The 288,358-nt window shown below is 38.5% G+C and overlaps 2 protein-coding genes across 4 annotated transcripts in view; one reads left to right on the top strand and one right to left on the bottom strand.

The window, feature by feature from the left end:
* Positions 1-34,243, top strand: part of ASXL3 (ASXL transcriptional regulator 3) — a gene marked incomplete at both ends in the record, with an annotated part of 124,716 nt that extends 90,473 nt beyond the window's left edge. Inside the window, 7 exons of the mRNA XM_081324831.1 lie at positions 3,145-3,262; positions 4,223-4,342; positions 11,817-11,980; positions 23,803-23,899; positions 24,726-24,831; positions 27,612-29,529; positions 30,629-34,243. Coding sequence (XP_081180957.1) covers positions 3,145-3,262; positions 4,223-4,342; positions 11,817-11,980; positions 23,803-23,899; positions 24,726-24,831; positions 27,612-29,529; positions 30,629-34,243 — 6,138 coding nt within the window. The remainder of the gene's footprint in view (positions 1-3,144; positions 3,263-4,222; positions 4,343-11,816; positions 11,981-23,802; positions 23,900-24,725; positions 24,832-27,611; positions 29,530-30,628) is intronic.
* Positions 34,244-69,362: 35,119 nt separating this feature from the next.
* Positions 69,363-214,881, bottom strand: NOL4 (nucleolar protein 4; the record flags this gene model as incomplete). Of its 3 annotated transcripts, XM_081323497.1 has the most annotated exons (11): positions 69,363-69,556; positions 76,517-76,697; positions 82,635-82,751; positions 95,590-95,781; positions 96,590-96,769; positions 102,125-102,408; positions 130,751-130,883; positions 136,276-136,388; positions 140,646-140,757; positions 150,106-150,255; positions 214,603-214,881. In XM_081323497.1, 11 exons carry the CDS (start codon positions 214,879-214,881, stop codon positions 69,363-69,365), a joined length of 1,935 nt encoding a protein of 644 aa, XP_081179623.1. The 3 variants fall into 3 exon arrangements, with proteins under 3 accessions (XP_081179623.1, XP_081179624.1, XP_081179625.1); XM_081323498.1 differs by lacking the exon at positions 95,590-95,781; XM_081323499.1 differs by lacking the exons at positions 82,635-82,751; positions 95,590-95,781.
* Positions 214,882-288,358: the final 73,477 nt, after the last annotated feature.

A 288,358-nucleotide genomic window follows, 5' to 3' on the forward strand; every position in this document is an offset into this window, starting at 1 on the left:
ATAGAATTCCCATACTATGACCTGTACATATTTAGCTTTTCTACTGATGCCAAACCTTTCAAGTTAGCCCAGATCAGAAAACAGACATCATAAAGATCTCTATTTTATTGTTGCAGAGGGTAATAACAGAATCCTGACAGTTTGGCAGGTTTTCTTTCTACCCCTGTTTCATACTAGACAGGATCAAAATAGATTACCTTGAGTTTTTTTCTCACTTCCTCTTCTTTCCCAAGGTGAAGGTGATGGTTATTGAACTCTTCTGTTCCTTCTTCAAATTTATCTTGATATTCATCTACAACAACTTCTTAATATCTCTTGTTTTGTCAAAGTGATTCCAGACTATCATGGGCTTTTTCTTTTTCTTCGTTTGTATTGTCTGCATTCCATTTTATTAACTTCACCACCTATTTTCTTTCTCCTCCACCAACTTCTTCATTTTGCTTCCCTCCATCATTCTTCTGAAACCTGTTGAGCCTTTAGTCTGCTGTTATTAATTAGAGCTTTTTTAGAAGTTACCTTATATGTGTGTCTTGGCTGTCATAGTCAGGGCTTTTTTTCTCATAGAACGCTCAGAACGGAGTTCCGGCACCTTTTTTGGATGGAACCTTGTAGGATAGGCAAGGTGGGTTGTATGACATGTGTGAGTTCCGGCACCTTTTCCTTTTACAAAAAAAGCACTGGTCATAGTGTCTCTGAGTAGTCACTATGTGAAATCGCATTATTAACTTGTCTTTCATTTTCCTGTGGTTGATGATCACTTGCTTAAATTCCATAATCCAAACAATATGCTATCTTTTCATATGAGGTCTGTAGAGAAAGAGGAAGGAACTAGGCACAGTATGGTAACATTATTGAGCAGTCAGCAGCAGACATAGCAGGTGAGGTTTGGCTGTAAGACCTTTTTGAATGCGGGGAGATAGGATAGCCTGGGGTTTGTATATGGCCATCTTACACCAGAAATGGAAGGAACCAATGCACCTGATCTGTGCCATGGTACTTCATGAGGTTTTTGTGAGGCATATTTGTCTAAATACCCATAGAAATAGTTTCTGCCGCATCTGTTGTTGAATAAATAGTACTTGTAGAAACTTAATTTATATACAACAATACAATTGCAATGTTTTAAACTTGGAGGGCAAAAACAAATGTTGACAGAAATAGTTATAGCTATTACTTGCAAATCAGAGAGTGATTTTCATTGTTTGTACATCTTTGTTTAGATTTTTATATACTGTGTTATGTCCTTTCAGGGCCATGAATATTGATATTTATTGAGAGCATAACCCCTAACTGAATTAGTAGCTTAATCAACTAAACATTTAATTGCAGATGAAATTTGCTCTACAGTTGATCAGTGGAACATATTGCTAGACTGGCTATATAGAGATGCCACCAAATTTAATTATAAAGAAATGTAAAACAAGGCATTTCAGTTTGGATACATGCATTTTCTATTTCAGTAACATTTATAGGCTAGTAAACTTCACAGAGCTGAGCTAAAATCAGTATTAATATGTCTTGCAACCAGATTTATCATAATATTGATGGGAATTGAATATTCATATTAAAACTATTTCACTATTACTGTAACCGAAATATCCTATATTTTAAGTTTCCAAACTGATGGAAGCAAGTATTAAAGCTATATTTTTTCCATTAATAGGTAGGGTTTTTTTGTCCAGTGAATTTTAAATATTGTCATGCAATTAAAGAGGAGCTGTTTGCTTTCAGTATATTAAAACTATGTGATTATATTTTGACTAACATGCATAAGTATGTAAATCTGGTTGATTTAAGGCAATAAATCAGTTTAAATTATTTTGTTGGTTGACAGCCATTTTTTAAAATTCTCCTGTATTATTTATGTCCCTCTGATAAATTCTACATTGAAATATCTGTTAAATACCCAGTTGTTGCTTTTTTATTGTTCTTTCTGGGGCAGAATTTGTGCTCTAAAATATTATTATCCAGAGAAATAGGAAGCAATTGTTTTTAATTATTTTGCCTTTGAAGTGTTGTGTGCAAAAGCATTGTCATCTAAATAGACTACAGCTGTATTGCAATTACAGAATTAAGCTCACAAGTCATTAGTCGTTTATGCTCGTAAGGAGACAAAGGATATTAATTCATGCTAAGCATGATCTCCTTTGGTAAAATTTAGTGGTCTTTTTAATGCACACACAAATCAAAGATAAGAGTGTAAAATGAGGATTACAAGCAGGTACCAGATAATCAGAAGTGAGCCGATTTGTTATAACTTGTTCAGTTTAAATATTTGTGCTTGTAAATTGTTTAACTGGCAGATTCTCCCATTCATGTTCCCTAATCTTCCAATTTGAGTTATTTTATTGTATAAAATATCCTGGCAGCTATTCAGGTTCTATTTGTATTTTGTATTGCATTATCCTCCCTGTTGCTGATACAGTTACAAAAAAAAAACATGCACACAAACAAATACACACACAACCCCCCTCCCATTTGTAGATATTTATTCTTTTATGATTTTCTCCCACATTTACCATGTTCGTGTTTTGAAGGTTAATGCCCAAAGTCAAGCAGACAGAAGCCAAGTGCTGCAAGGTTTTCCAAGATTAGGACCGATCCCTTTCGCAGAAATAAATGATTCCTGCCATGTGCAGTGATTTTGTGCAGCGCTACTCACGGCTGAGTGAGTGCATCAATACTGTAGCCCTTACATGCTGTACATACTGATGACACTGTGTTAACTTGATTGACTGAGCAGTGTACGGGAGAAGATGCACCTGCAAGAGATGTACAGACATGGAGTTTTAGTCTGGTTTTGAAATATTTATTTTTAGATTTGTTTTACTTGAAAATCTCAGTTTTAAATTCCATGGGTTCTCATGTTTCTGCTGCTAAGGTAGAGCAAACAGTTATGAATGCTTCTTTGTTTTCAACATTGTTCTGGATTTTAAAGGTGCATCTTCTTTATGCTTAAATTAAAATATAGGCAGATTGAATGAGAGAGAGAGAGAGAGATGAAATGAAAGAATGGCAAATTTGCAGCTAGTTGGATATTATTATCTTAAGGACCTTAGCTGAATGAAAGGGGAATGTTTTGTGTAATTCACTTGTGAGCAGCATTTTGTGTTATATTTTTCTGTTTTGTTTTGTCCTTTGTAGGCTTTGAGACAGCAGCAGAAAAGAAGAAATGGAGTCTCAATGATGGTAAACAAGACTGTTCCTCGTGTTGTTTTGACACCATTAAAGGTGTCTGATGAGCAGTCGGATTCACCTTCAGGTAAATAGCTACAGACTGACTGACTGCAACAACAGTTTCTAGTCAAAGAGCCCTCCCGATGAGGTGAGAGCTATCGTGCACAAAATTAGGATGTTGAAAAATTATGATGGTGTTCCCACAAGATGGATTCTGTTTCATTTTTTAAACCAATTTTATTAATTCCAAGAAGGAAGATTTTAATTTCAGTGCTAGGAGGGAGGGGAAGGGAGGATCAAGAGAGAAAGACTGTGTCTAAAAAAATTAAAATTACAACAGCTGCTTTAAAGGAATGCAAAGTAGTCTTTTTGGATGCTGATTCTTAATAGGAGAGCTATGTTTTGGCATTCTGTGCCATCAGGGAGCCAAATAAATAACCATCACAACTCCTCTGGGAGTGCGAATTACTCTCATACTCCTGTCTTGCAATAACAGTTGTCCTTTTAATAAGATTTTGTGTTCTGGCACCATCTTAATCACCACAGTGCAACCCTGACCTTTACTTTTGGCTGTTACATGCTTCACTGTGAATGAATCGTGCAGAGATCTGTGTCACTTTTTATTGTAGGTTGGGTTCCCCCCCCCAGACGTGGGAGAAAATTAACTTACCAAAGGGAGGGTTTCCCATCCTTCCTTTTATTTCTTTGTTCCCTTATAAAGGTAGCATTATTATTTTTAAAGATGTCTCTGCTATCGGAGAAGAAGCTTATTTATATTGGATTAGCAAACATCTTTATTGACTGTTACATTGAAGAAACTTGTTTTCATCACTTAATGGATTTATGAGCTTTTGCTTCGTTGCTTCCAGTGACAGGGAATCAACTTGTCAGCAGAAAACATAACCTTTAAATAGGGTAACAGATAAAGATATCACTATACGGGTTTTGTTCCTTTTTTCTTTTTGTAAAATAATCTAGCTTTGCTTTTAGTTTTGGTTTTTCCCAAATGGGGAAGCACTTCAGTATAACGTTTGCTTTTTTAAAGGGTCTGAATCTAAAAATGGTGAAGCAGACAATTCTGATAAAGAAATGAAACATGGGCCAAAGTCTCCAACTGGAAAACAAATGAGCCAGCATTTAAAGAGATTAAAAAAATCTGGTTTAGGTGAGTAGGTCTCTAAAATGTCCTTTCCCCCCCCCCCCACAATCTTTTTACTTTATAGAATACATAGAAAAGATGAAAACTCACTATATAGAATTTCGCATTTTCTCTCTTGATGTTTTGGATATTTTTTTTCAGTGCACAAGGGCTTCCCTTGCTGTGTTCTTTTGTCCCTTTGAACTCTGCAGGGGTGTTCTCTTTTGGGGCACCTTCTCCCAGCAGGCCATTCTGTCACAACCCTTTTCAATCGGACAGACTGGAGCTCCCCTAAATTGGCCATTTTGGAGCCAGCTGTTTCTTGCTTCACCATCTTTTCACGGAGGACTATTCTTACTTTCCCTCCCTTTATCTTTTTTTCATTATTTCTCAGCATATTATTTACATATTTCTCAGTCACATTTCTTTTCTTACTTTGGCTTTTCTTTCTCATTCCTTAATAGCATAAAATAGCTCAGATTATATAGTAAACCAATATTTATATTCACTCTGTTAGACTTTTTAAGTGTTGGGCTCCCCCCCCCTTTTTTTGCTAAATTATATGTAACTTATTTATCCTAGGCAGTAACAAAATGTCTCATTAAACAAATAAACAGGCAAGCCTTTTTGCTTTGTGTTGGATTATTTATAGTCAGACTCTGCATTTATTCCTTTCTTAGATTTTTGTTTGCAACCTAATTTAATATTTTAGAATATTTCAAAAATGCTAATTTTATAACTGCTCTTTATCCTTCTTAAACTTAGGGCCATTTCATAGTATTATCTAATGCTGTATACTACTCCAAATAAATTAGCAATATGCTCTGAAAGAAGTTATTTCTCCTTTAAAATTGCAGATTTCTATTGCTGGCATCAGTATCTTGCTTTTTGTATTTGTTTTTCTTCAGGTTCTCTTCATATCTTTTTATTCTTTGTGAATTATATTTTGATTATAAAAACAAATTTTGCTTGATGATTAAAGCTGTGGTAAAAATTGTTTAACTGTCATACATTAAATACAGAATCTACAATTCTTCCCATCCATCTGGACAAAATTAAATCTTTGTTTTGGCAACAAAGCTCTTTCTAGTCTCTGTCTCTTGTATTCTGTCTCTCATATTCTCTCTTATTCTCTCTCTCTCTCTCTCTCTCTCTCTCTCTCTCTCTCTCCCCTCCTCCCCATGCACACCCATGCACACCCCCACACAGACATGAAGTGTGCTGATTTACTCTTTAGTTCATGGCATTGTTTTAAATTAAGAGTTTTGAGAAGCTGCAAATGTGAAAATGGCCATTTCTGGCTCAGTGGATAAGCTTCATTGTATTATATCTTTTCCAATGTAATTAAGTAATCAAAACTAGCATTTATTCTTTAAAAGACCAGAGTGAATATTTTATAGAATTTTATTTACTTGTGTTTAGACATTTATTTTTTATTATAGCTTAGCAGAAAAGGGAACAAAAGACAAATATAGGGCTGCCTTTTTCAAAAATGGGATTTTTTTAAGGTGATATTTTTATGTGAAAGATTTTGCATACAATAAAATCCCTTTCTCCATTCTTTGATAGCTTCCTGTCTATAAAACATGATTCCGTTTCCTTCATTGACATGCTTAGACATTTTTAGAGTCTCTCTCTGATAGCAAGAGAATGAGTGGCTCTGAAGTCTTCATAAGTCTAACTTGGAAGCACAATTAATGAAGGGGAAATTGGAAAAAAATTCTTCATGCATTTAATATGCTTTAAATATTAGATAATAGGATTTAAATTAGCTGCCTATAAAGCCGAGGTTACTATGGCTTGTAATCTATGGTGTAACCCACAGAAATAGGAAGGCCATGCTCATCTTCCCTATATTTTCATCCTCCTTGAATTACAAGAGCCTGTCTGAAAAGTCCTGGATTCTTGAAAGAATGGCATGCATTAAGAAGAACTAGAGTAGTGTTTTTCATCCTTGGCAATTTTAAGATTTGTGGACTTAAAACTCCCAACCAGCAGCATATCTTAAAGTTACCAAGATTAAGAAACACTGCTATAGGACAAGGCTGGAATTATTCAGCAAGAAATTTGTGCACATTTCTGCTCTCTCAAACTGCCATTTTTGATTTGGAATCCAATCCCACACCCTGACCACATAGCCATTAAGACCTGATCTCAGCTGTTCAGGAGTACTTACTAGCTACACTTCCAGAAAGGCTTTCTGGGTGTATAGCTGCTGAGGACCATAACCGGGAAATTAGAGAAGCAATCACGTTTGCTTTCTTAAGATGGTTAAAATAAAGCAGATTTTGAAAACTTTCAAAACAGTACATACAAGCAGGCATTAAAATCTCAAATATTGTTCAGTAATGCAAACTGAGATTTTAAAAATCTGCGTTATCTCTATGCTGATACGGTCTGAAGCCTTGATGGTGACTATTGTGATGACTATTGACAAAAAATTAATTTTTGGCCCCTAGTTTGATGAAAGCATCACTCTCTTTTGAGGCACTTGTGAAAAATACAGTTTGGTGCATTCAGGTAAAATTCAGCTGCGGCAATCATTGGTAAAGGACGGAAGATAAATTTGTCACAGTTGTAATAAAATACATTCTAACCCCTTAATGTAACTACCTTTGGCTTACTAGTTACAGTTGGGCTCATAGCACCACCCAAACAGTATTATTATTTAATTGCAAGAGGTTCAGAAAGGGGCAACCAAAATGATGAAAATGTACGAACATCCTCCATATGAGATAAAGTCACATTTGCGACTAATGAGTTTAGAAGAAATTGAGTGAATGGGACATGACAGGTTGGGCATGGTATAAAAAAAGGGGAGTAGAACATGGGGCCATCTGATGAACTTGGATAGTTAAAAATTCAGTTAATACACTATAGAATTTGTTAAAACATGGATATAGTGACATCTGGCAATTTGGATGATTATGAAAAAGAATTTGACAAATGCATGAAGCATAAAACTATCAATAATTTCTGGATGGCTTTGTATTGCTCTCTGTCTAGGAGATTGCATATCTCTGAATCTCAGTTGCTGTGGATTGTTTGCAAGGAAATATTACTGTGCTTGTATTCTGCATATTGCCTTGCCACTGGCATTTAACTGGACATTGTGGGGACAGAATGCTAGATTAGGTAGCCACAGGTGCTTTTTATGAATGAAAATGTGGTTGCCTTCCATTTAAAAAAAAATCCATTGAACACAACCCTCTTTGCCTAATCTCACTGAAAATAAGTGGAACATAGTATTTTTTGTAACTGTTTAATTGTGATACTTGCGGTTTTGAAGATCTTGTAGCATTTCAGGGAATAATTGAACCATCAATCTTTGCTGAAAACCATTTTGGGTTTATATACTATTGGGGTGGCTTGCTTATAGTCAAATGATTAGAATTCAAAGAGGTTCATGCAGGCACAAAGATACTTCTTTGTCTGAGAGAAGGGATGTTAATTTTCAATTTCTGTATAGCTAGTTGAGCTTCAGGTTATATGAGAACATCTGACTTAAAGTTTTCAGGCAATGGAGAAGGCTCTCTAGGTTTTGAAGCATCATCAGTGCAGCGAATACAATGTGAGTTACCAAAAAGTATAGCTCTCTATATATAATCTTTTATCTCCAAGCCAGTAACTAATATTCTGCTCTACAATTAATGGGAAAACATTATTTGCTCACTTGCTGATTTATTTATTTCACAGTCAGAGATTCGCCTTTCAATAATAAAAACTATATAATATTTTATTTGTTTGTTTAGATAATATGCCGCCCAACTCATTGTTGAGCAACTCTGGGTGGCTTACAACATCACAAAACAGCAATATAAAACAATTGCAATGTTAAAACATTAAAAACATTGAACATTAAAAGTTATAAATCAAATATAAAAACATGAATCAATATAAAATAATAAAAAGGATGCAATAAAACTAAAAGCATGATTAACATGTGTTGCTCTGAATAGATAGGATCACTGCTTGGAACTAAGAACCATGTTTTCATTAAAAAGTTAAGAAAATGTACGTATTAATGCAGAAATTTTGTACCTTGTTCAAATAGGAGCATTTTTCCTTTCTCTAATTTGTTTTAACTGAGTACATTTTTCATATATATGGGTGGATTCTATGTGAAGGCAGGCTTTCAAAAGTAGAGGGATTCAGCTTCTTGGGAAACATAACTGTTTCAAAACTAACTTTTTTCTAACAGTCAACAATTCCTGAGAATGGTTACAATGTTTATGGGAACAGGAGAACAGGTTTCCACATAATCAGAGAGACCATTTGCTCATTTTTTGTGCCCAACTGTTATTTTCTCTTGAACTACAGACTGTGTTGTTACTGTAAAATAAATGTTACTCTTCATCCTTACTCCACATGTGTGTAGCACCTTGACATCTTGCAGGAAAGATAGATTACAAATGTAATAAATCAGTAAATCAATAAATCTCAAAAGTCAGGGCTAAATAGAATTTCTGTGAGCTAGATGTTGTCTTCATTTTTAGCTATTATTAAGTACTAGAATTATTATCTCATGAGACAGCCTGAAGGCATATGATTACCACTATCCTGCTTAAACTGAGCGTTTCTGCTCAGGTTCTTGTAATTTTATATAAGCTATCTTCAGTTTCATGAAGGACGGAAGAAGGAAAATTAGTGCATAATACATTATTTTGAAAGTTAAATTAAGCAAAATGAGAAAATATATTTGCTGACTTTTTATTGTTTATATCATTGAGAGACTACGGCTTTAATGGACACAAATTTTTGATTTTGTTTTAAGATTCTGTGCCCTCCAGCCCCCAACTTTTAATTTGTATCTTGGAGTTGCATATGCAGGACTTTTAAAAAAATAAATAAAAAAAATAACACCACCTTTTTTAAACAAGGAAAATGTATGAGAAATTAGATTCCCATTAGGAACAATTATTATGTCTGATTTTTAATTCTATTTATTTTTAAGTTCTGTTCTTAACATTTCAGTTTTTGAAAATTAAAAATAAATGAATTTCAACACTGAAATCCCTGTTACTTCCAGTGTAGACAACAATGATCCTAACATTTTACGTGGCAGCTTGTTCCACTGATTGATAGCTTACATAATTATGATGTTCCTTCTGATACCCAGTTTATACTTCCGTATATTTTTTAACTCATTGCTTCTGGATCTAATCTCTGAGGTAATAGGGAATAAGTTTACTCTTGTGTGACAATTTTTCAGACATTTAAAATCTGCTATAATGTTTCCCCTCAGTCACCTCTTCTGCAAAACATAAGCATATTCTTTTTAACTATTCCTCAGAGACCTTGCTTTCAAAACCCATCACCATTTTGGGAGCCTACCTCTGAACTCAGTTAAAGTTGTCACTATCCTTTTTGAATTATAGTGCCCAGTACTGCATACCAAATCGTATTCCAACTGGGATCTGATTAGAGTGAAACAATTAACTCCTGTGATCTAGACTCCATATTTCTGCTAATGAATCCCAAGATAGAATTTGTCTTTTAAAAGTTTCAGGACATGGCTAACCATGTTTAACTTGTGGTTGGCAAGGTCTACCAGATTCTTTTCACATGTATTACTGCAAAACCAGGTCTTTCCCATCCTATACTTGGGTCCTATATGTTTCCTCTAGCTTTTAAATTCTGCACTGTTTACTTCAGCCCACTACTCAAGCTTGTTTAGATATTTTAAAAACTTTCTTTCCTCTGAAATATTAGTCACCCAATCCAGTTTTGTGTCATCTGCGAATTTGATAATTATCACTTCAACTCCTTTCAAATCATTATTATAAATATTGAATAAGACAGAGTTCAGGACATAACCCTGTTGTGCTTCCCTCCAACCTGCTTGTCTTGAAGGTAATTAACGTCTAATCTTTTGGAATACAAAATAATGGTCTGGTTCTATTCCATGCCTCCTCCCCTGGAGATTATGAATTCAAGGGTAACATGACTAATTTTCCAAAGCTACCAGTCACCTTTACTACTTCAACTAATTATTTCATGCCAGTGATATTTAGATCTAGGATGACAAAGTCTGTTGTTCTTCCACTTTCTCACAAATAAAATTGTCATCAAGAGAGGACAAACAGTTGTTGGATCTCTGACTTTTAGCAGAGGTAGATTCCCAGCTGATGTCATTATAATTAAAATCTCTACTATTAGTCTTCAAAAGATTGGTAATCTTATATGAAAGCTTCATCCATATCTTCAGCCAGGTAAGGTGATCTGTAATAAATTCCCAATATCATCCTTTATTTCCTCCTTCTGTCTCATTTTATTCTTGTACAAATGCTTTTAGTAGGGCATTAATTAATGCTCTGATTACTGAATTTCTATGCAAGCATATTTTTCCTTTACATATATTGCCACTCCCTTCCCCATTTTTGTTGGATCTGTTCCTTATGAATAAATTGTGCTATGAGCCAGCTATAAGTAGAAGCCATTAGTTCTCAGTGTTTGTGTTTGTGTTAATCTCCCTATTTATTTCCCATTTTCTATGTATGAACGTAGAAACAACTGAGATTTTGAGTGGCACTGGCTACTGGACTGTCTGTGAAACTCTGAGTTTCATTGTGGCCTCCTGCTTTTCTTTTTGTGGTCTGTTTTCTTAGCTCTAAGGCAGGGGTAGGCAACCTCGGCTCTTTTATGACTCGTGGACTTCAACTCCCAGAATTCCTGAGTCAGCTATGCTATGCTGACTCAGGAATTATGGGAGTTGAAGTCCACGAGTCATAAAAGAGGTTGCCTACCCCTGCTCTAAGGCGTGGATGCATATTTGTTTCTGAACTCCTGCCACTGTTCCCCTGTTAGTTTAACACCATCTTGATGAGTTCAGCATGGTATCTGCTCTAGCAGTTCTTCATTAAGGTTACTTAGGCCATTGTCATAAAATCCAAAATCATTTCAGCAACACTGTCTGTGTAATGGATTATTGACCTCCAGTACCCTGTTTTGTTTTCTATTTCTCATTGGTTCTTTACCAACTCAAATTTGAAAATATGGATTTTTTAAAAGATTAATTCATAACTTTACAATGTGTTAGTGGTTTTAGTTCCTTCATGAAAGTGTGTAAAGAACAATTTATAATGTAGTGTGATTTTTGCTGGTTTGTATTTTAAAACAGCTTTTATTGCGAGTTTATAACACATTTTATTGGTTTCTAACACATTTTGCTTAGCAACTGATTTTAACAGCATAGTTTGATGAAGTAATGAAACTGGAATTTGACTCATTTTCTATAGTTAGGAAGTTCTATAAAATAAAGCAACATTATTTTGATAATATGAAAAGAGGAAACAAAAATACTATGCACATGTGAAAGCAAGTGTGTGGTGTGTAGAAGAATGCTTTCAAAAGTGTTGGGAAAGAAAGTGCTCCTCACCTTAGCTTGGACAGCTGCTACACTATGTGAAATGTAAATGTTTTGAATTTTACTTATTTAAATATACCTTTGCCTTCTTTTATTTGTGATAGAGTTAAATGTGTTCTTATTTGTTTAATCCAGGACATTTGAAATGGACCAAAGCCGAGGACATTGATATAGAAACACCAGGATCTATTCTTGTGAATACCAACTTGAGGGCTTTAATAAACAAACATACATTTCTTTCATTACCTCAGCATTTCCAACAATACCTCCTGCTTTTACTTCCAGAAGTAGATAGGCAGGTGAGTAAAAAAACTGTGTACTTCACATTTCTTTCATAGTATATAATTTTCAATTGTTGTTTTTATACCTTGATTAATATTGAGTGACGTGAGTGTTTCTATTCAACATAAGTAATGGAAATTGTTCTGATGATTATAGCTGAAAAATCAAGGAGTATGTTTTAGGTGAAAAGGTCCAGCAGAGGGTTTTTGCCATGACAGCAAAAGATGGATTATCTTCCAGATTGTTGTGTTTTGTGACCTAAACAAGGTAGATGAATCACTTTTCCTGTCATTTCATCCAATGGTATACCTGAAACAACTATTAATGCCCATTTCCCTAAAACCTTGAGCATCAATAAACATTAAACCATAGTGTTCATTTCCCCACTTAATTTAGCTGCTTGGTCTCTCATTTCATTGTAAGGAAATATTTGCAAACCAATTACATTAGCTTCATAAAGAGAAAGAGAAGTTGCTATTTGAGATATGCAAATTGTTATAAGTTCTTAGAGTTTTGTTTTACAGTTCTTTCAATCTTAGATCAAGTTATAATATCAATAGAGTCATTAATTAATAATGAACATGTATACTTTTGACACAAAGCCATTAGAGTCTTGGTGGTCTATGTGCTTCATTTTACTCTCTATCTGCTATCTCTGATACAATGAAGAGAAAATGAATATATTTATTAATATATTAAGAGCCTTGGTGGAGCAGTGGGCTAATGCCTCCTTAAGTAACACCAGCTGCCTGCAATTAGTGCAGGTTCGCATCCCACCAGGCTCAAGGTTGACTCAGCCTTCCATCCTTCCGAGGTAGGTAAAATGAGGACCCAGATTGTTGGGGGCAATTAAGCTGACTTTGTAATAATGCCACTTGGGGTGTGTGTGAAAGCCCTAATAAGCAGGCATATACATAGAATGAAGGCTACTGCTAAGCTAAGCTTGTAAGCCGCCCTGAGTCTTCGGAGAAGGGCGGGATAAAAATGGAATTTTTAAAAAAAATAGCTTTCAACTTATTTCTTTAAATTTACTCAACCTCTTGTAGATATTACTCTGTTAGAACACTGTATAATTGAAGGCTCATTTGTAAATTAATATTACTCTCCACAAGAATGGAGAATGTCTCTCAAGGAAAAAGGACCTGCTCCAGGGCTAAGAAGGAAATCTCCAAATGCCCTCCTGCCTCCACACAATCTTTACCATGTGGAAAGATTTGATAGGCAAAGTACGTCCCTAGAAGATAGCCGATGAGCAGACTTCTTTCTCTCTCCCTTATTCTTTACCCTGCTCTTTCCCATTATAGTGCATTGTAATAATAATAATAATAATAATAATAATAATAATAATAATAATAATAATAATAATAATAATAATAATAATAATAATAATATAAAGTTGGAAGGGACCTTGGAGTTCATCTAGTCCAACCCCCTGCTCAGGCAGGAAACCCTATACCATTTCAGGCAAATGGCTGTCCAGTCTCTTCTTAAAAACCTCCAGTGTTGGAGCATTCACAGCTTCTGGAGGCAGGTTGTTCCACTGGTTAATTGTTCTAACTGTCAGGAAGTTTCTCCTTAGTTCTAGGTTGCTTCTCTCCTTGACTAGTTTCCATCCGTTGCTTCTTGTCCTGCTTTCAGGTGCTTTGGAGAATAGCTTGACTCCCTCTTCTTTGTGGTAGCCCCTGAGATATTGGAACACTGCTATCATGTCACTAGATCAATCTATCCCACTTTCCTGTTCAGTCCTTAAGATTGCTTCTGTCAGTCTTATATCGACCTGATGTATTTTCCACTGAGACAGGAACAGCCCTCATAGGACTTTATCCTGGCTGTTTACCAGGTTCACCTTTACCCAGTGCTTAGTATATGTCACTTTTGTGCTATTTTGAACAATTAAAGAGGGGGGTGGGGGTGGGGTTAAAAAAAAGAAAATCTTTAAATCACCTCTGGGGAAGAAAATGACATCCTCTTAGAACTTTTCCTTTAAGATAACCAGACTTTAATAATAGCAGGCAGATATGACAATATTCTTGGCTTAGGAGAAAACATCAGTGGTTAACTAATACCAAACCAAATACATAGGATAAAATGCTCCCAGAAACTTCTAAGATGAGAGTGAGATAAAGAGAAAAATCCTCTGGTCATGCTCCTTTGTTATACAGCCCTCTTGATCAGGAAGGCAAAAGACATTGCCACTGCAGGGATTTTTTATCCCCAGCTCTCATGTTATCAAGTTTAGTAAATTATTTGCACAGTTAGATCCATTGCTTTCACCCCCTGAATATATCAGTAGATATATAAATTTGGCTTTGGATACTTAAATTAGTCAGTCAAGAAGAAACAAGACCCTTTAGAGTGACACAGTGACTCCCCAATGGCTCTGCAACAGTGTGATTCCACCCTTGAGGTACCTGTCAGGCACAGGTGACCAGATCAATACATGTAGAGTTCAAGCTAACTACTTTATTGTATTCTGCCTATAATACAAGAAATCTCCCTAGACTGCTTATCTTCCCTTGGAAACAGATAGATAAGGCTCCATGGAGTTGCATGGGGGTTCAGTCTTGGATTCCTTGGAAGCTACACAGTGATTCAAGGCTAATTTCCTGCTTGATTCCTTCTCCGTGCTTGTCTGATTATTTCCCAACAGCATCATTTCCGTTGCATGGCCCATTCATTGTGACTGCTCTGATTACCATTCAGTAAATTTTTCAGAATCATTGGAGTTGGGTGGCATATAAATTATATATAAATAATAGTTATTACTATGATTGGTGGCATAGTCAGCCCGATTTTAGACTGTTTTGGTATTTTTGCCCACCTATCAAGTTCTTCCCAAGGACTTGGGATGGACAGATGTTTTTGTTTAATGATGTTAAAAGCATTATCACAGGATGTAAAGAGTCCCAAGTAAAGCTGCTTCTTGCAGTTGACTGATGATGATTTTGTCAATGCTGATGGTATTCAAGTGGTGTTCCAGATGTTTTGGGATTGCACCCAAGATATCTATCACTGTTGGTACTATCTTTGCTTTCTTTTGTTTGCCACAGTTGATCTATTTATATTTACCGTTGTATTTTGTGGTTTTCTCTAGTTCTTTCTCTCCGCTTTTGCTGCTTCCAACTACTGCTGTGTCCACTATCCAGATTTTTTTGCCTTTCTTACCAACAATCGTTAAGTCTGGGGTGTAATGTGGCAGGTACTTTCCATTTGAATTCTAACGTCTCAGAGCATTTTAGCTTCTTCATTTTCTATGCTATATCCCTCTGCCATCAGTTCTTTTGATTTTATTTTAATCATAATCGTAATAGTAGAGTTGGAAGGGACCTTGGAGGTCATCTAGTCCAACCCCCTGCTCAGGCAGGAAACCATATATCATTTCAGACAAATGGCTGTCTAGTCTCTTCTTAAAAACTTCCAGTGTTGGAGCATTCACAGCTTCTGGAGGCAGGTTGTTCCACTGGTTGATTGTTCTAACTGTCCGGAAGTTTCTCCTTAGTTCTAGGTTGCTTCTCTCCTTGATTAGTTTCCATTCATTGCTTCTTGGCCTGCCTTCAGCTGCTTTGGAGAATAGCTTGACTCCCTCTTCTTTGTGGCAGCCCCTGAGATATGGGAACACTGCTCTCATGTCACCCCTAGTTCTTCTTTTCATTAAACTAGACATACCCAATTCCAGTAGCCGTTCCTTATATGTTTTAGCCTCCAGACCTCTAATCGTCTTTGTTGCTCTTCTCTGTACTCTTTCTCTGTACTCTTTACTCTTTTTTACATCGTGGTGACCAAAACTGGATGCAGTATTCCAAGTTTGGCCTTACCAAGGCATTGTAAAGTGGTATTAATACTTTTTTAATAGAAAATTTTATTAAATGTACATTTAAAAACAAAAGTGGACATGATTCAACTTCCCCAGCTACAACACTACTATTAGTATTACCTTATGTTACAGAAAGAAATAACAAAAAAAATACATTCTATGACAGGATAGAGTATAACAAACTGTACATATAACATCTGTAAATTTTTTAGTAAACTGTCTTTCAATTGTCAGCGTTATATTTACATATCTTTCAGTTGTGTCCTGATATAGGTGCTAATAAGAAATCCTTACATTATCAACTAATCAAACAATAGTTATCTCAGCGATCCTCCTTATCTCTAACCAATTGTACAAATTTTGCCAAATTTCATAATACTTCACGTGATCTTGATTCTATCCCTTTGTTAATGCAGCCTAGCACTGTGTTGGCTTTTTTGGCAGCTGCACCACACTGCTGGCTCATATTTAAGTGATTGTCCACTAGGACTCCGAGATCCTTTATATTTTCCTTCACAAAATTCTGGTATCTCACAGTAAGTTAGCCATTTGTATTTGCCCATTTCTTGTATATAAGATACTTCTTGTGCCGAGATCCATAACCTCAACTTATATATATTCCGTATTCTTAATATGGCACACCTAACGTAATGATTTTTAAAATCCACATTAGACTTGACTTTGTCATGCCACAATCATCCATGACACTGAAAACTTGGGTCATGTCCTTTAACTCCAAAACTTTTCATTTCTCAGCAATACCCATTCTTTCATCCAAATCAAACAGCAAGCTGCAAAATACAATTTCAAATCAGATAAACATTTCTTTTGCATCTTATAACACCTTATATTTAACTTGTGGCTCTTTCCCCTCCCATACAAATTTAGGTATATCTTTCTGCCACTGTTTAAATGGTGTATCAGTTGTCAGATATTGTCTAAAACAAAAACATCATTCTAGGGAAGACATTCACTTTTATCACAGAAATTCTTCCCAGCGATGACAGTTGTAATTTTTCCCATCTTAAGCTAACTTTTTAACTTCATTCCATGTCTTAACACAATTATTTTGAAATAACATACAATTCATATTTGTCATAGTGATACTCAGATATTTTATCTTCCTGTCAATCTTAAAGCCCATTTTATTCATCAATTCTGTTTGATCTTCCAGTTTCACAGTTCTTGTTAACATCTTCATATTTTGTTTATTAATCATGAAATCTGCTAATGCACTAAGAACTTTTAATTTGCCATTAATATTTTATTTCCCTTTAAAGTATCTTTCATAACCAACACCAAGTCATTTGAACATGTCTATTTTTGAAAAGGGTATATATCTTTCAAAAAAGTAGGCATAATTTCTTAAATTACCATTTTTCTTTCTCCATATATATCACCCAGCCCTAAATTGACCATCAGATCAAAGAAAACTTTGATAACTTGCTTTGAGTGATTTTAATATTTTTCTCAGAAGTTCTGTCCAGTTGTGGGGAGATCACTCCAGCAAACATTAATTTTCAGAAGCAACATATATTAGTTTCTTCATTTGTAAAACAATACTTTGTCCAAATTTGGGCCGTCTAAGTTTTAGTTCCATGCATATTAATTTCCACCCCAACAAATCTACCATTCTCATCAGTCAATAAAAGTTCTGCTTTTAATTGGGAATTTATATATAAAATAATTCCATATTTATTTTTAATTTAATTTCTCTACCTGTAGCACTTAATTCAAGATCTCCAGTTTCAGTTTTCTTTTGCAATCTCCACTGACACTTCTATTTGAGTCTCTGCAATTCTTCTTTGAATTTTATTTTTTTTAAAATTCCCTTGCCTTTTGGACAGAATTCAATCAAAAGCTCTGCTGTTTAAACAAAGATTACACCTTCCAATATGTGACATTGACATGGAATATTTTTCTCCTTTAATCATTCAGTCAAAAAACAGTATTCTTTTCTCTTACACAAAATTTAAATAGGTATTTCTTTAGGAACAATTTCTTTGTATTATCAATTTTCAGTTTTGCATTAAAATGCTGCTGCAAAACATGATTCCTTGTCTTCTTACTGACAAAGTGCACCAAAACACTCCTTGAAACATTTCTTATTCTTGCAAATTTTGTATTTATTCTACATTGTTTACCTGTATCCTCTTTATTATTTCACCTTTTCTTTCATCTTTACAAATCTTTCACCATTTTTTTCAGATGCTGTCGATTTAATATCAGGTGATGCTGCTTACTTATTGTTCAGTTGTTCAAATATTTCCTGAAGCAAATCTGGTGTAATTCCTCTTTCTGCAGGTTGCTGTAGTGAGTCTCTCTTCTCCTCTGGTGTGTTTTGGTGTTTTTCCATTACAGGTAGTCCTCCATTTACAATTGGTCACTTAATGATTGATTAAAGTTATGATGGATTCCTAAAACAGCTAGTTGTGACCCAGGTTCGAAGTTCTGATGCCTGCCTGCCTATAGTCGCATGTATGTATTTTAGACTATGTACAGCAACCTGCAATCTCATGACCACAATTTATGGCATTTTTGCCAGAAACCAGCATTTACTTTTGGTTTCTGGCAAAAATATGCCTCTTAACAAACAATGGGTTCACTGTACAAGAAAATTTTATCTAAATGAGACAGCAACAACCAGCAATCTTCCTAGTCTCCCCCTCTCTCTCAAATTGAGTGCCTATCAACAGAAAGGCAGAAAATGAATGAATGAGCAAGTCATTTTCCCAGTCCCACTTATTCTGTGATAGAGCATTTCAATTTCAACTCAACAACCTCTTTTAAACTAAACTCAGTGGATGTATAAACCAAGGCATTTATGGATTCCTAGCTGCTATCATATAAAATATAGTGCCTAAAGCACGCTGTCCTTGAAAAGTACCTAAGCTGAAGCTATCAAAATAAAAGAGACAACTATCTGTGCTGAGCTCCTGATGAAAGATTGACCTGTAAATCTAACAAATCAAAGCATAAATAACCCTTCTAGATCAAACTTCTGTAATGAAACAAATTGGAGAACATATGATCTTCCTTTTTGCCATTTTTCTCGATTTTTCTATATCTCTGGCCTTTAGAAGACCAACAAGGTTCAGATGTTCCTTATTGCCCCAAATTGTTTCTAAAGACAGATGTTTTGAAGCTGTGGAATAATAGGGGAAGAATTATTGGAGCTATCAGACCAAACTCCATATTTTTTTTAAAAAATTATAAAAGTATTTCTGGCCTGACTGCCACTCTAAAACCTATATCATCTCTCTAAATTTTGACCTACCAGTTTCTTTTTCACAAATTTGTTGAAATATCCAGAGATTAATTAAATCAATTAATGAGAGGGCTGCTGACTTTCCCATTAAAGACAAAGTCCATGGAACGTTCCACCCTGCAATGAAGAACTTACCTAAATCAATTATCTGCTAACATGGGAAATTAAAAAAAACCCCAACCTTGGTTGTCTCTTGTATTTCTTCTGATATACTCAATGATATCTGTTTCATCTCTTGTGCCCTTCCAAGATGGTTTATATCTTTCCATAAATGTGATCATATTCCCTGACCATTTGATATTAGATTTCTTATCCAAAATACTGTGCTCCCAGTTTTGATTTCTAGAAGCTTCTCACATGTTCTCCCAAGATCAATAGTCAATTTTGATCTAAAACAACCTAAAACAATAGTTCTTTCATCTTTTTTTATCCTGATGACACTTAAGGCAGGATGATAAAGTTGAGGAATGGGTGGCACATCATCTTCTATCTCTAACCCTTGATTTTGGAAGCTAGTAAGATGTGGTCTATTGGGATATTTCTATCAGCTAGCAAAGCAAAAAAGATCTCAGTTATAAAGTGTAAATTTAGAAACAAAATTGGTATATTTTTAGTTTGCCACAGTACCAGTAGATGTTATGGTTTCCAAAAAAGAGTGTATGACATGATTAATGCCATATTTTCCATTAGAAAAATGAGGTGTCAACTTTTTAAATACTTTTATGGTTGGGTAATGGAGAACATTTATTTATATTCCTTTTTAATAAAAGTCTCTCAGTTACTATAATAAAAAAATTATTTTAAGCTGTTGGCTGCAACCCAAAATAGACAGAAAAAAGCTTTATCTTCTTTTTTTCCTGCACTTCTCCCCATTCCTTCTTTCTCTGCTTGTTGCAAATAGTAACCTGTTCTTCCAGTAAGCTGATGGATCCTTTGCTTGTACTTTTCTGAATTGTGGCTGTTACATTTAAGAAATTGGTTTGCTGTCCAATTTTCTTTTGCTACTCTTGGGAAGATACATTCTTGATTACCTGCAGTTTTTCTTAGACACACTGTTTACATACTTTCTAGTCTCTAACACACTGGGATTTTTTTTTACACAATCTCTGTATACAGAGAGAGAATATAAAACTAGATTACCTTGCAACTGTGTCGCAAGGGCAGCATTATTCAGTTGCAATTTTGTGGTTTTAATTTAGGACAAACACAGATTTTATAAGCAGAATGCCCTTAATTCAAGACCTTAATGGAAAATATTTAACACAGCAAATATCAGTAAATCTGACCAGAAACAATATCAGTCTAAATAGATTAATGACCTGATTCAGTAAATTTCAGTAAATTTCTGCTATCAATTCACTAGCCATGAATAACAGTTTCGATAAGTGTTATAATAATCAAGCGTTTCATTTTATGCTATTTAGCTATATTGCTTATATACCAGAACAGCAAGTTGATATGCATGGTATATGAATTGGCTTAATATATGAAAAGTGCTTAGTAGGTAAGCCCTTTTTGTATTTTCAAAACTAGATTTAAATCTCTGCTATTGTATAGTCACCATGCCAATCTCAGTATATTCTGATGATTCTGTAGTTTAATATTTTGAAACATACTCATTTAGTTGTCTGTTGCAATGTGCATTTGGTAATATATGGCCCAATATTTCCTCACTTTCCTTTATTTATAGCCAGAGGAAGTTTAAATTACTGAGATAAGTTTATCATGACATGTATAACTATTATATGTATCCCACTAAGCATACTTTTCTACCCATACATTCCACAAACTGACAGTATATAAAATTCATTCATGTAGCTAAAGAATGTTTCATCTGGAACTCTAAGAGTAATCCGTATTGTCAACTCATCCGGTGTGCACCATGTTGGAAAATAACTTCAGTCATTTTCTTACACTTACTGTATTTTGAAGATGTTTTGGTATTGTGTACAGTAAGTAGTTTAAGCATTAATCCATCCCTGTAATATGATAGTTGATACTAAGGTGAGCATCAGGATCATTAAACCCCTATTCCTATGGCAAAATAGGAAAAATTAAGAACATTCGTTCCCCTTGCAGAATGGTAAAACGCCTTCTATTCTGAGTTTGAACCTAAAAAAACCTCCAGCCAGGATTTGTTTCTCTGGCATGTCAAGGTGCAAAGGGTGAACATACAGTATACATACAGATATGCCAGTTGCACACATGTATTTGTTTAAGGAAGCTTACCTAACTGCTAAATTTCCTTGTAGAAAATGTACCTTTTATGGAAGTTGCTCAGCTGAAATATTTGGGTATGTTGTGATTTCTTCTGGATTGTAATTTATGGAGCAGTTTTTAGTGACGTTTCTAAATTACTTACAGTGTGTGGATTTTTGGCTCTGAACTTGCCAATTGTGGACATTTTTCTACTAATTTGTTAGTACTTATTACATATGTGAATCTTCAGACTGCCATAATCTTTCTTTAATAGTGTGTTTATAATTTAATACTAGTAAAAGCTACAATATCAGACTCCAGATTTCTTCATGCCTCAAAAGGTACTTTGGATTAAAGTCAAAATTGTAATGGATATGAAATGGAGTCACATTTTACACATTGAAAAATAGACTCCTGTGAGATTTGATCAATCTGACAAATGATGGAATGGTAAACATTCAGCTTTATTTAATCTCTCTGTGTTATTACATTTCTAAAAAATGTTATAGCTAATCATTTTCTTTATGGCACCTTCCTCTTAAATGTCTACAAGAAAGTTTCTAAAATAATCTTTTCCTCACAAATTTCTAAAAGGCAATAATAATTTAATACTGTCCTTTAAAATGGGAAATCAATATTGGATGATAAAATGTTAATTTAGTAAAGTAAGCCTTTGATGTTATAAGGCTAAAGCTTTACTATTGTAGTATAATCAAATAATGTAACATCTACAGTATTACTGCTTATATTAACTATAGAATTACAACCTATAATAACTGAATCTTTTATTTGAGAAATATTTCTGCTTATCAATTATGTATAAAGGTTAAGCAGTAGCTTTATATATGCAATATTGGATTGAGCTGCAGGGAGTCAAACAGATAATAGATTTAACTGGTTGAATGCTTCTGAAGGTGTCAGCTATACAGGAAAATTTGATCATCTGTAAAATAGTATATTCTTTTAGGAAATCATGAAGATTTGAAGTTTTATAAAATGAATGTTTACATGGTATAATATGTATTCCAGTTACAAAAAGGTTATTATTTACTAAGGTTCTGAGTTTTTCTTGGCTTATGAAAATAACTGGTGGGTTCTATTAAATATGTTTTCCACTTTTAAATATTTTTTTAAAAAACTAATCTTTTTGGTGCAAGTTCTTCAGAAAGTGCATGCCTGGTGAATAGTAATTTCATTGTGTTTAATTCAACAAAATCAGAATTCCAAACCCCAAAGAAGAAGAAAATAACTTTTAAAAACATTTCTTATTCTGGCTCATTAAAGCATTGTTTCCATGAGGTAGCAGTTGTTAAGAATCGTAAAAATCAATAGTATTTTAAAAATCCTTTATTGGCATGATTCTCATAGTTAATTGTGCCTTCTTTGTAACATAGACTATTGAATTAAATGTCTACTTAGAAATTTTTAGTTTTCTCTTCCTTTCATTTTCTTTAATTCTTTAATTTATACAATACATGCACTAAAGATTTAAAAACATTCTCATGTAGTGATTGATACTGAGCAGAAGTCTTAGAAGAAGCTCATAACAATTAGTTTAACTGACAGATTTTTCCTCTCTTTTTCCTTTGAAAGTAATATATTTTATTTAACATATTTAAATTAGATCATGAGAATTGTGAAACTTTACTTGGTGAAAAATGGATCTTTTCATATTTCAAACGTTTCTAGTGTAAAATGGTACCCAACTTCCAATCCGTAATCTAAAAAGAGATTAAGATGAATGGAGGAAGCCAGAATCTAAAACTGTCACTTCTTATTTTGGTTTTTATTAACCATACCTACTTTCCTAATCACTCTGCGAGCTGTAACATAACATTGTGAGTGCACACTATAGATTTTGAGATCCAAAAAAATATAAAGGTGTAGCCCTCAGCTACCAAAAAAAAGGTTGCCCACACTCTTAATGTATCTATTTTATCTCCACTGCAAGTCATCCATTGCACTTCATTCATCTCATGTCATCATTAGAAACTTGACTGAAGGAAGGGTCACAGAATTCTATTAGTATATTGTTTTATTAGCTTTGAATTCTACGCATTGCAGTTCTGTGAAATAATGCATAAGTTTACTTATTTCTTCACTTTGTATGAAACTTGGACACACTGTTGGTCTAATAATTTCTTGCTAGTCACTGAAATAACTTCACTCTTTTTTTAGAGATGAGATATTGGACATGTTGTTTCCAACGTTGCTATTATGTTTCTTTGATTTGCACTTAGATCATAAACAAAGACTGCATCATTATTTGAAAATTAGCCCCATTGAACAGAATGGACTTAACAATTTCCACGTAAACAAAGGATTCCAATATCATAAACAACAGAACATTATTATAGGCACACTGATGTTGGATTAGGCCACTTGCATTTAATTTGATGACTATAATGAAAATGCTATTTAACATTAGCAAATTATTCCCTATGTTATTCCTACTTTCTATCCTTCCCCATTTCACATGATTGGAGCTCTCTTCTTATGTACTCTTAGTTGAAGCAATCTCTGACAGTGACTTCTGCTACCATCGGCTTATTTTCTAGATGGGAAGTGATGGAGTTTTGCGCCTCAGTAGTTCCGCTCTAAATAATGAATTCTTTGCATATGCAGCACAAGGGTGGAAACAGCGATTGGCAGAAGGTAATTTTCTACTTGTTACTAGATTTAACCAATAGTGTTTTTCCTCCATAAAGAGATCCCGTCTTGTGTCACAGCAAGGAAACATACATTTCAATACTTTAAATACTTTATTCTCTCTCAGCCCAATGTCTCTTACAGAGTTGTGGGGGAAAATTGGGAACAGGGTGCTGTAACACTGCCTTGAGCTCCTGGAGGAAAGGCGGGATAGAAAACTAAGCAAAGAAATTGATAATACGTAAAGTGGCAAGATTTCAAAACTATGTACACTAGATCATCTTCCAGTTGTATTAAGCACGTCTGTCTCTTATACCTCACCATAGATTATCATTGGGTACTTCCACTTAAAATATGAACAAGCATTTTCATCAGTGTCAGCTTTGGAAACCTAAATGCATGTGACTAAATCCCACCAATACACTCTAGAAATACTAAAAACAGCACTGCAAGCACCATTTTAGCATAGGTTTCTCGCAAATAAATTTTGGATTGAGTTTTGAAGTTTGGATTCAAATTTTTGATTGAACTCTTTGCAATAGGGGAAAACTTTAACCGGCCATGCCTCATGAAAAACTGCTGCCCAAAGACGGTGGTATCTCAAGCAGCAGCTAGCAGAGCACAGGAACTGCATGATGTTTAGGAAAGCAATGTTGATGTGCAAAAAATCTTTTGACATTTGTCCAAGTTTTGACACCTTAGAGCACAGTTGGCCAAGCAACTTTAGCACAGCATTTGTATAAGGGGCCGCCTGCAGAAATTCCTACACTACACAAAACTCAGTTGCACCCCTGGTTAATTCTTTGGACCTTCCATTTCTTGTATCTTTTAGGAGAATTTACACCTGAGATGCAGTTGCGCATCAGGCAAGAAATTGAAAAGGAAAAGAAAACAGAACCCTGGAAAGAGAAGTTCTTTGAAAGATTTTATGGAGAAAAGTGAGTATTAAAGAGGAAAAAAATGTCCTCCAATATGTAACAATGTGCATAGCTATTAAAATATACAATTGCCTTTCATGAAATCTAACTTTTAGTTTTTTACAAAATGCCTAATAAATTTGCCAATTATTTCAGTTCCTATTGCCATTGCTAAAGCTTCCTTGGATTTATTTTTTCAATTTCTCAACCTTCTATTTTAAACACTAAAAGTAATCTACAGTTTCATCAAAACCTTCCCCAACTATATTAAACACAGATGTATTAAATTCAAATATAGACAATATAATACAGACTGAATATGAATAGGTAAAACCCATCCTTTTTTAACCTTCAAATTTCAGAAGGAATCATAGGTAATAAAATTAGTTAAATGTAATCACAAAAATTATTTTAGTACTTGTTTTTCCTCCATAATATCCTTTACTAGGGCATTTACTTGAGTGAATAAAAACAATGTATGTTTGTGTATTACATTGTTTAGAAATGCATATTGTATTTTACAGAAATACAAAAAACAACAGTGGAAGAATATTTGTGTTTGAAAAAAGGTTCAGAGTAACATGCTTTCATAAACAAGTATTAAGCTATTATACAGACAGACATTCAATAGTAAATGTTTAATCATTTAAGCAGATGAAATTATTTTCTAATCAGAAAAAGAACAGTTACATTAGACATTTGTGTCATGTTCTCAAATTCACTGCAGGCAATCACATATATTATACTAACAAATTGTATTCATTTTAGTTCCTTTATATAGGTAGTCCTCAATTTACAACTGGTCACTTAACAAACTTTGGAAGTTACAATGAACCTGTCCAGAGCTATTTACAGCTCAGTTTCAAAGTTCTGACAGCCAGGGGCCCACGGTCATTTTGGGCACTTGGCAACTGGCCACATTTACAGCTGCTTGCAGCATCCTGTGATCAGATGACCACAATTTATAATCTTTTTTTACTAGAAATCTGTATTCACTTCTGGTTTCCAGTAAAATACATACATTGGGTACAGTGAGATCACGTAATTTATTAAATGACTGCTTGTTTGCTTAATGACCATGGTGTTTGTTTAATAACTGCAGTATTCACTAAGAACTGCTGCCCAAAAGGTTGTAAAATCAGATGCAGTCACATAAGGACCCACTGAACAGTTGCCATAACTTTTATTAACATAATTTTGGGCTCAGTTGCAGTCATATGTTTATAATTTTCTTTTTGAAGAAAATATTTAAAAGCTTTCAAAAGTAGTTCTATCTTAAAGGGTTTTTTGTTATGAACGTTATATATATGATTGACTAGATCACTGCAGTAATATAACAATATTTCTGCAAATCATAATCATATGTATTTTATGCTTTCATAGACAAAGAGATTTCATAATTCTGATATGAAAAATATTTTTTCCTATCCCTTTTTTAAAAAAAAAAACATACATCCAGGTTAGCGCAAACACTTTTGCAAGATAATTTCCCACTTCAGAGTTTGGAAACCCATGCAGACATTTTTCCCCCAGAAAGAATATCAGTTCTACTTTTCCAAAATAGCTATCTCCAATCTCTTTCTCAAATGTCTCAATGACCCGGATTTTATTCATTTTTGACACACTAGTACTTAAAATATGTGTAGAGATTACATTGTCTGTACTACCAAAACCTTTGCTAATTTTATGTAGTGTTTTCTCATTCTAAGAAAATTAAGTCTATTGTGGTTCTTCTTGTTTAATCCATCTTTTATCTCATGTGGTCTTCTCCTATTATCCCTAGTATGAATGGGAGTAGTTGGGGCTGATTGGAATTGTAGTTTGACTCATCTGAAGAGCATTAAATTAATATATAAATATTTTCAAGAAAATTATACACACCACGAGATCACCTTTTCCTCATAACAAATCCAAACATTACATATCAGACAGTGTAATTCCTTTAATGCAAGGGCGTCAAACTCCCAGCCCACAGGCCGGATGCATCATAGCGAAACCGTGCCCACCCCATTGCCGGCAATGGCAAAAAAGGCACGATACGTCACAACACGTCACGTGATGTTGCGAGTTTGACACTTGCTTTAATGGCACATCATTAAAGGGACCCTCAGACCTAAAAATATTATGTACCCCAAGTGCTATATTTATAGTGACAGAATAGTTAGATAAGACAAAAATATTTTCTATCAGTAGACTGAAATAATAGTAATAATAAATAAAAAAACCACCAGTGAAGGAAGTTAAAAATAACAAAATTTGAGCCCTTTTTCCTTTTTGTAGATTTATAATACCTTCATGGCATCATCCAGCCATCGTGAAGGTGATATAGAATCTGTCCTCATTACTGTCATTTTGGCACAATAATGGTTGGATGACTCTAGAATATGCTGTAAACTGCTAGTGGAGAAATGGCCAGAGATGACAGGCTTTTAACACATTCTCCAGTCCACACATAGATTTTATATGATATCACTGAAGGCTGGATACCAGGGCAAGCACAGTAATTTTCTGTATGTAACCATGTGATTCTCTTTGCCCTGGCTTTAGTTGAGTATATATCAATGTGGAATGAAACCCTAACCCTACCCTGTAAGTTAATGGCAAAAAAACATGTTTTTATATAAGCACATTTAAAAATTATTTTATTAGTCAAATACACTTTTTGTAGATCAGGAATTTGGTATATTTGATTCCTTTGGAGACTATATGTTTATAGCATAGAATGAAACTCTATAGTTGTTTTTTTCTGATGTATGTTTATTGAAATATGATTATGTAATTTAACTGTGATCTCTGACTAGGTTGGGGATGTCAGTGGAAGAATCTCGGAAGCTTACATCAGTACAAAATAATGAAGACAATAATAAATCCCTCTCTGGTTCTTCGGATTTGCCTGGTCCTTCAAAAGAGCCCTCTTTTGATGATCATGAAGAAAAGAGCAACCAGTCACCACTCTTGCCAGAGAGAGATTTCTGTCAGGCACTTTGCAACATGGAGCATGTTCCTGCCAAGGATCTAATGGCAGAAACAGAAGACATTTTGATTCCAGAAGAATCCATTATTCAAGAAGAGATTGCTGAGGAAGTTGAGACAAGTATTTGTGAATGTCAGGAAGAGAACCAAAAAGAACATGTGAATTCAGAACAACCAGTTAGTCCAGTTGGTACAAATGAAGAAACAGATCCTTTACCACTTACAGGGAATTCTGAATCATTTATTGTGATGAATGATGTATTAAGTCCATTATCTCATGTTGAAATTAAAGAAGAGGAAAGATTGGCGTATCCCCAGGAAGAAATGCCAGTCATAACAAAGCAGATAGAAAGCAGTTTGTCACCTTCACAATCTTCTGCTTCCTCAAATTCTGTTAGTAATGTGGAAGAAAAAGATTTGGAATCCATAAAAGAACCTAGTCCTCATGGAAAATATTCCCCTGTCCTTAATGGTTCCTTATTCACTGGTGGAGGTGTTGCAGTACATACGGAATTGCAGAGTAACCCTGATGAACTGTCATCTGAAAATGCTTGTATTTCTGAAACATCTTTTTCTGCTGAAAGCCCAGAAGAGCCATCTGCCAGTTTTGCATCTCCTGGAGGTGACACCCAGTCTACTTCAGAGGAACCTTCTACACCAGTGTCTCTTGAAACTGTGTGCTTATCAGACATGTCTTGCACTGAAAACACTGAAATTGATACTCAACAAAAAACTGTTAATGATAATCTGAATACATCTCTAATGTCTGAAATATCTCCACTGCCAGCCTCACCTGTAACATCAGAAGCATCTCTGTTGTCAAATTTGCCCCTACCTTCAGAGGCATCACCAGTTTCTAATTTACCTTTACCATCAGAAACTTCCCCCATGTCTGATTTGCCCTTGACATCTGAAACTTCTTCAGTGTCTTCTGTTCTTTTAGCTTCTGAAACATCTCATTCAAATAGTTTACTATTACCTTCAGAAGCATCTCCACTTTCCAATTCGCCAGTAAGTGAAAGATCTATTCAGCAAAGAAAATCGTTGTGTTTGTCTGAAGAATCCTTGTCACCTCTGAAAGAAGAAACCTGTGGCATTCCTAATATTCCACAGGAAGATAATATTCCATCACAACAAAATTCATTTCAAGGTGTACCCGATGCTATGAAAGCTGTCATATCTGAACCTTCAATAGCAGAAGGATCCCAGTCCAGAAATCTTAGTGATCAAACCTGTGGGTCTCAAACTGAAATAGAGAACCGTTTCATTTCTCCTCTTGCAGAAAGCTCTTCTCCAGAAGTGATAAAAATGAGAAATCATGGTAGCCAGCAACGATCTGAAAATAAAAGTGCAATCTCTCAACTGGAAGTATCTATCTTAACGGAAGTAGCAGAATGCAAAAATATTGAATCTCTTCCATCTAAGTCTCACGCTAAGTTATATACCTCAACATCGTCTTTAGAAATGGGCAGAAATAAGCCTCATAAACTTCAAGGGGCTGTACAGAATCGGTTTGAAAGCTCCTATTCTTCAAAATCAAGTGAAGTTACCAAGTCACCTGAAGTAAGAAATGAAAGCAGGGACCTGGAGATTCCAAAGAGGAAAACAGCTGAACATCACAGTTTTGGAATCTGTAAAGAGAAGAGAGCTAGAATTGAAGATGATCAGACCCATCGTAATTCATCAACAAATTCATCTGAAAGAGAGCCACCACCTCGAGAAGAGCCCAGAGTCCCACCCTTAAAGGTAAATTGAAATAAACCTTTACAAACTTACTTATTACCTGGACTGTATTTCAGTTAAATCAAGAAACACTGGAAGCTGTTTCCATAAGCAGTTGCCACAAATAATTACTAATTTTTGCCTGCAAAATCATTTCATTGTTCCTTGCAGGGTGCCAATAAATAGATTTCCTTATAACATCCTCAGTTGACATCATGTCACCGTTATAAAATACTATATTTTATAAAAGTGATTTTCCACTCTCAGGAACACAGCATTAGAAATTGTCAATAATATGTCTGTTTTGTCATTGAGCAACGCATTAATGAAAAAGGAAAATTGTTCATTGTAACATTTGTAAAATCATAAAATGTGTCTTTCATGCCTCTGGTTCTTAAGATGCATTATATTATGCAATGAAAATAATAGAATCACTAAGCATAAATGAGAGAAGTCATATGAGATATAAAAGAGAGCTTTCCTCAGGGTTTTGTGGAGTTTTGTCAGTTACTTAGATAGACATACAAATTTTGTAGAAGAGTATGAACAATCAACATTACATTCTTGCTTTATTTCCTTTATTTAGTCGCAGATATAAATAGTTCCTTGTAACAGAGCTCCACAAAAGTGGTGTTTATTCAGATGCTACCAACAGTTGGGTTAAGATAGATAGTTAAACTCTGATTTATTAAATTATAATCATGACTAGAAAGAAAAAAATACCTCTAAAAATAATTGGTAATGCTTTTCTGGCTTCCAATTTTGCAAAACCTATAGAAAACCTATAGAAATTTCAGTGAAATCTTTTTTTTCAAATACCTAGATTCTGAATACATCATTGAAAATCAGAAAATATGATTGTGAAAAGCAAACTGTATAGAAAGAGACATGCAGCATAAATAGATGTGCTGGAAAATATTAAAAGACCCTGAAACTGAACTCATTATTTCTTCCAGTTCATAAAGCAATATATTAATGGGGTGTGTGTGTGTGTGTAATAATATGTAGAGTATTAAACAGTTGCTTGTGCTAAATACAATTTTCTACCATCTTATGGTAAAGACGTTCACTGTAAATTATAATTTCCTAATATGGTTTTCATATATTCTCTTTTCCCATTCAGATACAACTCTCAAAAATTGGCCCACCTTTTATCATCAAGAGCCAGCCAATTTCCAAACCAGAACCTAAGGCTACTCCAAGTACCTCTGTGAGCAGCGGGAGAAACACGGGGGCCAGAACTCTTGCAGATATCAAAGCGAGAGCCCAGCAAGCCAGAGCTCAGAGGGAAGCAGCAGCCGCCGCTGCAGTTGCTGCAGCTGCAAGCATTGTTTCTGGAGGGCTAGGGAGCCCCTGTGAAGGTGGGAAGACCCGAACATTGGCCCACATCAAGGAGCAAACAAAGGCCAAGTTGTTTACAAAGCACCAAGCAAGAGCCCACTTGCTCCAGAACAACAAGGAAAGCAAGTCTCAGCAGGCCTTGAAAGAAGCGCCATCAGTTGTGGAGATCTCTATGGCTTCGGAGACAAAGATTGAAGGATCTACTGGTGTAATTATAGTTAATCCTAACTGTCGGTCTCCTAGCAACAAATCTGCTCACCTTCGTGAAGCTACTGCTTTGTTGCAGCACTCTCTTAATGCCACTACTTTGCCAGACACTAGCACTGATATCCCTGTTCAAAATTCTGATGAAAGCATATCTGTGCCTCATTTTTGTGAGAAAATGCTATCTTCTACCTCTTCAGAAAGTATTTCAGTCCTATATAACAAAAACTCAGTTCCTGGTTCTGTGTGTAGCACTGCTAAGTCAGGAACAATTAAGGAACTTTCTTTTGCAGGTGCAGTTGATAAGCCCTCTGTTTTAATGTCTGTTGAAAGTACGGAGGCAAAGACTAGCAATATAACTATGCTGAAATCCGCCCAAGGGACTGACATGCCATGCGTTGCTATTGTGCCAAAATGTCATGAAAACTCCGCTCCTCTAGCCACAGCCAACACTACTGTCTTGTCAGATTCCTTAGAGGAGAAAATGTTACCAATGCCAAGTAGCAATGCAACTAGTGCAATTTCAAGTCAATATACCACTGTGCCAACTTCATCTATTGCAAGTAATTTATCAGATCACCTGTCTGGCAGCTCTGTTTTGATTCCTCCAGGGGGATCTATAAGTAGATATCCTTCGGATAAAATATCCCTAACTGGGTGCAGTGACCCAAGTGCTTTATCAAACGACATCTCTGTTAGGGCAGCTTTACATGGAAATGAGGCACTTTCAGTAGGAGATTCCATTGGCAGGACTTCCATTTCTATATTTGCCAGCAGCATGATGACTGTAAATTCTTACGATAATTCCACCAAAATTAGTGCTGATGGCATAGAGAGAAATTCGGGGATGAGAAGCCGTTTAGATATGCCTGGTAAACCTTCAGTAGGATATATACAGGCACCTGCAAATAGATCCATTCCTTGTAAAGTCATTGTTGACCACACAATGACAACGATGAATTCAAACCTATCTCTGGGTCTTTCCACTGAAAGTGCAGAAAGTAGCATGGAAATGCAGAACAGGCCGATTAGGACTGAACCTACTTTACAAAACATAACATGTCCGCAAGTATCCGTCATAAGTAGGCCAGAGCTACTTAGTAATGAAAATTTGGAGCCCAGCTCTGGCTTTAACAACGGTCCAACCAAGCCAGATGGCAAGCATTTACAAGCAGCGTGTACTGCTCTTCGAGAAGTGCCTCTTGGGCCTCAAGATAAGCAGTTGGATATTGTTCCTTCTACCCAAGGTTTTTCAGAACATTTTCAAGATCCTTTAACTTTCAAGAGGGAAGCAGAAAGTATCTGTACCAACCCATATAATCCTAACAGCCGAATCTGTTGGAATGACAGTGAGGCAATGAATACTGAGCAGTCTTTGGTCAGTCATCTTAACCCAAGTAAGCATAAGGAATATTCAGAAAATAACTGTTTAAAAAATGTGAAAACAGAGCCTTCAGGTTTGGTACATCTGCATGAAATGCATACAAGAAATGTTGTGACAAGCATCGCCTTGCCTGTTAAGTCAGAAGGAAATGAATCTGACAAATGCTTTAGGATGGATACGGAAGATTTTGTAAGACCTGAAATGCCTGTGCAAACTGCAGAAATAGCCCCAAGTTCACAGCCAGCTCAGAACTCTAAGAGATCTGTAACCAATTCCATGGAGCACTCTTTGGCACTGACAACAGAGACACTGAAAAGAGTTACAACTGCTGGAACCTCAAGTTGCCGCTTGTCATCAGTAGAAGCCAATAATCCTCTAGTGACCCAGTTACTGCAAGGCAACTTGCCATTAGAAAAAGTATTGCCACAGCCCAGGTTAGGGGCCAAACTAGAAATCAGTCGGCTTCCTTTGCCTTTGCAAACTACCTCCAGGTGTAAATCAGCTACATCCGAACGAAATGCAATTGAAAACCCTTCCAGCTCCCCAAATGCAGATGGGAGAGATTTTACAACCACAAATATACTTCCGCTGCAAATCCGCAAACGTGAAAATCATCCCAAAAAGAGAGTAGCCAGGACGGCTGCGGAAATTAAATGTGAGCCTGGGAAACCTTCAGTGGATTCAGATATTAAAGTGGCTCCTTGTATAATCACTTCTAGCATGAATCAACTTGGACATGGTCAGCTATTTAAACAGGAGTGGCCAAGCAAGCACACCATTCAAAGCAGAATAGCTCACAGTCCAGAGATTAAGCAGCAGAAAAGGCCATTGCCTTCATGCAGTTTCCAGAAGAACTTATTTAGTGCAGAGAAAAATGGCAACTTCCACACTGAAGTGAGTTCCTCCCATCAGCCGCATTTCTACCAAATGCCAATGGCTGCCCGAGGCCCTGTTACTACAGCCACTTTGATGCAGGCAACTTTAAAACCCCCATCTGGCTGTGGTTCCTTTGCTTTCAGCAGGCACCTTGAGCAGAAGGCCCTGGGAGAGGCCAATATGTCTACAGCACCTCACCAGCTGAGACTGGCAACTGTTTTTTCCCCAAACGTTCAAATTAAGGAAAGTGATGACATCCCCAGTGCCTCGCAAACTCTGCAGAATAAATCATTAGTGCATCCCCCACCCCCACCGCCCCTTCCCCCTCCCAATGCAGAAGCTCCATCTGATCACAAACAACCAGGAGTTACTATGGAAACCACCAAAAGACTTAGTTGGCCTCAGCCGGCAAATGTCTGTAGCAATATAAAATCAGAACCCGTTTCTTTGGAGGAAGGCTTAAACAGCAGCTGTGAGCTAGGCATGAAACAAGCTTCCTACGATCAGAATGAAGTCAAAGAACAGTTGAAAGCTTTTGCATTGAAAAATGCCGACTTCCCTTCCTATTTACTTTCAGAATCACAGAAGCCTTTTGCCCCATTAACTGCTCCAAAAATACAGGCGCAGCAGCAGCAGCGTGGAAATTACCCTACAATACACTTTGGTAGCACAAGTTTCAAAAGGGCGTCCTCTGCCATTGAAAAATCTATTGGGATTTTAGGGAGTAGTTCAACTACAACCACAAGCCTACCTATTCAAAATGCCCAAATCCCAGTTCAGAAATTTGCCGACAGCAGCAGTGCAGATGAGTTGGAACTGAAATGTTCTTGCAGGCTGAAAGCCATGATAGTATGCAAGGGCTGTGGCGCCTTCTGCCATGATGACTGCATAGGTCCTTCCAAATTGTGTGTAGCTTGTTTAGTTGTTCGATAGAATCCAAAGCACATTGCTTGTTAACACAGGAAAGCAAAAGAAAAGAATAACTGGAATTCTGTAGGCCATATTGTAAATGGCTAAAAAAAGTTGCTAGGGATGCTTTGGAATGGAGTGATTTTGGCTTGCATGGCTCTCCCTGGTAATTCCCCTTTAAGAAGTGTCCAGCATTCTTATTGTCTTAAAACACAGCATTGTTCATGTCTTAGTGCATAATTTTATTTTTATCATTTATAAGTTGATCTTCCCAATGAAAAGAATGACAAATTGCTCAAGGTCCATGTTTCTGTACATGAAAGAGCACATGAATGTGGCACAGCCATAGCCCATGAAGAAAAGAAAAGGATCAAAAAGAACGAAAGTCAGGTTCCCTTAGCACACAGGTGTCAAACTCGATCACGTCATGTGATATATTGTGACATATTGTGATGTTTTTTGCTTTTATGGAGCCGGGATGGGCGTGGCCTACACATGACACATCCGGCCCACCGGCCGCCAGTTTGACACTCCTGTCTTAGCAGAACATCATTGCAATGGCCATTTGGCAGGTTTTGCACACCTGGAGCCAAGATTGCCTGCAGTGATTGACTTTGATCCATTGGCAGCTAATGTGGGTAATTTGATCCCTTTGTAAGAAGCTGTTATATTGAAGTAGATTATAATTTACCAGGCAACAGATAAAGTTTTAATAAACTAGAATCTTCGTGGCTTTAGAAGTTCAGGGGATGGGAAATAAGTACAGCTATTATAATAGAATTTATTAATTCACTTATCTTCCTCAAGTTTTTCTTATAATTTTGTCCTAAAATGAGATATTTAACATATATTCATATTATGTACCATTTTATATCTAAATAAGGATGTTTTAAAAAGTGATACCATTTTCAAAGTGATTCTTTGTTTCTGTAGATTCAAAAGAGCAAAGCAATTATATGATTTATAGTACTTTTAAATATGTTTACAACTTGGGATATTTTAAAATAACTTTTATTTTAAAACATTTTTGTCTGTTAACCCAGCTTACCCCACAAATATTGTATAGCCTTGTAGAGGAATGAAGAGATTTTAAAGGGATACTAAATCTTACTCTCAATATTGTATTTACTAGTAGTTTATGTTAGTTATATGCAAAATATGTAGCCACCGAATTATTTGGGGGAAAACTATAGCAATTGCTAAGTTCTTTTTACAGATAAGGAAAGTATTGTAAAGGGTTAAAAATATGGAACTTAACAAGAGGAGATGCATGGTTATCTTAAAAGTGAGGGAATGAACATAAAATGTAAAAGGGAAGCAACTTGCATGCTATCACATGAATTTAATCACCAGAACTTAATAAATGTTAGAGAAAGATATCCTCCTTACCCATACAGTAGATCCTTACTAATTTCATGCCTGGTAATCCATTCACAAAACAGATATTTTCCCCCACCCCTTGTTTAAGGCTTTTAATAGCAAGATGCTGCAAAAAATGCAAATAATTCTTATTTGAAACAAACAATTTGACATTTATTGTATATACTCAAGTGTTAACATAGTGAGGATTTTAAAAATAAGCATAACATTAAAATATACTTAGGGTATTATATGTATTTTATCCTCTCTTATTTTAAACAATATGTAAGACTTCCAGGCATTTCTAACTATTAGTAAAGCTCTACTGTTTGGACATTATCTTTTTGTGGGACCATATTAAAAATGAAATTCATTTTCTTCTTTTCCTTAATGAGCTGGAATAAGCAGGTTTACATTCCCTTACTCAGATATCTTGTGACTTGACTGGATTAGATTCCTGTTCTGTTTTCATAGCAGACGTAGTAACAGTAGTCTTGATCTTCTACGGTCTAAGCAAATTTACACCACTAAAAAATTGCCTTACTAAAGCATTCATTTTAGAAGATTTATGCATATTTCAGCACTTCAGGTACCCGTGGAGAGATTATTTTCAAAATATAGATTTAAAAGGCACGTTTTTGTAAACTTCCAAATAGATGGACGTATTGTTAAAGATAGATTTGTCTCCGTGTTAGCAAAATTCAAGAAGATCCTTTTGGTACAGTAATTAAATACAGCAGGTGAAATTCCAGATTCAGTAATTGTGAACAGTTTTTAGATTGTCTTCTATCAGTCCTAAGCAAATGGTAACTCCTACAGCATGCCATAGGACATTTGAGCACAATTCAGAGAAAGTTAAGCACTTATAGTCACAATCTTAGGCATTCTGACCTGCACTGAATTATCATAAACATGCATGGGATTTGTCTGCAAGCATCTTAGTCTGGAATGAAAATTTGGAGTGCCTGCGTGTCTCCAGATTATATCATTTGTTTGTCTGTGGTGTGGCTAACATAGCATTAAAACTTGCTGTTCAAACTATTGAAGTAAGGGGAGGACCGGAAACTAGACATAAAGGCCATTGATGAAAATATTTTAAAAGGTGGATGTTCCTGAATCTCAGCACTTACTTGATAAAGGCGCTCACGTTCTTCCTTGAACCATATTCCAAATAGTGTCTTCTCCCAGGCTCAGTTTACTGACCTCTGATAGTAGATATAATCTTAGATGGGAAAATGTGATGCCTCATGTATATGCAGTTATGTTTGACTGATAAACAGCAGGCAAAAGAAGCCTTAGTATTCCTTTGTGTACCTATTTTGCAATTTAATATACCCATCTATATACATGTATTCCTCAACTTATGACTACAACGGAGCCCAAAATTTCTGTTGCTAAGCAAAACAGTTGTTAATTGAATTTTGCCCCATTTTACAGCCTTTCTTCCCACGGTTGTTAAGTGAATCACTGCAGTTGTTAAGTTAGTAATTCAGTTGTCAAGTGAATCTGGCTTCCCCCTTAACTTTGCTTGTCAGAAGGTTGCAAAAGGTTATCCCATGACCCCGGGACAATGCAACCGTCATAAATATGAGTCAGTTGCCAAGCATCTGAATTTTGATCATGTGATCACAGGGATGCTGCAATAGTTGTGTGAAAAATGGTCATAAATCACTATTTTCAATGCCATTGTAGCTTCAAATTGTCACTAAACGAACTGTTGTAAGTCAAGGATTACCTGTATGGATATAGCCCAGCCCATATCCTTTTTTTAAGACTCAGATCTACCACTATTAAATGTAAGCCTAGATCAACTTTGGCAAATGATTGAAAAAGTAGCTCTTTTCACAATGGGCATATGCCACCATATATTAGAATGGCGTGCTTATCTATTATTAATATAGCATTGAAGAAAAGGCATTTGGCAAGGGATGTTAAATATTATTACATATCTCTCAACATTTTTCCACTGTAAATCTTAAGCCCCTATTTTTCAGTGTTCCATCTGAAATTAATTTGATTTGCTATTTAGAAATGCCTGATGGTGGCAGTAGTGGCTTATAGTATTTGTTATCTGGAAGAAAACAAGTATTATATTAATTTTGCATATTCTTGTTTCCTCTCATTTTTGCCCAAATATTAATACTATGTCAGTATTCTACAAGATTGTCTTGTGGACGTTTTTGACATGTGTTTCTATGGAATGGGCACAGGTGTTTTATCCATGTGTAATTATGTTAGGGAATTCTTACACCCGCTTTCTCTCTATTTCGGTTGTGTGTATGATTCATTGTGTGTGTGTGTGTGTGTAAGTGTGTGTATATATATTCTCATACTCATCTGCGAATTAAGTGGCTATAATAAAAAGATATGCATTCATCTTCACATGGTTTATATATAACATAACAGATTTAAAAATAGTATGGTCCTTTGAAATAGTGTAAGGCAGTAGGTAGGGTATCAGACAGAATACTGTAGAAAAGTGTGGAGTTTTCAGGAGAAAAGAGATCATTAGCAAAGGAACAACTGTACGCAATGTCTAATCTCCATAGGAAGCTGGCACTGTAATACAGTGTTAGGTTGTGTGAAAAGGCATTGTAGCTTTATAGGAAGAGGTTCATGGAAATAGCTTTTCATTCATATCTTGAAAAAATTACAGCATGCATTTTCTGTTTTAAATACTTTCAGGAGTATTTTCCCTTGGGGAAGATAGATATATCAGCTCAAAGAATAGAGTCGCATACACTAGAGCTATGTATGAAATGGTGAGTTTAAATTTTTCATACGCGTGTTAGGGCTGTGAGGCAGGTAACTGTGAAACACCTACCATCCAATTTTCTACTTGTATGTTTCAACTCTGATTACAGCTATTATTTCCATTATCTGTCGAAGAGCATTTTCTAATTTGAAAGGATGTGCATGATCCTAACCAATCAGGAATATAGAGAACACATTTGGGTCCCGATGCAAGGTAGCTAGTCATGTTTAGCTACTTGATGTTGCCATTTAAGCAAACAAAGCTGCCTACTGGCTTTTAATGCAGAGAAAGACGCCTACTGGCAGTTGGGTCAATGTGTTGTCTCTTGCAGTTAATATGTATAGTTAGCTCCCTGAAAATATTGCAGTAATAGATTTCTGCTTGGTGCTTTTTTGTGTGTGCCTTTGAGTCAGTGTTGACTCCTGGTGACTGCCTGAACAAGTCCATGCAATTTTCTTTGCAAGATTGTTTGTCCTTGCCTAGGCTGAGAGTGCATGAGTGGCCTAAAGTCACCCAGCTAGCTTTGTGCCCAAGGTGGGTTTAGAACATGGTGCATTTTAGGAAGATCTTAACAAAGGCGTTCACCTTTCCAGGACGTTAATGACAATTGTCATTTTTGTCATGGGGACCTAAGTATTTCTTCTAACAAAAATGTAAGGTGTTATCATAATATTCACATCATGAAATACTGGAAAAAGGATATTCAGGAACCCAAGCCAAGTTGTCATTCATTGCAAAGGATGTGCATATGAAACTTTAATAAAACATTTCTCACATTCCTTCTTTACACTTTATACAGAAAACGTTCAGTTGCATATGTTAATTTAAAGGGGGAAAACATAATATGGATATGGGATAAGTCTGCACACAACATATAAAAACCAGCTAGCACAAAAAAATCATTGTACATCCATATTCATGCAGCTATTTAAGAATTTTTCATCTTTGTTTTTAAGCATTTTTCTTTTTAGCAAGATACTCCATCACCTTTAACTTTTTTATTAACACTGTTAAAGATCTGTACATACTGTTGGAACATTTTCCATGTGGATTTTGTCTTTTGCAAAATGTTTTTTATGTGGAAATCCCTTACTTTATTGAAATAACAATGTAAAAAATTGAAGTTGGCACTCCCAATTTTGTATTCCACTTATCCTCTATGATCTAGTGCATGAAACTCATCTGGTTTGGGGAGGGAAAGGTTGAGCCATAAAGCAAAAATGTGTCCTATAGAATACCTTTCAAAGTGGTCTGTGTTATCAGGATGAATTACTGAATTCTCTTTTCAGGACCATAGAATTTCTTGCTCAGTTTCTTCTGAACTGGTGCAGATGGTGCTTTATAATGCAGTTTCTAAAGAGAAATGTTCATATGCTGCAGACCTTACAAACACGCACACAATTTCGGAGAAGTTGTTCTAGTCTCTGGTTTTGCATAATATTTTGAAGGCCAAGGACCAGCACTCAGGAGGAGATCAAAAACCCTATCTAGCAGGATCATCTTAGCTTCCATGTGGGAAGACGTATTAAGCACTGATTTCCTGTGGGTAACAGCAGGAATCCTGTGCAACATTAAGGAGAAGACCTGTTGGGAAATAAGCCTGGACCTGTGTGGCTAAATGTTTCTGAATTGAAGGGGAAGTCCTGCTGTCTTCAATCATCATGCTTTGTCATTGTAAAACCAACAAAATAGTATTTTTTTGCCTAATTTAAAGGAGCTCCTTTTTTATAGCACATATTTCGCTTTGTACTATATTTGATAGTTTCAAGATAATTTCGCCTGTAGAATACCTTTGTCTTTGTATTGTTTCATGAATGTTACAAGAAAAGTGCTTTACTTTGGTGCCATAATTCTCTTGTACTGCTGTAAAGTGGTCATTTTTGTTTTGTTTTGTTTTTGTTACTGTTTTCCAAACACCAGAGTCGATCAACATTTTTGGTACTGAGTTTTGTATGCTCTGATTATTATTATTTGTCAGTATTTTGAATGTTTACATCTCTTTGACACTAGCCATTCAATGCCTTTTTTAGGGAAGTATTTCTCGTGCCCAGATTGAAGCAATGTGAAATCAACCCATATCTAGCCTGCATGAGGAACACAGATTTATGTATTCTTGCCATAAATAGATATTTTTGTCCTTGGATAGAGAAACAAAAACTCCTCTCAATCCTCTACCAAAGAAATACACAAACACCCACACACGCACAAACATACACTTTGTGTTAAATTCTCAGAAAGGGGAACAGTTGATTTCAGCGGCATTACGATGGTTATTATTCTTTATTACCTGAATAAATGTGACCAAGTGATTTTTTTTTTCTTTTAAGATACAGTGTTTGATTTAGAATTCAGGGATCATGCTTCATCAGTGGTGCTGTGTGTCTTTTTTTTTAAAAAGAAAATATTGTTTGCTTACCAAAATAATTGATCACAAAATTATAATACAAATGGAAAGTTTTGTTCTGTCTACATGTTTGCCCTCCCCCCACCAGTCCCTTGAAAATAATTTGAGCTTCAGTATCAAAATATTCTAAACAAAATAAAAACAAGAATAAACATTAGTTGGTGTATTATTCCCCCCCCCTTCTTTTAAATGTGCTAAAAGAAAATAAGGCATTCGTTGAATATTTGAAAGATGGTTATTCAGGGTGGAGAAAGCATGAATATATTTTAGTTGATAATTGTCTACTCAGTTTATATGTGGCAAAGCTGTTTTTTCTATTCCTTTTTTGTAAAAAATGTATGCACTAAATTAGAGATAGAAAACCTTTTGGTGCCCAAGTACCACATTTTATTGTTTCATTGGATGGAGACCACAAAGTAGATGGGGCATCATGACACATGTGGATGAGTGGGTTTGGATGATATTTGGGTGGTATTTTATTAGTGATTAGTCTTTTTTTAACACTATTGAGTTTCTCTACTGCTGCTCCAAATCAACACAATTTACAAGGCAAGAAATCATATGTCAGCCAATAATGTTGGACGATTTTATGCTCCCAAGGATGCTATTACAATGACACTACAACAATCTGATTCCTCAAAGAAGTTTTTTTATTTCAGAAAGGTAAAAAAATCCCTTTACCCCTCTTTTTGTAGGCAAATATGGGAAGAAAATAGTTGAGAGTTTCACATGCAGAATGCTGAGAGAATCTACAACTTTGTAAATCTAAAGCTGTTTGAGCTCTCCACAACAAAAACCCTTAGATCAACTCTCAAGGTCACTGTGTTAAGGAATCTTTTTGTTTCTCTCGAGGTTGCAAGAATTACTATTTTCACCCTGCTACAGTAGTCTTTTACTAGTAGTACTTCAGAAATATTAGATCTTCCTGACAGAATACTTAGAAGTTAGGATTGTTCCTAAGTTACATGCAAGACATATACAGTGAAGGCAATTTGGTTAAATGAAGTTTGATTCTTCTCAGTTAATTTTGTTCCATACCAAAGTGAACTGTCAAATCACTAGTAATACCATAATAAGGATAAAAAGATGTACCGGGTGAACTTCTTTCTGTGTCATTATTAGGAAATGGCAAGGCCCAAGCATCTGGAAAAGGCCACAAGTTAGTGTAAATTAGCCAGGCCAGGCCAGGCCATGGAAGAAGGGGTGATTCTTAAGCCAGTTGCAGAGAATAATATTGGAAAAGAGAGTCATTGTTTGGAGTTTTATTGGAACGGTGCCTCTCCAAAACTAAGCTGATACTACCATAGTGGGAAATAGATAATAGCAACCTCTTGGTCTCCCCCAAACCAAGAATTCTTTAAAACCCCTTTTGTATTTTTCAATTATAAAACAGTACTATTTAAAGCATAAACACAGAGAAAGAGACATAACATCGAAGTGTACTGTTCAGTGATAGCTGCATAAGAATCAAAGTGACATTGTGATGTTAAGATACAAAACTTGCCTCTCCTGCAGTTCATTGTGATGTTGCATGTTGGTATGAAAGGAGCAGATTAAAAAAATAAATGTATTTTGCAAGTTTCTTTCATAAATTCCACTTGCTGGAATAATATAAATGTTAACATGAAAAAAGGATGCAGAACTAGAATCCTGCAGGTCTAAGCCCATTTGAGAACTGCTAAGATCTGTGTAGATATTTAAGCATATATTTAAAATGGTAACCTTGGACTTTTCTGGAGAGTAAAGCTTCACATGTGATGGAATGTCTGATGAAACAGTAAATATGGCAAGGCAGATGCTTTTGATCCCATATTGTCCTCATAAAATGAGAGAGGTCAGAACAGAGGGCCAATTTGTTTATAAAAGAAAGGGGATCTCTGCACTACAAGAACAGAGTCTTCTGTTATCCATGGATTTGGGACAACCTAGACCCATTATCCACGTTCTGAAAAAAATTGCCTGAGGTGACGACAGATGAATTTCATTCAGTTCACTCCTACAAATTTATGCTTCTGCATTGTATAGAATCCAGCAGAAATGTAAACAAATGCCGCTGGCTCCTTCAGAATTAATTTGGCTGTCATTTAAGGATTCAGCTTCAAAGTCTATCTTCACTAATGGGTTCACTGACAGAACACTTTAGTGACTTTCAAATCACTCTGTAATTTCAAATGTGAAATAAAGATGTCAGAATAATCTTCCAGGGATGCATTTTATGTCTCAAATGTGCCAATAATTAGTGCAAATAAAATTCATGCTCAGCTTAGAAGTGTAAAGCTTTACGAATAAAATTAAGAAATGACTTCAGTGAATCAGGATTTCCCCCCCAACATCCTCCCCCATGTCTGCTGCTTCAGAGCAGAAAATCCAGATCTTACACAAGCTTTTTTCATATATAATGACATCTGAGTTAGTCTGCCTAGTGGGATATAGAAAATTGGCTCATTTTAGCTTTTCTGTCACTACTGCTTTAATTTTTCATCTTTCTGCTTTAGAAAAGCATGTCAGTTAAAATAGCAAAGATATGAATCCTGGATTATAACTACAAACATCTTGAATATTACTCTTATCCTTACTGCAAAACACAATGGGGTTTGAATGAAGGAAGAAATAATTCAAGAATGACAGCTCTTTATAGCATCCCTAGAAAATGGAAAGTCTTTTTCCTCCTAATCTACTGTCCTTGCAAAATAATACCGTATGTCTGAAAGTGCATTCTTTAGGGAAAGTAGCAATGTATGCTATGATTATGTGCCAAGTTAGTGTTGACTCTTAGCAACCACAGATACATTTTCTCCATGACAATCTGTCCCTAACTTGGTTGTTCACCATCCTGCTGGTCCTCTTCTTTTTTCCTTCCTCCCATCATTAGAGCCTTCTCTAGAAAGCTGGTTCATCATATAATGTGTCTAAAACAGAATAAACAGACTCTGCTCGTTGTTCTTCTGATGAAAACACAAAATTATGATTCATTGGTTTGTTTTCTTAGTTGTCCTTGAAATTCTTAGAGGTTTTCTCCAATGCCAATGTTCAAAAGCATCAATACTTCTTCTATCTTGCTTCTGCAAAGTCCCAACTTTTCATTCCAATAGGGAACTGTTCTGATCTTTGTAAGTATAGACACGTCACAGCATTTGAATATTTTCCAAGGCCTTCATAGTTGCTCTACCAAATGCTAATCTGCATTTCTTGACTGCTTGTTCCTTTGCTGCTGATGGTTGATCCTAAAAGGCAGAAGCTATCTACTTTTTCAGTATCTTCATTTTTATTTCTAAGACTGGATATCGTACCAGTTGTCATTCGTGTGGTCTTCTTTATGTTTAATTTTAGTGCCATTTTTTCCTACTGTGATCCTCAATTTTTATTTCTAGTGTTTGCAAATCATTTGCTTTATGTTATAAATATGTTATAATAGGAAGCAATTGCTATATTCAAAAGTATCATCATTGTACTTAAAATTTTATTAATTCTATTTAATGTAACAGATTTTTCCATGTTTTATTCACCAAGGACTTCCTACATAACACTAATAATAGCATTCCTGCTGTTCCCATACATACTGATGCAATTACATTTATGCCACTGTGAATGTTAATCAATTGGAGTTGACAATTTTATTTTGACAGAAGTAATTACTATGAGTTGATAGTTTTGCTAGTTTTGCTGGGTTGTTTGTGACAAAAGCAGTTTGCAGACACAATGGATATTAATTCTAAGGATTCATTAATATATTTGAAATTATTATGGAAAGCAATATTTGACACAATACAATGGATAGCAGATCTGTTATTCTGTTTGTAGAAAATTATGGCCAAAAGAAAACTTTTCTCACTTAAAAGCAAATACAAGAAAATACCTTGAGTTCATATTCTATAATAAAGAAGCACCAGCACACAAGGATTAAAAGCTGCTCTGGACCTGCCCATGATGTCTGCTGCCTTTAAGAAATGAGGCCATTTATTTAACAATCAGCTATAGTGGGGACTGCAACAAATCTAGTATTTCCATTTGCAGAACTTTGCAATGTTTTTCCCACTGGTCAGAGCTCCTCACTGCCATTTCCTTGTTCCTGAACTTAGGTGCAACCAATGCTCCCCCATTACCACCACCATAGACGTTCACCTTGAAACATGGCCAGAGATTATTGGTTTCAGGATGCAAACTAGCAAACTTAAATGGTTGTTTGATGCTTTGCAAGCAGCAATTCCTCTGCCAAATAGAAAAGGGAAGAAAACTGTTTCATCTTGTTTTGCTTCACTTGGGCTACTGTTCACCCTGGAGGACTTGAGAGCATCCACAAAGAGCCAAGCCCATTCCCTTGTGTCACATTAACAAACAACCATAGTTAGCTCTGTTTTGAAAAGAGTTTGCCTGGGAAATTGCTTTCTTTGGCTTTTTTTTAAAAAAAAAGTAAATGTGCAGTCTCATAGCAATTGTAAACTGTTAAATATGTGCAACATGTTGCTCACTATGCAACAGTGTTTGCACTGGAAGTTTCTATATGAAGTATGGATAAAGGGATTTTAGTTACTACAGGTACTCGGAATAAAGCAATGATTTATTCTATATGTTTCTTTTGGTTAGTTGAAGCAAGCACTGCCTAGTAGCCTATGCTGAATTTCAGATTCAAACAGAGAAGGGTGCTCCAGAGTGCATGTGAACGCTCTAGTAGAACATCCATCATCTCTTATAGCAACTGCAAATATGCTTCAATAACCTAGTGAGAAACAATTAAGCAATGCTATTTAAAAAGAAAATACATCCATTAAGACAAATACTGAATTGACCAAATCATGAGAAAATTCCATAAATAATAAGTGGCTATAAAACATCTTAAAGTTTTTAGAAGAAAAACGGGATAGGATAAAGTATTTGAAATAAATATTCTAAACTTTACACTTTATTCTACACTGTGAATATTAATTCACAGCTCATTATGCTTACATCTGTTAGCTGCTTACATACATAACTATTGTGTTATTCCTTTTGGAATAAGCAATGTTATCCAAAGTAGAGAAAAAGAGTTAGGAATAATAAGTGAAAGAAAATAACAGAAAATAAATAACAAAGGAACCACACTAGAGTGAGTTTACACCAACACCTCTGCCTAACAGTGTGACCTTGCAAACCACCCTTACACAAGTTTATATGCTGCTTTCATGCATTACCTTTTGTTTTTTTTAAATTCTTATATATCTCAACCATTTTCTCTAACCACAGTTTCTAGTTTTCTTCTTTCTCACAAGCAAGTCACTCTTCTTTTTGATTTGGGCTTTGATTCATGTGCATTGCACAGATGACCAATTTCCAGAATGTCATAATACAACTAACATATCAGTGGGGCAGAATTAGGCCCAACCTGTGGCAGCATAGCAACTTATTGCTCAGCCAGGTTGGTATTCTGTTACTCTGTTCTTATGAGAGCTTGCAGGAAAAGTTCAGAGGGAACCAGGATCAGTTCCAAACACAAGTCAATCAAGACTTCATGCATAAACTCACTTTGAGGATCCTATACAAAGAATTGCTGCTAGTTGAGAGATCCATAAGCTCAAGTGGGGAAAGAGGAAAGTAAGATCATATATTTCGAACTTTAAATTATTTGCTGATGATTTGGGTGGAACGGTGGAGGTGGGATGACTTAGCCCTGATTGATTATTTCAGAGAAAGGCTAGCTGAGACAAACTGCTTTCAGAGGCAGTCCCTCTACCTCTCATACAAGTAAATGAGGAGGAAGAGTACAAGGTGGAAACAGTATTCTAAATGAAGAGGTAAGTGTACTGAATACACTGGAAAGCCTATCCAAAGTCAGAAAGGTATTGGGATACAGTAACAGATATTCATGCTTTGCAATTGGTACATCAGTTTTACCACCAGTACCCTAACAAGCCTCATTTTCAACAACTACCAGCCTTGCAAAAATTTGATGCTAAGATGAGCAGAAGAGGGTTCTTCTAGGGCAGTGTTGGCAAACCTTTTAGAGACCGAGTGCCCAAACACTGCCCCCCTGTCTGCCCCGCTCCCCCGTGCGGCCACCCACCGCCTCCACAGCCCGCCGCAGATCACCCAGGCAGCCCAGCAGCGCCATGGCAGCCACGCCCTCTGCCCGCGTCCCACAGCGTCAACTGCATGCGACAGGTACAAAGGTAAAGTCTTGTCCCCGCTGCTCGGCTGCCATGTCCTTGGCTGCACTGCTCCATGCGGGCTATGCTCAGGGGCAACTCTCCTCTGGAGGGGCTGCTGGTGAGTGGGCTGCAGGGGGAGGCGGGTCTGGGGCGATGGCGCACGTGCCCACAGAGAGGGCTCTGAGTGCCGCCTCTGGCACGTGTGCTGTAGGTTTGCCACCACTGTTCTAGGGGGTAGACGGCATGTTGGCATAGCTAGAGAACAAGTAGAGGCTTGGGAAATAACCCAGCTCCTTCCATATTTGGCATAAAGGACATGAACTGAGAGAAACTCATAGATTTCCAATGGAGAGATGGTGTAATGATCACCTCAACAGGCACAGCTGAATTAGAGAATGCCTCATATGATCTCTGAGAGTTACTGGCAGAAGAGAGGGGCAGCACAATTGCATTTCATTCTCACTGACCCAAGTCAGTTTCCAGTGTGAATTTGGGAGGAAGGGATGAGTCTGAAGGAGAGGATGATATCATAGTATAGAGCAGGCGTGTCAAACTCATGACGTCGCACAACGTATTGAAACTTTTCCCCCATTGCTGGCAATAGGGTGGGCACAGTTTTGGTGTAATGCATCCAGCCCATGGGACGGCAGTTTGACATGCCTGGTATAGAAGAAAGACCTTGGGAGATTGAGTGAAGAGACAGAGCCAAGGGAACTGTCAGATAAGAGACTGCATAGTCCACAGCTAATAGTGGGTGGGGCAAGACTCTCAGAAGAGACCCTGCCTAGTTTCTTTAAAGGAGATGGTGGGGCTCTTCTTTTTATGCTTGCAAGTTTCTGTTAATGTAGCCTTAAGTTGCAATAAAGTAGAATTAGGTCAAATGCTTCCTATCTGGTTCACTTCATAAGGTCAACAGATTCTCTGCTGACTTCTCCATTTACTTTGCATGTGGGAAGTAGGCAGAGAAGGCTGCAAATGGCTGACAATAAGACTGAGATGCTGCACTCATTGTAACTATCTGCTTTGTATCTGCTTTGTAACTATCTGCCTTGCAACCAGATCGCACTCATGTGACCATAGTTTATTGCCATGTCCATTCCTTTTAAATCTCAACTTGTAATTGCCATTCATGAGTCCCCTATTTGAAGAAGAATTAAATTCATTTCATACCTTAAAATCTGCCTTTTTCCCAGTCATTTTACCAAATAGCTGATAATAATATTCCCCTCCCCACCCAAGATTACTTTCCCCACCCATGAGTAACCATCTGATTAGAACATACTATTTAGAAATCATGATAAAAATACAATTGAGTGATCAAATGACTCCTGTAATAGTAATAGTGGTGGCATTTAGAATTATATAAACCTTTATAGATGTTACTGTTACAGCCTCTCTAAGCAGTTTACAGAGTCAGCCTATTGCCCCCAACAATCTGGGTCCTCATTTTACCAAGCCCAGAAGGATGAATGGTTGAGTCAACCTTGAGGCGGTCAGGATCGAACTCTGGCAGTGGGCAAGAGTTATCTTGCATACTGCACTTTAACCACTGCGCCACCATGGCTCCTAATGCTATACGATTGAGTGAAAACCTTAAGAATCCTTTAATTCTTTCAGCGAAATGGTTCTGCTATGGAAGACACTTTTATCTAGTTCCGATAATTTAAAATAATTTATACCAATAAGAATAACACTGCTGGATCAAGGCCTTCTTAGTTTAAGATTTTGTTTCTCTCAGTGGATACCTCTGGGTCACTGATAAGCACAAGAAGTGTTTTACTGAAACTGGCTTTTCAAATCATGCTGCCCTTTGCCTATAGCAGCACTGAGACTTCAAAACTAATAACCCTGGATAGATTTGACCTCCATACATTATCCAATTTCCTTTCAGGTTTATGGTGTTACCATGCTCTGTAGCAATGAACTCCACAGGCTAATTATATGTTAGAAGAGCATGATTTTTGTGTGTTCCAAGTCCTTTTCGTCATCTTCAGTGCATAATCCCTGATCCTAGTCTTTTGAGAGATGGATAAAAACCTCCCTTTCTACTTTCTGTCTACCAATTTTCTCTCTGGCATGGATGATTTTACAACCCACAGTAAAGTCCCACTTCAGTTGACTTTTTTCCAAGCAAAGGAGTCCCAAATCAGATTCAAGGTGCTGGTGATGACCTATAAAGCCCTAAATGGCTTGGGTCCGGGATATCTGAGGGAACACCTGCTGCCGGCATCAAGCTCCCTTCGTCCTGTGCGCTCCCACAGGGAGGGTCTTCTCAGGGTACCGCCGGTAAAAGATTGCCGGCGGACAATACCCAGGGGGAGGGCCTTCTCTGTGGGTGCGCCTGCCCTTTGGAATCAGCTGCCTGTAGAGCTTAGGACCGCCCCTGACCTTCGCTCATTCCGCCGGGACCTGAAGACCTGGCTCTTTGAGCTCTCTGGCCTGGTCTGAGCATATTAATTGGGATTTTAACTGTTTTTTAACTGGGGTTTTATAGCAAGGTTTATATAATTCTTTTAATCGATTTTAAGTTTTGTAATTGTTGTATCTGTTTTTTAAAAAAAACCTTGTGAACCGCCCTGAGTCCTACAGGAGAAGGGCGGTATATAAATTGAATAAATAAAATAAATAAATAAATAAATAAATAAATATTCCAACATATTTTTGAAGCCCTCTCATAATTTTGATTTCCCTCTTTTTCTATTTGTCATCTCCTTTTTTAAAAATTGCAATTAGAACTATTCCAGATGTATATGTACCATGGTGGCTTTTTATTTTCAGCCCCTTACCTAGTATGGGTTTATTTATTTTTTTCACAACTGGTGCAGACTGATTTGATATCTATACTGAGCTATCCAATATGATTTTCAGATATTTTCCAGGTTAGCTACAGAGAGCTTAACTTCCAAATTAGTGAAAGATGCCCCAGTGCCTCACTTTTATTTTCTTGTGCCTTCAAGTCATGCTTGGTTGCTACATGAATAAGGTCATGTAGTTTTCTTGGCAGTATTTTCAAAAGGGAATTGCCATTACTTCTTCCTAGGGTTGAGTGACAGCCGATGACCCAAAGTCACTCAAATGGGTTCATGCAAGACATTTTAGGCTTCCTTACTCCTAGCTTGGCTCCTTGATCACTAGGCCATACTAGTACTCCATGCATCACTTTATGCTTCCTAAAATTGAACTGTATTTGCTATTTTTAACATTCACCTACTTCGAAGAAATTCATCTGGAGCTCTTCACAATCACTGAACAGGTACATAGAAATAATATTTTAAAAAACAAGAGCATAATGATATTAAAATAACAATCATATAATTATACTTCTTATGATGGGTACCAGAATCAACTAAGAGCTAAAGCAGTTTGGAATAATATTGACTTAACTTGCTTGTGAAGCCATTCCTGTCTTTGTGGGTAAAGCCATCCACAGAGTGGAGACACCAGCAAGAAGGCAGGTTACCGAGTCCTATGGCCCATGGATCTTGTGAGAAAGTGGGTCCTCAACCATTTCTCTCTAGGTTTCCAGATCCAATGGAGAGATTCACTTAGGGCATGCCGTTGCCTAAGGTTTCTTAATCTTTTATCACATTGGGCTGTAAGGGCCATAACTTTATAGATCCTAGTCTAACCACTTTATTCTACACCATCCATAGCTGCAAGGTGGCCTCCAAAAGCAGCCCCATGCACAGTGCCTTTCAGTAGTCCAGTCATGTGCTGATTAAAGTATGCACTATTGTCACTGGTGATGAATTCCTAAAAGTATAAAAGAATAATTCAGGTAGAAGAGAAAAAGGGTGGAATTAAAGGAAAATAAATAAAGGTTATTCTTTTATAAATGGTACCAAATGTAACACCAATGAATTGTATCAAATGTAACACTAAGATGTAGGGGCCATCTATTTCCTGCTTAGACAGAGAATTCACACATGGTAATCAAAAAAGTTTTTTTGAAATGTTAAAAAGGATACTCACCTCAAGAAGGTGAGTAAAACAAGATAGTGTAGTGACGAATGTAAGGAAGTTGTTACAATAAGTCTTTTGGAAGTAAAGGTTCAAAGAAGATCTTTTAGAAATGTAAATGACTTCAAAGACTAACTTAAGTTTCTTGGGGCGGGCATGTATTGAGAAAAGAAAGTATAAATGCTTGCTTTGAAACTTGCTCGGCGCGCTCTTTGAACCCAATCCAACTTGGGAAGGGTCTAAGAGGCCGCGTTTGCAAACGCTTTCTTTCTTTATTATTTTCAATTTCTTTTCAATAAATCTTTGTTTTTGTTAACCAGACTTGTCTTTGAGTTGTGAGTATCAAATTTTGGGTTTTTAAATCTCACACTGGTATATCCTTGATAGAAATGCATCTGAGTTGTAGGTTTTGTCCTGTGCCTCTGTATGATGGCCTGTAATAATTGTCTTCTTCATTTTTGATAATATTGATATTTTCCCAAGGCAGGTCACATGAAAAAATGATTTAAAGAATATATTCTTGTTTTGGGTTTTTTTATGAACAAAGAAGACTTTTGTATCAATCTGACTTTAAAGAGAGAAAAAATCACATGGCCTAGTTGCAGTAAGTGATATAGGCAATGTAGTATTAAATACTAAAGAAAACTGAACATCTTTACTAGAAGAGGAAAAAAATATGTTACCCATAACCCAATTGTCTCTTTTCCTATCTTTTGCAATTATGCTTTCATTTTCTTTGGCTGTCTTGGAACAGACTTTTAAAATATCTATTTCCTTTTTTAAAAAAAATCTCCTTCCTAAAATTGCTGAGCCACTTTATAGTCCTATAATGGTTTTCTGGCTATGACTACTACTGATTTTCAGCTTTAATTCTGTTTTCTTTCCACCAGTTTACAAATAGTTTCCACACCTGTTTTACTTGTTGTTCTGAAAGCAGCAACTGCTGCTACATCCTCCTCCTCCTCCTCAATTCTTTTTAACCCAGATCCTTGGCCAAAGAATTGTGGTCTAATATTTCCATAAATAACTGAAGGACAGGGAAATAACTAGCCCAGAGACATTACATGATGAAACAAGAAGAGACAGGCTTCATACTTTACAATCTAAAAGCAAATAATAGGCAGCCTAGATAGCAATAGGTTTCTACATTGCTTCAGAAACCACACTTGTTACTAATCCAATTCAAGTTGCTGATTGTCATCTTTAAGACCTTAGATGGTTTCAAAGGAGATCCCTTCTCGCATATCCTTCTGTTTGATTGAACAGTTCCAACTCCTTCTAAGTACTATCTATCTGAGAATGCCATCTGATGGGACGGAAGAAATTAGCATTTTGACAAGCTGCCTTCTGCTTTGGAGCTCCCTCTCTATGAGCATCAGCTCCACCCTTTGTCTCTTGGCTTTCAGGATAACAGTTAAGATCCATATAGCCAAGAAGAAAAGCTTGTTGTGAATGTGAGAGGTGTATCTGCAGACACATGGCTTTGTTTTCCTTGGTCACTTAAAATATCATTGAGACTTTTTATTATTTTACGGGATGGCTTTCTTTTGAGGGATGTGTGTGTTCTTTTTATGATGTTCTTAATTGTTAGCAGCTCAGATCCTTTGGGAATGCTGTAAAGAAATACTGAACTTTGAACAGATGCCAGAATAATGATATAATTTTATTGCATCTTAATATGGAGATGTAGATATTAATGTTTCAGTTTAACTTTGATAGCTTTATAATTTTTCTAGTGCTAGTTGTGAAAATGTAAAATATCTTAAAATCTTCTGCTACAACATTAATAACCTGATTTCACTATGCCAGGAAAAAGAGAAGGAAAACAAATGAAATTCTCAGTTCCCAGTACAGTATGTGCTGCTCTAGGACATATCCTGTTCACAGGCATCTGCTAATTAGCCTGTGTGTTCATGCTTTAGAATTGGTCTTTTGTAAAGGTATGGTGCATTCGGTACAGAGGTTTATCAGCTATGTCTCAGTGAAGTGAGAAAGAGTTATTTCTCTAGTTAGGGAAAAACTTGCTCAAACAACTATTTAGCTCCAGACTTTAATCCAACACACGTAAATTTGTTACAAAGCAAAGCAAACCGACAAAAAAAATCCCTTGTAAGTGGACCATAATAATACTATGAAAGCTGAAAGGATGGAAAGATAAAATTTGCCAAAGTTTAAAAGGAGAGAGTGTAAGGGATGCTTGGAACTGGTATGTAACGATGCAAAATGGAAAGGGAAGGAAAAGAAAAATAATAGATCATACAGTAGATAGCTACAATGATTTTGTTTCAGAGTAGAAGACATAGTAGGCCCTCACTTCCTGATTTGACATGGATGTAAGAACAAATGAAGAAGCCAAGAACAAAAAGAAAATGTTCAGCCCACTATTTGGCAAAACCCATGTTGGCAGGGTTCAAACCCTACTCCACAGGAAATTACTGATATTTGACTGAATTAAGATGAGTTATTTTAACTTGGAAAAAGCCATACTATGGAAATGAAATACTGTTATATAAAATAGAATGACAGATGTCTTGATTATCCAATTTATAGATTTCATCATATCTTGGCTGACATTCTGGGCATATCTGCGACTCTCTGCATTCTGCATTTTCCTAGGATCAGCTCCCTTTAATGTACTAGAGAAAATATTCAAACAAAGAGATGTTGGTCCTATGCAGTAATTCCAGTTCATTAGTCTTAGTCATATTTTTCGGTCACCTTCTATCTTTTGGGTCTTGACCCGAAGTATCAAAATAATGTCATAAAATGTGAAGCATTAATATATTTATGCAGCACATCCAAGTTCCTCTAGATTATTTTAGTGATTGTGCAGGTTTACAGATGAGGAGTTAATCTTCTAAATCTTTCTTTTCCTCCCTTGCCTTTCGCTTCCCTCCTTTCCTCAGCTATTTGCAAAGCTTCCTCAGACAGCCATTTTGCTTTCTTGCATTTGTTTTTCTTTGGGATGGTTTTAGTTGCTACTTCTTGTAAAATGTTATAAACCTCCATCCATAGTTCTTCAGGCACTCTGTCTATCAGATCTAATTCCTTAAATCTATTTGTCACCTCTACTGTATATTCGTCAGGGATATGATTTAATTCATACCTGAGTGGCCTAGTGCCTTTCCCTACTTTAAGCCTAAATTTTGCAAAGAGAAACTCATGGTCTGAGCCACAATCAGCTCCTGGTCTTGTTTTTACTGACTGTATATAGAGCTTCTCCATCTTTGGCTGCAGAGCACATAGTCAATCTGATTTCTGTGTTGACCATCTGGTGATGTCCATGTGTAGAGCCGTCTCTTGGGTTGTTGGAAAAGAGTGTTTGCTATGACCATCGTATTCTCTTGACAAAATTCTATCACCCTGTGCCCTGCTTCATTTTGTACTCCAAGGCCAAACTTGCCTGTTATTCCGGTTATCTTTTGGCTTCCTACTTTAGCATTCCAATCCCCCATGATGATAAGGACATCATTTTTTGGTGTTAGTTCTGTAAGGTGCTGTAGGGCTTCATAGAACCAGTCAATTTCATCCTCTTCAGCATCGGTGGTTGGGGCATAGACTTGGACTACTGTGATATTGAATGGTTTGCCTTGGATTCGAACTGAGATCATTCTGTCTTTTTGGGGATTGTATCCCAGTATTGCTTTTCCTACTCTGATGGTCATCTAAATTAAATTCACCCATTCCTGTCCATTTTACTTCACTGATTCCTTAGATGTTGATGTTCAATCTTGTCATCTCTTGTTTGACCACGTCCAGCTTTCCTTGATTCATGGATCTTACATTCCAGGTTCCTATGGAGAAAAAATCTTTACAGCATCTCACTTTCCTTTCACCACCAGATACATCCACATCTGAGCGTCCTTTCAGCTTTGGCCCAGTCGCTTCATTCTTTCTGGCGCTACTAGTACTAGCCCTCTGCTCTTCCCCAGTAGCATATTGGATGCTTTCCAACCTGAGGGGCTCATCTTCCAGTGTCATATCTTTTTTTCCTTTTGGTACTGTCCATGGGGTTTTCATGGCAAAGATACTGGAGTGGGTTGCCATTTCCTTCTCCAGTGGATCACGTTTTGTCAGAACTCTCTGCTATGACCTGTCCGTCTTGGGTGGCCCTGCACAGCATAGCTCATAGCTTCATTGAATTACATAAGCCCCTTCGCCACGACAAGGCAGTAATCCATGAAGGGGATTTGCCAGTAGTGATTGATAATATTTATCTGACTATATGTAACTCAGAGCAATTCAAAAACACAGGAAAGACTTGTTGCCTAGTAGACATGCTTTTGTTAAATATTAAACAATCTCAAAATCAATACAGGTTGCTTCATTAGTGCAACAGCAATATTTCAAATATCATAGCTTTGGTTTTAGCTGAAGTATTATGAAGGATTTAACTCTTCAAATAAACAAAGTGACTGCTAGTTAGGCTGGCTTAGCATTAATCTAACTAAGAGGTAAACTACTTTGTTATATATGATCAAAGGCTTTTTTTATCATGCAAGGGATCAGTTTCCAGGAGTAGAAAAAAATGCATTCAATTCCTGCAGACAATTCTTATGAATCACAGCTTCATTGCACTGTGATTGTATGGAGCTGGTTATTAATGTAATGTCGGAACCATGATTTTAGGGGTAAATCTCCTTTGGATAGAACTTAGCCTCCATCTCTTCAGTGCCAATTCAGCATATGTGAATCCCAAAGCTTTACTCACTCTGCTTCACACAGAACAAAATCTTCCCCAAACATTTCCATGCCTCCTTTATTGCAACAAGACACATTATGAAAACATTAGTTGCTAAACAATTGACTCTTTTTTTCCTACTGCCATTTCAGTCTTTTGTTATTATGGTGAGCACTTGTGGCAAAGGATGGGAGGATGTGTTTGCACACCTGTTATAAGGGATATATCAGGTAATTGACCATAATGCAAATATCTAATTAGGGATATTTCCACTTCTGTTGCTTGAATTGACCTTTCTGGAGAGAGAGAACCAGGAGGAAACATAGCAGAGAAACCGCTGTTAGACTCCTATTAATCCCTGAGGCCATTGAATGTGAGGGCAGGGAACCTGTGTTACCTGTCACCTGCTTGGCAGAGGGCAAGGGCAGGTTTGTTCAAGCAGGTGCAGAACTCATTGTTTACTTAACGAGGTTGTCAGCATCTGCCTCCTAGTAATTAAAAAATACATTCAAGAAGAGGTTGCCAGGTGCTCTCCTGGCTGTCCTATCTGCTGTGTCAAGTGGGGCGAAATTTCATGTAGATACTTGCCAGCATCCAGACAAACCTGAGCTAAAGGGAGTTTATATACCTGCCCTTAAGCTATTTGTAGGCTTAACTGACAGCTTTGTGAGCTCAGTAGCTGTCATAGTAAAAGTTTCAGATGGTAAGATACACTGGCCTTCCCCTTCCCCCAACAAGTGTGAGATTAGAAAGATAATGGTAGACATTGCCATTTCAATATGATAGTGACATCTGTTCCTCTGGTATAGACCAGGCTAGCAAAACCCTTTAAATCCTGAAAAAGTAATGAGTCAGGGCTAATATTAATTATTCTTAGCCAATTGGCCACCCATATTTTTGTTCCATTAGATGGTTTTATTTCCAAAATTTTCAGAGTGGCTACTCTGTCCTAAAGCTACAACATTTGGCTAGGATTAAAAAAAAATAGCTCAGTTCCAATGTAATAACTTTATATTGCTTCATAATGACACATTCCTTTTGACATTTTGTTTAATACTATTAAGATTTTCAAACTTTTATAAAGTGAGTACTCTAACAGTATCACTTGGATAATCTTCCCATGGGGAGTGAGACACCTCTCTCTTTCTCTTAACTGGATGTTTTTCTATGTGAAATGGAACATTTCTTCATATCTTTCCTCCTTTTCCCTGCAAAGTTCCCTTTCCATCTTTTGCTCCAAATTCAATGGGATAGACTTTGTAAGTGGTGGGGAAAGTGGCCATGACACAATGTGTCTATGTCATTGTTGGACCAAATGTGCCTTTTGTGGCAACCTTTTTAATGAAATAAACATGCAGTTGTTGCTCATTTATCATATACAGATATAAACGTCTTTATTTCTCAGAAATGTGATGGTCAAATCTAACAATAGTTATGTATCCATTAGATGATTTTAAAAAAACACTATCACTCAATCTCCATCAGTCCAGTCAGTTGGAGTCAGGTGACATCCGAAATAAATAAAAAAGAAAGAAAGAAAGAAAGAAAGAAAGAAAGAAAGAAAGAAAGAAAGAAAGAAAGAAAGAGAAAGAAATTATTGCTTAAATTAGGGCAGACTACATTTGAACTGCACTGAAAAAAATCAAAATTGATTCAAAAAATAATAATGAAGATTATGTAAAATCATACAACACTGAGTGGATTTCCAGTGTCCTCTGTAAGGGTATAGCTGTAAGGGCCAGCTGAGCCTCCAAATTACTAGACTTTCATTGTCTCCTATTTTTGCTTCTCACAACCTGGGACTTTCCAATGAGTTAATCAATGATTTTTGCCATTTAGGGTATTAATTGCTGGAGAAAAAACTGCCATACAAGTTATAATATCAAGCGTTAAAGACCTTATCCTTAAGTGAAGGTTCAATTTAATTAACATTACTAAAAACCTATGCACAAGAATCTTCTCAACTAGAGGTCAGGGCCTGGTTGTAGTTGAGGGGGGTCAATAGCAGTCAAGGAGGGCTGGACTTAATTTGTTTATGGCTATGTAGTGATTCTATTCTGATTCCTCTTTTCACCCCTCCCCCTGGCTTGATTTATTCAAGTAAGTAAGGTCAATATAAATTTTTCTTCCAGTTAGCACATTATCTATTGCATGAATTCAAATCATCATTTGTAAATTCTTGTTACAAATATTAGAAAAATATTCTGAGAAAGAAATATGTCACTAAAAATCTTTTTTCAAAATATGCATTCAGGCTATGTACTGGTATAATTTGCAAGAAGCCCTTGAGATAGCCTTCATGCCATACCAGGCTCTTAGTATTTCCATAAATGTTTATACTATAACCGCCTAAAAGTTGATCTCTGCTCTGTGAGATAATTGTTCTTAAGGGGGGAAACCTATCAGTTAAAAGACCTGGAGCACAATACTGGGTTCCAGTTTTCCAATCCAATTTCTGAGACTGGAGAGGGAAAAGATTGTGTTGTAAATGCCATTTAAACACATCTAGAAAATATTTTCCACATTTTATAGAAAATATCTACACTTGTCAATTAATCAATGGCATGCTATTTCAAAATATATATCTAAAATAACTATTCATGAGGTGCATATTGCTTATGTTCTCAAATATATAGGTCTATAAATGTATTCAGCTATTGCTATTAGAATGACTATGTTTCTTCTTTTAGAACTGAGGTAGATGATGATGATGATGGAAGATAGTGACAGATGATTGATATATATAGATTATATGTGTGTATGTGTATGAGAGAGAGAGGGAGGGAGGGAGGGAGAGGAGAGAGAGAGAGAGAGAGAGAGAGAGAGAGAGAGAGAGAGAGAGAGAGAGAGAGAGAGAGAGAGAGAGAGAGAGAGAGAGAGAATGTCTCCCTCCCTTTGGCACATCAGATGGGAAGGTGTCAAGAACAAGGAGGATTCAATGGAGTGAAATCACAGATCCTCGAAACTGACTTGTGGAAATGAAAGTAAATAGTGTTTGCTTTTCTGGCATGGTGGAAGGGTTAAGAAGTAGAATACTCCACCAGTCTGGCACAATGATAAGTATAATTTGGACCACGTAGTAGCCCATCACCATAGGCAAAGCAGAAGAAGCTGTTGAAATCAGGAAAAGGAGATCTTAAGTTGGTTTCTTATTCAGCCATTTACATATGGGAGTCAGGCAGTTTGAGACTGTTTTTGCAATAGTCAAAGCACAATAATTACAAAATTCTTCATAATTAGACAAATTCCAAATTTGGGTAATACAAATTAACATGTTTCTTCTCAAGACCTTAGTTCAGGTGATGAAATCTGAACAAATACAGAACTACAAGTAGACATGTCAAAAACTACACACTAACAATCCTTCCAATTTGGATGACGGCAACTTTTTAAAAATCTTTTGAGGAATCCAGTAAATCTGTGGATAATTTTTTTTGCTCAGCCAACGGATTTTAAAAGATAAAAAACACATTTAATCTTTTTCACAACTTGAAGTTGTTGATTTTGTAAAATAGAATACTCCACTATTGCAGGGTTTTTTTATTTTATATGTATTATCCATTTTCTTAAATATTTTTTTAAAAAATGTTTTAAATATTAAATTGTTGGCTTGGTTTTTATAAAAACCTTCTCTAGTAAACTCAGAGCTACCGGAATCTTAAAAGCAGCTAAGGCATTACGCCTAAACAAGGAACATAATAAATGTTTTAATTAAATACTGGTATTTGGCTTTTTAAATACACTTTAATTCTTTTGTAATTATTCTGAAGTTTTAAGGTTATCATCCTTTATTAACAGATCAAGAGTAATTATTTCACTTTCAATCTATATTCTCCCCTTCTCAGGTTTTAAATAAGATTTTTCTGATGCACCAGTGTTCCATGAGAACCAAAATCAATTTTTTCCCCATAACATTCAAATGTGTCCCACCACATTAAGCACTGGAGTTTTTTATTTTAAGGTTACTAAATAATAGTTTTCAAGTTGAGCCCACAGTAGTACACATTCAATATCATTTTCATTCCAATACATTATTGGAGTGGTTGGTAAACAAAATATTGAAGCTAATAAATAAAATAGTGGTATACTGTATTTCAAAATCAAGAAATTGAAAGCCACCAATATCCTTTGAAAACCAAAGGCTTGAAAAGAAATCCACGTGTTTATATCTTTTGTAATATGTTAAATATTAACTTATCAATCTATTTAAAATACACAAATGGAATCAACAGAAGCAAGATTCTCAAAACCAGTAGTGGGATTAAAATATGTGAACAACCAGTTCTCTGTGTGGATGCTGCTTCCAGAAGTCCATTCTGGGCCTGAGCCCCAAAATAATTAGCTACTGGTTCTGCTGAACTGGTAGAATTGGCTGAATCCCACCACTGCTCAAAACATATACCTTATAACCAATTCGTATAAATATTCCAGTTTATTTGTCTCCAGAATACTTATCAGATATTTTGTTATTAAACAAAAAACAATAATCAGCATATCACAATGTGCTTTCAGATTCTGCTCCATGGACCACCTGGATATCATCATATTGTCTAGTTAATTATTTAAAAAAAGAAGGTATCTCCTCAGTGTATTCCTTATCTTATTTTGATTCCAAAGGACAGATAGTCCTTGACTTATGACCATCCATTTATTGATTGTTCAAAGTTACAATGGCACTGAAAAAAAGTGATTTATGACTGTTGCAATGTGCCATGGTTTGAGTACTTGGCAACCAGCATGTATTTATAATAACTGTAACATCTGAGAGTCATATCGTGACCATTCAAAACCTTCTCGGCTGGCTTCCAACAAGCTAGTTCCATTTAAGAAGCACATGATTTGCTTAATGACCAAAAGGTCGTAAACATCAAGTGGGTCATGTGATGTCTCGCTTAACAACTGCACCACTTAGCAATGGAAGTTCCAGTCCCAATTATATTTGAGGACCACCTGTAGATCATTGCATTTGTAATTATTATTATTATTATTATTATTATTATTATTATTATTATTATTATTATTAATTTTATTTGTATACCGCCCTTCTCCCGAAGGACTCAGGGCGTCAGGTAGTCCTTGACATATCACTGGTCATGTAACCACTCAAAGTTATGATGGACACTCTAGATTTACTTACAACCTGGTTTTGGAGTTATGATAGTAGCACATCATCCCCAAGTCATGTGATCACATTTTGGGTGCTTGACAACCTCACACCTTTATGGCCATTTGTAGCATCACATAGTTAGAATTTGCATCTTTTTTGCCACTTCCCAGTGTTTACTTCTGGTCTCTGGCAAAAATGCCTATTGGAAAAAATGGATTTGCTTAATGACTGCTGCATTCACTCGATGGCTACAGCTTTTGTAAAAAAAATATTGTAAAATTGGTCCCATCACATGATGCCTTGACTTACAATTGCTGTGACTTACAACCATAATTCTGGGCTCAATTACAGTTGTAAATTGAGAGCTACTACCCCCCCCCCAAATAAAGTCTAATATTTTAATCTAGCAAATAAATTATGCAAGAAATCCATTTTTTCTTTGTAACTTGCTAAAAAAAACCTCAATATGTACCACCTCTATCTAGCTATCATCTATTGTGTCTAAATGATGCCAAAACAGCTATTTCATTTTTTGTCAGCATACAATACTACTGAATTTTCAAACACCTGATATTATCAAGAGGTTTGTCAATCTGTCATAAAACCAGGTTTTATTGAATAAATTATTGAAGATAATAACTTCTGTAATCTTGACAAATCTTTGAATCAGTTTTTGTCAAACCTATTGATTGATGAATTGCAAAATTCATAGTGTCTTTTACTACTTTCAAAATAACTGTTATGTACGCCTCATAATGTGTTGCAGGAAGGGCCCTTCCCCCCCAAAAAAATCCCTGATACATTTCTAACAGAATAGGAGCCCAGCTTTTCTAAATATTTTATGTCAGGTATATAACATTTGGCTTTTTAAAAATTTAGCATTGCCAAATTCTCTGAATGGGCAACCAATATTTCTGAGACATTTATCCCTTTACCTGGATACTTTTTTATTAATAGATTATAAACCATTATAGAACTTGATAAATTTAGTTGTTTGTTATAATATAAATTATTCCCCCATCAATATCCCTCTGTCTCTAGCTATCTAACTATCTTATGATTCTGGGCATCTTACACTCCTAAATCAGTACACGTAAACCACACAAACTATATTCAATATTTAAAATAATGATCTTATATATCAAAGAATTGTCAAATCACCACTTAACAAACACTGTCCCTGGAGGAAGGTTGATAGCTTCTAACTCACTGTTCTCAAATGGCCTTCTGAAATCCTAGCAGGGTTGGAACTAACCTGATTTCATGAGAACTTCCATATGAAAGAAGGTGGACAGTTACTTTTGTCTTCTTTGCTTACAGTTATTTTGAACAAGAAGCTGATGATTTACCAAGTTTTTCTCACTGTTGCTATTACCTAGGTTTTAATACACTTCCAACAATTTTCAGGATTCAAAGCACCTAATTGAAAAAGCTCCAGTTTAAGTCATCTAAAAGTATAATACCCAGCTAGTATGAAGAATATACATTCAAAGCTTGTTTTACTTCCTTTTCTAACTTTTTGAAATGCAATTCATTTCTTTTAACTCTAATGACATAGTCTATTGATTATGTATAAAAGCATGCCGGACAATTTCCCATTAGTCAAATTCCTATTTATTGAAAGAAAAAAGAAAAAAAGAAAAATCTTTTTTCTCCTTCTTTGAGGAACAGAACAGAACTGTTTCTTAATAAATATTAAAATGTCAACTTCCAGTAATTTTATACTTCCAGAAATCCATACTTTTTTTTTTATTCCGGTCACAGTATTCAATTTATTCCATTCCAACATAAGCTTTTACAATGAATTTGTAGCCTGCTTTAAGCAGCCTTATTGAAAAGAATAAGTGAACCCTTACCCTGTTATCAATGCAAATATTCTTTCAATGCTAGGCTACTTAACATAGCTCTTTGCTGCTATCTATTGATTTCCAGGAAATTTGCAAACCAAATTTATAAGTCTTCAGACCTATAGAAAGGTGGGACCTTTCAGTTGTAGTAGAAAATTACAGCAGACTATTTTAAGGATAAATGAACATTTTATTTTAGTCCAATACGAGATCATGAAAGCTAAAACACCAAATATAACCTGAGAACAATCTTATTAATTAATTAATTAAATAACCTACCTCTCTTGCCAGGTCTATATTGGTTTAGGCACACAATATAGCAATTGTGTAAACAATTTCATGATACTCATTTTGGGGGAGGGGAATGTGGTAACTACCGTTGGTCAGAATGGCCATACTGTTTCTCTGTTAAGGATAGGATTGGCAGGGAGTGCAGTTTCTTCTAAAATCCACAGCTCAGAAAGTCATGTCTCAAGGTTTCTGTTTCAGCAGAGGCACAGAGCATTTTATGGCAGAAAGAAATATTTGACTACAGCACTTCCCATAGATCAGGGGTCTTCAGACCTGGCCCTTTTATGATTTGTGGACTTCAACTCCCAGAATTTGTCAGCCAGCATCCCTGGCTGAGGAATTCTGGGAGTTGAAGTCCACAAGTCATAAAAGGGCCAATTTTGAAGACCCCTGACATACATGATAGACATAAAGAAGGCCCAGCTGTATTGGAAATAAGCTAATGCATATAGATATTTTGTGAGTTGCAGTTTCCTGATGTAAAGAAATATAAATGTGGTATAACCCTGGGGCAGCAGCAAGGTTATTCTGGTGCTCTGTATCTTCTTTGTTGTCTTCCTTTGCTTTAGATTAGAAGACAATGAGGAGGCATACGCAAATGGAGCAGGTTATTAAAGTTTTGCACCATTTTGATGCCCTGCGCTAAAAAGGACGGGACATATAAATCTTCAGTTGTGTTTCTGTCTGGTTTCTCATGGCACTTATTTTCAACTTCTGATTAAGATTTAAATCATTTTAGATAATTATTAGCAGATGTCAAGAACTGGAGCTTGACTGCCATCAGGAAGCTGTAGTCCAAAATGCAATGTAGAATGGTATCTGGGAAAAATGCTGATAAACTAGGGTGCCATATTGCAAAGATTCAGTATTACACAAAATAATTAGAATAGAAAAAGCAGCTAAAAAAAGAGGAAAGCCATATATATTGGTATGTAATCATGCTGCACCTTATCCAATGGACATAGATACTCCTCCAGAAAATATATATTCTTTCATAAAGTTAAAAAAGAGATTGAAGCTGAGGGAAGAAGAATATATACTCTACAAATTAAAACACTGACATATGTTTGTAACAAGAAGCCCACAATAGTTTACACATTTCAAATTGTATCTATAGCTCTCATTGCCATCTGCTGGCTGCGTTTCTTTTCTGTATGCCAGAGTGTCTACCTGCATAGGGCATATTCTTTTTGTTCTCCTGGAAGACAATCACAGAAGGGCAAACTTATACGTGCAGCTAAGGAAGCAAGTAGATATTACCTAAATGTCCAGTAATAACATTGTAAAAATAGCAGAAGGCATGTGTACATAAAAACATATATACATGCAGTTATAAACTGAGTAAGAAAGTAACAGTGTTTTAAGTTTGTGTCCTTGTTATAGAAGGAAATATGGCACTGTTTTCCTGTAGGGGTAATTTATTAAAAAAAATTATCTACAAATCAAATAAAATATTTGATATCCTATGGTAAGATTTCTCTGAAAAAAAGTATAGTCAGAACTCAGGCTTGCTTGTGTGAGTTTACAGAAACATATGAACAAGACTAAATAAACTGATGTTACATGTATATTACATTTTACTAGTGCTAGCAATACTATTCAGCTCATTAATGAGCTAATTTTTCTGTTAGATTGTCATTTGTACTACAATTGCTATTCATCCATTAAAGATCCCATTGCATGTCTAACGCATTGCAAACAATGACCAATTAGCAGTTTCTAGCAACACTAAAGATTTATTTAACTTCCAGATGGACTTTCTATCGCTGCCATAGAACCTAATTTCATATCTGGATGCATGAAAATTGCATTTAGAATGAGAAAGTAAAATTGGATGTTTAAATGATGATAATGAGCCTTCTGTTGTTATATGCTTTCTAGAATATTGATTTAAATAGGCAGCAGGGTAATAAAAGTTCACTCTGTGGGATTTGTTTATATCCATCTGCAGGCTAACCCACATCTCACCTATTTCCTGGTAGGAAGACATTTATTGAAGTGTTGATTCTGAGATAAATACCAGCTGCTGGTTAAGTCACCTATAGTTTTTCTCACATGGAAATTATTCCATATTACCTCCAATTACCCTTGATTTCACAGAAGATAACCAAAAGTGGAGCAGAAGATTCATTGTAACTATTTTTGCTTATTTTAGAGTTTGTATAGTATTACAGTAAAGCCTTTATATAATACTAGTATATATTATTATACTGTAGTACAGTAGATATCATTGACTAGCTCTAAGATTCTTTGAAAGGCCCTGTCAACTAATGGATATATTACAATACTGACCGCAAGGAGTGCCACTGAAGGAGGGTAGGAGAAGCCAGGGAAGTTTGGTAAACCACTGGGTGAGAATTCTATAAATATTTTCAAAGTTTAGAGAGCCTTACTGGCTTCATATCATCTCCTGAAGACAAGCTTAGGCTTCAGTCATGGCTGCATCTACAATACTATTTTCCCTCTTAATCAGAGAGAATCAAAGAAGAGCCACAAAATATGTAAAATTTGTCCCAGTTTGTCCAACATTAATGCAGAGCACTCATAAAATCTTATGGTCAGTTCAGGCTGATTTGGGCAAGGCCCCTCCTATTAGTTCCTGTCAGCATCTACTATTCTGTTGCTCTTAAGCAGCTGGACACAGCAGTGCCTGAAAAGTACTGCTGGAGGCTAGAAATAGCAGAATTGGTGAAATGGGTGCATGGGGAGGGGTCTAAATATATCAGGATGGAAAACTGAAACTATAGGTCCAGTTTCCCATGCCTTCTCCTCATGCTCTGCTGAACTGCTGAAAAAGATGAATCTGTAAAACAACACTTGGTTATATACAGAAAAGAAGAGAATTCCTAAATAAACATGCTGTTTGTGACTTTACTCTGTGATTCTGAACTCTCTCTCTCTCTCTCTCTCTCTCTCTCTCTCTCTCTCTCTCTCTCTCTCTCTCTCTCTCTCTCTCTCTCGCTGTGTGTGTGTGTGTGTGTGTGTTGTGTAATTTCAATTTTATTCAGTTTGGATTATAACAAAATGGAGTCCAAAGAAGGGTTAGAGAAAGCAGCAGCTTAGAGGTGACAGTGCTCAGTGGACAGTCCAACCCATTTCTGCTGCAAGGATGTGATTGGGAAATGTTTGTATACAATATGTCAACAGCTTGACATATTGAAGGAGGGCAATAAAGCTGAAGGAATCAATTAATTGCTTTCCTTGATGCATGTACATCAGAATATCACTGTTCGCTATTGACTCAAAACACTTATGCTGGAGGCAGAATACAAACCAGCAAATTTCTTTCCACTATGATTTACTACCAACTTAAAGTTGGATGGATAATAACACTTTTACCTAACAACAGGGAAGGCCAAAGAGCTTTCCATGGAGAAAATTAACCAAATTATGTGACCCTTGCTGCTATTTGTAGTATCTCACTGTTTGACAAGAGTTTGTCTGTTTGCTACTCTTCCATGTCAGACCACCAGTTCTTCAATCTGTGAGGCAACAGGTGGCAAATTTTGTCCATGCATCAAAGAAAGTTCCACTGGGTTTTCTATCCTTTTTCATGCATCTAGGATTAAGAAAGTAACTTTTAGAGAAAGAAAGGTGCAGAGGATGGACATATCAAACAAAAGAAAGACAAATATTTTGGATATATTAATCATGGTTGAATAGCTGGTGGCAGTACTTTTTATAACTAGATTTACCTTCATTGTCATTTCCCCCCCTATTTGGGATGTGATTTTAATATAATGGGGTTTTTTGGGGGGTCAGGAAAAATCCATCCCCACCCCCAAGATGAAACAACTTAAGTGATAAACATGGGTATTATCAAGCTACGTCTGTCAAAATCGTGAAAGCAGTGTTATGCTGTTGTGCCACAAGCTCTACCCAACTCTACCCAACAGGGAGCAAGTGTCATGATGTAGGCACCAAATGGATAGGATAATGTGCCACAATGCCACTTTTATCAGTCTGACTTCTTTGACCCCCCTCCTCCAATGGTATACAAGATGTAGTTCTACTGAAACCTTCATGTAGAACTGGATGCCAAGAAAAAAACTGTAATCTTCTGGGACTTTATAACTTATTTATATTTGTTTGGCTGTCCATCTTTTTGAAAGTCTTACTGTAATGGGACCATCCCATGCATTGATAATATATTTGTGGTCTACTTCTCTGCAAACCATTTTTTGATATTACTTCTCTTGTGCCAGAGACTTAAGCATGACCAGAATGTGGCTGGATGCATGTAGATAAGATCTAAAGAAACTGGTTTATCATGAATGGTCATTGTTATTTTAGCACAATACAACACAGCCACATGCAGTAGAGGCTAAGACAGTGGGAAAAATATGTATATTTCTTAGCCAATCTTCTACATGTGTCTTTTGACATGCCCAGAGGAATGGATAGTATCCACAATTTCTAATGCACTGTCATAATTTAACCTGTTAACACACATAACACGTTGTAATTTTCCTCTCCTTTCCTGTCAGCATTTATTTGGGGACACATAATATTCATTCAATAAGTATTTTTTGTTTCTTTTAAAATAGTGATTATTACCTTACTAGCAGAGTTTCAAAGTTTAAATCCCACCACTAGCCCCAGTGTGTCTGCAGCACTGCAGAGATTAGGACTTTTCCTTGGGATTCTACAAATCTTCACCACCTATTTGTGATATATACTAAGTTAAAAAAAAGTTCCATAGGCAAATTAAACAGTGACAATTTCACTGAAATCTAGGCAATGACACCAGCAAAATGTATGCAAAGCATGCTTCTATTTGATTATATAAACCATCTTTATGTTCAGATGAATATTTTATTTTTTATATAATTTGGATTTAAATTGCCCTGAGAGAAAAGACAAAATTTTATGTCAAACACTGTTTCACAAGCATGCATTGAAACACAGATGTTTATTCACCCAAACAAAACTGAAGATAGTTCTCCCAGCCCTCATTTTTTAAAAATTTCATTTAAATTTGTGTACAATTGAGTCTACAACTTAACAGCTTGTGTACTTAGGTATCTCCAAAACACTCATTTCAATAGGCTTTTTCACACTGATATTCACCAACAGTATCACAAAAGTTGTCTTTTTAAAACATAACTGTATGCAACAGTAATTCTAAAAACACTAAAGGGAAAAAGCATAGCAATGTCCAGTTACAAGAGAAAAGTGCACATTACTTTGTCACAATCACAGTCATTACTTGAAAAACTATATGTAACAAGTAGATAGAAAATATCACTGGATGCCTTAAACTCATTGTTGAAAAACCAAATACATAAAAAATTGTACACAAAAATAAGGCAAATTTAGGAATGCACAAGGAGCTTGTTATTTAACAAAACCTAATCAACGAAACAAATATTACATAAGCCCGAAGTAAAATACTTCTCTCTAAATACATAAAAATAAGCTTTCCTTAGCACACAGCAAACACCACTGATGTGTATTTGACATCCTAAAGTAAGAAATGGGAACGGGATGGGGGAGGGGAAATTCAAGGGAAGTGAATTTTACTTAAATGGCAGCTTTATCGTTTACCATTTGTACAATTTTTAGTTTAGCATAAGCACTATAAAATCACATCAGAAGTGTCAATGGCCCTTTTCAGTTATGTATTCATTAAGAAAGACAGAAAAGAAATATACACAAGAGTGCAAATTTTCCGATTGTCACTTGCAACCTCTTCACATTCAGTCATCTACATCCATTCACTACAAGTAGGATTTGTACAAGACAGCAGCAGCAATCCTGGAGTTAAATGAGCTGGCTTGTAGGAAATCCTTTTAAAAACAAAATAAATGATATGTTTTTTTAAAAAATATCTCTCGCATCTTCATCAATTACTAATAAGTTGCAACTCATTATGAAACAGAAACAAAAATCTATGGGTTCAGAAAAGTCTGCTTCCTGCAGAAGTAAGTCCACAAATATTTGATAGGAAACTACAAGGGAATGGCCTGCTCTACATGAAAAATATGCCTTGACGACAGAGGTGAATTGGATAGAGGATTAAAATTTCACTGAGGAGGACTTAACAACAGCTCCTCAAAACTTCATTTGAAAAATCAGTGAAAAATTTACCAAAGTAAAAATGATCAATTTAGAATGTGAACCTGCCTTTTTTCTTGTTTTTTTCCTATAAAAATTACATTTTATTTAAAATACAAGATCTTTTTCATTGCAATTACATCCTGTCAATACCAGGGCATTTGGCAACATTTTGCCATATAATGCAGCTTTGAGTCCACTGAGTCAGTAGCACATTCCATTAATATTGCACTTGGATTCTGAATCAAATTTGAAACCCCAGTATAAATCTGTTGTTTCTGTCCATGTTAGAATGAGTTGACACTTCTACTCACTTTTTTGCTATTGATGCTGATACATGAAAACAAACCAAATTGGTATTATAAAGGATCTTAAAAATGTCAGAGATCCAAGTTTGCTTGGAGAATCATAATACACCGAGTACACTGAGAACAGTGTGGCATAATGGAAATTAACTTGTCAACAAGACTGCGGCACATGAAAAGATTTGCTCTGAAATATCAAAATGTCATCAGTGGAAATTCTATGATGAAACTAGATCATCAAGATAATAATGTGTCTCAGTTCTGCTGCAAAATAAGGTTTTCCAGTTCATCTGCAGAACGTAATAAAAATGCTGCTGATTCTCTGTATCCTGCAACCAGTTGCCGTACTGCATTAATTTCAGTTGGACTCAGCTGAGGTCTAGAGCTGGCATTGCTAGAAGACCCAGAAGTGCTTGCTAGCTGCCTCTTCATACTGAGATCAGTTGGACCTGAGAAAGAGAATTAAAAATGAATGAAATATCAATATATCTTCATAGATTCACAAACTTGAAAGGTTTTTGGCAAACTAATTAAACTTCCTGTTCAGTGAAGGGTATGCAACGTAGGATGTTGCTATATTATCCTTCCATAGCCTGATGAGATGGCTTTCCATTCATACAGGTCCCAAACGAAAATTTCATCTGTTTATCCTATAGTCATATTTAAGGAGAGGGCTGGACAGAGAAACCTTTACCTTTTTTTTACTAAAAAGTAATTTTTTCCATATATCTGTTCAATTTTCCCCTATTATTTTGGCTTGCTGTTGTGCCCTTAAGCATAATGACTATTAAATTTATATTCATTTTTTCATCTAATAAGGATATTGAAGCTGCTTTTTCTATCTTCTATACTGGACTACTGCTTTTTTGATAAATGTAAATTTAACAATTAAATTAAGCAATACATCTACACAACTGTTGCCCAGGTAATTTATTTCTGAGCCTAAAACACAGTCTTTACTTGACATAGAATTCCTATTGAATACACATTGGAAATGGCTGCTTTTGTTCCTTGTAATAGTCAAAATATCCAAACCACACTTTACCATCTTGTCCACAAGGATTGTTTAATGTAAATCAGTATATACTGGTGCTTGTATTTTCTCCCAAACTAGTGACTCCAAGCAAAAAGAGATTGATGGTCTGGCAATAATATACCCTCACTAAATCCATAGTGAAGTCTAGCAACCGGTTAATAATTTTCTAGCTGCAATCAAGTCAGCTGCTTAATAGTCTGTTCTAGAATTTGTTCATAACTGATAACAGACTGACTGGCCTCTGATTTTCTGAAAACAACTTTCTTTGATAAATCTGGAGTATGCCAAGTGCACAGATAAACTGAGAATAGCTTATTCATACATTATGTCACTTAGCTTTTACATTCTTACCAAACTAGATTCAATTTTACAGCTCTGTCAGCACACTCTATGCTGCTGAATCATCAGTAGTGACAAATCAATTGATTACTCTTTTGCCTACTGGACTTGAATCACAGGAGTACTTTATGGAAAGCTGTGTTCTAGTTTCAAAAATTACACTGGGAATGAAGTTGCAAACAGTTGGAAGCCAACAACTGTTTACTCTCTGGGAACCATATCATCCACTGAATGTACCAAAGTGAAAGCCAATAATAATAATAATAATAATCCTGAAAAATCAAGAAAAAAAAACCTATCTTTTTTTTCCCTATTTGATCCAAGGCCATTTGAGAGGAAGTTCTGCTTTTTTCCTAAAATGCAAATATTGGAGGTGGGGTGGGTGTGAGATTGTGGAATGTTTCCTAATTTTTTTCTTTTTGACCAACACATAAAAGTGATTAAGCTGTAAAATAATATAATCCATGTTTGAAAATACAAATATGATATTAAGAAATAAATATGTGGAAGAATATAAAAGCTTTGCCTTAAGAAGTTGAACTTGCTGATAGATAATTGTTCAGATTCTGAAAATAATTAGATAACATTTCATGTGGCAACCAAGGTTAATGCAGTGCATAATGGAAAATTAGGATGCCTAATCTTTACTACAAGGTGATGATTTCATCTGTTTTCAAAATTAATCCTTTGTCCATTTTCTTAGACAAAAATGAAGAGATTCTCAGCAAACTTGTATATCCATTTAGTTGGTCTATAAAAATAATGAGTATTTCATTTGATCTGAAAATCTATTTATGTGAATGTGAAATTTTCAATTTTATATATAACCTAATAAGCAAATCAAGCTATACTCTTTTTTAAAGATAACAAGTTTGCTAAACAATAAAAATTGGATATATTTCAATTTTCCTCTCCAAATGCCCTAGAAGGATACCATGGTCAATGGTTTCAAAAGCTACTGAGAGGCCAAGTAGTACATTGTGTAACTCCATATTCAAGTCAAACATAAATAAGCACCACTTAACACAATGGAGGAAGTTCCATAGGCATAATTTTCTCTATATTTGGATTTATACTTAATACTTGATTAATTTGTAGAGGCTATGCAGGCAGACCCACATGTTACTATTAGGAACAAATACCAAAAATTCACAGGGCTGCTTTAAGACTTAAAAGCCATCATTTTCTTCTCTCTTTCTCTTCTGTGTGCAGAAGTCCAACTTCATCTAGAGTAGCAAATTATATCTGATGTTTAAGTAAGAAATCTTCTCCATCACATCCTTTTCAGTGCTCAAGGAATTTTATTTCCCTTGCCATCATTGAGGTAACTTAGTCATTTATATTGCAAGTAGTTACTGCCTATGTTTTATGGATTCATTGGAGTTACAGAGACATCACATATGTTTGGAAGTGAAATAGTTCTTGTTTTAACTAAATCATTCAAAATGCTACAAGCACTGTGAATCCTCTCCAAGAGCTAGAAATTCATTTATCATATTAGCTGCTGAGTAAATCTGACATTAAGCACACTGCTGGACAAATGATTTGCAAGATTTAACAGGAGGTAGTTATTGCTCCATAAATTACTGGTTGGCATCATCAATTACTTAGAATTCTAAAATGCAAGTCAGAATAAGATACATGCTTATTTTACTGAAAAAGCACAGACAGATTAGGAGCAGCCATGTCTGAGTTATTCTTTCAATCCAGCAACTAGTATTAGACACCAGTTTGGTTCAATAGCCCAGGCATGTCAAAGACAAGGCCCACAGGCCGAATCCTGCCCACGGAGGGCCCAAATTTGGCCCTCGTGGCTGTCCCAGTAATGGCAAGGGATCAGCCCCCACTGCCCCAACCCTGGCTCACTCCAACCCGGCTGGGTGCCCTTGGTGTACTCGGGGGCTGGTGGTATGCAGCAGCAGCTGCAGCTCATTTGCCTCACCCTGCCTGCCCCTCCCAGCCTAACCCCATCATGCCCGGCCACGCCCCGCTTTGCTGGGCCACGCTTTTCCTCGCTTGGGCCATGGTGTTCTGTAAGCCTAGCACCCCAGGACATGCCTGGCCTGTGGGATGAAAGGCAGGGAGATGGGAGTGTGCGGTGGCACAAGCCGAGCATCAGCTGGCTCCCACTCACCCTCTCTGCCACGTGGTAGGGTCAGAGAGGGGAACGCAGCACTCATACCAGATGTAGAGCCGCAGCCTGGAACTGTTGGTGGCTGGCAACATGTGAGCCTCTGTGGTGGCTGGAGAGAAAGGGTGAGAAGGAGAAAGCAGGAAGGGTGGGTTTCTCTCTCTCTCTCTCTCTCTCTCTCTCTCTCTCTTTGTGTGTTTGTGTGAGTGTGTGTGTGTGTGTGTGTGAGAGAGAGAGAGAGAGAGAGAGAGAGAGAGAGAGAGAGAGAGGGAGGGAGGGAGAGAGAGGGAGAGAGAGAGAGAGAGAAACAGGAGGGAAAGAGGAGGGAAAGAGGAGAAGGAGAAGGAAGCCGAGGTGTTACAAAAAAGGGGAGCTTCCCCCTTTCTCCCCCCCTTTTTTCAACCTCCTACCACTCTGTTCAGGTGCAGCTGGAGGAAAAGAGTGAGAAGGGGGAGAAAGCAGGGAGAATTTGTGTGTGTATGTGTGTGTGTGTGTGTGTGTGTGTGTGTGTGAGAGAGAGAGAGAGAGAGAGAGAGAGAGAGAGAGAGAGAGAGAGAGAGAGAGAGAGAGAGAGAGAGAGAGAGAGAGAGAGAGAGAGAGAGAGAGAGAGAGAGAATTGAGCCAGCAGGGAAGCGAAAGTGTGGGGAACGGGAGCATTGCAAACAGAGTAAGCAAACTTAGAAAAAGAGGATCTCTCTCTCTCTCTCTCTCTCTCACACACACACACACACACACACACTGAATCAGAGAGGTGGTGTACAGGCAGGTGAGAGAGCAAACTCACAGATTGGCTTTGTGGTCTATTCTTGCCACCTCCCCTCCCTAAAATCCAGCCGATAATAGAATTCTTTGGATTGAATGGGAAGTTAAGAGGAATTGGCGTGAGTAGAAATTAAAAGGCCAAGTCAACTGCCCCCCCACCAATTATTTTGTCGGAGACCTTGGAAAGTGTTTCTTGCTTCTACTTCCTCTCATTTGTTCTTTTATAATTTAATCCAGCCTTACCTAAACTAATGCCTTTTGGGTGTCAGGGACCACAGTTCCCATCATCCTGTGGCTATGCTGGCTAGCAATGGAATGCCTTATTTTCTCTGCAATATGTGCCTAGGAGGCAGTAGGTCTGTGGGATTTAGATGTATTTAAACATTTGTTTCTTCTGCCTAATTTATTAAATCAATGTCTAATTCAAAATTAAATGTTTCAGAGAAATCCAGGGTGGTTTACAAGAAAACTCTCAAAGACAGCTATTGTAAAGCATCACCGGCACTGCTTAAAACAATATTAAAAGTGTGTATTTTTAAAAAGAAAAATATTAGTAATGATTTACTTAGTGCTGTTTGACCATAAAATGTGTTGTTCTACATATGCCTGGCTGAACAGTGTGTTTGGAGTTGCCTCGAAATGGGTGAGGGATGCACTGTTCATATTTTCCTTGGGAGAAAGTTCTATAATTGGGGTGCTGTCTCTGAGAACCCTCTGCTCGTGGCCACTGTTCTATAAACCAAACCAGGGGGACCATCTGGTCTAAATGGATGGTAAACAAAGATGATTAGGGGGCTGGAGCTAAAACATATGATAAATGTTTGTGGGAATTGGGTATGTGTAGCTTAGTGTAAAGGGACGCGGTGGCTCAGTGGGTTAGGACGCTGAGCTTGTCGATCAGAAGGTCAGCAGTTTGGCGGGTCGAATCCCGAGTGCCGCGTAACAGAGTGAGCTCCTGTTACTTGTCCCAGCTTCTGCCAACCTAGCAGTTCGAAAGCACGTAAAAATGCAAGTAGAAAAATAGGGACCACTACGGTGGGAAGGTAACAGCGTTCCGTGCGCCTTTGGCGTCTAGTCATGCCGGCCACATGACCACGGAGACGTCCTCGGACAAGCGCTGGCTCTTCGGCTTTGAAACGGAGATGAGCACCGGCCCCTAGAGTCAGAAACGACTAGCACGCATGTGCGGGGGAACCTTTACCTTTACCTTTACCTTTAGCTTAGTGTAAAGGACTAGAGGTGGTGACATGATAGCAGTGTTCCAATATTTGATGGGCTGCCACAGAGAAGAAGGGGTCAACCTATTTTCCAAAGCATCAGAAGGCAATAATAGATGGAAACTAATTAAGAAGAAAACCAGCCTAGAACTAAGGACTTGTGAAAACAACTATCCAGTGAAAAGGCTTGCTTTCAGAAGTTCTGGCTGCTCCATTACTGTAAGCTTTTAAGAAGAGATTGGATATTCCACTGTCTGGAATGGTATAGGTCCCCTGCTTGAGCAGGAATTGGACTAGAAGACCTCAAAAGTCTCTTCCAACTCTGTTATTCTTTGAGAGAAGTGCTGCCAACCTCTCCCCCTCCCCTCATCCCTTCCTAGGCACAGAGAGAGGGAGGGAGGGAGGGAGGGAGGGAGGGAGAAAGGAAGGAAGGGAGGAAGGAAGGAAGGAAGGAAGGAAGGAAGGAAGGAAGGAAGGAAGGAAGGAAGGAAGGAAGGAAATTGGAATGAGATGGAGGGAGGGCCTGAGGGAAGTCCTACCTTAGCACTTGGTCACCAGCAGCCCTGTTGCCCTTTTGCCATCTCTTGGTGGTTTCCCATCCTATTGCTGAGGATGCTTTGGTTACAAAGCCAGGTCTCCTCACATGGAAAGGGAGTGGGCTTCCCTCTGACCCACTCACTTTGTCCTCCTGCACCATGAGCAACCTGGTCAAGGAGAGCGAGCACAGCAGCAGCAGCCTTGAGGAGGAAGTAAACGCAGCTGGCCGCCCCCTCGGAGAAGTACAGCTGGGCTAGGCAATGCTGTGAGGTCCCAGTGCCATGAGAGCTCAAGGGCCGGGCTGGTGCTTGACCTCCGCTGCCTAGGGCTCCGGGCAGTCCGTGCCACCATTCAGGGCCTCCCTGCACAGCCTGAGAGGGACAGTGAGGATCCTCCAGTGGACCATGCCCTGGCGCTTGCTCCGGTCCCATCCCCCCCTCTGCCAGAGACCCTCAGATCTGCCCCAGTCCTGCCCAGGCCCACACAGGTGCCCCTGATGTGAGTGATGTCGAGCTGGCCACGCCCACCCAGTAGGCTGAACCTACCCCAGCCACACCCATGTGGCCCCCGAAGGCAACCACAATGCTGATGCGGTCCACAGTGAAATTGAGTTTGACAGCCCTGCAATAGCCTATCCAAGACATTAAGTCCTAGCAAATTTAATTATCTCTAAGTGGTTAAAAAGTAGTACCTCTTATATTAGTACAGATAATAATTTTTTAAAAAATAGAACACTGTCTCGAGATATGAATGGGAGGGGGAGGTACTGCAATTAACATTGGCCAGTTCTAAAGTACTGGAAACTACATCATTAATTGAGGGAAATGTTCTCCACTTTTCTTGAAAATCATCTCTCACAGAGAAAACTCTGAGCAGTTCACAAGCAGGGATACATTCAGCTTTCATACTGGCGGAGGAATTATTCTTTCAAATGCTAAGCAGATTATGCTGTTATGCCCCCAATCATCTAATAGAATTATGAAAAGTAGGTTAAAGGAACTATTTAACAATTTCAATCGTTTTGGACTGTATTTTGCTTTCAATCATTTTAACAAATATTTATAATACTATGAAGTAATAACTCAGTATTCTAACTGTCCAGATTCAGGATATTCACTGATGATTTGTCAGAAGACATTGATTATTCGAGAACTGCATTGGAAAACTGCTGTCATCAGCATAAACAGAATCTCAGGGCACTGACTGGATGAAGGAAAGGGAGTTCCACTTTCTCATTCTTGAGGAACGCTGCTAGCCCATAATTTAAGTCTGGAACAACTGAATAGTTTGGCTAATTTTTATTCTGAAATAAATGAGGAAGCAATTTTTCAAACAGGATGGATATGCATGCACGCAAATGTATGTGCAAAAGTGCAAAAACACTCACCACTAGTAGAGGCATCACTGAGATTTAACAGACCTCCTCCTAACCCTCTGTAACTATGATAACTGTAGGTCCCATTTCCATTGATGTACAGTACCTCCTGTGTACTGGAAACAGCTGATGTTGAATATGTGACCTGGGTTGGTTCCTGTTTAAATGGTTTGTCAGCTGAAGCAGTCTCATCCTGGAAGAACAATGCCCGATGAACAGTGCCGAGTTAGAGGAGCATATGTTTCATAAAAAGTATAAGACATCATACTGTTACATGATAGAGCTTTTATGAATTATTTTCAAAAAAAATTTAAAAAAAATAAAGTAATACAACCACGGAAAAATTTTAACTGCCAGGAAAAAAAACATAGGAAGCTCTACATATTCTTTAGCAATTGTTATTATCATAGGGGTCAGATGTACGACCAATTTCGTGAATCCGTAGTCTCCATCTTTATTCTATGAAGGATATCTCAGAGCATGGAAGTTTAAAGTGAAACTGCAGATAAAACTAAAAGGCAATTATTATTCTGATATTGGTATTTGTTTGGCTTGCTATCATGATACAAAGATGAACTGTATAATGGAATCATAGAAGAGAAACGTGGAAGAAAGAAACATCATGAGGCATTGCATTTAACCCACTGCAAGACTCCTTTTCTATCTGAACCAAGAGGCATTCATCCTCATGTCTGAATGATAGATCACCCTGGCTATATTTCAGAAAGTAACATTAAGATGACTACTATTCAGCTTTCTGGTGCATGGAATGAAAAAATTTGGGATTTGGGACCTCTTATTATTCCATACATAACTGAACTCCCAGCAACCCAAATAGCAAATGACAAAGGTTCCTACTCATGCTATACACCATTCAAAATTAATGTTAGATCAATTATCTAAATCAAAATTATCTCAATTAATACAACTAACATCAACAAAGATAATAATAATTGACAAAATAATTGTGAAAAATAAATTATCAATAAAATGACAAAATTACCATCAGTCAATAAGAAAAGGCAGCTTGAAACAGCTTACATCTTGCAACAAAACCTTTAACACCATCAAACACCAACATATGCCTTCCCCGTGTCCTTGGGAAAGATTTAATAGATGGATAAAAATGCTAAATCCAGTCTAAATAACTGGCTGACTTCAACAAACCATGATAATAACAATAATTGATTTTATTTGATCAGTGGCTGCAGCAAAATTTCACAAACTGACTACAAGCAGCGTCATGCCCAAGTTGTCAGAATTATTCATTGGAAACTTGCCAAAGGTTTGGATTTGAATGCAGTAAAAACTACTGGGACTATCAAGTTGAGAAGCTTTTGGAACAGACAAAACAGACAGGCCTCTTGTTCAGAACCCTTTGATATACCAATTGTGGTGGAGCAATACCTAAAGGACTTCTGTGATATCCGGAAGCATTTAATTTATCAGACAGGAATTCCCTAAATTTACCCAAAAAAAAATCACCTTTCCTTGCTTGGAATTGCCTCTTTTCTTAGACCCTAACTTAATAAGTGTTATATACTTGGTTACAACTTCAATTGTTAAATTTCCACCACTCTTAGTCTGCAAATCTAACTGAAGATTACAGACACAAAACAACAACAACAATAAGCAGCAGCAGCAGCAGCTATGGGACTTTATAATTCAAAAAGACAAACAATGGCCATAAAGCACCCCAAACTTGACAACAATTGATAAGAAAGAAAAAATAGAGAATAATTGGGTGTTCTTAAAAGTCAACTTCTATGTCATACAATTTAGGAAGTAGGCATAACTTCCATTAAAAGTGGGTGCAATGTTAAAGATAAATATTCAAATTGTAATGCAACAATTTTAGGAGGAATCTTTAATAATCACACATAGTTAATCTAGAGTGGTATAGGAACTTCCTGTATGTCACAATATCCTGCATTGTCACAATAACCCCTGTAAAAAGATTGTATGAGGAATAAATGTTTTATATTGGTTCTTCTCATGTGGGATAATAGTTGCTCAGGAAAAATAGAACTGGCCTGGGAATGAACTATACTGTCCACTCAATCTAAAATAGAATTACAGATAAGATTGTAGCACCATGAGTACAACATAATAGCAGCAATAACAATTGCATATAAATTGTTACTGAGATTATTGAAAATGGTTATGATACATAAATGCAATAGGCATAGGTAGTGTATGAGGTAAATTGTAATGTTTTGTGCATTTCTGAAATTTAGATTGATAATCTTAGACACCCTAGCCTAGTATATCAGGAATGTCCTGTTTTGAAAATTATTTTATCATTACCCATCATTGGAATGCTAATACTGTATAATACAGGATCTATTATCTACAGTTATTAGACAGATGAAGCTTGTTATGAAATATTACCTATATTCAAGTAGCCCTGTTTCCCTAAAAGTAAGGCCCACCCCGAAAATAAGCCCTACCTTTATTTTGGGGGTGGGCCTAATATAAGCCCTACCCCCAAAATAAGCCCTAGTTTGGGGGCAAGGTGCACACCTAAAAATCAAGCTAGGGTGGGGGTGGGGGGGTGGAGCTGGCCCACGCATCCTGCACCCACTCACCTTGCAGCCAGGCCTCTGCTCGATGGCCCAGTTCTTCTGCGGAGTCTTCTGCAGCCAGGCCTGTATTTCTCAGTCACAGGCCTTTCCGGGAGGCCACTGCATCCGAGAACTGAGCTATGGATTGAATCCATACCTCGATACTCAGCTGCAGAGGCCTTCCAGAAAGGCCTGACTGCAAAATGCAGGCCAGAAGCTGCTCCTTCAGCCCCAGAAGAAGTGGGCTGGCTGGGCAGGGCTGTCAGTGCCTGAGTTGAGTATAAAAGACACCAATAAGACCTGGTGCCTCTTTTGGAGGGGAAAAAAAAGACCCAGTCTTATTATCGGGGAAACACGGTATTCTGTGTATCTGTATGATATAATTTGCAACTCAAGCCATCCTGAATCTTGTAGCAATAATGTCAGTACAAATACTGAACAGCAACAAGCTTTTGGCAAATTTGCAACACATTCATTCTGATCCAAGAACTAAAGAGGTGCAACTTTTGATGTAAATGGAAAGGCACATCCTTATCCAAGTCCATTAGTTGCTGTATGTGACCAGCTATGCAAATGGGGATTGAGAGCATTTTCCTTAGTATCCTTGGTCTGATTGGACAATGCAGGTTTTTTTTTGCATATAATCTAGTAAAGAACCATCTTGACATAATGTTGTGTTTTCTATTAGGTTTAAGTCTTCTGGGCCTGACCCAGTTTAATTTTTATGAGCAATAAACTTAAAAGCTCAAATTACAGCTGAGTGTTTTGGCATAATCAGAATGGCCAAGAATTTCTTTCAATTTCAATAAGGTTACAAAGTTGATGCGATCAGTAGAGATGGAAAATTTTATTTCTAAGCAGGGACTAAGATGCTGTTTGGCTGTTGATTTGGTTCATTAAATCCCATTAACATTAAGTGTTCGGGGAACATTATCTGAATAAAAATGCATTAACCCTCCAAGATCATGTGCTACTAAAACAGAAGAGCTCAGTATGCTTCATCTTACATAAAATAAAGTTCCAGTATGGATAGCAGCCAATACTTATACTACAAGAATATATGGAGTACTTTTTTTAACCCAAAATTATAGGCGTGTCTTCAAGAACGTGAAAGTAATCCCACTGGATCATATCAAAAACCTCTCCAGGTCAATATTCTACTCCCAAACTGGCCAACCAGATGTCTACAGGAAGCCAAATGTTATCTACAATGTTTGTGATACAAATGTTATTTAGAAGCATGCTGCCTCTCACCCTAGAGGTCATTAACAGTGACCATAGCTAGTAGATTTCTCAAAGTTATTTCAGATGGTTAATTTTATGCACTTTCCCAGTTTTACAGTATCCTTTTCAAAGCAGGCTGATTTTACTACCAACAGCTTTCCAAGCAGGGCTGTTCCTTTCAAATTCTCTCTCAAACAGCAAATTAGGAATGGAAACCTATCAGGGCACTCTACCTCCTGCTCCTCCAGAGTTGCAGACCAGCATTGTTTTCATTTTCTACACTTCCCAGAGCTACTCTGGAATAGCAGCCAACACCAATCTGGAGAGCTATGGCAAAAGAATAGTCAGTCTGATTCTTAGAAATAGGTAATTGGCTCAAATGTCTTGCTCTGAGGGCTCCTTTGCCAGAACAGGTTATTATGGTCATTGTCTGCATAGATTGCTGTACCATAGAAACAATCTGGCCATTATGGAGATGAATAGAGAAGTGAAGCAGTGAATAGTTATGCCATCTTAGGTAGAAAATGCTTTTGCATTGCTGTCAAGTGTGGTTACGCTAAAGATCTACATGCAATTATATATTAGTACAGCTTTGTTTCAAGTTTTGGGTGACTTTAATTTTCCATGCTTTATATAGGTAAAGGTAAAGGTTCCCCCGCACATGTGTGCTAGTCGTTTCCGACTCTAGGGGCTGGTGCTCATCTCCGTTTCAAAGCCGAAGAGCCAGCGTTTGTCCGAGGACGTCTCCATGGTCATGTGGCCGGCATGACTAGACGCCAAAGGTGCACGGAACGCTGTTACCTTCCCACCGTAGTGGTCCCTATTTTTCTACTTGCATTTTTACGTGCTTTCGAACTGCTAGGTTGGCAGCTTTATATAGTCATATACATATATTAATAAATATATTCATTTTCTCTTCATTGTATCAGAGATAGCAGATAGAGAGTAAAATGAAGCACATATGTTGTTTTACTAGCTTGCATTTTTAAAAAAAATGATTAGAAAGTCTTAACCTTAATGAGATTTCTTAAAGTATAATGTCAGCACAGACAGAAAAAGATTGTACTTTCTAAAAGAATAGCAAAGAAAAGCTGTGTTTATGTGAGTTCTGGGTATAATCAGTTGTGAAGTATTCACAGTTTAATTGTTCACATGAACACAGTATCAAAGCCTAGAGTATCTTGACAACACTGAGGAGTCTAAATTTGTTCTTACATAGAAATAGGCAAATGTTTTGTATCTGAGATGCTAAATATTCAGTGATTTCTGTATCATGTATTGTGCTCCTCCCTATTAATTTTTAAAGAAAAGAGAAACAAAATACTAATTAGCTCACTTTAACTTCCATTAAAAACCAAAGCAAATAAAAATACATTAATTATCCACCTTTCAACAAGCAGTACAGAAAGCATTCTAACCCATTTCTGAAGACAGCCCTATAGGTTAAAAAGAGAGAGAAAGAGGAAACAAGACTCATCTTGTGTTTCCATCAATAGTGGTAATGTCAGCCAACAAATAGGAGGCACCTTTCTCAGGGACTGTATATAAAATCTGAAAGTCCCTGATTCAAAAAACCAGACAGATGTTCATATAATAACATTTTATTTACAGATGTTATCAGTTATTTTTGCCTGCTCTTATTAGATAATTTTATAACTGATTTTAGACTTTTACTTTTAGCCAGTCTGAGTGGTATATACAATGGGGGGAGGTTTACACATGTGTTACAGTGTCATAGTTTTGTGTTTAAATAGAATAAAAATGTGATCTTTTTTACAACTTTGCTCATGACATTTCAAAGATTCTCAGTGAAACAATGGAGATGTCCTTATTTATATGCTATACAGTAGCTATTTATGTCTGTTATTTTACAATAAAATATTGACAATGAGATTTTCAATGTGCAATGATAAACATTTTTTAAAATTTTCAAATTTTCACAAAATGCTTCCAAGTCATGTTACAAATTTGCCTTAATTATAGACAGTTGAGTACATGTGAAATCAAATATTGATTGAAATCTATGTATTTTCCTATTCCTACTTCTCTCCTGTTTCCTCCAATACAAACAGAAGAAGTTTCCTGCCTTTTTTTTAAAAGAAAAGGTACTCAAACTGTATGAGTAGACTGAGAGTCCTCTAATTATATTATGTCACTTATACAATATTGCTTTTGACTGGAAAAACAACAACAATAGTCTTTAAGAAAGTTATGAGAAAAATTGCCTATTATTTCTTTACAGTTTTACCATTCTATGTTTATTTTGGGTTTTTTTTTTGTTCAGATAACTGACATCTGAACATGCATCTTATGTTCCCTATTTCTCATGCACATCACTGTACCTGCTGCTGCCGATCTAATCGCATGCGCTTTGCAGCATTTCTGCTTTCACTTTCACAGGCAGAAGCTAGGATACTCTCAGCTACTGCAGAAGTAAGATGTGAGGGAATGGGTCTTGACTATGGAAAAAAAAGAGAGAGAACATAAAAATTATTATTCAAAATAATGTGGACAAGCAGTCAATAGGCAACTACTTAATTTATTTCAACAACAACAGAAATAAGGACTGTCAAAACTGAAAAGTGAAAATTGGAGATTACACCTGCAATTCATCCACAGATACTGTACTCAGATATGTCTTCCTCCTTGCATATTTTCATGTGGACTCTCATACATAACTATAGGGACAATGCATCCTTGACATTTCAATATTTTATCAACACTGGTGAAATAGTGGCTAAAATACTGAGTTTTGAATTCAAAACTCCCTAGTTTCTTACCCTTGCCATTATTGGAATGGCACTCCCTCCCAACTCCACTAATTCAGTGCAATACATGAATAACAATGCTAACTCACAGTGTTGTTGTAAGGATTACAATTAGATAATAGGTATAAAGGGCTTAAAACAAGTTTGTTACATAAATATTAATAGTATTATTGAAATATAACGAGGTTTAATTAATAATACAATTGACAATTTTCCTACTATGTCTTATGCCTTTCTCTTTAGCTAGTTCTGCAGATGGAAACCTTCAAAATATGGGACAGCCACAATCTTCAAGCAATTTAATTTTGCTGAAGAAATACTGTATATAGAAACTGTATACAGATTTATCCAATGGGTTTTAAGCTTTCTTTAACGAATAATAAAAAGGTGTTTGTAACACTTTTTTATTACAGTGACAAACTGTAATCCTACTATATTACATATCTTAGACCTTTAAATATTATCTTCAAAAGCTGTAAATTACTAGTTTTGACACAGATTAGTCATAAACATTTTTATAAAATCAAATATTAATGGAATACTATTTTCATCATTAACGAAATTCATTTATTTTAACTAATTTATTTTACTCATGTATTCATCTTCCAAAAAAATCACTCAACTGAATACCTATACAAACAAAATGTAGGTAATATTTTTACTCCCAGAGTTAATTTGGAGTCAAATCATAAGTTGAGTGTTAGACATGTAAACATGCACATATATCAATAGAGTTGGTAAAACTGCTAAGTGACAGACCTCATTCTCACCCTTCTAACAATCTTCCTACAGATAAGTCAACATGCCACTCAAGTTATCTGTCACAGATGTCCTTTGCACATTGCAAGTGGCTACAGGGAAGCAATTATTTTAAACAGGGTCAATGAGAATAAGAAAAAAAAACCCTCTCACTGTTCTATCCTCTACTAATACTGCAATTTATTTCCCAACATAATAGTCCATTCTTCTCAGTATCCATGTGACTAAGAAAAATCAAATAGTGTAAAGTTTTCTTTTTCTGTATAATAGATTTCCCTAATAGCTCCTAAATTCCTGGAGTGAATCACAGGGGCTACAACTTCCGCAAGAGGACTTCAGCTGCCCATTTATAGAGATTATATGCTTCATGAAAACAATGCAGATTCTGTTTCTATACTGACTTAAACCTACTGGTTCTAGTTAATTGTTGCAAATGTGAACTATTTCATTTGAGTACTAAATATATTGAAATTGGCAATTCAATAATAAATTAAATTTAGTACTGAAATATAATGGATAAACAGGAAAGAGAAGACTGAAGTTTAACAGATTAAAATAAAAGTCTAACTAGCAGTGGATTTTATTAAAAATGATTATATTTTCATATTTCCAAGATAAGAAATGAGTTTCACCACATAAGGGGTACCATTCTGCCAAAGATAAGTGCTCTTGAAATTCATCTAGTTACATTGTAATTAGTTTTCCCTCTGAAATTATGGACTTAGAAATACTTACTTTGACTGGGCTGGACTTTAAATTTTAAAATAATAGGCATTCCTACTATAGCAAATACAGCAAATGAAACATAACATGATTGTATGGAAGTGCAATGCTCACAGATTCAGGAATGAATTGTTTCATTCTTCTCCCAGATCATACTGTTCTAGGAATGGTTTGACAGTTTCTAGAAATAAATGCTTTCAATTAGAGCAGGGGTGTCAAACTCAATTTCATTGAGGGCCGCATCAGTACTGCAGTTGCCATCAAGGGGCTGGGTGGGCGTGGCCTACTGGGTGGGCATGTCCTACTGGGTGGGCGTGGCTAGAGTGCGTATGGCCTACTGGGTGGGCATGGCTAGAGTGCGTATGGCCTACTGGGTGGGCGTGGCTAGAGTGTGTATGGCCTACTGGGTGGGCGTGGCCAGCTCTACATCGTTCACATCAAGGGTGCCTATGGGGGCCTGGGCAGGAGTGGGACAGATCTGAGGGTCTCTGGCAGGAGGAGGGTCTCTGGGCAAGGGCCAAGGCAGTGGGGGCCGTTCCCTCACTGTTTCCAGAATGGCTTCGCAGGCCACATGAAACCACTTCGCGGGTCGGATCCGGCCCCCGGGCCTTGTGTTTGACATGTCTGAATTAGAGTAACAAGCCCAGAAATTACCCATTCCTGTCATTAGGAATACCATCTTGAACTTTTTCTATTTCAAAGGAAAATAACATACAAGATTTGGTATGGTCTAGAAGAGAATGGATAACACTCTGGAGTTATTTGAAAGTTTGTCTTCCCCAGTCCATGAAATTTGCATAATCTTACTTAAGAACTTTCTATTACATACACACTCATTTTATTTTATTATTTTTAAAGGTTTATTGTTTAAAAACAGGCAGATGTTTGGTAATGGAAAAGTCAACTATAGTCCACAGGAGAAAGTCATTCAAAAGTAAATTACTCTTATTCACTTGAAAATATTCTGCATATAAACACATGCACACACTCTCACTCACATTCAGACACTCCTAGATGTTTGCATAAGATTCAACATTTACAAAATATAGAGAATTGAAAAACCTGGAGAAAACATATAGTATTCTGGAAATAAGGAGCTACAAAAAAGTAAAATTTATTTAGAAAAATAAAACTATACTATTCTGTATTTTGTACCTTTCTAAAATAGAAGAATTCACTTCACTAAATTTCTATGATTATATAAACAGGTAGGCCTTCACTGAACATTATAAGTCATTCAGGTTCTTATTGGATCATTTTCTTCCTATATAAATTAATAATGATCTTGACAGCTGAACTTTCAGTATCAGGGACAATAACCTTAATCAAGTAACTATTACCTTTTAAAAGTTCAAGATTTGATACTGCATTAAGATTTTTACTTTGGTGTTATTACTTTTGATATTAATGATTGAAGATTATGAATGTTGGTGGAAATATTAATAAATTAACAATTTAGCACTATATATGTTCATCTCATGTATTACTACCTTATTTGAATAAAGTCCATGTGCAAGCCATAAAATACTAGGAAGGCAAGCTTTCTTTCATACTTTTAAATGACTGTCCTGATAAATTACTTGACCTCAAAATCTGTTATTTCTGTTAGATTAAACTAATTGAAATTTGTGATGACTTTTTAGCACTGCATATATCTGCACAAGTACAATATTCTGTCAAAAATCCATTGAATTTTCAAAAATTGCATATATCATAGGACCAGTGATAATATCCAAACTCTTACACTGAGAAATCCATTACTTAGTCAAATTTAAAGATCTATGAACAACACACAGACACAAATGTAATATAATAATTATAATTAATTAATTATAATATTATGCATTATACTTATATATTATCTACAAATATAATAAATATCTACAGTATCTTTTCCAAACATAAAAAACGACAAATGAACAGGTTTAGATTACAATAATTACATTTAAGGCAGTTATTGGTCCATGTCCAATACTTCTAAAACCAGGTTTAAAAATGAAATCTTAAGTTTACCTGAATGTACACAAAATAGATACATATATAAAAATAAGTATATTTTCAGGTTAGAATGTAAATATGTTTATGTTCTATCAGTTCAGTCTTTTAAATAACGTGTTTCTCTCACATTGTATCCTCTAAATGTGTTCTAAAATATGTCTTTATTATCAAAGTGTTCAGTAATTTTGGCAGTGAGATATAGAGCTGTTTATATATAGTTAAACTTCAAATGTCTAAAACAAAGATATCAATTAATTCAACAGAATCAAAACTACTCACCAACATGCTGCTATAGAGTTAAGAATGCAAATTGTATCTTGAGAATAGTAGTGGCATGTATTTTAAATATTCATAATAAGAGACATGCAATTCAAATGAACATAATGTGCATATTTGAACAGCATTTTCAGTACAAACTAAGAACAGCACTGCACTCTGTTGGATGTCCCAATATTGTTTTACTTTAATGTTGTCTCATACCACTAGCAAACTGACATATATTGATGTTATCATTTTGCAACATTGCATTTGATAGCATTTTCAGTGTTTTTTAATTCATGCTGCACATGAAAAGAAGTATAAGAAGCAAAATGTCAGCTGAATATTTTGAAAAGAGACCTTTGGATGAAATAAGCCACAGATATCAGGTTTAGAGCATTTATCTACGCTCTACATGGTTATAAAGCAACAATAATTTTCCAATTTCCAGAAAAAATGTACCGTAATCACAGAATGAAAAGAAGCAACAAATACTTTCTAGCTAATTAAAAAGCCCCCCCCCAAAGCTGCAACCATGTACATAATACCAACTTGTGATCCAATTTATTCCTGTTACAGTGAAATGGGGAAGGCGACATGCAAATTGCATACATAATTTGACAGGGCAAAAGTAGGCAATGTAACACATCTATCTCTTTAGATACATGTGTAGGATTTCCTAATCAGTTTGGGTTATTTTTTCATGAGACAGACGTTCATACAAAGCTGATGTTTCATCGAGGGAGGGTGATGAGAAGAGAGGTTTAGGAAACAGCCACTATCAAAACTTAAAGGAGAATATTGTGAAAGGAATAGAGCTGAAGAAGTTTCTTGGATGAGAAGTGAAACATCTTCAAAGAAAAACAAGAAAGTCCAGTTGCCTCATGAAAAAGCATCTTTAGGACATTGTGAAAGGAAGAAATGATTATTTTAACTCAGTTTTCAATTAATCAAAAATTACATATTCCTTTTAAATAAAATGAGATTTATTTAGAGCTTTGGGTATGAATTTATATTTTTATGAAATTTTTGTTAATTTTTTTCATGTTCTCATCATATGAATAATTCTACCAAAATTTAGAAAGAGTCCTAAAATATAAATTAAACTTGTTTCTGTGTTTCATTCAGTTTATAAGTATTACACAAGCATTACCACATTTCTGCCCTTATGGGTTAAAGCAGGGGTCGGCAACCTCGGCTCTTTTATGACTCGTGGACTTCAACTCCCAGAATTCCTGAGCCAGCTATGCTGGCTCAGGAATTCTGGGAGTTGAAGTCCACGAGTCATAAAAGAGCCGAGGTTGCCGACCCCTGGGTTAAAGTGTCAGCAGTCCTCATTCCAATCTTTTAATTTATATCTGCTGCAAATACTGTATTATTTGTTATTACTGTATTATTTTCAGCCAGAAATACAAACATGTTACAAGCAAGTCATGACTGCTGAGTCAGATTAATTAATCTTCACTTCTGCTTCTTAAATTAGTGAGATGACATTTAGTCAGGCTTGACTCCTTGTGACTTCATAACAAATGTTCACCATCTCAACCTCATCTGTATTCTTTCAAGGATTTTCCCATGATTTCTGTGATAACATCCACATACATCAGATAATGTATTGAGGGAAATAGAAGTCTCCCACTTCTATTTACCTCAACTGTGTGAAGCATTGTCATTTTTCTATACTCATACCAAATGCCCATATACATAATTTTTAATTTCTAATTGTCAGCCCAAGGGAGCAGTCAGTTTTCATTTGTTCTTCTTGTATCCTGTGCTAATATATTCTTAGCAACTGTATTTGTGGTTATCTTATTCCTAACTCTCTTTTTCAAGACTTATCCTTCATAGCTAATTAGTCTTGAAAAGATTATTGCTTTAACTATTCAGATCTTTGTGGTCAAAGAAATATCCTTATCCTTTACAATCTTATGTTACTTTGTCTTCCTCCTTCAGATTAATTTTCTCCTTATTTCTCCAGCACATGGTTAATCTTTATAATTTAGCTAAAGAAACCAGCTACCATTCTTACTTCCCTGTCTACTGTAAATTCATTAAGTATATTGGTTGACATTAACTTTGTCTTTTTAATATTTAATATTAACCCAGATTTTTCACTTTCTATTTTTACCCTCATAATGAGCTCTTCTCTTAAGGCTAATAGATATGGCAGAACATCTGAGTTTTCTCCTGGGAAAATAGTGAACAATAAATGAATCTGAAGAAACAGACTGATTCAGAATAAGATAGAAATAAGAATAAATATTGTTTGTATATCTGTTTATCTTACATAACAAATACATTGGCTAAATGGCAAGTTTAGAAAAGATGATAGCCAGAACTAAAAATGAAGCTAAAACATTTATACAGTAAAGTATATAAATATATATATATACTTTGTTAGCTGAAAATAAAGACTTAGAAAACCCTAATAAGACCACACCTCGAATATTGCAACCAATTTTGGTCACCATACTACAAAAAAGATGTTGAGACCTTAGAAAAAAATTCAGAGAAGAGCAAATAAAATGATCAAAGGCCTGGGGACTAAAGCATATGAACAATAGCTGCAGGACTGGGTTTGGCTAGTCTAAAGAAAAGAAGAAACAGGGGTGACATGATAGCAGTATTCCAGTATGAGGGGCTGCCACAGAGAAGAGGAAGTCAAACTATTCTCCAAAGCACCAGAGGGCAAGACAAAAAACAATGGTTGGAAACTGACCAAAGAGAGAAGCAACCTGGAATTAAGGAGAAATTTCCTAACAGTGAGGACAATTAATCAGTGGAACAGCTTGCCTTCAGAAATTGTGGGTATTCCATCATTGGAGATTTTTAAGAAGAGACTAGACTGGGCATATTAAACTGCTGGTCCATGGTTCAGATGCGTCACTCTGAAACCACCCCCACCCTGTTGCTGGCAATGGGGAAAAAGTCACAATATGTCGTGCGACATCACATAATGTCGCGAGTTTGACATGCTTGGACTAGACAGTCACTTGTCTGACATGGTATAGGTTCTCCTGCTCGAGCAGGGGGCTGGACTAGAAGACCTCCAAGGTCCCCTCCAGCTGTATTCTATTCTATTCTATTCTATTCTATTCTATTCTATTCTATTCTATTCTATTCTATTCTATTCTATTCTATTCTATTCTATTCTATTCTATTCTATTCTATTCTATTCTATTCTATTCTATTCTATTCTATTCTATTCTATTCTATTCCAAAAGCTTTTGTTTGTTGCCTGGTCTCTCAAGTTAGCTAATTACCTCAGACCAAGTTAGGAAAGAAAATGTGTTGTGTATATTCTTCCTAAATCTCCCCTTGAAACTTTAATTAATCCTCTGCATTCACTTCTTCACTGAGCTTGATCCCTAGACAATGGCAGTCTTATATTCTTCCAGATTCTGCAACAAACTCTGCTTGTTCAGCAGAAAACAATCACTTCTTGTAAAGGGCAACAGTATCTTTCAAGTTCTAATCAGGTTTGATACTGTTTAGCCTTAGAGATAAGCCTGGTGATAGGCAATCCTTTGCCAACTGCCATCCCAACCTCCTTCAATCTATTTCCATCAAATTTGCCATGGAGATTCTTCTTTCTTTCTTTCTTTCTTTCTTTCTTTCTTTCTTTCTTTCTTTCTTTCTTTCTTTCTTTCTTTCTTTCTTTCTTTCTCTTTCTTTCTTTCTTTCTTTCTTTCTTTCTTTCTTTCTTTCTTTCTTTCTTTCTTTCTTTCTTTCTCTCTTTTCTTCTTTTTTACAAATTTTATTGATTTTCTAATATTACATTCACATATTTGAAAAGCAACGTGGTGGCTGGGTAGTAGTAATTCAATTACATACAGATATCATTAGTACAGATTTCAAATTGCTACCATAAACATTTCCTCTTTTTCCCTTCATATATACTGTCTATTTGTAGATTTAAAGACAAGTTTTATCCTATCAATCACATAGAAAATAACTTTCTTACATATATCCATAGTTTTTAGTTTACACATATTCTAATTGTTTTAACATGCAATCTTTAGACAATCAATGACCTAATAGATTTTTCAATTTTAATTTCCACTAACATTTAGATTTAATGTTTGATATTTATCATTCCCAAGATTTTTAGTATACTCCCAATTCATCTATCACCATTCCTCACAAAATCTAATATTCAAAATACACATCCTGTTTACTTAACTTCTCACCCTCTATGTCAACAAATTAAGGATACAATATGATATTCTTCCTTTTTGCTAATTTTCAGTTGTTGTTTTTTTAAGTAGTAATCAAAATTTCTTTTTATTTCAATATTTAGTACTTCCTCTCTTATTCTTTGTATCTGCTATCTCTTGTTTAAACTGATAATTTTCATTTTTAACATTCCATATAGACCTATTTATTATTTTCAACAATAGGTTTTTAGCTTGTCTACATTATTCATCTTTACATGACCTTTATACACAAATCAATATTCAAATTTAGCTATTAATATTTATACTGCTAAATTTTAAAGACCAAAATTTTTTCTTTATCTCAGTTCATAACAATGTCTTGTGTTCAACATACACATGTTATCTATTTAAGTACATTCTGTTTCAGATTTCAATAAGTTGGTCGAAACTCCATTCTTCTTCAGTCTTATTCTGACTTTTTTCCTTTGCTAAATCATCTTCCATGTCCTTGCTTTTGGGTCATCGAACCAATCTCCTTGTAATATCATGTATATTAATTGATATTGGCAAAACCATCCGATTGCCATTTTTTTGAGAGGACTTGTAGGTTTAGTGGGTCGTCTCTTTATTCTTCCACATCGACGTAGTTGTTCTGAATTGTTTGTCTTCTCATCCAACTGTTCTTTTTCTAGATCCTATAGTTCCTTCTGAGTTGTATAAGAAGACTTTTCCTTTTTCCAACTTGTCAATGTCTTTTCAAATAATATTTGTTTAATAGTAGATTCTTCTGTCATCGTACTTGAATGTTTCATTTTTTCTATTGTATTTTGTATAGATGATTCTTTAGTTGTGGTCAACATTTGGTCTTTCATATCTGGGCTGTCTTCTTGTTCCTTCACATAGCCTCTTAGTATTTCATTAGTTGTAGTAAGAATTTGGATTAGTGTTTTCAACATAGCGAGAGTTTGTTGATCTTCATCCATAAATAAATTTTGCTTCTGGTCTTCCTCCATATTGGTATTTTAAGCTAAAGGCTTTACACTTAGAAAATCCAAAAGAAAGAATTTTTTTTCCTAGGTAGCCTTACCTAAGGATTTAAAGATTGCACATAGCCTTGGAGCCTCAGAATGTACATCTCTTTTCTAAGGGATCCCTGTAAAGATATCTCATTTGAAAGTGTAATACAATATTATCTTTAAAGTACCATTCATTTAATCAATCAATCAATCAATCAATCAATCAATCAGAATAGAGCTGGAAGGGATCTTGGAGGTCTTCTAGTCCAACCCCCTGCTCAAGCAGGAGACCCTATACATTTTGAGTCAAGCAGCTGTTCCACTCTCTTCTTAAAAACCTCCAGTGACGAAGCACCCACTACTTCTGAAGGCAAGGTGTTCTGCTTGTTAATTGTCCTCACTTAAGGAAGTTTCTCCTTAATTCCAGGTCACTTCTCTGATCTGTTTCTAACAAGCCCATGCTGGCTTCCAGTTATAAGAGAATTTAAACAGACTATTGAAATATATTTAATTATCTTATTGGACATGTTATCAAATGGTTAGGTAACAAAGCCATAATTTTGGCTTATAAAAATGCACACTTGGCTATCTTTAAGATGTTTATTCTGAGTGTTAAGGCTAGAGGCCACCCCCTTGTGATTTGTTTAAACTTATTTCACTGCAGACAAATTAAATTTCAATTTCAATTTAAAAAACAGACAATAAGTTAAACTTAAAGTTCCATTTAAAAAACTCTGAATATCACACAAATGTACAACAAACCCAAACTGGCTGTTTTCTAGCCACATCATTTAGTAAGCAATCAATGAAACATGAAGATTTATTGATAAGCTATTATTATGGATGATTGAATCATTTGAATAAGTCTGTTGAACATAATCTTAAAAATAATTTTGATTGCTCTCTTTATACTATGCTTCAGAGATTAAAATTCTCAGTAATTTACAAATATGAGGACCACCAGTTCAGCTAAATAAAATTCTCTGCATTATATGAAGTTGACTTTATTTAAGTTTTCAAGTATGTTTACAATAATTGGAACAGAAGAGTATATAAAATTGATTTCTTTATGTCCTTTCTTTCTTCCAGGAGCTCTAGTGAAGAATTTTTCCCCATAATCCCCATGTGATAGGTAGATCTGAGAGTGAAAGAAAGGCCTAAAGTCATCCAGTGAGCTTCTGTGGCTAAAGGTATTCCTGCTTCTGGTTCAGTTCCTTAATCATTGCACCACATCAGCACCAGGTAACAACATTTATGCTTTGAGCACTACCAAGTCCTGTATTTGTATAGTCAGGCAGCAGTAGGCTGGCATAGCAATGGGTTTTTTTGTTTGTTGGTTTTAATTCATGGTTAGCAATGTAGTTGTATGCTTAAAATGTGCAATAAAATTATTTATAGGAGAGAAGATGATGACAAATTTCCATCCACATTGCCATAGTCATGTTTTCAAAACAAAGCTTTTAAAAGAAAGCCATCCATCCAGTAGTTAAGACCTTCTAGTCACTATCAATCATTTATTCTATGTATTATCTTCAGTAAAGGAAGCTACTGTAGATATAGCTACTTCCAGGCTATGGTGATAGGGAAGAAGGGATGTAGAGAATTTACAGGGGGGAAAATCCATTGGTTCCTTCACTCAGCTGTGGTAAGACCATTTGCATATTATTTTTCCCCGTTGATGATGGAAGGAATCTTAGATTTTTCTTGTAAACAATAGACCCGAAGAATTTCTTGCTATATTTTCTAATCTATAAAGCCTGATACATCTACCTATTTATTTGCATATGGTGGTGGTGCAGTGATGGTGCCGTGGTGGTGCCGTGGTTAGAATGCAGTACTGCAGGCTACTTCTGCTGAATGACAGCTGCCACCAGTTTGACAGTTTGATTCTCACCCGCTCAACGTTCACTCAGCCTTCCATTCTTCCAAGGTCAGTAAAATGAGGACCCAGTTTTGGGAGGCAATATGCTGACTTTGTAAACTGCTTAGAGAGGGCTATAAAGCACTGTGAAGCAGTATATAAGTCTAAGTGCTTATTGCTTGCTTATATAACAATGTCTGCATCTTCTTAGTACGTATAACAGTCAGTATGGCTTACAATAATTATGATTATGCAACATTTTGGAGACCACATATTTGTAGAACATGAAACAATTCACATAAAATTTGTCCAAGGAAGACAGGAAAGTTACCAAAATCAGACAACTGCACAAATATTTTTATTCTATTAAATAACTTAGTGAAAAAATAAATGTGAAAGTATATTATATTTACTAAATGCTCTTGCCATTATTTCAAATTACTCTATATCTCAACATATATATTTTTCCCATTTTGGCGTGTGAACTTAACATATACTTTTTCATCACTCTTAATACCTTGTTTCCCTTGTTTATAACTAGCCATTACTTTTTGTAAAAAGCTGTACAAATGTATGAAATGTGTATAATGATACAAATGCAATTAGTAATATTTTCTTTTATTTCTTTTCCTAAGCTAGTAATTTTAGCAAATGTGTTCCTTTATTTTGAACATAACCTTCTAAAGTTCTGAAACAGAGAGAAAGAGGAAGGAAGGAAGGAAGGAAGGAAGGAAGGAAGGAAGGAAGGAAGGAAGGAAGGAAGGAAGGAAGGAAGTTTCACATATTTCTTAAAATTGATTTGAAATAAAAAATGGTATTTGAAAAAAGGAGGGGAGGGAAGGGTTTGGAGTTTGAATTTTTGGTCTTTTTATATAAGTTCTAACAATAATAATAATTTGCATCAGAGTTTTTCTTTTTCTTTCTATGTCGTATAAGATACATTTTGGTATTTGATTTCAGTGAGGCATTTAAATAAAAACATGGTTCATTATAGCCACTATCCAACATTCATTTATGTTTTATATATCTCTTTCTCCAAGAAATCTGACAGATTGAAAAAGGCTCTCTATTTTATTTAAATTCATAAATAAATTTGTAAGTATACTTTAAAATATGTTTTATCTAAATGTTAAAAATCACAACACCTTAAAAGGTTGTGCTTGCTTCAACATAATTTTAGATCTTGCACAACCACAATAGCTCTATACTACTTATTATAGCATATACTTCAGTCACAGTAAAAACTTGTTTTAATTTATTAAATCATCAGCATCTTTTTTCAGGCTACACAGAACCCAGAGAAAATTGTGTATGCCTTAATGAGAATTATTGTGTTCACACAAGGTTCAAACACTTCTTCCAAATTATTTTTGACAGAACAACCTTAAAGGATAATCAGTAATTAAGCATAGGCATGTAAGGTTACCTATGCATTCTGTTATATAAATGTTAGAATAATGAAAAGATGAAGGAAACTTATTTCTATGTGTTTCTTCCTTTATATCTTGTGGTGCTCTTCCATTTGGATAAATTTATATTAGACATAAGTGTGTGCTTTATTTGGCAAAGCATTTTGAATGCATTGTACAAAGGAAAAGGGGATTCCACGTAGTATGAAAGGAGGAGAATAACCTCAGACCTGACAGTACCAAAAATACAAATAAAAAGAGACACTAAGATGGAAACAAAATAGTGTCATGGATTTACATGTGGGGGTTTTGATGAAAACTAGGGCTGGGTTTTAAATCAAAACTCACCATCTCAAAACCACTCCTTTTCATCCGCCTGCAGGACTTGAGGTAAGTACGTATACGCTTTCTGGCACGCTCTTGATATTCAGGGAATTGTCGCCTGCATGAGTCAATGATAGCCTGGATCTTTTCTTTGGGCTGCTTAGAGATTGGGACCATTCGGTCCAAGTTTTCATCTACAAACAGCCTGACAAACATCTGTTGGTAAGAGGGAGACAGAGGAGAAGGATTTGGAGGGGTACTTGGTTTCTAAGCTTCCTGTCTCAGTTACAGATAGGAAGACTGCTTTTTTAAAATTTAATTAAAAAAACACAGTGAAGAGCTTTGTGATGGAAAGTCAGAAATGTTAAGCAACCAAGGATTTTATTTTAGGACTGACAAAAGACAAGAAAAGATAAGATTATAGTGTATAGAAATCATGAGGAAAATAAAACATAGATTGTAAAAATAAGCACCATTTCATGTCTCCTATTAACAATGTGCTCTGATTGCTTTATTGGTCTGTAGAACCCTTATCTCTTATTCTTCCCCTGTTGTGAACATTTTTTGGTGTGTGTATTGTCATGCAAAATTATATAAAATTTGAAAAATAATAGAAAATAGCTGGCCAGTGGAATCAACAACCCAGAAGCTCCCTCCCTACTGCCTTCATTTGCTAGACAGACATACACACACATACATACACGTGCACAATACACAGCTGAAATTTCTCCTATAGATGATGATTAAATAGCTAAATTAGATGAACTTGGTATCTCTTTGAAAATGTCTATTCCCTGTCTATTCAGAAGTGAGCTCCATTCAGTTCAGTGGGGCTTACTCCCAGGCAAGTGAGTATAGGATTGCAGCCTCTATGTATCGTCAGTAAAAAAAGGGAGAAATTCCCTTGCATATTTTTTTAAAAAATACACTTGTTTAATTCTCACATTAACCTATAAACATATGCCCCAAATAATAAATAACTAAATAAAATTCCAAAGGACACAAGAAGAATCATATAACTCACATTAAAAGCTTTCAGGCGCTCAGCTTCAACCCCATCAGATTCATTGACTTTCTCAGCATCTTCGTGATCATCATGGTCATCATCTTCTTCTTCTCCCCGGTTTAGGGAAAGGTCTTCTGCACCTCTGTCCATGTTTTCATTTTTGCCAGAATCATAGCTTGAATAACTATGGGCAGGTGACTAGAATGAAAGAAATTTCATTTTAAGAAACCTGCTTGAAGAAAGCATCTGCCTTGCTTTGGAAGGGAAGCAGGAGAAAGAGGAATAAATTCATAGATATATTTCTCTTAATGCTGCACGATCCAATCTGGGTCAGTCACTGGGACCAGAGGTTTAGTCTTCCGAGCTCTCAGACTTGTGCTGGAGCCCATCCTCAGGGAACCTCTCTACTGGAATGTGGACTATTTTTCTTAATCACAAATAAATACACACACAATTTAACATGCATATCACACCTTTATAAATGCATAAATTACTAATTGCATTAACTTTAGAAAATATGAACAAATCAAGTGACTTTTCTGGACATAAAGCTAAATTGAATGTGTAAGAATTAATGGAATGCTCTAGTTGAATCAAATCCAAATTGAGGCAAATTACTAACTACCTTTAATAATTGAGAAAGCTTCAGTACTTATAATAGATTTTTACTACATATAACTAATTTTGCCCCCAAAATATGTGCAAATAATATATGTCTGTTCCCTGCATAACTTAAAGTTTATCTGTATTGCAGTTTAGACATAGACATTTAAGAATTGTACTGTATTATAAGAAGCAACTTTCCATTTTAAGTTAGATTTCCCTTTGTTTTCCCTTTCTTTTTCTGTATAATGTGAAAATTGTCTTTCTTATCCATAGAATTTCCACTAGATAACCATAGTGCATCGAATTCTGTTTGGGGGGGGGGGTTTGCCATATTACATAAAAGAAACACATTCTTTTCTTAAGGAAATGGAGAGGTAAAGATCAAACCTAAAAGATCATCAGAGCTTTGGGGATGTAATGGAAGTGATCTAAATAAATTGTTCTTACAGTTAATAGACAAGAAATAAAAATGCAGTATTAAATACCCTTGAAAGGTCATGCCAGACCCAGAATGACAAGTTTGTCCTGAGGGACATCAGGATTATTTTTTTTAGCTCTGCACTGGGAGATGATTTTGTAGACTTGGGATATTTTTGTTTGGTGAGAGTTCTATAGAAATGTTGGCAGTAGCTATCTTAAGAGAAGAAATAAAAGGAGCTGTGACTGCACTACAGTGACTGGATTTTTACTACTTTCTCTATTAAAAGATAGAGAGAAAGCATACACATATCCCTGAAGGTGATGTTACTGAATCACTTTCTTGCATAAGCTGGTTCAGTTTAGCGGTGAAGGTACTGGCACAAGAAGCAAGAGATTGTGAGTTCTAGGCCTGCTTCAAGGCATGAAAGCCAGCTGGGAGATTTTGGGTCAATCACATTCTCTCAGCCCAACTCACCTCAGAGGGTTGTTGTGGGGGAAAGAGGAGGCAGAAGAATTAAGTATGTTTGCAGCCTTGAGTTGACCAAAATAAATAAAAGGCAGAAGGGAACATTAGGGATATGAAAGAACTACCTAACTCTGTTCTAGAATTGGATCTAATGTTCTGGAACTACCTCATCCCACAGCATTTTCATGGGAATTTGTCACTTGTGCAATTTCATTACTTGGAAAATCTGCAGGATCCTCCACTACATTGGTTTCTTGTCCATTTATTTCTTTAGACAGACTCTTGGTTCCATTTGCATTATTATGGTTGGTCACACAGTCAGCCAAATATTTAGACTAGATTTGGCATTTTTATCCACCTGTTGTGTCCTTCCCAAGGATCTGGATTAGGTATGTGTTGTCATTTGATGATGTTAAAAGGATTGTCTCAAGATGTAAGCTGTTTCATGTAAAGCTGCCTTTTGAAATTGTCAATGCCAATGATTTTCAAGTGGTGCTGCAGTTGTTTTGGGATTGCACCCAGGGTGCCTATTTTATTGGTATATCTTATTATTAAAAGCATCTTTCATACTGTTGGGTTTCAGAATAATGTACAATTTTAAACTTTAATACAATGGAACTATAAAATATCAATAATTGAATAATAAAGTTCTAGGAGAAACCTCAAAACTAAAATGGATTAAAATATCTGAAAATGGAAGATGTGGGACTAAACTTTCTTATCCAGTGTTAAAAGGATGATATTATAGGCCCCTAAGGATAACATACTATGAGTTGTCAAAGCTGGGGGGAAAAATTCTTATATTTATACATTTAATTTTTGCTACTAAGAACACCTACTAATTTCTCAAAGGAAAATCTTAAACATATAGAACCAGATCAGTCTACACTAACCTGGCATTTTTGAGAATATTGGCTTATAACTTCTGTAATTGAAATTGTATGCTCTGAATCACAAGAACTAGAAACATCAACTCTACTATACAAAAGGAATATGACACTGAATTTTAGATGACCCCAAATGGTAGTGTCAGCAGAATTATCAGCATATGAAAATCCTATGCAGTGCCCAACTTTATAACCGTTCTGTCTAGGGTGCAGAAACCAAGGTTGGACATTCCCTCTCCAGTTGTTATGTGCATGTGACTTGTATATATTCCCACCAGAAACCACACCCCAAAAAGCATAGGGGAGGGAAGAAAAAGCATAGATTTATATTCATTGCATTAAAAACTAATAAAAATTATTAGATATAAAAGAAAATGCCCAATTTGCAAAATGTATGGATTTTTGTCTACATATACTAGCTGTTATTTTTTTACACATAAGCTACACTCATACTCAGAAAAATACATGTACATACACAGAGCCCCTTCTTTCCTTTGAGCAGAAGTAGCAAAAAGAAGAGGGGGAAAAAGTGGAGGCTGAACACTCCAACGAGAAGAAAAGAAACAGAACAAAACTTTATGAAGATTAGATCAGGGAATTATAACCTATCAAGAAGAAAAAAAAGAAGCATGGTTTACTTAATGTCTGAATAGAGATATAGAAGAACCTGGATGACTTGGTCAGGAATTGGAAGAAATCAGGCTCCAGCTTGGTTGTTACTTTGAAGGAATTCTCCAGAGATTTCCAAAGTTGTAAGCTAGGCAGGGAAGTCTCAAAAACATCCTAGAAGATGACAGTGGGAAACCACTTCTACACTATTTTCAAGAAAATTACATGGGTATAATCATAAAGCCACCAGAGGTCAATCCTGAACTGAAAAAGATTTAACATTTACTTAATATCAATGGGACTGACATTCTTTGTAAAGCTCACACCATTATGAAATCCCAGGTTCTAGGGAAGTTGAAACATCCTGGAAAAAGATAATGGCAAGCCACGTATTGTTGGCAAGAGAATATTATGAGGGAGAGGATGGATACTTTGTTAAATCTAGATCAAATTATCCTAGTACTATGGAAAGAATGATATGCTGTCAGGCAAGAGAGTATTTCCAAATCAAAGAAATCTGGCCTTTCCCTCCATATTTCACTGTGTAGTTATGTATCTGTAAGGATATCTAGGCAATAAAAAAAACAGGGAGATGAAGCCGCAAATAGTTGGCATAATGGCCATTCTGACAGAACAGATAAAATCATGCATTTGAGGTTCCTTGACAGCAAAGATATTAAATATGAAAGTGTCCCTGGAAGAAGGCAGAGCTAGTAGTTCAAGAAACAAAGCCTATTATTGCAATCACATTGTTATTAATACTTTTTCTTACTTTTTGTTATTTTTGCCAAAGTATGGGGAATGATTGAAGTGTATTTTATCCAAAAGGATATAAATATGTTTATTCGCTGATTCATGTAAATATTTATTTTCCTGACAAATTTCTAGGCTGCCTAACTCTGAAACAATATTGAGGAACTTTAATTTATTAAAAGACAACTAGAATCATATGCGATAAACAAGTTATTATCATGTCAGTAACTTATGGCTACAGTTTCTTATTTGGTTAAAAATAAAGATGTTGCAAAGGAAAGTTAAAAGGCAGAAACCTCTCAAGAAGATTTTGGGAGATGTTAAAATATGCAGGAAGAAACAATGCCACACAACAAAGTGTTTCCAAATCCATGAAGTAACTGCTTGGAAAGTGAATTGTATTAAGGATCCGAATATTCAATAGGGGAAACCTTTTCCCCACAAGGAGTTTTCCCCCCCCCCCAGATTAGAAGAATAAAACAGCAAACCTGCAATAGTCCCATTTAGGAGATAAAAGCAAGTGTAGAACTCATCTCACAAGCAACAATGAACTGCCCTTCCTTTATATCAAGCTTCAAGATTGTATGGAAAACTTTATATGTACATGTGTACCCACAAAGGTTTCCTTGAAAAAGAGCTACCATTTTTGAAAAGGCTGGTTCAAAGAGGACTGGCTATTTTCTGAAATCACAGCACTAACTCCAGAGAGAAAAGACTGTTCTCCACAGCTTGTATGATGTGTTCATTGTTTGTTTGTACCACTTGAACAGAGCTATAAAGAGATGGTAAAAATGGTTTTTAAAAACTCTAATAATGCCCTGAGCCAAAACAAAATAAGTAACACATCATAATGAGAGATGAGATGAAATGAAATGATGATAAAAAACATTTACTTTCTTGTATATCATAGGAGTCAAAGACGTACTAAAGAAGAAGAAGAAGATTGCAGGTATGAATTAATTATTTTTATGTAAACTGTATAAAATGTAAGGCAGATAACTTGTCTCTGAACTGTGATTATCAGAAAATGAGTCTAATGCAAATAGTTAAAGTTAGAGATGAACTGAAGATTTACTGACAAATTGAAAAATAATCATTACATTCCAGTGATATCCACCTGAGAGTTTCAAATAGAAGTGTTTTACACATTTCTAAGATTGGCTGACTTTGCCAGAGATCCTGGAAATGGCCAATGGCAATGCATAAAAAGGAATTCAATAAATTGTGTAAATTGATACACTGTGGAAAGCATTACTAAAGATAAAATTGTCAGATATATTATGTTTCTGCAAAATTAGCATTTACAGTATCTACAGTATCTATAAGAGCCTTGGTGGAGCAGTGGGCTAATGCCTCCTTAAGTAACACCAGCTGCCTGCAATCAGTGCAGGTTTGCATCCCACCAGGCTCAAGGTTGACTCAGCCTTCCATCCTTCCGAGGTAGGTAAAATGAGGACCCAGATTGTTGGGGGCAATTAAGCTGACTTTGTAATAATGCCGCTTGGGGGGTGTATGAAAGCCCTAATAAGCAGGCATATACATAGAATGAAGGCTACTGCTAAGCTTGTAAGCCGCCCTGAGTCTTCGGAGAAGGGCGGGATATAAATGGAATTAAAATAAATAAATAAATAAAATAAATAAATATTAGAAGTCTTTAAGAATGTCAGCATATATGTGTAGGGATGATGAAGCCCACAAAGACAACTTGTTAATGACCAAACTTAAAACATTAAAACATGTATGTTAAAATTTTAAAACAAATTTCAACAGGCTCTACTCTAGAAATACCTTATGAACACAGAAGCACCTTACCTTGCTTCCATTTTCTTTTGCCTCTTGCTCCAACTTAAGATCAGATGCTAGGATGTTCTTGTACTTGCTCTTTCCATCACTGTTTGGGTCATCTAACCTGTATTCTGAAGTAAGCTGAGCAGAAAAGGGGCTGTCACTCAGGTTCAGAGGCTGTTCATCTAACTCCAGAGTTGTTTTACCATTACTATTGGCTTCTGCAACTTCCCTGCAGTGTGTTCCACCTGAAGTGTTGGAACTGCGTCCTGCAGTTTCATTGCCATTAAAACTCTCTGCAGCTGAATCATCTACAAAACACATGAAATTACAGGTGCTTAGTGCCATGCCATGAACATTGTATTCAAATAAATATGCCAATTTCTACTTGCACAGAATGTTCAGTGTTACTTTGTTTTTTCACTTGCACTATAACTAGAATGTTATGCATGTAGTGTGAAAGTATAATGTTACAAATATATATCATGTAACCTCATATAATACTGGTTTATCTTTCATTATCCCAGTATTTTCAAGAGTATCAAGGATAGCTCACAACAATCTATGAAATGGACATATTTAGTAAATTCAACCAACCAACATTGTGAACTGATTTTGGTGATGGCACTTGATAAACTAAATCCAGAATAATGATTTATACGGAATTCCTACAATTAATAATTTTATTGTGTGAAATAATAGCACCTGCCTTCACTGAGTTACACTGCAGTCATATTATTAATAGCATATATATTATTAATAATTTATATTATTGTCTAATTAAATATACCAGGAAAAAGTAAAGAAAATTCCACATCAGTGAGTTAGGTCAGTTTTCCTTTACTGTTAAACAGTATTAAGTAACTTAAAATTAATATCTTACTACATTGTGCACTGACATAAAATTACAGACCAATATTATGCTTATAATAATATTAATATTATTAATTGGAACCAGTCATAAAACACAAAGTCAAGTGGCAGCATAGCTTAGCAAAAACAATTCTGTAATTTAACTGGAAACAAAAAGTGAATAAAGAGTATGTAAAACTCAAATAATTATAAAAATAATTTTACTTAATTAAAAGTGTTTTTTGGAAGTTATTATTATTCAGCAAATATTCAAGCATTTGGACATATTTCAGAAAATAGTTATACATAGGTGAAGGATGAAAGGACAAAAATATCAAAGTATTTGTATGTCCATCCTACCACTGGCTGGAAAGGGTAGAACAGCACTGAGGCATTGATCATAGCACAAGAACAGGCGCTAAGCACCAGATCCAGAGAAGCAGGGACCTATCACTCTAGAAAGAACCTGGGGTATAGACTATGTTGGGGTAAGCAACCTTGGCTCTTTTATGACATGGCTGGCTCAGGAATTCTGGGAGTTGGAGTCCATGAGTCATAAAAGAGCCAAGGTTTCCTACCCCTGGACTATGCAAACAGGCCTTAGTGACTAGCCCTTTCTTGTTGCAGATAAATTAGCTAGTATTTTGCATATTAATTATCAGTTTTATCAGTTAGGGACAGAAAGGTGAGGGCTGTAATACTGTACCATCCAGCGATGGAGCAATCACAACTTTAAAAGGCAAGTCATTCCACTGATTAATTGTTCTCATTGATAGGAAATTTCTCCTTAGTTCTACGTTGGATTTCTGTTTGATATATATCCACCCATTATTTCTTGTCCTGTATTAAGGAATTTTGGAGAATAGGTTGATACGCTCTTCTTTGTGCCAACCCCTTCAATATTGAAAGACTGCTCTCATGTCACTCCTAGTGCTTCTCTTTGTTAGACATCTCCAGTTCCTGCAAACATTTTTCATATATTTTAGCCTTCAGTCCCCCAATCATCTTTGTTGCTATTCTCTGCACATTTTCCAGGGCTTAACATTTTTTTTGTATTATTGTGACCAAAACTGGATTCAGTATTCAAGTATGGTAGTGTAGTATAAAGCAGCACCAATACTTCACATGATTTTGATACTATTCCTCTGTTCATGCAGCCCAGGATTGCATTGGCTTTTTGACAGCTGCAGCACACTGGTGGCTCATGTGTTTAAGTAGTTATCCACTAGGACTCCTAGCTCCTTCTCACAGTTAATGCTATTGATCAAGGTACCACCTATTGTACACCTGTGCATTTGGTTTCTCTTGCCTAAGTGTAAAGCCTTACCTTTTTCACCACTGAATTGCAGTTTGTTGGCTAAGGCCCACTGTTCAAGTCTGTCATGATCCTTTTAGAGCTTGAGCTTGTCTTGTGTTGGCTATTCTCCTCAGCTCAGTGTCATCTGCAAATTTGATGAGTTCCCCTTCTATCATCTTATCTAAATCATTTATGAAGATGTTGAAGACTACTAAGCCTAAGACAGAACCTTGGTGGATCCCACTGCAGGCTTTCCTCTGTGTAGATGTAGCTCCATTAAGGATTATACATTGAGTCAGACAATTATAAATTCATCTGGTGGTGATGCTGTCTAACCCACATTTCAGTTCAACAACTATTTCCAGACAAGAAGAACCAGACAAACCAGCTAAATTGATACCTTGGCAGGGCAGATATTGCATCATCCTTGGTGATAATATGATGCTCACAGCTTCCTGGAACCTGGATTCTGCTTTCTAGGCTTTTAATGTATTTAGATCCCTGCACTGTGCAATGTTTCACTATTTTTATTATACCGGTTCATACTGTTCTCTGCACTATTAAATTTCGCATTTAAAAGCTCAGATCTCTGCTCTGCTCTAATTTAAACAAAATTTCAATTCAGCTTATTGTACAAGAGATGGAAAAGTATAAATCTTTGATAACATATACCTATTGCCTGTAAGTTTTTTTTAGAATCACACAGAAGTTACTTAAAAAGCATGTGATGGGCTATATTGATGGACTATATTGATCTGATTACAGCAGTAAAGAAATGATAGCTAAAAAACTCTAACCTCATTTTCAGTTCACTACCTTTAGGCAGTTTTACAAGAAGTATAAATTGTGTTTTATGATACAAGGAAATCAATATAAAGCTCAATAGCACAATATTTATTTCATATCTCATAGTACATATTTCACCTCTGTCTCCACAGAAAACATTTAAACACCATTATGCAAAACTCATCAGGATAATCCACAAGCATATCCCTTTTTAGTGTGACTTGCACTAAAAGCTTGCATAAAGCTTAGTACTTTGTACTTGCATATTTTTTCTATTCTTTTCAAAGCTTGTTATATAGCTTCATAAGCTATATACTAAATGCAAAATGGATCATTTTCTATAGGTTATGAAATAGACTGCATAAACATAACAATTTGAAAAATTATAGCAAATATTTAATTTCTTTACATGATGGAAAGATGGGTTTATATTTTACATACTGTACTGTACTGCATTAGAACCACAATACACATGAGATTGTTATTCTATTTTTTTCTTACAATTTACCTGTCCCCTTATTTTCTTGGGAGTTCTAAATAAAGTCCATATATCCATAATAAAATAATGTCTAAATCTGCATGGATTGCTCAGTGTTTTTATAAGCTGCAGTACAGTTTTCATTTCTCCAGATTTCCTAACTTCCTTTTTAGCCTCAATGTCATGGCTTTTAATAAACCCATAAATAAATCTTACAGGTACATATGTGATGGTTAGTTTGAGAGAATTTTTCCCACTGTTTCTGTATTAAATAAAGCTCGACTAGTGAAGATGCAGATATACCACACAGAACTGCCTAATGTCATTTGTGGGTATGGGACATTCTTCAACAAGCTTTAGATGGCTCTGAGCCAATAATGCACTCTGGAGGAGCTGTCACTTACTGTGAATTCTGCTCTTTAATTTAAATACCAGAATCGGTGGCAGGTCAATTCTAGCATTGCTGATACAGCAACCCCTAGGCGAAGTCCAACCTTTTTCTTACATTGCACCCTGGGATTAGCTTGGCTCCCTCTATGTTTCTCCACTGCACAGTAAGAGCTAATTTTTCCTGCATGAAGTAAGAGATGTTGTTGCCATGACAACACATTCTAACAGTGGGACTACTGACATTAGTTGAAAAGATTACAGGGAGGCTGTATCAACCTTCAACCAGGACTATTGGTTCTTCGTCTAAAATATAATTATCCTAAGTTTACCGCAGTCTTGGATTATCTATTCATTTTGCTAAGGATGATTAATTAATTGGGAATAAATTTGACAGATATATTAGAGTATTGTTTACACAGATATTGGCCCCACTCTGAGTGGATTTTATTTTGAGCGCAATATAGCTCCTTTTTTTACATATTATAAATTACGTTATACTCTTATATCCTACAAACCACAAACCTCTGAGGTGGAGGACAAATTAAAATGGTCAAGTCCTACATCTGATAGGTCTGCATGGTTGTCTGAGTGCAACATGCAATTCCCCATGTTGTCTGTTGACAATATTGCCAATGCCCTGCCTGAGCTTTGCTATGAAGAGATGGCTTAGGCCATTTGTACTATTATGCTGATGTGCCCTTATCATTGCAAATGATGGCTGCAATGATTAGTATTTATGCACCATTACAGCTGATGTCTTAGCTGTAGCCTTCCCTAAACCAACTAGATTTTGAATAGATAGATAGAATATCTACATTGATGTTTGTGAATCTTAGTTATTGAGCACACTCCTTGTGCTCACTCCTAAACCAACTAGATTTTGAATAGATAGATAGAATATCTACATTGATGTTTGTGAATCTTAGTTATTGAGCACACTCCTTGTGCAGCCCTCCCTTGAAAAGAATCCAAAACTTCAGTGTGGGATCATATGGCTGTACATCTCCATTGATTACATGCCAATTGGATACACTTCAAGATACCGATAAAGGAGAATATTTGTAGCTAAGGGTTGAAATTAGGGGTCATTGGTGCTCTCTGAGCTTGTTTTCTTGCAAATGTTTCATTACCCAAACTAGGTAACATCATCAGTGCTACTAAGGAGTGTTGTTTGCTGTTAGTTTATATTCTGGTGGCTTGCACTATCAGTGTTGGTGGGGGTGCTCTTAGAGATTCTTTGGTTAAGCTATTTGCTGTTGGCTCTTTGGCAGTTTCTTGATTGGAGTATTGTTTACTTAATTGTTGCCCTGATGTTAACCTTGGAGTTAATCTATGCTGAGTTAATCTATACTTAATCAGCATTGATTAACTCCAAGGTTAACATCAGACCAACAATCAATCAATACCCCAATCAAGAAACTGAGTCCAATTTTGCTTCTTACTTTCTTGGTGTTTATCTGCTTTTTATAAATTAATTTAGATTATATTCTAACCCTATAATAAATGGCAAATCATTGCTGCAAAAAAATTTAAAAAATTATTTAAAAAATTATTTGAGCCTTTCCTTTTATTTTCCAGGATTCAGTTTCTCTTTAAATAGGATGCAGAATCTATATGTGGAATATTAAATAACAAATAACTACACAATCAAGAAACACACACACACACACACACACACACACACGTGTGTGTGTGTGTGTGTGTACATATATTTAAAAACAACAAACTTCTAAAATCTCTTGGGATGAGTGTCAGAAATGGAATCTATGAATCAATTAGCCATTTTTTCAACAGTTTATGAAAGGCTACAATTCTTACAATTAAACAATTATAAACTCACTATCACTAATAAAACAAAATATAAACATGATTCACCATTAGTAATTTGGAGCAATGCTTTAAGGACTTGCTGTATTATGCAAATGTTTTGTCTGGAAACGTAAAATTGACAAAATCAATGTTGAGTATAGCCACCAAGAGAGATGAAGGATCATTATTGCACTAGGGGTTTAAATAGTCTTCACAATATTATCTAGACATAACAATATTTTGATAGAACAATAGCTGGGTGGCTTCATAATCAAAATCATACATGTAGAAAAGGACTTAATTTCTATTTTGGGGGGAGAGGTTTCCAAGGAGCTGGAAAAGGAGTTGTGTGGAAAACAAACAAAATAAAACTGTTTGTACGAATCACAATGTTTACTCATTCAGAATGAGTCCAATATGTATAAATGTTCCTTGCATATTTTTTAAGTAACACCAACTTTGTTGTCTTAGCATGGAATAAATGATGGTGTGTTTGGAAAAGTGACCAAGCAGTGGAATCCTAATTATATCAAACTTTTGCATTTGATTTCTGCATTCCTATCAATTGCTACTGCTATGGGATAGTCCCTGTTGCAGCAGATTCTGAAAAAATATAGATCCAGTTCAGTGGTGGGATTCAGACATGTGAACAACCGGTTCTCTGTGTGGATGCCACTTCCGGAAGTCCATTCTGGGCCTGGGCAACAAAAATTAGCTACCGGTTCTGCCAAAGTGGTGTGAACTGGCTGAATCCCACCACTGATCCAGCTGCTTGCTGCTTTATATGGAATGAGACATATTAAGAATTTAATTTCCCAGGCCACATTAGCAAGAGTGACTGGCCTGGCTGAATCATATAGCTTCTGTTATTTCTGAATTTGTGCACATCAGCCTGTTTCTCCTCCACATTTGACCAGAGTAAATTTTCAGAAACAGAAAACACTGATGATGTTAACTAGTTTAGGTAATGAAACATCTGCAAGAAAACAAGCAAGCTGAGAGAGCACCAAAAACCCCTCACAGAAGACAGGGGTTAACTTCTTTCTTTCACATTTCCAATTCACTAGTCACTAGAGAACTCCATTCCCCCAGGCTTCAAGCCAGTCTCAAATCTTTTCATAATTTTTTATTTATTCTGCACAACCTTTTCAGCATATCACAATCTTCTGTAGCTTCCCCCCCCCTTAACCTTAACCTACACATAAGATGATCTTCCTTGACCTCAAGACAGTGGTGGGATTCAAATATGTGAACAACCGGTTCTCTGTGTCGATGCCACTTCCGGAAGTTCATTCTGGGCCTGGGCAACCAAAAATTAGCTGCCGGTTCTGCCGAACTGGTGTGAACTGGCTGAATCCCACCACTGCCTCAGGGTCATAGCTTGGGTGTAGAAGAAAGGCCACTTGTGTTCTATAAATTGAAAAAAACCTAAAATAGTGCTACATAGTTGTCTGCAGGACAAAATATGTAAACCTGTTTCATACATTACCAATTGCTTCTGAGGCAGAAAAAGCTATTGGCACTGAAGATAGAGGTAGTAACTAATAATCCATTAATAATACAACTGTAAGGCTTGTTATACATTTGCATGATCAGTTATCCAATCTTTATTGCACTCAAGAGTAGTGACCTGTTTTTGGTTTACTGACAATACAGGGTGAACATTGTGAGCACAGCAATTATTATGACAACAAGAGCTGTTGTATAATAATGACATCATTGGACATGTCCATGTTGTCTTATCAGTTAACTTTGTGGATCATGAGGTCCTACATTTTGATCTAATCTGTATGGCAAAATAGAAAGCTGGCAAAACAAGTAAGTTAAATCTTCAGATTATTTCACAGATTTTTCACTGACAAAAAACACACACACACATGGAGCATTATTATCAAATTTTCTCATACTTTATTTGTGTGATTATATTCAAAGGTGCCAAACATGTTACGTTGATATTTTGACACAATCCAATCTATATATCAAGTGATTTATAGCAACTTAAAATAATTTCACTAATATCTGTATTGGATGGTGTGAGTTTTTAAGATGAACAAATACATTTTTTGTTACTGATGCTTTCTCTATGTCTAAAAATGCTCTCTGCCCTGTGCTCTGTGAAACCATCAGGCTATGAGGGTAAGTAGAGATAAAAAATTAAAAAGTTTTGTTACAGGACAGAATCTAATTTTCTTGATGATTATGCATGTAATTTTATAGTTACAGAAAAATTGGCATTTTCATATTTCCAGCATTCCAGTCTGAAAACAAAAATCACCCAAAAAAGCAAGTGTGCTTGTTTTTTATAGTCAACTAAACAATACTTCAGGGATTTCAGAATACATACTTTAAAAACTATATAGCAGTGGTCTGTGGCCTATTAGGAACAAATATAGATGAAGCAAAGCTTCATCTATATTTGCTCCCCAGTGCTAGCATCACCACCTCTGCTCCACCTCAGATTGTCAGGCATTAGATTCTCATAGGAGCCCGTACCCTACCGTAAACTGCACATATGAGGGATCTAGGTTGCATGCTTCTCCCATACCGAGTGCCGCATTGCAGAGTGAGCGCCTGTTACTCGTCCCAGCTTCTGCCAACCTAGCAGTTCGAAAGCACGTAAAAATGCAAGTAGAAAAATAGGGACCACTGTGGTGGGAAGGTAACAGCGTTCCGTGCGCCTTTGGCGTCTAGTCATGCCAGCCACATGACCACGGAGACGTCCTCAGACAAGCGCTGGCTCTTTGGCTTTGAAACGGAGATGAGCACCGGCCCCTAGAGTCGGAAACGACTAGCACGCATGTGCGGGGAAACCTTTACCTTTACCTTATACTGAGCAGAACCTGCATATGTGCTTACATCTTCCATCAGTGAAAATAGATAGGAATGAAAAAGACTGAGGTGGATAAAACAAGCATATAGCAACCCAATAACTTTCCATCCTTATCCACTCACTGTGGGGAAATAGGAAAATTTATATACTATTAAAACTCTTGTTTAACATTTAACTGGAGAAACAGTGCATCATAGGTGTTATGTATTGGGCTCAATGGTAATACCACGTGGGTTGCTGGAGCAGCTAACGGCTCTCCAGCAACCCAGACTACAAGTCTCCAGTGCTGCTATTGGCTGTTCCTAGGCGGCAATGGTTGCTTCAAACCTATTGACTGCCGCCTAGGGGCTAGACTATATATTGCGGCTAGTTACAGCCCAATTCTCAGTTCAGATCTTGCAAGCAATAAACCATGAGCTTTCCTGAACTCACTTGCCTCATCTTCATTCCTGTGCCAAAGAACCCGCTACACAACACTGGCGATAAAGGTGGGATCCTGCTTCCCTGAAAAAGAGCTGAAGTCTTAGAGGGGAAGGCAGCGCACGCTGGAGGGAAAAGGCATTTCCCCCCCCTCCCTCAAGGTCGGCTAGCAAGCTACGCTAGCGACCTCGTGCTCAGCAGACTCATTCCCTGAGCCTGGGAAGCAGGATCGGAAGAAATTGCAGGAACCAGTAAGAAACAGAATGCCAAAGGTCGGAAGACTTCGAGAATTCGATGTGAAGCATCCAGAAGAATGGCCATCTTATTTGTCCCAGGTAGAAAACTACCTCCGGGCAAACCAAATCGCGGACGAAGGCCTCAAGGCTGCAACGCTACTCTGCCTCTGCGGCCCAGCAACCTTTGATTTGGCCGAGAACCTCTTCGCTCCGACGCCAATAGAATCAGTCTCCTATGTAGACCTCAGGAAGAAGTTAACCAAACATTTGATGTCTGAAATGGCCTGGCATTTCAAGTTTGACCAGAGAGTGCAGCAACCCAGTGAATCAGCTTCAGAATTCATCGCGGGCCTGAGGCAGGCCGCACGCCTTTGCAAATTTTCGAACTTATAAGAGAGACTACGAGATCAGCTCATTTGTGGCCTACGGAACTGAACACTTCAACAAAGACTCTTTACCAGACCAAATTTAACATTTTCAGAAGCACAAGACGAAGTTTTGGCCGATGAAGCCACCGGGGGTGCATTTCAAGCAGTCCAGCCCGCCAAAACGACAAAGCATGAAAAAACGGTCCACCATGAGGACACCAAATGCCTCAAAGAGGAAGGAAGAACCAGAAATCAACAAACTTCAAAAGCAGCCCAACACGCAATACCACAACAGCCAGCAGCAACAGAACACTTACAAGGCAGTTCTCTTACCTAGATGTAAATGGTGCAGCGGCAGCCATTTTCACGCTGATTGCAGATTCCGGTCAGCCACATGCAGAGCCTGCGGCCAGACACATCGCAGCGGTTTGCAGAGCCCACCAGAGGGACCAGCCACCCAAACACCAGTTGGAATAATTGACTAGGAGAGGTACTGGGGCCCAGGGTCCAGTTAGTGTGGGGGTTTTCAGAACTTGTAGAAGCGTGTGCCGCACTGGGGCCTGACGCCCCTTCAAACCTAAACTCAGACTCCTGGTAGAGCTACAAGGAGTTCCTTGTAAAATGGAATTCGACTCTGGCTCTGCAGTCTCCATTATTTCTCAAGACACTTTTAATTTCATGTGTAACAGTAACAATTGGGCCAAACTGAAGCCCTCAGACATAATTCTAAATGACTTTCAAAATGCTCAAATTAAAGTTAAGGGAGAAGCCACCTTGACTGTAAAATTTAAGGGGTTTTATGGGCACCTGGATGTCATAGTAGTAGGGGGCCAGAGAACAAGTCTCATTGGACTCGATTGGTTTGATGCCTTAGGTATTCAGATTACTGGTATCAACCGGGCACAAACTGCAAACCTCTCATCAGTATGTGAGGACTATGCTGACGTTTTTGATTCTGCCCTAGGAACATACACAGGCCCGCCTATCTCATTCAAGCTAGACCCCAACATAGTACCAATTAGGGTTAAGCCTCGAAGGGTCCCCTTTGCCTTAAAACATAAAATTGATTCTGAACTCGACAAGCTTGTAGAACAGGGCATTTTACAGCAAGTTGATGGGGGGGGGGGAGTGGGAAACTCCTATAGTCATCCCACTTAAAGCCAGTGGGGAAATTTGCATTTGTGCTGATTATAAATGCATTCTAAATAAAGCCCTCAAGCAACACGCGTACCCAGTTCCAGTGGTCAACCACATTTTAGTCTCCTTGCAAGGGGGTACTATTTTTGCTAAACTTGATTTAGCACAGGCCTATCAGCAATTGCCAGTTGATGAGGCCACAGCTGCGGCTGAGACGATCGTGACTCACAGAGGGGCTTTCAAAGTAAAATGCTTACAGTTTGGAGTCAGTGTTGCCCCAGGCATTTTCCAGGGAATAATGGAACACACACTTAAGGGCATTCAGGACGTCTGCCCTTATTTTGATGATGTTCTTATTGCTGGGGAATCCCCAGAACTGTTAGCCAGCAGGCTCAGAGCTGTTTTACAGAGGCTTCGTGAAGCAGGCCTCAAATTAAAAAAGAGCAAGTGTAATATTGGGGTTCCTTCAACAGAGTTCTTGGGATTCAGAACTGATGCTAACAGCACTCACCCTGCTGAATCTAAAGTGAAGGCCATTAAAATGGCCCCTAGGCCCAAATCCAAAGGTGAGCTACAAGCATTCTTGGGTCTCCTTAACTTCTATCACACCTTTCTACCTCATAAGGCAGCATTAGCAGAGCCTTTGCACAGGCTTTTAGATAAGAAAGCTCCATGTAAATGGACTAATTTACATGAAAAAACTTTCCAGGACTTAAAAGCACTATTGTCAGAAAAGTCCACTGTAACTCGTTACACAGAGTCTAAACCAGTATGTCTTGCATGTGATGCATCTCCCTATGGGGTCAGGACAGTTTTAAGTCACTTAGAAAAGAATGGAACACAGGTTCCTATAGCATTCTACTCAAGGATGTTGTCCTCTGCTGAGCGCAACTATGCTCAGATTGACAAAGAGGCCCTAGCCATTGTTGCTGGAATTAAAAAATTCCATGACTATTTATATGGCAGGGACTTCATGGTCTTTACAGACCACAAGTCACTGTTGGGACTTTTCACAACAGACAAACAAACCCCCCACATACTGTCCCCAAGAATGTTAAGATGGTCTATTTTTCTTTCTGCATACAATTTTAAATTGATTCACAAACTGGGCAAAGAAATGGGCCATGCTGATGGCGTCAACAGACTACCACTGCCACTAATGGAACCAGACCCAGCTCCTGCTGCCAGAATTCTGTCCATACAGGACCTGCCTGAATTTCCCCTCCATGCTGGGGACATTGCTGCTGAAACAGCTACAGATAGAACACTTAGTAGAGTACTTTCATGGGTATACACGGGGTAGTTGGATAAAAGCCCAGGTTCTGAATTTCAGAATTATTTTGTCAGAAGACATGAGCTTTCTGCCCACAAAGGGTGCATTTTATGGGGAAACAGAGCCATAATTCTCTCTTTCCTAAGAGACAGGGTCTTACAATCATTACATGAAGGCCATCCAGGCATTGTCAGAATGTAAGCTTTAGCAAGAAGCTACCTTTGGTGGCCTGGCCTTGACAAGGACATTGAGGCACAAGTCCATGGTTGTTATACATGTAAGCAATCTAGGCCTGAAATGCCACACGCTCCAGTTCACAGGTGGGAGGAAATGCACACTCCCTGGTCTAGAATTCACATAGACTACGCTGGGCCCTTTCAGGGCCAGCTCTTTCTCATAGTGGTGGACAGCCACTCCAAATGGCTGGAACTAATTCCAGTCCCTAACATGACCACTGCTAGGACCATCCAGGTGCTGAGAAAACTCTTTGCCACACATGGGTTGCCAGATGTCTTAGTTTCAGACAATGGGGCCCAATTCACTGCTGCCGAATTTCAGACCTTCCTTAGAGCAAATCTCATCAGACATGCAACGTCTGCGCCCTTTCATCCGTCTTCTAATGGTCAAGCTGAACGCATGGTGAGGAAAATGAAGGAATCACTCAAGTGCATTGTAACAGGTGACTAGCATCACAGATTGGCAGATTTTCTACTCTGCCAGCATTCTACGCCCTGCACTGCTACAGGCAAAGGTCCTGCAGAACTGCGTTGGGGGAGGCGATTGGTCACTAAACTGGACAGGTTGCATCTAGATAGAGTGGCAGCAGAAGCCTCTCAACCAAAATCCCCTAGGGGGCTGCAAATGGGCGATTGGGTTTGGGCCAGGAACTATGGTCATGGGAATCTGTGGGTTTCTGGTAAAATTACCAAAGCATCTGGGCCCCTATCTTATGAAGTGGGGCTGGAGGGAGGGCAAGTTGTCAGACGCCACATTGATCAACTCAGAAAACGGTTTCCAGAACGGTCACTAAGTGAGGACTGCATCATAAGTCCCTCCCAAGGTCCTCAAACTTGCGGCCAAGCTAGTCCTCACTTGGACTCTCAGGACTTTTCCTTCATAACCGATGAGGAACCAGATGGAGAAGTGGGGAGTCCAGGAATGCAACATGGATCCCCTGAAGGAGCAAGCCAACCGGACTTCAGCAACCGCTGTGCCAACTCTGCTGATCAGTCTGACTCTGGGGTGGGCCAACCTGGAGAGGCCAGCCAGAGAGCATCTAATCCCCTTGACTCAGGAGCAACAAGGGACATGGGTCTACCCAGCCCACTGGGTAAGGTGGTAGACCACAAAGTGACTGGAACTCCGAGATGTTCCTCTAGGGCACACAAGCCTCCTTCATATCTTGCTGATTACATTGTAAAATAAAGATCTATAGTGTTGTTGTATTGCAACTTGCCACTGTACTACAGAAACTGGGAGTTATGATGTTAACTGTCTAGTGTGCTGTCAATGAAGGCCTATTCATTCAGATGCTGTAAGTTAACCTTGTAATCTATATGGGTTTATTTTCTATTACTATTATTTAGGATTGTTTTGATAATGAATCTTGATAATTGTATTAAGACTAAATTGTGTTACAATATTGTCTGATCTAAGAGGGGAGGGGTGTTAAGTATTGGGCTCAATGGTAATACCACATGGGTTGCTGGAGCAGCTAACGGCTTTCCAGCAACCCAGACTACAAGTCTCCAGTGCTGCTATTGGCTGTCCCTAGGCGGCAATGGTTGCTTCAAACCTATTGGCTGCCGCCTAGGAGCTAGACTATATATTGCGGCTAGTTGCAGCCTAGTTCTCAGTTCAGATCTTGCAAGCAATAAACCATGAGCTTTCCTGAACTCACTTGCCTCGTCTTCATTCCTGCGCCAAAGAACCCGCTACACAACAATAGGGCAAAACCTTTTTCAACCAAGGTACTTCAAATGGGCCAACTTAGAGAATATGACCAAGATCCAGGACCCATGACTCTTGTGGAACTGAAATTTGTCAATTTTTATAAAACATTTTATGAGATAAAAATGATCATAAAGCATTTTATGACATAAATGTAAAATAATCAACTCCTGATGTTTGCCTATGCTGTATACTATAGTTCAATCCGAGTTATTTTCAAGACAGATACTTCTCTGAATATCTCCCTGAATTTTTAAGAACTTTTTAAGTACTTTAGAAGCTCTGCCATCCTTGAAGGCATTGAGGAATCTGGTTCTGAAATATATCTGAAACAATGACCCAAGGGGGTCAACAGGTTGTCTAATACAGTTAAAAGAATTAAAAATAAATAATTTAACAGCAATAGGAACCAATAATATTGCAAGTGTAATGCGAAAGAAGATGTATATCTAGACAAGCATACTAAGCTTGTTAGTATCCAATGTCTTGTTTTGGTGACAGAAAAATAGTTTTTTTCTGTTACTGATAATTCATGTAATGAATATGGCTTTACTGCATGATCTATACATGCAGCTTTGAAAGGCCAAGCACAATCACAATATGTCTGAGTAAACAGAAATTCATGGAATTCATAGGTTCCTGAATAAAGATAGTGAGGGTCATGGTACACAAAATATTAGACACAAAAATGCAATCAATTCACATTTAAGTGTGAATTTCTTTTTAATAAATTAGAAGATTCTTAATAGTTGCAGAAATCAATACTTATTGATTAAGTATATAGACTGGCAGGGAATCTTTACCTTTTTATAATACTGGCAGACCTCTAGTGGCTGTTAAAATAAATGATTCTGTTTTTCTGTAATTTTGTATTTGAAATGTAAGATCTGCAGGAGGAGGAGAAAGGTAATACATATATACTAATGCACTAAAGATGTTGTTTAGTATAGTGCTAATAAAGTCAACATAATTAACAAAACAATTTCCTACAAATTATAATGCTACATCATTACAAAAATTACAACTGTAAAAAAGGAAGCATTTTCTTCTTCAGCAGTTTTGCATTCCAATTTTAGGAAATATTTTTACAAAATAGCTAGATGTTTTGATTAGAAGGTTTAAGAAATGGAAATAAATTAAACCAAATGATTGAATAAATGAGGAATATGGTTTACATTGGAATATAGTTGATTCCTTACTATCTAGAAAGTTGCAATAGATAAGTCTGAGGATCCAAATAATGAAATCTTAGAATCTGAAATAAATACATGCATGCACGCACGCACGCATGCATGCGCGCGCACACACACACAGACACACAGACACACACACACACAGAGAAAGAATGATAGACTAGCTCGTGTAACAACTATCTATTAACTGCATTTTTATGTATAAATGGCAATAAATGGACACACTGCTGTGCACATAAAGCTTTAATGGTATTAGATCTTTTATTTACTATTTTGAACTGCCTAGGTATGTACATGTCTATATAGCTCAAACATGGCAACACTGATTATTTATTGAGATAGAGAGTATTAAATCAAGCAATTTGAGATAAGGTGAAAGTCACCTGTCAATTTCAAACACTGACTGAGATATAGTTGGATAACACTGTTCTCACTGTATGCATCAAACACCAGTGTAGGCCAGGGCTGGCTTATGGATCAGTCTGCCTTTTCCAATTATACTCAGAATGATTATCTCATTTCTTAATTTATACACGCATTGGTATATGTAAACAAATTAAAATATGTTTGCCTGATTTCATTTAAATCACTGTATCTTACCGTTACCAAAATGTGTGCTTTGTGTTAGTTTGAAAGGTATTTTTACTGTAAAGTTTGCAAAAAACAAAGGCAGAAGTCTACTATTAGATAGTGACATTAGACAATAGAATTAAAACATAAAGAAGCAACTAGTAAGCATAAATAAAAACACTGTGGGAAAACTTTTTGGTTTTCCCTTTCAATCCCATATGTTCTTCCAAGTGCTAACTATAACCAAGGTATTTATACTACACATTGAATGTTAAAGATTTAATTCCTTCCATCTATTATTTTTATTGGACTTATATTTCCCAGAAACGATATTCCAAATGCCTAATTTAATCCTGTTATGCAATGTGTATATATATAAGACCACTTTTCCTTAAATTTGGTTAGACTTCTATTATGGATATCATTTTTGCCATTGCTACATATTATCTCTTGTTGGTCTCCCAATCTGATACTGTCAGCAAAATTCCCCTTTTTTCAGTGTTGTGCCAATGTTTTCTTGTAGCTCTCAACATATATCTTGCTAAACTGTGATATTTATCATTTATATTTTCCAGGATTGTATCCAATAAAAATATCCATGGTTTCAGATCATATTTTATTTTTAGGATTTACTGAATATTTTGATGCATTTCTTTCTTGAGGTTTTTTTTACATAATCCCCACATTTTATAGAGTGTTTCTTCTATGTTATAATCTTTCCAGCATTTATTATAAATTGAACTTCTCCCAGAGGGAACGAAGCTGAAGCCACCAGCCTGAGGATGACGGATGAGATTTCGTCGAAACGTTGCTCTTACACCTTCAATTCTACGTGGGAAAAAACCCAAATGACCAAAGATCTACATACAAACACCTGCGAAAACCTCAGAAAACATATGTGTGTGTGTGTGTGTGTAATTTTTTTTTATAATCTAAAAAAAAATTACACAAATATGAGCTGTCACTGTTGTGTCTACTGCCTGTGGATGGCCTTCGGTTAGGCCGAAACAACAGGAAATAAAGATTTGTCCCATGTTTGGGGCCTAGCAAGGTAATCTAAATAGTTAACAAGCATTTAACATATATATATATATATATATATATATATATATATATATATATATATATATATATATATATATATATATATATATATATATATATATATATGTATGTATGTATGTATGTATGTATGTATGTATGTATGTATGTATGTATGTATATATATATGCCATCCATAACACTCTGGCAACTCTGGGCGACTTATAACATCAAAATAAAACCATAAATATATATACCAATTTATATAATCACAATAAAATCACAAAGAAAATACAGGTTATAACTAAGACTAAAAAATGGGGAAGAAAGGAGCAGAATATATAGGAGTGGGGATTATTAGTCAATCACCACTTCCAATGTAATATTCCCCCATTAGGGCCCAAGCCAACCGGCACAGTCAGGTCTGCAGGCTATTGTGGAAAGTCAGGAGGGTAAAGGCCAATCTCACCTCCGGGCACAACATGTTCCAAAGGGTAGGAGCCACATAGTTCCTGGTATGTGTTTAGTCTGTTCTGTGAGTCTGAACACACCATGTTAACATATGTAATTAAATTAAACTGGTTCCTAATATGCATGTGGTTGGTTGGGTTTTTTTATTTTTTTGAGTATTTTTGCTGAATTTAAAATAGCCACAGAAACAAGAACTGTATAGTTCCAATTTCTTTTCTCATTTTCAATTTATATAACTTAGAAATATGATTGTGGATTGCACAGATCAATGAACCATGTCACATCTGTCAGCACTAGTCATACCTTTCAAGTATGCATGGTACAAATGCAATATAGCAGCATAAAAAGTAAATAATTTGTCTTATTTAATCATGATATTATAGGATTGTATCTATAATAGATTAGGCTTTGTTATCATTCCTAGTCTGGAATCAAGTCTCTTAATCTTTGGCAATTACAGCACTGAACCATTTAATAGCTCCATTATAAAGGTGTCATGTAATTGCTGGATAATACCCATAGCTTATGATGAAGGCTGTCTTATGTCAGGAGGAATTGTAATCTAGACATATCCAAAGGTCAGCAAATGAATTAATATTCATCTATCTAATTGTTTTTCCACATACTGGTAAATCAAGGCTACAGTAGCACAATTATTTTTTTCCAAATAAACAATCCAAAAACAATCTTTTAAAAAGGGTAGGCAGAAATATGGATGGAATGGGTGGATATTTTCCCCTTTAACATCCATCATGGTTCTACATTTTTCAATATTAGGTTGAAAAATGTAGAACCAAGTTAGAATATTTATTTATTGCCCAATATTTATTTATTTATTGGACCCACAAGGAATTTGTCTCCAGTGCATAAGCTCTCAGTATACATACAAACAACAAAGTAATATCATCATAAGGTATCAATAGGAGAAGGTAGTAAGAAAGATGAGTAGGATAATTGTAATACAGCCTTATTATATAGGTAAATATCCTTAGACATAAGACAATGCTGTGGGAATTAGGTGTTCAGCAGAGTGATGGGGAAAACAAGGGAAAAAAATTCTCTGTGTGTCCAATTGTTTTGGCATGCAATGCCCTATAGCGGCATCTTGAGGGGAGGAGTTGAAACAGTTCATATCCAGGATGTGAAGAATCTGTAGATATTTTCTCAGCCCTCTTTCTGACTCATGCAGTATATAGGTCCTCAATGGAAGGCAGGCTGGTTTCAATTTCATCACTGGAGATTTTTAAGAAAAGATTGAACAGACACCTATCTGAAATGGTATAGGGTCTCCTGCTTGAGCAGGGGGTTGGACTGGAAGACCTCCAAGGTCCCTTCCAACTCTATTCTGATTGAATTGTTTTTTCAGCAGTCCTAACTATTCATTGAACTGTATCTGTCCTGTGTGGTTGCTGTACCAAACTAGAAAGTTATAGAAGATTCAATAATTCCTCTGTAGAACTGTATCAACAGCTCCTTGAACAGTCCGAACTTTCTGAGTTGATGCAGTTGTATTTTTTTTAATGATGGTTCTAATGTTAGGTGTCCATTTCAAATACTGGGAGATTATAGAACCCAGACACTTGAAAGATGTTGAGGGGGAGAAATCCTGTACTATTTCTCATGCTTGTTCAGGAGACCCTTCCTGGAGATGTGAATCTTTGAATAGAAAAAGCTCACCTATTCCCATTCCATCTTGGATTGGGAACTGTAACAAACTGAAAAAGGATTTTTATGATTTGACATAAACAGAACAAAGTTACTGTTACCCATCCTATTTTATTAAAATTTACTGAAAAGGACAAGCTATTTGGCCCTTAATTATACAGATGTATTTTCTTTGTTTTTCCCCTCCCTTCCCTTCAAATCTTTGTGCACAAAATTTAAAAGAATCTGATGAAAAGTGACATAAACAAAGTAATGTAAAGCCATTCTTCCAAATTAAATTGTGAGAAATCTAAGTAATAAAAGAATTTGAAACAGTTCCCTATTCAAGGACTTACACATCCAAAGTGAGTGACATTTCCAAATGTTCAACAGTAGCCTGTCTAAAGTAATAACAGTTTTCTTGTTCAAATTGTGGTTGAATTTGTCCATGTGTTAAAAGATTAAGGAATTTAAAAAATACCTGGATGCTAGAACCAAGCAAGATGCACAGAAGAAGGAAGTGTTGATTTTCTGACTCAGCTGGCATTAGATTAATATGTACCTGGCTTCTGACAAAGTCAGTGGGAGAAGCCAGATTCACTTAACAACTACAGTGATTAATTTAACAATTGTGGCAAAAAAGGTCATAAAAAGGGCACAACTCACTTAACAACTGCCTTGGTTAGCAACAGAAATTTGGGGCTCAGTTGTGGTCATAAGTAAAGGATGACCTGTACTCTGCTTGTAGTATCTTCTATTATTGAGATGTGATTACCAGAGTTCAATAGTTGCCTACGCCATCTAACACACAATCTCTTTATTACTTGGTCATTTCTTACTTTTCTCATGAACTATCCATCATTTTACCATACATTCCTCTCTGCAATCAGCATGTACTTCTAATTGATAAGATCTTCATTTGTATTTCTACTACACCATGAAGTTATTTCTCTAGCTTGAGCTTGCTGTAAAACAATAAACTTATTCTGAACTGTACAGACACTGAAACACTACAAGCTTAATGGTTAGTACTGACATTTCAGATTTCAAGGAAGAATGGGTCACTCATGTACAACATTTTAAACAAGGCACAATATAGCTTCTGAAGAAAAGAAATAAATAAATTAAAAGACAATGGGAAAAATAGCTTAAATAAAAATGAGCAATAATTGTAAAAGTTTAAAGTATAATTGAATAGTAGTAGCTGAGAGAAAAAACATAATTGGGAAGTACATTACTAAATGCAGCATTGTAAAATATATTTTTATACTTGAATCTGTATAATTCTTAATAACCACTAGTACAGAGGTTCCCAACCTTTTGGGCACCAGGGACTGGTTCCATGGAGAGAGGTTTTTCCACGGACCAGAGGGAGTGTAGATTTGCATGCTGCTTGCATCCCACAGATGGGGCTTCACTGGTTTGTGTGGACCATTTCTGACCAGTACCAGGGGTTGGGGACCCCTGCACTAATAAACACTTGGACAGCAGACCACATAGGATACAGATCACTTAGCAACAATCTTCCTGTTATAAGATGTTTATTTAAATTATAGTAATTATTTGTAGAATTAAGCTTATGTATATGAATTATCAAATTCAGATTTTAATTTTTGTTGGGAAAATCAAAACATATCTCCAGTGATTCTTGAAAATTATGTATAGAAATCTTAAGGAACATTATAATAATAAACCTTTATTGTCAAAGTACAACATGTGTACATTGAGATTAGCTAAGCCTCCCCCCATGCTCTCTCCCCCCAACACACAGTGACAACAAATCCTCCATCCTACCACACCATGTGAACCAACTACACTACACACCGGCCTCCCAAGTCAATTCTGCATAAGTTCACAGAGATTATGTCCCATTTAAAAGCCTAACAGCCCACGGATAAAAGCTATTTTTCAGCCTGTTGGTACAGCTGGCTATATTCCTATATCTCCTACCGGATGGTAGGAGAGTAAAGAGATACCGTCCAGGGTGTGAGTCATCCCTGAGAATCTTCCTCACTCTTCCAAGGCAACAAGCCCTAGCAATGTCATCCAGTGGTGTCAGGGAACAGCCCACAATGTCTTGTGCTGTGCTCACTACCCTCTGTAATACTTTCCTGTCCGTGACTGTCAGACCAGCACACCAAACCACAATACCATACGAGAGGACGCTCTCTATAGTAGACCGGTAAAAGAGGGTCATTAGCCGTTGTTCTACCCTGCTCTTCTGCAAGACCCTAAGAAAGTGAAGCCTCTGTTGGGCCTTTCTAGCCACCTGAGTTGTGTTAACTTTCCAGGTCAGATCTTCACAGAGGTAGACTCCCAGAAATTTAAAGGAGGAAACTCCTCTCCTCTATACTTCTAAATAGGAATTTCAAAACTTTATCTGCAATTAAACTGATAAAACAATCTTGCAAATATTGTATTTCCAAATAAGTAGGAAATTCACAAGAAAAGAAGGATGATACAATAAGATTGATGAAAAGGGGAAAAGGATGAAACAATAGGATACACATATTTAAGGGGAGTTTGGAGGTAGAATTATACCAATAGAGGCCTTGCTGTATATACCAAGAGCCATGGTGGCACAGCGGTTAGAATAAAGTATTGCAGACTAATTCAGCTCACTGCCAGGAGTTCAATCACCATGAAGCAGTATAGAACTCTAAGTGCTATTGCTATTGCTATTATCTGATGTTCCCTTCCTATTATCAACCTTATTAGAGTAAAATTTCTCTGCCTGTGCCTAGGGCAAGGATTTTCCTACCATGGGAACCAACTAGGAATCCTGGCTTTTGGGCCTGCACTTGACAGACTAATAAACATCTTTTTTCAAATCTTGGTGGAAAATGAATATAAAATGCATTAGAGAAAGCTACATAAAGAAATCTTTATATTAGGGAAAGTTGCATATACAACCGAACATAGTGTAAAGCAAACACATTATGTTTTATATGACAATAAATGTATGGCGAGGTTCATAAAGAATCCTGAAGGAATTACAGCAAATTCATGAATGAGTATATGTAAAACCAACACGGATTTGATCTATTTGTAAGACAACTGAGCGCAGCTCAAATGGTAGTTCATATTTCTCTGCAAACAATCCTTCACATTTTCTGACACAAATAATTCAAAACACTACACAGAATAATGTTTAATTAGCTTAGCCCTCATTCTGCTGTCAGTAAGAGCCTCACTAAGACTTCACTAAAACGCCTGGCACTGTTGTTATAATTGTATTAATAGTTTCTGGTGGTATTGGTATTGGTATATGATATTAAAAGTGAGAATGTCTTTTTATCTTTACAACTATACAAGAGAGGTAAGGTGGTTCTGCATATTAGTCTGCCAGCTTATGTCTAGGCTAAAGGTATTCATGAAGTTTGGGGAGACACAGACAGCATAAATACATGTATCTATTTTAACTGTTAACAAGATCAAGCTTGAAATGCTGTTTTTCTAATTTCTTTTCAAATATTCAGTGTTTAAGTATGTATATTTACTTGTTCAGGTTATATCATAATATAAGACATGTGCCTAATCTAAATTGAACTCTTGTGCAGAATTCAAGGATTTTTTCCTATTACAACAGGAAAGCCAGACTTAATCATTGAATAAAAAGCTGTACTATAATGGTTTTTTGTGCTTGACCAAGCAGTTATGTTGCAATTTATTCATTTATGACAACTGTAATATTTTTTAATTAGGATATGATTAATTCCTTATCATAAGCAACAAGCTTCATCCCTCAGCTTAAACTGACGATTATATAAAATGTGCTATAAGAGTCATCCAATGGTTTTCTTCATTGGCATTCAATTTTTTTCTCTTTTTTAAAGGTGCAGGATCCAAAAATATCCCTTTTCACTTTGACGCTTTATCTGAAATTCAAATAAAAGAATCTTCTACATGAATTTTCTTTTGAAATCTAGCTGCCTCTGCCCTCCACCCATTCTTTAAATTCCAGTATCATACCAGTGTCTTCTAAAAGGTATTTAAGTGGTCAGTGATCAGCTTATTTCATAACAAGCAGACAGAATATCAACCAAATGAAAAATTCTTACATTCCAAGAAAGAACTGGGAATTTTAAAAAATTATTGCAACTATATAAATTCTGTTGTCAGCCTCCTCAAGAAAATATTAACTATCTTTAGGAGTTAGATGTTATGAATTATGTTCAAAATGTTTATCTAGCAAATTTCAATTTAAAAACAAAATAATAGAAATTTTGTTTTTAGCTGGAGACTTGCAAGCAATGCACTTAACTGTATTTATAAGAAGTACATGTGCTATACTCCATTATACAAGGAATAAGTACAGGAAAAGAAGAATTCCAGTCACTAGGATAGAAGGCTTATTGTTGTGTACCACTCACTCATATCCAGTCCTCAGCCTCTCTATAGATCAGCACACTCCATACTCCTTTGTCTCACACCACTTCCTTCAGATCTGCCATGGTCATCACAGTGTCATCCTTTATAATGTCCAGCCAGCAGATAGTAAGGCAGCCCCTTCTCCTTTTTCCATTGATCACTCCCCCATGATTGACTTTTCAAGTGAGTCAGTTCTCACGACATGACCAAAGTATGACAGGTTGTGTGTGACGATCTTGGTTCCAAGTGATATTTTTGGTAAGGTTCAGTCTAGGATTTCTTTGTTATTTTTGCAGTCCATGGGATGTATAATAGTCATCACCAACCCCACAGTTCAAAGGCATCCACCCTTTTCCTATCTGCCCAAAAGGTGCTTTTTCAAAAGGCAACTGGACTTTCTTTGTTTTTCCTTGAAAACGTTTCGCTTCTGATTCAATAAATTTCTTCAGTTCTGACTTCCTTTGTTCCTTTGGGACAACCATTACCTGGATGACTAAGAATCTCCATAGACATTCTCTTATCTGCCTTTTTCAGAGTCCAAGTTTCACAACCATAAGTAGCAACTGAAAAAATTATTGCATTAACTAATTCGCATTTGGTTTTGAGACTGATATCTTTACTAGATGTTATTCCTGCCAGACATTGCAATTCTTCCAAGTGCTATACAGCTTCTGATCTTAGGACTCAGTCACCACTTTGGTCAATTTTAGAGCCGAGGAAGATGAATTATTTTACTGTTTCAATAGTCTTGTTGTCAATCTGCACCTTGTCCTGTGTGTTCTCTGCAGTTGTAATTAACTTTGTTTTCTTGATGTTAATGTGCAGCCGCATTTTTCACTTTCATCTTTGACTCTTAGGATTAGGCACTCCAGATCCTCCTTGCTTTCTACAAGAATGTTGTATCATCTGCCTATTGGAGGTTGTTGATATTCCTACCCAGTTTTAACCCCATGGTAGATTCTTCCAAATATGCTTTTCTCATAACTATTTTTGTGTACATGTAAATAGTATAGGTGACAGAATGCAACCTTGCTGAGTGTCTTTTTCAATTTTGAACCATTTTGTGTCTCCATATTCCATGTTATAGTGGCTGCCTGATCAGAGTACAATGACTGAATGAGCTAGATGTACTGTGGTGTTATTCCCAGTTCTTTGAGGCAATTCCAGAGCTTGTCATGGTCAACACAACTGAAAGCTTTTGTGTAGTTAATGAAGCACATGTAGAGGATTTGGGGTATTCTTTTGATTTTTCCATTATCCATGTACATTGGCAATATGATTATGCATTCCTCTTCCTTTCTGAAATCCAGCTTGTACATCAGCCAGTTGTCTGTTGGTGGTTGGATTCAAACTTTGGTGGATTATCTTCAAGAGAATTTTACTTATGTGTGTTATCAAGGCTATGGTTCTGTGGTTGGAATAGTCTTTCATGTCACATTTCTTTGGTATTGAGATAAATATTGACCTTTTCCATTCTTTTGACCACTGATCAGACTTCCATATACTTTGGCAAAGTGCTATCAGTGTTTTTGTTGGCAGTAGTCTCAACAACTCTGCAGGAATTTCATCAACTCCTGGGGCTTTGCAGTTAAGCAATTGGTTGAGTGCCCCCCTACTTCCTCCTCCAAGATGTCTGTTCTATTTCTGGTAGGTCAGCTTCTCCTTTTATGGCTTGGCCTTATTTTTCATTTTGGGTAAAGTCATTCTGCATTTTCCCACCACTTTACTTTGATTGCTTGTTGGTCATAGAAAGCTACTTGTGGGTAAATTACAGAGAATTAATAAGCTTAGAGCAATGGCCCAAGAATTCAAATTTAGACTTAGGATTCAACTTTAGGGGGAAAAAATTAGTCCTATTCTAGATGGGTACACATTTGAAATATCAACTGATGTAGCCAAAGCCCTGGAAAAAAAACCAGCATAAGGCAACTGTTTAACTTCAAACAGTTTGGGACTGCATCTGGGTCTCTTTCTGAGAAGGCTCTGAGTTGTAAAAACATTCTCTTACTGCTGCTGCAGGTGCACATTCCATCCCATCCCTTCAGATGATACAAGAAAGTGCATCCTGACTTAGAAGGGCCATAGACTTTATGGTGCTGAAGAACTCTCTGGTGGCATATATGTTTACATAGCATTTCACCTGCTCAGCCTTCTTCCGCCACCATTTGTTCTGTATTTCTCACAGTTTTATCTATACTTTAGATTACTGATATTCCATTTTTTCTTTTTTTCTTTTTGACTTGATGATGGATTTTTATGCCCGTCTGCCAAGGTCTTGTTCTTGGCCTGAAGGGCTGCTGAAATGGTTTTTTGGTTTTCATCAAACCAGTCTTCATACGCCCAGATTTACACTTTTTGCAGTCTGTGTAATACCTTCTTTAAACTGCATCCACTTTTCAAAATGGGTTCCTACAAGTGATAAATTGCTGGAAAGGTTTTCATTAAGTACATCTTGGAAGTGTTGGACTTGATCTATTTCTTGTAGACTGCTGATGTGGATTGGCTTTCTGACAGTTCCTGGTTGCTTATAATGTAAAGAGGCTATGTGAAGTTTGAGGAGTGACCAGGCCAGCCTGTGATCTGTCTAGTACTCAGCATCTTGCATGGCATGAATGATGGTGACGTCTTTAAGATCGTGCTGACATACTATGACATAGTCAGGTAGGTCCCGGTGTTTGACCTAGGATGCATGTAGATAGTTTATACTTGTTTGCAAATCTGACCATAGTGTTAGTGATGCAGAGGTTGTGTTTTACAAAGTACCGTATATACTTGAGTATAAGCCGACTCGAGTATAAGCCGAGACCCCCAATTTCACCCCCCAAAACTGGAAAAAGTTATTGACTCGAGTATAAGCCGATCCGCCGTTCTGCAAGCCTGAATACACAGGAATACCCTGTGTGGCCGTGGCTCGTCGGCAGGTCTCCGTTCCTCCTGCCGACCTTTGGGGAGGTTTGGGCGCCTCCCCAAACCTCCCCAAACGTCGGCAGGTCTCCGTTCCTCCTGCCGACCTTTGGGGAGGTTTGGGCGCCTCCCCAAACCTCCCCAAACCTCGGCAGGTCTCCGTTCCTCCTGCCGACCTTTGGGGAGGTTTGGGCGCCTCCCCAAACCTCCCCAAACCTCGGCAAGTCTCCGTTCCTCCTGCCGACCTTTGGGGAGGTTTGGGCGCCTCCCCAAACCTCGGCAGGTCTCCGTTCCTCCGCGCAGACCTGCCGACCTTTGGGGAGGTTTGGGCGCCTCCCCAAACGTCCCCAAACCTCGGCAGGTCTCCGTTCCTGTTTGGGGAGGTTTGGGCGCCTCCCCAAACCTCCCCAAACCTCGGCAGGTCTCCGTTCCTCCGCGCAGACCTGCCGACGTTTGGGGAGGTTTGGGCGCCTCCCCAAACCTCCCCAAACCTCGGCAGGTCTCCGTTCCTGTTTGGGGAGGTTTGGGCGCCTCCCCAAACCTCCCCAAACCTCGGCAGGTCTCCGTTCCTCCGCGCAGACCTGCCGACCTTTGGGGAGGTTTGGGCGCCTCCCCAAACGTCCCCAAACCTCGGCAGGTCTCCGTTCCTGTTTGGGGAGGTTTGGGCGCCTCCCCAAACCTCCCCAAACCTCGGCAGGTCTCCGTTCCTCCGCGCAGACCTGCCGACCTTTGGGGAGGTTTGGGCGCCTCCCCAAACGTCCCCAAACCTCGGCAGGTCTCCGTTCCTGTTTGGGGAGGTTTGGGCGCCTCCCCAAACCTCCCCAAACCTCGGCAGGTCTCCGTTCCTCCGCGCAGACCTGCCGACCTTTGGGGAGGTTTGGGCGCCTCCCCAAACCTCCCCAAACCTCGGCAGGTCTCCGTTCCTGTTTGGGGAGGTTTGGGCGCCTCCCCAAACCTCCCCAAACCTCGGCAGGTCTCCGTTCCTCCGCGCAGACCTGCCGACGTTTGGGGAGGTTTGGGGAGGCGCCCAAACCTCCCCAAAGGTCGGCAGGTCTGCGCGGAGGAACGGAGACCTGCCGAGGTTTGGGGAGGCGCCCAAACCTCCCCAAACAGGAACGGAGACCTGCCGAGGTTTGGGGAGGTTTGGGGAGGCGCCCAAACCTCCCCAAAGGTCGGCAGGTCTGCGCGGAGGAACGGAGACCTGCCGAGGTTTGGGGACGTTTGGGGAGGCGCCCAAACCTCCCCAAACAGGAACGGAGACCTGCCGAGGTTTGGGGACGTTTGGGGAGGCGCCCAAACCTCCCCAAAGGTCGGCAGGTCTGCGCGGAGGAACGGAGACCTGCCGAGGTTTGGGGAGGTTTGGGGAGGCGCCCAAACCTCCCCAAACAGGAACGGAGACCTGCCGAGGTTTGGGGACGTTTGGGGAGGCGCCCAAACCTCCCCAAAGGTCGGCAGGTCTGCGCGGAGGAACGGAGACCTGCCGAGGTTTGGGGAGGTTTGGGGAGGCGCCCAAACCTCCCCAAACAGGAACGGAGACCTGCCGAGGTTTGGGGACGTTTGGGGAGGCGCCCAAACCTCCCCAAAGGTCGGCAGGTCTGCGCGGAGGAACGGAGACCTGCCGAGGTTTGGGGAGGCGCCCAAACCTCCCCAAACAGGAACGGAGACCTGCCGAGGTTTGGGGAGGCGCCCAAACCTCCCCAAACGTCGGCAAGTCTCCGTTCCTCCGCGCCCTGCCTGCCTGCTTCTTTCCGCTGCGGAAAGAAGCAGGCAGGCAAGGCGCGGAGTTTGGGGAGGTGCGCGCGCACCTCCCCAAACCTCCCCAAACTTCGGCAGGTCTCGGACGGCGGTGGCTTGGGAGAGGTGCGGGCGATCCCGGAAGCACCAAAGCCTCGGCCGCGCACAAGTCCTCGGTAAGTTTTTTTTGTTGACTGGAGTATAAGCCGAAGTGGAATTTTTCAGCCCAAAAAGTGGGCTGAAAAATTCGGCTTATACTCAAGTATATACGGTATATTAGTAATCTTTGAAGCATTAAAACAATTATTTCCTTTTAAAAACTTTCGTGGTGGCTTCAAAGTCTGTCTAATTTACGGGACATGTCTCTGCATACACAGATAACATTTCTGTTAGGGCCAGATGTGGAGCAAAGCAAACATGTAAAGCAAATACACAAAGATGGCTGGTGATAGTCTGAGCATCTTCTGAAGAATACAATTACTTTAATGATACTTTCACACAAAAATTGTTTTTGTTTAAAATCCTTTGAACAGTCCTATGAAATAGTTCATCACAATCAGGAATCAACAATTGCCTGCAAATAATCAGAAATAAAGAGCCTATTTATTGTGATGGTTTATTGTGATCTCCAGAAACTAGGAATTCCGAGTTCTAGCCCTGCCTTAGGCACAAAGCCAGCTGGATGACCTTGGGCTAGCCACTTTCTCTCAGTCCTAAGAAGGAGGCAATGGCAAACCACTTCTAGAAATCCTGCCAAAAAAAACCCTGCAGGAGCTTGTCCAGGCAGTCTCCAAGAATTGGACACAATTGAACAGAAGAAAAACAAAAACAGAAATGTATAAAGAAAAAAAAACCTTAGCAATAAAACTCATCTTCATCTATTAAATACAGTATCTTACCATCTTGCTGACTTTGAAGATTCTGTGGACTTTGAATTCTTTCTTCAAGATTTGAACTGAGGTCAGAATTCACAGCAGACATTCTAGTAGAATCACTCAAATCAAATTCATCACTTTCTATGGAACTTTCATCCTGAAAATATAACATTCCATATCTGAGCTATCAAGGTAATTTTTAAACTTGTTTGTACTGAATTGGATTATATCAGGTAATAACAAATGTAGCAAAAAATACATGTAAAGAATCAGAATACTTAAGATTGTAAGTATCTATGTAAGAATAATTAACTGGCTGATTTCCCCCTGGAAATCTATGTTCACACACACTACTGCTATGTATAAATGGATTCATAATTAATGATTAAATGGAACAGAGATAGAAGGTTGCACAAAAACAGCTATAATTTCTACAAACAGGTGACCATAATACTTCTGTCTCTTAAAAAGGCAAAATAAAATGGTGTAAGATAACACTGGTACATAGTGTTATATCTTTGCTTCAGATCAGAGGTTTTAAATATCTTGGGGTTTAGGACACATCAGAATTTTAAGAATGTAGTGGATATTGTTGAAGAAATGCTGGCTGTATAGAAAGCACACTATCATGGAGGACATTGATTTACCACAGGGATCTCCAAACTGTTCAAGCTGAGGGCTACATTTTAGTTAAAAATATTAAAATACAAGTGGGACAGTAGCCTGATGAGAATCTTGGAAGAGATCTCTGGGTACACCGATAGATAAATTAAATAACCTAAATTTAATCTGAAGGAACTTGTTTATTTTAAGCATGACCATTCTGAAAGATGCCTAGAAAAATTCTTCTTCTTCTTCTTCTTCTTCTTCTTCTTCTTCTTCTTCTTCTTCTTCTTCTTCTTCTTCTTCTTCTTCTTCTTCTTCTTCTTCTTCTTCTTCTTCTTCTCCTCCTCCTTCTCCTTCTCCTTCTCCTTCTCCTCCTCCTCCTCCTCCTCCTCCTCCTCCTCCATCATAATAATAATAATAATAATAATAATAATCATCATCATCATCATCAGTATTTTGTACTATTCCATAATTTGCTATAAAGCCTAGCAAGTCCTAGCAAAGAAAAACAAAATCCAAAGGACTTGTATAAACTCCATCTAATTGTAATAGATACTGCGGTGAGACTTCAGATAAAAGAATAGCATAGCACTTTGGAGTTATGGAGGGTAGGGAACAAAATTAATTTTGGGTCAATTGAAGTGGAGGAATAAATTATGGATAAGTAATGAATAAGAACAGATTGTCATTGTTTCAATACTAGATCTTGTTACTGAAAAGCATGTGTTAACCGAGTTTTATTTTCCACCCAACATATATGCAAGCATGATGAATTAATTCTTATAAATAAACATTTAGTATAAATTCAGCATGCATTTTTAAAATTATGAAGCACTATATTACATATAAAATTTGTTTATATTTTCTAGGGCCTCCCTGTCAATCTATTCTTCACACTATATATATATATATATATATATATATATATATATATATATATATATATATATATCCATGAAATGAACTCCTTCCTGATGAAGGGATAAAGCTTCGTTTTCTATCATGCTTACAGTAATCTAGTGTGAAAATTAGTTTGCTAGTCTGCCTGGGAAACTACTCATAAGAAAAAACAACAACACTGATTTCCAGAATAAAAGTAGTTTGATATAAGTCTTTTCCTTCAACGCAGTTAACATTATGCAAGAAGCAAAGGAAACCTGCCTGCTAGCCCTGCTTTTATTTCTTCACCAACTATATATTCACATTGAGATCTAAACAAGGGAGGATCTTCCATGTAGGATGTGCATTTTCTCCTGTCCAGACTTTCACCCACAATGTGGAGATAATCCACCTCCTCTACTCTATGCAGTACCTGAGTAAAACTATAACAAGGTTATAGTATGTATTTAAATGGAATAACTAAAATAAACAAACTTAACAAATGAAACAAACTGAATACATAAGCTGACTACTTACTCCTAGGATCCCCAATTCAGAGGAACAATTAGCCTTCAAAGCTTTTATTTACATGGAAAGAACAAATGTAGCTAAAAGTAGGAAGGTGTATTACACAGGGAGGAGAAGCTATAACTATCAGGTAGCAATGTCTTAAATGAGTGTTTTGTAACAGATTGTCTACCATATAAGTTATTTTATGAATGGGTAATGGCTTCTTTGCAAAGAAGCCTATTTTGCAAGACCATTTACATATATTCAAAAAACTATATCTGCTAACAAACCCAAAAAAGTAGGGAATTCTTGATTTAACTGTAATAAATGGATTCAGTGTAAATCATGAAATGGCGTAAATTGCCCTTTAAAAAAATATTTTACAAAGCACCAACCACAACTATTTAAGTATTATATAGAGATTCCACTAATAAAAGTTTGAACAAGATGCTAATTGTTTTTTAGGTTTATTTAATAGGAGGTTCAAAGAGTCAAGATTGTGGACATGACTGCAAATCAAATCCACCCCCAAACATGCAATGCACATGAAAATGGGTGGAACTTGAAAGTCTCACAGACCATCTTGTGTTTTTTTAAAATGAACCTAATCCTTCACATTGATACCCTTAAGGGATAATGTGGAAGGCATGCAAACCTAGTTTTTATTTCTTGAAATACTGTGTATAATCACTAGTACAGACTGTGCAGCAGCCCTTTGTCTCTAAGACAGCTGCAGAATCTAGAGCATGCTTCATTTCTGCTCCATAGTCCCAAGATAGCAGACAACTCTGGAAAAATAGGGCAGAACAATGATCTGCAGTTATGCCTTCTTTAGACAGTAGATACATTAATGAGTTGTACTTTCTAAAAGTAAATTGTAACTGAAATAATTGAATAGATTTTTTTTAAAAAAATGCTTCTCATACAAAGAGGCAGCTCCCTACACCTGCAAATCTGGAATGTATCAGTAAAACCTACATAGTAAACTGCTTTGGTGTTTTTTTTACTTCAGGTTGCTATGATACAACAATTATAACAGATACGTTCAAGCTGATCTTTCCTTATAACAACGCTGCTTCTGAGAAAGTAACGTCCAGTTACACCTCTCTGGCAATTCCCTGTGACTCCCACCTATCATTACAACGTATAATCATGCATTGACTAGGAAAGTGTCATGATTCCCCTTGCTCACTTCATTAGATTAGATAATTCCAAAGAAGGAGCAAGGAGAGACAGATTCCAGTCTACTCTCACCCACAAAAAGCCAACTACGCTAGGTGATTTTGGAGCAGGCACTCTCTTTCAGTTCAACCTACCTCACAGGGTGGTTGTTGTAGGGAAAAAATAGGAGGAGGGAACACTGTATGCTGTTTTGAGCTCCCGAGGAAAAGGTAGGATGCAGATCTAATAAATTAATAAAAATGAATTGGAAACCCCCCCCCCAGAATGCATATCTAACAAGACTAATTTAAACTGATGATCAACTAGGCTTCTACTTGGAAGGAATCCTTTTTTTCAAAAAGCAGTCAATTAAAAATAATATAACCTAATGAAAAATAATGGAAATGTTTTGTAGTTCCCATGTTTATGATACAATTTTTATGACTAGGACTCCTAAGCCTCTCAGAAAGGTATCTTTTTTCATGATGCATCATTAAAATATTTTAACTATGATCTGAACAGAAAATATGGCATAACATAAAGTGATTTGATACTTGTAATCATACAACTTTAGCGTTCCATTTGAGCAGTAACATGGAATTACCTTGTTAAGTTTTTCAGGGCTTAGACAAGATTGGCTTGGTGCTGCCATCTGATGTCTACATTAAGGAAAGCTGATTGTAAACATGCAAATATTACAAAAAATTATGTTCGAAAATGTATGTATTATAAATGTATATATTACAGAATCATATGTGCATAATAAGAAAAGTCTGTTGTGAAAATAAATGTTTTATTACTTTTGAAGATTAGTGTAGATATTGACAGAAAGTATACAAGGTATTTCCAAGCTTGATCACATGAGCTATTAGTCTTGTTAGATATACATTCTTTCTGGGGAAAAGGTACCTTCTCCCTGTTTTTTTTTCTTATGTAAATCTAAATTCTTAGATTTTCTTGGAGAAATACTACCTCAGTTTCTTACAATTAATGGCAATCTTTTAAGAGGAGTGTAGAGGGAACAGATCAAATAATATACTGTTCTTTTTCCCTTCCTCATTTTATTGACGGTTGTGTTCTGGTGGATGAGCTACAGTTAGGTTGGGAGAAAACCAGTTAGCATATTCTTTTGACTTTATTTTATACTTTTAGAGTAGAAGCAGATTATTAATTAGATCAAAAGGAAAGCTTTCCCATTCCTTCTTCAGACTGGTGAATGTTTTAAAAAATATTTTAGGTTGGGTAAAACTGAAAATTGGGTTTAGGAGGCCTTATTATGAACTTCCCTGTTCTTAATCTGTACTGCCTAAGGAGGCAATGATTGGTCTTGGTTTTCTATAAGTTGTTTTGGACATTTATATATTTCTTTTTTCTCTTTTTTCCTCTTTTATGTATACTTTACCAGCAGTGTTTCTCAACGCTAGCAACTTAAAAATGTGTGAACTTTAATTCCCAGAATTCCCCAGCAAAAATGCTGGCTTGAGAATTCTGGGAGTTGAAATCCACACATCTTCAAACTGCCAAGTTTGAGAAACATTGAGACAGTTCATTGAGTGCCATCTCATCAGCTTTGCTTATGCATACAGTATGTCTCTCTCCTCAATTTATACGTAAGAGACAAACAAATTTATTATTATTATTATTTCTAACCCTGCCATTGAATTTTTCCAGATAGTCAAGATAGTCAAATATTCAGACACAATTTGTTGCTTTTAAACTTTCTTGATTCCTTTCAAGATAACCAATAACCCTATGAAGAAAGATATCTTATCCAAGTAGAAAGAGAAGTTTTGTTTCTGCTTGGAAACCGCTTCTGGACTTTGTGCTTGAAGTGGGGAAAAATGATATTATAATTTTGGGTTTTACCAATTAAACTGATTTGCCAATACAGAAATAGCGAGTGCATACTACTATGCAAATGTAAAAAGTTGAGATTTGATTTTAATATATGATTTTGCTGCAACGGAGAGAGTCGGAAGTCAATGCCTTTTGTTTCTTCCCCTCCCTTTCTTCACACCTTTTTTGTTTTCCCTTTTTCTACTGTTGTCCCCTACTATTTGCCTTTGTATTTTCACATTTTATGTTATAAATGAATAAAACTAATAAAAAAAGAAAAGAAAAAAAAGAAAAATATCCTATCATATTACTTCCCATATTTTTCCCATTGTTTGCACACTAGCTAATGATACATGCTGTTCAGTTTGCAAAATTATTTAAAAATATTACATATCTATAAAATTGATTTTTAAAAAAGTTCTCATGTTTACCATTTGGAAAAATCAAATTGCATTAAAAATAAAAACTCTAAACAGAAGTCCAAACCTCACATAGCAAATTACATGAATTGTAATTTGAATATAATTATCATTAATATGAACAAATTAAGTATTTACCTCATCTTGTTGGGAATTTAATAGCTGCAGCTTCATATGCTTCATATAGGCCATTGTGATTGGCATATTATAATCAATCATGCTTGTCACCAATGTTGGAGGTTTTCCGTTATCTGCAAGAATTAGAACATATTATGTATAGTCTGATAATTATAGGGTTATAGAAGCAGATTAATTGTGAAGTGTTTAGAATATTTCCAATTTAGGAAAAAATAATCAGCAACTGCAACTTGATAAACTCCATGGGAATTACAAAAAATTTCAGAACTAAAAACCTTCTACATAATAATAAAATATATTGAGATATTTTGTATAGAAATATTTGCAAGAGGTCCAATGAAAGCCCCATAATTAATTACATATGTATCACTTTTCTTCATAATAAAGTTCAAGATAGTCTGCATAGGATTTAAGGCAGCCTCCTGTCTCACTAATCCCGACTTTAATTTCAGCAAGAAAGCTACATCCAGTTTGTGTAATTAAATGATAAAGCATCCAAAAAGTATGTACCTAGTTGTTGTCTTGTAAAAGGGCTTTTGTTATGCTTCCGCACACTTTAACAATATATGCCCAAATTGAATGATACCGGCTGTATGATTATCACAGAAAGGTGCACATACCATGCTATGTTAAGGCAAATGCCATTCTACATTCTACATTCTACATCTTCCTTTTTCTACACTCTCCAAAATATATTATACAAAGACCTACATTGATCAAAGTTATGAGGATGAACGAGGTCCATATCTATGGGCCATCTGGTGATCATACAACTTTAAAAGATATAACTTATTCAAAAGGAAATGACCAAACAAAAGTGGAAGAGTGGCATTATACATGAAGGAAGTGCATTCAGATATTGAGATCCAGGAATTTCAGTGCCAAAGTCCAAGATTATTTGGATAAAAATACAAGGCAGGAAGCAAGAACGTACTATTGAGGAGGAGGGAGATGATTACTATACATCACCAAGCTAGGCAGAACCTCCAGATAATGCCCTCCTGGACTAGTTTAAAGAAATTTCAGGGATGACAGACATAGTAATAAAGGAAACTTCAACAAGACAGATATCTGTTGGAAAATCAGGTTCGCCAAAACTGCAAGCTTCCAAAATTTCTTAATAGTTTTGCTGTAGTCAGTAATTTCATGTTTCAGAAGACTGAAAGCAAGAACAGGAGGATTAATCATCCTAGATAGGAACTCGAATTTTGGGGAGAAGTGACCATATCATCTTTAGATTCAAGATACTACAGAAAGAGAAATTGGAGCATTATAGTGTGCACCATAGGTTTCACAAAAAGAAATTCCAATAATCTTAGAGAAGTAATATGCAAGATCCATGGGGGAAAAAATTGAGATCCAAGATTGTGTAAAAATGTTGGGAAGTTCTCAAAAACATGTTACTAAAACTATAATTACACACCATTTCAATGAGAGAAAAAATGGGCATTTTAGAAAATTGCACAGCAGGCTTTTAGGTGAACTAAGTGTTAGAAAGACATATTGAGCAAATGAAAGGTGGACATAACCACTAAGCTACTGAATCAGTAAGTAGCAAATAGCTCCTGAAATAAAGTTGGAAGGTTAAAGTGCAAATGTAACTTAGATTCATATGGGGAAGCTAAAAGGAACCAAAAGGCTTTTTGGTACAGTAAATAATGAAAGAAAGAAAAAGGAAGAAGTGGGCACATTAGTACAAGAACATGATAGGATAGGAGAGGAGAGGAGAGGATAGGAGAGGAGAGGAGAGGAGAGGAGAGGAGAGGAGAGGAGAGGAGAGGAGAGGAGAGGAGAGGAGAGGAGAGGAGAGGAGAGGAGAGGATAGTAACAGGTGATGGAGAGAAGCAAGCATGATGGAGAGAACTCTTCATCTCTTACTTTGTTTTGATCTTCTCCCCAAAAGAAAACTGTGAAGGAGGGAGTGGCAACCAAGTTTTCAAGATTATTGTCAAGACCCTCATAGCTAGCAACAAAAGGAAGCAAAAACAATATAGATTTTTATTGCTAGTCTAAGATATGAAAGTGACAAAAATTGGTTCACAAACTCAGTAATAAAAATTAAGGGAGAGTTTCTTACTGAATTGCCTCTTTTGAGATAAACACCAAATGTTTCATCTGCTGCTTTCCCACAATAATAATATAATGTGTATATGGATCTGAAAATTAATTCTCAAATAACAATACAATTGTTTTTGACAGGGAAGATGAAGTAAACAATTATAAATTACAATAATTGAATTAATTCCTATATTTTATAGAATATTATTACTGTAAATATGGGGGAAATTATAGAAAAATTTAAGGTATACAAAGGCAAATAGAAGACTAACATGTAGTATGTGATATAATGTATGGTATAAGTGTTCATCAAAAATTAGCAAAAAGGAATATCTATAGCAGCATGCTTTCATGGGGGAATTCAATATTTTATTAGTTTATTACTATAACAGCATGATTCTGACCACTTTGTTAATTGGCTATGTCAAGAGAAACATAAAGTAATCTTAGTGCAGTGGAAAAATAATGGCTTATGAATAGGTGAATGACATGGAGAAAAGTGAATGGATAGCGAGCAAGGGATAGGCCAAGAATCATGCTTCAGTGGAGTTGAGATCCTCAAAAATAAAAGATGAAAGATCTGAAAACAAAATGTGATGAATGAACTGGTGTATGAACACAGTGAAAGCCAGGATGATTTCCAAAGATAGTGTAGGAGATGACCAGGCTGAACCCAAGGTGGGGTCAAATGCATCAACAATCTGGAGTCTGGAATCCCTACACCCCTGAAAGAGACATTGAAAGTCTGTTGACTCCTATCTGGTGCCAATGTGTCTTGACTGTTAGTAGATCAGGTGCTTATGTATAGGTTGCATGGGATAAACTTGCAGTGCTTTTGAATTCTATTTGGTTTCTTGCACATGATATATAGGTATGGAAAGGTATGGTGATTAGTGTACAATTTTTCCCCTATCACTTTAGTATTTCTTATCCCCTTTCTGCACTTTAACCTAAAGTTGTTTTATTCCAAAAGTTAATTACTCCACTAAGTGTGCTAGAGGATAAGCCAATGAATAACACAGAATGGGAGCAAACAATATTTAGGCATGGTTAAGGGGTAGGAACCATTGGAGGAGTTGAAGACCAAATTAGGGGCAGATCATCATGGAAAACAACAGTGTCATTAAGAGTCAATAGGACCTGATGACATAAAATCAATCATACAATCAGGGTAACTAGCTAATCTGAGAAAATTGTCTGACTTCTCAAATTTATTTTGCCTCCTCTCAAAATTCTTATGTTTTCTATGAGAATCTTCCCTCTATCAGAAAGAACTTCCCCTCTAAAATTCAAATGTAAAGAGGAGAGAAAGTAGTGTTTTTCATTTCAGAATATGTGATTTATGTCATTGACATTTCATTTGTTAGATTCAGACTGTACCATCCTCCAGGATCTCAGGACTGCATACCTTGCACTCACCATATCCTTTTCCCCACTATCACAACTCTGAAGGGCAGGTTTAGCTGAAAAAATCATGCATTGAATTTTCACAGATCATCTTACTACACCTATAGGTAAAGGTAAAGGTTCCCCCGCACATGCGTGCTAGTCGTTTCGAACTCTAGGGGCCGGTGCTCATCTCCGTTTCAAAGCCGAAGAGCCAGCCCTTGTCCGAGGATGACTCCGTGGTCATGTGGCCGGCATGACTAGATGCCAAAGGCGCACAGAACGCTGTTACCTTCCCACCGTAGTGGTCCCTATTTTTCTACTTGCATTTTTACGTGCTTTTGAACTGCTAGGTTGGCAGAAGCTGGGACGAGTAACAGGCGCTCACTCTGTTACGCGGCACTCAGGATTCGACCCACCAAAGGATACTTATTATATATCATTTTAGAAAAACATTCTTTTGCATACAAAGAAAAGGAATGAAAACTGTCCTGTCTTCGTGTAGGGAGTAAAGGATTAGGCTAGAAGACTGTGACTTCTAGTCCTGCCTTTACATGGATGACCTTGGGCCAGTCATTTTCCCTCAGCCCTAGGAAGGAGGCAATGGCAAACCAGTTCTGGAAAACCTTGCCAAGAAAACTGCAGGGACTTGTCCAGGCAATCTCCAAGAATTGGGCATGATTGAACAGAAGAAAAAAAAAGTCTTGCCATTATTGAGGATATATGAGTGCATACATGGTATTACATATGATCCTTTCAGAGAATTCTGGAGACATACTACAGTATATGCTAATGCAGAAATGATATTGTATGAATGTTTCAACCATTCTAGTGTACAGCTTTTATGAGTCTTCACTTACATCAGGAAATTATAAGTGGAGTATGAATAAAACGCTTTACATCTCATTATTTGACACTAAACCTACCTTTATGATCAGCTCCATCTGGGTTTAAATGCATTCTTTTCTGGCACTCTGAGCAGCTCATTAGGAATCGTGTCACTGCTTCTCTTGGTAGAAAGGCATAGGTCTCTGAAATCTGAAATGAATAATGAAATATAGGCATTATGATATAAGCTGAGTGGGTATGATTTAATGGAACCTATCATTATATTTCTAAATAAAGTGTATGTTATCATAATTCCTGAAAGTCCAATCAAGTATGAGTACTACACTGAATTTCAAGCAATAGGAGCTTACTTGGTCTACCAAATCAAGATATAATGTTAATAAAATCATTTTTGCTTATGACAAAAAAAATCAAGAAAATAATAAATACTCAAATGATATTTCTAAAAAGGTCTTTTATTCATATACCCCAAATATTTGCATTTATCTGTTATAGTTCCTATTCTCTTAGCAGTGCTTTTATTTGTCCCCAATTTTGCCTTTTGATAACACTTTGTTAATTGCATGACAATTCTACATAATAGCAGGAAAAGATGCAGCTACTTTTAAGAGTTACCACAGTGTCAGATGCAAGCTGCTCCATTGCAACTTCATGGAAGTGAATCTACACCATTGAAAAGATTTTAAATTAAGGAAATAAATATAACCTACTGAAGTTTTTTTTTTAATACATAATGGCGAAAGTAGTGGGTCCTGCAAAGTTATCCTTACTATGAGAATAACATGATAAATTCAGATGCATTAGCCTTTAAATAAGGAATATGGATGTCCTCATCCTTCCAGAAGATACTCTGGATAGAAAAAGGGGAAATATAATTGCATATCAATCTGTCATGATTAAAACCCAATACAGCAAAAAAAAAAATCCCTTTTTAGCAATAGTTGCCATCTCAATACATGTTTCAACATAGGCATTCATTCCAAAGCATGATATAAAAATCATCTAAACATCAGAACAGAAGCACCTTCATTTTATATGCACATCATAATGTTCCATTGTGCATAAGGGACAGACCTAGTATCACAATATTAAGATATATACTTGATCACTCCTCATCTTGCCACCCCATGGATTGCTATGTCCAGAACCCCTATCCAACATAACTCTTAGTTCTACTTTCAACAATAAACAATTATATTGGACCCTGCCATGTTGCTGCCAGACAGACTGAACCAGTCTTTAAAATCAGGACTGAAAATAGTCTGTACACATTAGTTAACTTCACTGACATATTCAAAAAGGAATGCAGTGCATTGAAATTAATGAAGCATTCTTATGGATTCATTAGCAACCTGTATTTTGGAGGATGCTTCATTTATTTTAATCAAAAACTGTACATAATTCATAATTCATTCAGGTAGGATAGAATTTTATTTGGAAAACAAAAGAGTTACAACTGTGAAACTGATATACATTTTATATACTGTTGTTGTTAATTGCGAAGTCGTGTCCGACCCATCGCGACGCTATGGACAATGTTCCTCCAGGCCTTCCTTTTATATACTAGTATAGTGCATAAAGAAAGCATTAGATTGCACAAAGGAGACAGGTTCAAGACTACCCTCAACAAGGGGGCACACCCAGTGACTTTAGGTCAGTTACATTAACTTCTATCAACCTACAGGGTATTTTTATGGGGGGAAATTGGGGAGGGAGAACAATGTATGCTGCCTGAACTTAGGGCAGAAAGTAATAAATTTTGGATATCTATCAAAAATAGCTCACGTGGAGAAATGCAGTTCTCGTAGCATGGCACAAAAGATATTCTTTCTGAATGGGAAAACATGACCTTCTCTGTATACCAGCATATTAGATGCTTTTAGAAGTAATACCCATGACCCATTGGGTCATCATTTCGGAGATATTTCCTTACCTAATCAGAGAAACAGAATGACTACAGGCAGGGGGGAAAAAACGGTGGAAGTAGGAACTCCCTGTTCTTCCCTACCTTCCTTCCATCCCTCCTCCTCTTTCCTTCTTTTCCTCCCTACCTTCCTCCCTGTTTTTCCCTTCCTCCTTCCCTCCATTCCCTCCTTCTTCTCTTCACTTTGCTTCCTAGCAACAGGTAATTGGCTCCCTTCCTCCCTCCTCTCCCTCAACTCACTCATTCTTCTTTCCTTTCTTTTTCATTCTCCTTCCTTCCTTCCTTTTTTCCTTACTTCCTCCATCTCCCTTTCCTTGTCTTCCCAGCAGACTGGAAATTAGCTGCTGGTGGGAGGGAGGGAGGGTATGAGTGGCCAGCATGGTGCAAGTGCAGAGGGACTGGAAAAGAGTGCACAATTTCTCCATTGAGTTTCTCCCAGCAAGTTTCTAATGAGCAAATACTTTATTAGTGGGAAGGTGGCAAGGAGTGTGAAACCCATATCAATTCTTTCCGAGTTCCCCATCAACTTGTGAGAAAATGACAGGAAATGTTGAAAATCAGGATCATGTGACCGTGGCTGATTATAGCAGTGTAATGATGGCACTGAACAACAGCTGAGCAGTGGTGCTAAAGTGGCAAAAAAATCCCCAAAAGTCATTCCCTTGGGGGTGATAGGCCCCAGCATTTAGTAAGTTAGCCCTTTTGAGGTACGGTACTTTTGTTGACAGCTTTTTGCCCTATGATGTGTTTCACCCAATTGAAGGTTATTTTATTTATTTCTTTGTTAAATTTATTTGCCGCCTATCTCGCCACATGGCTACTCTAGGCAGCCACAACAGTAAAAAGGAAGAAATAAAAAGAGTGTGAATAGAAGTAAGAAAATAGAACAATAAAATAAGCAATGAAAAAGAACATAATGAGAAATATAACTATTTGATTACTACAAAAAAAAAAGAAAAGAAAATGGGCAGGTAGAGAGCAGAGAACAGGGGGAAGGTGAAGTCTGCCACAAGTCCAGCATCCACTTCCAGCGTGGAACTCCCCCAATTTGGACCCAGGCCAACTGGCAGAGCCAAGTTTTCAGGCTCTTCAGTTACAAAGTACAGTATGAGACAAGCATGAGAGTTTTAGTAGGTATGTAGATTAACAAAAAAAAATAGAATTTATGCTCCACTTCAGTCCCAAAATTATTTCATTCATTCTCAGATACAAATTAAGAATAAAACAGATTTGAGGTCCCATCTAGACTATCACCATTTTCACTTCCTAAAATCTCAGTGGTTCAGCTGCAAAGCTAAAGTATAAAGCCACCTTTCCCTGAGAATAATTGCTAATAAGGCTAAAGCTGAGAATCAAGTAAATGAAGGTGAAGCAAGAATTACCTCCAGTGGAGAAATAGTCACAAGCTTGTGAAACTGTAGTATTTTATACTTCTTTAAAGAAAATACTGGCTTCAATAATAATTTTACTGCAGTATGAATGATACCAAATAAGCTAAAAATAAATTACCTCTGTTCTCCAATTTGATTGTATGTGAAAAAAGAAATCTGTCCCTTTCTTCAGATTAATACAGAATTCTTATGTGATATTCCTCCACATGCCACCTACATACAATAAAGCAAGTTGCACAGGATATTTGTTGCAAACATATTTGTTGCAAACTGCTAACGGCGTTATTCATCAGATGCAACAGAGATAGAACAAGGTTATGCCTCCATATTTCTTCTTTCTGTTTCTAGGCAACTTCCTTGTTGAACTCTAGTATGCCATGAAAGAAAAAGCTTAGAGATATATGTATTTACTCTTTTAAAAAAAGATGCTCTTCTGAATCCATATTCATTCCATATTCATCTTGCTGTATCCTTCATTCATCAGATTTACATAACCAGTGGTACATTTGCTGTATTATATACCGCACTAATGTATTTCCAAATAGTGCCCTTTCTAGTACATGGCAAATGCTAAACATTTAGAGTAATGTGACTGCATTATTACTATTCAATAATTGATGATTTATAAAAAGATGACAAGGCATATGTTTGATGTGGTATACAAAGAAATGTAGCCATACTGTAGATATAATTAATTAATCTGTCCCTTTCTTATAATTAAATAAAATAAATGATTGTGGAAGTTTTTCCCCATCCATATAACCAAATACTTTTTCGTTGCCTTAAGAACTAGATTTAGTAGGAAAGCATTTTAAACTTGTCAAATAAATTTTTGATATAGGTACTTTTCTGATATAATGAAACAAGGAGCAGACTGCTCACAATGTAGCTACTGAAAAAGAAACTATTTGTTAGCTGGGACAGATACTGTACATTGCTTGATGTTGTGATAGCTGTTATACAATTTACTTGCTGCATGCAATGCCTATTAGTACTCATGTATTTGACCACCAACTGCCCTACAGGCATTGCAGCTTTGACATGACAGGACAGTTACAATTCAAGTAAACATCCAGGTTCTTTCCCCAAATATTTTCCAATTTTATCCTCTGTCTACCTGTTTACAAGCTACCACAATGTCCCAAGACAAATTTGCCAGTTTTATAGTGCCACAAAATCTTTATTATTTTTCAGACTGGCAGAGTCAGACCAATAATACTTAATTTGTTCACAAATGCAGTTCAAGATAAATAAACATGCTAGCAAACAAGATTATCCTAATATCTAGATAATGGCAATGTTAAAGTTGAAAATATTTATATTGTGAACATAATATTTAATAGAGAAACCCCAATATTTGCTCAGAAATAAGTTATACTGAGATTAATGAAACTTTCTCTCAGATACATGTAGGTAGCATTGCAACATTAGAAGAGTTACTGGTTCGTAATCATTCATGTTATTTCTTTTGTGAGAGAAAGACACAAAATAAGAAATTAGGGAAATGGTGAATTAGCTGACAGAGAACTAAGTGGCAGAGAGAAAAAAAAGAATGGGCAAATTGGCTGACAGAAAAACTGAGATGATTAGTTAGCAGATAAAACAGAAAACAACATACTGAAAATTATTTGAATGTGACTTGATTGGGGCCAGAATCTGGGGAAATAATGAATAAATAAGGGGAAATGATAGAGGTTTTTCTATACATTTTGGAAACTAAATTAATTTTAAAGGAAATTATTTAATAATAATTTGGGAAAATTAATTGGATTACTTTTAGCCTCACTAACTTATCTTTTTTAGTCTCACTAACTTATCTTCAGTTAAATGATGGTTGTGCTATATGGAATGAAATGTTTGTTGTGAAATTTGTAGGCAAAACCCTCCCCTCTTCTTTATAGATTGGTTATTTTGTCTTCAGCAATCAGATTTTCATAAAATGGATGTTTCACAACTACAGAAATTATTTTATGAAATGGTTCACATTATCTCAAAATGCCAGATGTACCACTTAATTCTTAAACATTTTGAACATTTAATGTTATATTTGACTCTACAGAGAGGAGGGGTGGGAATAGAAAAAGTTGAAAGTGAAAAGTTGTAAAGCCTGTGATGATATTTCTTCTTTATATATTCAATGCAATTTTCTTTCTTAATAATATTTATCATGGAAAAGATAATAAAAAACATATCTGAGAACATCTAGAAACAAATAAAGTTATAACTAAAAGCCAGCATGGATTTGTTAAAAATAGATAATGCCAAACCAATCTTATTTCATTCTTTGACAAAGTGACTAAATTAGTGGACCAGCAGAATGCTGTGGACACATAGTATACTTGGACTTCAGCAAGGCATTCAAGAAAGTAGACCACAACCTACTTCTTGGTAAGCTAGAAAAATGTGAGATAGACAGCATCGCTATCAGATGGATTTGTAACTGGCTGACAAACGATACTCAACAAGTCATCCTTAATGGTACTACATCCACATGGAGAGAAGCAAGCAGTGGGGTAACACAAGGTTATGTTTTAAACCCAGTACTCTTCAATATCTTCATAAATGACATAAATGAGGGAATAGAAGGGGAACTCATCAAATCTGTAGATGACACTAAGCTGGCAGGAATAGCTAATACCCCAGAAGACAAGCTCAGGATCCAAAAAGATCTTGACCAACTTGAACAATCAGCCCTATCCAACAAAATGAAATTTAATGTAGAGAAAAGGAAGCTTTTACACTTAGGCAGGAAAAACCAAAGGTACAAGTACAGATTAGGTGAAACCTGGCTCAAAAACAGTAACTGAGAGAGGGACCTTAGAGTCCTAGTAGACAATCACTTAAATAAGAGCCAGCAGTGTAGGGCGGCAGCCAAAAAAAGCTATTACAATCCTTGGTTGTATAAACAGAGGCAGAGAAGCAAAATCACGTGAGGTATTAGTACCGCTTTATAAAGTCTTAGTAAGGCCACACTTGGAATACTGCATCCAGTTTTGGTCACCACATTACAAAAAAGATGTTGAGACTTTGGGAAAAAGTGCAAAGAAGAGCAACTAAGATGATTAGGGGACTGAAGGCTAAAACATACAAGGAACAGTTGCTGGAATTGAGTACTTTAATGAAGAGAAGGACAAGGGGGCAGTGTTCCAATATCTCAGGGGTTGCTTCAAAGAAGAGGGAGACAAGCTATTCTCCAAAGCACCCAAAAGCAGGACAAGAAGCAATGGATGGAAACTAACTATAGAGAGAAGCAACCTAGAACTAAGGAGAAACTTCCTGACAGTTAGAACAATTAACCAGTGGAACAACCTGCCTCCAGAAGCTGTGAATGCTCCAACAATGGAAGCCTTTAAGAAGAGATTGGACAGCCATTTGTCTGAAATGGTATAGGGTTTCCTGCCTGAGCAGTGGGTTAGACTAGATGACCTCCAAGGTACCTTTCATCATCATCATCATCATCATTATTATTATTATTATTATTATTATTATTATTATTATTATTATTATTATTATTATTATTATTATAGTTTTTGGAGACTGATGATGGAGACAAAAACATATGAAGAACGATTATAGGATTTAGATTTGGTTAGGATAGAGAAAAGAAGAACTAGCATGGACATGATAGCAATATTTCAGTATTTGAGAGGTTGCCACAAAGAGGAGGGGGTCAACTTATTTTCCAAAGTACCAGAAGGCAGGTCAAGAAACAATGGATGGAAACTAATCAAGGAGAGAAGCAACCTGGAATTAAGGAGAAACTTTTTAACAGTGAGAACAATTAACCAGTGGAACTGCTTGCCAACATAAGTTGTGAGTACTTCATTACTGGAAGTTTTTAAAAAGAGACTGGTCTATCTGAAATGGTATAGGGTCTCCTGAGTAAGCAGTGGGTTGGACTAGAAGACCTCAAAGGTCCCTTCCAGCTCTATTCTGATTGATTGATGTTTTGTATAATGAATGATACTGGTTTGGTTCCAAGATTGCTCTACTAGCTTAAACAACAACTATATTTTTATACTCAAGAAATCTCACAACAAAATTTAAATTACTGTATTGAATAGTGCTTAATTCTAAAGTCTCCACTGCTTAATTTTAATACCTCCAATAGATTCCTAAAAGAATCAGCTGCTCACCCTTTTTCTGAATTGTTAAAGTAAGCAAAAAGTATATAGGGCCCATTGCCTTGTGGTTCTGTAATGTTTCAAAGTCTTTTTGAAAGAGTTTTACACATAGAAATTTTGTATTAAGGCATCAGATCAAATCAGGTACTTTCAAATACTTTGTAAAAATTTAAGGGTTATTCAGAGAATGGATTTACTTTTTGATTTTGCAAATTCTTGAACACCACTAAAATTTTCCTTCCATATGTGAACAAAGCTGGGGGTGAGAGCTGAATACAGTGTTTCTCTGACTACATTCTGAGTAGCCAGTCAATGAGTTTACTACATCTGCAAAAACATGATTGTCAGAACACTATCAGAAGAGTGAGAATATGTGTGCCGCACTTACCTGATATAATTTTTTTAGATGAGTTGAGTTGAAGGAAAGAAATATGACACAGTATACTTCGCTGTTCTTTTTACAATCGGATTTACTCTTTCTTGTATTACCTTCTTTTCACTAAATCCATACACTTTTATTTTCATTATTTCCTAGCTCTCAATGTGATCTGTAATATAGTCCATGATAGTCTCTGTAGTCCAGTCTGTTTGCAAATGTTCAGGTCATTCAGTTTCCTGTTTATTCAATTTCTCCTAATGGTAATTTATTTCTTAATTCTCTCAAATTTCCTCCCAAATAAAAAATAAACAATAAATTCTGTTTCATTCAAGTATTTGCCTGTCCTGACCATGTTCTAAGTGAATTTTTATTGCATAGATAGATCTTAGTGGGTTTTCAGTTATATGATTGTGTATAACAAAGGCTTTTTGTATTACATTGTATTATATATGCAATATTGATAATATATATACACCTCCATTTTTTTAATCAAAAGGCAGCACATAATCCTGTCAATGAGTTACAGTGTATCAATAAGCTCTTTAGCCCAGAAAATCAAGTGATAGACTTTTTATTTTTAGAAAAGCTTACTTTTGAAATAGTTTTTGAAAATAAGTTGAAGTAGGTTGAGGCTGATCCAATAATCTTCCTTAAAACTATTTCACATTTTTATTATATGAAATCTTGAAGTTATTTGTCTTAAACTTTCATCATTAATGTTTTGGAAATAATCTATCATCTCTGCTATGTATCTCAATAAAAAATCAAAAGGGATGTTACTGTTCCTTATTAGTTCAGTGGTCAAATTTTTTATTGAATTAATCTCAAATTCATTGAAATTGAATTTTGTTCCTTTTATATCTCTAAAACTCAAATTGAATATTGCTTTCTTCAATCTGGAACTTGGCTGATTTGTACATTACTATTAACAATGTCCCATTGTAGTGTAAAAGACATTATTTGACTAAAAGATGAATTAGATAGGTAGAAGAGGACTTAAGAAAGCATGTTTTGTGACTGGAGAAATAAAACTGGGGTTTCAAACAAAAGCTGGATCACTATGAAAGTAATAAAGACAGCCCACATTACATTTGAGATACTGTTAAGAATAAATTTATTCAAACTTTTAAAAAATATCATACTTCCTGAAGATTGTATACCTAGTTAAATTATTGGGGAACATCTTATTTTACTATTAATATACTATATTAATATATAGTATATTAATACATATATTAATATAAATATTTATACATTACCTAAATATTCACGTCTATGTTCTTAAGGAGGATAAAATAACTTATAGAGCATTTTAATAAATAAAATGTTAAAAACAAAAGAATCAGCTGAATAAGTAAGCAGGACACAGAATATATATACATGATTTCTCTATCACTTAGAGGAAAATAAGTATGAAATATTATTTAAATATACTGGTAAAATTATTCTGATCTATCTGATCAACATAGGTCCTATTATATCTTCATTTACTATAATTCAAATAATTTGTACTCTATTAGCACAATATAGTATCTTCATTCTTTCTTCACTAGGACTTCAAATATATTAAAGAACATCTCAGCTTATTCAATGCACGTCAGCACAAATCCATGTAGAGATAAAATGGTTTGATTGAAAGATAATTGACTAATATGCCTTATTTATCTTGGATAAAACATAACAATATGCATTCCTCTTGGTGTAAGATTATTTACTTACTGCTTTATAGGTTCTTTTTTGTCCAGCATGTTTTCTGATTTGCTCTCCATTTGGTCCTGTTTCCACATGCATGGAATAGATTATATCAAAGAAATCTTCAACAACAGCTACCTGTCTTAATGACAGTTTTTCATCTACCCCAATTCCATCCTAAGTAGAAATGACAGGAAACACAAAAGGAATATATAAATTACTAGCAAACATATCAGTAAATTGAAGATATTGACACTGACATCTAAAATTCATACACCAGTGGTATATCTAAAGATCATTATACCACAACAGTCAAATCAGCAATACAAATATTATCACTATACAATAAATATAGAATATGTATATAAAATTCTAAGTGACAGTTTATGTTTAGCTGGAATACACAAAGCAGTCAAAATTTTATTCAAAATTTTAATTAGAAGAATTTATTCAGTTTGAACAGAATTTGTGAATGAGTTCAATACAAATCTATGTGTGCATATATACCGTATTTTCCGGCGTATAAGACGACTGGGCGTATAAGACGACCCCCCCAACCTTTGAGATGATTTTCAAGATTTTTCGTCTTATACGCTGGAAAATCAGCGAGCCCGGGAAGGCACGCCCTCCCCTCTCACTGTGGAGGAAGCAGGGCAGGCTGGTGTCTGGCGGGAGCCGGCAGGGCAGTCCTGTGCACACGCGCGCTCCCCGGCTCCTAAGGAGTCCTCGGGGAGCCATGGCAGGCGTCTCACGCTCTTCCTTCTTGAGGCAGCATCGGCGGAGCCGTCCGGCGCCGTCCGGGAGCCGGCAGGGCAGTCCTGCGCACGCACGCACTCCCCGGCTCTTAAGGAGCACTCCTTAGCAGCCGGGGAGTGCACGCGTGTGCAGGACTGCCCTGCCGGCTCCCGCCCAATGCCGGACGGCTCCGCTTAGCAGCCGGGGAGTGCGCGCGTGCGCAGGACTGCCCTGCCGGCTCCCGCCAGACGCCAGCCTGCCCTGCTTCCTCCACAGTGAGAGGGGAGGGTGTGCCTTCCCGGACTCGCTGACTTGCAGCCAAGCCAGAGCTGAAAGGGGCTTTTCCTTCCACCCACCCTTTGGAATAGACGCAAGAGCTCCCGGGGTCTGGCGTTTGCAAGGGGGAGGGGAAGGGGCTGAGAGGCTCTTGCAGGTGGGAAGGGAGAGTCATGTTGGAGGGGGGACTGGACTAAGGAGGCTTGAAGTTGCTTTGCAAGAACGGGGGCGCTCGATTGATTTATGTACTATTTTCTGGCGTATAAGACGACTGGGCGTATAAGACGACCCCCCAACTTTTGAGATGATTTTCATGGGTTAAAAAGTCATCTTATACGCCGGAAAATACGGTATATGCACGCGCACACACACACACACACACACACACATACATCACATGCACACATACACATACAGAGAACACACAAACACGTGTGTGTGTATTTGAGATTCCTACTGAATCTTAAAACAAATCAAGGCCTGGTTTCACCTTCCTTCAAAATCCATAAACATAATTGGGACATTTTATTTACTATCCCTTTGAATTGGCTGACTTCTGTATTTAAAATAGAATAGAATAGAATAGAATAGAATAGAATAGAATAGAATAGAATAGAATAGAATAGAATAGAATAGAATAGAATAGAATAGAATAGAATAGAATAGAATAGAATAGAATAGAATAGAATAGAATAGAATAGAATAGAATAGAATCTGGAAGGGACCTTGGAAGTCTTCTAGTCCAGCCCCCTGCTCAAGCAGGAGAACCTATACGAGACAAGTGACTGTCTAGTCTCTTTTTAAAAATCTCCAGTGATGGAGCATCCATGATTTCTGGGGGCAAGCTATTCTAATGGTTAATTGTCCTCACTGTCAGGAAGTTTCTCCTCAATTCCAGGTTGCTTCTCTCTTTGATCAGTTTCCAACTGTTGTTTCTTGTCCTGCCCTCTGGTGCTCTGGTGAAAACTGTGGCCCCCTTTTCTTTGTGGCAGCTCCGCAAATACTGGAATACTGCTATTATGTCTCCCCTATTTCTTCTTTTCTTTAGACTAACCAAACCCAAGTCCCGCAGCCGTTCTTTGTATGTTTTAGTCTCCAGGCCTTTGATCATCTTAGTTGCTCTTCTCTGAATTTTTTTCCAAACGCTCAACATCTTTTTTGTGATATGGTGACCAAAATTGGCTGAAGTATTCCAGGTGTGGTCTTACTAGGGTTACAGATAGTCCTTGACTTATAATCATTCTTTAGTGACTGTTTTAAGTTATAACAGCACTGAAAAAAGTGATTTATGACAATTTTTCAAACTTATGCCTGTTGCATCCTCCCTATGGTCATGTGGTCAAAATTCAGACAGTTGGTAACTGGTTCATATTTATGGTGGTTGCAGTGTCCCAGTGTCATCTGATCACCTTTTGCAATGATTCACTTAACAACTGTGGCAAAAAAGTCATAAAATGGGGCAAAACCCACTAAACCATGGTTTTGCTTAGCAACAGAAATTTTGGACTCAATTGTGGTCATAAATCAAGGACTACCTGTAATTATAATTGACTGACTAATTACCATAGTCAGTTCATGAATATATTTTCTACAAAGCTCTAAGTCATTCCTTTCGCAATGTAAAAGCAGAACAAAGAGGCAACAGCTGTTTACATTTATAGCAAAAGACATATACTGATATTCGTATTGGTACTAAACAAGCAGAGACTCTGAATTTCTTTATTTTTCTAAATGTTTAGTGTTCTTTAGATCTAGTAAATTCACATATTAACTAGCTTCTAAATTAAACTGAATTTCACCTCTGGTGAATATCACATTAGAAAATATTCTAGATCTACTTTTTATTTTCCCATTCTTTATTAAATTTAATTCCAGGGAATCAACATGGCAGCTAGATAACTAGCAATATTTCATTTAATCTTCTGAAATCATATGTGTAGATACACAAGAGTATTTGTTGTATCCTATATGTATACTTGTACAATAAAATTCTGTTTTGCAGACTACCTGGTCTCTTTTCTTTCATGATCTTATTTTTATTTTAGATAAGATATGAAATGCAATAAGTACAATGAATTGGTTGCATCTATAGATTTATAGCAATTGTATGGTGTGCAACATAAATGTGCCAGCAAAACAAAAACACGGTATCAGATAACAGTACACAAGATCAAGGCAGAGAACATATTCAGTATTATGCAGTAAGGCTGTTCCTCCACCCACTCAGGTGTGCCTTCCAGATTCAGCAGAACAGAGTAAGGACAATATTAGTCCCATTCCACTGAAGTGAATCAGGTGTAAATTCTACTCAAATGGCAGCATTTCAGTTAGCTGAATCTAATTGTATTAATCTGACTGGCTGAATTTCTATAACTGTTAACAGAAGAATACATCCAGCTGAACATAAATGGATTTATTCCTGAATATGTATAAGATTTCACAGATGTCTAATGTTCTTTGGATGTGAACCAGCATTTTACCTGAGGCCTCAGCATTGTTAAATATGTTAGTTGTCAAGTTCTGGGTCAAATATTTATGCAGTTGTCCTCACACATTTGCGAAAGGCTTACACAGCTAAGTCAGTGATAGCTATTGCAGTACCAACATTTTATTTTTGTACTACTGCTAGTCAGATATCCCCTAGTCAGATAGAAGTACATTAAAAAAATGCTTAAATTCAGCCAGTCAAAACTACATATACATTGCAAATGTTTTCTTTGCAATAGAAAATATTGTCAGAGACTGTTACAAAAGTGAAAATACTAATGATCAATAATTTCTACATTTTACATAATTAATGCTACAAACCAGGGCTTTTTTTCTCATAGAACGCTCAGAACGGAGTTCCGGCACCTTTTTTGGATGGAACCTTGTAGGGTAGGCAAGGCGGGTTGTATGACATGTGTGAGTTCCGGCACCTTTTTCTTTTACAAAAAAAGCACTGCTACAAACACATAATTATTCAGAACACGTATGGCTGTGAAGCCATTTTCAGATAAAATAATTTTAAAAAATAACTTGCTCAAAGCTCTGCAGCCATTGCCACTGTGAACTTTCAGAGGTACTTCCAGAACTCTGGTGATCTTCCAAAAAGCCTAAATCTGGGGAATCCATTGAAGTGTGGAGCTCACTAAATGATTGCTTTAAGTATAGGCTGCACACATGTAAGTAAGAAAGGTGGCTATATAAATTAAACAAATGTGTTTATATGTGCATATGCAATACACATGGTTAAAATGTTTGTACAGGGGAGTCTTTAAGGACTACTTGTAAGATAGTTAGCCCTGTATTCAGCATTCATATTATACCCATGTACAAGCATGACTTGACTAAGGCCAACTGATGCTGTAAGTACCGCCCAACAAATAGCGTCCCCAGGCTTTCTATTACTGAAATGACAAGTGTGTTGAAAACTAAAGTCAAGTATGACAATGAAAGAGTTAAGGGGATGATAGCTCCCCACTCCTTTCATTGGTGCCATTGGCATGTGCTTATTTTGCTTAATGATTAATCGAGGACTTGCTACAGGCCTTGCACTGGCTTCCACTTGGACTCAGGATACATTTTAATATTTTGGTTATATTGCATAAAGCCATTTATAGCTTAGGATCTGGGTATTACAAGACTTACTTACTCCAATCAGACCTTTCCTGACCTAATAGGTCACCTTAGGAAAAGCTACTCTTAATCACCTACTTTTAAGGAAGCAAAGGAAGCTGATGCCCAAAAATGTTGCTCTAAAGCAGTTTCCCTGTGGAGTTCAGACAGGCCCTTTTCTTGTCTGCAGTCAGAAAGATGAGAAGCTGTCTATAGAACGTTCTAGGGAGAATTTATAATTTGATTGACCTTTAAGATTTCTTTTCTTTTGTTTAGTTTTATAGCAAATGATTTAATTGTGTTTATATTATGTAAACCACTAAAAGTTAAAATTGATTGCAACATGATATAAATGTTATAAATACATCAATAAATCTATTAGGAGTTTTTGTCTCCTTTCAAACACACTGGCTTGGGGTAAACTTATTTGATTACAGTCATGATCATAACTATTTTTGTAGAATCTACTGTATAAAATCAGTAGTCTTCACTGTAACAAATATAATGAAGCAGACAAGTACAAATAAAATTATAAACACCTCAATTAGCTGAATTACTAATAAAGGAGAATATTTGTAGCTCAGAGTTGAAATGAGGGATCCTTGGTGCTCTTTGAGCTTGCTTGTTTTCTTGCAGATTTTTCATGACCCAAAATCATGAGTGCTAGACTAGCACTGATGATGTTACTTAGTTTGGATAATGAACGTCTGCAAGAAAACAAGCAAGCTCAGAGAGCACCAAGGACCCCTCATAAACTGAATTCTCAAAGCAAAGGTAACAATATACGCAAACATAAAGTAAACAATACATTATCAATTGTAACAGTATTTAAAATTTACTTCCATTTACTTCCTATTTCAGTATTACATTAGAGGCCATTCATTTACATATTCTGGGAATATATAAAAAGCAAGGCATAATCAACTAAAATTATATTTTCCCAATAGTGCTAAGTCCAGGAAGTAAGAAATCTTGCAAGCAATACCTATTCAGAAGAAGCAAAATTGTCTAATAAAAAATGTTGGATTTTATCAATTGCACCTTAGCACACACTATCTTGAGAGATGTCATATAAATATGGCTTTAATTTCTCAATCTTTTCAAGCTATGAGTTAATGTATCTTGGCAAGAAGAAGAAATGGAGAACAAATATTGACATACGTGTAATGACATGATGAGACAAATGAAGTTTTTATCAGTACTTGTGTCAGATATCAGAATGCAAGAACGTAATGGCAGCATTTGTATGATGATGTTGTTTGTTTATACAAACACTGCAAGGATGGTTTTTTGATTTGTGGCATCATCTGCTTAAAAACATAAGCAATGAAAATGGTCATTGATATTAGTATTCTCTCCAAATGTCTGCTTTCAAGATTTCCTCTGAGAGGGTTTTCATGTTCACAAACCCACTATGATTTCTTAAATCAGACAGTATAAAGCACAGGTCAAATATAAATTCCCTTCTAGCTTATTAGATTCATCCCAAGTATCTCCCTTTTTGGATTCCAATTGTTTTCCCAGGCCTGGAAAAATGAAACTCACTGTTGGCTAGAGTTTCCCAGATTACATGGCTTGAATAAGTGCATTCATTTGAACAAGATTGTTTTAAAGTCTAATTGCTATTTGGGGCGTTCATTAAGGAGATGAACTAATAAGCAATAGCACCCTCTCTTCTGCAGTCTGAAGTACCCTAAATTAATATTTCAAAAAAATTAACAATTAGGGAAAATGTTACTAAATAAAAGCACAGGTGCATACTTTTTGCAGAGAATAATTAAAATAAATAAAAAAATTAAAAGCAGTGTTTAAAATAATGACAATAAGAAACTGCAGGAAATTATTTATATTTCTATTTGTATATACATATTCTCACTCTGAAATCATAATCAGTTTATCAGAAGATAACCATTTATACAGTCATCCCAGAGAAGACCCCGGGCTAATACAGAGATTCTCTCCCCTAGTTAGGCAATAAATTATATTTAAATTATTGCTCTGGCATTGAATTTTTGTTAGTATCTCAAATCTTCACTCAGATCTAGGTGAGAGAGAGAGAGAGAGAGAGAGAGAGAGAGAGAGAGAGAGAGAGAGAGAAAGAGAGAGAGAGAGAGAATCAGATATGAGTTATAGTTTGTTAGCTTTCATACTTCTAGGTAGCAGATTTTATTTGATTCTCTTTCTGTTTCAGTTTAGACTGTGCTACAGGGATTAATCCTATAATGTCAAAATAGATGATCTAATCATCTTCATTTATGATTTTGCAATGCAGCAGCTGTACAACAGCTTGTTGTAAACAGGTTCATTGTCTCCACACTGTTCCCAGTGGACAACTGCCTCTTTCCCAAAACCACAGCTATAACAAACTATTAATTGTCACCGGGGCTAGCAGTCTCAGGGAAAGCAAAGGGCAGTTCACAAGGTCCATCACTTCTGTATCCCCTACAGCCAATGCTACAGGCAGATCTGTCATTCTGAATTACCTTTTGTCTATTTTGTACTCCTTTGTTTATGCCAGTATATAACAAGAAACAATTGGATAGCCTAGCAGTTGAATAGGATTTAAGTAATGAACAATAATTATTCACAAATTATAGTACAACCAAATATACTACTTCTGGCTGACATGGAAGAAAAAAAGGAACAGATTCTTCTATTAGAAAAAACACATAAGAAAACTTAAATAGCATTGGTTCAGGTTATCTATAGCAGGGGTCCCCAACCCCCACTCAGTGGACAAGTACCGGGCCATGGCATGCCAGCAACTGGGCCGTACAAAGAAGCAAAGCCCCATCTGCAGGATGCAGGCAGCACACAAAACCACACCCCCTCCGGTCCGTGGAAAAACCTCTCTCCACATAATCGCTCCCTGGTTCCCAAAAGGTTAGGGGCCTCTGATCTATGGAACACCTTTCCAATACAAAGCAATTTATCTATTAAGATGTTTGAGAGAGGCTCTTCTCTATATCCCACATCTTAAAATGTGTTTTGTAGAGATATGAGGAAAGCCTATGGCTATGCTATCATCTAGATGGGGCTTGATTTGATTTAGCCAGCTGAGTGACCTTGGGCCAGTCACACACTCTCAGACCATGTTTATCCATGTCCTGCTGCCTCATGCAAAGGTAATTTCTGATTTATTGTCTTTGGATCGCAACATTTTTTTTGTTTCAAGGTTATTGGCTTTCAATTTATTTCTAGCCACTGTTCAATATATTGCATTATGAAATGAAATATATGAATATAAGTTGTTAAAAGGCTTGGGCCCAGGTATTAAAAACTGGCTTTCTCTCATATAAGCCCACCTGTCAACAGTATTTATCTTTTGCAATCTTAAATGTTCAGCGTTCTACCGTCAAGAGATATACATTCGCTTAATGCCTCGATACTATAACTGTAGAATGGTCTTTCAAGAGATGTTAGACTGGCATCCTTTGCTGATGATTTTTAAACAAATTGTCAAAGTATTTGACCTGTTTCAGCTCCTCCTTGCTGTTTATTTGTCTTTGTAACTGGCATATAATAATTTGTTTCAAAAAAAAATCTTAATATTGAAGGTAAAGGACAGAGGATCTTTTAAAAGCTTCGTATTTGAATTCATGTATTTCTATAAATGAAATAAAGGTAGGACATTCAATGTAGATTAACAAGCTAATTAACCATTTTAATGATATGAACGACAATAATGTAAGTCATCACAAGAGCATTTTAAGCCTCTGCAGTACTTATTAAAGAACAGTAAGGAGATCATGCTGTATTCTATTCCTTGCAAGGCACTTCATGTCAGAGATGATGAATTTGCCTCATCATCCATTCTATGTCTCTCAGATTCCTTGTATGACAATTCCTGTAACTTTCTGGAAATGTCAGGAGAACGAAATTCTGGTGGAGGCATGGTGAGAAAAAAAATGCCTTCTTCAAGAGCAGAGATTATGATTGTGGCAAAGTCCAAAGAATCAGTGAGTAGACACCAACATAGATGTCAGTTCAGAGAAAGATGAACCAGTTCAAAGCACTTCAGGAGGGGAGTTGGTCAATGGCTCCAAGCAGCCATCTGAGAATGATTAGGCCGAAGCACAGCTGCAGCAGGACAGCCCTGAGGTTTCAGGTGGGGAAAGCACGCAGCTACAGCCGGTCAGCAATGAGAAAGAGGATCTGTCGTCTGCACCTGATCCAAGAACATGTAAGGCAGAGAAAAGGCAGGAGCAGCGAAGGTCAGCCTGATTACTTGCAAGGAGACAGCCTCGCCCTCCCCTTAATGGGCTGCACCAGAAGCTGGCTATTTAGCCCAGCAGACAGATGGAGATGATTCTGGGAACAACATGTTCATTTCATTGCTGTGTGTTCTTGCCTTGAACTCAAAATCATGTCTCTTCAGTTGTGGCCTTGCCTTGTGGCCCTGCCTTTGCCCTGAGGATTTGCCTTTGCCTTGCCTTGCCTTTGCCTGTGGACTTGCCTTGTGGATTTGCCTTTGTCTTGGAACTTGCCTTTGCCTTGGAAACTTGCTTTTGCCTACTGGACTGGATTCGCCTTTACCTTGAGGACTAGTGCTGGCTTCATTTGCATAGCCTGTGGAACTCATTGAGGTTGACCTGATGCTGGCACAGAAAATTGCTAGGGAATACCAATTCAGGCTCAGAAGCCTTAATAAAGACTCCTTACATGTGTTGTGTGTGAGTGTATGTGTGTGTGAAAGAGAGAAGGACAGCACACTGGTTCTTCAGACCCTCTATGGATAAGTACTCTGGACACCTGCACCATACAGCTGCTTTCAAAACAGCTGCTCCTTATTAGGACACCACAGCATAGCAGTTTTCAGCAGGTCTGAGTCATGGGAGACAATGAGATAATCATTAAGTTTCCAACTACGTTCAGTGTCCATTGAAGTTTGCTAACCCCATTTCCAATCACTTCTGTAAATTGCTCATTAAATATCTTGAGCATATCAGAGGAATTTGGAATGACAAGTCTGAAAAATCACTGTGAGTTTCTCTTTATTCCTGAACAAAAGAAAAATTAACTATAAATTTAAGAAGTTAAAGAATTTAAAATTCTTTAAATTAACTAATTAACTTTGAATTAACCACATAACTAAGTCAGAATATCAGCAAATAGCCCGATCCTGCAAAGATGAAGTGAGGAAAGCTAAGGTTCAAAATGAACTAAGGCTTGTGACCAAAGTCAACAATAACAAAAAAAAGCTTCTTTCAACATGTAAAAAAAAAGAAAAAAGTGAAGGAAAGTGGCAAGAAGGTAACAAGCAACAGGGAGAAAGCAGAACTGTTTAACTTGTTTTTTGCATCTGTCTTTACACAAAGGGAAAAAACAGACCAGCCTATCAAAAATAGTGCCATAAAAAACAGAATAGAAACACAAGATAAGATAGGCAAGAAAATGGTAAGTCCTGTCCAGCCTAGACGAGTACAAATCACCAGGACCAGATGGATTACACTCCAAGGTTCTCAAGGAACTGGCAGATGTGATCTCAGAACCACTAAACTATATTTTTCAAAGATCCTGCCAGACAAATCTTATTGCATTCTTTGACCAAGTGACAAAATTAGTGGACCAGAGGAATTCTGTGGATATAATTTACTTGGACATTTGATAAAGTAAATCACAACCTACTACTTGATAAGATAGAAAATGTGGGTTGGACAGCATCACCACCAGATTGATTCGTAGCTGGCTGACCGGCCATACTCAGTGGGTGGTCCTCAGTGGAACCGCATCTACATGGAGGGAAGTGTGTAGTGGGCAGGGCTTTTTTTCCTCATAGAATGCTCAGAACAGAGTTCTGGCACCTTTTTTGGATGGAACCTTGTAGGATAGGCAAGGCGGGTTGTATGACATGTGTGAGTTCCGGCACCTTTTTCTTATACAAAAAAGCACTGGTAGTGGGGTACCCCAGGTCTCTATTCTGGGCCCAGTGCTCTTAAATATCTTCATCAATGATTTGGACGAGGGGATAGATGGGGAACTCATCAAATTTGCAGACGACACCAAGATGGCAGGAATAGCCAACACTCCAGAAGACAGGCTTAAGATACAGGAGGATCTGGACAGACTCGAACACTGAGCGCTATCTAACAGAATGAAATTCAATGGTGAAAAAAGTAAGGTTCTACATTTAGGGGGGAAAAACCCAAATGCACAGATATAGTATAGGGGGTACCTTGCTCAATAGTAGTAACTGTGAGAGGGATCTTGGAGTCCTAATGGACAATCACTTCAATATGAGCCAGCAGTGTGCTGCACCTGCCAAAAAAGCCAACACAGTGCTAGGCTGCATTAACAGAGGGATAGAATCAAGATCATGTGAAGTATTAATACCACTTTACAATGCCTTGGTAAAGCCACACTTGGAATACTGCATCCAGTTTTGGCCACCACGATGTAAAAAAGATGTTGAGACTCTAGAAAGAGTACAGAGAAGAGCAACAAAGATGATTAGGGGACTGGAGGCTAAAACATATAAGGAACGACTGCTGGAATTGGGTATATCTAGTTTAATGAAGAGAAGGACAAGGGGGAACATGATAGCAGTGTTCCAATATCTCAGGGGCTGCCACAAAGAAGAGGCACTCAAGCTATTCCCCAAAGCGCCCGAAGGCAGTACAAGAAGCAATGGATGGAAACTAACCATAGAGAGAAGCAACCTAGGAGAAACTTCCGGACAGTTAGAACAATTAACCAGTGGAACAACCTACCTCCAGAAGCTGTGAATGCTCCAACACTGGAAATCTTTAAGAAGACATTGGACAGCCATTTGTCTGAAATGGTATAGGGTTTCCTGCCTGAGCAGGGGTTGGACTAGATGACCTCCAAGGTCCCTTCCAACTTTATTATTATTACTTATTACTTACTAAAATAAACAGCAAAAAACTACCCAAGATTTTGAAGTAAAAAATGTAAATGAATTAAGGGTCCAGACAAATTTGGAATAGTGAAACTTACTATAAGATTTTGAAATTAACTATTAAAATAAACAGCTTTTGTGAGAACCAGAATTTTGACTAATATAAATCATAACAGAGATGAGAGATCTTATGATTTAAATTGGACACTAGAGGGGACTAAAGTCCAGACAAGACAGAAAAAAGTGTCTTTGGGATTAGGATTTACAAAATGACATGAAATATTCATTTGAAATATTAAAGGAGATGTTCAAATGTTACCAGAAATTAGTAACCAAAATATCAGTAATAATGTCTGCTTCTATGGATAGACCAGGGCTTTTTTATTGTCATAGAATGCCCAGAACGGAGTTCAGGCACCTTTTTTGGATTAAAAATAGTGTGGATTACAAAAAGGCAAGGCATTCAAATCAGAAATACAAATGACAAGAAAAAGTATGGATTACAAGAGCCAAGAGGATCACCCTGATAAGGACTTTTTACTAGCTACACAAAAGAAGCTGGTTAAAGCTTTGGAAATCAAAGGAGAAATACAAAAGACAAACCAAGACATTGACCTGGATAACGATTTTCCAATTTACAAAAGAAGCCTGCTAAAGCCTCAAAAAAGCTTTTACATTAGGGGGTGGGGAGACAACATCTGAATGAATTAAAGATCAAGATTGTTAGAAGTAAAAGAAAGGAATATAAAGTTATTGTAGTTTCAGGAAGGTTAAAATAAAACATGTTTTTATTCAGCTCTGATAACCCTTTATGGACTTTTTGTTCACAACAGGACTGAAAAAAATAAGGATTTACGGTTTTGCATATAGAAGGGATGAGTTATGGGAAGAAATATTTGCTTGTAACTTTATAGGAGGTGATGAATTATCATTTTTTATTACTTATGATGAAGATTGGAAGTTATTTCTTTACATATTTTTTCTTTATTATGCTTTTTCCTTTTTTCTTGTTTTTTTTCCTTTGCATTGTTTAGTTTTTCTCCTTATCTCTTTTTCTTTTTCTGCATTTAATTTGTATTGGTGCTTACTATTGTATTTAAAAAATTTAATATAAAATGTAAAATTCAGAAATATCAGAAGAAAGCTTTTTTGGCTATTGGAACTGCTAGATAGCTGTATTGGAAAAAATAAAAACAAAGCAGCCTCATTTTTAGTTTAAAAAAAGTTTGTGTACTTTTAGAAATGAAAAAGGGTGCATTGCTTCATAAAAGCTGCTTCAAAGCTTCTTGCAAACCTTCATTGAAGCAAATTACCCCTTTGACACATTTCTATGTTTACCAAAATTTACAGTGCATTTTCTTGGAAACTATTGCCATTTTTTTCTTGTTTCTGAAACTATCAAGTATTTAATTGATGCAATTATGAAACCTACACTAAACTCTAAAAGAAAGGAATAATGCAGATCAAAACAATTGTTGACAGGAATCTGATCAGTGCAGATCTTGGAGGAAGCAAAAGGGACTCATCTCAATAGTACTTTAGATTATAACTATTCAGTGTGTAATGATGGCTATAATAGTATGAAAACTGTTATTCCAATAAGATTTTTTTAAAAATAAAAAGGTTTAATCACTGTATGAGCATGATGAATCTCAATTCAATCCTAACTATGCTCTGGGTCACCTTTTTTCTGGTAAGCTCTTGTAAAATAGTTTCCCAGAGAAGGCATGTTGGATTTTCAATGAAGACAAGGACTTGGAATTTAATTTAATTTAATTTAATTTATTAATATTTCTATACCGCCCTTCTCCCGAAGGACTCAGGGCGGTGTACAGGGCAAGAATAAAACACAGAGATTTACAAAAGATAAAAGATAATTAAATACATGCCCAATTAAAAAATACAGTAATACATAATAATAAAAAAAAACCCAATAAAAATAGTAAAAAACCCCACCAATCCCCCCTCAGGCCAGGCCGGCTTGCTCGAACAAGTATGTTTTCAGGTCGCGGCGAAAGGAGCGAAGATCGGGCGCCGTCCGGAGCTCAACCGGTAACTGGTTCCATAGCTCCGGGGCGCCCACAGAGAAGGATCTCCCCCTGGGGGCCACCAGTCGACATTCTCTGACCGGTGGCACCCTGAGGAGGCCCTCTCTGTGGGAACGCACAGGGCGGAGGGAAGTAGACGCCGGCAGCAGGTGTTCCCTAAGGTACTCCGGACCCCTGCCATAAAGGGCTTTAAACACCATTACTAGCACCTTGAATCTCACCCGGAAGACAACTGGTAACCAATGCAGCTCACGGAGCAGAGGTGTGACATGGGAGTATCGGGAGACTCCCAACACAACTCTCGCGGCTGCATTCTGTACCAGTTGGAGCCTCCGGGTGGTCCTCAAGGGAAGCCCCATGTAGAGAGCGTTGCAGTAGTCTAGACGAGAGGTCACGAGCGCATGAGTGACCGTGCATAAATCATCCCGGCTTAGATAGGGCCGCAACTGGCGCACCAGGCGAACCTGGGCGAAAGCCCCCCTAGTCACAGCCACTATGTGATCTTCCAAGGTGAGCCGTGAATCTAGGAGGACTCCCAAGTTGCGAGCCCTATCCACGGGGGGTAATAATTCACCTCCCATAGAAAGAGATGGAATATCCGAATAGACCCGGGATGAAGGTATGCAAAGCCACTCGGTCTTGTCGGGGTTGAGTTGAAGTCTGTTCCTCCCCATCCAGACCCGAACCGCCTCCAGGCAACGGGACATCACGTTGAGGGCATCACTGGGGTGGTTTGGGGTCGAAAGAAAAAGCTGGGTGTCATCAGCATACTGATGATACCCAACTCCAAAGCCACGAATGATCTCACCCAGCGGTTTCATGTAGATGTTGAACAGGAGAGGCGAGAGGACCGACCCCTGAGGAACTCCACAAACGAGAGACCTCGCGGTCGACCTCTGCCCTCCTGTCAACACCGACTGCGAATGTCCCTGGAGATAGGAGGAGAACCACTGTAAGACCGTGCCTCCCACTCCCAATCCCCTGAGACGCCGCAGCAGGATACCATGGTCGATGGTATCGAAAGCCGCTGAGAGGTCTAATAGGACTAGAACAGAGGAATGACCCCTGTCCCGAGCCCTCCAGAGATCATTCACCAGCGCGACCAATGCCGTCTCCGTGCTGTGCCCGGGCCTGAAACCCGATTGGTACGGGTCTAGATAATCCGCTTCATCCAGGACCAAAGGGAGCTGATGCGCCACCACACTCTCAACAACCTTCGCAAGAAAGCAAAGGTTGGAGACCGGACGAAAGTTGTTCAATACAGCTGGGTCCAAGGCAGGCTTCTTGAGGAGAGGCCTCACCACCGCCTCTTTCAAGGCGGCAGGGAAGCTACCCTCACTCAAAGAAGCTGATATAACTGCTTGGAACCAGCTGCGTGTCCTCTCCCGGGCTGCATAAACCAGCCAGGAAGGGCACGGGTCCAATATATCTCCATGAAAATATGTTATTATTATAGATATGTCTAAGAGCCATTTTTACAATTTTATGAATATTTCCTGAAATTGGTCTCATAATAATATGAGCCAGGACATACCAGCTGTTGGCTTTATCCTCCAAGAGGTGATCTAATAAAGAATAATACATTTGAGCATTTTTTAAAAACATCTTTTGTTATAAATTAATCATAATGACCAAGTTCTGCTTAATTATATCTCAGGACTTGTGTATGTGTGAATATATAGAAATGCTGACACTTAACAAGATGAGTAATGTATTATCAACTATATATTGACTTTTTAAGAAATAATTCCACGTAATGCAAACTGTGATGAACTTACATTCAACTATGGTTTCTTACCCATTCTTCACACATCCATGAATATGTGCAGGCACCCAAACAAAATAGTTTGTACTTTCTTGGCTGATAAGGGAAGTAAATTTTAATTTACATTCCCTTAAGAAACAGTTCTTATAAGAAACAAGTAGTTCCAGATGGTGTGGTACAATTATTATTTTTTTGTTCAGAAGTTCAATCAGATGCCATGTTGGTATTAGTGGTGGAGCTTCTGACAGAACTTTAAGGAAGAATATTGAGGTTTGCAAAATACCTGGCAACTATACAGGTAGTTCTTGCTTAATTACTGGGTTGTGGTGCTACACAGGTACAGGCAGGATAAGTGATGTAGCTATAAAAGGGATGTCACATGACCACATCATTTAGTGATGACAATCACAGCAGACCCCATTGCCATCATTAAGGAAAGATCATAGGTTAAGCAAGGACCTCACATGACCATGATTTGCGACTTCCTGTTGCTTCCAAAAAGCAAAGCCAATGGCAAATCCAGTAAGAAGTTGCAAGTCTCAGGTGACACATGAGCAGGCCAGCAGGAGGTGATTGTTACAGTGCCATGCAAGCATAGGACTGGGAAGAGGTGTTCTGGTGCCACACAGATACAGGCAGGCAGAGGATGGTGTGCTGTTTCTTTCCCATTGACTCTGCTTGTAGAAAGCAAGCAGGGAAGGTCACAAAAGGTTGTTACATGACCATAGGCTGCTGTGACCATAATAAATGTGATCTGGTTTCCAAGCACCTGAATCACAATCAAGTGACCAAGAGTTGCTCTAATGGGCCAAACTTGGAGGACTGACTAAAGGTACCACTTGTTCAGCATCGTCACAACTTCAAACAGTTGCTGAGTAAGTGGTTGTTAACTGAGGATTACCTGTAATGGAGCAGATAGAAATGGCTCTTGAAGCTGATTTATGGATTTTTATACAGACAAATGGAGACTGGGAAAAATGAGTTTGATTGGGTAGTTTTGTACTTCTGAATAGAGTTGTTCAAAGTATAATGAAGACCAGAAGATGGAGAGCACTTTGAGACAGTAATTAAGTCAGGTAGAAATATGGTGTGGCGCTAGAAGATGATGCCCCTTTGCTGTTGGATGAGATGGCTCTTCCCCATTCAAGAGTAGTATGCAACTTGGGAATCCTTCTAGACTCACAATTACTGCCAAAAATGCAAGTGGTAGCTATGGTCAGAAGGGTCATTGCATGGATTTATATTGTGTGCCAGCTGTGCCCATTGTTAGAATAGGAACCTCTTCATGTGGTTACCCATATCTTAGTCATTTCACAATTTGACTACTGTAATATATTCCACCTGAAGCTGCCCCTGAAGACCACCCAGGAGCTACAGCTAAACCAAAATGCAACCAAAGGCATCTTTACAAGCCATGTGTCATCAATGCTCCAAAAGCTGCAAGTTGTTGCTTCTGGGTGTACTCAGGGTATGAAATGCCACCTATAAGGACATAAAACAAAATAAATAAGATAAAAACAAAAAAGCAAAACAAGAAACCAAAGGCTATCAGCTAAGAACAGGCCAACTATCAATTTGAGAGAAACTTACCATCTCTGTAAGCTTTTCCTTAATTCTAGAATTAGGTTCTAGATAGGATTAAAAATAGCATACATATATATCAAACTTTCATCATAAGCTGCATTTACACCTAGGCCTAATTCTGAGATCTTGAATTCAGGGGAAAATGCTCTTGGTGCAGAAGAAAGGAGGGAAAAGTCTTCTAAAATGGTATTGAGTCTGTTTTTGTACAAGCTACATTGTACAAAATTTCAATCCGCTCCCCAGGACTCATAAATACCATGTGGAATAGGCATTTGTGTGTATACATATACCAAGGCAAGATTAAAAGAGTTTGTCACATGTAATTGTCAATGGTCTTATGTTCAGTACAGAAACCTGAGGGCGCTTCTTTTAATCATGTACAATATTACACTATTCCAGAGTAAAAATTGTGAAAAGTACATACTATCATAATCCATCATATTGTCTGTAAAGCTGTGTTCACAGGAGAGGAGATCATGCACTATGCTAACAAAGTATAACTACTGCTTCTCTGCATCAGACCAAACCCATAATCCCTTTATTCATAGGAAGAGGACTCCATGCATAACCAACCTGAAATTCTATATGCAGAAAGGGTGGGACTTCACTGTAGATCCACCACAACATTGGGTGAAAGACTTCCAATCTCGAAGTATGAACACTGATGTCAGAAAAAGGAAACGCTGTGCATAATATAGAATTATGTTCTGATGCTTAATATGTGGAATTAGGAAGAGGGCTGGTATTAAGACTCTTGAAGCCTATTCTTTGTATGGAACCTATTATGTCGTGGGCTCTGATGAGCAGGAACGAGGACACGCAGATGAGTACAGACAAACTCATACTTTATTTAAGCAGAAACTGTACTGAGAGATTGGAGTCACCCTGCTTCAATATATAGCCAGGCCCTATGGTATTAACCAATTGGATTGAAGCCATGCTTGCCGCCCAAAGTTGACCAATTGCAGGACCGGAGACATCCTGTCTGAGTTGCTGGAGACACGTGGTGATATTCCAAAAGCCCAGTACATAACAGAACCCATCTTGCCTGAAACACACCTGAATGGAACTCAAGTTCAAGATTTTGGCTTTTAAGAGCAACCAGCCCAATGCTTCTACTGCTCACCAACAGAGCATGAAGATGACCAAGCACTTCCTGACCTTTCTTCTCAACACCTGATATTCCTTATACGTAAGGTATGTTTGTCAAGGAGCACCATGTACAAGTCAGTACCATGTACAGGTTAATTTTTCCCATAGAACTATGTTTATAAGTATCACAAAGAAGATGGGAAGCTGCTTCCTTAGATTTTTTTTCCCCTTTCTCTTTTGACACCTTTCCCTTTTACTTTTATTCATGTTTTTCTTTCTTTCTTTCAATTGTTTTTTTTAAATCTGATGTATTTTTTTTCCTTTTAATTAAAATATTCTTTTTAAAATCTGCTACAGAAATACGTGGAAAAATGAAGCAGAACTAAGCGAAGCAGACATTTGGGGTTCCTCCCCCCCCCCACAGACACTCGCGTAATGGAGCTCACACAGTCAGCAAATGCGAATGTTTGTGGAGAATCTGCCAAGCCCATTTTCTCTCGTTCTGTCAGTTTGCTTGCTTGCAGAACCATCCCCTCTCTCTGAGCCAACATCACCTATCCTCATATGGGGGGGGGGGGAAAGAGAGGACAGAGATGAGCCGGAGGCGGCAGCGTGCCGGTACGTGGCGTGGTCCTGCAGGGGGTGAGTGGGTGTGCTTCCTGTCAGCCGCGGCGTCTTTTCCCCGAGGCGAGCGGCTCCGAGTTCCTAGCTGCCCATACAGGTGCTGCTCAAGGGGCTTCTGCAACTCGCAGCGCCAGTCTCCATGGGAACTCGCATGCGGGGGAGGGGGCGCGCGCCTTCCCTCCTGCTGCTGCTGCTGCTACCGGGTCTGCCCCAGCATGGCGCGCTCCCCGCGATACGCCGCTCCCTTCCTCTCGCCCCCACCCTCTACCAATCCGGAGAGGAGCTTCGGAGCCCAGCCATGGTTTCTTGGAGGTATTTCAGGGTTTCTATAGGAACAGAAAGCGGAGGGGAGGGGAAGGGCGAAGGGAAAAGAGCTGGTCCTCCCTGCCCGGGCGGGGAAGTCTCTCCACCGCGTCCTGAGTCGAATGGTGGCCCGGCACAAATCAGTGCGCGCCGACGCTGCGCGAAAGGGAAGCAGCTCCCCAAGCAGCCGCAGCATCTCCTTCTTTCCCACAAACCCACCTCATCTCCATCTTCAATCTTCCTCGCCCCTCCCGGCTATAGAACGTGCGCTCGCCTAAGAGGCGGCCAGTGACCCAGTCCAGCAACCCGCTTGCCAGGTTGCGCAGGGTGAGATGCCCAGGGAAGGAGTGGGGACTGGTGAGCAGCTGGATTAGGAGCTTCCCTTCTCCCTCTCTTTCTTTTCCCCCACCCGGCCTGGGTCTTCTGTTCATAATATGGAGAGAGAGGTTCAGTCGACAGAATCAGGTTCAAAAGTAGGTGAACCTTAATGCTGACACTGGTTTTGCTCCTGGAAGGGAGAGCTCCATCTTTACGCCAAATGTATGAGGTTGAGTGGATAGGTAGGAAGAAGACACCACCGTTGTATTAAAGGGTGTACCTGAATAGTATAGCCTCACCAGATTTTGGTGTGGATGGGAGTACTTATATAATGTATAAATGAACCCCTGACGTGGACAATTTCCCCCCCCTCCCGGGTAAAGTTATGCTTTTATTAACTCAATTTCCTCCCCCCAGAGATACCAAAATGATTTTGCGTAGGATTGCAGGACATTAAGGATATTTATTTTGCATGGTGTTTCTGCCAGGCCGTGCCTAGTTTCCTCAGTTCTGAAAGAGCTATTACCATTGTCATTCACTGCAGTGCACACTTGATATATTAGAGACAGCTCCATTCTTGACTCTGTTTTCTGCCATTCTTCCGTCATTTGCCAAAACTCCAGAGAAGCTTAGAGTGGTCAGACTGGCTGGGACAAACTACTGGAACAGCCAAGCATGGCATATGGTCCTGCTGTAAGCTGTTAACCGTAAGCTCTTCAATTCATCCTGTTGTTTTTCTTTCCCCCCCACACCAGCCCCCGCCATGCCATGTATCATAAGCCCAGAATGTACGATATCGTCTCATGTTGTTTTCTAGAAGCTATAACCAAAGCAGGTATGAAACAGGAGACAAATATGTTTTTTTTTAAGCAGCAATCATATGAAATTAGATGTCCAATAAAAAAATAGTGTAATCTTGAAAAGCCTAGCATGGTTTATTTATTGTACCATATGGCTTCCCAACTAGAAGATAATGGGCAGTTGCTTAATCAGTGTAGGCAGAATTATGTAAGACCATGTCTCAAGTTAAATAATTAAATACGTGTATCCTGCAGTATACATTGTTCTATTTATGTGCATATTTTAGCCAGTATAGAGAAAAATGTATATTTTTCTACAGAATCACCAGTTATAAAAAGATTGCACCAAACATTTTAGCGAAACAAGAAAACATCATTGTCAAATCCCCACTTAAGTCAAATATTATATTTTTCTGTTCATTTCTCTAAATTAAGGCGAAACAGAATTTAGAGTGGCTTTTAATAATTTTCTTTAATTTTTTTCTATTTTTTTTAAAAAAGATATGCTTATTGTATAAAGCATAATACAATATTAATAATAGGTAGTCCTCACTTAACAACTACAATTGAGCCTCATCATTAAATGGGTCACCACATGACTTGATTTTACAAACATTTTAATGACAGTTTTAAAGTGAGTCACCATAGTTGTTAAGTGAATTACATGGTCATTAAACAACTCCATACACCCAAATAGGCATTTTTTGCCAGAAACTGGGGGGAAAATGCCTGAAACCAGCAAAAACAGCAAAAAATGTAACAAATGAAGGACACATGACTGCAGAATGCTGGAACTGGTTGTAAATTTGAGCTGGTTGCCAAATGCCCAAAATGTGAACATATGGCTGTTGGAGGTGGTGCAGCAGTAGTATTTTTGGGGATGAATAATCAGTAACTTTTGTAGAGGCCACTGTAATTTCCAATAGTCATTACACAATAGCAACCTATACTAAGTTAAATCAGAGGTGAAAAATCTATGTTATATCAATCAAATCAGTTCAAACCCATTTCCATCTGCCTGATTTAACTCTTTCCAAACTTTTATTAATTTGGCCTCTCTGTTCTTGGTTTGGTCTCACTCTAATTTCTTTGAGAGTGTACGTAGCAGACCTGGGAGAGAACCAAACGTTAAGAGAGATACAAAAAGAAAAAATGAGAGGGCCCTTCCCACATTCACATCAGCAAATACTTGAAACTCTTGAAACCCTTCCAATATAGACCTCAAACTGAAGATGAAAAGGGAAAGGCTGTGAGAGAAAGCTCATTGATTTCTGTGCTGTGCCTCAGCTGTCCAAAGTGCAGACTAGACTAGGGCCAGTTTTTAAATTAGATTAATTTTGAAACCAGGCAGATGGCCTTCAAATTAATCTGGATAAGAAGATCTATTCAGTTTAGGTGAGTACTTTCATGTTTAAGAAACTGCTAGTAGCTCTGCCAGCATGTTCTTCATTATTCATCTTTCTGGTGTTAGCTCACTGATCAAATGTGGGAGAGCTTTATCACTGATTTAAGTTTCATGTTTAAAAGCAACAATATACCTTAATGTAATTTGATGGACTCAAGCATCTTGTTCATGCAATCCACTTTCCCTTTCCCTGGTATGGCTAAAAGAAAAGAATGAGAAGAAAGTTGCCATTTCATCAACATCAAGAGAAACTTGGAACTATGTTTTGTCTGTGTGTATAAACAAACATTCCTGTTCCTAGCATCTTTTGATAAACTCTAATTAAAAGTAACCAGATTTGGACCTAACTACATACTACAATTTGTTGAAAGTAGAAACTGATGTTACATTGTCTCAGAAAAAGAAATAGAATACCAGATTTGTCATGTAATGCCAAATTATAGATTAGTGTTGCAACCAGGATGTTAAAATATGTTTCCTTCTTTTATAAATTTTAGCTTGAGCAAATGTAGAAGCATATGAACCTGATATAGTTTTTTTTATTGAAAAGTTTTACAGTAGATTTTGAACATAAATTGCCCCCCCTCCCCATAAAACCCGCCCTTCCCTCCCTTTCCCCCCCAACTTCCCCCCTCCCCATAAAACCCACCTTTCCCTCCCCCTCTACCCCCCCCCCCCGACTTCCCAGAGCTGAATACAGGGTATTGCATCTAACAAGCTTGAGCTAGAATATGCTAACTATCTATAAATACACTTTAAATCCTATCACACTTTAACTCCCGTTAAGCATAAGTAAACAATAATACATCTACGGTAATTAAATTCTAATACTCATTCATATGCTAAATAAAGCTTTTTAGTCCCATATTTATTCAGAATGTAATCAATCCATCTTCTCCATTCTGAAATGTATCTTTGCTACAATTAACCTTTCAAATATACTGAAATTTTTACCATTTCTACTAAGTTCGAAACTTTTAAAGTCCACTCTTCTATAATAGGCAGATCCTCCTTCTTCCAATATTACGATACCCAAAGTCTTGCTGCCGCTATTAAATTCAACATAAATTTAATTTCTATAACAATACAATCTGTAGTAATGTCCAACAAAAATAACTGCAAAGAAAACCTTATCTTTTTCTTAAATATCTTCTACGTATTCCACCAAATTTTAATCCAAAAATCCCTTTGCTCTTATAGGTATATATATTCCAATTAAAAGTATATTCTTCCCTTCTATTAAACTTTGTCGCCATCTTTTGCAGCTTACCTCTACCTGAATGCTCACCCCCCCTCTTCTCCCAAAGGGGGGGTTCCCAAACCACAAAACAGCTGATTGTCACTGTTTTCGCGATTTGAACGGAACAACGGGACTGATGGTCAAAAATGACCGCCATCAACAGAGCCTTGCCACCCGGAAGTCGCTGATATAGTTTCTTTAAATTCTTTAAATCTATACAATGAAGTTGTTTTGAAACAAAACTATATCCCTAAGTTAGGTTTGTGAGTAAATAATTTTGTTTCATTTCAGACCTAATTTTGGCATCCACATCAATTATTATATTAAAATAACTTATTTATTTCAGTCTTTCCCAACTTGGTGCCTTCGAAGTTTGATAAGATTACATATATTTGAGTAGTATGCCTGAAATTCAGAGAACTATAGATATAACATATCCTGGGGGCACCAGGTTGGGGGAGATGGCTTTACTTAGCACATTTAAGTACGTATTTGGCTCCAATAAATGTAAATAAATGTAAAAATATTACAGCAAAGTTATTTTGCCTTTACTGGCCAATTTCACTATCAATCTTTATTAAACAGACTTTCAGGATTAATGAAACACATCAGAAGCCAAGTATTCTCTTTTATCTGAGCTTATACCACAGCAGTAGAAATTAGTGTAAGCATATTGAACAATATCAATATCTATCAGTCTTTCAACATTCAATATCTTTCAATATCTTCATAAATGATTTAGATAGTGAATAGAAGGAGAAGTCATCATATTTGCAGACACCTCAGAAGATAGGCTCAAGATCCAGAAGCATCTTGACAGACATGAACATTGGGCCCTAGCTAACAAAATGAAATTCAGTTGTGACAAAAGGTTCTACATACAGGCAAAAAAATAAAATAAACCCCAAATGCATAGATATATAGAATAGGTGGTACATGGCTCAATAGTAGCAACTGTTAGAAGGATCTTGGAGTCCTAATGGACAAACATTTAAATATGAGCCAGCAGTGTGCTGCTGCTGCTGCAAAAAAGCCAATCCAGTCCTAGGCTGCATTAACAGAGGAATTGAAACAAGATCATGTGAAATATTAGTGTCACTTAATAAAGCCTTAGTAAGACCACACTTAGAACACTTCACCCAGTTTTGGTCACCATATTATAAAAAAGATTTAGAGACTCTGGAAAGAGTGCAGAAAAGAGCCAAAAGAGGATTTGGAGGCTGAGGGCTAAAATATCTGAAGAACGGTTGTAGGAATTGGATACATCTAGTCTAGTGAACAGATGGCTTAGGGGTGACATGAAAGTAGTGTTCCAATATTTGAGGGGCTGCCTCAAAGAAGAGGGGGAGAACCTATTTTGTAAAGCACCAGAAAGCAGGACAAGAAAGCAGGATGGAAACTAATCAAGAAGAGAAACAACCTACAACTAAGGAGAGACTTCCTGACACTTAAAACAATTGGTACAGGTTGCCTTCAAGTTGTGGGTGCTCCATCACTGGAGGTGTTTAAGAAGAGATTGGACAGCCATTTGTCCAGAATGATATAGGATCACCTGCTTGTGCAGGCGTTGAAGACCTCCATGGTCCCTTGCAACTCTGTTATTGTGTTACTGTGATCCTGGTTCATATGGTTTGTATCTTAGCACTTGGTTTCTATTAAAGAATAATTGTCTACATATAATTATTTAGCATTAATAAGCCTAGGATTTTACCGGTCTACTATAGAGAGCATCCTCTCGTACTGTATTGTGGTTTGGTATGGTGGTCTGACAGCTGCGGGTAGGAAGATATTACAGAGGGTGGTGAGCACAGCACAAGACATTGTGGGCTGTCCCCTGACACCACTGGATTACATCGCCAGGGCTCGCTACCTTGGAAGAGTGAGGAAAATTCTCAGGGACGACACACACCCTGGTCGGTACCTCTTTACTCTCCTACCATTGGGTAGGAGATATAGGAGTATAGCCAGCCGTACCAACAGGCTGAAGAACAGCTTTTATCCATGGGCTGTTAGGCTCTTGAACGGGAAATAATTTTATAATTTTATGTATGACTGACTTGCGAGCCCGATGTGTTGTGCAATTAGCTCACATGGTGTAATAAAATGGAGGATATGTTGTCACTGTGAGTTGGGGGGGCACGAAGGGAGGCTCAGCCAATCTCAATGTATACATGGTTGTACTTTGACAATAAAGGTTCATTCATTCATATTACAGCTAAATTGTAATTACACATATGATTCATATTACTTTTAAAAAATTAATTACTTCAATCAAAAGAAGTGGGAGAGGATGGCAAAAGTACAAAATCCCTCAACTTTTGTGTAAGAGAATGGAAGAGTTTTTCTCAATATAGTTCATCTGTATCATGGTTGCATTAGAATATAAGAAACAATGACTAATTATAGACTGATGGAATCAGTAATAGTGGTGGGAGTTGTAGGGAGCCATAAAATGTATGAGAATCATAAAGCAATATATCAAAATAATGCCTTACATGATATTTCTTTAAACAGTAAATATTTTTAATTTAGACAGATTATCATTAGCTATCATTGAGCATTTTTTCACTACATTGATAATAGTCATGTGGAGGCTTTTTTCAATCCAATTGCAAGTAAAAAAAAGAAAATTGTCTAAAATGTTAAACCTCATAGGTATGCATACAGATGAATATAAGCAGTTTTTAAAAAGTGGAACTAAAATGTGGTGCTAAAATTAATCATTCATAATCCTAATATCATGACTTTGTATCTTCATTTTTTTTGGAGAGGAGAGTAAATTTTGAATTCCTCATGCAATTATTGATTTTTAGTGGGTGAATTTGAGTTTTGATTATGTATTATCAAGTCAAGGATGATTTTTAGCAACCACATAAGTAGATTTTCTCCAAGATAACATGCCCTAACCTGGTCTTTCATGTCTTCCAATGGTACGTGATCTGTATCTCCCTAATTTTTCCCAAACCGAAATTAATATTTCAGTAGTTCTTAACAGACTAGATTGTGCCCACGTCTTTAATGTCTTAATTTATTCAGCAATGAAGAACTGCTGAAGTAATGAAAGAAAACTGATTTAGATTTGCTGGCATTATGCTATAGAGAAGCATGCACTTTGCCATGATTGATGCACATTTGTTAAGAAGTATTTGCATTGGATTAGTCTTTGAAGTATTGATGAAAAAGTTTACATGTCACATTTGCCATCTTTGTCTAGAAAAGTTGAGCAACAACTTGTGATTCAGAATTCACATCAGCATAGTCTTCAGTTGTCAGAGTTCAGTCAAATTAGTTATAGCCTCAATAGATGTGGAGTATGCCAAATTAGAGAAGACAGTGGTAAAACATTGCAGAAGATGAATTTCGACTCAGTTCATTTGATGTATAGTGCAGTGGTTTGCCATATACTGTCCACTAACATATATAATGAACAGCTCTCTTAAGATTTGAGATGCCAATCAGGAATCAGCAGTTTCCAGCTAGACATGTCCATTATGTCAAAAATGGGAAGAGAATGGTCAAATTTCTGTTGACCTGAAAAGGCTAGATAAAAAGATCTAAATATAGGGCTTGATTTTAGGAAAGAGATACCCTGCATATATATGATCTCTGTTGTGTCTGCAATAAAGCAACTTATCCCTGAGCTGCTCCTGGAAACAAGTCTCTGAATATGGGTTTAAGCCTCTGGAGAGTGAACATTTATTGCTGAGCCTGCTGTGAAATCTGACAAGTCCTTAAATAACAAATATCACTATATCCATGAAGTATGCTGCAGTTTAAGCATATAAACAAATTTAACAAAATTAAAATACTATTTGGTTCTTGGAACTTAAGCGCCAGTGCAATCACTATGCAAGCAAAAAGTTTCTTCAAGTGAATTATTTTCTACAGGGATTCACAAAATATCTGCTTTGAAAAAGCAACTGCTCAACATTTCTTGTCTGATTAATTTCAGTGTCACTGCATGTAGTGACCCATATAATACATACAGTATTGTACAGAATAGTGCAAGCAGCAGGCTCATTTCTTCTGGAGAGAAATACTGTAATTCTAGCAAGTATTCAGAAAAATCAATAGTACCAAAAGAAATTCTATTGGTTACATAGTTTCTATCAATTTAAATAATCTGTATTAAGTGGATTAGTTTAAATAAATGGAATAACATATTTTCATATCCTGGAACAGCTAGAATCAGATTTAGCTTGATTTTTTTTGTTTAGTAGCTGCTAACTTAACATTAAGAAAACCAAGATCATGGCATCCGGCCCTCTCAATTCCTGGCAAATAGATGGGGAAGAAATGGAGGTAGTGACAGATTTTATTTTCCTGGGCTCCAAGATCACTGCAGATGGCGACTGTAGCCAAGAAATTAAAAGACGCTTGCTCCTTGGGAGGAAAGTCATGGCAAATCTAGACAGCACACTAAAAAGCAGAGATATCACCCTGTCAACAAAAGTACGTATAGTCAAGGCTATGGTTTTCCCAGTTGCAATGTATGGCAGTGAAAGTTGGACCATAAAAAAGGCTGAGCGCCAGAGAATTGAGGCCTTTGAACTGTGGTGCTGGAGAAGACTCCTGCGAGGCGATCAAACCAGTCAGTCCTAGAGGAGATCAACCCTGACCGCTCTTTAGAAGGCCAGATCCTGAAGTTGAAACTCAAATATTTTGGTCACCTAATGAGAAGGAAGGACTCCCTGGAGAAGAACCTAATGCTGAGAAAGATTGAGGGCAATAGAAGAAAGGGACGACAGAGAATGAGATGGCTGGATGGAGTCACTGAAGCAGTAGGTGTGAGCTTAAATGGACTCCAGAAGATAGTAGAGGACAGGAAGGACTGGAGGAACGTTGTCCATGGGGTCGCGATGGGTCGGACATGACTTTGCAACTAACAACAACAACAATAAATTTTGTAACAGTATTTATATTCTATCACTAACCTATCTCTGAACTTTCAGAGGTAATGCAGGTGGCAAATAGTATTATTATATCATTACTCCAAGAAACTAATAGTATTCAGTTTGTTTGTTTATATCTAGCTTTTATTATTTTTATAAATAACACAAGGCAGTGAACACACACGAACTCCCTCCTCCTATTTTCCCCACAATAACCATGTGAGGTGCATTGCGCTGAGAGAGTATAACTAGCCCAAAGTCACCCAGCTGGCTTTCATTGCTAAAGACTCACAGTCTCCCATTTTCTAGCCTAGTGCATTAATCACTAGCCCAAACTGGCTCTTTCAATTAAAAATAAAGTATGAATGATCCTGATCACATGTGATTTTGCCTGTTTTCATTTGTATTTTATTTCTTAGACATAATGTAAGCCTATTCCTCTCATGATCAGGGACATCTTTTTAATATGAACTGTTATTATAAACATATGGTTCCTTTATATAAATAGATAGCAAAAATAGTACAGATACTGAAAAGTGAAATATTGAGAGAAAATAATGAAGCAAAATATTTTAATGGAGAAAATTTTCATAGTTCATTTTACCTTCCACTGTCCCTACCCACCAATCACTGCTTAAGCATCTGTCCTTTTCTAGAAATATTGGATTATTGCTTATATTAGTTTAAGATCTGGGATTTCTTAATGATCCACAGCAAACTGCCCAGGCTCTTGGTGTGCTACATTTCTGAGATATTAATTTGCAGAACATTGGATTTGGAAAAGTTAGGCTACCTAATTATTCCACTTCTACTGTCACCTAGTTCAACCACATCATCTTACCATTTTATGTCAATGAGTGAAATCCCACATTCTACACACACTTATCTATTTTCTATAAACCAAACAAAAGGAAGCCTGAGGCTATTTCAGCATGATTAGTTCAATTTTGAAATACAGCCATAATATAAGGAAGTGAGAAATATAAGCATGGCAATCAATAATTTCTTTTTCCATTGTAATTATGTTTACAGGAGTACAAAATTTCAGTCTGTGGCTACTTGATTCTCTCATTGAGCATTAAGTTACTCTCTTTTTTAAGTCAAATTTTAATGTTTGGTTGCTTGGAAAGAAAGATATGGGTAGAGAAAGGATTCAGAAATGTGTATGAATTAAACAAAAGGAAGTGAGTCCTACACCAAAACCGGGGAAAAGCAATGACTATTTCAGGGAGTGGCCAGAAGACAAATGAGCAGCAGTTTATACAATAAACACTAATACTGTCCTATTACTGCAGAAAAATAGCTGAATTGTGCATCACCTCGATGAACCACCAGAATATATGAACTGGCTGACTATAAAGTTTGCAAACAAATGAAAATCACATATTCTCCCTGAACTAGAGCAATTAGTAACTGCACCCTTTATCAGTGTTAAATATACAACTTGTGTTCCATCGTTTCTGTATACTTCCAGTGTAACTACCATAGCACTTCTTGATGTGGATGGTCTTGAAGAAGAGGAAAAAGGGCCACTACCAAAGCAATAGTTAGAGAAGTGGATCTTGAGCCCAGGCCAAAAAAATAGTTAGAAAACTTCTAAACCCCCTCCCTATTGCAATTGAAGATAAGGTGAGGGGGGAGGACATATCCCATTTTGCAAGATTCTGTCTCTTTAACTTTTATAATAAAAATAGCCCTGGTTTATATGGCACTGATTTCGTAGTCTGGTCTGCCTTGTAGGATTGACGTTCTTTTCCCTCTATGTGTATGAAAGGATCATCATCACTTCTTCCTTCTGACTCGAAATAAAGGGGAGGTATTCCATACTCTCTCCATGGTTATATTTGTCTCTTCCACCACAACAGTTGGTGCTTCTGTCCCTATTTCGGTCTTCACATCTGAAAGCCAGAGCTGGTGAGACATCTACACTTTCAAAACTCTGATTCAAGTGACATAGTCTTTTCCAACCAACCTAGTACTGCTTACAAGCAATGAGGTAGTCTGTCTTCACATGTCTCTCCTCAGTCATACATTCCTTCATCGCGCCAGCATTACCAAGTCCTCTTCTTCCCTCATGTCAGAATTACTGGCAGCTGCAAAAGTTTTCTATGCAACCAATCAGATAGCTTAGCTTTATGTAAATACTGCAAATGGAGAAAGCAAAGTGTGTGCATATCACCCCTTGCTTCTTGGGAGTATTCAGCGTCTAAGGAGTTTTTCCAATGAATCAAATATTCAAGCAGTCTCTTGTGAGTCCAGAATGCACACCAACACAAATAATCCCCTTTTTTCAGGAAAAAGTACTTGGAAACTGGGTATATGTCTGAAGCTGGAAGCTACAAATGAAAGAACATAGGACTAATGTCTGCTGCCACGGGAAATGTCTCAAAAAAATTGATACCCATTTCTTTTTTCTTTTTCTTTTTTTTATTGAAAAGTTTTAACATACATTTTATCTTTAACAATCCCCCCTTCCCCTCCCATACCCATCCCTCCCTACCCCTCCCCCCTTCCCCCCCCACTTCCCAGAGCTAAGTACAGGGTATAAAAACAAAAAAAACCAATCATAAACATCCAAATGCTAACAACCACAAACTCTAAAATCTATCACTCTCTAGCTCATATAGGATAACTACAAACACTATTACTATTAAATATATAAAAAAAAGAAAAAGAAAAGAAAGGAAGACTTATTCAAATGCTACATGAAACTTTTTAGTCCCGTATTTGTTCTGGATATACTCAATCCATTTTCTCCACTCCATAATGTAACGTTCTTGCGAGTGATCTTTCAAATAAGCCGAAATCTTTGCCATCTCTGCCAGGTCTGAAACCTTTAAAGTCCATTCTTCTATAGTCGGCAGTTCCTCCTTCTTCCAATACTGACCTATTAAGAGTCTTGCTGCCGTAATTAAATTCAACATCAACTTAGTGTCCACAACAGTAGCTTCTGTAATTATACCCAACAGAAAGAATTGCGGACAAAACTTTATCTTTTGCTTGAAGATCTTCTGCATATTCCACCAAATTTTAATCCAAAAGGCCTTAACCTTTTTGCAAGTCCACCATATGTGAAAATATGTTGCATCTTCGTCACCACACCTCCAGCATTTGGGCTGATAGTTCGGATACATACTTGCAAGCTTTTTAGGATCTAAATGCCATCTATAAAACATTTTATAAAAGTTCTCTCTTAAATTTTGAGCTTGTGTAAATTTTACATTCCTCACCCAAATCTTTTCCCACGTGTCCATTGTAATAACTTCTTGGATATTTTGGGCCCATTTTATCATGCAATCTTTAACAAGTTCTGTTTCTGAATCAATTTCTATCAATGCAAGATATAGCCGTTTGATATGTGCAGGACCCTGATTTCTAATTTGCTTTATCAGATTTTCATCAGTCATTGTAAAACCAATTTTCAGATCTTCTTTCCACCTGGCCCGTAGCTGAATATATTGAAACCAAGTTTGAATAATCTTCTCATCTCGCAAGAGATCGTACAGTTTCAGACACCAGACATTTCTTTCCAGACTTAAAATCTCCTTATACGTAATCACATCATGTTTAAAACCAACATTTATATTTTCTATTGCGTGTTTTGGAATTGCCCACAATGGTATCTTACAATCTAACTTATGTCTATACTTCTTCCAGACTCTCAACAATGCCTGTCTTAAAATATGCACTTTGAACACATTATCTACCTTCTTATCATACAACAAATATGCATGCCAGCCAAATAACAAGTCGTGGCCCTCAAGATTTAATAATCTCTCTTGTGTCAAATTAATCCAATCACTTATTCCTGCTAACGCAGCAGCTTCATAATATAATTTGAGATTGGGCATTTTAAGGCCACCTCTTTCACGAATATCCTGCATAATCTTAAGTTTAACTCGTGGCCTTTTCCCTGCCCAGACAAATTTATTGATACCTCGCTGCCATTCCTCCAGATTAGAATCTTTCTTAAGAACCGGTATCATTTGAAATAAAAATAAAAATTTAGGCAGGACATTCATTTTCACTGCTGCGATTCGCCCCAACAAAGACAATTGCAATTTCTCCCAGCTCTCCATTTCTTTTTGAACTTTTCCCCATAATCTTTCATAATTATTTTTATATAACTTTGTATTAGAGGGTGACAAAAACACCCCCAAATATTTGACCCTCTTGACAATCTCAAATCCAGTTAATCCTTCTAAAAGAGCCCTTTGCGATACTGTCATATTTTTGGCCAGAATTTTAGTTTTTTGTACATTAAATCCAGAAACCTTCCCATATTGTATTATTATCTCCATCAGGTCCACAACGGAGTTTTCCGGCTGGGTCACCGTAACAACCAGATCATCTGCGAACGCTCTCAATCTATAATCCTGATCTCTAATTTGTATACCCTTATGTGATCATGTAGAGGGGAGAAACATTCTAGAATGTCAGACATGACTTCCAACAGTGGTGATGGGAAAATGACAGGAGAATGTCATAGGAGGCTTGATCTAGTTGTTCCTTAAGAAGACATTAAGCTCTATGATTCTTGAAGTAACTGGACTTTCTAGGATGAGCAAGGGCCAGAAATATTTGGAGAAAAGTGAAGAGTAACCACAGGTGGCTTCACAGGTAACAACTAAACAGACATAAGAACTGAGTTATTCTGCCACAGAACTTTTTAAAAAAACAACTAAACAGTCATATGGCTGGTATAACTAATAAAAATCTTGCTCCAAGAAGTATAGTGGTTAAGGCATCAGGCTAAAAACTGGGAGACTGTGAGTTTTAGTCCCGCCTTAGCCATGAAAGCCAACTAGGTGATCTTGGGCCAGTCAGTTTCTCAGCCCAACTCGCCTCACAGGGATGTTATTGTGAGAAACCTAGGAGGAGGAAACTCTATCGGATATTTTCACTGCCTTGAGTTGTTTATACAAAAATATTGAAGGTGGGATACAAATTAATAAAATTTGTCCCCCAAGTTGCTTCATCTAATGTGTCATGGACAGGTAGAACTTAACATCCAGTAGATGAAATAGGATTTATTAGTTATTTTATACATGTATTTTTGAATCAATCTATATCAGTGATGGTGAACCTTTTAGATACCAAGTGCCCCCAAACTGCCCTGCGTGCCCCTGCTCCGCCCACTCTGCCCCCTGCCCCGCCCACATGCAGGGCCACCTACCACCTTCATGGCCTGCCACAGATCACCCAGGTGGCCCTGCAGTGCCATGGTGGCCACACCCTCAGCCTGCGCCCCACAGCATCATCTGCACGTGACAGGGCACAAGGGCAGAGACTTATCCCTGCTGCCTGGCTACCATGTCCTTGGCTGCACTGCTCCATGTGGGTCATGCCCAGGGGCGACTCTCCTCCAGGGCAGCTGCTGGTGAGGAGGGGGCCACGAGGGGTGGGGCTGGGGTGATGGCACACATGCCCAGAGAGAGGGCTCTGTGTGCCGCCTCTGGCACGCGTGCCATAGGTTCGCCACCACTGATCTATATTCACAGCAGTTTACAAAACAACAAAAATATCTGTAATTGTTAAAACTGATGTGGTGGAATCTAAGAATTGGTCAAAATTAGTATCCTTCCACTGCAGAAAATGGCACAGGCCCGACATTCCTCAGAATACCTAAAGCTTTATCTGATTGTTCCCAAGGGAATGCTATCAGTCTGGCAAAATTCTTTTAACATTGTTGTTGTTGTTGTTAGCTGTGAAGTCGTGTCCGACCCCATGGACAACGTTCCTCCAGGCCTTCTTGTCCTCTACCATCTTCTGGAGTCCATTTAAGCTCTTGCCTACTGCTTCAGTGACTCCATCCAGCCACCTCATTCTCTGTCATCCCCTTCTTCTATTGTCCTCAATCTTTCTCAGCATTAGGCTCTTCTCCAGTGAGTCCTTCCTTCTCATTAGGTGGCCAAAGTATTTGAGTTTTAGCTTCAGGATCTGGCCTTCTAAAGAGCAGTCAGGGTTGATCTCCTCTAGGACTGACCAGTTTGATCACCTTGCAGTCCAAGGGACTCGCAGGAGTCTTCTCCAGCACCATAGTTCAAAGGCCTGAATTCTTTGGCACTCACTTTTAACATAGGTGACAATAAGAAAGCTTCTGCTTGAGACTATTCACAAGTGGTTCTTGTCGCTTGTGCCTGACATCATTCATGGTAAATATAAATACATTGAAACAACCAATAGCTAATTATAATGGTGATAATGAAGAACAAATAATATAACTAAATAAAATAATATCAACAATTAAATATAAGTAATACAGACTAAGAGCCTCCCACTCCTTACTAGCATTGATGATGTTGCTTAGTTTGGGTAATGAAACATATTCAAGAAAGCAACCAAGCTCAGAGAATACCATTCACAATACATAAGTAAAGTAAATTAAGGAGTGTGATAGCAAGAAAAGAAGAGATCAGCTACCATCAATATATAATTGAGTCTACTGACAAGCAATAGGTCATTATATCATAGAGCTGTATCCCAAAGCCACTATTGAGTGGGAAGATACTAAGCCATCTAATAGACCAGTCAATCTGGCATAAGAGTCATTCCTGACTTCTGCTTTGACATGAAATCATTAAAAGTCACAGAGAAGATGGGTAGTTTTGAAGATCTCAGAATACTCAAGTACATGATTATGGTGACAGAATTGCAAATCCCTTACAAATCCCGGAGAGGAGCAATGTAGCTTTTGTGGTACAAATTTCCGTGCTCCAGGAAGAAGAGGGAGATAATTGCAAGGAAGCTCTTTATAGTCTATGCATAAAAGATCCTGCTCCTGATGAATGTAGATTCATTCCAACTCTGAGATTAATGGGAATGGGGGAAGTCTCCATTCAGGATGTAGATGCCTGGACCTCGTTTGCCTTCAATCTTTCCCTGGAGGATTAAATGGAGTATGCCGCATTTTTCTAGATGTCGCATCACATGTCCGAAACATTCTAACTTTTGTTTTTTAATTGTTTTGATGATTTCCCTTGGCTTTCCCAGGCAGCTTTCCCTGGTGAGTGGCAGCTGGCTCCCCAATATCAACTGAAGGTGGAGACCATATTGGTTGGAACGGCTTCAGAAGAACACCACACGGTGTGGTAGCAGCCACTTGAGCAGTGTGTGCACAGCGGTGTAGAAAGCAAAGGGAAGATTACTACACTATATATTTCCCAGGAAAATCATGTTAATAGTGGCAAAACCTAATAATGGCCCTGAGTACAGGTGCCCCTTAAATGGGGCAGGGATGCTAAGAATCTCCCGGTCCGCTAGAAGAGTATTAAGACACGAAATTCACACTTACAGTGTAAACAATTTACCTTCTTTTTTTGTATGCTTGGAATACAAGAGATTCAAAAGAAGAAAGAAAATGTATCTAGCTGATCTGACCCTGGATATGCCTTAAGGTCTTATGATCTTTTCTAAGGGTAGTGAGTTCAATCCAGGCATTGGAACTGCTTCTTGATGGCCAGCAGCTTCTTGTTAAAAATCTCAGTTTCATTCAAGGGTAGCAAGTAGCTGTACAAAAACAAACTGAACATAGAGGGAAGTTGTCTCCGGGGCAAATTGTAAATAGAACCCAAGGCAAAATCAAGGCATCAGCCTGTACAATAAGTGAACAGGATGTTGATGGAAGAAGTGGAGTTGAAAAATGACTTGCAGAGAAGCGTGTTGGGTTTTAGAAAGCCAGTTTAGAAACCTTTTACCTTCTTGGTACGCTAAGGTAATAGTGTGGCCATTGTTGTAAATTTAGAGGGGAAAAAAATAGGATAAAAATAGGCAAAGCCCAAGAAGTATGGTACGGGGGTGGTTGGAAATACTAAGATAACAGATTGTACTTTTGTTGAATCCATCTGTAGTTCTTCAGAAGAAATAGAGTATTCCAAATAAACTAGTATAGATTGACAAAGGTGCATTTCTCAAGTTAATGCAGAAGCTGTTGTGATGAAGACACTGAACAACTGTATGCACTTGGTTGTCATGGAATGCATTGTCCTCAGAATATATATATATATATATATATATATATATATATATATATATCCCCTTCATGGATTACTGCCTTGTCGTGGCAAAGGGGCTTGCGTAATTCAATGAAGCTATGAGCTATGCCGTGCAGGGCCACCCAAGACGGACAGGTCATAGCCGAGAGTTCTGACAAAACGTGATCCACTGGAGAAGGAAATGGCAACCCACTCCAGTATCTTTGCCATGAAAACCCTATGGACAGTACCAAAAGGCAAAACGATATGACGCTGGAAGATGAGCCCCTCAGGTCGGAAGGCGTCCAATATGCTACTGGGGAAGAGCAGAGGGCTAGTACTAGTAGCGCCAGAAAGAATGAAGCGACTGGGCCAAAGCCGAAAGGACGCTCAGCTGTGGATGTGTCTGGTGGTGAAAGGAAAGTCCGATGCTGTAAAGATTTTTTCTCCATAGGAACCTGGAATGTAAGATCCATAAATCAAGGAAAGCTGGACGTGGTCAAACAAGAGATGACAAGACTGAACATCGACATCTTAGGTATCAGCGAACTAAAATGGACAGGGATGGGTGAATTTAATTCAGATGACCATCAGGTGTACTACTGCGGGCAAGAATCCCTCAGAAGAAATGGAGTAGCCTTCATAGTCAATAAAAGAGTAGGAAAAGCAATACTGGGATACAATCCTCAAAATGACAGAATGATCTCAGTTCGAATCCAAGGCAAACCATTCAATATCACAGTAGTCCAAGTCTATGCCCCAACCACCAGTGCTGAAGAGGATGAAATTGACCGGTTCTATGAAGCCCTACAGCACCTTATAGAACTAACACCAAAAAACGATGTCCTTAACATCATGGGGGATTGGAATGCTAAAGTAGGAAGCCAAAAGATAACCGGAATAACAGGCAAGTTTGGCCTTGGAGTACAAAATGAAGCAGGGCACAGGCTGATAGAATTTTGTCAAGAGAATACGATGGTCATAGCAAACACTCTTTTCCAACAACCCAAGAGACGGCTCTACACATGGACATCACCAGACGGTCAACACAGAAATCAGATTGACTATATGCTCTGCAGCCAAAGATGGAGAAGCTCTATACAGTCAGTAAAAACAAGACCAGGAGCTGACTGTGGCTCAGACCATGAGCTTCTCCTTGCAAAGTTTAGGCTTAAACTGAAGAAAGTAGGGAAAAGCACTAGGCCACTCAGGTATGAATTAAATCATATCCCTGTTGAATATACAGTAGAGGTGACAAATAGATTTAATGAATTAGATCTGATAGACAGAGTGCCTGAAGAACTATGGACAGAGGTTCGCGACATTGTACAACAGGTAGCAACCAAAACCATCCCAAAGAAAAAGAAATGCAAGAAAGCAAAATGGCTGTCTGAGGAAGCTTTGCAAATAGCTGAGGAAAGGAGGGAAGCAAAAGGCAAGGGAGAAAAACATAGATATGCCCAATTGAATGCAGAATTCCAGAGAATAGCTAGAAGAGATAAGAATGCCTTCTTAAATGAACAGTGCAAAGAAATAGAAGAAAACAATAGAATAGGGAGGACCAGAGATCTTTTCAAGAAAATTGGAGAGATGAAGGGAACGTTTAATGCAAAAATGGGCATGATAAAGGACCAAAATGGCAGGGACCTAACAGAGGCAGAAGAGATTAAGAAGAGGTGGCAAAATTACACAGAAGAACTATACAAGAATGAGCTTAACGTCCCAGATAATCACAATGAGGTGGTCACTGACCTCGAGCCAGACATCCTAGAATGTGAAGTGAAGTGGGCCTTAGAAAAGCTGAGCAACAACAAAGCTAGTGGAGGTGACAGTATTCCAGCTGAACTATTCAAAATCTTAAAAGACAGTGCAGTAAAAGTGCTACACTCAATTTGCCAGCAAATTTGGAAAACTCAACAGTGGCCACAGGATTGGAAAAGATCAGTTTACATTCCAATTCCAAAGAAAGGCCGTGCCAAAGAATGTTCAAACTATCGCACCATTGCACTCATTTCTCATGCTAGTAAAGTCATGCTTAAAATCCTACAAGCTAGACCTCAGCAGTATGTGGATCGAGAATTACCAGAAGTACAGGCAGGATTTCGAAGAGGCAGAGGAACTAGAGATCAAATTGCCAACATACGCTGGATCATGGAGAAAGCTAAGGAGTTCCAGAAAAACATCTACTTCTGCTTCATTGACTATGCTAAAGCCTTTGATTGTGTGGATCATAACAAACTGTGGCAAGTTCTTAAAGAGATGGGAGTACCAGACCATCTTATTTGTCTCTTGAGAAACCTATATGCGGGTCAAGAAGCAACAGTGAGAACTGGACATGGGACCACTGATTGGTTCAAAATTGGGAAAGGAGTCCGGCAAGGCTGTATACTGTTGCCCTGCCTATTTAACTTATATGCAGAGCACATCATGAGAAAGGCAGGGCTAGATGAATCAAAAGTTGGAATTAAGATTGCCGGAAGAAATATCAACAACCTAAGATACGCAGATGATACCACTCTAATGGCAGAAAGTGAAGAAGAACTAAAGAGCCTCTTGTTGCGGGTGAAGAAGGAGAGTGCAAAACTTGGGTTGAAACTTAACATTAAGAAAACCAAGATCATGGCATCTGGCCCTCTCAATTCCTGGCAAATAGATGGGGAAGAAATGGAGGTAGTGACAGATTTTATTTTCCTGGGCTCCAAGATCACTGCAGATGGGGACTGTAGCCAAGAAATTAAAAGACGCTTGCTCCTGGGGAGGAAAGCCATGGCAAATCTAGACAGCACACTAAAAAGCAGAGACATCACCCTGTAAACAAAAGTGCATATAGTCAAGGCTATGGTCTTCCCAGTTGCAATGTATGGCAGTGAAAGTTGGACCATAAGAAAGGCTGAGCGCCAAAGAATTGAGGCCTTTGAACTATGGTGCTGGAGAAGACTCCTGCGAGTCCCTTGGACTGCAAGGCGATCAAACCGGTCAATCCTAGAGGAGATCAATCCTGACTGCTCTTTAGAAGGCCAGATCCTAAAGCTAAAACTCAAATACTTTGGCCACCTAATGAGAAGGAAGGACTCACTGGAGAAGAGCCTAATGCTGGGAAAGATTGAGGGCAATAGAAGAAGGGGACGACAGAGAATGAGGTGGCTGGATGGAGTCACTGAAGCAGTAGGTGTGAGCTTAAATGGACTCCAGAAGATGGTAGAGGACAGGAAGGCCTGGAGGAATGTTGTCCATAGGGTCGCGATGGGTCGGACACGACTTGGCAGCTAACAACAACAACAATATATATATATATATATATATATATATATATATATATATATATATATATATATATATATATATATATATATATATATATATATATATATATATATATATATATATATATATATATATATATATATATATATATATATATATATATATATATATATATATATATATATATATATATATATATATATATATCTCCACTCTGTATGACATTATTAAATATTCAAATATCCCATAATGATAGTCAAAAGCTATCATTCATACAAATCAGATTTGTCTCAGGACTAGCTTGTGCATTGTGAGTCTGTAGCCCTTACAGTCCCAAAACAACTGTGGTAGTAGGTGTGAATGAAATTGGGAAAGAGGGCAAAGAGATGCAACCAAGAGGATTATCAGATTAAAAACAGCTTAGCCCACAGCAGGAATTTGGGCAGGGCAAATGGTTCAGAAGAGATTCTCTCCCTAGTTTCCTTGAGCTGAAAAGGGGATGAAAGGAGAAATGTATTTTCAGTCTTGCGAGATTTTGTTAATGTAATCTTACAATAAAACAGAATTAGCTCATCTGGCTGTGTTTCCTGTCTATTTACCTCACAAGGCTGACAACAACTAAATAATGTAAAGAGGAGATCAAATAAAACTGCGGAAGTTTCTGATAGTTGCCAGCGGTGAGTTGTAAAGGATAACTCTGCTGTGATTGGACCTATTAAAGTAATCAAAAAGTAGTTTAAAATGAAGATAGGTAGGATAAGCAGAGGAAACATATTTGCATGCATTGAATTATTTAATAAGGTTACCAGTTATAGCTGTATGCCTGTACTAAGTATGCATTACAGGGTAAAAGAATTGATTAAATGGCAATGTGTAACTCCACAGGTCTTATTTAATTTCTGGTTGATCCAGCTTCATAGCATAGCCCTTGGCGGTTATGACTGTCTTTTTTTTTTTTTTGACAAGCCAGAGTGGAATAAGGCATTTACTGAAAAAATGCCCCACTTCTTTACAACTGTGGCATTTTAGATGTAATGATCAGAGTGTCTGCAATACTGACATATGCCTTTTATGTGCTGGCAGATACTTGAGCAGTAAGAAGTGTTCTATTGGTAGTTCTCAACTTATAACCACAATTAGGATAATTTCCATCAGCAGTTGTTATGTGAATCCTGGACAATTTTACAACCTTTTTTGCCATATCTGTTAAGCAAAACATCACAGTTGTTAAGTGGCTCATGCAATTGTTAAGGGAATCCAGCTTCCTTCCACTTGAGAAGGTCACAAGTGGTGATCATATTATCCCGGGATGCCACAATTGTCATAAATACATATTAGTTGCCAAGCACCCAAATTTTGATCATATGACTATGAAGATGCTGCAACAGTTGTAAGTACAAGGACCCAGTTGTAAGTCACTTTATACTGTGTATTTGTTATTTTGAATGGGCACTAAATGAATGGTTGTAAGTTGAGGATTGTACTAAATTATAGATGCATGCATTCAATTGGTAAATTTCAAATCAAAGTCTGCACAAGGAAGTAGGAAGGAAAAGGAAATGAAACAGAGTGGTATCTTATTGTACTACCCACGACAACTCATTTTTGATAAATGCTCAAGCATGTTGTCGTTGTGTTTGGAGTGCCTTGATGAAACATCTCATATTTCATCAATCAATCCTTCAAATGGTCAGTTAAGCCTCTCTCCTTTTACTCTATATCATGAGTGAACATATGCCCACACTGAAATCTTGCCTTATCGTAGATAGTAGATTTCACAATTAGCTGTCACAAGATCCTCAAAATTAATTTTCAAGATGCCAAGAAGCCAGAGTAATTGTCCAGATCAGTGCTAGTCTGGTTCAGGAGTGGCATAGCCCACTTTGCAATCTCTTCATTAAGCTTATATAAAAATCTTTAATAGGCAAAGAAATATTCTGAGCTTGGTGAGAGATAGTTTACATTGAGTGAGGAAAACAGTAAAGCTTGTTTGGATTCTGTCATATTGATCTGGTACAGGAGTTGGTATTTTGATATACATGGAATAAAGAACAACTATGCTAACAAGTTCCTTGGCTTGAAATCAACAAAAACTCTGTGGTAGAGTGAAGTGGCTGACTGGAGGTAAATGTTTGGATCTGTGCTAGTCAAGGATTTGTATGGGGAAAAGCAGGTGACTAAGCACAAGACCTAGTGTGTGTAAGGGAAACTGCTAGAATACATACATGTCTTAGAACATGTGGAACATACACAGCCTGCCAGCTTAGAGCAGGTTATAAGTATCTGGAAGAACTAGGAGAACAGACTGTGTTCTGTGTACCAAAATTTAACAGCTGGACAGTGAAACTTGGTGAATTAAAGGCTTTCATAGGAAATGAGTGACTTTGGCAGCAAGACAGCCAGGAGAAAACTCTCCGATATTCCAAGTATCAATAACTGAGATAAGGAGAGGAAGAAAATGCAGTAAATGTCAAGTAGAAATTGAAGGAAAAAGATTTGAGGAGAAAAATAAAGTAGGTTAAGACTTGATTTCTCATATTACTTATGCTATTCTGAAAATGCACAGAAAAACATATTTTAATAGTATTTTCACTTGTATATATTAGATCACACTACTTTATTAAGATAAATATCATTGCGTCCAAAATAAAACCCTTCATTTGTTTAAGTTCTGGCTCTATGTTTGTGTGTGTGTGATGGAATGTGTGGATGATCTTGGAGAATGAAGGGAAGAGATGCAATCACAGTCTGTAATGGAATGTGGGAATTATCTTGGGGAAAGGAGGAAGAGATGCTGCCTAGGAAACAATCAAAACAAGAGAGAGAAGAGCTCCCACTGGCTTAACAGTCAAAGAAAAAAACTTAGAAAGGACCCACCCACCAACCCACCCTAATTGATCGAGTAATTAAAAGAAGCAATAGTATGTTTGTACCTTCAGATGTGCAAAATGCTATTTCTGGTTTATCTGGGAGGGCTTTGTATGTGTGTATCAGCTTCTATCCTGACCCAGCCTCCAACAAACAGGCTGTTATGCCCTTGGAGTCAGAGTTAGCTGCAAAATAGGCTGCTTCAGGCACTTGCTTGCTCCTCTCCCCAACCTTATTCTTTCTTGGACCTCACAGAAGTGTGTGACCTCTGAGCAAGCAACACAACACTGAACTGACCAGCAAAGCTTAAGGAAAAAATGGTAACACCTGTGCACACGTAGCAGGGAGAGACTTTAAACCTCACAGTAACAGTCTTCATTTTCTAGAAACAATTTGTGCATCTGGCTTCTTGTTCTGTGACTCTTGATTAGAATCCAGTTATTTATAACTCCAGTTTGGCAACTGACTAAGACTACATCTTTCCCTTGACTTAGTATCCTAAATCTTCAGGTTGACCTTGGACTGCTTGACTTGGAAATTGCCTTTAGCCGACTAAGTTCTTACCTACAAGTCATACACCTGTTTTCCTGCTTTTACCTTTTTCTGTTATCTCCTGCTGACTTGTGTCTGGAAATTGTAGTAACAAATCCTCCCTTTAACACTGCCTGTATCAAAGATCTATATCTGGCTCCTGAGGGAATGCCAAGAAAGCCAGGACATGAAAGTGGCAGATATGGGATTCAGATCCATGCTCTGAAAAGATTGGAGCTTCAAGCTTTTCCATACATAGTTGGATAAGAATTCATGTTTTAAATATCTTTTTCCTTCAATTTCTACTTGACATTCATACTTTAAATATCTGATGACCTTCCATCAACATGAAAACCTTTCTTCTACCCATGGCACATACAGCATTATTGCCATCTCTCTTTAATTTAATAAATATTTTCCTTTGTGCTTTTCAGCATTATAGCCATCTCTCTTTGGTTTAATACATATTTTCCTTTGTGCTTTTCAGCCTTGGTGCCCATGACCAGCATTGTTTATACAATGTAAATTTCATGCCACCTACATTACCAAAATGTGGTTGAGAAGATGATTCAGAAGGGTATCAAAAACATGACTGCTCAAGATGTAGAATTGCTGAAGCCAATTAGATGAAAGATATTGGCCAGCATGCTGACTCCATGCCCTGAATCTTGCTGAACTGCTGTAGATATCCATACTGCATATGGGAGGAACCTGAAACATTTTGAAAACAATCTATTCCCTGAAGTCAGAATAAATTTGTCAACAATACATCTTAGTAGAGTACATTTCTCAATGATATATTGTAGGAATATGGTAGATATATTTCTTGGCTTTACTAAAACAGCAAAATGGGGAATATTTGGCTTAGTAATAGTATTTGTCAAAACAAAAATACCTTACAATAAACAATCATGTAGTATTTGATTGCAGCTGATATGATAGTGTTGTGATACAGCTGTCAACACACACAGACCCACCACCTCACAGAAATTATTTTTAAGCTGCATCAATAGAAATCTAATTTCCAAATCATGGGAGTAATCATTTCAGTATATTCATTTTTGGTCCTAGACATACTTTAAAAAGGATTTGAAGAAATTGGAATAGATTCAGAGGAAGACCACAAGGATGATTAAAGGATTAAAAGACTGAATGAACTGGGCATGTTTAGTCTTAGAAAATGATAATGGAGCAAAGAGATATGATAGTACTCTTCAAATATCTGAAAGGACATCAAATGGAAGGTTAAGAGCTGTTCTCTTTGAAAAGGCAAATTCTGATTGAATCTCATTTTTTAAAAAAAAACAACTAATAGTAAAAATAGTTCTGAGAACTATACTGGTGGATTCCCCTTCATTAGATGTGTTCAGACAAATGTAGGTAGTCTTTAACTTATGGGTTATTGCTTAGCCACTGTTCAAAGTTACAACAGACCCCTCTAAAACTACTTATGACCTGGTTTTGAAATTATAGCCACTGCAGTGCTCCTGTGGTAATTTGCATAAAATTTGGTGTATGCACCCTTACGACTGACCACAGGGATACTTCAATGCCCCCATGCCTATATCTACCCATCCTTTCCCACTGGCCTTGGGTCTGCTTCCCACTCCACTGGCTCCCACACCCTACTTCCCGCCCCCATCACTGGTTGTGCACTTACTTTTGGAAGAGCTCCAGAATTCATGTTCAGGAAGGAGAGCAGGCCTTTCTATCCTTCAGAATCTCTAGGCTGCGTGGCTCCGTACTAGAAGCGAGTGGCTGCAGTGAACTGTGGCCACTTCAAAAGTGGTGCCTGCTTCCCAGGGATGCAACCTGGGGATGCCGTGGAGTAAAGTGGCCTGCCCTCCTTCCTTCTACCTTTTGGTGATCCTGCAGGCCACATGACACCATCCTGGAAGCAGGTATCATTGTTGGAGCGACTGCAATGAATTGTGGCTGCTCCTAAAATGGTACTCACTTCCAGGATGGAGCCATGAAGCTAAAGGGGCAGGGTTGGTCTACCTTCCTTCCCTAATGTGAGCTCCAGAACTCTGGACATCTCCCAAAGGTAAGTGAGCAATCAGACGTGGGGAGGAGGGTGTCAGTGTAGGCCCCTTCTGTAGATCTCCGGAGCTCTACAAAAAGTGAGTGATCAGTGACAGAGGGTTGGGGAAGAGTATAAGGTTCAGTAAGGTGGAAAGTAGGCCCAAGGTGAGTGGGGACCCAAGTGGCATGAAGCAAAGCACGAGGTCTCTTGGGGTGAGTAGGCCTTGGGAGGTTTCGGCAGCCAGGCCTGGTCGTGTGTTAGGCCTCCCAAGGCCTTCCCCACACTTGAGGCACCCCATGCTCTGCTTAACAACCCATACAGTTGCTTAATTATCACATTGGGGAGAGCAAGGGTGGGAATTATTAAGGTGATCACATGGTTGTCCCGCTTAAGAACCATCACAACTTGCAACCTAATGGGCAGGCTCCATTATGGTTGTAAGCAAAGAACTACTTGTAGTCATCTGCCTAAGATGCTTTAATATGGATTTTGACACTAAGCGAAGAATAGGACTCAATTGCCTAAATTGCTCCTTCCAGCACTATAACTTTATAAATATTTTGGACTGAAGGAACCTAGAGAAAAAGTCACACATGGGAAATGAACTATTCCTAAATGAGAAAAAATAGAGCAGTCAGGAATGGTAGTTACATCAGTGTATGATTGTTCTTGACTAGTTATGACATTCAAGTCTGTTCATCATAATCAGGGGTACAAAAAACTGCCTGCCTTGCCCTTACCTGCTTTTGAATTTTGTGCTATGCCACATAAAGTCTGATTGCCCCTCAAACTGAGACAAGGTGTAAGATTATAGCTCGAGTAGAGACATAATTCGAATGGATAGCCTAGGATGTGTAGGGACAGAGATTACAAAGCATGACATTAATGTAATGGAGTTACAAGATGAAAGAAAGATGGATCTGAACTCAGTTTCTCAGGTCACAGCATATTCAGATAGCCACGGTAGTAGTTCCATTATAAAATATATGTGGTCAGTCTGTCTATATCTTCTACAATTGTCCTATAAGGAAATCTCATTTCTTATGAGATGGGTAACTATATAAATATGATAAATAAATAAATTTGCATATGGAAGTAAAATCAGCTATCTGAGTAGGCAGCAATTATGATGACAAAGATGTTCACTTTTGCACAGATGAATGAGATAATATTCCAGGGATTTATTGTTTTCAACTGCAATCATATCTATGTAAGGATGGAAGAGAAAGCTAACCTCTCAGATTTACTCATAAAATGTAATTATGAGGACATGAGATCATACATCATTTTCCAGTAATTTTTAATAAGCTAGGAATTTTACTAAAATACTGTAATTGACAAGTTATAAAATGAAGTCAGTTTTATAAAAGACATGTTTTATATTACAGTGTGTGCTGTAACCATGTGATGAGTTTTGAGGGCTAGATCTAGAGCTACATAAATCTGCTGTAAGTCCTTCCAGGGAAAGTTTTCTGTGTCAGTTTTGGAATGCAATTCAGAAAATCAGTTCGGATTGCATATTGTCTTATCATAAGAAACACTCAAATGTTGGTTCTTTTTTGTTTTTCAACCAAACATGAGGAAATTTACAGGAAAACTACACTGCTATAAACATAACTTTCGTAGAAATCGACTTTTCAGTCACTCAATTCAAAATTCCCCTTTCCTTCCTGTTGTAATGTTTTCTATAAGCAATATAATCTGGCTTCCCTTGCCCTATTAATATAGTTCTAACAGTGTTATTTATAGCATGCAAGATCTCAAGAATAATAGATTGGGCCTGGAGTTTGTGAAGGCCCAGAATCAGGGTGAAAGGAATTACCCATCTATTCTGTCCTAGGGAAACATTTTCCTCCAAATTAAACCAGCTTGCTATGAAATCGGGCTCTGATTTCAATCCAAATCTCTCCCTTAGTTTGTATCATTCATATTATACTGATACATTTCTACTTATTAGTAATCAATTGTTTGTTACTAGTATTTAAAAATGATATATATTTATAATTTATATGAATATTTTAGAATAATATGGAGATTCTAATTATAAATGATAGTACTCCATGTTTTATCACAGCAGTAATGAAAACAAATCATTATGCAGATAACCTAGAAGGCTATCCAGACTATTTATAACATCATCTAGCAATAGTTGTCATTGTATATCACTAATATAGGCATAGTGATGTCTATTATAGATTGTAGTGATATGTAGCTGGTGTTATAAATACTAGCATCAATAGAAAATCCAGAAATATAGGCTTAGCAAATTATCCAATCCCATATCAGAACCATGCTTCTATATTGAGGAATACTGTAATATGGAAAATAATATGGAAGATACTAATTTTTAAACCATGTTCAGATATAGAAACAGAACTATGCCTAACTTTAGAAAAGCAAGCCCTTTAAAAAAGATTGCCAAATAGTTTTTATTAATTCATTTTCAAAGAATCAAATATACAATAATGCAAAATAAAAATGAATAATTTACCATACTCAAAAAAGGAAATAAAAATATTGCACAACTAAAATACATTAAAAGAACAAACAACTGTAATTATAACTAGATCCTGAGTTGGCCTAAGCTTACAATATTGACCAAGCCTGCCCAATATTTCTTTGCAAAAGAAAGATAGTATGTTTTTTGACTGTCCATGCATCATTCACAACAATGACTAATGGAAGGAAGTCGGAATAGTGCAAGTAAACATTCAGTATATATATCTCAACATTGATAGGTCTTTCATTAGTACAATGGAATATAAAATCTTCTCCATTAATCCTTTCGGAATCTTAGTGGATGCCTTCTAGTTTACAGGCAAATGCAACAAATGTCATATATCTCTCAACTGTTTTGAAAGAAAATTAGGTGGTGATTGGATTAAAGCATGAGATATTTTGAAGAACTAAAACTATTTACAAATAGAAAAGCAAAAAACAATAAACAACAGGCAATGTTTACATATAGTGAAATAAGCTTGAGAGTATCACGTATAGTGAGGCTAATAAATAAGTAAATAAAATAATAAAAACTTTTTTTTAAAGTTTGCCGTTAAGCATGCAGATGGAAAAAATCCAATGCATACTAGAAATGCAGATTCAGACAATGGGATTTCCAAAATATTTTGACAAAGTTTCTCATCAACATTTCATAAATAAATGTAGCAATCAAGAGGAAAAGGACTGGTCCTTTTACAGAACAAAATCTTTTAAAAGGATAGGGAGCTAAACATGTTAAACTTATATCCTGCTTCATAGTGCTTTACAGCAGGGGTCTCCAACCTTTCTGGGTTGGAGGCCTGGTGAGAGAGGGAGGGGCAGGCACCTTACATACACATGCACAAACATGAATGTGGCCACAAGTGCACACACACATACAAACAAGCCACAAGCATGTACACAACGCAGTTGGGGTTGCGAGCATGCGTGCAAGACTCTCAGCTCCTGCGTGAGGCTTGTGGCATTGCCACCAGGCTCACGGCGCTGCTACCACCGGTGCGAGAATCACACCAATGCCCTGCATGAGGCTCATGCCGCGGCCCGCAGTGATGCTACCATCAGCGCAAAGATCGCAACGATGCCCTGCGTGAGGTTCATGCCACAGCCTGCTTGCCTGCTGCCTGCCTCTTGCAGTGCTGCCGCCACCCACACAAGGTTTGTGGCAATGCCGCCATTTGCATGTGGTACACCGCCACCCACCTACCATTCACAATGCTCCTGCCACCCGTGCAAGGTTTATGGCAATGCTGCCACCCGCACAACACTCATGGCAATGGTGGCATGAGGGGGGATGAGCAAACATGCGTGTGCACTGACCAGCTACTCACGCAGCCCGGTGGCCAAGAGGCCATGGCCCAGTAGTGGGCCGCAGCCCATAGGTTGGGGACCTCTGCTTTACAGCACTCTCTGAGTGATTTACAATGTCAGGATATTGCCCCCAACAATCTGGGTCCTCTTTTTACTGATCTTGGAAGGATAGAAGCTGAGTCAACCTTGAGCCCATCAGGATCGAACTCCAGATTATTGGCAGAGTTTACTCTGAAATACTGCATTCTGACCACTGTACAACCAGGGCTTCTTGTTTTCACACAACATGCCAAATTATAATGTGGTTTCTTTAGCTATGGCTGAATATGTAGCATTAAGGAAACCCCTGTGGTCCATAAATTGTACTTTATTACTTGAGTGAATCCAGAATGGCATAAGGCTCAATATGAATTTAGTCAGTATAAACTGAAATTGATGTCATTTAACTTATACCAGCCGCCTGACTAAGGAATGAATATTGAGGTATAATATTTACAAATAACAATTATGTAAGATAATAAAATTCCAAGCAAATTATTAAGAACATACCGTAAAATGATTTCTACAGGCCTAGTATGCTTCAAGGTAAGTTTTGTATGTGCATCTTTATGAATGAGGAAGCTTCCCATGCAAGTAATTTTGTGAGAAGATGAGGCTCTCAATATGCACAATAGTCCAAAAAGGCTCCTGCTTGGTATCTTGAAAATTATTAAGAAAAGAAAAATATCATGTTTATATATATATTTTCCAGATTTTGGTTGTCCTGTGCCATCTCATCTCAAAACAGATTTACAAAGCTGAACAGGCCACAGAAAATTCAACTCAGATTATCTGCAGAAGGAATGGACTTCACAAATGGTGATGAGAGAAAGAAGAATATTAAGTGCCTTTCAAAACTTTAGAATTTTGAAAGCTTATAATAAAAAATTAATTAAAAATAGTATTCTTGAGACAAACAGAAGTTCTTAAGACAACAAAGAATTTGTGAAAATTAGTGAATGATGTTATGATGGTCCCTTTCAGACGAAGCTTTTTTTTTTTTTTGCAAAAAAAAAAGGTGCCGGAACTCTTAATGGGCAGTTATGAATCTGACCTATATTGTTTGGCACCATAATTGTTACAATCTTATTGGACTTTATTTTGCCTTCCTAAATGCTATAATAGCATTTTATCAATGTCTGATCCCAATAAATTTTTGCAAGGAAAATTTTTAAGATGAAATATTATGCTTATCAAGAATTGTTTGGAAATATGAAACCTGACTTTCAAACTTCTAAAAATATGCCAGACAATAATTTTCTTAGCATTAATTTAATTAAATAATGATGTCTTGTTTTTATTCATGGAATTCTAAATGTCTGTGTAGGTTCTCAATCATCCAGGTCATGATTGTCCCAAAGGTGCTTTTTTGAAAGGCAACTGGAAAAGCTTCTTGGATGAGAAGTTAAACGTTTTCAAAGAAAAAAAACCAAGAAAGTCTTGCATTTTGGAAAAACCCCTTTGGGACATCCTGGAAATCTAGCTGAGCTACATCAGAAAATATCAATGAAATAGCCATATCAGAGTCTACAAGAGACAATTGGGTACAAAATATAACCATAGTAGCTATATTATGATTTTTCTCTGAAATCAGAGGGAGAATACACATGAACAGGGCTTTTTTTCTCATAGAACGCTCAGAACGGCGTTCCGGCACCTTTTTTTTTGCAAAAAAAATATCTCCATCTGAAAGCCTATTGCAGGGCTAGACAATCTTGGCACTTTTTGATGACTCATGGACTTCAACTCCCAGAAATCTTGAGCCAGCCATGCTGAGGGGAAAGGGAGAGGTTTTCAAGCTGAGTCATGCTGGCTCAGGAATTCTGGGAGTTGAAGTCCTTGAGTCATAAAAGAGCCTGCCCTACAGGAGGACATTAAAATTATTTACAGGGTTACTTCTTTGGGAACTAAACTTTTAGAATCTAAAACAGCTAATTAAGAAAAGCCAACAGGAAAGAACCTCACATTTTTCATCTGCTTCAGTCTTTTGGAAGGTAAAATTAGATAACAAAATAATTATTTCATCTGTTAACATCTCTGCAATGAAATCAAACATTTTTCTCAATGTAATATGTCTAATTTAGCTGATGCTAGAAAAAAATAATATCTTTTGTACAGACTCTTGAAAACTATTTTGAATCTAACCTTCTATTATAACTAAACCACGTTAAATTAAACAATTCTTAAGAATCAAATGTTCTTAATTTGGACTTTACTTTTACTGTTTGGACTGTTGTGTATTTTGAAAAATAGATTATTTAGAATCTAGTTATGTTGCACTTCAGCCTTTAAATAATTAATCTAGTATATACATAACAATATATGATGTTTTCCATGGTGAGTTTAACATCAATGACAACATTTATTAAAAAGGCTAAAATAATTTCTGGTGGTATTATCTGTACATTAAAATTTTGTTTAGTCACAATCTTTCACTTTTCACATTCTGTAAAAGCAGTGGTCATGTATCCTAGCAAAAGATGTTACATATGTGCATAAGTGTAGTCAGTAGCATATGCCATTTTAAAAATATCAGACATGCAAAGAAAAATAAATAAATCCAAAATATCTGTATTACATTCAGAAATGCCAACTTTGCAACCAATATTTCTCATCCATAACTATGGCACCCTAAGGATACCTGCATACATGCAAATGCTTCTCTGGGATCAGTAACACAGCAGGGATTGCTTTTTCCTTCCAGTAACAGATTGCTGGGAAATACAAAACATGGCCTTAAGAATTGTGCTGCCACCACGTGGCTGTTTTGGAAAATTATAATATGCTATCTTATCTGGGTCAGCCAACCCCTCCTTCCCTATGACATATTTCCTTCTTCTCCTGATCATGTGCCTTACACCCCTCCCCTTTCTGGGATGGACTTCCTCTTTCTTCTCCCTGGGGACTCTCCTCCTCCATAGCCAGCAGACACACGTGCTCCTCCATAACCGGCAGATACACGTGCAGACACTGTGAGTTGTAACTGTCTTTTGACCTTGAATACCGTCTATACATCATCTGTCTACACCTTGTCTGCTGTAATCTCATCTGCATGCAAATAAAGGTATTTCTGGATGATCAAGGTATTTCATGAGTTCTGCTATCTGGAAGAGAGCTGTTAACAGTGATAACATCTGCTTATACAGACCAGCACAGGGGTCATAACAAAGGGATCAATCACAATACAGCAGTTTGATCCAGAATAGTCAAAAGACATTTGAATTCCTTCTGTCTGCAATCCATATGTGTGCATGTTATCTGCAAGCAGGCTTAGTTAAAAGGCAATCCATGTGTGTGCATGTTATCTGCAAGAAGGCTTAGTCAAAGGCCTCCTTTGCCATTGAATTTCTAGCCAGCGTCTTAAAGTAATTTGGAGAGACTTTGAAATACAAATGAATTTCTGCTCAGATCTACTTTGAATGTTTACAAATGTTCCTAATTGCAAAGAGAGACTGTTTGTTTGTAATCTTTATGAAATCAAATGCAGGACCAAAAATTTCCTGTCTGTCTTCTCCAAAGGGAAACTGCCTTTTCCCCAAATTGGACTGGGAAGATCACGGATATCCTATGTTGCAAACCCAATTTGTGTTTAGAGCTGAATTTTACTCAAAAAAGGAAAAAAAAGTTTGTCAGTTTGCTAAACTCCCTTTGTTTAACAGACTTCTGAGGCAGCCATAAAAGGGCCATAAAACAATTAGTTGCCTTGGTAACCAAGCCCCTGGTTTACTGCTGAGTGAAAGAAGCCTCTACCCTTGGAATGAAGAAAGTAAACAGCAAGCTTGGATTTATGTTAAAGCAGGCAGCGTCCTCTGGTGGCCAAACTGAAACATTTATACTGTCTGCAAATTTAAACTGCATGTAAAGCTGTATAGACAGAGAAAGATATTGATTCACACTTATGACAAGCCATGAAAGCATCTTTATATGGAAAAAACCAAGTGATTTAGCTAACAATCCTAAAATATATGTTTTGAATCTCCAGAGGGGAGATTATTCAGCAAGCCTACAGTTAAGTTACCGGCAACTGAAGGCCTAAAGCAAAGCAATCCTACCCAGTTCTGCTAGTTCTAAACAAAGGAACAAGGAGCAAATTAACCTTCGTTAATGGCACAGTTTACAGCCTACGGTTGACACTCTTAACATGGACAGGCAGTTCCTTAAGAGTTCCAGACCGGCTTACAACTTATGGTCCTAAGAAACAATTTGGCTGACCTTGTGTCCAAGTGAAGGCTAGGGGCAATAACAGGCTTGTATTTGCTCATGCAGCACAGCGCACTCCCCAGTGGCTGATCTGCAAATAACAGACTTGCTTCCAAACAGCGACCTCTAGTGGTCAAAGGGTGAACTTTGTTGAAGTACCCACTTACGCAAGCAGCACCCCGGTGGCTGCTCAGCAAATATAAGGCTTGTCCCCAGGCACATGTAGAGTGCCCCCTAGTGGCTAAAGGGTGAACTTCCCTGAAGTCTCTAACCACACAGAAGGCGTCCCCTGCTGGTCAAAGAGCGAAGTTCACTGAATTAGTTAAAAATACCTAGGAAGTTTTCTGTATCTATCCTAGCCATGGCGGAATGTCCCATTGATTCAGAAGAGCTGGTTCGACCAGACAACCCTGATTTGTACAAAGATCCTGCTGTAAAACCCAAGCATACAATAAGACCAACCCAGAAACTCAGGGACAATTATGAGGCAACTAGAGATGAATTTTCCAGTAATCTGTCAGAACTATGGAACAGAACTGCATACTGCATGTCAGTTTTGCTGAGCCTTAAGGATAATCCTGTTGAATTAAGAGGCTCTATAGGTCATCTATCTGCAGCATATGAAAGTTACCAGCGGCTGTCTGCAAAATACACAGGTTTTTTGAATGACTCTAATGTAGATGATTCCTCAGAAGAACTAACCAATATTGATGAACTAAAACAGCAAAGAGATCTCCTAGTGCAAGATGCAAAGAATAAGGCAGAAATCTGTATTGCTGAATTGCAGGAGACCAGATCCCATAGATTCACATCAACTAAAGTCACAGTACGTTCTGCTAGATCCTCTCGCTCCAGGGCTTCAACGATACATGACTAGCTAGTAGAGGCCCGTGCGCTTGCAGAAGAAAAGAAAGTGCAAGTTTCCTTTGCCAGGAAGGAAGCTGAAATAGAAGCCCAAAGCAAAGCCCGCCAAGCAGAGGAGGAAGCCCACCAAGCAAAGATGCAAGCCCAAAGTGAAGCCCGCCAAGCAGAGGTGGAAGCTCAGAACAAAGCCCGCCAAGCAGAGGAGGAATACAAAATAAAGGTTCTGCGAATGGAAAGGGAGGAGGCAGCTACCCGAGCAAAGCTGAAGGCCTATGAACAGGCGATGAAGGAAAGCACCAATGTGGATTGTTCCATCCCAATAGAAGTGGAAGATCCAATGGAACACACCAGCCAATATGTGCTAAAGCATAATGTTTGCAACGATGCAGAGCTATCTTCTGTACTTCCCACGAACAACACTGTCCTGACTCACCACACAGAGACCCCAGAACCGCAAAAGCCTGCACCTCTTCAACACCACAACATGAGTGCATCAACTGTACTTCCTACGAACATCACAGAGACCCCAGAACTGCAAAAGCCTGCACCACAACACTACAACGCAGGTGCGTCAACTGTACTTCCTATGAACAACACAAAGACCCCAAGCCTGCAAAAGCCTGCACCTCTTCAACACCACAACACAGGTGCGCCAACACTTCAAACTGCATCACCTCTTGCCAATGACAACGTAACCTCCAGCAATGGACAACGGTTGAATTGACAGCCAGCACATGCCTTAGGGACTACACCACAGCTGAATGCTCTTGCAACATCATTCTCACCAGAGAACTTTCACACCCAAGGGGTCCCACGAGTTTCTTTGGCATCAAGGAGTGAGGGGTCAGACCGTTCTGACCATGCCAGATACATGATTCGCCAAGAGCTCCTCAACTCTAGCCTCTCAAAGTTTAATGACCATCCAGTGACCTACAGATCCTGGAAAGCAACCTTCAAAGCTGCTATTGCTGATCTCAACTTCAACACCAGGGAGGAACTTGATCTACTCATAAAGTGGCTGGGCCCAGAATCTGCAGATTGTGTTCAAGGACTGAGAACAGTACATGTTGACTCCCCAGATGCAGGTCTCACTGCTTCGTGGCAAGACTTGAACAAACCTACGGAAGCCCAGAAGCATTAGAGAATGCTTTATTCAAAAGACTACAAAACTTTCCAAAGATAGGCAACAAAGACAATTACAAGCTTCAAAGACTAAGTGATCTCCTCATGGAATTAGAATTGGCAAAAACAGACCCACGTCTAACTGGTCTGAGCTACCTGGATTCCTCCCACAGTGTCAATCCAGTGGTGTCAAAACTGCCATACAACCTGCAGGAGAAATGGACACAGCAAGGCTCAGATTTCAAACTATGCCATAATGTTTCCTTTCCCCCATTCTCATATTTTTGCAGGTTCATCAGCAGACACAACTGGACGAGAAATGATCCCAGCTTCAACTACCCTGAATCCAGTGTGTCTGCCCCATCATCATCATCATCAAGGTTCATCGGCAAACATGCCTGGACAAGAAATGATCCCAGCTTCAAGTACCCTCAATCCAGTGTGCCTGCTCCATCATCATCACCAAGGTATATTGACACAGCAGCTCAACACAGAGACTCACGTGGAGCTGTGCTTACAAGAAAAATGGACATCTCACCTCCTGTACCATCTCCTCCTCAATGGAGTGATTCAGGTGGTGGGCATGAAGATCCTAATCGTCTGTGTCATATTCACAAAAAACCTCACCCTCTTAGAAAATGTCGTGAGCTTAGAGCAATGACTGTACAAGAGCGGAAAGAGGTTCTTCAAAAACTTGGAGTATGCTACAGGTGCTGTGCTTCATATGACCATTTTGCTAAAGATTGCAAAATCTTTGTCAAGTGCACAGAATGCAATAGCAACAGGCACGCTACAGCTATGCATCCTGCTAGGCAATCCACAGCAACCACCTACATCCAACTCTGCTTCAAATTATGGCGGGGAGCAGCATGGCAGGGAGCAACTAAATCATGCTCCAGTCTCAAATGTCTCATCTTCACCCCAATCCCCAACTTAGAGACCTTCTTCTGCTCAAGGACCAACAAGCTCAAGAATTGAAAGGCACCAAAAAACTGTCATCAGACCCATCACAGAGCTTGTCCTGCTTTTGCCTCGAGGACCGAACTCGTCGCCTTTCCTGGTTGGATCCTGACTTCAAGAAGAAAAGTGATTTGAACTTTAATTTAGACTATTTTAGGCCTGTAATGGCAATTCTTATTATTGCAATATGTATGCATGTTTATTTCTTATATCTCTCAGGTTTTTATGTCTTATATATCTCAGGTTTATTTCTTATATCTCTCAGGTTTTTATGCCTTATATATCTCAGGTTTATTTCCTATATCTCTCAGGTGTTTTATGACAACAAGCAAATCACAAAGGTGTATTTGCATTTGAATAACTACCGTTATATGATTTTCTATAGTGGTATTATGAAATACCAGACAGGGAGTGTGCTGCCACCACGTGGCTGTTTTGGGAAATTATAATATGCTATCTTATCTGGGTCAGCCAACCCCTCCTTCCCTATGACATATTTCCTCCTTCTCCTGATCATGTGCCTTACACTCCTCCCCTTTCTGGGATGGACTTCCTCCTTCTTCTCCCTGGGGACTCTCCTCCATAGCCGGCAGACACACGTGCTCCTCCATAACTGGCAGATACACGTGGAGACACTGTGAGTCGTAACTGTCTTTTGACCTTGAATACCATCTATACATCATCTGTCTACACCTTGTCTGCTATAATCTCATCTGCATGCAAATAAAGGTATTTCTGGATGATCAAGGTATTTCATGAGTTCTGCTATCTGGAAGAGAGCTGTTAACAGTGATAACATCTGCTTATACAGACCAGCACAGGGGTCTTAACAAAGGGATCAATCACAATACAGCAGTTTGATCCAGAATAAGAATTCCAATGTTTGTTACAAAATTTTCTGGATGTGGTTGGAAAGAGGCCTAGAAATGCCAGCACAAATACATCACACTTGCTGAACGTGCACACACAACTAATTATAATCTCCAATTATATGTGATATGCTATCAAGGAAAATGTATAGATATAGCCAGCAGACATTTAGGGAACCTTTATTTTTCATACACTGTTCGAATTTTTTTTTAACGCCATGGTGATACACAATCAAATGTAGTCAGTCTTTTTTTTTAATCCCAAAGCATCTGTTTGTTAAATACAGTGTAACAAAGTTTTGGATGATGGAATTATTTTTTATCTAAGGATAACTAATGATAACAGCTCTTAAATCTGTTATTTTGTTTTATTTTTGCACAAAAAATTGTATAATTCACATTTGCATTCATTTACAAATGGAATATGTTGTTAAAATGTATTGGTTTTGAAATAATTAGTGCACACATATACCTAAAACCAATTTATTGCATTGGGCAATTGTACTAAAAAAAATCTCGTTGTCAACCAATATAATTCATTTAATTTGAAATCAAGTGAAAAATTGATTTAAATTATTTTATTAAAACAAATTAATGGCAATTCTTTTATAAGAAGTTGCCTCAAACAAAATCAGTTTGACATGCCTGCTCTAGATAGTTGAATGCTCCAAAATAAATTCTAGACCAGGCCTGTACATGCAGCCTACCAAGTACCCTTGGACAGAGCACAGACTTTTTTTAAAAAAAAAGTAATAAAATCACCACCACTGCCCTGAAAGTCATGTTGCCTAGTGCCTCCATGGCTTACCATGACCACGAGCTCCAACACTGTGGATGCTCCTCTAGTCACCAAATCATTGATTAGCCCACCAGCATTCCTTTGTAGACCACAAAGATTTTTAATTTATCAGTGTGGGCCTTTCATTTCTACAAGTTGCACAGACCTCTTCTAGATTTTCCTCTTGCCTTTCTGAGTTAACTCCTTGGTCTGTCATTGAGCAAGAATTGACTTTGTAGGGAAGCATATTATCATTTGATGTATATTTAACATATGTTCTACCTTTATTTATCAATTATATAATATTTGTATGCACCTGGCGAAGTTTGGGGCAACTTACAATATTTTTAAAATCATAAGATTAAAACATAAAAGCAGGGCTTTTTTCTCATAGAATGCTCAGAATGGCATTCCGGCACCCTTTTTTGCACAAAAAGAAAAAAGCTTCTGCACAAGCTATGCTACTCCCTCTATTGGCTTTCAAAAGCCTATTGGCTTTTGAAAGCCAATAGGAATTGCTGCTGAGTGTGCCAAAAGACCTGGCCGGCAAATGTTGCACCGGCAAGTTGTCTGCAGCGAAGGAAATTTGGCAGGAACTTTGCATCCCTCCCTGCTGCCGAACTACACTATCTCAACTAGGTAAGTAAAACAGGACAAGGAGTGGGAAGTGAGTTCTGCGGAGTCCATTGTCACTCCTTCCTTGTGCTCCCCTGTGTTAGCCAAGCTGGTGGCCTACCTGGTGCTGGACCTGTGCCACCAATGCCTCACCCTGCGTGCCTAAGTGGCCACCCTGCATCACCTAGCCCACACCGCCTCTGCCGCCTACCCCACACAGCCCCGCCATATAGAGCGGGCCCCACTGCTCCCACAGCACCAGCCACACCAGCTCCAACGCTGTGGGGCAGCCCACCACCAACACCCCTCACACCCGTGACCACAGCAACGCTCCCCCACCCCCCTGCCTCCTGAAGCCGCCAAGATGAGAGTTTCGGCACCTTTTTTAGAAAAAAAGCACTGCATATGAATGAAGGCGAATATGCCTGTCCCCGGTTAATGCTGCAGGATCCAATTTGGATCGATCATTGGGAACAGAGTTTTTATCTTCCAAGCTTTCGGACTCATACTGGAGTCCATCTTCAGGGCACAGCCTGCCATATATCAAAAACATTTCAGAAGCTGTAGAATACAACTTCTGAGATCTGCCAGTGAGATCGCACACCTCCCAGAGACTACCATACAAGGACAAATTATGCATTGTAAAGATCGCTTGGAGGTGAGAGATACTTTCAATGTAACCTACCAACTCCCCTGTATGGATTGTCTCTGTGACTATGTAAGACAGACAGGGAGGAAACTAACTACCAGATTGCAAGAACACAAACAAGCAGTCAGACTCATTGATAGCCTCACACTTCAATGAACAAGGACACACATTCAACTTTTCAGCTACTAAGATTGTTGGATGAGCAGACATAAAAACAGCCGGGGAAGTGATTGAAGTCTGGGAAGCCAGCCACTCATCAGTCAACAGGAGTGCTGATTTACCACCAACAAATCAAGTACTTAGAAGGCAAGGGCTGAGCAGCACAAGCAAATGACAACCAATGACTTAAAAGCCAGCCATCAACATACCCCAATCAGCATCTAAAAAGCCACATACAACAGGCACCATATAAATACTACACACAGAACAGCACACACACTGCTAGAGAGAAGTTCCCTGAGGATGGGCTCCAGCACGAGTCCAAACACTCCAAAGACAAAACCCTCTGGCCCCGGTGACTGACCCAGGTTGGATCCTGAACAACACATAGTTTTATATTAAAATATTCAGCACAAAAAGAGTTTTCATTAAATACACAATTGTCTGAATTATCAGTTTTTGTAAATATCTACCTTTTCCAAACTTATTTTTTAGTCTATACTAATGACTCAGAAATAATCATAACACAATAATGATAATTGCTAGGAAACTGCCTTTTCATTAAATCAGAATGTTCACCTATTTTAGCATCATTTATACTGAATAGCAACAGCTAGGTTTCAGACAAAGCACAGAACAATTTTCCAGAGCTATTTCAAAACATTAGAGACTGAACTGAAACCTTCTGATTGCAAAACATGAGTATTATTACTGAATTACTGTTCAAGGAAAATGTAAAATAAAAAATATAGTATCTACTTGGCCTAACTGAAATTACAACTGGTTAAGAATCTAGTGGATACAATAATTGTGTTCACTATTTGAGCTAGTGTAGGATAAACATGTGAACTTTTAAGATACAGAGTTACAAATCTCCAATAAAATTTGCCTAATTATATTGCTCTGCTTTTTATAGCATGAACTATGCATCATATGACAAAACGGCTTGTTAATTATCTTGTAGACTTCAGTTTTCCCCAAATATATTTCATTTAAGCTTTAAATTTATTAGTGTAAGTTAAAGAGAAGGGTTTAATGATACATACTTTCACACTGTCATAAATTATTAAATAAAAGTGAACATGACTTTCAATTCCAGTTTTAATAATATGTCTGTGTCTGTAGTAGCATTATAGTATGACTGAAAACTCCAGAATAAAAACATGCCTAACTTTAGTGGCACAAGTACATATACTCTGCCTTAAGCATTTATATTATCAAGAGCATGCCATTTATCATATACTGAACAAGTAATATCACTTTTTTTCTTTTTTAAAGTATAATGCAAAGCTGCATTCCCAAAGCTTTATGCTGAGGTCTAATATACTGATCTGTAGCAAAGTTCATTTCTGAATCAGTAGTATGATTCCAAGCATATGCATCACACACAAAGGTGGCAGTGTACATGGCTTTCTCCCAAATGAGAGATAAGAGATTGATTTTATTTTAGATCAAATGTAATTGGTGTTCAGTTTGGATATATGTCTTTTGTTTAGAAGCCCAACTACAACTCATACCAAAGGGCAATTAAAATATTTGTATCCCAAATACAGCTCTGGAAAAAAAGTTGGGCAAATCCTATTTCAAACTTAAAATTAAAACTTCAAGGTTTTGTTCAACTTATCTTCATTATAAATTCACACACACATACACATTCAATACAGGAATCAGTAGAGAAATCTACTCCATAATTATTACTATCCAGTATCCACTAACTTTGACATCACTATTTGTATGAAGTAAAATATAATATTAATTGTAGCCCCATGTTTTAAATAAACATTTGTTTTTCAAATTGTAGAAATTATTTCAACCAGTACATTATTATTTAATCTTTGCAATTTTGCTTTCAAAGAAAACATTGTATATTTCATAATCTCAAAGAAACTACAATTTCAGGCACTGACTCCAGAATCACTGGCTCAACTAAGTAGCATCTTCATAGTAATTATTGTCTTTCATTAGACATTTTTTTCTCACCTAACAGTTTTTTGTAAAACTCTTGTTAGGTATCCTTTCACTGTATCCTTTCAATAAAGTGCAGCTTGAGCTTAACAAAAGGGAGTTGCTAACAAAACAGTAACAGAGGGAGAAGTGGCAGACGCATATTGTTCACTAAGCTGTACATATAAATACTCCACTGTGTGTTGGCCCACTGTAGACCTAAAATGGCTGTATTGCAGGATGTTGTTGCCTGGTGACCAAGAGTGCATTTCCTATACCACAGAGTGATGTGAAGACTTGAAGACAGATTAACTCTTATTGCTCTTAGAAGACGAAGATACTAAAATGAATTAATCCTGATATCAACATGCTAAATACTCCCTTCCTGTGCATATTAATAAAACTGAATGAGGTCTTGTGACCCTCAGATTTTCACTTGGCATACAACAGCCAAATAAGAGGATAACTTTGATCAAGCTTTGTTTCATTCACTGCCCATGAAATCAATAAGAAGATTAAAATCCTGCTAATGTACAACAGCAACCCATTCTTGCTTCAGTGAAGTCATTGCTGTGTGTCTAGTCTGTCCTGGTGCAAACTCCCACCTGCTATCAGTGTCTTTTTCTTTCATTAGAATCAAGTAGTTAATTAGCCCCAGCCTGTCCTCTTCTCTTGTCTCTTTGCCTTTAATGCAGCAGTAATGATGTCTAATTACCAGCAGTAGTGGATTATAGAATCTTTAGAAGCAAAGGACTCTGGTTGATAGCAAAGCATAGTCACATATGTTAAAGCTTCAAGGAGAAAATAATTCTGGACAAATTCAACTTTTTAAAATTTTCTTGAAATGCTTTTAGAATTTAAAATTACTGGAAATGTCTAAATAATAATTATACTTGGTGATTAATTTTATATTTATTTTTTATGTATGGCATTTCAAATTGTGAAAAAAAGTTTTATTAAACTGGGCTTGAAGTTACACACTCTCTGCACTATGAATATTAGAAGTTATAGTAATAATAATAATGCAACAATCAACATTTAAGAACTACTGCACATTTAAATGATTAAACTCTTCTTATGACTACTCTAGGTTACTGGAATGAATAAGGTGATAAATTGCTAAGCAGACTAAAACATCTGTCCATGGTGCTAGTGTATAAAGTTGAATGGGGTGGGAGAGAGAAACTTGAAATTCTCTCTGAAGTTAACCATCAATAAACAGCAATATAGCCGAAACCACTCTGCTTTTTTTCAAGTGTGGCCAAAATATGACCTGTGTCTCCATGGGATGTTAATTCATTTTATTTAAATATTAAAAAAACCTATTTTAACTCTTTTTCTTCTACTTAGTCTGAAAGTCTCAAGTAGACCAAAGGATAAAGTAGTCCTTGACCAAATCTTGTGCTTAGAGAAATGGTTAGAAGTGGTGGCTGGGGGTGTTCAGTAGTATCTCTGTAAATAATAGTCCAATTTACAGAAACTGATTTAGTAAAAGAAATGAAGCACAAATTAAGAGCAATACAATTAGATATCAGATCAAAGAATAAAGTTCATTTTGGGATATGCTTGGAAAAATAAATGCATAAGATTTCTTGAAAGCTAGCAAGTGGATCAATAAGTATGGAAACAATATGGAAAAGATCTTCTTCCCTAAGTTAATCTTTCCTAAGTAGAACTAAGGAGAAACTTCCTGACAGTTAGAACAATTAACCAGTGGAACAACCTGCCTCCAGAAGCAGTGAATGCTCCAACACTGGAAGTTTTTAAGAAGAGACTGGACAGCCATTTGTCTGAAATGGTATAGGGTTTCCTTCCTGAGCAGGGGGTTGGACTAAATGACCTCCAAGGTCCCTTCCAACTTTCATGATGATGATGATGATGATGATGATGATGCAGAGCAAGGACCTCTGTTCCTGACTTTACAAATCAAGCAAGTTGTCACTAGTAAAAGCACATTTGGGGGGGGTTCCAAGTTCCAACACTTTAAGGCTCAAAAGTGAGAACCAGCACTTTGAATTGGACCCAGAAATGTTGTAGTAGCTAGTATATCTGCTACAGTATAGAAGTTACATATACTGAATAGTGCATAAAATCTTAGCTACAATTTTCACATGCTGAAATTTCTGGGCCAAGGTCTAAGTAGATCCTACAGTACTTACAGCTAATTACAGTCGTCTAATTCAGATGCCACTTCTGCATCCTCTGCAGATAGAGCCACAAATACTGGCCTGAGTTAGTAAAAAGCATGATTGGCACTATAAAATGAAGCTTCTCCTTGAGTATTTCATTGATTTAAATGCCTCTGCTTTGAGCCTGGATCCAGTTTTCAAAATTGAAGATTTTACTTGGTCAAGGAATGATGTGCCATAGTAAAAAGTAATGCAATCTGCAGATTATTCAGTGAACTTTCCTCATTGCATGATGCCACTGAATGTACAGTAACACCAAAAACATTATGAGAATTATGAATTTTGTATGTGCTGATCACTTTCCAAGACTGTGGATAGTATCCTGTATATACCCTTACATAGGAGGAAACTGAACTTTGAATAGACATGCAAAGGATCACAATACAAACATTTAAAAGATTATGTAGAAATGTATCTTAAGACTTGTTGCTTTGCTAATTCAAGCAAATAAGTAAAATGTTTAGATTAATACAGTATATCAAGAAAAATTCTAACTGAATGATTGTAAACAGAATCCAAAAGAATTAAGTTATTCAAGCTTGTAAAGCACCACACTTGAAACAGAATAGTTATTAATAGTTACACATAAAACCAAAAATACTACTAATTTTGTTAAACATGCTATATTGTAAAAAGGAATCAAAATTGATACTTTCTTCTGAGTTCTTTTGTCAAAATGAATTTTATGCTCCATTTTGAGTCATTGTCAGAAATAAGATGACACTTACAAACCTTTATCTAAAAAGATCATAGGGAATTATGTATTTTCCTATATTTCATACTTCAGTTTTATGATACTAAAGGCTTTTCAAAGGTTTATACTGAATGTAATAACTATTATAATATTGGGTATAATCTAATGAGTTTATAGAAAATAATTTTGGTGAATTGCCCCAGATCCACAAAACTTTCATATTACTTGGCAGTAAATATAAACAGTGCCTTAAGTAATCTGTAGTCTATTCATTTTAAGTCATTTAATATACTTCTTTTGTAAATCTCTCTCACACACACACATACATACATACATACATACATACATACATGCAATCATATACACATGATATACTATTGCAGAGGTATAAGGTTCTGGCATTTTCCTCTGCATATCTCCACTACAATTTAACGCCTCATTTAAAAACCTTTTCCCCTGTCAATCAGGAAAAAAGAACCCCCAATCCTTGCCCAACTTAACATTGTTCTAAACAAAACCCAGATCCTAAAATCAAAGTATAGAAGTGTGCACATTGGAGTAAAAGAAGGCTTGCAGAGAGGCTCAGAAAGCAAGAAATACCAAAAGGAGAATATAAACCTACTTGTAACCACCAATTTCCATCTTCTGAAATAGGAAATGAGGCTTTTTGTCACCTCCACAGCCTAGCATCTCAGCCCCGGTGCTCTTATTGTATGCCCTCCACCTCTGCAAGGCTCCCAACATTTCTGGGCTGGCTCTGCTGAGAGCGAGCGCACGAGAGACCAATTCCCCTTCGGTCATGAGCCAGCCCGTGGCTCTTTTGTTGATTAGCCTGCCCTCCGCTTCCACGGGCAACCAGCCAGGCACGTTTCTTCCGCTCAGGGGATAAGAGCTAACAATGAAAGGGGAGAGCTGATATTCTAGGGAAACCCCAAATCACCCCGACCGTTTGGTATGGTGCTAATAAGAATCTCCTGCGCTCTGTAGATCGGAAATAGTCTTATGGGTAGTGCGCAACTACAGGACTCACCAACACACACACACACACACAACACACACGTCCGTTTTAGTTTAGGGGACGAAATAAGATTTCCCCTTTTCCTCGTTCCGCTCCTCCTCCCTCCCCCGCCCCCCCCCGTTAAGAAGAAAGGAAGAAAGGAACCGGAGAGACTTCGTAGAGGGGTGTGTTTTGTGCACTTGCAACGTAAAAGCAAGGAAGGATCACAAAGCCCTCAGCAGCGGAGAAGGTGCCAGGCAAACGCAACATGGGCGGGAGGGGTGGTGAGGAAGAGATTTCAGAAAGGAGGGAGGGAGGAGAGAGAGCAGCCTGAGCCAACTCGGGGGTGGAGGTGGCAGCTATGTGTCGGCGGCGGCGGCTCCCTACTCTTCCTCCCCGATGTGGCTAAATAACAAGGCAGACAATTTCTCTACTAACCGTGGTCTTGACCGGCACGTACAGCACTTGCATCCCTCCGCCACCAGCAGCACCACCACCACCACTGACCTCGTCCGGACTGCCGAGCTGGAAGCCTTTGGATTTGACCCAGAATTTAAATTTGGCATTATCAGTGGAGCTCGTCTCGGAGCCGTTCAGGAGCTGGACAATCCGCTCGTATTTTTTGCGGGTCACCGTCTTGGTTTTGCCCGAGTCCCCGTAAGTCCTGAGGCACCAGTCCTGAAACTGGCGATACATGTCCCGGTCACCGCTCTCCATAATCCGCCCTGAGAGACACGCACAGCCCAAGCGGACTCGGGGACGGATCCCCCACACCTCCGGGGCACCTGTTCACCCCGGGCTCATGGAGAAAGAGAGCTCCAACGCCAAGATCCAGCGCGAGAGAGGAGGTCCCCGACAATCACCCCGTCACCGTAGAGGGGGTTGCTTTCTGGAGGCTTGGCGATCAGTTCAAGAGTGGCCCGCCCCGGGGCCCGATCATCCCCCAACTTGCTGTGCCCCCTCCTCATACAATCCAGGCGACCAAATCTGGCAGGGTTGCCTTCTCTTCCCCGTCTCCGGTACGTGAGTGCCCCTTCAATGTTGTGCCAGGCAGGACTATCCCAGCGTCTCCAGCAGCGTCTCTTCCCCAGAGGATTGTGCTTCTATGGCACTGAAGACATGGCCCCTGAGTAGATCGAAGCCAAAAGGTTCGAAGCCAAAAGACTACTAATAATAATATCATGGAGTCGGATTCTTCTCTCCTGGGCATCAGCTTCAGCCCGGATGGTGCAGGTTGGGGGTGGGGGGAGAGAGTAAAGCCCACCCTCCACCCCAGTCAGCCAACCCTCGGCTGTCTTCCTGCGTCTATCCTGGAGGACTCCGTTTCTCCAGAAGCAGGCTGGTTGTGCAGGATGGAGGAAAATGCTGAAGGGCAGCCTGGCCTTACTGCCCCCTTTTAATTCCCCCTAAATCTCCGCAATTTGAGTGTGAAGCTCTTGGTGGGATAGAAAGTTCTTTCCAGCTGGCGAGGTACGGGGCACATTGGGGAGAGAAACATCGACACCGCAGGCCACTTTAATCTGGCTCGCGGTTGTTGTTGTTATTGTTGTTGTTGATCTCACCAAAGTATATATTATTTTTTTCCTAATCTGAAAATATCAAATTTGGACTGAGACTGAAAGAGGCCGAGTTCAATCTGAGGAGGATATTGGCCAGTGAGGGGTGGCTGGCGGCCGGGCTGCGCTTGCAAACGACGGCACTCGCCTATGGAGGACTCGCCCAGTCTAGGCAATCCTGAGCTCTCCCTCATCAGCTTCAGGGCGTTCGAGGAAGTTTGGCGTCCGGATGCTTAAGCAGAACCGTCATCCCTGCTGCCTCCCCTCCGCCAAGCGGCCCTATTATTGTCCCTTTCTTCGCCGCCGCTTCAGCTCTCGCTTGAGATTCCAGACGTCTTTGGGGCAGGCCACCGACCCTTCCCTCCTCCTCCTCCTCCTCCTCCTCGGGAGCCAAATGGCTAGCGCCGCACAACGACCCTCCAAGCAGGCGAAGGAAGGCGGCAGCTGCTCCATCCAACACCTATTCGCGGCCCGGGAAAGGGAGTTCCCATCTTCCTCCTCCTCCACTACCACCACCACCACCTCCGCCTCCTCCTCCTCTCCGCCGCGCGAGCCTAGGCACACTCCCACTCTGTCTCTCTCTGTGCGCCTTCTCTCTCATGGCTTTTGGACCCGTCCAGTCCCGGCTCTTCTCTCTGGCCGCTACTCAGCCCAGCTCTCTCTTTCAGACTCTCCTCAGGCTCGTGGGGGTAAGAGGAAGTCTCATAATGGCTTTTCCTGTCCCGCCGCCTTCTCCCTCGGTGCCTCTTCCTCCATCCGAAAGGCAGCAGCACCCGGAGGGAAATGGCTGGCCTGGCACCTTGCGCGCGCCGCGCCTGTCTTGTCCCAGGAAGGCACTTGCAAAACGGTCAGTAGCCGCCCGCCTCCTCCTCCTCCTCCTCCCTCCCTCCCTCCCCCACTCTCTCCTCCCGCTTGCCTCCTCCCCCGCCTTCCTCCCCGCCAGCCGCTCTTCGTTCAGTGGCTCTGCTGGTAGGTCTCGCGGCGCAAGAACCGGGACTGACAGCCGGCAACGCAAGCCGAGCGCGAGCAAAGCTCCTTGCTTAAACCTCCGTCTCGCTCTCTGGGCTCCCCCCCCTCCTTCCCGCTCGTCGCCCGCTCTCCTCTGATTGGTCAGCCGGACAAAAGTTTCTGTGGAGACGGCTGAGCGGCAACGTGACGGACAGAATTGTCCCATTTAGGGATGCTGGGCAATGCGCATGCTGCAGGCAGGCGGCTGCAGGTTAGAGAGCGCCGCGAAGGCGAGGCTAGTCTGAGCCGCGGACGGCAAGGTGGCGCTGGGGAGGAAGGAGGACGAGGACGAGGCATCTCCACATCCTCTCCGCCACAACCAGGTGGGGGAAGGGGGAGGGGCGTGTGAGGGGAGCGTTTCCATGGAGACTTGTTCTGGTCTAGCCTAGCTCTCCCTCCTCCCCTTCTTCCCTCCCATAAGATCAGCTGACACATTATTAGCTTAGGACCTAATTATTGCTTATTGGAGCAACACTTGAGCGAGAGGGCCAGCTGCAGGAGGCGGCGTAAGCGAGGGAGGGAAGGAGTTCCACCCTCTCCCAGCCCTGGGAGCCAAGAGTCCCAAGAGGATTCTTAACTTTCAAGGTTTCAGGCAGCCACAACCACCGCCGTGTGGTGCTGCTCCCTTCCCACACATCCCGCATAATTTGTTGCGGGTGGGGGGTGGGAATGTGGATAATAGCATTTACTTAGTGAGGACCAGATGATGCCTTTCCAAAAGAGTCTTTCTCCAGTTCACTGGCATGGCAGGTTACTGCTTCTCACTTAGCACTTCCTCCCCAGAGCCGCTAAGGCTGGCCTTTGCGAAACAGGGCAGGGGGCTTTCCCTTCAAATGGATCTTGAGTTGCTTTTAATTCAAGTAAGTTACTTAATGAAGCCCAGTTATTTGTGTCCATTGACTGAAGAAAATATCCTCACTGGTGTGGGGAAAGGAACTCCCCTTGCATTTCAATGAAAGATTCTGAGATGTCCCTTGGTAAGGAAGGAGACATCCCAAAGAAAATTCAGCCAATCAGCTGCTTAGAGATGCAGTTCTTGTACTATGGAGAAGTTTTGATTTGGGCAGCCCAATGCAATGTTTTGGAAGTTAAAAAAAAATCTACTAGTTTGAATGGTTTCTTTAAAAGGGAGCTGTCCTAGACTGTGGCAGTGGAAATAAAGGTAATTTTGCAGCATATTAAGGATTAACAAATGTATGCTTATATCATAATGGATTTATTATTAGTCTTTACAGGACCCCTAAGAAGTCACAGAAATAATGTTCATGAAAGGGGAAAAGGTGAGGCAACTCTATGTATGCTTATCTGAAAAAAATAATAGGATACTTTAGAGAGATCAAATAAAGAATGGCATATCTGTCATCAGATGACAAATATGTAGGCAACAATAACTTAAAGACTTGTCATTGAATCAAATTGATCACTATCCTGAGACCATGCTTTATGGTACAGTGTATTTAAAGATATTGTTTATATAGCACTCTCATATAGTCATTTAATATACATCAGTGTATTTCTAACTGAGATTCAAACCTTTTAGGCATGGTGAAGTTAAAATCTACCTGCAACTATTTTATTTTTGGTTTAGTTCCAGAAAACAAAGCTCCATAGTAACTAGTTGGCACAACTGATCAAGTTCATCTTTCTTTACCAGCTTATTTGACTGTATTGGTGACAAGCTATAGCTAAAAAGCCATAACTTCCAATCATATATCAAATGCCAATAAAGTTGTTAATAAATATTAAGACAGTTACAGAGAAAGAGAAAAGGTACACCAAACCACCTTCCTTTGGTTTGCCAGGAATCCACCCAGAAAGGCAGTGAAGGAATTGCCTTGGAGCTGCATAGTAACTTTTCCCAGGGTTATGAGATCTATGGCAAAGTTCAAAGTTCATGGAAGTGGGGTGCCTCCTTTTTATATTTCACAGACCAGAGAGCATACACAACACTTGTGGTTGGCTTGGCAATGCATCTTAGTGTCTTGGTTATTATTCAGATATAAGCCTCACATTCAGAGATATTTTTAAGTAATATGTCTTTCGCAGACAATGCCTGGAGAAAATGAGATGATGCATTTTGTCAGTAACATGGGAAACCCAAATAGATGACCTTTTGCTAAAGACATTAGTACATATTACTTCTGAAAATATATCATATATATATATATATATATATATATATATATATATATATATATATATATATATATATATATATATATATATATATATATATATATATATATATATATATATATATATATATATACACTTTAAATATATAATCATGCTTGCCTATATATTTTAAAATATTTATATATAAATATATAATGTTGAGAATGATTTCCAACAGACAACCTATACAGTCATAATTAAAAGCACTCATTCAACATAAAAAGGCAACACAAAATCATATATAACATCCCCAAATTACATCCTTAACTCAACTTAACAGGCTGTTTCCATGAAAAATGCTCCAGGAGGCTAGCTGTTTTAATGGATTGGAGTCCATTTCATTTTATGCCAAACTAAATCCATGGCCCAAGAGGTTTTGTTTTTCTTGATGAGTGTACAGTGAAACTTAGTTTGGATATAGTTGACCAAATCTATATCCAGAGATCCTCCTGAATGAATGCATTAATCCACTTTATTTAAGATAGTCTGGATCAAACAGTTACAACTTATTTTAATGTTATTGTACTTTTACTATAATTATGCTGATATACATACAGTATATTCCTATATAGTGACAATATACAAATGGCACAAAATATGTTATTTGCATATGCAGTATATCATTTGATGCATATGCATAATTTTTGTAATGATCTCATTGCCCAAAGGACATAATTCATAGAATGGCACTTTTTCAAATTTGAAAGACATTTAAGAGTAACAGACTCCTTTTCCTCAAATGGTCCATTTAAAGAAGATTACATTGTATTCCATAACCAGAGTAGCATAACAGGAAAAGTCTTTTTTTGGATGCTACCTACTAGTGCAGTAAGAAGTCTGAGAGTGGTCATGATGGCACTCCTCAACTATCTTAAGAGGATAGCACGCAGAAGGAGGTAAAGACCATTCTCCATTGTTCCAAAATGTAAACGCAAAACAGTGGATTAAGTTACAGAAAGGCAGACTGAATATTAGAACAAACTTCCCTATTTATAATAAGAGCTGTTTGACAGTGTATCTAATTAATCATAGAAGTAAGCAGCTCCTCTACATTCTATGTTGTCTGGACTGCCTCAAATGCTTTCATCTGGATTCCTGCACTGAGCAGGAAATGGACCCGTGGCATAAATGGTCTCTTACAACTCTTATGATTCTAAGCTTGGATTCTAGGGAAGAGTTAAAACCTGGGTAAATTCAAATGGATAAGATTACTAAAATTATATGTTATAATCTAATCCCATTATAATACAATTTGACATATGAATTAGAAAATCATCAGACAAATCAAGTGAGAGTTCTCACCCAAGGCACAAATTACCAAGCTTAAATTATCATTTATTAGTCACCTAATTCTCTGGAGAAGGTTCCAGTCCTGGGAAAAGTGGAAGTAGAGAAGAAAAGGACAACCAGCAGCAAAGTGGGTAGATTCAGTTCTACTGTGATAACTGCATTGCTGGAAGATCTGGAGATCAGGTTAGAGACAGGTTGTCATGGAAAATATGTGCTCACTAAGAGTCAAGTTGACGGCACATAATCGGAGACACAAAACAAGGTGGAATAAGAAGAGAGAAAGAAAAATTTAAAAACCATGAGACCCCAACCTATTTATGCTGGTGGACACATTTGGCATTTTGAGAATGGATGCCCACACAAGATGGTACTCATGGGGAACATAATAAAACACTGGTATAATAGAATGTTACTTGCTTTTTCCTCTTGTCTCCTTCATTTCCACAGAATGTTTTTTTATTATACCCACTTACTTTTGTCTTGTTTCTGGTTGAACGTATTGCCAAACATCCATAATTTTCTTTTCTAAGAAAGTATAAAAGACTCATTTGGGATTCAGAGGCATTCTTGGAAACAAAAATAACTATGGTGGGTTGAGCATTGCTTTATAACAGTTTTCAATCTTAAATTAAACAATATAAACAGGAAGGGAGATGTTGGCAGTACCTCTGGATAGCACATTGGGAACCCTAATAACAATTACTTGATACTGAAATATGAAATATTTAAAATGTGAAAAGCGATGGTATAATATATGAAGTTTCATGGGAAATAAATATATGGTTGCTAGGAGTCAACACTGACGATGGCAAATAATTTTCAAAGCTTAATTCAGTGTATCCATTATTTTGTTCATGCTGCATTTATGCTTCCACTTTCTTTTATTGTTTTTGGGGCTACTATTACATACAAAAGTTAGAAATTGGATAGTTGCCTACATAATTTTTTCAGAGTTAAATCCACAGTTTCAAGCTATCTATAACATTTAATAATTAGTAATAATTTGTAAAATTTCATAATTGTTACAAAGTAGCAGATATATGCACATTATTATGTTCTCTGTGTTGCTAAATTTGTCACTGTTTGCTTTTCTGGGTTAATAATTTAAATTATGTTTTTAAAAATCTATTCAATAATATTAAAATAAGATATCTTCCTGATTGATGGGATTTTTAAGGATCTTTTTATTTGCTTTATTTTAACTACCGTACTTTTTAGAATTAACTATTTTAAATCTGTGTATGAATTTGTGTGTGTATTCTTTTAGGAATAAAAAGTAGGGTAATGCACAAATGTGTAATAGTTCCAATCATGATTTTATTCTCTTAATTAGACTTTGAACAGCAGCTCAACTTTTTAAAAATCATATTCAAATTTGGCTTAAGAACAAACTCTTTTATCGATTGGTTTTATTTTGATTTAATGCTTTTAATGTCATTGTCTTCTAACTTCTCCTTAACTACGGAAATCAGATTTTAAAAAGCCTAATTTCATTGATAGGAAAATTTGGAAGAGATATTCTATTTGGAAAAAGTAAAAAATAATGTCATGGCTGCATTGACTTTTGAATATTGAAATACAGATTACAGTTCACTACTAGCATTTTTCCCTGTCTTCATAAGTGCTAATGAAACTAACTTTGACCATTACCTTTTATCCTTGATTTAACACTTTTCAGGACACTGTTACAGAATGTGGAGGTAGCAAATCTTTTCTTTCTTAAAAAAAAAGATAGCAATTTTAAGAGAAATACCAAAAAATGCCTTTTCTTCTAGATAAAGTGTCAAATAAAAGGAACTTGCAATTTTTTATTTTAATATATATCTTCATCATATCAGTAACATGCTTTATGCCACATCTATTCATTTTGTTGAGTAATAACAGGAAGTATGAATGGTGTTTTAAGATTATTTGCACCATTCCAGGATATCACCTGGGGATTCCACTAGTGCCGGGGTAGGCAACCTCGGCTCTTTTATGACTCATGGACTTCAACTCCCAGAATTCCTGAGTCAGCCAAGCTGGCTCAGGAATTCTGGAAGTTGAAGTCCATGAGTCATAAAAGAGCCGAGGTTGCCTACCCCTGCACTAGGGCATATGAGACAACACAATACAAACAGTCCCAGGGTTAACAATGTCTGACTTATGGACAACTAGTACCGTATTTTCCGGCGTATAAGACGACCCGGCGTATAAGACGACCCCCTACTTTTAAGAAGTTTTTCAAGGTTTTGTCTTATACGCCGGAAAATACTTACATGCCCTGCCCGTCGCAGAGGAGGCGAAGGCCCGACTGGCCCCGCCGGCCCTCCCGCTGCTCCCGCGCTTCTGCCGGCCCCCGAGGCGCAGCGTTTCCCGGGCGGCAGGCAGCACCAGAGGGCAGCCGCCACCCCGCCACGGCCGGCGCCCCTCCTGCTTCCCCCCCCAGGCCTTGAACTTCTCCCATTGGGCGCAGGGCGGGGCAGCTCCGCCCGCAGCCTCTTTTTTAGAACTCGTGCGCTTCCCTCTCACTGTCGGCCGGTCCCTCTTCCCGGCCGGCTTCCCACCCTGCCCCTCATGGAGCTGGACTGGGCGTGCAGCCTCTCGGTGTGGCTGCTTTTCCTGGGCACCTTCTCCTCCCCCCGCGCTCTGCTCCTTCCCAGCTCACTTGCTGCCGGAAAGCATGCTGCTTGGCAGCGGCCTGCAGAAACCCTACAGAGGACGCGCGCAGGCGCAGAGCGAGGCCCCGCCCTCCCCAGGGACTTGTAGTGCAGCAACCAGATTGACTTCTGATCAGCGCTTCTTCGGGGCACACATGGCCGGGAAAGTGCGTCAGAGTCCCAGGTACCTGTAAGGCGATCAGCCTGCTTCTCCCCCATTGCCCCGCGTGAGTGCCTCGCTGGCCGCCGAACCCTGCCTTTTGAGCAGGAGCGGCCTTGCCCTGCTTGCCCTTGGCCACCTCCGCGGGTACCACTCTGGCGCAGAGCAGGCGAGGCCAGTCCCCGTTTGGCCCGCCAGCTCTGGGAGAGCTCCGCACGAGCGCCTCGCCAGCTGCTGAACCCTGCCTTTTGAGCAGGAGCAGCTGTCAAGCCCCGGGCTCGACAATCAACCGAAGTGGGGGGGGAATCCGTGCAGCAACCCGCTGATTGCTCCGCTGATCAGCTGGGAGGCTGAGACTCCGGATTTGAGCCACCGACAGAGCACAGCACAGGGAAGACATGCCAAAGCTCATCCCAGAGCCTCCCGCTGCTGGAAGCCTGCTTGCAAAAAGCAGGGCGGGCAGTAGCAGCTGCTCACGGTGTCTCCTTCCCCCCTCCCGCCACCCTCTCGCCTCACGAAACGGCCTCTTAGTCCGGCGCGCAGCTCCGATCCCGCCCACCAGGCTGGCTCGTCTCCGACAGCACCGCCCGGCGGAAGCGCATCCCCGCAGGGGGGAGAGCGGTGCTGGTGACAGGTGAGTCCGGCGGGCGCGAGGCCCTCCCCTTGGGCCAAGAGCCAACAGGCAGCGCCGCCTTCGCGTGGGGAGAGCCGCCCGACGCTCCCGCCCAGACGTGTCCCGGAGCCGTGCCGGAGTTTTTTTTCCGGCGTATAAGACGACCCGGCGTATAAGACGACCCCCCAACTTTTGAGAAGATTTTCATGGGTTAAAAAGTCGTCTTATACGCCGGAAAATACGGTATTTACAAAAAGGCTGCCTATTACTAAAAGTGGTGAACGGCATTCTCCTTTCTCAAGTTGATGAAGCACTGAAACCATGCAACGCATTCAGGAACCAGTGAATATAGTCTGTTTTCCAAAAGTGTTGTGTAGTTTCAGCATTTCAGTGGCTCAAGACAGGACAATACCATCTGCCATTTTTAATAATGGGAAGTCCATTTGTATGTACAAGTTCTGATTTATATCCAAATTCAATTTTTTTTAAAAAAAAGTTAGAAACAGAATTTGTTCTCAATCTTTCTTAGCCTGGAGACTGCCAGCACACAAGTGGAGAGGCTACTAGAACTACTAGATGGGACTTCCTGGACTGGCATAAAATGGATCAACTCACCCAGTTTGCCTCAACTGTATAATTTTGTGAAGAATTTTGAAAAGGATCTTGTACTCTTTCTTGAAGTAAAACACCATTTCAAAGTTTTCTATAATTTTATTTTCCAGTACTGGTCATACTATCTTAAAAAAAATAAGACATTCTTATTGATTATTTCATAGCTGTATGGGAGATAACGATAGCTCATATGAATATAATCTGGATTTACTAAAAGATACTTTAATTGCTAATTAATAAGCTGATCGATAAAGTACAGAGGTAGTATTCTAATATTTGTAATGTTTTATTTAACTGTTGTTATTCCTATTAAAATAATTCATCCAGTCCCTGTCTCAGAGCTTGCTACTAAATCTTGCTTTAGGAAAGATTACTTCAATATTAAGCTATTTTGCTTAATATAGCTATGCAATATTGAATGATAAAGTGGCGAGGGGGAAGGAAACATGAACTTGCAAAATAATTGGAGACTGGGATAGTTAATCTCCTCTTTGCTTTTTAAATTTACATGAAGTCACTGGGATAGGCCATCCACCAGCATGGGCTGAGGTATCATCAATGTGCAGATGATAACCAGTTATATCTTTCCACCCCACACTGGGCAACAGTTGTAGAAGAAATCTTGATGTTGCATCTGGAAACCTTTAGAGTCTGAATGGGGGGAAAAAGGAGCTCTGATTGAATCCCATCAATACGTGTGGATTGCAAGTTATCTGGTTTCTGAGATTATTCATCTGTTTCTGGGAAAGATACTGTGTTTCCCTCAAAATAAGCTAGGGCTTATTTTCCCCTGAAAATAAGCCCTAGCTTGATTTTTTGGGGTGGGACTAATATAAGCCCTATCCCAAAATAAGCCCTAGTTTTGGGGTGAGGCACACACCTAAAAATCAAGCTGGGATGGGGGTGTGGAGCTGCCTCACGCACCCCACACCCATTTATCTTGCAGCCAGGTCTCTCCTGGCAGGACCAGCTCTTCTTCTGTGGTGTCTTTTGTTGCCAGGCCTGCATTTCACAATCACAGGCCTTTCTGAAAGGCCACTGCAGCTGAGAACTGAGCTATGGATTCAGTCCATAGCTCGGTTCTGCAAGACCTCTGCAGCTGAGAACCGAGCTATGGATTGGATCCATACCTCAGTACTCGGCTGCATAGGCCTTCTGGAAAGGCCTGACTACAAAATGCAGTCCAGAATGCAGCTGCAGAATGAAGCTGCTCCTTCTATCAGAAGAAGTGGACCAGCTGGGCAAGGTTGTCAGTGCCGGAGGTGAGTATAAAAGCACCCACTGAAGACCTGGCGCTTTTTTTGGAGGCAAAAATAAAAAATACCCGGTCTTATTTTCAGGGAAACCTGGTAGCGCTTTCCTGAACCTAGCCTGCAGTCTAGGAAATGCACCTGAATTCATGGTACCTACTAGAGCATGTGGAATCTATAGTCCTTTGATACTTTCCTCTTCGTGACTGTGACAACCATTCCTGAAACAGGAAGCTTTGCTCACGTCAGTTATGCTCTTGTCACATTGGGAGTGGATTATTGCAAGTCACTCTGATAGAGTTGTTCTTGAAGATTATTTGCCAATTTGGTTAGCATACATTGGTCCAGGCATTGTATTTATGGTTCACTTATCTACTTATTATGATTTGTCGCACAGTCAGTCAGCTGGATTTGGCTTTTGTCTGCCAATCGAGTCCTTCTCAAGGACTTGGGATAGGCAGATGGTGATGTTTGATTGTGCAAAGATATTGCTGTAACAAGTAAAGGAGCTTTTTGTAACTGACTGATGGTAAATTTGTCAATGCTGATGGTGTCCAAGTGATGCTCCAATTGTTTTGGGATTGCACCCAGGGCATCTATTACTACTGGTACTACCTTTGCTTTTCCCCCCCCACACACAGTCGTTCTATCTGCAGGTCTTTGTATTTTGTAATTTTCTCGTTATTTTTCTTCTTTTCTGCTGTCCAGGTATTGCCACATCCACTTTCTAGACTTTTTTATCTGTCTTATTGACAGTTGTTAATCTGGTGTTATGTGGCAAGTGCCTGTGTTTGAACACTTTAACTTCTTCATTTTGTATTACTTTCTCAATTTATGGTCCCACCAGTTCTTGCTTGCAGGCAAATGGTATTTCTTGCAGATCTTCCTATGAATCATTGTTGCTGCTTTGTCGTGCTGTTGTTTGTAGTCTGTGTATGATCTTCTTGCAGCAGTTAACCAGGTGATCCATTGTTGTTTCTTCAGCTTCTTTGCAGAGGTGACACTTGCTATCTGTTGCTATCTTCTCAATTCTGATTTTTTATGTATTTGTTCTTAAGGCTCGGTCTTATGCAGCCAGAATTAGCTCCTCTATCTTTTCATCAAGATTCCTGCTCTTAGTCATTGCCAGGTCTTGTTATTACCTGTTTTCCCTGCTGTTTTTTTTAACATGCTGGCCATGTAATGCTTTGTCTTTTTGTTCTTCATTTGGTCTTTCTTGTAGGCTAGCTTGGTCTATCTAATACTCAGTAGGGCTTTCTGGTATACTAGCTTCAGTGCATCTTCCTCACTATCCTTGAGATATTCTTGTAATGTCCTATTTCCTTCTTCAACCATCTGATGTACCTGCAACATTATTGTTGTTATTATTATTAAAGATTTAATCTTCAATTCAGTTCACAGTCTGGGACCAGTAAAAACAGTTCAAGTCCTAAGAGCTGTTAAGATGATGGTGATTATTTCTATTGCTATTACTACTAAACTTATCTATTCACCCATCTTATTACTTGTATTAGGAGCTACACTGGTTGCAGTTGGCTTCCAAGTGCAATTCAAGCAATGGTTATCTATTACTATTACTGATAATTTACTACTAATAAAAATTTCATATCTGTAAACTGGGCAAAACAGTGCATCATAAGGCAACAATTTATTAACCAAGGTACCTCAAATGGGCTAATTTACACAATGCGTTCAAAATCCAGGATCTATGACTTTCATAGAAATGAAATATGGCAAATATTATAAAATGTTTCATGACATTAAAATTATCATAAAACATCTTCTGATATAATACAAAGTGTCATAAAACATTTCCTCTGATCAACTCCTGATGTTTGATGTAAACTGTGATTTATAGTTCACCATGGGCTACTTTCAAGGCAGAAACATCTCTGAATATCTCCCTGAATTTTTAAGAAGTTTTCCAGTACATTAAAAGTTCTGCCATTGTTGAAAACATTGAGGAATCTAGTATCTAGAATCTAGCATTAGGAATTGCAATTACCGGCATAAACCGAACTCAGGGGGTTAACATCGAATCTGTCTGTGAAGAATTCACAGACGTATTCGATTCCAAGCTTGGAACGTACACTGGGCCCCCATCTCATTTAAGTTGGACCTGAACATTTTGCCAGTGAGTCAAACCTAGAAGAGTCCTATTCACACTAAAACATAAGATTGAGGCCGAGTTGGACAAACTACTAGAACAGGGGGTGCTGCAGCCCATCGAAGGGGGGAATGGGAGACCCCTATACTCACCCCACTCAAATCAAATGGGGAAATCCGCATCTGTGCAGATTATAAGTGTACCCTAAATAAAGCCCTTAATCAGCATGCTTACCCAGTCCCCATGGTCAGCCATGTGCTTGCTTCCCTGCAAGGCGGAGCCATTTTCGCGAAACTCGATCTAGCGCAGGTGTACCAGCAGCTGCCTGTTAGCAAGGCTACAGCAGCAGCCCAGACCATACTAACACATAAGGAAGCAATCAGAGTCAACCGTCTACAATTCGGCGTAAGTGTGGCACCAGAGATTTTTCAAGAGGTAATGGAATGTACTTTAAAGGGCATTCCGGGCGTCTGCACATATTTTGACAATGTTTTAATCGCGGGGGAAACTGAGGAAGTCTTAACAAATAGACTCAGAGCTGTGTTAAATAGGTTTCACTCTGCAGGTCTCAAGCTGAAAAGAGACAAATGTAACATTGGGGTCACTTCTACAGAGTTTCTAGGATTCCAAATTGATGCCAGTGGAATCCACCCTGCAGAGTCCAAGGTCAAGGCGATTAAAATGGCCCCCAGCCCTAAAAATAAGGCAGAGCTTCAGGCATTTTTAGGGTTATTAAATTTTTACCACTCATTTTTGCCTAACAAGGCTGTCATAGCTGAGCCACTTCACAGGCTGCTAGATAAAAAAGTATGGAAGTGGACTAGTTTGCATGAGAAAAGTTTCAAAAAACTTAAGAGCTTATTATCTGACAAATCCACTGTCACTCACTATATCGAATCCAAGCCTGTCTGCATCGCTTGTGATGCTTCCCCCTATGGAATGGGAGCTGTTTTAAGCCATTTGGGAAGGGATGGGGAGCAAGTCCCCATCACTTATTACTCAAGAACTCTATTGAAGGCTGAGAGGAATTACACACAGATAGACAAGGAAGCTTTGGCTATTGTTGCTGGGGTTAAAAAATTCAACGATTATCTTTATGGTAGGAATTTCACTGTGTTTACTGACCATAAGCCTCTCTTAGGCTTATTCACAACTGACAAGCAAACCCCTCATATACTTTCACCAAGGATGTTTAGGTGGTCCATATTCTTATCTGCCTATAGTTTCAAAATGATTCACAAACCTGGAAAAGAAATGGGCCATGCTGATGGCCTAAGTAGGCTTCCCTTACCATCTATCGATCCAGATCCAGCGCCTGCTACACAAATACTGTCCATTCAATAGTTACCTGAATTCCCCCTCCATGCAGGGGACATAGCAGCTGAAACTGCTTCAGATAAGATTTTGAGCAGAGTTCTGTCATGGGTATTCACAGGATGGCAAGACAAAAGTCCAGGTCCTGAGTTCCAAGCTTATTTTTTAAGAAGGCATGAGTTATCAACTCACAAAGGGTGTTTATTATGGGGTAATAGGGTCATCATACCCTTTGTCTTGAGAGATAGGGTACTACAGTGTCTACATGAGGGACACCCTGGCATAGTGCGCATGAAAGCACTAGCCAGGAGCTACTTGTGGTGGCCTGGGTTAGACAAGGCTGTTGAAGAGCAGGTACATGGTTGTTATATTTGTCAAAGGTCTAGACCCGAAATGCCTCAGGCACCTGTTCACAGATGGGAGCCAACTCACACGCCCTGGTCCAGTGTCCATGTCGATTACGCTAGTCCATTTCAAGGACAGCTCTTTCTAATTGTAGTAGATAGTCATTCAAAATGGCTGGAAGTTGTTCCAGTCTCTAGTATGACTTCAGCCAAGACAATCCAGGTGCTGAGGAAACTTTTTGCCACTCATGGGCTTCCTGATGTCATAGTTTCTGATAATGGGGCTCAATTTACCGCTGCTGAGTTTCAGGCCTTCCTGAGAGCAAACATGATCAGACATGCCACATCTGCACCCTTCCACCCGTTGTCAAATGGACAAGCAGAACAGATGGTGAGAACAACCAAAGACGCACTCATCACAGGTGACTGGCATCACAGACTTGCAGACTTCTTACTTTGTCAGCACTCCACACCTTGTACTTCCACAGGGAAAAGCCCTGCGGAGCTGCTCTGGGGCAAATGCCTCATCACCAAACTGGACAGACTTCACCCTGAGAGAGTGGCATCTGATGCTGCTCAAGCCAACCCCCCTAGGGGGCTATAACCTGGTGACATGGTCTGGGCCAGGAACTACGGACCAGTACACTTGTGGGTGCCTGGGAAGGTGGTTGACAAATCAGGGCCCCTATCTTACACAGTAGGGGTGGAGGGAGGGCATTTAGTGAGACGGCACATAGATCAATTAAGAAAAAGATTTCCAGAATGGTCACTAAGTGCAAGTGAGGGTGATAATTCCTCCCATAGCTCTCAAGGTGACACACAGGTTAGCTATTATTCACCCTACCAGCATTTTCAGCATTCAGCTGAGTTCCAGTCTGAGGAGGATCTAGAGGGCACAGAGTTGTAACAGGAAACCTTTGAACATTCGGATCAGGCAATCATCAGTGACCACAGTGCGAATCCTGTTTCAAGATCTGACTCTGGGGTGGGCCTACCAGACAGGGCCAGCCAGAGCAATTCTTCGGAGTCTCCAGCTGAGATGGACACAGGTTCACAGGGCATGCCTCATATGCTGGTAGACTACAAAGTGAGGAAACCGCAGAGACGTTCCTCATGGCCTCATAGGCCACCAGCACATCTCGCTGATTATGTGGTAAATTAAGAGAAAGAAGTATGTATTGAATCACCAAGCGGGGAGGCATGCCTCTTGTTTTTTGCAGGTGGACCTCTAGTTTAATTTTTGGGGTAAGCAGACAGTGGATTTCCATGTGCGACATGGTCCTCCTGCTCTCACAAAAATTAGGAGGTGTGCACTGGGGGGGGGGGCTCAGTACCTTTTAGCACCGCATCCACAGATTGGAGTTCATGCAGGCTGTCCTGGTTGTGATTCCAGCAGACGGCTTGGATATGTCTCGTCTTGCCACAGGAACAACACTTCGTGGTTCGGAACTTGCAGGTCACTCTTGGGTGATTCCCTCCACAGCTGGCACATTTTTGGATGTTTCCTCTGCAGCTGCTGCAGCTGCAACCGGTGCATTTGTTGGCTGTCGTAGTCTTCCGCTGGCTTCCCTTGTCGTGCCGCGTTAGGTGTTTCCCTAGCCTTTGAAGTACGGCATCAATTTCTTCCTCCTCAACCGCTTCCCCGCTTCCGCTGTACGCAGTGCTCTCCTGGTGGACTGTCCCTTCTGAGCTGCTGCTGGGTCGGTGTGTGGGCTGGTGTGAGCCGCTGGATGCCTCGTGAGCCATTACCTCGTCCAGAAGCTCTTGCAGGCTCATGGACGGTTTTGCGAGTATTTTTTGACGCAGCCGGTTGTCCCTTAGTCCCAGCACGATCTGGTCACATATTCTGTCTTCCAGATCAGGGAACTTACAAAGACGGGTGGCTTGTCTCACGGCCACAATGTATTTAGCCATCGCGTCACCCAGTAGCTGCATCCGCTGGGCAAAATGGAACCGCCAGAACATTTCAGACCTCTTTGACATAAAGTGCCCACTTAGTTTGTCCGTGAGGTCCTTGTACGAAATGGATGTGATGTGCGCCGGTGAACACAACCCGACAGCCACATTGTATACGTCCGGTCCACTGAGGCACAGCAAAGCTGCTGCCTTATGCCGGTCTTCCTTGATCCAGTTAACCAGTAGGTACCCTTCAACCTGTCCCAGATGCGACTCCCAGCGTTCGGGCTGGCTGACGTCGAATTCACGGATCTGGCTGAGTTTTGCCATGCTGTGTCCGATCCGGCGGATACTGCTTCGTTAGAATGGACTTAGGGAGAGGTATCTCTTCCCTCGGTCCCAGTGACTTCAGCTAGTGCATCAGCTAGTGATTTCAGCTCTGAAATGAAGCAGCATCCCACCTTCGGCGCCACTATTGTGTCGCGGGTTCTGGACCACGTGGACCACATGGAAAATGCCAGGCAGATGAGTGCAGCATGTCAACTCTTTCTTGTAGTCAGACTGAACTGGACAATAGGGCTGACTGACCCCCTTATATATCTGGCCAGGTACACCCAAGGCCAGATATATAAGGGGGTTATCTGAATTTCCCGCCATCCGCGGGCCAACCAATCCTGTCGCAGTACAGCACCATCTGGTGGTGTCAGTGGCCGCTGCTATCATGATCACCCATCTATATACATAACAGTTTGCACACACGAAATGAGACTTGAGTGAATATCCATCTATCGGGGCACACTATAGCTCTTTGTTGTATGGCTCTTCATGTTAAATCAAAAGGCTAGACTAAATGTTACATTTCACAATTGCAGGTAGTCCTCAAATTAAAACTGCAATTGACCCCACAATTTATGTTGCCAGGTGAGACTGTTGTTAAGTGAATATTGCTCCATTATATGATCTTTGTTGCCACAGTTAAGTACATCATTGCAATTGTTAAGTTAGTAACATGGTTGTTAAGTGAATCTGGCTTCCCCATTGACTTTGCTTGACAGAAGGTCGCAAAAAGTGATCACGTGACCCCTGGATACTGCAACTGTCATAAATATGAGTCAGTTGTCAAGCTTCTGAATTTGGATCACATGACCATGGGGATGCTGCAGTAGTCATAAGTATGAAAAATTGTCATAAGTCACATCTTTTAGTCCCGTTGTAACCTTGAAAAGTCACTAAATGAACTGTTGCAAGTTGAGGAATACCTGTATAGCTGCAATGTCAGTAATATAAGGAACTTAAATAGTAGAAAAAATGGAAAAAGAACGGCAAATATAATTATCAGAATAAATTGTATATTAAATTATCAAATGAATGTTATACTCCAGGTATGTAGCAAGCTTTTCTAGAAGTGGTGCATGATTCTTTTTTTTCCCTGCACACATTTATTCTTGTTTGTTTTCAAGAAGGTGTGGTGCCACCCATTCTACATTTTTCTGTAATTAGGTATTATTCAACCAGCTTTGGATATGATATGGTGCTTAAATCACAAATAGATTTGGCTGTAGTCTTGATGGAATTGTTATCCATAATGACTTATATCTGGGAGTTTCTCAGTACAACTATATGACACTGATATTATTTTATGTATGACACAAATGTAAGTTCAAAGAACAGGGAGGAAAAGAAAAACAGGCATATTATATTCAAAACTGGTGTGGTATTTATGAACATTATAATCAAGTTTAAAAATAAATAATGGTGTCAGACCTATTGATGCTGTACCCAGATCTAAGATTTCTGATTGACCTCCATTCAGTGTTGCTTTAACATTAAGAGAAATTATGAGAAAAACTAAAATGTAACATTGATTGTCTTGATTTTACAGTTTATTTCCAAATTATCCAGAACATCATTTAAAAAAAACATGAGGCCAAATCATTGTCATGTATCTATTCAGTCCTTATTTAATGTGCTGTTATTTATTGAGACAGTTCAAGCAAGGATAGATGAATAATTGGAGGCTGCAGAGGTCCATATCATCTGAAAGAAGTATTTTGCAGCTCCCATAAAAGTTTCTAAAAATTAGCTATACCATGTTCTGCTATTCTAAAGTAAACACAAGGAAGTACTAGTCCTAAAGTGGACTATATAGAGCTAAAACCACCCACCCGCTAGAATGCAAGATGGTGATGGAAGGGAAAAACAAAAATATCCTGAGCCATCCAGGTTTCACCACTGCTTTATTCATTGGCTGAATAATAAATAGCAGATTTCTAATCCCTAAAATGTACTTCTTGACCCATTTAGATTAAATAAATTAGTAGGATGGGAATTTTCTTTCATGTGTCTAATGTAGTTTGGGTATCACTATTCAACTGAGTTAACTGAAGAGTACATAGGATTGAAGGAGATGTGCTGAGGAGAGAGTGACAGGTAAGGGAAAGAAAGAAAAGCCAGTTGGTCTTTTGGTCTTTCTCACAGACAGGATTCCAGGGTTGCCTCTCAATCACATATGTTCAACAGAATGTAAATGTTACTGAAGGCAAAGTTAGTAAATGGATAAACATCTGCCATCCAATGTTTGATTTTAATAAGAATGCAGAGCAGGCATGTGTGACGGAATTTAAAATTTCCCAGGCCCAACAATCAGTTTTTTTCTTTGTTGGATTTTTTATTTGATTGTTGACTCAATAAATAGGCAGGAAGATAGTTGCTTTCTATAACATGACTATCATGAGCTTGCATCAGATGTGCTCGAGTTTACTTTAGCAGGCAAGCTTAGGTACATTGTAAGCTTCATTTTGTTAAAGTGAAGATAGAATATAGAAAAATGTAACGTGGTTCTTTTGTCATAAACAAATTTCTATCCAGCTATTACTAACTTTGTTTTTGGTATTCTTATTACCAGATTTATATCCCTTTGGGAGGTTAAGATAGCATATATTGCATTCTCCCTTCTGATTTTCCCCCACAACTCCTCTGTAGTGGGTTGAGCTGAAGACAGTGGCCCAAAATGTCATCAGATGCTTCTGTGTCTAAGGGTGAGCTAAATCTAGATTTCACTGTTTTCACTCCAACTCCTTTCTCGTTATATCACACTAGCTAGTATTGTAAATATTGTATAACTTCACATATTGATTGTGAAGTTACTCTTAGCAACCACATAGATCTTTTTCAGAATGATTATTTCAAACCTGGCTCTTCAGATGTTCCAACAGTATATCCATTGCCACTGTAATCAAATCATTCTACCTTGCATCTAGTCATTATTTTCCTTTCCATATTTCCCAGCATTATAGACTTCTGTAGATAGCTAAGTCTTTACGTAATGTATCCAAAATATAATTTGGCTCTAGTAATTTGTGCCTTTTGTGAAAATTCTGGATTGATTTGTTCTTTGAAACATTTGCTTGTTTTTCTTTTTCATACTAAAGCAAGTTACATTCTCAGGTCTCTTCTCCAACAGAAAGTTCAGAGGCATCAGTACACTTTCTTTTCTGATTCTTCAAAGTCCAACTTTTGCTTACATAGAGCATCACAGGGAAAACAATTTCCTGCACAGTTCTGATCTTTGTAGGTGTAGATGCACCAGGGCACCTGAATATCTTTTCCAAGATCTTACCACCCACATCTGTTAATCCCTAGTGTGGTCCCTTTCTTGACTCTGGTTTCTTGACTATTGGTGCTTGATCCTCAAAGGAGGAAGCTATCTAGTACTATAAAATCGAATAGAAGTGAAGATATGTAGCTCAGGGTTGAACTGTGGAGTCCTCTGAGCTTGGTCTCTGCTATGAGTCTCTCATGGGTCAAATGAAATCACCATTCACAGAATTCATGGCTGGAAACTGTAATGCAGCATCTAGAAACTATAGCATTCCCATACATACAGCCAAAAGTATGGATCCGGTATGCAGACAACACTTTTGTCAAAATAAAAAAGGGACAACTAAAGAAGACACATGAAACAATCAACACCTTTAAATGAACAAAGTTCGCACAGGAAGGAGAAAAAACACTACACTTTCTGAATATCCTTGGCAGCAGAAGAATGAAGGCAAATTAAAAATGCAAGTTTATTGAAAACCACCCATACTAACCAAGTGTTTCATTACCAGAGTAACAATCCAACCTTCCCTAAGAGGAGTTGTGTAAGGCCATTATTCATATGAGTACACTGCACTGTAGCAACCCAAGCCATCAAAAAAGGAAATAGGCCACCTACAGAATATCTTCCAACAACATGGTTACCCATGTAATTTTACAAAAAAGTGCTTGGTCATTCAACCCACCACAGAGTGACCAAAATAACCTGCAAAAAATAATAATACATACTACCATACATCAAAAAGATCTCAGGAATAACCAAGAGATTATGGCATCACCACAACATATAAATCAACTAAAAACCCTTCAAAATATCTTAAGTTAATCAAAAGAACCGATAACTGAAAAAGAAAAAAACAGAAGTCATATACAACATACAGTATAAAGACTAACAGCCACTAAATAGAACAGACAGAGAAAACTAGCAAAGAGCATCTATGAACAACAACTAGTAGTCAGAAGACATGATGAAAACTCATTAATCTCAAAACACAATCATAGTTTCAACAGGGAAACCGTGAGCATCCTAGACCAAGCTAAATCCAAAAATGCTAAGAATTTCTGGAAGTTGGTATTCAGACAAATCAGTCATTAATACATACAGTAAAATAAAACCATATTTACAAATCATTAAAAGAGGTAATACAAAATCTAAGAAGGATCCACAAAGATCAGAATATATCGTCCCCAGCAGCCAACACCCAGATAAGTGGTCATTAATACCAGACAAGCAAATAGAAAACAACCTAATCAAGGAATTTACCAAGGAAAAAAACACTCCCCTACCAATACAGGCAGGACAAGCTACTGTTCAAAAACAAGGAAAAAACTCCATGCTAGCAATGATGATGTTATAATGCTCCTTGATTTTCATTACTACAGCTCAAACATCCTTTGCATTTTTAACTGTCAGGCAGTGCCCAACCACTTCAATCTTGCAGAGTTATGGCCTCTTTCAGTTAAACCAGAGGTGGGGAACTACAGCCCCTTTATGACTTGTGGACTTCAACTTCTAGAATTCTGGGAGTGGAAGTTCATAGATCATGAAAGGGCCATAGTTCCCCACCCCTGAATTAAATAATGCCACATATTGGGACCCTGGAAGCATGCATTCTTTGTAGCTGCCCTTTGTAGACATGGATAGTCCCATACTTTCTATTGTTCAGGTGAGTGGTAAAGATGTGGCTCTTCATCCAGGCTTTCTTGCAGTCTCCTTGCTTCATTCCATCTGGTCTTGCTATTTTTTTTTATCTTTTATTGATTTCATTGTAAATTGTTTTGGTTGTTGTATGACACCCTGAGTCAATGAACAGCAAAGAAGTTTAATAAATATTATGGCTGATCACAGTCAACCAGATATTTAGACTGAATCTGATATTTTCTACCACCTGTTTTCGAGGACCTGGACCAGATGTTAATAATATTAAAGGTATCATCACAGGATGTAAGCTGTTCCAAGTAAAGCTGCCTTTTGTAATTGACTGATGGTGTTCAAGTGGAGCTCCAGATGTTCTGAGATTGCACCCAAAATGCCTATCATTGTTGGTATTATCTTTGCCTTTTGTTTGTTTGCCAAAGTAGTTCTACTTCTATTTGCAGGTCTTTGTATTTTTGTGAATTTCTCCAGTTCTTTGTGTTCTGTTCTGCTGCCTCTAGGTATTGCAATGTCCACAATCCAGACTTTATCTTTCTTATCAACAATTGTTAAGTATGAGGAGTTGTGTGGAAGATATATATATATGTATGTATGTATATATATATATATATATATATATATATATATATATATATATATATATATATATATATATATATATATATATATATATATATATATATATATATATATATATATATATATATATATATATATATATATATATATATATATATAAAATCACCATTGGTTGGATGGATAGTACATGTAGACCACAACTTGCAATCATTTATTTAGTGACTGTAGTTAGAATGGCACTGAAAAAAAGGACTTATGACCATTTTTTATATTTATGACTGTTGCAGCATCTCTGTGGTCACAATAATCAAAATTGTGGATGCTTGGCAACTGGCATGTATTTATGATGGTTGCAATGTCCCAGGTTCATGTGATCAGCTTTTGTGATTTTCTGAAAACAAAATCAATGGAGAAGCCAACTTTACTTAATAACCCTGTTACTAACTTAACAACTGCAGTGACTCACTTAACAATTGTGGCAAGAAAGGTTGTAAAATTCACAACAACTGTCTTGCTTAGCAGTGGAAATTTTGGGCTCAATTATGGTCAAAACTCAAGGATTACCTGTATTAGGATTAAGTATACTAAAACTATAGTATGTGTGGAAACAATTAAATCAGTTAGAAAATTATGGAATGTAATATCTAATAAAAAAAGATTTCACCCTTTTCCCATACTAAATTTATGAGGAAAGTAAAAATTTCCCTGTTTAAAAATTGGGAAAAAGATGATGATACAGAAAAATTGGATGGAAGTAGAAATATGACTTTGAACCAATAGCTAGATGATGATGATGATTTTTAACATATGTCATGTGAAGAGATAAATATGATCTATCAGCTGTAACCATTGGCAATGTTTGCCAGTACATCATTTCCTTGGACCAGCAACAGATTCCTTTTCTGAGACACTGATATATTAGAACAACTGGTTAAATCCTTTAGAACTAAAATACCTACAATTAGATGTATAGATATTTGTTATCAATAAATCAATTAGTTATGCATATGCTAAGAAATCAACAGAAGTAGAGGGTCAATGGACCTAAAATTACATTTTATGCAACAAAAACAATATTTAGAATTTATTGGATTCCATTATGTTTGCATAGAAAAGGACCGTCAAACACAGTACTAAGATGTACTAAGGATATTTTTTGAACAAAAAATAGTGGATTATATAAATATGATTGTGTGACAAAAGCTAACATTTTCAGAGGATAATGTTCTTTTGAATTACATACCTAGTACATGAAATTTGACAATTGGACAACATAAATGGATTATCTATGCCCTCACTGTGGTAAGAAGATTGATATTGCAGCATGGGAAAGATAAATGTACGGTCTCTTTCACTCAGTGAATGCCTGATTGCGCTTGTCACTTATGAGCGGATTGTCTATAAATGTAGACTTTGTAAGGACAAGTATAATGAAATATGGGACTCATTTATACAGGATATAGTAGGTAGATCATTCAACATTAGGTTGATCAAAGAACCTTCATCCAGACCATGTTCCAAGCAAACTCTACCTGCTTTGCTTCCTGTGATGCACTATATTGATACTTGCAGCCTTATTCGCTAGACAGCATACAATCAGCCATGGAAGCCAAGGTGGTTAGGCATGCATTCACATCTGGAAGGAACTTATGTACTAACAACTATGAGACCCTGGAAAATAATGCAGCTTTAATGATTTAAAGGAAGGTGCTTTATTATGCACTTCTACATATTCTAAACCATTTCTTTTGAAGGATTTACACAACCCACAAAGCTATAAAATAAACAAGATAAACTTCAACAGAAGTTTTAAAAAAATGAGACCCTGTTCATACATCACTAAGCCATGATTTGTTTGTCTATTACTTGCAAGCCACTACTAATTAGGTTGCCATGCTGAACCATAAACTAGTGCAATGCTGGATTCACATAATACAGAAAGCCATAACAAAATAGCTGCCCTGAGGCAGTGCAATGTATATACAGTATCTAGCTATTATGCTTGTTGTAAGAAGAGTTGATTACTGTGCAGTTTTGAATCCATGCTAAGTGATCAACTGAATACACTTTTTTTTAGTTTGTTCTAAAATAGACAAATGAATAGAATGCTCTGTACCTTGATATGAGTACAAAGAACTGAGCACAGACAGGCAACTCACTACTTTTCAATAAAAGTATAAAAATTACAACAAAAAATAAGAAAAAAAGAAAAAATAGAATTACGACTTCGGACCTTCTTTCTATTGAGTAATTGCCTTCTTACACTTTCCCTTCCGTCTTTGCCCCTTTTTAGTCCTCAGATCCATAAATCATCAGTTCAGTTTTTTCTTCCTTCAGCAAAAGGTCCATATAAAGCTTCCAGTCTTTTTAAAAAATATTTATCATGTTTTCCAATGGCCAAACTAAGCAACTTTACCATTTCCACAAGAAAGCACATTGGGTGGCAAGATGTGGCTAAATACACAGTTAATAAAAGGTAAAGGTAAAGTTTCCCCCGCACATGTGTGCTAGTCGTTTCCGACTCTAGGGGCTGGTGCTCATCTCCGTTTCAAAGCCGAAGAGCCAGCGCTTGTCCGAGGACGTCTCCGTGGTCATGTGGCCGGCATGACTAGACGCCAAAGGCGCACGGAACGCTGTTACCTTCCCAACGTAGTGGTCCCTATTTTTCTACATGCATTTTTACGTGCTTTCGAACTGCTAGGTTGGCAGAAGCTGGGACGAGTAACAGGCGCTCACTCTGCTACGCGGCACTCGGGATTCGGCCCGCCAAACTGCCGACCTTCTGATCGACAAGCTCAGCGTCCTAACCCACTGAGCCACCGCGTCCCTTGAGCCACCGCGTCCCAGTTAATATAAAGTTAATATAAAGAGTTAACTCCTCAAACATAGTGAACCTATGGTTATTGGTATGTCAGTTTTATGTTTAAGAATTACAAAAAAACAAGGAGCTTTTTCTCTCAGGACTTACAACAGAAATTTTAACAGTTCAGTTCAGTTGCATTTAAATTTATTAGCTTATATTTATTCGGGTAATAATTGGTACTGTGCTTTATGAAGTAATATAAAAGCTATTTAAACGAACATCCTGACAGTAAATGTAAATGTTAATATTTAAAAGTAATAGCAAGTAAAATACTGAGATGAAGTGTTTTCCACCAGAGGGCACTTGAAAATCTTGCATGACACTATTCAAGAATAGAAAATGAAGTCATTACAATAATTTCTAAACAACATTACAGAAATATACAGATAGGACTATGTAAATATAACTACAGTTTAAAAAGAAAAATAAACATTTTCTATTCTCTACATTACATTTTTTTTCCTGCTTATACGCTATTGTTTTCTAAATTTTGCCTTGTAAACTGCCCTGAGTCCTTTGGGAGTAGGGCGGTATATAAACCGAATTAATAAATAAATAATAAATAAATAAATCATCTTTTTGATCTAGCATTTCCCAAATTTGTTAGAATGCAATTTCCATAATTTCCCCAACCACTTCTAAAAATCTCTCTTTGTTTGCTTTTTCACACAGCAGTTCTGAATCAACACAGAACATCACAGGGCCCAAATGAAAACTAGTCTTTTTCCTATTGCCTTAAACCAGGCATGTCAAACTCATGATGTCACGTGACGTCGCACGACGTATCGGAACTTTTTCCCATTGCCGAAAATGGGATGGGTGTGGTTTCTCCGTGATGCTCCGGCCCGTGGGCCGGCAGTTTGACACCCCTGCCTTAAACCATATATATTTTATCATTTTGTCATTGTCAGTCTTCCCTCTGCCAACCAGCATCTTGAATTGCACCTCAAAATATACCGGTAACCAAAGCAGCTTACACAATAATGGTGTTACTTGTGCCAAATATATGGCACCATTTACTATACACACATCTGCATTCTGTACCAGTTGAAGTTTCTGAATGCTCTTCAGGGGCAGCCCCATGTATAACATGTTGCAGTAGACTTTCAATTCCATTGACAATGATATCATTCTGGATCAGTTTTGAGGGTTGGGAGCAATTGGTACAGTATTGGGTTGGTTACTTTTCTTTTTTAAGGGGCTGGTAGGGAGTGAGACATCCAGACCGTGGCCCCTTCTAAGTGAAGTGCCACAGAGTTTGGTGTTCTACCCACTCCTGCTTAGCATCTAATTAAACCACTGGAGAAGATCATCCATCACCATGAGGTAAGGTACCAGTGGTACTCAATTTATGGCCATTCATTCAGAGATTATTTGAAGCTGTGTTGAACAAGGCACATATGTCCAGACCCAAAGTTATGGCCATTGCAGCTTTCTCATGATCAAAATGTGGATGCTTGGCAGCCTGCCCACAGGGGCTTCAATTCTTCCCCACCTCTCTCTCTCAACCCCAGCTATGCCCTTTTGGCCCCCTGTTCTCTGTGGCATCTGCCACACCAGCTGACCTTTACTGTCTTGTTGTCAGGACCCACCCCAATCCACATCTTAGGAAAATAACTCTTGGAGTCAGGTCTTGTCCAAAAGGAGTTTTTACTAAGACATGATCGGTTGTGGAAATACAAGACAGGATCTGGTATTGTGTTACACTTTGATACTTTATATAAAGAGTTCCCAGTTCAATCCCCTCCCCTCAAGCCCATTTGGACAGACCCACATCAATTAAACTTAGGTGTCAAACCCTTTTGTGGGAAAGAGGTGTCTTCCCGTGTCTTTATTACTATTGCTCCCTTCCTTTAGAGATTCTAATCTGAGATACAAACCAGATCTCTTCCCCCCCACCTTCCTTTCTTGTTCTCAGTTCAAAGGTACTTCTCCTGGTCTTTGAAGACAGCCTCCCGGCAGGCTGAATACACATCCTCTCTTCTCCTCCTTGGAGTAATGGCAGAATCCAGGGGGAGGAGTAAGATTTTAAAAACATGCAGATAAAGTTTTATGAATGGGATACGAATGGATTGTGCTGCTAGTCAGGTGTACCCACCTGGTCCTTTGTGAAGCAGTTGCTGGCCCTATGAGGCTTTCTTCCCTAGTTGTAAAATTGGTTTTGGTCACATGATGCCTCATGATGGCAGCACTGCTTAATGTTGAATTCTTAATTCCCAATCATAGTCATAAGGACTAACTGTAATTCCAATGATTTCTTAGTTGATACTGGAATATTTGCTAAATGAGCAATGGGTAGTTTCACAAAAACTCAAGCACTGGTGCAAGACTGCTAGCAATTAAGTCCTCCAAAAATTCTCTCATGCTTTAAAAAGGTGTTTGGGAATATTTGATAAGTGTTTAACATTGGCTATTGACCTTTATTCTCCAGGGTGTGTTTCAGTAATTAGTAGTAGAAGGCAGAAAGTATTTTATTAAAAGAGATCACATACTTAGAGGCTGTTATTTGACACTAATTCCTTGATTCTTAAACTGATATATTTCGAATTTAACTCAATAATATTGTTTTCTAGATTAAATTAATTGAAAATCAAGATTGTGGGTTTTTTGGGTTATAGTTTGAATGTTTACAATTAGATATATTTAAAACTCTTGAAAACAAACAGTAATTCAATGAATACAGGCAACTCATGAACTTTTTAAAAAAGAGCATGAATATATCTTTCTTCATGCCACTTCTTAAAAAGTCCATTAGTTAAATTCCTATTTAATTGTACACATAGTCATTGTCCATGAAGATCAAAGAAAGTCAATATTTAGAAGTGATGATTGATATGATTGGAATGTAACAGATGGAATCCTAAGAAATAAAAGGCACTGGATAATCATTGCACCTATTCCACAGTCATTGCACTGGGTTGCTAATAGGCTTCTAAGTCTAGTTCATAAAGGTATGGGTATATAAAGCCCTAAGGGGTTTAGCTTCAGGATAATTTAGGGTCTGTATATACATGTAGGAAACGGATGCTCAGATACTATCCCTGTAACTATTCCAGGGGATGTGGGTCCTTCTCTGGAATGATATCTAAACTTTAGGGTAATCTACCCCCTTGTTATTGGTGTTCTGTAAGGCAGTTAGGGCCATCTTGTCTGCATGGGGACTGCATGTTTTGAGACAGCTGATAATCAAATGACCATGTATATTCTATATACTGGAACTTTTCATATGTTTTATTTATGCTTCAGAAACTTTCAGGAGTCATCTCAAGCTGGGCAATTGCAAAGTCGCGTGGTCGCACAGAGAGACGGACACTTGAGCTGGGTAGTATTTCTTTTATTCGGATCTGGAATGAATCTGGGACAAAGGGGTTTACCTGGTGTTTCTTATACCTGCCCAGGTGAATGATGGCCAATAGAATTGAACCTGGGCTTCCCGCCAGTGCATGTGGCCAATGGGTTTAAACCCTGGCTTCCCGCCAGAGCTGACCATGCCGGGGGCTGTCAAACTTGCTCCGTCCGGCTTTTCCCGCCTCAGTGGTTATCGCCTGGAGCTGTCCAGCCCCCTGCTGCGCTGGCATTTCCTGTGTATGCTAGCAGCATACACTACACCCCTTCCCCCATAGTGAGGATTTTCCTCTGTCATACCATCTCCAACTATATACACATATTTACAAAACATGGTTACAATGGATACACTTGTTGATCTGTTGCCCCCTTATGAACGTACATAGTCAGCGAGGTAGCTTGGCGCTTTGTGTGGCCTACTTGACCTTCTTGGTACATGTTCTTCCGGAGGTATGGTGGCATGGCTATTCATTCCTTCCTGAAGCTCCTGTTGAGGAAGGTTGCTGTGTGTCTGTGTGTGTGATTTGCTGATTCCTGGTGACTGCCTGGTTTCTCTATCAGACTCCTGCCTGTACAGGGGTTGCCATTGCTCCCCCCCAACGATCCTCCTTGGTGAATGTGTTTGTATTGGCTTTTGTGTTGGATCTTCCTCCTCACCCCCCAGTGTGTCCTCTGCCACCCTTTCAGGAGTCCTTTTCCTCAGTTGATCCAGATGCCTTTTCCACAGGAGTCCCCCCTCCACCCTTACTCTGTAGGAAAGGGGCCCTGTTTGCTCTATAATTTCCCCTGGCACCCATGGATAACCCATACTGTAGTTCCTGGCCCAAATGAGGTCCCCTGAGGTAAAATGTGTCTTGATGTTGGGGTTCCCTGTGTCTGCGGCTACTCTGTCTGGATGGAGCCTGTCTAAAGTTGTAATGAGGCGTCTCCCCCATCTGAGTTCCACTGGGCTTTTGCCTGTGGCAGTGCAAGGTGTTGCGTGTTGGTGAAGGAGGAATGTGGCTAGTCTTTGCTTCCAATCTCCCTGTACTATGCGCTTGAGTGCATCTTTTGTTGTTCTCATGAATCGTTCTGCCAATCCATTACTGGCAGGGTGGAAGGGGGCCGAGGTGACGTGTCTAATCCCCAAGGTCCTCAGGAACACCTGGAAATCCGAGGAAGTAAATTGCGTTCCATTATCTGACACGATTACATCAGGCAACCCATGTGTAGCAAATATCCCCCTCAATGCTTGGATGGTCCCTGCTGATGTCATGCTGCTTACAGGTACCACCTCAAGCCATTTTGAATGACTATCCACAACTACCAGAAATGTGTGACCTTGGAATGGGCCAGCGTAGTCTATGTGCACCCTGGACCAGGGTGAGTGTGTTTCCTCCCACTTATGGACTGGTGCATGTGGTTGTTCTGGCCGTGTCCTCTGGCATGTGTAACACCCCGCTACCTGTGCTTCTATCTCCTTGTCCAACCCTGGCCACCACAGGTAACTCCTTGCTAGAGCCTTCATTCTTACTATCCCTGGGTGTCCTTCATGTAGTGATTGGAGAACTCTTTCCCTGAGCCTTGTGGGAATTATGACTCTGTTTACCCACAAAAGGCACCCTTTGTGTGTGGACAGTTCAAACCTTCTTGAGAAGTAAGCAGTGAACTCTTGCCCTGGTGATTTGTCTTGCCACCCACTACTCACCCACGAATGAACCCTGCTCAGAACCTTTTCTTTTGGTGTCTCTGTGGCTATGTCCTTCGCGTTGAGGGGGCATTCTGGCAGTTCTTGGATTGCCAGGATTTGGGCAGCCGGTGCTGGGTCCGGCTCCCTGTCCATTAGGGGCAGTCTGCTGAGACCATCAGCATGCCCCATCTCCTTCCCTGGTCTGTGTATCAATTTACAAGAATATGCAGAGAGAAATATTGACCATCTTAGCATTCTAGGTGACAAAATCTGTGGTGTTTGTTTCTCTGTTGTGAATAGTCCTAATAAAGGTTTATGGTCTGTGAAGATTATGAAATCTCTGCCATACAGGTAATCATGAAATTTCTTTACTCCAGCAACCACTGCCAGTGCCTCCTTGTCTATCTGGGCGTAGTTCCGCTCTGCAGCTGACAGGGTTCTGGAATAGTAGGCGATGGGAGCCTGAGTTCCATCCTCCTTGAGATGGCTGAGCACTGCTCCAATCCCATAAGGGGATGCATCGCACGCAAGACAGATTGGCTGATCTTCCCTGAAATGGGTGACAGTGGCATCGCTTGCTAACATGTTTTTTAGTGTTTGGAATGCTTTTGCATGTTTGTCAGTCCATTCCCAATGCGCTTGCTTGTCAAGTAGCCTATGTAGGGGTTCTGCAATTGAGGCTTTGTGAGGCAGGAATGTGTGGTAGAAATTGAGGAGCCCCAAGAACGCCTGCAATTCAGGCTTGTTTTTGGGAGCAGGGGCTTCTTTGATTGCCCTCACCTTTGATGCAGATGGGTGGATGCCTTGAGCATCTATCCTGAACCCCAGGAATTCTGTCTCTGGGACCCCAATCCTGCACTTCTCCCTTTTGAGTTTGAGACCTGCCCCCCTGAACCTCTCAAGGACCATCCTTAAACGGGTCGCCAGCACGTCCGGGGAGCTGGCTGCGATCAGGACGTCATCAAAATAAGGGCAAACCCCTGGTATTCCCTTAAGCGTCCTTTCCATCACCTCCTGAAATATCCCCGGCGCTACGCTAACCCCAAACTGCAACCGGTCTACCCGGAACGCTCCCTTGTGAGTGATGATCGTTTGTGCTCTAGCAGCCCCTGGGTCTACCGGCAATTGCTGATAAGCTTGGGCGAGGTCCAATTTAGCGAACACCGACCCGCCTTGTAGGGACGCTAAGATGCTGCTGACTGCAGGGACCGGATAGGAATGGGCACTTAAAGCTTGGTTTATAGTCCCTTTATAATCAGCGCAGATACGAATTTCCCCATTTGCTTTAATTGGCGTTACGATGGGAGTTTCCCAATCTGCTCCATCAACTGGTGTTAACACCCCCTGGTCTACCAGCTTATCCAATTCCCGCTCTATCTTTTGCTTTAACGCGAATGGAACACGCCTCGCCTTCATCCTTATGGGTTGTACCTGGGGATCTAGTCTAAATGAGATTGGGGGACCCGTGTACTTTCCCAACTGCCCATCGAACACGTCCGTGAATTCCTCGCAGACTGCTTCTAGTGACAAATGGCTCCGTGTCTGATTAATCCCTGTGATTTTGATGCCCAAGGCGTTAAACCACCCTAACCCCACAAGGCTAGTCTGCTGGCCCTCGACGACCAACACAGTTAATTTACCCTTGAATCCCTTGTACTGCACCCACAACAACGCCTCCCCCCGGATTTTGATCGGTGAATTTTGAAAGTCAGAGAGGGTCAGTCTGGATGTCCTCAAGATGTTGTGATTCAGGGTCAGCCTGTGGGTCCGGCAGCCGGGTCGGATGACTCGGATGACTCAGACGAGGGGGAGGAGGAGGGTGTTGAAGACGAATTTGCTGATGATGGCTTGGAGGCTTCGCAGAGCCCCCAGCCAGGCCCCTCTTCTCAGCTGCGCGAGCCCGACAGTGCGGATGATGATGACCCACAGCTGGCCCTGCCTGTTCAAGGACGCCCGACGCAGGAGGCAGTCAAGCAGGAGCAAGCAGAGAAAGGCTGTGGGACTCCTCGGAAGGAGGCACAGGGAGGCCACGCCCTGAACTCTAATAAAGGGAGTGTTTGGGGAAGGGCTGGTTGCTGAAAGCAACCGCTCCGTTTGAGGATCAAAGTTCCGGTATCTTGTTTCATGTTTTGTTGCTTGTTTGTGTAATAAATCTTGGCAGACGTTTTCCAGCCTCAGACGCTCTCCAGCCTCTGCCGTTTGTACAGGGGTTGCCTTTCTGCAAGGCCGGTAGCAGGCTGGTACAGAACACAAGAGAACCCATTGGCCGCTCCGCTTGCAAATGTCTAAAAACGTTCTGGCGGAGATGATGGATACGGCTGACCCTGAGTCCAGCTCCATCAAGCAGGGGACCCCTTGCAGCCTCACCCTCAGTTTTATTTTTCAGGCTAGCGCCGCAGGAGCCCCTGTTTGAAAACGCCCAGCCGTCCCGACGTGTGACTCACAGTCAGACCCAGCGACCGCTTCCCAGTACCTGTGGCATACTGGAACTCGGCTTCCACCTCGTGTAGGCTGTCCCGCTGCTTGCTTCTGCAGACCGCCGCGATGTGCCCCGTTTTTCCGCACGACCGACACTTCGCCGACTTGAAACGGCAGGTAGACCGGGGATGCTGTCCTCCGCAGCTTGCACAGCGGGTAGACCGGGAGCCGCTCGCGCCGCAGCCGGAGCACTGGGTAGACCGGGGCTGTCCGTAGCCGCTGTTCAGGGTAGACCGGGAGTTGCAGCCGCAATGCTGGGTAGACCGAGGGCGATTCGCGCTGTGACCGTGAGGCTGGGTAGACCGGGGTCCGCTCACTCCGCATCTGCACTCCTGGTCTCTCTCGCCTGCCGTGGCTGGTCTCGGTTCTTTTCTGTTGTCTCGGTCGGGGTTGAAGGATCGCTGAGGTCGGTTGATGGCATCCACCTCCAGCTCTGCCCCGTCTGCGTTGGTGCCTCTTCTCACCTGGTGGATGGATCCGCCTTCCCTCGTCTCGGGCTCCTTGGCTGCATCCCAGGCTAGGAGTTCGTCTTGGACATCCCTCAGGGTCAGTTTCTGCTTAGCAAAAAGTTTCTGGCGCAGCTTCCTGTCCCTCACCCCACAAACGAGCCAATCCCGCAGCCTAATTTCTAGATTTTTGAAATTGCAGAGGCGAGCTGCCAGCCTCAGAGCTGCCATATACTGTTTGGCAGACTCACCTGGTCGCTGATCCCGTTTTCCAAAACGATACCGCCAGGCGATCTCGGACGTCTCGGGCTTGAAATGTTCAGACAGCTTCGCCAGCAATTCGTTGTAGCCGACGGAGTGGATGTCATCGGGTGCGCAGAGACCGACCGCCAGCTGGTAGGTTTCTGTGCCGCAGCTGCAGAGCAGGACTGCCGCTCTCTGCCAGTCCTCCTTCACCCCGTTCGCCCTCAGGTAGCATTCTATCTGCCCCACGAAGGCTTCCCACTCCTCGGGGCGGCCGCTATTGAAAAGGGGATACTGACCCAGTTGTGTCATCTCGTCGTCTCGGTTGTCCTGCGTCTGGATCCGGGGCTGCCGATTGGATTCCGTCCGCGGCTAGCGTTGTCCGATGCAGGATCCCATCCTTGTCGCCAGTGCAAAGTCGCGTGGTTGCACAGAGAGACGGACACTTGAGCTGGGTAGTATTTCTTTTATTCGGATCTGGAATGAATCTGGGACAAAGGGGTTTACCTGGTGTTTCTTATACCTGCCCAGGTGAATGATGGCCAATAGAATTGAACCTGGGCTTCCCGCCAGTGCATGTGGCCAATGGGTTTAAACCCTGGCTTCCTGCCAGAGCTGACCATGCCGGGGGCTGTCAAACTTGCTCCGTCCGGCTTTTCCCGCCTCAGCGGTTATCGCCTGGAGCTGTCCAGCCCCCTGCTGCGCTGGCATTTCCTGTGTATGCTAGCAGCATACACTACAGCAATATTTCTTAAAAATGTGCAATAAATAAACAAATCTGGGTTCTAATTAGCTAACTAGCCATTTCAAAAATATTGTTAAGTTTCTACTTTTTTAGTCAGTCCTAACTCCTGGTGACCACATAGGCAAGTTCATGCAGTTTTGTAGTCAACATTTTCAGAAGTGGCTTTCCATTGGCCTTCTTAGGGCTGAGAGAGAGAGTGACAGCCCCAAATTGTCTAGCGGGCTTCTGTGCCTAAAATAGGAGAGAACACAAGTCTTCACATTCATAATCTAACACCATAACCCTAAAAATGCAGAAAATAACTATGTAAATCATATTTTTTCTACCATGGTATCCCCAGTAATGTATCATGGACAGATAACAAGTGTCTGTGGATACCAATGCAACATTTTGCTTAGTACCCACCATGTAACTAATTTCTTTTACTTTAGTTTTTTTAAAAATCTGGAAATGGTCCACAAAACAATTTCAAAATTTGGAAGTTTTCTTATTAGCTTAATCTCAATTCAAAGTCTAGCATCTTATCTGAGCTGTTTATGACTTTGTTTAAATTATTTTTGACAAATTAAATTGATTGCATGTATACACATACTTTCACTTGACATTATTATGTATCTGGCAAATTAGATTGGAGCACATGAATGCTAATTACATATTCTTTCTTATAGTGTTGTTATTATTGATGAGGATGAATCCCCTTTCTCCAATAAATTCCAAACAGGGATACTGCCCCCTGCTCCCAAGAAATTCTTGAGGCATTCTTCAGATAGCACCAATTCTCAGACTCATTCTATTTATGGCTGGACAGAGATCTAAGCTTTTCAAGCTTGATCCAGGTATGAAACTCCATTTTACTCAGCTTGACTTGGAGAAAGCATCCCATTTTTATATCAGCATTTCCCAATGTGATGCATTTCAGACATGTTAAACAAACAAAATTCTCAGAATTCACAGGAAGTATGGTCAAAGAATGAACATACTGCCTGAAAATTTTGGAAATAATAGTCCAAATCATCTCAAGGACACTATGTAATATGAAGGTGATCTATGCTGTACTAGCTTTCTTTATTATAGGTGTGCAATATTACTTAAAATGTTGCTAAAATCTTATGCTAATTTACTTAGCTGTTAGTTCCAGCTGGCAATACTAACTGCAACTTTCTACGATAAAAGTAGATATGGCAAGGAGTGACTGTTGCAATAAGTAATGCATAAGTCAGTTTCTTTTGCATTTTCATTGAAATCCTCAGTGAATAATATGTAAAGTGTTAGGACTATACAAAGCTTTGAAGAGACAATTTAATTCAAAGCAAATTCAATCAAATCACCCCTTTTAAGTAAATCTTTGAACTGCATTTCTGAGGCATTTTAAGATGTCAAATAGGATTGGGTGTCTAAATCTCTTTAGAGAGATCTGAAGGTGATTTAAAGATTCAATTTACTTTCTGGCTTTGCCGTTTCAAATATTGTTATAGTTTTCGTATGTGTCTACGGTATGTGGAAAAACTAAGGGTGGCAAGTCTCTGTGATATGTCATAGGTAGTCAAGAGGCTTTATCATATGTGTAAATGAGACCAAGTACTTGAACTGCTTTGTTGTTTGTGTCTCAATTTTCCACTAGAATTTGTTTAGGCAACTTTGTTTGGAGTAGAGAGAGATTCAGATACATTCTGCTGCTGTTTTGTTTTTTTACTTCATTTCCCTTTTTTATTATTTGAAATGTACACTTAGTGCAGTCTTTGTTAATCTCTATGTTCAGATAGTATGTAGTTCTTGTCTTTTAGTTGCACTAAACTTTCATGTAATATTGTTGTTATTAGCTGCGAAGTCATGTCTGACCCATCGCAACCCCATGGACAACGTTCCTCCAGGACTTCCTGTCCTCTGCCATCTTCTGGAGTCCATTTAAGCTCATGCCTACTGCTTCAGTGACTCCATCCAGCCACCTCATTCTCTGTTGTCCCCTTCTTCTCTTGCCCTCAACCTTTCCCAGCATTAGGCTCTTCTCCAGTGAGTCCTTCCTTCTCATTAGGTGGCCAAAGTATTTGAGGTTCAGCTTCAGGATCTGGCCTTCTAAAGAGCAGTCAGGGTTGATCTCCTCTAGGACTGACTGGTTTGATCATCTTGCAGTCCAAGGGACTCACAGGAGTCTTCTCCAGCACCATAGTTCAAAGGCCTCAATTCTTTGGCACTCAGCCTTTCTTATGGTCCAACTTTCACTGCCATACATTGCAACTGGGAAGACCATAGCCTTGACTATACGGACTTTTGTTGACAGGGTGATGTCTCTGCTTTTTAGTGTGCTTAGATTTGCCATGGCTTTCCTCCCGAGAAGCAAGAGTCTTTTAATTACTTGGCTACAGTCCCCATCTGCAGTGATCTTGGAGCCCAGGAAAATAAAATGTAATGTACTATATACAATAGCAATAATAGAAATCTCTCAAGGTTTTTTATTGTTACACAAACAGCACGCAACATATTAATGTTACCAGTTCTTTCAGATACCATAATATGAACATGCAGTTTAATTTCTTTTTGTCCTGTAGTTGCCAGCTGTTTACAATCCAGATTCACAAATATGCTAATAAATAGGGCATAGTAATTATAACCCAAACTCATAGAGCTTTTTGTGGAGTAATTATTCTAAAAAAAACCTAACAATTGACCTTTTTCCTGACCTTTGAAAATAAGAACACAATGTTAGTCTTGAATTCTGTTGGCAGAACACTGTTAAGACTTTTGTATTCAAATGTAGGAAAGGAAAGTATGAGATTAGTGTAGATTAGATACCACTAAATGGTCCATTCCCAAATCCATTTATCTTGTGTTCATGAGTATGTTTTTCTTGTGGATGTATGTTTAGTTTCTCTTCTGCATTATCAGAACTTGTAAAATTTCACCCAAACACCTTAAAAGTCAATCATCTTGATCTCTGGCAATACTTTTTCACTCTTAATCAAGTTCACTGTATATTTGTTTTCAATAATTTGATTGTAGTCTCCTACCCTATCTTGGTATGTTAAGATACCTTTGGGGCCAAAATATCAATACAAATACAGCTTGTATTCAACTTGCTTGTTTCAAGCAAGAACAGTCCTTTGTTTTAGCACCCAGCTAAAGATGTTCCAAGATGGTTACTATCTCTCTATCTAATATTTCCAGTTGGCTTGTAAACATGAGACCTTGTATGGATTAAAGTATAAGTGTCCCATATTTCTTTCTTTTGCCTCTGCTTAGTTTGGCATATATCTTTCTGTCTTAGGGATGGGAAATAAATAATTCTCTCCTCCAAAACTGAAGATTTATTTTCTCAAATATCAGTGTTCTTCAAAGGTTTTGTAGATTTTTTTCTGAAACTGACCTAGGCTACTTTGATGCAGGGTTTCATTTTCATAATTGTTCCCCCCAAAGACTACCATATCTGGGCTATTAAAATCTGACAGCAAGACATAGCCAAGCCCTATTTGCAGTCAAGGTGTGCTGGCCTTATAAATAACTGAGAGAAAACAATGCAAGAAGAAGCCACGTCTAGGGGAAAAATACACTTAAAAATACACTTAACATTACTATCTCTGATTTATCTTGTAACTTGGGGGTTGGGTGACCAGAATTTCTTATTTGCATCTTTTTGGGAAAATCCCTAAATTGCAAAAACTGCTCTGTTCATTTAAAAAAAAATCAATTTTGGCAATCTTTTAAATCCGTGTATAACTTTAAAATAAGAACAGCATTAATATTGCTCAATAACTATTGTCTTTGTGATACACTCATAAAGGGCAACTATTATGGCAATGTTATCCAATTCAGTCACATACTGTATAACAAATGTTATGGACCTTTGTTGCTTTTTGGAGGAAAGCAGAGAGTTAAGGAGCTCTACTAGGAGACAGATCTTGTTAACTGTTGAAATATTGAATCAAGATCCAATTAAATCTCTTATATTTTTACCCATAATTAACATACCCCAGAAAACTTGGACTAAGAATTCTTTAATTTATATGTATTTTTTATACATTATATTTGGCAAATCTCAGGTTTATAGTGAAATAAAAGAAAATAGATTGAAGACTCCTCACTTGAAAAAAAGAACACATATCAAGGTCAAAATAGAAAAATATATTTGGAGATAAAGCTGGCAATATGTTCCACATTAATCAGGATAGGTATTGAGTAGCAAAATGTAAATGTGGACTCCTACACCTTTAATAGTGTGTTAAAAGAGGGAATTTCAGATGGCAATGTAACATGTGAAAATTACATAAATGTAAATGAAAATTACACCTTCTAAAAATCCCTCTTCAACAAAACTATTAGAAGTTGCAAAGATCCTGTTCTTTTTTTTACTCTGACCATCCTAGATTTCTGAGTGTGATTAATTGCATAATGTATTAGATTAACATGGCAATATGAGTTCTCATATATCAGGCAACACTAAACTCTGAGTTTAAGCAAATCAATTCTTTCCATTTAAATAGTGCAGATATTTTTGTCCAGTGAACAATTGAATATTTCCCCAATTGGAGATCTAGATACTTGGCCTCAAACTAAATCAACCACTGAAATGTTTTAAGTCACCTTCTAGTAGAATCCAGTGTAAACTTATCTACATTTTGTAGTATGGAACTGTACATGTTTTAATATGGAACTGATGAGCCTCTCAATATTGAATACAATTCCCAGTATCCTTCACAATTAGTACTGCTGGGTCTCCTTAATATTGAAATTCCACTTTTGCAGCACTATGAGTCTAGCTGCACTTCAGCAGTTTCCATAGAAGCTAAATACAAAGAATTAGAGGTGGAGAATTATTCCCCAATAATTAAAGTGTAAGGGTAGAGAAATCTTTGCATATCACATTTCTCTGTGCCAAACTTCTGTTAAAGAATCAGTGGAAGATAACAGTTAAAATCCATTTGCAGATTGCTTATCAGTAATATTGCTGGAGGAAGTAGCACTTCTTTTAAATTGTTTCCATCAATTTTCACTATGGAGTTCCAAAATGAATATGGAAGTTCTTCCCCAAGTAGAACATCCAGGAAGATCTATTGTGAAGTTAGTTAGGCTTCCTTAACCCTTTTCTCTATTAGTGAAAACTCACTTTAAAGTTATAGAGGCAAAAGTTATGCAGCAGATGTAAGATGTAAGTTGTATGATCTTTAGTTTATGCTATATCAAGACTGGATGTCTATTAGACTGCATAAGTTATACTTTAAAATGGGGGGAAAGCCATTGCTGTGGTTTTTAAAATCTCAATAGTTTTTGCTAGGGCCATCAGATTTGGGCTGCAGAAATCCAGGTGACCACAAAGACAGCAAACACAAACAGAAAACACTGCCACAGTTGTCATTCAATTTTTTGCTTAAAATCTGTTCTCCACTGAATAGAGATGATTGCATCTCTTGGATGGATGAATGCTGAAGGAGCAGAAATGCTTACATCTCTACTCCTTCAGAATTTGTCCATCCTAAAAAAGTATTAATAGCAGATTTTAGGATTCTCATTCTGGGCCATCTGTTTATCTTCCCCATATTAGTTACCATTGAGCTTCAAGAAGAACATGGTTGATAACAACAGTTGCTGCTTTGGGGCAATTAGCCCAGTGATGTCTATGGTGGGAGTTGGAAGGAGAACATTCCCAAAATGGGCCTCAATCTTCCTCCAAAATTTTAATAATAATTTCTTTTCCACTTTACCCCTCGAAACACAGATTGCTTGTCTGTTCTGTACCAGCCTGCTACCGGCCTTGCAGAAAAGGCAACCCCTTTACAGACGGCAAGAGGCTGGAATACGTCTGCCAAATTTATTACAAAAACAAACAAAACATGAAACAAGATACCGGAGCTTTGAAACACTATCTGAGCGGTTGCTTTCAGCAAACCAGCCCTCCCCACACAAGTCCTTTATAAAGAGTTCAGGGCGTGGCTTCTCTATCCCTCCTTCCGAGAAGCCCCATTGCCTTCCTCTGTTTACTCCTACTTGACTGCCTCCTGCATCGGGCGTCCTTGAACAGGGCCAGCTGTGGGTCATCTTCATCCACGCTGTCAGGCTCACACAGCTGGGTCTCCACCAGGTGAGAGGGGCCTGGCTGGGGGCTCTGCGGAGCCTCAAAGCCATCATCAGCAAGTTCTTCAACACTCCCCTCCTCCCCCTCATCTGAGTCATCCAACCCAACTGCCGAACCCACAGGCTGACCCTGAATCACAACATTGTCTGGGATTTTAATATTTGATCTTTTTCACAGATGAAAATGTTTACTATAAATATATTCTGTGCAGTTTGCAGTGAATTATATATTTTAAAGTGAGCAGTAAAATATTTACTGTAAATTTTGGGGAAAACTAGCAACTGTTATAGACATGGCTTCCCATTTACCTCTTCATCATCACCAGTAGCTCAGTAGGAACACCGAAGCATTTGAAGGAAAATGCATATCTATTTTTCTTCATCCATTGGTGAGCAATAAGCTTTTGTCTTTCACTTTTTCTCAACTGGGCCTGAAGATATAACAAGCCCACTGTATTCCTGTGCTGTCTAGCCATCCTTAAAGGAGAAAGTTAAATGTCAGTCAGCTTTAGGTCAGGATCATTCTATCACTAGCTCTCTAGTGATCATCAGCTTTTTAAAGTCCTTTAGTTAATTACGGTTCCTAATCTAGCAGTGGGAGTCCACTGGAAGTAATCACAATTACTGCAACTATCAGAAGGGCAACAGAAGGCCTTCCTCTGTCCATGGTAGAGGACTAGCTTTGTTGGGAGATAAAAGAAATGGCAGGCAGAGGGGCTCTGAGCTTCATTAAAGCCATTGCCTGTTGTTCAACATTGGAAAAGCACTAGTGCTGAAAGTGCTGCTGTGGCTCTCTTTCAGCACTAGCAGCTGCCAGTGCTGGCAACCAAAATAAATGACTTTAGCTTCCTGGAAGGCTGAAGGAGAAGGTGCACAATGGGAGACCAAGAAAACAAACATAAGCATTTCCCAAAGAGCCCTCCAGATGCTCTACAGAGACAATGACTTTGCTTTGCTTCTACCATCAGGAATGTGTGTCTTTGAAAGGAAGTAGCCATTAATTGTAACACAACCAGAGTGCCACCATGTGGCGCTTCTTGTATGGGCTCCTGTATACCAAAACCCAAACTGGGTAATATTAACTAAAAGCAGTCATGGGTATTCTAAATATACAGTTTTCATAATGGTAAAATAAAGTAACAATTCTTATAAATAAAACTTTTTTGGAAGGGAAGAGTCTTTATTCATGACTTTTTAAAACAGCCCTGTTTATGGATTGAATCACATGCTTAATAATGTTTTAAAGTGTTCGTTGTTAATGAACATTTCAGTATTTTCTCATGGTCTTTCTTGTAGCCAAACTATAGACCAGAAAACCACCTGCATGTGGCTTCTTAACTTCAGATCTGAGCCTCCATGTACCATTTTACAAAATTGCCATGTTGATTTCTTACATTTTTTTAATCCCACCCTTTCCCCCAAAGTGCTGAAGACAGCATACATAGATTATCTCCCTTGTGTTGCATGCTCACAATTGTGAGATAAGATAAGGGGGAAAATAGGTCACACAAGGATTTGAACTTGGCCTGGAATAACTTTGTTGTTGTTGTTAGCTGCGAAGTCGTGTCCGACCCATCGCGACCCTATGGACAACATTCCTCCAGGCCTTCCTGTCCTCTACCATCTTCTGGAGTCCATTTAAGCTCACGCCTACTGCTTCAGTGACTCCATCCAGCCACCTCATTCTCTGTCGTCCCCTTCTTCTATTGCCCTCGATCTTTCCCAGCATTAGGCTCTTCTCCAGTGAGTCCTTCCTTCTCATTAGGTGGCCAAAGTATTTGAGTTTTAGCTTCAGGATCTGGCCTTCTAAAGAGCAGTCAGGATTGATCTCCTCTAGGACTGACCGGTTTGATCGCCTTGCAGTCCAAGGGACTCGCAGGAGTCTTCTCCAGCACCATAGTTCAAAGGCCTCAATTCTTTGGCGCTCAGCCTTTCTTATGGTCCAACTTTCACTGCCATACATTGCAACTGGGAAGACCATAGCCTTGACTATACGCACTTTTGTTGACAGGGTGATGTCTCTGCTTTTTAGTGTGCTGTCTAGATTTGCCATGGCTTTCCTCCCCAGGAGCAAGCGTCTTTTAATTTCTTGGCTACAGTCCCCATCTGCAGTGATCTTGGAGCCCAGGAAAATAAAATCTGTCACTACCTCCATTTCTTCCCCATCTATTTGCCAGGAATTGAGAGGGCCAGATGCCATGATCTTGGTTTTTTTAATGTTAAGTTTCAACCCAAGTTTTGCACTCTCCTTCTTCACCCGCAACAAGAGGCTCTTTAGTTCTTCTTCACTTTCTGCCATTAGAGTGGTATCATCTACATACCTTAGGTTGTTGATGTTTCTTCCGGCAATCTTAATTCCAACATTTGATTCATCTAGCCCTGCCTTTCTCATGATGTGCTCTGCATATAAGTTAAATAGGCAGGGCGACAGTATACAGCCTTGCCGGACTCCTTTCCCAATTTTGAACCAATCAGTGGTTCCATGTCCAGTTCTCACTGTTGCTTCTTGACCCGCATATAGGTTTCTCAAGAGACAAATAAGATGGTCTGGTACTCCCATCTCTTTAAGAACTTGCCACAGTTTGTTATGATCCACACAATCAAAGGCTTTAGCATAATCAATGAAGCAGAAGTAGATGTTTTTCTGGAACTCCCTAGCTTTCTCCATGATCCAGCATATGTTGGCAATTTGATCTCTAGTTCCTCTGCCTCTTCGAAATCCTGCCTGTACTTCTGGTAGTTCTCGATCCACATACTGCTGAAGTCTAGCTTGTAGGATTTTAAGCATGACTTTACTAGCATGAGAAATGAGTGCAATGGTGCGATAGTTTGAACATTCTTTGGCACTGCCTTTCTTTGGAATTGGGATGTAAACTGATCTTTTCCAATCCTGTGGCCACTGTTGAGTTTTCCAAATTTGCTGGCAAATTGAGTGTAGCACTTTTACTGCACTGTCTTTTAAGATTTTGAATAGCTCAGCTGGAATACTGTCACCTCCACTAGCTTTGTTGTTGCTCAGCTTTTCTAAGGCCCACTTCACTTCACATTCTAGGATGTCTGGCTCGAGGTCAGTGACCACCTCATTGTGATTATCTGGGACGTTAAGCTCATTCTTGTATAGTTCTTCTGTGTAATTTTGCCACCTCTTCTTAATCTCTTCTGCCTCTGTTAGGTCCCTGCCATTTTGGTCCTTTATCATGCCCATTTTTGCATTAAACGTTCCCTTCATCTCTCCAATTTTCTTGAAAAGATCTCTGGTCCTCCCTATTCTATTGTTTTCTTCTATTTCTTTGCACTGTTCATTTAAGAAGGCATTCTTATCTCTTCTAGCTATTCTCTGGAATTCTGCATTCAATTGGGGTATCTTTCTTTTTCTCCCTTGCCTTTCGCTTCCCTCCTTTCCTCAGCTATTTGCAAAGCTTCCTCAGACAGCCATTTTGCTTTCTTGCATTTCTTTTTCTTTGGGATGGTTTTGGTTGCTACCTGTTGTACAATGTTGCGAACCTCTGTCCATAGTTCTTCAGGCACTCTGTCTATCAGATCTAATTCCTTAAATCTATTTGTCACCTCTACTGTATATTCAACAGGGATATGATTTAATTCATACCTGAGTGGCTTAGTGCTTTTCCCTATTTTCTTCAGTTTAAGCCTAAACTTTGCAAGGAGAAGCTCATGGTCTGAGCCACAGTCAGCTCCTGGTCTTGTTTTTACTGACTGTATAGAGCTTCTCCATCTTTGGCTGCAGAGCATATAGTCAATCTGATTTCTGTGTTGACTGTCTGGTGATGTCCATGTGTAGAGCCATCTCTTGGGTTGTTGGAAAAGAGTGTTTGCTATGACCATCGTATTCTCTTCACAAAATTCTATCAGCCTGTGCCCTGCTTCATTTTGTACTCCAAGGCCAAACTTGCCTGTTATTCCAGTTATCTTTTGGCTTCCTACTTTAGCATTCCAATCCCCCATGATGATAAGGACATCATTTTTTGGTGTTAGTTCTATAAGGTTCTGTAGGGCTTCATAGAACCGGTCAATTTCATCCTCTTCAGCACCGGTGGTTGGGGCATAGACTTGGACTACTGTGATATTGAATGGTTTGCCTTGGATTCGAACTGAGATCATTCTGTCATTTTGAGGATTGTATCCCAGTATTGCTTTTCCTACTCTTTTATTGACTATGAAGGCTACTCCATTTCTTCTGAGGGATTCTTGCCCGCAGTAGTATACCTGATGGTCATCTGAATTAAATTCACCCATTCCTGTCCATTTTAGTTCGCTGATACCTAAGATGTCGATGTTCAGTCTTGTCATCTCTTGTTTGACCACGTCCAGCTTTCCTTAATTCATGGATCTTACATTCCAGGTTCCTATGGAGAAAAAATCTTTACAGCATCGGACTTTCCTTTCACCACCAGACATATCCACAGCTGAGCGTCCTTTCGGCTTTGGCCCAGTCGCTTCATTCTTTCTGGCGCTACTAGTACTAGCCCTCTGCTCTTCCCCAGTAGCATATTGGACGCCTTCCGACCTGAGGGGCTCATCTTCCAGCGTCATATCGTTTTGCCTTTTGGTACTGTCCATAGGGTTTTCATGGCAAAGATACTGGAGTGGGTTGCCATTTCCTTCTCCAGTGGATCACGTTTTGTCAGAACTCTCGGCTATGACCTGTCCGTCTTGGGTGGCCCTGCACGGCATAGCTCATAGCTTCATTGAATTACGCAAGCCCCTTTCCTCACCCAAATCTTTTCCCACGTGTCCATTGTAATAACTTCTTGGATGTTTTGGGCCCATTTTATCATACAATCCTTAACAAGTTCTGTTTCTGAGTCAATCTCTATCAATGCAAGATATATCCGTTTAATATGTGCAGGACCCTGATTTCTAATTTGTTTTATCAGATTTTCATCAGTCATTGTAAAACCAGTTTTCTGGTCTTCTTTCCACCTGGCCCGTAGCTGAATATATTGAAACCAAGTTTGAACAATCTTCTCCTCTCGCAAGAGACTGTATGGTTTCAGACACCAGACATTTCTTTCCAAGCTTAAAATCTCCTTATACGTAGTCACATCATGTTTAAAACCAACATTTATATTTTCTATTGCGTGTTTTGGAATTGCCCACAAAGGTATCTTACAGTCTAACTTATATCTATACTTCTTCCAAACTCTCAGCAATGCCTTTCTTAAAATATGCGCTCTAAACACATTATCTACCTTCTTATCATACAACAGATATGCATGCCAGCCAAACAACAAATCGTGGCCCTCAAGATTTAATAATCTCTCTTGTGTCAAATTAATCCAATCACTTATACCTGCTAACGCAGCAGCTTCATAATATAATTTAAGATTAGGCATTTTAAGACCACCTCTTTCACGAGTATCCTGCATAATCTTAAGTTTAACTCGTGGCCTTTTCCCTGCCCAGACAAATTTGTTGATACCTCGCTGCCATTCCTCCAGATTAGAATCTTTCTTGAGAACCGGTATCATTTGAAATAAGAATAAAAATTTAGGCAGGACATTCATTTTCACTGCTGCGATTCGCCCCAACAAAGACAATTGCAGTTTTTCCCAACTCTCCATTTCTTTTTGAATTTTTCCCCATAATTTTTCATAGTTATTTTTATATAATTTTGTATTAGAGGGCGACAGAAGCACCCCCAAATATTTGACCTTTTTAGCAATCTCAAATCCAGTTAACCCTTCTAAAAGGGCCTTTTGCGATGCTGTCATGTTTTTAGCCAAAATTTTAGTTTTTTGTACATTAACTTTAAATCCAGAAACCTTCCCATATTGCATTATTATCTCCATCAGGTCCACAACAGAGCTCTCCGGCTGGGTCACTGTAACAACCAGATCGTCTGCGAATGCTCTCAATCTATAATCCTGATCTCTAATTTGTATACCCTTAATTCTTTCCGAATTCCGTATTTTTACCAATAATATCTCCAATGTTAACACAAATAACAAAGGCGATAACGGGCACCCTTGCCTTGTACCCTTCTCAATATTACATGCTTCTGTCAAACTATTATTAACTATTATTCGGGCTGTTTGTTTTTGATATAATGCCCTAATTGGTTGCAGAAATTTATCCCCAAAATTCATTTTATCTAAAACTTTCATCAAAAATTGCCAGTTCAATTGGTCAAAGGCTTTTTCAGCATCTAAAAAAATTAGCGCCGCAGGGATCTGGTTGTTCCTTTCCAAAAATTCCAACACATCAACTATATGCCTCGCATTATTTTTCATTTGCCTACCACTAATAAACCCAGTTTGATCCCCATGAATCACCTGTTGCAGAACCCTCATCAATCTATTAGCCAACACCTTAGCAAATATCTTGTAATCTGTGTTTAAAAGTGATATCGGTCTATAGTTTTTTACTTGAGTAACATCTTGGTCTTCCTTCGGAATCAAAAAAATAAAAGCAGTTCTCCAAGACGGAGGCACCTTTCCCCCTCTCTGAATTGTCTGGAACAGTTCCTTTAACGGTTTTATCAACTCTAATTGCAAATTTTTGTAGTAAGCCGCAGTCAGACCATCCGTACCTGGCGCTTTATCCACCTTCAACTCCTTAATTGCTGTAAGAATTTCTTCTTCTGTAATCAATTGATTAATCTCCTCTTTTTGTACTTGCGTAAGAACCGGGATGCTAGCATTCTCCAAATATACATCAATGTCTTTTTCATTAATCTTCTCCTTAGCATATAATTTAGAATAAAAATCCACAAAGGCTTCCTTAATAAGATCCTGTTGAAACACAACCTTCCCCTTATGTTCAATTTTGTCTATATTAGAAGCCCTTTGCTTTTTCCTTAGTCTATAAGCCAGCCATCTACCTGGCTTATTAGCATTACAAAAAGTATTATGCCTGGCAAACCGCAAATTGGTTGCCACCTGATCAGCCATTAGCTTATCAAATTGTCCTCTTAATAGCTTAATAACCTCCTTAGTCTTCACATCCAATGGATTCAAAATCAAGGCCTTCTCTTTTTCCTTAATTTCATTCTCCAATTCTTTCCTTCTAGCTTCCAAAGTACGTCTGTATTTATTATTCATATATATCAACACCCCTCTCATATATGCCTTGCTAGCATCCCAAACCATGTCCATAGAAGTATCCTTATTCATATTAATTTCAAAAAAATCCTTCATCCGTTGTTTACATTCTTCCACATTTTTCTGATTTCTAAACAAGTTCTCATTTACGCGCCACGAGCGCCTATCTCTATTGTCCTTATTAATCTCTAACCATACTGGACTATGGTCAGAAATAACTCTTGCACAGATCTTTGCCTTCTTAATCCTAGAAAAAAAGTCGTTAGTCAGCAAAATGAAGTCAATCCTAGAAAAAGATTGATGTCTATCCGAAAAAAATGTATAATCCTTTTCATGCAAGTGTGTGTCACGCCAAATGTCTCGCAATTCCAAATCATCCTTCATTTCAAAAAAAGATTTAGGCAATCTGGCATGACACGGAACACGCTTAAAAAAACCAGCCTTATCCATCTGTACATCCAAAACACCATTCCAGTCCCCCATAAAAATAAACGATTTATAATCCAACTGAGTGAGCTTTGTATGAAGTAAACTAAAAAAATCAGCTTGTTGTTGTTGTTGATTAGGAGCATACAGTCCAACTAAAAGCGTTTTTTTGCCTTCTAGCAACAAATCTATCATAACGTATCTTCCATGCTTATCTGCTTCAATTAAGTCCGCTGTTAAAGCACTTTTAACATAGACAACCACTCCATTTTTCTTATTCATTGCAGAGGCAACAAATTGCGTGCCCAACCTTGAGTTCAATAAATACTTTTGGTCCATAGCCCTAATATGCGTTTCTTGCAAGCATATAACATCAATCTTAAATTGTTTTAAATATTGAAAAACTTTCTTTCTCTTCTGAGGCGAATTTAGTCCATTAACGTTCCAGGTTAGAAATTTAGTCGCCATGCTTGTCATCCCGAAGCTGTTGAAGCACATCTTTTATAGCCCCTCTGTCTGCTTTGGGCCGTGCTCCTCCCACTGCCTCGCTGTAAGTACGCTTTGAAAATTCCATAAACTTCTGTTGGTCTTGTTCTTTTATTTGTTTTGCTCGTTTTAAAGCAGCACGCGTCACCCTCTGCTCTCCAGCATCAGCCAGCGAAGTTACAATTTGCTCCCCTCCAGCACCGTTCTCCTCTGTCTGTCCATCTTCGGCCTCTTGATATTTTCCTTCTCCAGATCCCTTTGCAGCTTCCAAAAGTGATAGTGGGGTTGCTTTTAAAACATTATTGTAGAAATCACGCGCCTGTATCACAGTAACCAGACGGTATCTTTTACCTTCATGCATCACCACCAATCCCACTGGAATCTCCCATCTGAACCTTATATCACGTTGCTTAAGTTCCTGCACAAGAAATGCAAAGTCCTTCCTTCTCCTTAAAATCTTTGGAGGAATTTCCTTTAAAACCAAAACTTCTTGGTCAGCAACCACTACTTTAGTATCATAGGCGGCTTGAATAACTTCATCTCTAGTTTCTCTCTTTGCAAAATAAACCACCACGTCTCTAGGTAGCTTTCTCTGTCTAGCAACCCATGAATTTACATGAAAGACTTTATCCATGCATCCCTTTATTTCAGATGCTGGCTGACCCAATACTGCTTCCAGAGCCTCAGAAATCAGCTGCTTTAGGTCTTCTTTGGTATTTTCTTTTAAGCCTCTGATTCTAACAGCATACTGCATCTGATAATACTGAACAAGACTCAATTCTCTGTCCATTTTGTCTCTTAAATCTTCATTCTCCAGTACCTTTACTTCTAATATAGCATTCTTTTGAGTCAGATCTTCCACTTTTTCATCCAGACCTTGTACACATTCAGCCACACTTTCCACTGTAGACAAAATGTCTACCCTCATCGCACTGAATTTCTCTTCCATCTTCTCTTCTATCCTCTCCTCCAGTTTCTCCAATTTCTCCTCCACCTTTGCCAACTTATCACCCAGTGTTTCTAAAATTACCTGGACGTGTTTTTCAAGAGCATCTTGTAAATCCTTCGATGTCAATGCAGCAGGAGGAAGCAAAGCTTGTAACGATGTCTGTTGCACCGGGGAAGTTCCAGCACTCCGAAGAGTTTTTGAGGGAGGTTTAGCCGCCATCTTTTTACTTTCACTTGTTGCGCACTTTCACTTTAAGTTTAAAAAATCCATTAAGCTAGAGAGTAAAAATAAAAGTCCTCTTCACCTTATCCTCCTGTACCGCTCTGCCTGCTCCTTTTTATTCCAGGGGCTTTCCTTCTGGCAGGGGTGGTCGCAAACGCCTGGCTCTGCTCCAAAAATTCCGGAGCAGAGACGCTGAACAGCTGGGAGCAACCCAGGCTACGGGGGAGTTCAATCCTTCAGCCGCCCAAGCTTTAAGCTCAGGCGGCCTCGGAGAACTCAACCCCTACCTGGGGCCTCACCCCCTCCTCTTCTCCCGAGGAGGGGGCTTCAAATCCACCCGAACAGCTGATCGGCGCTGTTTCGGGTGAAAACAACACAGCTGAGCAGCGGGCAGCCCGAAACGGCTGTCTCCGGCGCCGCGCCGCCACCGGAAGCCTGTTCAACGTAAAATTTACACAAGCTCAAAATTTAAGAGAGAACTTTTATAAAATGTTTTATAGATGGCATCTAGATCCTAAAAAGCTTGCAAGTATGTACCCGAATTATCAGCCAAAATGCTGGAGGTGTGGCGATGAAGATGCAACATATTTTCACATATGGTGGACTTGCAAAAAGGTGAAGGCCTTCTGGATAAAAATTTGGTGGAATATGCAGAAGATTTTCAAGCAAAGGATAAAGTTTTGTCCGCAACTTTTTTTGTTGGGAATAATTACAGTTGCTACGGTTGTGGACACCAAGTTGATGTTGAATTTAATTGCGGCAGCAAGACTCTTAATAAGTCAGTATTGGAAGAAGGAGGAACTGCCGACAATAGAAGAATGGACTTTAAAGGTTTCTGACCTGGCAGAGATGGCAAAGATCTCGGCTTATTTGAAAGATCACTCGCAAGAACGTTATATCATGGAATGGAGAAAATGGATTGAGTATATCCAGAACAAATATAGGACTAAAAAGTTTCATGTAGCATTTGAATAAGTCTTCCTTTTCTTTTTTCTTTTTTCTCTTTTTTTTCTATATATACTTAATATTAACAGTGTTTGTATTATCCTATATGAGCCAGAGAGTGATAGATTTTAGAGTTTATGGTTGTTAGCATATGGATGTTTATGATTGTTTCTTTTTGTTTTTATACCCTGTACTTAGCTCTGGGAAGTCGGGGGGGGGGAGGGGGAGAGGGGTAGGGAGGGAGGGAGAAGGGAGGGGGAGCGGGGACTGTTAAAGATAAAATGTATGTTAAAACTTTTCAATAAAAAAAAAAATTACGCAAGCCCCTTCGCCACGACAAGGCAGTAATCCATGAAGCGGGGGGGAATAACTTACAAGGACATTATAAAGAATAAGGACAGAAAACGTAGGGAAGGGTGAAATAAAGGATTCTGGTGAGGTTAATTGTCCATCAGTCTTGCTTCTCATTCATATGTTTTTGCCCCCTAAAAGGGGGAAGGGGGAGAATAAAGCATTAATGCAGCTGAAAAGCTTAAGTCCTTATTTTGGTTTAAGAAAGAAGAAACTGGGGAACAATTGTAAAAAATGGATTAAAGTGGTACAAAGTACAGGTGAAACTCGAAAAATTAGAATATCGTGCAAAAGTTCATTTATTTCAGTAATGCAACTTAAAAGGGGAAACTAATATATGAGATAGACTCATTACATGCAAAGCAAGATAGTTCAAGCCGTGATTTGTCATAATTGTGATGATTATGGTTTACAGCTCATGAAAACCCCAAATCCACAATCTCTAAATTAGAATATTGTGAAAAGGTATAATATTCTAGGCTCAAAGTGTCCCACTCTAATCAGCTAATTAAGCCATAACACCTGCAAAGGGTTCCTGAGCCTTTAAATGGTCTCTCAGTCTGGTTCAGTAGGAATCACAATCATGGGGAAGACTGCTGACCTGACAGTTGTGCAGAAAACCATCATTGACACCCTCCATAAGGAGGGAAAGCCTCAAAAGGTAATTGCAAAAGAAGTTGGATGTTCCCAAAGTGTTGTATCAAAGCACATTAATAGAAAGTTATGTGGAAGGGAAAAGTGTGGAAGAAAAAGGTGCACAAGCAGCAGGGATGACCTCAGCCTGGAGAGGATTGTCAGGAAAAGGCCATTCAAAAGTGTTGGGGACTTTCACAAGGAGTGGACTGAGGCTGGAGTCAGTGCTTCAAGAGCCACCACACACAGATGGATCCTGGACATGGGCTTCTAATGTATTCCTCTTGTCAAGCCGCTCCTGAACAACAAACAACGTCAGAAGTGTCTTACCTGGGCTAAAGAAAAACAGACCTGGTCTGTTGCTCAGTGGTCCAAAGTCCTCTTTTCTGATGAGAGCAACTTTTGCATCTCATTTGGAAACCAAGGACCCAGAGTCTGGAGGAAGAATGGAGAGGCACACACTGCAAGATGCTTGAAGTCCAGTGTGAAGTTTCCACAGTCTGTGTTGATTTGGGGAGCCATGTCATCTGCTGGTGTTGGTCCACTATGCTTCATTAAGTCCAGGGTCAATGCAGCTGTCTACCAGGAGATTTTGGAGCACTTCATGCTTCCTTCCGCAGATGAGTTTTATGGGGATGCTGACTTCATTTTCCAGCAGGACTTGGCACCTACCCACACTGCCAAAAGCACCAAAACCTGGTTCATTGACCGTGGGATTACTGTGCTTGATTGGCCAGCAAACTCACCTGACCTGAACCCCTTAGAGAATCTATGGGCATTGCCAAGAGAAAGATGAGAGACATGAGACCGAACAATGCAGAAGAGCTGAAGGCCGCTATTGAAGCATCCTGGTCTTCCATAACACCTCAGCAGTGCCACAGGCTGATAGCTTCCATGCCACGCCGCATTGAGGCAGTAATTGCTGCAAAAGGGGCCTAAACCAAGTACTGAGTACATATGCATGCTTATACTTTTCAGAGGTCCGAAATTGTTCTATGTACACTCCTTGTTTTATTGATTACATGTAATATTCTAATTTTCTGAGATTGTGGATTTGGGGTTTTCATGAGCTGTACGCATAATCATCACAATTATGACAAATCACAGCTTGAACTATCTTGCTTTGCATGTAATGAGTCTATCTCATATATTAGTTTCCATTTTTAAGTTGCATTACTGAAATAAATGAACTTTTGCACGATATTCTAATTTTTCGAGTTTCACCTGTAATATTTCTAGATTTATAGCACTTCTGCTGTGGCTATTCTCTTGTCCAGGAATTTGAAAATGATATCACCTTTGCCGTAAGTGCACTGTGTTGCTAGACTTTGCTGTCTAATCTTTTTAGATGAAAGGAAAAAAGTGAATCAAACTGGTTGTAAAGAAATATGAAATGGAGATGTGAATGGTCTGCTATATAATTCCTACTAATTGGCTTGCCAGAAGCATGGAAGGAGCCAATGTGGGAAAGAGGATGCTGGATGAATTAAATCTTTGAGTTGACTTGGTGGGGTTACTCTTAGAAATCAAACTGGGTAGGTAGTCTTATAATTGCTGAGGGCTTTATTTCGCCTATGTTTTGTAATGGGAGTTAGATGGGTTCCTTGTCACTTTTAAACTCATAATCTGTTTAGAGGGCTCTGCTGTTTGTCACGTGTTTCTCTCCATAAAATCTTAAGGAAATATGCTGCTGGTTTTCAGTTATTAAGACTGAATGGGTCTTTTAAAGGCAAAAAGAGGCTGGAGCAGACAAATCCACGAGAGGGTAAAAAAATCAATTTGGCAACCATAACTGCCTGATTGAAGCGCCATCCCCTTTAAAAAAAATGTGTTACATGCATGACACATATAAAAATGGATGTGTCTTCTACTATGTGAGCAGCATCTTGATTTTTCTGACACTCCCACCCTCTGACAACTGTGGTTTGGGGATTGCTTATAGGCCTTACTCAGGTTACTCAGGCAGTTCATATCTCAAAGTCAATTGCTCATAAGTACAGAAAGGCAAGCGAATCTTCACAGCAAACTGTGAAGCGGTATTTTGGTAAATTATTTAGAAAAGGAAATAGCTTTATTTGTGCATAGGAAACTTTGAGAATGACTTTTAAAACTTTATTGCAGTAAAATAATTCCTACTGATACTAGATGAAACAAAAGGAATGGAACATTCTACTTAGTATTTGATGGAGTGATTAGCAAGCAAAATGGTATTGCAACTTTGCCTTTAGAGGTGACCTTCGTCTTGAATTGGCTAAGGCTAAGCCATACCTTGCACAGATAATTCAGGTCTTCATGCTTGCTTAGTCCTTCCCATTTCCTCTGCAGAGGATGTCTTTTTATGTTACAGTTCTCATGCTGTAAACTGATAGCTTCAGAGAACTGAGCTGAGACCCAATGACTTATTTTACTGATGGCCACAGGCAGGAAGTGAATCATGATAGCAAGCTGAGATGCACCACAACTCACGAGATACAATTTCTAGTTTTGAAATTGTTTCTAAAAATGTTCAGCACCCAAACAGACCATTAAAGGTTCAGCTCAAAATAGGGAGAATGGATTATGGATTCTGTTGTGATTCAAAAGGGTAAAATTAGTTTCATCAGTTTGGTTCCAACCAGCACTTCACAAAAAAGCCTTCAATGTTTTTGAAATACAAAAAGTGACAAAACCTTCTAACTCCAGGGAAAAGTGGGAGACTGTAAAAGCTTTCTTATTCTAATATAAGTCCTCTTGTATGTTCTTATCTCATATAAATTACAGAGAACTGAAGTGGCACCTGTACCCATTTCTGGGTGACATTCTTTTATCAATACAATACAGGATTCAAAGAGTTGTGTTGATTACTAATGAAAAATAAAGCCCATTCCACATAGGGCTTAAGTTAAAACTTACATTCATGTAGCCTTATTTAGACTTCTCATTAAATGTAAAAGTACATCTTTTTTTCCTATTAGGTTCCTATGCCATGGAAAAGCTATAGTTTCACAAAGAGCATTAGGTTTTTAAGAGAACTAATATTCTTTTTAAAAAAAAACCTCTAAGAGAGCCAGTTTGGTTCAGGTGTTAAGGCACTAGGCTAAAAACCAGGAGACCATGCGTTCTTTTTCTTTTATATATAAATTTTTTATTGATTTTCCAATAAAATTTTACACTTATATCTTTCAAAAGCAACATGGTGTCTGGGTTACAATAGTTCCATTTCATACAGGTACATGTGATTACAAATCTCCAATTTGTTGTGGCCAATATTTCCTCTCTTTTGCCTTTAATACATATTATCTCTTATCTAAATTAACATACTTTTTATTTTATCTATCAGTTATTTAATGGTTTCCTTGCACTTGTCAATACTTTTATATATTTTATTTATTTTAACATTTCATCTTTAAGGCATCAATCACCTTATAAATTTTCCCAGCTTTAATTTGCATTAATATTAAAGTTAAATGTTTGAAATTTCTCATTTTCATATTTCTAGGTGACCCCACTTCCCTTTCTCAGTTCTCTCCAATGCGTAATAATCTAGATACACATCCTATCTATCTCATTTCCATATCAACAGGTTAATAATACAATATAATATTCTTGTTTTCATTATAATTTCCACATACTGTAAATTCAATAACCAAAATTTATCCCATTTCAACATTTAATACATCTTTTCTCTTCTCCTTTATATCTGCTCTCTCATGCTTAGACTTATAATTTTATTCTTATCACTACATCCAAGTATATTAATTACATTATATCCCTCTTAACATAAATACATTTTAGTCAATTTCATTTAAACGGTTCAATATTTCAATTTAACTGTTAATATTCACACATCTAAGTTTTTTAATTAGCCAGTATTTTTATCTGCACATCAAAACAGTCTCATAATCCAAGTACAATCCTGTCTATTTAGATATTTTCCATTTCAGGCCTCTTAAATATATCCATTCTTTTTCAGTGTTATTCTGGCTTTTTTCCTTTGCCATGTCATTTTCCGTTTCTTTGCTTCAGGGTCATTAAAGAGTTCTTGTGTTGAAGTATCATATTGAAGTGACCCTCCAATCCCCATTTTTTAAGGGTTGAGGGGTCTGATAGAGATACAAAATCTTCTCATTATTTTCTCCTCTTGGCATAATTGTCCTGGACTGTCTATTTTTTCTTCCATCTGTTTCTCATTTTGACCTTCAAATTCCTTCTGCTTTATGTAACAAATTTTTGACGCTGGAAGATGAGCCCCTCAGGTCGGAAGGCGTCCAATATGCTACTGGGGAAGAACAGAGGGCTAGTACTAGTAGCGCCAGAAAGAATGAAGCGACTGGGCCAAAGCCGAAAGGACACTCAGCTGTGGATATGTCTGGTGGTAAAAGGAAAGTCCGATGCTGTAAAGATTTTTCTCCATAGGAACCTGGAATGTAAGATCCATGAATCAAGGAAAGCTGGATGTGGTCAAACAAGAGATGACAAGACTGAACATCGACATCATAGGTATCAGCGAACTAAAATGGACAGGAATGGGTGAATTTAATTCAGATGACCATCAGGTATACTACTGCAGGCAAGAATCCCTCAGAAGAAATGGAGTAGCCTTCATAGTCAATAAAAGAGTAGGAAAAGCAATACTGGGATACAATCCTCAAAATGACAGAATGATCTCAGTTCGAATCCAAGGCAAACCATTCAATATCACAGTAGTCCAAGTCTATGTCCCAACCACCAGTGCTGAAGAGGATGAAATTGACCGGTTCTATGAAGCCCTACAGCACCTTATAGAACTAACACCAAAAAATGATGTCCTTATCATCATGGGGGATTGGAATGCTAAAGTAGGAAGCCAAAAGATAACAATAGTGACAATATTCCAGCTGAACTATTCAAAATCTTAAAAGACAATGCAGTAAAAGTGCTACACTCAATTTGCCAGCAAATTTGGAAAACTCAACAGTGGCCACAGGATTGGAAAAGATCAGTTTACATTCCAATTCCAAAGAAAGGCAGTGCGAAGGAATGTTCAAACTATTGCACCATTGCACTCATTTCACATGCTAGTAGTTATGCTTAAAATTCTACAAGCTAGACTCCAGCAGTATGTGGGTCGAGAACTACCAGAAGTACAGGCAGGATTTCGAAGAAGCAGAGGAACTAGAGATCAAATTGCCAACATACGCTGGATCATGGAGAAAGCTAGAGAGTTCCAGAAAAAACATCTACTTCTGCTTCATTGACTATGCTAAAGCCTTTGATTGTGTGGATCATAACAAACTGTGGCAAGTTCTTAAAGAGATGGGTGTACTAGACCATCTTATTTGTCTCTTGAGAAACCTATATGTGGGCCAAGAAGCAACAGTGGGAACTGGACACTGGAACCATTGATTGGTTCAAAATTGGGAAAGGAGTCCGGCAAGTCAGCCTGCCTATTTAACTTATATGCCTCGGTATGGCCTTGTATTAAAAATGTTCAAAGCATGAAAATAAAGCATACACCAATACATGTTGTGGGAGAATAGAGGTCAGAAAGAGCTTGTGGCTTTATAAGTCAGAGTAGTGTATTTGTAGGGTCCATATACTCTCATTATTGATTTTTAGAGGTACATTAATCAACTGAAAACCTGTAGATTTACCCAGAAATTAAATTAAAAGCATGGCTTGGTTATAAAATCATTATTCCCCAATTAATTTCACACTCTAATTTTATCAGGTGTGGATCACTGAAGCTAGTGATCCAGTTGTTGATTTAGTCATCGCAGAGTTTCAGATTTTCCTCACCAGAGAAAAGAGGAACATATACCAAGCTATGGTGGTGCCATTTTTGCTTCTTGGAATAAGGGAAAGAAAATGGCAAAAAAATCATGAAGGTCATGCATACTAACCTACATATAAAAGTTTCGCTGTTGCTGGATGCAGACCTGGTCTGGTAAGGAAGAAATCACCTTTCCAAGTTCCAGAGTTTACCAGAGAGAGGAAGGTATTATAAAAAGGGTAAGGTTTTCATGATGCAATATGAAAACTAGAAGAAATTCTGGTTTTGTGACTAGCATCAGCTATTCTGTATCCTTGGGTGTCAAAAATGAGACAAAACTTTGCACACTTCACCTGAAATTAGGTGAGTTTATGAGAAGTCTAAAGATGTTCCAGGTTCTTGATGTCAAATATATCATAATGTTAAATATATCATCAATTTATCTGTCTGGCAAAAGCTGGAGAAATAGAATGTACATGTTAGAGGTTTGTTCGGAAACACCAGAATGACTGTGATCCAGCTCTTGGAATACAATGGAAGCATCAACCTGTCTAACAAAGGGACAAGCAGATTGGGATGGTATGGTTGGACTGAGAAATGAAGGCCTATTTTGGTTAATCAAAGACTTGTTGAATCTTGAAATCACACTGAAAAGCTATGGCAAGTCAGGCCAGTGGTGTTGTGAAAATAATTTCTGATTACCGTATATACTTGAGTATAAGCCGAATTTTTCAGCCCACTTTTTGGGCTGAAAAATTCCACTTCGGCTTATACTCCAGTCAACAAAATAACTTACCGAGGACTTGTGCGCGGCCGAGGCTTTGGTGCTTCCGGGATCGCGCGCACCTCTCCCAAGCCACCGCCGGCCGAGACCTGCCGAAGTTTGGGGAGGTTTGGGGAGGTGCGCGCGCACCTCCCCAAACCTCCCCAAACGTCGGCAGGTCTCCGTTCCTCCGCACCCTGCCTGCCTGCTTCTTTCCGCAGCGGAAAGAAGCAGGCAGGCAGGGCGCGGAGGAACGGAGACCTGGCGACGTTTGGGGAGGTTTGGGCGCCTCCCCAAACCTCCCCAAACGTCGGCAGGTCTCCGTTCCTCCTGCCGACGTTTGGGGAGGTTTGGGCGCCTCCCCAAACCTCCCCAGGTCTCCGTTCCTCCGCGCAGACCTGCCGACGTTTGGGGAGGTTTGGGCGCCTCCCCAAACCTCCCCAAACGTCGGCAGGTCTCCGTTCCTCCTGCCGACGTTTGGGGAGGTTTGGGCACCTCCCCAAACCTCCCCAGGTCTCCGTTCCTCCCCGCAGACCTGCCGACGTTTGGGGAGGTTTGGGCGCCTCCCCAAACCTCCCCAAACGTCGGCAGGTCTCCGTTCCTCCTGCCAACGTTTGGGGAGGTTTGGGCGCCTCCCCAAACGTCGGCAGGTCTGCGCGGAGGAACGGAGACCTGGGGAGGTTTGGGGAGGCGCCCAAACCTCCCCAAACGTCGGCAGGAGGAACGGAGACCTGCCGACGTTTGGGGAGGTTTGGGGAGGCGCCCAAACCTCCACAAACGTCGGCAGGTCTGCGCGGAGGAACAGAGACCTGGGGAGGTTTGGGGAGGCGCCCAAACCTCCCCAAACGTCGGCAGGAGGAACGGAGACCTGCCGACGTTTGGTGAGGTTTGGGGAGGCGCCCAAACCTCCCCAAACGTCGGCAGGTCTGCGCGGAGGAACGGAGACCTGCCGACGTTTGGGGAGGTTTGGGGAGGCGCCCAAACCTCCCCAAACGTCGGCAGGTCTCCGTTCCTCCGCGCCCTGCCTGCCTGCTTCTTTCCGCAGCGGAAAGAAGCAGGCAGGCAGGGCGCGGAGGTCCGGAGACCTGCCGACGTTTGGGGAGGTTTGGGGAGGTGCGCGCGCACCTCCCCAAACCTCCCCAAACTTCGGCAGGTCTCCGGACGGCAGCGGCTTGGGAGAGGTGCGCGCGATCCTGGAAGCACCGAAGCCTCGGCCGCGCGCAAGTCCTCGGTAAGCTCCGGGCGGTCACTTGCTTCGCGTCTCCTGAGGGAAGGAGGGGCGACTGGAGCGGGCGTGTTTCCTCACCTGCTGGGCGCCACGATTTGCCCGGGGAACGCGCGGGCCCCGAATGGCAGCGTGGAGCGAGGAAGCGGACAGCCAGGGCTTCCCCGAGAGCCGCAGCCACACAGGGTATTCCTGTGTATTCAGGCTTGCAAAATGGCGGATCGAGCCTCTGCTGGCGGCAGAGGCTTGCAGAGCGCGGATCCAGCCTCCGCCGGCGGCGGAGGCTTGCAGAGCGCGGATCCAGCCTCCGCCGGCGGCGGAGGCTTGCAGAACGGCGGATCGGCTTATACTCGAGTCAACAACTTTTCCCAGTTTTTGGGGGTGAAATTGGGGGTCTCGGCTTATACTCGAGTCGGCTTATACTCAAGTATATACGGTAATAAGAACAGAAGGGAGGGATAAGACACCATCTATCTCCTGTCTACAAGGCAGTCCTTTCAGCATTTCCAAGATATAGGGGACCCTGAAGGCACAGATAAACCTTCAAAAGCTCTCAGGGAGAGTGCTAATGAACAGATGACTGCAAAGAAATATAATCCTTTCAAACCCTCGCCCCACCCCAATCCTGACAGAATTAATCCTTCCATCGCCCCTATCATCCTTCCAGGACTGATGAATAATTTCAGAGAACAAGAGCCATCATGAAGAAGATTTAACAGTGAGTAATTACAAGATGAACATCTCCATGTCACAGCATATATAGCATAACATCATCTGACAATCTTCATGAATGTCTAGACCTACAATCAGGAAGAAGATGTCAGTTGTCTTGACATAAGAAAGTTCTAATTTCTGGATAAAAGCAGGTAAGGTTGCATAAAAAAGTTTTTAAAAGCTCAAGCAAGATTGAAATTATCTAAAATACTGTGGCAAATAAAACTATGAAGCAGATTAAACAAATATAAATTAAAGCCTACAGTAAGTGAACCTTAAAGTGTGCTACATTAAAACGTCTGGGCAAGCAAAGGAAATGAAAAGCTTCACCTGGCACTGAAACTCCAGCATAGTAAAATGGAGAAATTTCATAAACATTCCATACGTTGAAAATCTCATAGCTTTGTCTCTATTAATTCTGTAATTCTGTATGCAGCACCTTCCACAGATTTGACAGTCTATGACAACTAACAACGAATTATGCAGCATTCTGCCAATATCCATACAATGCCAAGCACTAGAATATGACAGCTGCCAGCAAAGTGGATATTGCCTCAGGTCCACCCATTTTATAAGCTTTAGTTAGGTTGTGGCCTCATGGACACCAGCATCCTAAAGTGAACACATTCTATTTCACAGAAGTAATTCAAACTAGTAAAGGCAAGGTAGCCAAAAATTTGCCAAATGTTATTTTTAAACATCCCAAGTTCCATTCATATTTCTACACCATTTGGTATTTATAGCTTACAAAGCATTATGTTCAAAGTTTCTTATTGTTTGCCTCTGAAAATGGAGATGTTTGCAGGGATGGAAAATTCCTTCTCTTTCCATTTTGTGACAAATTTGTATGTCTTTGGATAAAGTCCATACTTTCCAATTATATTAATCTGTAATTTTAAAAAATCTACACAAAGGTTTACTTTTTTTATACTTAATTGCTTATTTTGTATCTTCTCAAAACTATGAGGAAAATACATTTACACTCAAAATATCTTTTAAATGCATATTTACCATATTTTCCGGCGTATAAGACGACCCCCGACTTTTGAGAAGATTTTCAAGATTTTTCGTCTTATACGCCGGAAAATACTTACATGCCAGTTGCCAAGTGCCCGACACAAGCCCGATTCAGCCCCGTCTGATGCAGATGGTGCAAAGCCTCCCTTTTGAAGCCCAAAGGGGCTTTTCCTTCCACCCACCCATTTGAGAGCACATTTGCAGACGGAGCAGCCGCGCGTCTGGAGCCAAGCCCCGCCCAGGAGGCAGTCAGCCAGGTGGGCTCGGAAGACACGCTGGAGAGCTGGGCTTGGGGCGGCCATGCCGAGGCCGGCTGGTGAGGGGCACTGCATGGTCTGCGGGCAAGAGGGGCACCAGGCCCGCCGGAAGTCCCCGGAAGTTCCTGGAACGGCCTGGCAGCAGGCGGGCGCTCCCTCCCCGACCCGCTGGGGAGCATCTCCCAAAGCGCAGCGTCTGGCGGCCGAGAGTCTGTCAGCCTGGTCGCTGGCGAGCTGGCCCGCGGCTGGGGCCGGGGCCCAGGAACCGGTAGCCGGGTGCGGGTAGGGGGAAGGAAAGCCAGGCGCGGGCTTCTGCGGCTGGTTGCAAGGCCGGATGCAGGCATCTGCCGGATCACCGGTGAGTGGTCTCGAGGCCCCGCTGAATGTCGGGTCTGCCGGGCCCGACATGACGCCCCCTCTACCCAGGGTCCTCCTGCAGGGGTAGAAGACAACTGCCGGGAGAGATAGCGGGTAGCAGGGCATGCTCTGCTTATGCTCAGATGCCGCTTGGGTGAGGGGGAGGGGCTTCCTGCCACTCCCGGGGTCTGGCGTTTGCAAGGGGGAGGGGAAGGGGCTTAGAGGCTCTTGGGGGTGGGAAGGGAGAGTCACGTTGGAGGGGGGACTGGACTAAGGAGGCTTGAAGTTGCTTTGCACGAACGGGGACGCTCGATTGATTTATGTACTATTTTCTGGCATATAAGACGACTGGGCGTATAAGACGACCCCCCAACTTTTGAGAAGATTTTCATGGGTTAAAAAGTCGTCTTATACGCCGTAAAATACGGTATTCTGTTAATGGGTCCATTAATCCAGGAGATGCAGGCTACAGTAGATCCATCCATGTAGAAATTGGTTTTGGTCCTGAGTCCTCCTTGCTCCATATAGAATCTGGTCACTGAAGGAAGTTGGTAGAGAGTGCATTGTAAAAGTTTTTACTCCTTGGGTAGCGTGGCACTGGAGTACTTGAAAAGAAGCATTCCTTGCAGGGAATTCCCTGTGAAACTAATTACCTCCAGAAAAAAAGTTCATCATCCTCATGGTTAATATTCAGAAGCTTATTAAAATCTTTTAAGTGGGCATTTGAGGTCTGAGGAGACAGTGAAGTATGTACCCAGAATGTGTATAGGTGCTGCTTATCTTGCTTTATTTTTATTCTTGATGTTAAATGGGTCATGATGTCTATATGCACATGTGCATGTGCACATACACACACAGAGTATCATAGGGATAGTCAGAGGCATCCATCTGACAGGAGCAGTGTTGCATCATCACAATGCAATCCCTTCCTCTTTTGCACATTTCCATGATGTTCCACGGATATCCACAATGCATAGAACTTGATGCAACAGTACAATGCATCTTTCATCATTTTGACAAAAGCAGTAGGAGCCTGAAGATATCTATGTGTGCATTTGAGTATAAAATGCTTTGAAAACACTATTGCAATACTATTTTTATAAACTACTTACTTTTTTGGTTAAAGCAACATAAAAGTACTTGTAATAAATAAATAGGAACTGGAAATCTTTCAAATGAACAAAGACTAAATTTCTCAAGCATTGTTGAAGACCTGGTTATAATAAGACATAATTTTATTACTTTCTTAATATTGGTATGACAACATAGTTTAATATTCATAAATGGTATTGCTTTTAATGCAAGAGTTTTTGCTGACACTATGTTTTGTATACAATTTTGGAATGTTTGTAGGAACACTGAAAAATGGTAACAAATTATATGGATAAATTAGTAAAACCTCTAGCTGTAATTAATGAGCATGTATCCTTATGATCCATCTCTGGAAATAGTGCTAAACTTGATCTAATAATGAATGAGAGAATTTAGTCAAGTCAAATTCTTTATAACTGTTTGCATGCTTAGTATCAATGGTAAAATATTATATTTATCAATAGCTAGAAGGTGTTAGCCTTCCAGAAATGGATGCTAAATATGGTATGTTGGCATCATATACTTATTTTTAAAAAACTAAAATAAAATCCCTTTTGCTATCACACAAAACTTTTCAAAGGTTATTATTTGGAACTTGATAGCCCAAGAAGTGGATCCCCTGGACCTCTTTCAAAGTATACTCCATCTTTGATCAGTTTTGATTTGGAGGGGGTGTGTGTTACAGAATTGGAAGTAAAACTAAAATGAGATTTTAGCTCTTCATTATAGATAGACTATATTTACTACACACATGAATGAAACATGTTATATAATAATATCAGCCATTTTAGGATCAATTTGAAAAATATTCCCAGAATATTTCCCAGCCATCATCTACTAAACCAGGGGTGTCAAACTCAATTTCATTGAGGGCCGCATCAGCATTGCGGTTGCCCTCAGGGGGCCGGGTGGGTATGGTCTGGGTGGGCGTGGCCTACTGGGTAGGCGTGGCTAGAGTGCGTATGGCCTGCTGGGTGGGCGTGGCCAGCTCTACATCATTCGCATCAAGGGTGCCTATGGGGGCCTGGGCAGGAGTGGGACAGATCTGGGGGTCTCTGGCAGGAGGAGGGTCTCTGGGCCAGGGCCAAGGCAGTGGGGGCCGTTCCCTCACTGTTTCCAGGATGGCTTCGCGGGCCGCATGAAACCACTTCGTGGGCCAGATCTGGCCCCCAGGCCTTGTGTTTGACATGTCTGTACTAAACCAACGAAGACTGATAAAGCATAGTAAAATTTATGAACCACAGATGACAACATAAAAACATTAGTTTGTAAGAAGATAGGCTGGGGCTGACTTGGTCTAGTATAGAAACTATTCAAGTTATTGTTTGCTTGTTTGTTTGTTTGTTTGTTTGTTTGTTTGTTTAATGATAGCTGCACACTCCAAGAGATACTGGGTAGCTTACCATACACAACAAGTAATTATAAAACAATCAGAAACCTGAACCAAAGCAACCATGCCAAACTGGATTATCATTTTAAAAGAAGGCTGTCAAGAAGCACCAGGGCTATAGATTAGAATGGGAAGGAGTTCCAGATTAAGTCAAAGAAAAGGTTCATTTATCCAGTTGTAAATGAGAATTCCTTACAAATAAGCAAGGTGAATAATTGGTTGGCTTGGATTTACAAAACATTAATTTCAATTGTTTTGGGGAATTCCTATAATGGATCATCATTACTAGAGGAAATGGTATGAAGAAGGAAGTGAATCATGCCTGTTTTTCTCTATTATTAGATTATGTGTAATGAATATATTGCTAGGTTGATGGTAGATTGATGGTAATATTGGTCTGCTCTAAATTATCCATATGCAAATATTCATTGTTCCTTTTCAGAAGGTGATTTTATTGATGTTCCAGGCTGCTTTTCAGTTTACAAAATAATATTGCTAAATTTGAAATATTCTCTTCATAAATCAAAGGACTTCTTTTAAATATAAATGTTTGCCCTAAGTTTGAAATCAGAATTATTTCAGTCTTGCAACAGATGCAAATAATAAAATAGCAAATGTATTATGGGAAATCGGGAAAGGAAAAACATGAGGGGTATGATCAGAGCAGCCTGTGGACACTTAGGATTTGTCAGAAATTCAGTACAAGACATCATGTCAGGATCTTACGTTGCATTTCTAAAGAGTATATTAAAATAAGAAGCATGAGCAGTTTCAATTTCTGAGCTTTATTTGTCAGGAAACTAATTGCACTTCATTTCATTACAAATTCCACTCATCTGACAAAACTTAGTTGATAAGTTGATAAATTAAACTGCAAGGCAAGAGGAGTTTTTCTCTGTACTCAAAACAGTCTAAATTAACAACCTTAAGTATGAATATTTGTAAATTATGATATGAACCTAGCTTAGGTATGCATTATTTTATCTATGTTTACTTCTTAATTTTAGAGTTAGGGAAGAATTTACAGAGATTGGTGCTATTTTCCCTGTCAGTCAGATTGGCAGGCAGCTTTTGAGAGGAAGGGGTATTCAACCTTTCAGCTTTCATCCTTTGACAGCCTTCTGTGTTGAGCAGGTGAGATCCTGAGATTTTGTCTCCCTTTCTGGCACTCTTCTTCAGACCATGCCCAACAACAGCAAACTTGGATGTGTCCTTGAACCACTAAAGCAGGGATCTTCAAACTTGGCCCTTTTATGACTTGTGGACTTCAACTCCCAGAATTCCTCAGCCAGCATGCCTGGCTGAGGAATTCTGGGAGTTGAAGTCCACAAGTCATAAAAGGGCCAAGTTTGAAGGCCCCTGCACTAAAGCCTTAGTTAATATAAATACTGCCAAATCCAGCTCAGATTTACTGTACCAACCCCATATCGTTGTTTTAATAAAGCATATATTTTCAGAAGCCAGAGCTATTTAAGTTATTGATTATTGTTTCCATTCCAGTTTTCTTCTTTTCTTCTTCCCAGAATTGTCTCTGATGATTTGTTAAGGCTTTATTGTCAGCTCATTTTCTCCCTTTCTTTCTTTCCTATGGAAACTACAATGTATCTTTTCTCCTTATCAGCAAAGCTACTCTAAAACTAATACTAGGTGTATGTTTAGGAAGGAAGGATGGTCAGAATGTTATAGCAACAAGGGTTGGGGCTAATTTTTTTAAAAAGAAATCTCCATCTATTATAGCATTACACGGAGGTATGACTGCTAATGATTTGGAGACATATAAATCATAGGAATTGATCTTTTTGATTCATTCATTTACCACAGTCGTATTGAGAATATCTTTGTACAGATCATTTCCCCCTAAAAACGTATAATTAATATTTATTGAGTTTTCACAAAGCTGTAGGCTGCTTGGTTGGCCACATCTGATCTATGCCCTAGATCTGCTCTGGATGTTTGGGACCCTCTCTTGGAATTTGTGACAACATGACCTGAATTCTAGAGCTGTAGTTTGAACTTATCTGAAGATCATTGAGTTTATTGTAGAACCAGTTAAGAAGTATGTGGATGATGATCTGAATAGTTAATATTGTAACATCCAAATTCAGGCGAGCCTACCACAAAGTATCTGGAATGATATCAGAGCATCCATGTAAGACAGGGTTATCCAAAGATTGTGGTCTAAATGTTGTACATAAAAAACAGGTGGAGTTTCAATTCCTCCATCATGGCTACCATCTTGACTTTCCTCACCATATTGTGGACACATTGGTTACAGGAATCCTGCCTGGGATGGCAGTGGTAGAATAAAGCCAAAATGGTTGAAGGGGAATTTTACAAATTCCTTCTAGTTATATACACCTTTCCAATTCAAATATATCCACACACAAATACTCATCACACATATTTGTTTGTTTGCTAATACATATACTTCTTTTTGGTGTTGTTAATTATTTTTAAACATATATAGAGCAAATCCAAACATCACCTTTTACAAGCCAGCAGTTTCATTCAATGGACTGTAAATTAGGATGAGAAATGGCATTCCCTAAGATCAGTTTGGACCAACATCAATGAATCCACTGCTGTGCTTTAAAGCACATAAAGTATTATTTTAAATTCTTGTCCACAAAGTCTTTGTCCAAAATTCTCTAATCAGCTTCAGACTGCAGTGCAACATATGGCTATTGTCTTCCCTGTCTGCCAGATTTTTCCTGTAATGACTGCACAATAGAGATCTCTGAAGAAACTCTTATTAAATAGGTGTATTGATGTGAACTCTTAAAATCTACATGGAACTGGTGGGTGATATTATTATTGGTATGAAGTATAGTATTAATATGGCACTTGATATCGAGTAATACATCTCTACTCTGGACCAACCAAGCAACATCACTGTGGTTCTTTTCCAGTTTCTAGAAGCTATGAGTTTTTGGATAGAGAAAAACATACTTTGGCTTAATCCAAGCAAGACCAGGTGGCTGTGGTTTTGGAGTCCCCTGATTCTGAAACTCTCCATAGTTAGTTTTGGACTGAATGGAACTCTTCCAGACAGAACTGGTGTGCAATTTGGACACTGAGCTCCTGATAGAAGAGTAGGTGGCAGCTGTGGCCAAGAGGACCTCTGAACAGATCCATTTTGTATGCCAACTGCACCATTTTCTGGATCAGGAGACCCTACTCACAGTCATTCATACCTTCATCACTTCCCATTTGAACTATCGCAATGCACAATAAACCAGGGCTGCCCTTAAGAAACTGTAATTGATCCAGAATACGATAGCGTGGATTGTTATAGATACATGTACCACAGTACACCTACATAACACTACTACTTTGGGAGTTGTACTGGCTTCTGTAGGCTTCAAGTGCAATTCAAGAGGATAATCATTTCCAAAAAAATTTCATTGCACAGGTAGGGTTATTTGCAGTATCATTTGTCTCCAATTACTCTACTTTTCCCCTAAGATCCAACAGTTGGGCAAAATTCAAATCCCATGTATCAAACAGTATCATTTAGTGGGACCTCAGAGACATGCCTTCTCTGTTGTAATGCCTGCCCTATGGAACATCTGCCCCGCACTCCCCCCAAGATCCAAATGGCCCTGTAAGGCCTAGAAAAATTGATTTTTCATGCAGGCTTTGGCCCGGAATATTGTGTGAATCCATCCTGAAATGATTTTTATATACAAGATTTAGTATTGTGGTTGCCTTGGTTACAGGGTTATGTGACCATTGGTTTTTTGTTTTGAGGTTTTGAAGCATAGATAAGACCCAGAATTTCTATTTGCAAGTGTGACAGCCATAGAAATATTCTAAAATAAATAAATAAATACAATCCTAGGTCAATGAGCTCTTAGGTATCCAATCCCAATTTACATAGGCATTGAAAATAAACTCTCTAGTAGTGTATGTTGCTCAGAATTTACTAGTACAGTAATTAAGGCAGCTGTTTAAGCACTATCAAGGCAGAATTACAGTTCCAATTCCACTGAGCAATATATCAGGTTTTTTTAAAAAAACTATGTGCCAGTTCTGGATTATCATCTAATGCCACTCCATATACTGCTGTTTGGGACTGTAGCATGTGTACATACTGCAGGGGAGCTAAATTGTATATATTCAGACAGGTAGTTAAATGGAGAATGCCACTTAAGGAAAAAAAGGAAATTTATTGAAACAAACCTCTTTAAAAAAGTAAAGTGGGGGTACATAAAAGGGAAAATAATTAGAAACAATCACTTTGAAGCAAAAGGCTTCAAAGCAACCGTATAACTCTACACTAGCTGTCAGGAATCAGTCACTGAAACATTAGGGATAGATAACCTGCATAATAATTCAGTGATTAAACAATGGAGGAGGCGTCAGTCAACCAGAAATGAATGTCCAACATCTGTGTTTAAATCAGAGGACTGCTGTAATATTGCTGCTCATTAAATTATGATGCACCAGCAAAAAAATTATATTAACCAGTTGGACATATTCATTCAGGTAGTAACAGGAGCTTGTAATTCCCAGCATATTTTTTTCCTTATGAGCTGCAGCTGCAGCTTATTCTTTCTTTGCTATTTTTATCCATTGTTCCCATATAATTGTCCACAAAACTTTAGCTCATCTGTTTGCTGTGGCTGCTGTAAGATAATCAGTTGTGCTTAGCCTCTTGGGTGCATCTATTTCTATCTTTTTCCTCGCAAGATAAAGAAAAATACATCACCTAATGCCTCATCCACACTGCAGCTGCCATTTGATTATATAGATTTCTGGATGTGTCTTATGCCATTCTAACCATTCTAATATGATTTAGAAACAATTCCACAGAAGAAAATACATTATCAATAGGTGCATATTATGTCCTATATATGTATGTAGCAGTTGCACCCTGATAGAAGAAAAATGGTCTTTGAACAAATGTTGTGACTCAATCTTTTCTGTGAGGTTTATTTTATATTCCTTTTTTCTAGATTCATAATTCTTTTGTGATTTATTCATGGCATCTAGGAAACATTTAACTTCCAGCTATAAAAGGATATTATGACTATATAAGATTATATGATTTTTCCCTATAGTTTGAGTCCCAGAATTCAATCAGTTCTCTCTAATTTGCTATTTTGAACATGGTACACACAACCTGGCCTAGATAACAGAAAAAAGGGAAGCTATCAGCAGATTTCAGTGTTCTATCCTGTACCCACAATTCCAACTTCTGATCGAGAAAAATACTGTAGCAGAACAGTGAAATGATATTAAGTTTGACTTCATTCAATGCGACTCACAATCTCCCAACCTGAATTTTTTGTATGGTAGAACTCCATTTTAGAACTTGGACATAAAAAGCAACTTTCCAGCAATTCCCAAGATAGCTTAAAAATGAAAAAAAACCTACCTGGGGGCGGAGGGGCTATAAATAAAATCCAAATGCCTACAAGGAGAAATTTTGATGGTTTCATGGATAGCAACATAGGACAGATCCATCTTTCCCTGGACAAAAATCTACATTAAATCTTGCTTATTTGTTGGGGATTTATTTGAGAAACAATTTTTATTTGACAAAAAGATAAGGTCATGTTTAAAAAGTGAGAAGTTATTTTAAAAAAATTTACAACAACTTATATGAGGAAAACTTTGCTGATTGATCTATTCTGCCTTCTAGTTTCATTCCCTTGTTTTCCTCCTCTCTTCAGATACACCCCTTTTTCTTGCCAGCTAACATGTAAACTCAGCCTCTTTCATTATTTAATGCATTGGTTCCTGTTGTATTTCTCCCACCTGTCATAGATACATGAAGTTGGAGATGACAATTGATGCTGATTTCTTACCAGGTCTTATTTTATTAAAAAAATCTGTAAAATACTACTTCCATCAACAACAGACCAGAAAACAACCATAATTATAAGTTCAGGAAATTGCAACAGGTTTGTACTGAGCTACACATTTCATAGCTACACATTCTTGTTCAAAAACTGCAAATTTCAAATTATTCCTGACAGCATTTCCTATTTATAGAAAACTAACAAGATGGAACCCCAAATTAATAGCAAGTAGGAGATAAAAGCTTATGGTGATTCTCAGTCATCCAGGTCATAGTTGCCCCAAAAATGGTTTTTTTCAAGAGGGAACTGGACTTTCTTGTTTTTCTTCATTTCACATCTTCAAAGAAAAACAAGAAAGTCCAGTTACCTCTTGAAAAAGCACCTTTAGGAGATACAAGCTTATACTATAGTAATTAAAAAGTTAAGACTTCCTCCAACTGAACTTGATACCTGGTGATTCCATAGATACTTTGATGACGGATTTCCATGGCGGCAATATGAATAGAATTTGCTGTTGTCTTCTTCTGAGGTGATTTTTGTTTTCTCACCGCAGTCTATAACCTCAGAACATCTTGAAGGTCTCCCATACTATTCTCCAAAGCACCTGAAGGCAGGACAAGAAGCAACGGATAGAAAATAACCAAAGAGAGAAGCAACCTAGAACTAAGGAGAAACTTCCTGACAGTTAACAATTAAATCAGTGGAACAACCTGTCTCCAGAAGCTGTGAATGCTCTAACACTGGAAGTTTTTAAGAAGAGATTGGACAGCCATTTGTCTGAAATGGTATAGGGTTTCCTGCCTGAGCAGAGAGTTGGACTAGATGACCTTCAAGGTCCCTTCCAACATTTTTGTTATTGTTATTGTTATAATATAGATACTAATAGACAGAACTTTGTTTAGTTTTTGGAGGAAGATTAGCATTGGTCATATAAGCACCACCATCTGCCACAGGCCATTTATATTAAGCATTTAAATTTCAAAAATACTAGAAACTAACTTTGCTGATATGGATTACATACTATATGAAAAAACCTTGGCCTCTTATCATCAGTGAAAATAAAAGGTTCAATCCTAGAATATAGATGCATGTTGTTGTTGTTAGCTGCGAAGTCGTGTCCGACCCATCGCGACCCTATGGACAACATTCCTCCAGGCCTTCCTGTCCTCTACCATCTTCTGGAGACCATTTAAGCTCACGCCTACTGCTTCAGTGACTCCATCCAGCCACCTCATTCTCTGTCGTCCCCTTCTTCTATTGCCCTCGATCTTTCCCAGCATTAGGCTCTTCTCCAGTGAGTCCTTCCTTCTCATTAGGTGGCCAAAGTATTTGAGTTTTAGCTTCAGGATCTGGCCTTCTAAAGAGCAGTCAGGATTGATCTCCTCTAGGACTGACCGGTTTGATCGCCTTGCAGTCCAAGGGACTCGCAGGAGTCTTCTCCAGCACCATAGTTCAAAGGCCTCAATTTTTTGGCGCTCAGCCTTTCTTATGGTCCAACTTTCACTGCCATACATTGCAACTGGGAAGAACCATAGCCTTGACTATACACACTTTTGTTGACAGGGTGATGTCTCTGCTTTTTAGTGTGCTGTCTAGATTTGCCATGGCTTTCCTCCCCAGGAGCAAGCGTCTTTTAATTTCTTGGCTACAGTCCCCATCTGCAGTGATCTTGGAGCCCAGGAAAATAAAATCTGTCACTACTTCCATTTCTTCCCCATCTATTTGCCAGGAATTGAGAGGGCCAGATGCCATGATCTTGGTTTTCTTAATGTTAAGTTTCAACCCAAGTTTTGCACTCTCCTTCTTCACCCGCAACAAGAGGCTCTTTAGTTCTTCTTCACTTTCTGCCATTAGAGTGGTATCATCTGCGTATCTTAGGTTGTTGATATTTCTTCCGGCAATCTTAATTCCAACTTTTGATTCATCTAGCCCTGCCTTTCTCATGATGTGCTCTGCATATAAGTTAAATAGGCAGGGCGACAGTATACAGCCTTGCCGGACTCCTTTCCCAATTTTGAACCAATCAGTGGTTCCGTGTCCAGTTCTCACTGTTGCTTCTTGACCCGCATATAGGTTTCTCAAGAGACAAATAAGATGGTCTGGTACTCCCATCTCTTTAAGAACTTGCCACAGTTTGTTATGATCCACACAATCAAAGGCTTTAGCATAGTCAATGAAGCAGAAGTAGATGTTTTTCTGGAACTCCCTAGCTTTCTCCATGATCCAGCGTATGTTGGCAATTTGATCTCTAGTTCCTCTGCCTCTTCGAAATCCTGCCTGTACTTCTGGTAGTTCTCGATCCACATACTGCTGAAGTCTAGCTTGTAGGATTTTAAGCATGACTTTACTAGCATGAGAAATGAGTGCAATGGTGCGATAGTTTGAACATTCTTTGGCACTGCCTTTCTTTGGAATTGGAATGTAAACTGATCTTTTCCAATCCTGTGGCCACTGTTGAGTTTTCCAAATTTGCTGGCAAATTGAGTGTAGCACTTTTACTGCACTGTCTTTTAAGATTTTGAATAGCTCAGCTGGAATACTGTCACCTCCACTAGCTTTGTTGTTGCTCAGCTTTTCTAAGGCCCACTTCACTTCACATTCTAGGATGTCTGGCTCGAGGTCAGTGACCACCTCATTGTGATTATCAGGGACGTTAAGCTCATTCTTGTATAGTTCTTCTGTATAATTTTGCCACCTCTTCTTAATCTCTTCTGCCTCTGTTAGGTCCCTGCCATTTTGGTCCTTTATCATGCCCATTTTTGCATTAAACGTTCCCTTCATCTCTCCAATTTTCTTGAAAAGATCTCTGGTCCTCCCTATTCTATTGTTTTCTTCTATTTCTTTGCACTGTTCATTTAAGAAGGCATTCTTATCTCTTCTAGCTATTCTCTGGAATTCTGCATTCAATTGCGCGTATCTATGTTTTTCTCCCTTGCCTTTCGCTTCCCTCCTTTCCTCAGCTATTTGCAAAGCTTCCTCAGAAAGCCATTTTGCTTTCTTGCATTTCTTTTTCTTTGGGATGGTTTTGGTTGCTACCTCTTGTACAATGTCGCGAACCTCTGTCCATAGTTCTTCAGGCACTCTGTCTATCAGATCTAATTCCTTAAATCTATTTGTCACCTCTACTGTATATTCAACAGGGATATGATTTAATTCATACCTGAGTGGCCTAGTGCTTTTCCCTACTTTCTTCAGTTTAAGCCTAAACTTTGCAAGGAGAAGCTCATGGTCTGAGCCACAGTCAGCTCCTGGTCTTGTTTTTACTGACTGTATAGAGCTTCTCCATCTTTGGCTGCAGAGCATATAGTCAATCTGATTTCTGTGTTGACCGTCTGGTGATGTCCATGTGTAGAGCCGTCTCTTGGGTTGTTGGAAAAGAGTGTTTGCTATGACCATCGTATTCTCTTGACAAAATTCTATCAGCCTGTGCCCTGCTTCATTTTGTACACCAAGGCCAAACTTGCCTGTTATTCCAGTTATCTTTTGGCTTCCTACTTTAGCATTCCAATCCCCCATGATGATAAGGACATCATTTTTTGGTGTCAGTTCTATAAGGTGCTGTAGGGCTTCGTAGAACCGGTCAATTTCATCCTCTTCAGCACTGGTGGTTGGGGCATAGACTTGGACTACTGTGATATTGAATGGTTTGCCTTGGATTCGAACTGAGATCATTCTGTCATTTTGAGGATTGTATCCCAGTATTGCTTTTCCTACTCTTTTATTGACTATGAAGGCTACTCCATTTCTTCTGAGGGATTCTTGTCCACAGTAGTATACCTGATGGTCATCTGAATTAAATTCACCCATTCCTGTCCATTTTAGTTCGCTGATACCTAAGATGTCGATGTTCAGTCTTGTCATCTCTTGTTTGACCACGTCCAGCTTTCCTTGATTCATGGATCTTACATTCCAGGTTCCTATGGAGAAAAAATCTTTACAGCATCGGACTTTCCTTTCACCACCAGACACATCCACAGCTGAGCGTCCTTTCGGCTTTGGCCCAGTCGCTTCATTCTTTCTGGCGCTACTAGTACTAGCCCTCTGCTCTTCCCCAGTAGCATATTGGACGCCTTCCGACCTGAGGGGCTCATCTTCCAGCGTCATATCGTTTTGCCT

Source organism: Vipera berus (assembly GCF_964194415.1).
Source record: "Vipera berus genome assembly, chromosome: 3".
Taxonomy (NCBI): domain Eukaryota; kingdom Metazoa; phylum Chordata; class Lepidosauria; order Squamata; family Viperidae; genus Vipera; species Vipera berus.